The following is a 273378-nucleotide window of genomic DNA, read 5'->3' as shown; positions in this document are numbered from 1 at the left end:
GAGAAAGGCTTCTGATAGGCCTCCATTGGCATTCAGTACACTTATACTCCCAAGACGGATAAAAGGCACTCAACACATCGTTACAAAGTCCATCTCACCACAGTGACTCTACAATAATCTTACGATGCGACGACAATAGTTTTTGTGCGCAAAAAAAATCAAAATAACACCTTTTTCCAACTTGTTACTGCCTTCCGTGTGTGCCTCCACGACGCATGCGCGAGAATATGACGCAGATCCGGCGTTCGGACAGATGACCCAGAAGTGATTTGTTTACAATCAGAGGAAGATACGCGCGTATCTCAGCTGTTGGATTCTACATTGATCGTGCTTTAGGTCTCGGCGTAGTGCTCAAAATGGGGTTAGAGTGTGCATTTCATGGAATCCCGAACCCCGGCGTTACGTCATATTCTCGCGCATGTGTCGTGGAGGCACACGCGGAAGGCAGTAACAAGCTGGATAAAGGTGTTATTTTGATTTTTTTTTTGCGCACAAAAACTATTGTCGTCGCATCGTAAGATTATTGTAGAGTCACTGTGGTGAGATGGACTTTGTAACGACATTTTAAGTGCCTTTTATGGGTCTTGGGAGTATAAGTGTACTGAATGCCAATGGAGGCCTATCTGAAGCCTTTCTCAGCCATCAGCTTTCAACAAAAATATCTTCATTTGTGTTCCGAATATGAACGGAGGTCTTACGGGTCTCGAACGACATAAGGGTGAGTAATTAATGACAGAATTTTCATTTTTGGGTGAACTAACCCTTTAAGACCTTAAAAATGTCTTTAAAAAGTCTTAAATTCATGATCATGGCATTAAATTAGGGCCCTATGATTTAACATCCATAAACATGTAATTTACTGTATAATACAGAATGTCACAGAATTTGTCCTAGATATTATCACATAGAGACCGTGTCTTTATGTAACTTTATGTAGTGTAATTGATAAATCCCGTTTAACATTTGTGCTGGCTACTGTATACAGGCCACCAGGGCACAATACAGACTTTACCAAAGAATTTGCTGATTTTCTATCAGAATTAGTACTGGCTGCCGATAAAGTACTAATTGTTGGTGATTTTAATATCCATGTAGACAATGAAAAAGACGCATTGGGATTGGCATTTAGAGACATTCTAAACTCTATTGGAGTTAGGCAACACGTGTCAGGACCCACTCATCGCCATAATCATACCTTAGACCTAATATTGTCACATGGAATAAATGTTGATACACTCTAAAAAAAAAGTCTCGTAATCATAAGGGAACCTTTTTTAGTGCTGTATAGCACCAATTTTGGTGCTTCAGTGGTTCTTCAGAGGTGCTATATAGCACCTTAGTCAAAGAACCGGTGAAGAACCTCTGAAGAACCGCTGAAGAACCTCTGAAGAACCGCTGAAGAACCACTGAAGCACCAAAAATGGTGCTATATAGCACTAAAAAAGGTTCCCCTATGATTACGAGCCAAGAACTATTTTTGGTGCCGTATAGAACCTTTTTTTTTTAGAGTGTACCGTTGAAATTCTGCAGCAGAGCGATGACATCTCAGATCATTACTTAGCATCATGTATACTTAATTTAGCTAAGGCTGCAAAGCCATCCCCTCGCTTCAAATATGGCAGAAATATCACTGCTGCCACTAAAGATTGCTTTGTAAATAATCTTCCTCATCAGTTTTATCTCAGCATCCCAGATAGCTTAGAAGAACTCGATGTTGCAACAGAAACTATTGACTCTCTCTTTTCCAGCACTTTAGACACAGTTGCTCCTCTGCGCTTAAATAAGATTAAAGAAAATAGTCCAATGCCGTGGTACAACGAGCAAACTCGGGCCCTTAAAACAGCAGCCAGAAAAATGGAGCCGTCTACTACAGTATCACATCAGACAGAGCATTGTAGTGTCACTGAGGAAAAATTACACTCATTCACTGGTCATAGATCCTCTTCTTAATATCATTAATTCATCTTTGTCATTAGGATATGTGCCGAAAACTTTTAAGCTGGCTATTATTAAACCACTTATTAAAAAAACGCAACTTGATCCTACAGAATTAGTCAATTACAGGCCAATCTCAAATCTACCTTTTCTGTCAAAATACTAGAAAAGGCAATGTCTTCACAATTATGTTCCTTTTTAGAAAGAAATGGTATCTGTGAGGATTTCCAGTCAGGATTTAGACCGTATAGTACTGAGACTGCTCTCATCAGAGTTACAAATGATTTGCACTTATCCGATTGTGGTTGTATCTTTCTATTAGTGTTACTCGATCTTAGCGCTGCATTCGATACTATCAACCACAACATTCTTTTGAATAGACTCGAAAATTATGTTGGCATTGGTGGAATTGCATTGCCATGGTTTAAATCATACCTATCTGACCGTTATCAGTTTGTGGGCAGTAAATGAAGAGATGTCACCCCGATCACAAGTTCAGTATGGAGTACCACAAGGCTCAGTACTAGGACCGTTGCTTTTCACCCTGTACATGCTACCCTTGGGAGATATCATTAAGAAGCATGGCGTTAGTTTTCACTGTTAGGCTGATGATACTCAGATCTATATTTCTTTACGCCCAGACAAAACTTACCAATTCACAAGATTAACGGAATGCATAGCTGAGATAAAAAATTGGATGACTAGTAATTTCCGACAACTTAATTCTGAAAAAACAGAATACACTTCATCACGTCTATAGCAGTCTCAAAATTCAGGCGGTCGATCCATTTCCTATTTAGCACCTAAACTCTGGAACAGTCTTCCTAGCATTGTTCGGGAAGCAGACACACTCTGTCAGTTTAAATCTAGACTAAAAACGTATTTCTTTGACCTGGCATACACATAGAACATTATCAATTTCTATTATTAAAATCAGTTTGATTGTTAGGTTGCATTAACTAGGTCAGCCGGAACCGAGAACACATCCCATAACACCTGATGTAATCGTTACATCAAAAAAATAATGGTATCTACGCTAATGTTAGTCTCTCTGTTTATCCCGAGGTTTACTGTAGTCAGCCGGATCCAGATGAGCTGGTGGACCTGCGCCTAAACATGACCACAACGCAGCCCTGAAGTGTCAGCAGAGACGTGTCAACTAGACTCTCCCCTGTGAAAGCCTCTTTCCCTTCCCCTCTATACAGATAAAAACACATATGCACACATACGTATTCAAACACGCTTGCCTATACATGTAATGCTTGCGTACATGCCGTCGCCGTTTTGACAGATTTGCCTTTTTAGGGGTTGCGTGGGGATGGTGATGATAGTTTCAAAACTATTTCACACCTATTTCATTGTTTGCGTTCTCGGACCACCAAATGCTGTTGCCGTGTGGATGGGCGTCCAGAACGCATTGGGGGTTTTCTGTTTTAGTTGAGGATGGTGTTGTTTGTGTCACCAAATTAAATAACTAATCTGATTAATTTGTTGTAAAAGCTGTCAAAAACTTACTTTAGCTATGCTTCTAAAGCAAAATTATTTTCTATTATCACTGTAAAACTGCTTTGAATAAAACTGCTATTCACATAAAAAGCCAAGAGTCAAACTATCCAACTAAACGAAACACTGATCACCATCCAACTAAACGAAACACTGATCTGTGTTGTAAAAAGCGCTATATAAATGAAGGTGACATTACTTTTTTCAAATTTTGGAATAAATCAAAAGTAGGTCAGTAATACTTAAAGGGATAGTTTACCTAAAAAATTAAATTGTCATAATTTACCCTAATGTTGTTCCAAACCGGTAAGACTTTCATTCATCATATAAAGTGATTGAGTCTCTTCAGAAAATTTGGAACAAACTGCTTGATTTATATGGATTAGTTTCACGATCTCTTTATGAACGTTTTGAAGCGTCAAAGTGGTAGTTGCGTAGACTGTCAATGGAGGGATAGAAATCTCTGAGTCCAGAAAAATTAAAAAAAATTACAAATAAAACAGATTTCATGGGGCCCTAAAAATTTATTATATATACGTTAAATAATAAAAGCTAAATTATGTAAATTAAAAATCTAAATTACCATTACCACAAAGAACCACCTCTCTCTCGTATACTAGTATTCTGTGATTTTGGATTTGGAGCATCCCAAGGCGTGCGCTGTGCGAAATACAGACTGAACGGCACAAAATTAATGTACTGTGAGTGTTTTATACTGGATGCTCGCCGAAGAAGTGTGTTTTGGAGAAGTTTGTGAGTATCAGTGGTGTTTATGCACACGGGCATCAGCTCCATAGACGTGATTGTTTGTTCTGTCAGAGGAACTGTTCACTGATGTATTTGGTCACTGCCTTTGGTGCCTCAGATGCGGTGTGTTTGCAGCCGATGCACAGCGGTCTGAATCTCTCAACGTAAAATTTCTAATGTGAAGAATAAATATCTAAAGAGAGAATAATAAAAATGCTGCTGTCTGTTGATATAATGTACTAAACCTGGAATAGTCCCATATAAAGATGATCAAAATTAGTCATCTCAAGACGCAAATTAAACCACAATACATGTAACACGTGTTTCTTAAACATTCTGTTATGCTTTGGATGTATAATCTTAAAAAGCGATCATCATTCATTTGCTTACTTCTGTACTATAGTATGCTAAAATCAGTGTCAAAAAATCAGGATTTCCAAACATGCAATATTCAAGTGGGTGTGGAATAGACATCAGTCAATATTTTTTCTTTATGATGAAGTTAGATATATAAAATGACCATCTTTGTTTATGGCTTCTTTTGTATCACATTATGTGTTTCGGTAAACACTGTTACAAAGACCACAAACTCACAGAAAAAGCCAAGAGTCAAACTATCCAACTAAACGAAACACTGATCACCATAATGATGACCACATATTTTCAATAAAACATCAACATCTAAACCTCTGTTAATTTGATAGTCGGGGGATGGTTGTAACAACTATGCTTAGATGCTGTGTTCTCCATTTTTCTGTGGTGTCTAAAAAATTATCAGTTGAGTTTATATTTGACTGGCTGTGTGTATGATCTGAAAGCATTGTTTGATTTTGAGTCCAGGTGAAATGGTTTTGAGCTGATTGTTTGATTTTGCCAGAAGAGTCAGACAGTGTAGTTTTTGTTTTTTATTTGGGGATTTTTGTTGTTGTTGTTTTTCTGAATGGATGAATTTGAAGATTTGGTTTTGTGTTTAATGATGTGAGAAAAATGGGTGAAGGTTTCAAGAAATGTGTCTTAGCAATTGTGAAACTGTAATATGAGCAGATGTTTATGCAATATAAAGTGAATGGAGATCAGTGGGTTAAATGTGGGACTCCCTGGTCTAGACTTACTCTGAACAGAGTGGGTCTGGGTTCCTAAAGCTGCCAAGAACACTATTGCAAAACTTGGGAGCCATATAGGATGTACTTTACCGATGTTTAAATGAGCAAACTGGGCTCACCCTATATCACATTAAAAATAAAAATTATTTAAAATAAAATAAAAATATATAAACATTTTGTCAAATGCATGTTTAAAATGTTCCACCTTTGCAGCAGGCAAAAGACATAATGATAGAAAACTCACTGAAACCATTGTTATGATTTTAATTGACCAGCTATCTGTCCTAAGAGGCTAGTCTTTAAAATGATCTCAGGATCCTGAAATGCTTTTGTTTGGTCTTTGTTTTTTTGTTTGTTTTTGTGAATGGAAAAAACAACACACTTAAGTTTTATTCTTTATTTAAGTTTTCAAATGCATATTAAACAGTTGGTTAAAATAACAAAATTACATTCTATAAAGCATATAAAAGCATTGGATAAATCTATACAATGTTGAAATTGTCAGAACACAAAACCATATTGCTGCGATTTCCCCTGACCAACAAAATTGCCTTTAAGAACAATAAATCTTCCTCTTTATTAAATACTCACATTTTCTCTTTTGGTGATTAAACAAAACAGGCTTTCGAAGACATACCTATTTATTGAACTATATTCTTTTTTTAATGAATTAAAACTCTTCACTCTTAACAATAAATGGTGCATTGTGGCATCCCACACAGTATTAAAATGCATTTGCGTCAAATAAGTTAGCATTAAATAAAGGGCAGCGGCCTCTAAGATCAGCTTCTGTCATAAAATAAGCTTTTCTTCAGAGAAGTTAAATGAGTGTGTGTGTGTGTGTGTGTGTGTGTGTGTGTGTGTGTGTGTGTGTGTGTGTGTGTGTGTGTGTGTGTGTGTGTGTGTGTGTGTGTGTGTGTGTGTGTGTGTGTGTGTGTGTGTGTGTGTGTGTGTGTGTGTGTGTGTGTGTGTGTGTGTGTGTGTGTGTGTGTGTGTGTGCGTGCGTGTGTGTGTGTGTGTGTGTTAAGCAAATGTTGATCAGTTGAGTTCTTTTTTTATTGTTATTATTTATTCTTGATAAGGAACTAGGTTTAACTTTAAGTGTTCAGGGAGCGCTCACATGGAAGGGACTTCCTGGTACAGTTTCATCCCCCCATTTAACAATAACTACATAGTTTCCTTTCTCCTTCACTGTGTAGGTTACATTGTAAAGCTTGTTTCCCATATGTTTAACAGCCACATCTTCACATGGAGTTCTGGGACCATGAACACCAACCATTAGCATGTTTGTACCTGAAAAAAAGAAGAAAAAACAATATGTTCCTCTAAAAGCAAAACAAATATCCTGTATAATTATGTATTTTGTTGGTGATAAATCATTATTGACTTAAATTTATTTTACCTGCTTTACTACAGTCAACTGAAAAATTGTTCTTCTGGCCCACAAAGGCTTTGGAGAGGCCAGCACCATGACATACAACCTTACTGGCATCTGAAGTTGACTGTGAGCTGGACAGAGAGCTGTACGCTCCGGCCACCTTAGAGGTTTTGGTAACAGTCTCCACAATGACTGATGAAGTTTCATGCAAACTGTGACCCCCAGACAGACGCATACCTAACAAGAGACAGACATGTTAAAAGCCACAGTCCCAACTCTTATTATATAGCTGAAAAAACACTGGATGTCCAATGACTTATTTAGGGCAAAACTGTTCCTGGATCAATACAATCTCTAAGATCAATGGCGGCATTTGTGGCATAATTATGTATTGATTACCACAAAAAAAAAAAAGGCATTTCAATCAATTTCTGTTCATCCTACCTGTAACTTTTGCTTTGAAGGGACTGCCAACAATATGCTGTGGCCCACCATATTTGATGCATATAAGATAGTTGCCTGGTGCCATAGGTGTATACAACACTTTGTAACCTTCTGGGCACTCAGTGCAGTCCATTTTGACTTTTGAGGGACCATCAATAGTAACAGATAAGGCACCTGATCCAGCCTTGCATGTATTGACGACAAACTCAGAGGGGACCCCTACAGAAGAGCAAGAACATAAGATTAAAATTGAATCTATCGGTGATTTATAACTGGCTGAGCAAGACCATCTACAGCAACTTCATACTAAATCCATCACAATACTTCATAATATTCTGCACTTATCAAGCAGAATAGTGCAGTGGACCAATACCTGTGCGTCCACCCTCAAGTCCTGGACCAAAGGCAGACACCATTCCTGGATCTCCAACACTTTCTGCTTCTCCAACACGGACTCTGAATGGGCTACCTGGGATATGGCTTCCATTGAACTTCACATCGATTGAATGAACACCATTCTCACGTGGAATGAAGCGAATTGCATTCTTGTCTGTAAAAAGAAGGGTATTATTATGCTGGGACAATTAAAATGTTGCCTTTTTCAGTTAAAGTAGCATTTTAATAAGAACCATTTGTCATCTTTAACAATCTGTATAGTATAAAGCGCTATATAAATAAAGATGACTTGACTTATTTGAAAGCATGACAACGAATAACCAATGCTCTTGACAAAAAGTCTACAACTCAAAAATAAGACGAAAATAAGTCTGCAACTCACCGCTATCCAGTTCAGTGACATAACACTCCTCTACTACACCAGAGGGGGCATGTACTTTAGCATCTATGACACCTCTCGCCCCATTCCTCTGAACTGCAAATGAGGCTTCCTGATTAACCTTCAAGTCCTTCTCCTGCAAGTGAAAAGAGGAATGAAAGTTTGATTTTCTGACTCCAAAAAGCTCAAATATACACCAAGAGAGACAGATAGATGGATGGATTGAGTGGATGGATGGACATAAATTGTAGGTAGATAAATAGATACAGACAGATGGATGGATGGAGAGATAGACATAAATGGTAGGTAGATAACTAGATACAGATGGATGGAGGGATGGATTGAGAAATATACATAGGTGGTAGGTAGATACAGATGGATGGATGGATGGACGGACAGATGGTAGGTAGATAAATGGATGCAGACAGACAGACAGATCAATAGGATGGATGGATGGACATTAGATTAGACAGACAGACAGACAGACAGACAGACAGACAGACAGACAGACAGACAGACAGACAGATAGATAGATAGATAGATAGATAGATAGATAGATAGATAGATAGATAGATAGATAGATAGATAGATAGATAGATAGATAGATAGATAGATAGATAGATAGATAGATAGATAGATAGATAGATAGATAGATAGATAGATAGATAGATAGATAGATAGAGCACACGTAAGAACACTTAATCCCTGCTCAACAAAATAATAGTATGACCCTGGACAGACATGGAGTCGAATTACTGTTAGAGGACAAAAATAACTCAGCCATGACTCAAAGAGCAGAAAGAGTTACTACCATGGGTTCAATGCATGTTATATAATATTCCTTATTGTTTTTTGTTAGTTTTGTAAGGTACAGGTCAGTTGTGCCTAGCTGTGACTAACTTGGATCTTACCTGAAGGCTTGTAACAGTAAGTCGACGTGCATCATCAGACAGTGTGGCAACAGGAACGACGAAGGGACTATCTGGGATATGCTCACTATTGAACTTGATGGAAACTTCATAGTCACCTGAGAGGAGAAATGGAGAAAGGTGGTTTTGCTATCTGGTTTTGTAACTCAAATCATAGCAACTTCTTTTTAAATCTTACCTGGCTCTTGCACAATGTAAATAACACCACAGGATCCATCTTTTCTGTCTTCAAAGGAGATTTCAGCCTTGCTTGGCCCCTCTATAGCAATGGACAGTCCGCCTGCTCCAGCCTCTCTTGTCCAAATACTGAATTCAGCTATCAGAGGGTAATGAATAGAAAAAGATGTAAATTAATGTAATTTTTTTTAATTAAAAGAAATAAGAAACAAATAGTTTAAAACATACCAGGGACTCTTGCAACAGCTCTCTCTAGGCCTGTGCCTCCAGCCCGGACCTTGTGGGAACCTCCTTCCCCGAGGGGCCCAACTGTAAACTGGAAGGGGCTTCCAGGGACATGCTCACCCCTGTATTTGACGTTGACAGTGTGAGAACCCATTTCAACAGGTACGAAGCGGACTCTGTAGGTACTGTTCCCGCTATCAACAATCTCTGCATCTGTTACATTTCCACCAGGGCTGGTCACCTGGGCTGTCATTTCCTGGATCCCTGTGTCTCCTGGAAAGGTAAGTAAAGGTAACAATGAAACAAGAGCTGTAGGCGGTGGGTTTTTTTGGTGGTGGTGGGGTAGTACAGCATAATAATGATTTATCCTTACCCTCTTGTCGAACTGTACCAAAGCTACCCAGCCGTTCTCTTCCCAGGAAGGACTCAAATACGTCTCTGAAGGGGTCACCGCCAAGCTTGGTGCTCTCCTCAACGTGTACTTCCCGCTTAGTCTCACCACCATGAGACTTGCTGATCTCGGTGCGTTCTGTACGTGTGTAAGTGTGGCTACTGCGCGTGAAGGTACGAGTTAAGCGCTCCTGTGCTGACATCATCTGAAACCAATTTCCTAAGTAAAAATGAATCAGAGATATTTTTTATTATTTTATCACATTTTAAAGACATTTTTAGCTGTTTTCAGACACCTTGGCTAATACTTTGAAATCTAACTCACACAATCTCCTTTATTGGTATTTGATTTTACCTGGAATTTTAAGGTTTAGGTCACATGCGCTGCCCACTGAAGCAATAGAGGCAGCTTGCCTTTTCCTTGTTATACTCTCCTTCATCCTTCCTTCTCCTGTTATCTTCACTGTAAAGGGACTTCCTATGGAGTGGGGCGAGCAAACAAAATGTTACAAATATCTGCCGTAATGGACTGCCAGCCTACAAGAGCATATCACTGTAAAGAAACATTGAAAAAGTAACCTGGTATGTGTTTGTCTGCAAACTTGATGTTGATGATGTAGTTGCCTGGTTCAGTGGGGCAATATGTCACTTTACATGTTCCATCTTCCATATCCTCACAATTGATATCCACTTTACTTGGACCCTCGATGGACAATCCAAGTCCTCCATATCCTTTCAATCAAGACAATGTGGAAATAAATTCAATTAGGTCTATTACACCAGGTTTGTATTTGAAATCATGCAAAAGGAAAAGATCATAAGAGCAAAAAAACGTTAAGAGCATACCAGCATTTCTGGTGTCCACAAAGAACTCGGTCACTTCAAAGGTGTGCGCTTCAACTAAACCTTTGCCGAAAGCCTTGACTCTGCTGGCCTCGCCAATTTCAGATTGTCCTACCATAATCTTAAAAGGGCTGTTGTTCACATGTTTCCCACTCTTCCTCACGCTGACCTCATGCTCCCCCACTTCTTTTGGGGTGAAGGAGAGACCTGGTGAGGCAAGGGGAGCAGAGATTAAACAAAGCCAATCTAGTATATCACGTCTCCGGCGCGATGACTCCGATCTTTCGAATATTCCTATTTAATAATTGTTTAATCGATATGTCATCCAACAATAAACCAGTCTCCGGCATGATGACTCCAATCTTTCGAATATTTCAATCTAATATGACCCCTGACCTGTAAAGTTGCCAGAATAATAATCATACGCTGTTTGTTAATTGGCCAGAGGAGAACTGGCACCCCGACTGAGCCTTTTTTCTCCCAAGGTTTATTTTTCTCCATTATGCCACCAGATAGAGTTTTAGATAGGTTCCTTGCCACTGTCGCCTTTGGCTTGGCTTGCTCAGTTGGGGACACTAGATTTATTTGGATATTTAGTTGAAAATGTAATTAGTAAACTAAATTAACTATATACACTAAATTACTGATCTGCCCACATTGTCACTGTATGATAATTTAACTGAGCTGGATGACATCACCATTTTCCCCAGAGCGGCTGTACAGCCGAATTCAATTCTGTTGCATTATTTTCCTGTTTAACACTGTGAAGCTGCTTTGAAACAATCTGACTTGTAAAAAACACTATCTAAATAAAGTTGACTTGACTTGACTATATGCAGAAAGCATTTTATGGCCTCTTGTGCTCACCAATGTGCCGGTTGGGCAATCTCTTCAGTAGGCAAGGTTCGTCCTTTCCTGATGGAGCTTTGATGCTGGCTGTCAGATAGCTCAGGTCTGTTTCTGTGATCTTCAGTGAGACGTCTGCTGCTGAGCCAACGTTCAGCTGAGACCTTCGGAGGGAATCGTCACCTACATGAACAGACATATTAACAGTAAGGATGGTAAGTCACCATGGGCGAGAGTTTAGTTATTTTTACCAGGTCCAATTTTTAAAATTGACAAATTTCTTATCATACCAGTAATTTTTGCAGTGAAGGGGCTGCCAGGAATATGGCTGTTGTCAAACTTGACAATGACGTTGTAATCACCAGGTGCAGTGGGCAAGTAGGACACAGTGCAGGTACCATCTTTATTGTCCTTACAACTGATTTCCGCTTTAGATGGCCCCTCTACAGCAAGGGACAAACCACCTGTGAAGGACAAACAAAATTGACTATTTGGCACACTTTTTATAAAAAATATATTTATATATTTGCTTTGCTGCAAACACTTTTACGTACCTTGTCCGGCATTCTTGGTAACAACCGTAAAAGTAGCCAGTTTATTGATTATCCCATGACACAAACCAGGTCCATAGGCTGTCACCATCCCACTGTTCATCACATCTACATAGAACTGCAAAGGACTTCCTGTGAACATAATTGAATCCACACTATGATTCTGTAAACTAAATGACGCAGTGTATCATTCCACTGACATCTTGAAGGACTCAAATTAAACAGGTCTCAATACCTATTTGAACACTTAAAGGCAGGGTAGGCAATTTTTTCTTAAACACTTTTTGTTATAGTGGTTGAAACTCTCTTCACATCCTTCTAGTAATCAATAATAGAAGTGGTCTAAATATTAAAAAAGTGTACATACAGTATATATTCTGTTGAAGTCTCAGAACCAAAATTTTTTCGTCCAATCAATTAATTCAGTCCGAATGCAATGACTGGATGTCCTACTTGCAATGACTGGATGTATTTGCATGCCTCCGCGCACCCTGTTCGCACAGGCATCACATGTCATCAGTGCTTTCTATAAGGCTATGCAGAGTTGTAGACGTCAGTCACAGAGCACCGCAAACAAACAGCAGCCGCCTTTTACAGTTCCTCCTGAACCAAAACAATGAGCTTATTCTGCGTTTATGCCGTGTCATAACCGCAATTACGAGATGGCAACCTGTGACTTTCTACGCGGAGCTGTTCACGTCCTCAGACCCAGATTTATGCGTTTCTATGTCAACACTATCAATGAATTTGCAGTAGTCAGGTGGTATAAGTAAGCACTCTTTAAGTTGTTTATTTTCATTATTATTGTAATCAGAAGTGCTTTAAGACATGAGGTAGTTTAACGCCGTCTCTCTCACTGTTGCCAACAAATTTTCAGGGGAAGTTGCTAAAGGCAGATCGAGTTGTTGCTAAAAGTTGCTAAATGACGTTGTGACATCATTGCGCTATGCCGTAATTACGTAATCACAAGGCAAAACTACACCATTATGTAACGCGTAGATATTATTTAAAATGCTAATTTAGATCTGTTTGTAAAATAAATTAAAGCAATGTGTTAGTTAATATGTACGGATCGAGCCCCAAACATGACGTGCAAGAATTTTTTTTTTGTTACAAATTTGTTCCCTCGATTTGCTAAACCGTCCACACGATTTACTCATTTATTCCCTCGATTTTTAAATCGTGTGCACGATTTAGCCTACTAGTTTTTTTCCTACATGTCATATGCAGGGCTCCGTAAATATGCTACCTAAATGATCTTCCAGTTTTTACAGCGATTTCCACAGCGATCTTAAGGAATTATGAATGAACCGCTTGGCCTATTGAGCTAGCTTGTATGTGTGTTGTTTGGATTAGAGTCACTTTCCAGAAGTTGCTAAAAGTGGCCAAATAAATTAAAAAAATTGCTAAATTTGTTGCTAGGTGCTTTTAGAAAAAAAAGTTGCTAAGGTAGTCTGAAAAGTTGCTAAATCTAGCAACAAAATTGCTAAGTTGGCAACACTGGTCTCTCTGCTGTGTGTGCTCTTGTGTTTTGGAGGAGGCGTGGCTTTTGAGACGCTCTGAAGGGAGGGTGGGATCTTATGCTTTCAAAGCTAGCTTGCTAATGCTAGCCTCTCCGAAATTGCCTACCTTACCTTTAAGACACATTAAAAGTATACATGTAGTGTCAATATAACAATCCATCATTACATTTGAAAGAAAAAGCAGAAAAGCGAATCTCTCTGTTCTGTTTTTTGGGCCATTTCGCACATAATGTGAAAAGGGAGTCCAACCTGGGATGTGGTTGCCATCATACTTTATGTCCATTTCATGCAGGCCTCTCTCTGTAGGCTGAAATTGCACTGTGACTGTTCCATCTTTGTTGTCCCTGATGAAGGGACGCGCTGTCTTACCAGAGGGCATACGCACCTCCCCTGCAAATAAAACAAACATGGTATACTTCTGACAACAGAAGGGTAGTAAGATTTTTGCTCGAAATGAACATGATTAAAGATCTTACCACTGAGCTCTCCTTGCTGGACAGTGAATGGGATAATTAAGTTCAGGGGTTGAAACATGGGCTTTGTGTCGTCTCTCGGTGCAATAGGCTGATCTGTAGCCTGAGATAGCATAAGAAAGACAATCAACAATGTTTTAAACAGTGTCTTTCTGTCACTGCAGTATTAAATATTTTAACCATCTCTTTCAAATCCCTTTCTGTTGTAATGTCCCTGGTATTTATATCAATAGATCTATCATGGCTTCATCAGGATAGCGAAACACAGTTCAACACACCTGTTCAAGAATATCACTCACCATGACTTGAAAAGGGCTTTTAGGAATGTGTTGCCCTCCAAAGCGGATTGTGATGACATATTTTCCCGGCTCGGGTGCAGTATAATATATGTCGAAGGTGCCATCTGGATTTTCTGTAACATCCATATCCAGCTCAATGCCATTTGGCTCGAGAACTGTACATGTCACCTTCCCTTTTCCAGCAGCCTTAGCATCCACAGTGATGAACGTCTCTTCTGCCATCTTAATATTGGGCCCAAGACTTTCTGCTCAAACAACAACATTGTTAAAAACCGAAGAACTTAATTCTGGAAACATATTACTGTGTAATGGTAGATTTTTCATTATAGAATATTCCACCATTATACAAATCATTTATATAATTATCTTAAATTAATTTCCGGATTCCTTACCAACACCATGTCCTCCAATAGACACTGAAAATAAAAAATAAAAGCAAAAAAAAATCAGTAAAACCAGAGGTGCAAAGAAGCAAAAGAGAAGAAAGAATAAGCACAAAACACCAAGCACCAAAATGGAAAGAATACCTGTGAGCAGACACTTGCTGGCATCACCAGTTGGTAAGGCTTGGATATTGTAAGGTGAGTATGGAATGTTATCTCCACCATACTTAATGGTTATGGTGTAGCGGCCAGTCATATCTGGCACATAAGATACAGTGTAAGTTCCATCTCTGTTGTCTTGAATGCTGGCTTTTTTTGGCTTTCCCTCTGGATCCTAAATGGAACCCAATGTTTTAATGCACTGCTCTGGTAATGTATGCCTTATTTTGAGGTTTTCCATTTATATAAAGAGAGAGAAAGAGTGCTTACAAGGATTTGAACTGTCAGAAGGCCTTTCCCTGCATCACGAGCATCAATGGTAAACTCCACTGGTAGACTGGCAGCAACTCCTTTAGTGTCCAGACCAGGTCCGCTAGCCCGTACCTTACTGGCATCATGTGAGGGGCCTGAATTGACTTTGAATGGACTGTTTACAACCACAAAATAACAGAGATGCATATTATGTCTTCAAGTCACATTACTGTCATGAGGTAACAATTAAATAGTTTAAAATGTATGACTTTAAGATCTTACCTGCTAGGTACTTCTTGGTTGGCGTATTTGACAGACACAGTGTGCGGCCCCTCCTGTGCAGGGGTGTAGTTGACAGTATGTGTTCCATCTCTGTTGTTTTTAACAACAACAGGCTCAAGAGTTCCTGTAAGACAGAACACGTTCAAGATTTCATCGGTCAGAGGCAAATATGGAACATTCAGAGCCGCATACTAGTATACTACTCGTACTACTTTTACCATATCTTTCTATGGCAGAAATAGAAAGAGTAGTATGCTAGTATACAAATTCAGCAATTCTTCTACAGTGTAGAAGTACCTTTAAACAAGTAACTTAGTGTTAAGCTCCTTGCAGTCCAAAATTTGCGCGTTAAAAAATAAATACGACCTCATGTTGTGTCAATCAAGTTTAAACACTGCCTCCGCAACTTTTGTCTGTTATAAAAAAAAATTGGATAAGAATCGATTTTTGTGTGTTTTTCGCAACCATAGCAAGCATTTTGAGAGGGTTTTGACAATTCAGAGCCATGGGGCAACAAATACGGAAAAACGCATCCGAAAATTTTAGACTTTTTTTTATCCTTTAGACTGGCTCATAGCATATTTGTAGTGGACTAGAGGGGTTTGTGTTACCTTTTGGTCCATACAGCTGCACCTCTAGTGGAGCCAGTCCTGCTTTGCTGCTGTCCACAGTGAAGGTTTGTGGAGCATGTGCTGTAACTCTGTTAGCAAGTCCAGGACCTGAGCACTTCACCTTACTGACATCCACCACATCCTTAACCAGCACCCGGAATGGACTGCCTGAGAACCGTAACCCCAAATATAAAGTAGTTATAGAACTATACAGTTGGAAAAAAAACAAGGATATGTATGGATAATACAGTAATATTGTATAGGTAGTTAACATATAGGTATTAAGTTAGATCATATTTTACCTGGAATAGGCTGGCCTCCATAAGTGATATTGACATCATAGTCTCCAGCAGTGAAAGGCATATATTCAACACTGCAACTACCATCTTTGTTGTCCTTACAGAACATTTTGGATTCTGATGCTCCTTCAATGGTCAAGCCCAAACCACCCGTCCCAGCACCCCTTTCAAATAATAAGCATGGATGTACAATTAGATGTTCATTTCTCAAATCTAATTCAGCTTATTAAATAAGACAGTTTCTCTTAGGGCATCAATGAAGCTACAGTATATACAGAGTCCATACCGTGTCTCCACTGTGAAGCAGTTGGGTTTGTTGACTAGCCCACCTTCCAGGCCTGGACCATAAGCTCGAACACGTGTTGGGTCACAACCTTCTACAACTGACACCTTAAAGGGGCTCTTAGGAACAGCAACATCATCATAAAAGACCTCGATCAGGTGCAAACCTACACAAAGCAAAGAATACATTTTATTTGAATAATTCAGCTTTGTCCTACTCCATAGGCTACATATAGCTGTCTTGCACATATTATTGTAATATTTAGTTTATAACTTTTGACCTTTATTTATATAGCGCTTTTTACAATGCTGATTGTTTCAAAGCAGCTTCAGAGTGTTAAATAGGAAAATAATGCAACAGAATTTGATTCGGCTGTACAGCCGCTCTGGAGAAAACAGGGATGTCATCCAGCTCAGTTCAATTATCATATAGTATCAATGCAGGCAGTAATTTAGATGAAAATGTATTTATAATATTTAGTTGAAAATGTTTAGTTGAAAATGTATAACTGCATCTATGAAATAAAAAAGAGACTTCAGAGTTTGACAGCATAGAGCTTTTGTAGTGTTTCTAGAAAGTATTTGTAATAGGCTCTGTTTTAACCGTGAACTGCAGCTGTCATTGGTATTTCAGATGTATTTCTGTACGGATGTACAGAGGGTCCTAGTCAGGCACACAACTATTTAATGATCTCTTTTTACAATGCATTTCCTATTTATAAACTCCCTCTCCATCTGTCATATGCTCTCATTCGGTACCCCATCTAAGCTCTGAAAGCTTCTCAAAATCTATCTTGTCTGTATATATACCCCAGGGGTCCTTGATGTCCACTTTTCTGCAGAGTTTAGCTCCAACCTGCCTGTAACTTTATAGTTATAAAGACCTTGATCATGTGTGTTCGATTAGGTTTGGAGCTAAACTTTGCAGGAAAGTGGATCACAAGGGCTGATATACCCAATCCATTTCATACATTGGTATACGTTAATGTATCTCTTTCTAAAAAGGTTCGTCCACCATCTTTACTAGATATCTCAAGTGAAAAACTTAACACTCACTTACACTTCACATATATTTATAATTATAAAATAATTAAAACTCTCTGAAAGCCTTCGGGAAAAAAACCCTCACTTTCAAAAAAAAAAAATTCCTTAAGCATATTAGTTCAGTGTTTGAGTGACGTACCTTCCTCAAAAGCAGTATATTCCACTCTATATGTGCCGTCACCCTTATCGGTGATATAGGCATCTGTGTTTGCGCCTGATGGATTGATAATGCGAATCTTAACATGATTCCCTCCTTTGGTCTTAGTCTGGGCCCGGGCATCCACAATGAAGTGTGTTGTCACCTCCCTGAGGACCCCTTGAGTGACAGAAAACAGGAAAATAAGTTAAAACTGATTTGCGGTTGGAAAATTAATCACAGAAAGTTTTTAAATATTACCTCTGGGCTCGACTCCTGGTCCATACACTTTAATCCCACTTGTGTCCACAGATGGCTCCACCTGAACATGTATGGGGCTCTTGGGCACCTGCTGTCCTCCATATTTAATTGTGATGGTATGTATCCCATGAAAGAGCGGGGTGTAGGTAACAGAGAATGTTCCATCACTGCTCTTTTGAATACAAACTTCAGCTTGAGCCCCTGAATCTGACACAATCTCAATGGTGAGTTCAGCCTCTCCGGCTCTACTGCAGTCCACTGTGAAACTGGCCAGCTCACCAGCTTTAGCCCTCTCTAGTCCTGGTCCACTCACTATAACCTTGCCAGCATCCAGAGCTGGCTTGACAACAGATTTAAAAGGTGAGCCAGGGATATGTGCCTCCCCAAATAGGATATTGATGTTGTAGTCACCAGCCTCAGTGGGCAAGTAGAAAACAGAGCAGGTTCCATCACCGTTGTCTTGGCACTCAATCTTAGCCTCACAGGGGCCTTCCAATGTTAGACCCAGACCACCAGCACCTGCCCCTTTTGTGTCTATAGTGAACGGTGCAGGCTGACCCACAATACCACTCTTAAGTCCAGGTCCATATGCACGAACCTAGTGGGAAATCCAGTAGCATTAAATTATAGAGCTCACACAACAATGTTACAAAGCCATGAGGCCTTTATTCCCAATAATCTGTGATCTTACCTTGGAAGGATCAGCAGGCATGAGTCCCTCCACAGAAAAGGGACTTCCTGGAACAGGGTTCTCGTCATAGCTGATGTCCACCTTGTAATGACCCTCCTCGGGTGGGATGTATTTCACACAGGTGGCCTCTTTTGTCTTGTCTGATTCCAACTTACAAGGTATTGGTCTACCAGAGGGTGAGGTTATGCTCACTTTTACCATACCCTGTCCACCTGCCCCTTTTGTGCTAACAATAAACTCTTGGTCCTTGCCGACTTCTACTTCTGCAACACAGCAGTTTAGTAAACATTAGAGTAGTACGCATTTACAGGTTGTAAAGAGTACTTTTATAAAAGAAAAATACTTTGGCACAGGTGGTTTAACTCTTGAGTTAAAGTGCTTACTTTCATTAAGGCCTTGTACTTTGACTTTGCCAAGATCGAGTGAAGGGGCGACTGTGATTTTGAAAGGGCTTTTGGGAATGGGATCCCCACCATGTGTGACCATGATGACCATCTCACCCTAATTTGCAGAAGATTTGACATATATTGCTGGTTAAACATAACCTTTCCAATCTTAATACAATTTGTGATCAAAGCAAAACAAAATGGAATAGATGATAGTGACCCCTGACCTGATGAAGAGCAGTGTACTTCACAGTGTAAGAGTAGTCATGATTATCAATGATCTCAAAATCTTTAACAGCGTTTCCTTTGACTGCAGATTTGAACGCCACCTCTGGTTTTGCCTTTCCTGCTCCCTTCGCAAAGATGGTAAAATGGGTTGGTATATCCACTTGAACGCCTGTGAAGCAGATTTGTGTCAATTCAAATTCACTTCTCTGGGGCTTAAGTTCTTAATGTTGTGGCTTACACCCACCTGTCTTGTTCAGTCCAGGACCTTCAGCTCTGACTTTACCAGCATCATGAGACGGATCCACCTTGACTTTGAATGGGCTGCTGGGGATTTCCTGTTTGAGGCAGAGAACAGTTTGAGATGTTCACTTAGCATTAGTGTGCAACTGGGTTCAGGCAAGAAGTTTGTTCAGTGCTTTACCTGATCTGCAAAAAGCACCATGATGGTGTAACGGCCAGGGCCAGGGGGCGTGTACTTGACAGTGAAGGTGTCGTTGTCATTTTTAATGATGTCAAAATCTATATCTGCCTCTGCTGGACCCACCACACCTGGGGCACATTTGATCCCAATGCTGATATCACCTAAGATATAGTCAGAATGGTTAGCCACATCAAAACTCTATTACTGTGTCATATAACAAGAAAAAACAAACTCATTACGCAAACCTTGGCCAGCTTCACCGCAGTCGACAGTGAAGTAGGTGGGCTCATTTGCCTTTAAACCAGTTTTCTCAACTCCAGGTCCATAGACCTTCACTTTGTCAGGGTGACAGCCTTCACCAACAAGAACCTTTAAAAACAAAGTTTTAAGTTATGGTCTATATAAATCAGCAAAGATGTGCAAAAAACAAAGGAAAATCAAAACAATGACTCATCTAATGGTGCCATTACAACACAGCATAATACAAACCGAAACACTTCACTGGGAATACTCACTCTGAAGGGACTCTTGGGTACGTTGACCTCCCCCCAGGTAATTATGATGGTGTGCTTCACCGACTTGGTAGGAATATACATACAAACAAAAGTGCCATCTCCCTTATCAGTAATCTGAATGTCAATCACACAGCCATCAGCATCCTAGAAGAAAAGCCAGTTTGCAGAAATATAAGAATTCACGCAAATTTGCCTGTATGTGTCTTTGTCCTCTGTTACCCTTTAACTGATTCTACTGACAAGACTGATGTTTAACATACAATCATAACCAAAGGAAAACATTGAGAATATGGACAAACCTGAGCATAGATCTTCAGACTGCCTTTGCCAGCTTCTCGAGCGTCAACAGTGAATTGTGTTGATTTGTTGACAATAACTCCGGTGGGCTCCAGGCCTGGCCCAAAAGCTTTGACCTACACATGAGATCAATCAGATCAATAACACAGACAGCAGAAGACAATAAGAGATTATTTTTGATTATTGTTTCCACGTTATATCCACCTTCTCAGGGAAGACATCATTAGCTGCTGGAAGGATATGGGCCATGAATGGGCTGTCTTTGATATCTTCATCATCACAGATGACATGAACTGCATAATCTCCGGGTTCGGTTGGCCAGTAACGCACATCACAGGAACCGTCCCCTTTATCATCACACTCTATCTTTGCTTGAGAAGGGCCCTCAATCGAAAACCCTTTAAAGAAAAGACATGGCATATAAAAATTAGCTGGACGCATAAAATAAATGATCTTAACTATGTTCTTCCTTATATAGAATTACCCACCTAAAGTTCCTACTTCTGTACCGATAGCCTCAACAACAAAGTCAGCTGACTTTCCAACCATTCCAGTCTTCAAGCCTGGACCCCAAGCCCGCACCTTTTGTGGTCCAGCTTCCTTGCTGACCTCCACTTCAAATGGGCTAAAATAATCACACATTAAACAGTGCTGAGATTGGACATAAAATAAAATAGAGGAAACTTTGACACAGAGGAAGGGGTGGATGTGATTTCACCAAGTAGAACATGCTTGTTGATCCTGGAAAAACATTTCAATCAACCAATCAGATTTGACGGATTGGTTTACAGTTATTGTCAAGTTTAGGCTTACAACCAGGGTTAGGTCCTTCTACATCTGTGTTATTCATCTATCATTTTAGGGATAAGTTATGAGCAGGGTTAGGTTTAGGGGTAGGACTATGTTTTTGGACATGAATGTTGTTCCAGAATCAACAAAAGATGTTGATCCAGGAATATGTCTTCCGTGGCAAAATCACGATGACCTAGAGGAAGGTGTGTATATTTGCATTACAGTGGTTAACTAAGTCGTACAACTAGCTCTCACCTGCGTGGGATAGGTTGGCCTCCCCATGTGATGTTTACATTATATTTTCCAGGTTTAACAGGGCAATAATCACACTTGAACGCTCCATCCCCAACATCACATACTTTCACAGGAACTTCTACTCCTCCTGAAAACATATGCATACAATTCTCAGCATTTTCTAAATCTAGCCACATTAATTGATGAGCAAAGAGACTAAGAGACTTACAGCAAGAATATTAAATTGATTCATAATGTAGTAAGAATACAATTATTCAGTTTTTAATAGTAAAACAATCCCCAGAAAGTAAGAAAGTTTATGAATAACTCACCTGGCCCTTTCACAGAGACCTTCAGCTCTCCAGTTCCTGCTCCTTTGGTAAAAACTGTGAAATCTGCCACCTCCTTAACCCGAACGCCCTTAGGCTGCAGTCCCCGGCCAGTTGCACGACAGACATTGACATTGCTGGCTGATGGGGAAAAAGAAACAAAATAAACAGATTATAAAATGTCCCAAACCTTTTTAAATGCTCAGACTGAATCACTGTTAGTAAGGTCAAGCAAGGTGCTATGCTTCTGGCCAGTTGCTCTGATGACAAACAGGAAAACTGAGTAAGGACATCCATAAAATACAATACAAAAACATACCAGTATTACAATGGGAGATAGTTGGAAATACTCAAACTGACAGTATTACACCAAAGCCCAAAATTATTTGCCCTATTTCAGCAAGATGTATACAAATCTATTTAAAATAAAATAAAAAATGGACTCATTCGACATGAAGCTCATGCAAATATCGCAGTTTGAACAACAACTTTAGAATTTAACATCATGATATGTAAGTTGCAGTTCATGTGTTCCTCCAATAGGAACATTAACTTTGGCATTGTCCCTCTCCTACCATGCCTCAAAGTGGGTGTTTTGATGTATGGTAGGAATTAAGCTGCTGTGAACAAGCAAGAAGCTGAGCTTTAGCCCGCAGAGGTATGCAAACCTTTCTTTTTATGAGGGGGTATCTGCTTCGGAGGGACAGCAGAAGGTTTAGGGTGTGCTACAAAATAAACAGTTGTTGTTGTAGACTTTCTTTGTTGCCCACTGTTCCAATATGGCTGACATATTTAAAGACATTTGATTAATTCAGCAAGATATATAAGAAAGGAAAATTATCAGATGCTTACCCTCAGAGACATGCACTTTAAAGGGGCTGTTGGGTATGGGCTGCCCAGCAAAGGTCACATGGATGGTGTGCGGCCCCTCCAGCAGAGGTTTGTAGGTGCAACGGAAGATGTTGTCACCCTTGTTTTCTAGAATAACTTCCACAGTGTTGTTTTTATTCTGAGGGTCAACAATGACCACACTAACATCTCCAGCCCCCGCACCTGAAATGAGACAGAACCGTGAGAGCAACTTCATGTAGAAAACCCTCTTCCAAAGCACATTTGTGCATTCTGCTCACCTGCAGTATAGATGTCAAAATAAGTAGGTTTATCGGCAACATTGCCCACCGGCTCCAGACCTGGACCTCGAGCCTGAACTTTGCTGGGATCACCCAAAGCCTTAGCCACATTCACCATGTAGGGGCTCTTATCAATGTCCTGACCAGCAAAGAGTACCTTCACCTGTGATATAATAGAATAAATAAACAACCATGCCACTGGAAGCAAACTGGTTTACATCCTCAAATGGACACTGTATGTTCTTGACTGATGCGTACCTTGTGGGGTCCCTCAACCTTGGGCACATAAGTGACAGAGAATGTCCTTTTCTTGTCATTGTTGGCGACAACTTTAGCCTTAATTTTAAGAAAATTAAAAGATGGATTTTAGTTTAAAATGTAGTTCGTTTCACATTGATTCAACATTTACAGAATGTTAGAGAAATATATCTGTCATATCTCACCTCCTCAGTGTGACCCTCTGGGTCCTCTACATATACAATCACTTCACCAAGTCCTGCCTCCAGTGTTTCCACAGTGAATACAGCTGGCTTCAAAACCATGTTCCCCTGAGGCTCAATACCTGTTTAAAAAAAAGAAAATAAAAACTGTCATATCAAGTCTTTCAACAGCAATCCTCAGAATGTACATACTGTATGGCATATAGCATAAACAGCTATTATTTTAAAATTTATTTGACTAAATTTGTATGTGTAGCTCAAAAATTCTTTATTAGCTGTTGTGCTGACAAAGCACTTTTCGTGACGTTTCAACTGCACTTGGAATATAAGCAATTTTGTGTTTAAAAGACAACCAGGTTTGCCGCACATAAGGAGTTGTCCTGCAGTAAACTGTACTAACAGATACTGGGGGAGTGTGGGCGGGGTTTTGATGTCACGGCTCTATTCCTGCTCTCTACTGCGCAGACGCAGGTCCAAAATCCGCGCAAGATGTCAGCGGCATATTTGGACATTGGCGGCTCCACTTTTATACAATGGAAGATAGTGAAGGGGTATCGTCCATCTTTTTTTTACAGTCTATGGTCCAAACACAGCCCTGACGTCTTGGCCAAAACAAGGCAAAATTTGGGCTGTCAGTGAAAATGTAATAGATGTCCAACCATAGCCCAAGAATAGACTAGTCATCTAGAACATGAACATGTCAAAGAAACCAAACACCCTGTAATCACTGTTGACTTTGATGGAATATCATACATCTCGCAAGTTCTTTTTGGCAAAAATGACATGTTGCCAAATTGAAGGTTATTTTGGCTAGAAGTGGGTTACTCATAGCAGGACTATATCGGGTCTATAGTTAACCGAGATGGTGAAATGACGGCCATTGCTTGCTGGGTTTGTTTGCTCACCTGGTCCATAGGCCTTGGCTTTTTTTGGGTGCAGCTGCTTTGGCTTGAGAGGGGCTCCAGGCTTCAGTTTAGCTTTGGGAAACTGAGAGAGGTATGTCATCACTGAATGCTCATCCACATCAGGATCCACAATTTCCTCTGGAGCTATGACCTAGAGATCAAAAATTCAAAGAGGTCAGATGTGAATTAAGTATACAGGGCCTCATTCACTAATAACTGCTTTGGTGCAAATGTATATGCTCAGAAAAAAAGGTTATTACACTAGATCTCCATTGTAGAAGTAACTAGTGAACTAGTCAGAAAGCCTGTTTATGGTGAGATAAACATTGCGGAAAAGAAGCCACTCCCTTCCAGCATTTTCTTTTCACCATCATGTTTGTTCTACCATCACAAGGTGGTGGCAACCTCTTCAGATACTATATTTATCCACAGAGTGCTGTGGCCTACAACACAGCAAGGGCAGGATTTACCAGGAGCCGGACCCCTCCCACATCCCCTCAACAGTCAGCAGGAATTCAGCCTCAAGAATTTATGACACACATGCTACACCATCCATGGAATCTCACACTTATCCCATGAGGATAATGGAGCAGGCACCACTATGTGTCAAAGTGCAGAAACCACTAACATTTGCCCAGAAACTACCTTCCTACTGAAGTAGAGTATCAAATGCATTGGCTGAACGTGATGGTGTTAATGTTAAGTGGATATTCACCTGTGGCACACCGAGCCAGTCATCGGCCTGCTGCATGGCCTCACGAGCATTTTCAACAGGCTGGTTGGGGTCCCATTTTTGCCAGTCAGGGCACAGACCTACAGGAAGAGTTACATTGATATGAGTGAATCATTTTTTTATTATTATTATTAGTGAAACATTTTATTGAAGCCAACTTTCTGAATCAGTTATGACATCAGGCCTCCCATAAACTTGTTCTGCTCTTAAGAAATTGTTTATAAAAAATGTCTAAAGAAACATATAATGTAACCTAAACATATAATGATAATGGTAATGCTGTGATTTGTCAAAAGCAAGCAACACCCTGTATGGTCACGACTGTCTCACAGGGACTGTTTCATATCAGCTACACTGAAGTAAACACTTTCGTTCACTACCCCTGTCCTCAGCGTGGCTCCATGTGAGCAAAGAGTGGCGCAGGAAGTAGGTCATGATTTAGTTGATATATGAAGCTCTCGTTCTCTATTGTATTGTAGAATTTATCCATTCCTTAAAATACTATACAGGTTTATATTTTTATATTGCCATATTGTTATTTAGGGAAAAGGAGGCTTTACATAAACAGGCACACAAAACTATTCAGAATTGTGTTAAGACCTTATATAATAATTTACCTTTTTAACGAATTTATTACATAATTTACTTGTTTTATATTGGCACTCAATACATTGTATTTATGACAATGAATTATCTTGTGTTCTTGCCCCTTTGTCTAAAAATCGAAAAAAAAGTTAACAGTTAAATATGGTCAAAGAATTGAATATAGCATGAGAACCCAAAATCTCTGGAGAACCTTATTGTTAACCTGGACTTCCTCCCCAAACCACAAATGCCCAAAGTCAAACCAAGTAAACAGCTACACCTGATGATGTCAGAATGTGTCCTTACCAGGGGCACAGTTGTCCACGAGGGCACCCAGGGCCTTGCCATCCCTCCAGTCCTTGTTAAAGTTGTGAATAGGCAGCTCTGGAACCTTGTTCTGAATCCAGCCCAGCAATCTCTGTTTGGGAGTGAGTTTCTTAACCTCTTCATCCTCCTCATCCTCCCACATGGGCATGGAGATGGAATAATGGAGAATGAGTGTCCAGACGAGACCCAGAATCAGCTTCAGGTTCCCATCTACAATGGCTTTGCTGTCTACACAGGTCAAAGACAATCACAAGAACACTGATTTATCAAATGAACTTTTATGACATGGAGTGATTCTTTGAATTTCTTGCCATCATAAAGTCGATTCCAAAGACCTGGGATGTCAACATACTCAAAAACGTGAACTTTTTCGTTCTGCAAAACACACAACATTATTTATCTGCCAGCCTCAGGGACAGGGGACATTCCTTAAGAGGGCATTATCACTAAAGGGTCACCAATTTTCCTTGGTTACTTCCATATTATGAAAGCCTAGAAAGATTAGATGTTTAGGTGTTGTCTGTGTTTGTATTAATGTTAGTTCCACCTCAGTTTACTTTAGCATCTCAAATAACTGACATCCAGACTCAGACTGTTCACCCAAAAAATGAAAATTCTGTCATTAATTCCTCACCCGATGGCTATCATTCATCTTCGGAACACAATGAAGACATTTCTGTCCCCCCATTGACAATCTACGATACTACCACATTGACACTTCAAAAAGTTCATAAAGAGATCGTAAAACTAATCCATATGAATTGAGCAGTTCAGTCCAAATTTTCGGAAGAGACTCGATCACTTTATATGATGAACAGATTTAATTTAGGCTTTAATTCACATATAAACATTCATCAACTCACACATCAGTTGAGGTAAATGGAAGCTCAAGCATATTCGCTTGACAAGCGAGAACCAATGAGGTTCACTTTTGCACGTCAAGCACAAATGGTTGAGCTTCTGTTTATGTTTTCACAGTGTTTATATGTGAATAAAAGCCTAAATTAAATCTGTTCATCATATAAAGTGATCATGTCTCCTTAAAAAAAATGGACTAAACCACTCAATTCATATGGATTAGATCTACAATCTCTTTATGAACTTTTTGAAGCGCCAAAGTTGTTGCGCAGCTGTCAATGGAGGGACAGAGAGCTCTCAGATTTCATAAAAAATATCTTCATTTGTGTTCCGAAGATGAACAAAAGTCTTACGGGTTTGGAAAAACATGAGGGTGAGTAAAAATGACATAAATGTCATTTTTGAGTGAACTATCCCTTTAAGTGGTCAAGTCTCCCCAAAACACCCTTACACCAATGGTTTACACAAAGTGCTGTACATCAGCTCTAAACTGCAAACCTACAGTGCTGTAACTGCAATATTTATCATTATTACAGCATATCTAGACAGATCTATATAACCTTTCCCCTTTATTCAACAAACAAGCTGTAGCCCTTTAAAACTATTTTCCATTTCACTGACACATGGAAGCCCAATGTGTACATGGAACTGAAAAGCTCCTCCCACACTGTGAGCTGACACCTGAACTGTAGAGTGAGGTAAAGAAATGAGCATCTGGCTGATGATAATGTTTACTGTGAGAGAGAGGTTTGGCGGTCAACTGAAGCTGATAAACACCAGTAATATCAACTACATTTGGGTGTGTGATAACTTCACTTCTATTAATAAGTAATTGGCAAACACTTTTATTATTAAGTCATTCATAAATACAAAATGTAATGTTAAACAGACTGACTGAAAATGACTTATTGTAACAAAATTGGGGTGATATTTATATCTACTGTAACTCTTCGAAGTTTGAATAGAAAAGTTGGTAACACTTTAGATTTAGGGAACACGTTTGCTTTTCACTATTAACTGGTACTGTAAAAAAGTTGCTTCCAAGTGTAAGTACTTCAATTTTTAAGTACAATCAACTTGGATGTTTAACTCATTTCGACTTAAATTACATTAAACGGACTTAATAAATGAGTTGAATCTTGTATAACTTATGAAAAAAGTTGAAAATTGCTTGACTTATTTTGATGAGCTAAAGCAATGTAAAAACAGGTTGTCATAACTTACTGATCATTTATATTTACATTATTTTGATTATTAGCATATATAATACCAGCATATTGGCTGTATGGCTGTTATTAGTATTTATAAAACAAATATTAATGCCTTATTCTACCTGACCATATTCTAGGTCCTTTAACCCTAAACATAACCACAACAACAACTAGCCTACTTACTAATAAGCAGTTTATTGAGGGAATGTGTTCCCTAATCTAAAGTATTGTTACAGGGTCTATACAATATTATAGAACTTAACTATATAAATAGAGAAACTTATTTAACTTTTTAAGTGTTGCTGTTTATTCCTGTTTTACTAGTTAAAGCAGAACTTACCTATTGACACAAGTTTGATTCGCTCTCTGTCCAGAAACTCCAGCGCCACCGACACGTTCTCCAGTTTCATTTGTCTGAAGTTTGGTCTGACATTATGCTTTCTGTACATTCTCTTCTGGCTGAGGACCTCCAGAAGCCCGATGAGTTTGAGCCCATCGCTCAGGTCTTTCTGGAGGTCGGTGATGGTCTTATTGACGCATTTGAGATGTTCATTGCACCATCTGGTGAATGTGTTCTGCTGGATCTTCTTCCACGGCGCGTCCTCGGCCAGATCTTTCTCTGTTGCTGGCATCTCTTCCTCTTCCTCTTCCCCAAGGTCTGTGCCCTGGTAGTATTGTGGCGGCAGATCGTCTAAATGTGTGTAATTGCTCATGATGGACTCTTCCTTTTATACTTCTAATGCGGGAAATTCACAGCTCGTCACTTTTGCGGGAGAGTGTCAGAGGCGCGCACGCTGTTAAACAGATCAAAACTTGGATGAAGTTTAAAAAAACAAAAAAACAGACAGACTTTCACGGATACTTGTGAAAAGTGCTCTCCTCTCAGGACGATGATAGATTATCCGATTTACGGTTTACAAGGCGGCCGGTCCCCGTTTTTAATTCTCAGTCCCCTGACAAATGTAGTCGCTGCTTCTTAATGGACACTTCTCGTTTGAAGAATATCACTTTTTGAAAAATGATAAAGTCCCTTTGCTGCTCCAGGAGTGAAGCTCAGTTTGAAATGAAGAGAGGGTGAATGAAGGGGGCTTAAATGCTCCCAGGACCCCTGGAATTACATCACACTGATGTAATGCTGTAAACTAGAGTATGACGAACTAGTTTTTCTAATTCTGAAGGGTATCTCTCATAGATCAGATTGGTCGAAATGAATGAGACAGTCTGTGATTGGCCAGTTGAGACACATTTATTTCTGGACCATCGGAGTAAGTGGGCGGCGTGTCCTCTCATTTGTAAACTGTGCGGTCACCATGCAGCCCTGAATGACAAAGTCACAGCAAAAAATAGAGAGTGACGGCGGCAACACTTTACATTATAGCGTGCATGTCACATGCATGTTATTATAAGTGATTATGATGAACGATATGTAATTACAAACAGCTCCTCATAGGCTACATAGTTTATTCTAGAATAATGTTCATTACAATGGGCTTAACGTCAAATTAAATTATTAGCTAGACATATATTATTATATTAGCCTATTATATTATATTATACACTCTCAAAAAAAGAGTACAAAATTGTACCTTTTAAAGGTACAAGTGGCCGTAACTGAGGTGGTATATTTTTGTACCTCTAAAGGGTAGGCAAGTTCGGTCCTAGAGAGCTGATGTCCTGCAGAGTTTAGCTCCAACCCTGCTAAGCCACCACAGTATAAAATTCATTGCTCCCAGCATGCATTGCAGCATTAAGTATGTCACCATTGTTGAGATTCATAATGCTGATTCTTGATATCTTTGTGCGTCTAAACTTTTTTTCCCCAGAATGTTTTTAAAAATCAAAATTTAGAATGCCTGATCTGTGGCAAGAAAGTATTGTTGGTGACTATTATTCAATATTATTTTTGGTCAGTGATGAGTTTAGTCAAACATTTCACTTCATGACAATTTTTGTTTATGGCTTTTATAGATCTGAACAGATTGTGTGTTTTGTTGATACTGTAAAAAAAAACACAAACCAAGAGTTACACTGCCCAATTAAAGGCAAGCCAAGAGTTAAACCGCCCAACTAAAGGAAACACTGATCGCCATAATGGTGACCAAATATTTTCAATAAAACATCAACATCTAAATCTCTGTTCATTCTCCATTAGAGCTATAGATGTCTTTCAGGGTTGGAGCCAAACTCTGCAGGACAGCAACTCACTAGAACCGAACTTGCCTACCAATTGTTTAATTGTACCCTAAGGACCAATTGTGTACCTTTAAAGGTACAGTTATACGTTTTGTTCCCCAAGGAACAAAATTGGACCTCCACTGTACCTTTTTTTCTGAGAGTGTAGGCTATTATATTATATACAACAGTTTGTTCTGGTTCTCGATTGTGATTGGCTGAGAGTCTTTTCCAGCCCAATATTCCCCCAGTATCAGTTTAAACATGAGGTAGCCTATAATTAATTTTGGGTGTATCAAACGAGCAATTTTTGGCCTTCATCTATTACTTGTTCCAGAGTAAATCGATTTTGGCTAAGGGCATAGTTTCATAACTTCATATTTTTATTTAACTGAAACCCTGGAGGCTATAACTAGTGCTGCTTTTGTACTGTTGACTGAACTGTTTGCTTGTGTTTATTTACAATTATACATGGCTATTATTGATCAATAAGTAGCTAATATTTTATAACATGCCATATTTTGTATTGAGAAAGGGTCAGTTTGTGATTGTGATTTTGACTTCAGTGAAAGTTACATTATTACACCATTAGATGGCCATTAGTCAGTAGCAAAGACTTTTATATTGAAATGGACTGAAACAAGCCAAAAAGAACAGTGTTTTTTACTTTAAAAAACTCCTTAAGATGAAACTTACAAATGCATTGACTAGCGCTGTCATGGGAAATCCTCTTAACTGTAAGAACAAAGACTAATGTCCTCAGTGGACATTCAAACGGATTTTGATGAATATAAGATTGACCAGAAGAATAGATGCAGGCAGGCCCGGTTCTACGGGGGTGCTAAGCACCCTCAAACACAAGCAAAAGTTATAAAAATAATAACTTTGTGAGATCGTGATGAACTGACAAAGCAACTCCATTTTAGTGATCGTGATCTTGACTCGCTTTAGATGCTAGTCTATAAAATTAATTGAATAAAACTATTGTTGCTAAGAGGACCGACGGACAATTACATGCTGCAAAGTTTCGGAAGTGACATCTAAATATAAATGCCACTCTGCACGAGACAGAAATATCTTCCTGACACCCAGAATAGAGGTTTTGCCTCTGTAGAGGACATTATATCTTAGCTAATTTCTCTGACAACATGCACAGTTTTAAGTCTGGATATTCTTATGAAATATGAGACATTCTTATGAAAATATTACACGTCTTTTTGCATTACATATTGTCCGAAAACACATATGCAAATTAGATACAGTATATAGATGCATTGCATAGAATGGGAATGGCATATGGCCACGTTTACACTCACATTGCATAAAGTAAAATGGTATATCAAATTATTCTGTTATATCTTTCATAAGTGTTATATCTTTCATGAGAATCATCTTTATACAAAGTTTGGATAAAAAAAAAGCTTGAAGCATAAAAATTGACTGGTGAATGAAAAAAAAATCCATTGTTTTTGTCTATTCATGTCTTTTCATTTTCTCAATAAATGGGTTCTGGTGTCTTCTACAGAGCAGAGGATGGATTTTTTTTTTTAAATATTCATTTGTTTGTTATGCTCCAATGTAAATCTAAATTCACAAAACCCTGTTTTTCTGGTTCTCAGGAAGACGATACTATTAATGCATATTAATAGTATTAGCAGTACAAATTTGTACTCTTTTTTTTTTTTTGACAGTGTGGAGCCGTTGCTTAGCCTATCTGGTGAATAGCCTATTTACTAGAGCACCCAGTAACTTCAGAAGCACCCTCAGTGATTTGATTCTGGAACCGGGCCTGCATGCAGATATAATGCATTCGTTTTGTCAATCTCTCTCTCATAATACTCTACTCTACATATTGCAATAAGCTTCAATGAAGGGACTCAGTGTTCCTTCGTTAGTTCTAAAGTGACTTTTCAGAATTAGTAACGGAGGCTTGAGCTCGACTGTCAAACTGTCAACTTCAGATTTCAATTTGTGGTGGAAGGAAGTAGTTCCGCACAAAAGAGGGTTTTTAAAGACACTCCGTTGATGTTTCTTGTTTATTTACACTCTTGTGCCATCCTTGTATAAACGCAATATCACACTTGTAGCCGTGCTGATATACAGCCATATCCCACTTCTACTCGTGTGATATAATACTCATATATTATATTATATTTATATTATGTTATATTATGTTATGTTATGTTATGTTATGTTATGTTATGTTATGTTATGTTATGTTATGTTATGTTATGTTATGTTATGTTATGTTATGTTATGTTATGTTATGTTATGTTATGTTATGTTATGTTATGTTATGTTATGTTATGTTATGTTATGTTATGTTATGTTGTTATGTTATGTTATGTTATGTTATGTTATGTTATGTTATGTTATATTATATTATTTATATTATATAGGTCCCACTTTATATTAGGTGGCCTTAACTACTATTTACATAAAAAATGTACTTATTGTGTTCATATTGTATTGCAAAACACGTTTGCTGATATTGAGGTGGGATAAGGGTAAAGTTAGGGACAGGTGTGGTGGTATGGGTAAGTTTAAGGGTAAGGGAAGGATCAACAGTGTAATTATAAATGTAATTACAGAAATTAATTACAGATGTAATTACATGCAGGTATTTTTTTTAAATGTAAGTATAATGTACAGTATAAATATGTATGTACACAATAAGTGCAAAATTATTAATTTAAATGTTAGTACATATAGTTAAGGACACCTAATATAAAGTAGGTCCAAACTTTTAACCTGTGCATGTGAAATTCATTAAAAAAATATATATTTGCATGATTTCTGAAATTCCAAGCAAAGGCTATATTTCTATATGAATAATAAATTATATACATTTGTAACAAGATCAATCGGAAATCTTGTTCATTCATAGTCAGTTGTCTTAAAAAAAAAAAAAAGTTAACCCAATAATTAAATGTTAAGTGTTTTTGTATAAGGACCTTGGGATCCCTCTGCTTCATAAGTGTTTAAACTGTGACTGGTATCATGTGTCACATGATTTTAATCCAGTCAGAGCATGGCATGTGCTCTTGACTGTGCTCTTCTTCACTGTGGTTTGGTAATGTGAAAGCAGTTTTTATTGGTCTGTTTAGGAAGCAAATTTGTTCTTGTAGCCTAAAACATAACATAGCTTGGTCTCAAGGGAATTATGTTTTATTAGGGAAAAAATGCATAGGCTACATGTAGCAGATAGTGTATATATCAAGGTTTGTTACTTCATTGCATGTTCTAGAAGGTCAATGTTCATGTTCATTTATAGACCTGATTATAAATGTCTTGAGTTGCAATAGTGTTTGGCAAAGATTGTGTTCACCAAGATGTATTTTGGGCTGTCCCCTATGTACAGAGCAATGACCAGACAAAGTGACTCAGCATGGCAGATTTAGATGAACACTTCTGACTTACTGATACATCAGTGACACACCAAGTGATTAACCTGCATTTCACATTCAAATCTGTTTTGTAACCCAAAATGCCAGTGACAAGTTTCTTTTACAGACATTAAAGGTTTAGCTTATTAAGGTTGATATACAAAATACCAGTTAGAAAACAAAAACAGTTACACTTTTCGAAGTTTTACTGAAGGCACTGAGTGATCGTTGATAAGGTAGGCTGGACAAAGTAAGTGAACCCTACAATTTAGAAACGTCTAGATTCTCGCAAAATCTCCACCAAAAATTCCCTGCAGCTGCTTGTAACACTTTGGCCAATTTTGGACCATACAAAATGTACAAAATGTAAGTTTTCTTTTTAACAACAATAGCATGGAATTGCACTTACTGAATGAGTACAGCAACTTGAAACATGTTTACAGTACCTGCTCTCAAACGAAGCAGCATGTGCCACTGTCCAAAAACCCATATTACCAGAAACTCTTCTAAATTAGAATAACAAAACATTAATCACTACTAAATACTACCCATCCTTCGGATGAGATGTTAAACCGAGGTCCTGACTCTCTGTGGTCATTAAATATCCCCCCGGCATCCTGGCCAAATTTGCCTATTGGCCTCTGTCCATCATGGCCTCCTAATCATTCCCATATACTGATTGGCTTCATCATTCTGTCTCCTCTCCACCAATCAGATGGTGTGTGGTGAGTGTTCTGGCACAATATGGCTGCTATCGCATTATTCAGGTGGTGCTGCACATTGGTGGTGGTTGAGGAGATTCCCCCCTTCTATATGTAAAGCGATTTGAGTACCCAGAAAAGGGCTGTATAAATGTAACAAATTATTATTATTATTATTATTAAATTTATTAAATTAACATCATATAACACATTATATATATTATTTGAGCATTTACTCTCTCTTTCGAGTGCCATAGGCAAAGCATGCTGGGAAATTAACAATCCCAGCCCAGTTTCAGTTAAACTTAAGTTAAACTTAGTTAACTTCAAAATTAAAATCTCCTTACATTTTAATCACCCCCACCCAAGATGTTCATGTCTTTCTTTCTTCAGTCGAGAAGAAAATAAGTTTATTGAGGAAAACATTCCAGGATTTTTCTCCACACCATTGACTTCCATGACAACCAAAATTCTGAAGGTCCAAATCAAGTTTCAAAGGGCTTCGAAGGGCTTCAGAGGCTCTGCGTAATCCCAAACGAGGCATAGCGAAACGATCGGTCATTTAAATAAAATAAAAAAAAGAATACTTTTGTACCTAAAAGTGCAACAGTGATTGCGCAATTACGTCGAAAACGTCACACTAGATGTAGGCGGAAGAACTGACCCAAGCGTACATGCAAGGACTAATACAAACGCCCTTTACCAAAAAACACTCCATTTTCAACTTCAAAATCATCCAACATCGTTGTTTTACCTTTTTTTTTGCTAAAGGAAGTTTGTATTAGTCTTCGCATGTGCGCCTCTTAAACGTGGGAGCGGTGCTTCTGCCTACGTCTACGGGACCTTTTCGTTGTGATTGCGCAATTGGCACTGGCGAGCCGCAGAGCAGCACAAGATGAGCAATTTAGGTTAAAAAGTATATTCATTTTTTATTTTTTGGGGAAAATGACCGATGGTTTTGCTAGATAAGACCCTATTCCTCGCCTGGGATCGCGCAGAGCCTCTGAAACCCTTCGAAGCGCTTATTAGTTCTAAAGTGACGTTTCAGTATTAGTAACGGAGGCTTGGGCTCGACTGTTAAATTGTCAACTTGAGATTTGAATCCATGGCGGAAGGAAGTAGTTCTGCACAAAAGAGGGTTTTTAAAGACACTGTTGTTGTTTCTTATTTATTTACACTCTTGTGCTGTTGAACTGTTGTATAAACTCAATATCACACTCGTAGTCGTGCGGTATGTAAGGGATAATGTACATCCAGCTGGTTGTTATTGCAGAATAAACCCCGAAAGAGTGACCAGGAGTCTTGCGTCACTCTGAAGGGGTTTATTTTGCGATAACAACCGGCTGGATGTACATTATCCCGCTTATTACACAGCTACTTGTCTCAAGTAAATTAGACACAAAATATTGTCTTGAGTTTAAACATTTTATTAGCTCTTACGCAAAGCTTCCGCGAAGAAAAACAGTTCCAAACTGCTTTAAGCCTTTATCTATTGCTGAAAATTTGTTTTCACCATATTTGTTGAAATTAATGCTGAAAGGATAGTTCACCCAAATGAAAATTAGCCCATGATTTACTCACCCTCAAGTCATTACTCACCCTCAAGTCATCATAGGTGTATATGACATTCTTCTTTCAGACAAATAAATTAGTTTTATTAGAGTTTTTATTAAAATTAGAGTTATATTAAAAAAAAGTCCTGGCTAATCCAAGCTTTATAATAGCAGTAACGTTAGTTGTAGCTCTGTTTTTGAAGTCCATAAAAAATGCAGCTGTCCGTCAAATAACTTGCTCCACACGGCTCTGGAGGTTAATAAAGGCCTTCTGAAGTAAATTGATGCTTTTGTGTAAGAAAAATATCCATATTTAAAACTTTATAAAGTAAAGTTCCGGCCATGAAACCCTTGAAGTCTTCCATTGTAACCCGTGGTGGTTAAGTGTTTTTCAGTCACAAGATGGAGCCAGATAGTCAACGACAGTGGAGTGACACGTTAAGCATATAAGTAGTACCAGTCAAGATAACTCGTAGTACGAGTAAATTAAAATTTATAAAATATGAAAAGTCAATGTAAAATATTATTACATAAAAAAATATCTAAACACAGACAAAAAAAATAAATAATTGAAATTACAAACATATTTATTGTGTGAAAATGATTTATATAATCTTTTTACACAGATTACTATACTGTCCCTTAGATGAGGCATGATACCACAATCAACAATAAGTGCAAAAATATGATTACATTTAGGATACAAAATTAAAGTATCCTTAACATTTGACCTTTTTTGTGTGATGTTTCAAAAAGATTTCATATAAATATTTTATATAAATATCACAGGAGAATTGGACATTAATAGTTTACAAATGAAATGTGGAATTATTAAAAGTGTGTTTAAAGATAATTTATTTTCAAAAGTGTCCACAGCACCAGAAGTGCCCATATTTGTAGAAACATCCATAAATGTTTTGGAAGGATGGAATGTTATTCAAATGTCTGTCTTAATCAAATGTAAGGATACAGTGGAATTCAGTTCAATGTTAATGTAACCACATTCATCACAATTAAACCTGGTGGTTCATACTATCATACAAATATTTTAGAAAATTTACATATTTAATACAACTGTTTTGGTACCACTGTGACAAAAAATACTACTACTAATAATAATAAGGATGATAATAATTCCATTTGTTGCTAGGCTTTGATAATCTCAGCTGACCTTGGGCTGACTCACACAATAACTTTTCGGGTACTATTGAGGGAGGGAACGACGTGGTGTGGATGACTGACACTAGGGGTCGCACTTGGGAGCCCCTAACACCTCTGATACTTTGAGAAAAGTCAATGAGGAATTTGCATGCCACTCCCCCGGACATAGGGGTATAAAAGGGAGATGACATGCATCATTCATTCAGGTTTGTGCTGAGGAGCTGAGACAGTATCTCCGGCATTTCAGTGGGCAATTTAGCATTGTGACAGGAGGGACACCAGATCTTGTTCCCTCCATTAGGGAACGGAGGATACAATAGTAACCGAGTCACTTCGACATGGTGTTGATGAGTGACACTATCTCCCAGAGAAAACGCCACAACATCTGAACCGTGATACGGGTTTTGATGGTGTCGGCAAGCTCTGTATGCCGGATGACAAGTGCACTCAATACATCGTAACTTACCCAACACCCCTCGCAAGCCGTGTAGTCCTTCGTACCATGGGAATAGGTTAGAATTAGCACTGGGGAAGTGCTCTTTCTCCTAGATAGGAGAAAAAACACCACAAAGACCACATCCTGCCCTAAGAGATGTTAGTATGTGGAGAATACATCAGGAATATACCAAAATATCAACCAGGAAGTATCACACATGGAAAGAGGTCCCTGTGGTAGGTCTAACCTGAAAAGGAAGGAACTACTACAAACGCAGCAACTGGCAGCAGAGACGAAGCTCTGGGACTGGCGTCAAATACCTCTAGCAATTTCGACTGCAGAGAGCACTGCCTTCCGTCCAGGATTTGCAGGTCCAAGGAACTCACATGGACAAAAAAAAAGTGTACGTTATCAACTCAGGGAAGGAAAAGGCACTGTGTGCAATTGGTACACCCAACCCTTTGTCCGTAACTTTCCCATTCTTACCCAATAGCACATGGGATGAAACTGGACCCAGAGATTATACAATTTTGTGAAGGTATTGGGTGTCACCCAGCCTGGAGTAGATGTCTCTAAGAGAGGTGCCATTTGCTAAAGAAACACATACTTGTGTGCCTGTTGTGATCCAACGCATCCAAAACCTCCGCAGGGCCAGCAATATTGCAAGCAACTTGAGACAGTTGATGTGCCACTGCAGTCAAGGTCCTGTCCAGGAGTCCAACACTGCCTCACTGTTGCAAACAGCACCCCAGCCAGTTTTGATCGCATCTGTTGTAACCACAACATGCCTGGACAACTGTTCTAGGGGAACCCCTGCCCGCAGAAAAGCAAGCTCTGTCCAAGGGCTGAATAAGTGTCGAAAATCCAGAGGTGGTGCTCATGGACTACGGTGGGCATTGCCTGGCTGAGAGCCCACTCCGTGACCTTCGTCGCTCAGAGAGAGAAGTTTCTTCATCAGTCCTGGCTCAGAACTACCCTCGTGCAGCTCTTTTAGAGCTTTGGCCTGATGTATCTGCAGGATGGCTGTGGCATCCCTACATGCTATGGCCATCCTGCAGGTCCATCAAGAGATGGCCTGTCCTGTAAGCCTTCGCCATTAGAGATGAAGTGAACTTACAGGCCCTGGGTAGGAGTCTGGGAGGATTTCACCAGGTGACTGTGTTTTCCAGGCATAAATGCACAGCACCCCCATGCTCCACCTGTGGAACATCCGTATACCCCCTGGCCGCCCCACCGTTGAGGGTAGTGAGGGTGGAAGAGCTTGTGAAGTGGGACCGGCAGTGTAAGGTGCCCTCCACAACTCCAAACCCCCTAAGTCACGCTCCGAACTCAGAGACCAATCATCCAGTCGTGACAGGTTGGATGATTCCTCTTCAGCCTGGGTAGCGGTCCACCCGAGTCCTATCAATAGTTAGTTCTCATCCAAAGCCCCGAATAAAAAATCAGGTGTGCCATGTGACAGTCAAAGTCATCCGAGATCTCCACCGGGCGCAACGTGCAAGACAAGGAAAGGGAGGCCCGTGGGGATTGACTCGGCAGGAATTGCCCGTTGCCCTTGCATCGACCTCAGCACTGACCACCACACCAGTAATTTGCTTCCTTTCCAGAGGTCCTGTATAGATGACACTCACTCAGCTCCAAAGATCAAATCTGAATGGGGGGAATGGCACAGGGGACTGACAAACAAATTTAATTAGCCAATTCTAATTAGCCTTTTCTCAAAGTATCAGAGGTGTTTGGAGCTCCCAAGAGTGACCCCAAGTGTCAGTCACCATATTTGACACCCCATCGAATGGAATGACAGATAGGGAACCAGAGATATTACTGTAATGGTCCATAACTCTCTAAATCAGGATGATCACCCTAAGAGACACCCTACAATGTCATCTGACTATTGATTCAATCATAATACTTGAAAGTCTGACGATTTAGTTTAAAATAAATGTTATATAAATAAATAGAACAAAGGTTAATAGAACAAAGGTTTGAACAATCAAGGTCATTGATAGGAAAAGTAAAAATGTGTGAACTTTCTTGATAATAAGGCTTCACGAGTTAGTGTGCCCATATAATCTTAGCGAAAAGTGGTAAACAGATTTAGCTTGCTGTCTGCTATAGAGGGGCTCGGACACGATATTCTACTCAATATCGGAGCGATTGTCCCCCTATAACAGGCAAAATTGTACAAAAAGGAGGAGAAGGGGTGAGGAGGGATGCCGAAAGAACTAACAAAGGTAAGAGAACTTAATTGGAAGATTAGATGGGTGTACTCCTCCCGAAATTACATTTAATAACTTCACATTGATAAAGAATTCCAAACAGGTAAGGACAGATTTGACACAATTTGATAACCTGCTCGAAATAAGGTAATTCTTTTTTAACATGATGAAAAGAGATTTCAGATGACTTTAGAAAATATATGTTCAAGTTTAATTGGACTGGAAAAGGTCACAGTTATGACCCTCTATGAATGGGGGTCCATCTGTAGAATCCAAAACAATACTACTGAATTTGGTGCATGTGTCAATGATCCAAAGCATGTGAGTAAATTTACAGCAGGTGGCTTGGATAACTCAAACAACCTGACCTCAGTTCACTGAAGTGGTTTCTGTAAGCTGTTGAACTAGTTACTAAATATGAGGTTACATTTACTTTTTTACATCAGTGACCTTGAGAGTTTAAGTACTAAATGCATGCCACAGATTAAGTGCTGTTTTTTGACTAATGATGTTCAGTTCACAATTTAGGAGGCATACATGCCGAAATCCAGATTTTATCAATGTACAAATCTAAATACAATCATCTATATGGCACTATATAGTATTGCCTCATGCGGTAACATGCATAAAAATATAAAAAGAAAAGATTATAACAGTTATCGCAAACCAATAGCATTGTGTAAAAAAATCATAAAATAATATTTAAGGCATAAAAAAACTATTTTTCTTTCATTTTTCACAAATTTAAAATTGTATGTCCAATTTGAACCTTCTTAAAGGGATAGTTCACCCAAAAATGAAAATTACCCCATGATTTACTTTCTTCTTTCAAACGAATACAATCAGAGTTATATAAAAAAATGTCCTGGCTTTTCCAAGATAATGTCAGTGAATGGGAGCCCAAAGTTTGAAGCCCAAAAAAAGTGCATCCATCCATCCATTATAAAAGTGCTCCACGCGGCTCCGGGGGGTTAATGAAGGCCTTCTGAAGCAAAGCGATGCATTTTTGTAAGCGTAGCGTAAGTGCTTTGAACTGCGAGAGGCGTTACACTTTCTTTGTAAGTTGAATACGGAAGGTGGTCTGCCGGAAGCTAGATATTTTACTTTAAAAAAAATTTAGTATGGATATTTTTCTCACACAAACCCATCGTTTCGCTTCAGAAAGCCTTTATTAACCCCCCGGGGCCACCTGGAGCACTTTTATAATGGATGGATGCACTTTTTTGAGCTTCAAATTTTGGGCTGCCATTCACTGCCTTTATAAAGCTTAGATTAGCCAGGACATTATTTAATATAACTCCGATTGTATTCGCCTGAAAGAAGAATATCGTATACTAGGATGGCTTGATGGTGAGTAAATCATGGGGTAATTATCATTTTTGGGTGAACTATCCCTTTAACAGAGCTTCTTTTGGCCTGTTACAATTAATATAGTTCTTGCACGTCATCTAGTATTAGGATGAATTAATCAATGTAGACTTATCATAATATTAAATCTATTTAAGCCTACAACACAACACAATCAGTAGCTAAATGGTGAATAAATCAAAAACATCATTAAAACTTGCTAAACTAATATAAAGTACATGTGAAGTATTATAGGAAAAATGTAACAGAGAAAATAACAGAGGTGAGCGGTCACTGCTTTTGAATTTTACCAAGAGCAGTCATGTGCGATCCAGAACAGGCTGGAACTTCTTGTCTTGGTTATTATTGCAAAAAGACAAAACGACACACACAAAAAAACAGAACTCCAGATGTTATTGTAGAGGCTGTGATGAATGCTTATCATATTGATGTCTGTGGTTGTCATCAGGGGAGAACATATGTAAGAAAAAAAGAATCGCCATGTTAATAATCTGACACACATTATTATACCAAAGTATTTCCTATAGTCATAGAAATATAATTTGTTAAAATAAACTGTCAACAAAATAAATAAATAAATAAATAACAATATGACAATGTCAAAAGTCATTAGAAAGCATAACGTTTAATGTTACCTTTTGTTCTTTATACGATATAGTTCAGACTGCCAGCCACAAATCAATGGTTTTTATGAGCATCATTCCTAGAAAGGAAAAGAGAAAACAGTGATGATGACATGATAGACATGGAGACTGATAGACTGTTAGATATGGAGATGTTGACTGACAACAAAGGCAACGACTGAATGTGCACTATATTTAATATATATTTATATATACCTGTTTAATATAGATTGTAATATTACATTTATTGTAACATTTATTTATGGCAGCGGCTATTTGCACTACATGTAAATAGCGATAGATGCTATTTACACCAAGAGAAAATAACATATTTTCTTAGCAATAGATGATATTTACACTAAGTGCAAATAGATGTAGATGCTATTTACTAAGTGAAAATAGCAATATATTCTTTGCAATATGTGTAAATAGTAATTAGATGCTATTTATACTTTTTGACAGATACATACTATTCACACCTCAGTAGTGTTGTACATTAACAGGATGCAATAAACACATTGTGTAAATGATAATATTTATTAAAATTTTTAAATGGGTGCAGCATTAATGGGACAATAAAAGCCCTCCCTATCATCTACCCCTAACCCTAACCAATAAATAGTTTTATTATTATTAAACATTTCGTTAGGTAATTTATTTCCACTTTTAGAGCATTTTCATAATTTTTATTGAAAGTACATGCCTTTCTGATGTGATATGTGATGGGAAAAGGAAGAAGAGCTGCAAAAGGCGGATTCGAACCCGGGTCGATCGCGTCAAAACCTTGTTCCCTGAGTCTTGTGCTCTACTGACTACACCACTGAAGATGTTTAAATGTGTGTCTTTTTTAATCTTGTTTGGCCCAATCAGGCATTGTTAGGCAGAGATAGTGCAAATAGCACTTGCCAACAAGGCGCACTATTTGCACTTGGTGTAAATAGACACTGGCATTGTTTATTAATTTATTTTTATAATACAGATTGAATGATCAATACAGTTATCCAGTTCATGCTAAAAGACAGTATATAAATAGCTACGAATATTCACCTAGCTACCTCACTGTGTAGAATATACACCGACCAGGCATAACATTGTGACCACCTTTCTAATATTGTGTTGGTCCCCCTTTTGCCGCCAAAACAGCCCTGACCCGTCGAGGCATGGACTCCACTAGACTCCTGAAGTTTACTTAAGTTTATTTTCTTTCCGCTGAGTCTCATGTTCTAAGTTAAGTTTCGCCGCAAAGCTTCGTTCAACGATTCTAAAGCACAGCGCGCTTCAACTTTAAACAACACCCACGAGACTTTCCATCCAGCCGCCAACACGCCATGTGTGTCTTGGCTTCCTTGTCAGCGAATTAGAATCCCTGCAGCCAGGACCAAGGAAAAGGGAATTCCCAATTCAAAGACAACACAAGACACAAACACAAGTAACCTCCAGATTCTAAACTGAACTTGTGCAATTGATATCAAATGTAATATCCCCGCCTAAGAAACGATAGGAGGGTTAAATTAATGATCAATGGTTCATTCAGGTCATGTGTTATGCATACAGTATATTGCTAGGAACTTGGGATTTCATCATTTCACTCTCTTAAAACTCATTCTTTCCTCACTTTCTTCCTTTCTGCAATGTGTGGGAATGTGTGTGTGTGTGTGTGTGTGTGTGTGTGTGTGTGTGTGTGTGTGTGTGTGTGTGTGTGTGTGTGTGTGTGTGTGTGTGTGTGTGTGTGTGTGTGTGTGTGTGTGTGTGTGTGTGTGTGTGTTTGTGTTAGATATTAGATTTATGTGTTAGAGTAATCAGTAAAGTTTTGCTTATATTTAAAGATAAGTGTTCTTGTGTTATGTGCTTATGAATTTAATGTCTTGAACTGCTGATCTATGTTACCTGGCAGTTAAATAGTGTTTCACTATTGTTTGGAAATTAATAGTTATTGCACGCTCAAATGAAAGCTGGATCAGTCATTTGCTCTGCCGTAAAATAGACTCTTTCAAAATTCCCTATGAAATAATTAAAGGGTTACTTCAGCGATTTAGCATTAAGCTTTGTATCAGTAAAAAACTTGGTAGTATATTCAAATTATTGTAATTTCCCACCTCATGTCTCCCTGAGACGAGAGAATTAGGCATTTTATTTCTGGAAAAATCCTCAGATGACGCAAATATCTTCATTTTGCGTCATCAGTGGATTTTTTTGTCCAGAGGTTAAAGACTACAGCCAGTAGAAGGAGCTAGTTCCACATGTTATCAACCCGCACATAGGGGAGGGATCTCACTCACAGAATGTAAATGCGCACGGCCGCTGCCGCTCGGCTCGGGCATTAATAATGGAGCGGTACTGAGCAAAGTAAGTGTTTCAACATTTCAATTAATTCCTATGAAAGTTTAGCTTCCATAGGCATGATCTGAAAATGCGCCAGACTGGACACGCGTCGTGAATGACTCCTGACTCCTGCTGCGTCTGTGACGTGACTTTCGTTCGGCTCACTCACACTTTATTGAAAAGACACGTTCAGTTTTTAATTTTAGTGTCTGTTCTCTAACTGAACAAAATGATTTTATTACTATGAATATCAAAACAACGGTGGGAGCGGTGCCGCGGTGGGCAGGTGATATAACCAGTAGCCGTGGCTTTGGGAGTGGCCTCGTAGGGCAGCGAAGCAAGTGCATTCTGGGAGTTGTTGTCTTTCATCCACATGAGACAAAAATACATTTTCTGTCTTATCTCGGTCTAGAAGGCACCAAACACACAGTTAAAGCAGCCAGAGGGAAGAAAAAAAAAGTAAAGTTAAATGTTTAAGGGTCAAGAGCCCAACTAAAGAAAAGACTCATCTCCATCATGGTGACTTCAATTAAACTATAATTTTCATTAAAACAGAAATGACAGAAATAAAGTCAGTCTGGTTAGTAATGTGTGAAGCTGGTAGTGCTGTTTGTGGAGTTGTTTAATCCTCCTCTGCTGAGATCTTCAGAGATTTAATGTTCTTCTTTTATCTTCTGTTATTTCATCTAAAGCTGTGGCTTAAGTCAATTGTAGTTCTTGTGTTTCTCTTTCCTTCTGTGATTCTGCTCATTGTCATCAGGTGTTCATATTGAATGCTCAATCATCACATAATTAATCTCTTAATTAAGTAATTACTCAACTGCAAAATATATTAAGAATCATTTACAAAAAATGTATATTAGTGTACTCAACTGAAATGAGCTTAGAGTACTCATAACTGTTGGTTTTTAAACTCAAATTATTTAAGGTAATAAGTTTCTTCAAATGTAATGAGTTTGCTTAACTCATTGGGTTTGACTTTGTGTGTGCTATTGTGAGCTAGCAGTAACTAGCAAGCTCTCTGAGTTAATTTAAAGTTTGTTATTACTGTTGTTTTACTCATTATAGTGAAGTTTTAGCTGTAAAAAGTATTTGAATGCAGTGTAAAGTTTAATTGGATATTAAAAAATATCCTTGGTTTAGTGGACTCAATTAAAATAAGTTCAGAGTACTCATAACTACAGTTTTTCTTTACTTCAATTAAGTTTGTTAAACTCATTTTAATTGAGGTAATCAGTTTCCTCAAATTAAATGAGTTAGCTTAACTTGTTGGGTTTTACAGTGCGGGTGCTACTGTCATTAAAGCAAAAAAAGGGACATACTAAATATGGAAGCCAAAGGGCAAAGGTGTCCTTGACCTTAATGTTTAATCATGTGGTGCGCAGAGTATGATAACATGCAAAAACAGGTGAAGTCATCAACCTATTGGTGAGTGATGATCAGGAATAACGATCGTCGATCTTACTTCTTTTACTGTCCTTTGGTGGGCACGCAATCATGTCTAAATGAACATGCCCCTCGAGGTCTGTTTCCTTTGCACCTGTCACATCCCACAGCTAACGTTTCATTGAAATCATCACTTGCTGATACATTGCTAATGATTTCACTCGCTCTCTGACACACAATCTCCAAACTATCTGACCTGCCTGATGTCTGTAAAGTAGAAGAATGAGACTCTTTAATTTGGACATCTGGCCATCTTTTAATACAAAAGTGTTGAGCAAAATGACTTGTATAAAGGGATAGGGTTTTGTTTAAATTAATATTTACATTAATTCTATGTGGACATTAAAATTATTTGTCAGTGTGTAAGCACGCTGAAATTTCGCTCCAATGAACGGTAACGAGCTGCGGTTGAAGGCCGTTGTGCGTTTGTGTTTCCGCTGGGCAAAATGGATTTAATTATAACATTCTTTATCTGACTCCATTTATTATAGTGTCGAATTTAGGATAGAATGCCAATTGGTTGTTTTGGTCATTTATATTAGTCACACATTTAATCATTCCGTTTTAACCTTTTGTTGCAATTATATTGTTTCGTACTGGAGATATTTAATAATTACAGAGTGATTCAGAAAGGATCAAAATGTAACAATTTTATTAACAGTCAGGTAAATATATAATGCCAATTACATAATGAATTTAAAGATAATTCATACATAACATCAAATATTCCGAAATAGCCTAAAGAGTGAAAGATTTCCTGACTTTTTGAATATTACGTAACACAGAGCGTTTTCTATGTTACGGGCCAATCTTGTTAATAGTATTGCGCCATTATCTTTCTGCTCCACTTCCTTATATTGCTCAGACCAAGACAGAGATCTCTTTCAAATAGAAACACATGCGAACAAAGGTAATTTACATTTAATCACTGTCCCCTATGACCTGCATTGACAAGACCAAATGGCTCCAAAAGCCACACCCACCATAATGAGTAAAATATCTCTAAGCTCTAAAAACTCTCATTAACTTCTTGTATACTTATGTGGTTATGAGATTTTTGTACCATTCGCATTTTAAAACGATATCAAACACATATAATACTGTATAGTGAGAATTGACATTAAATCCAATAGATTTTGGGTATATTTCAGTGATCTCCCGAGAATCAGGAGTTTGGGGGAAGTTTCAGGTAAAAAGAAATACATGTAAATTAGAGCCATTCTCAGTTGATTCACTCAGTGGGAAGTAGACTGCGAAAAGTGTCTTCTCAGTGAGCAATTGTCTTTTGCCAGACAATCTGGAGTTATGCAAATGTTCACAGTCTTTCAAGTGCAATTATGAAACGTGTGTTTAAAGAGAGTTCATTTTTAAAAGTGCCCATATTTGTAGAAATGGTAAAACTTTAGAATAATGGTCCATCATTAATAGGTAACAATGCAGGAAGTAATGCATAGTACTACATTAACACTTTAGCTACTATAATTAATAGAAACAAGCTTAACTAATCAGTAAGTAATTTCAAATTTAGGAGATAGTTCCTTGTTGAGTAATCAATAATTACTGAATGATATTGGCCTCATTAATAACTATTAACTAACTAATCAATTATAAAGAACATTATTGTGTGTCTGAGACGTAAAATCCAACCGTGATTCTAACTAAAACTTTTTTAGTTAACTTTACTTAATGTCTTAACTTAATTGTAAAAATCTAGTAATCTGTACTATTCACATACTATAGACCCTTTTCACAGACTGTGATGACGCGTTTTAACGGTCATCAATATCGTAAATCCTGCAACGTTTTTTGTATTTTCATTTTTAAAAATATATATGTAAATTTTATAACACTAATACTTTGTATTGTATTACTTTTGCATCAAAAAAGTTACCGCTGCTGTGAGGCTGTTTAGTAGTAGCGTCTATGGGAGTGATGGTAAAAATTAACATATTTCTCTCTTTTCACTGCCGTTATCAATCTCACTCTATTTTTTCCATCTTTTTGAAAGTTGTGAAATCACTACTGTGGCGTTTTTATTTTGCTATGTGAGCAAATGGCCACACACAAAAAATATTTAATGTATTCTCTCATTCACAGCTATAATATTTAACCCAACTATGATGACTTCCGCTCTGAGAAACCCGGAAATGTGAAAAGGGTCTATTCCTTGTTCACTCATAAAACCTAAGCTAAGATTAATTGATTGGTTTGAGTGCCATTTTGTGAAGCCAAAAAAAAAAACATGCACCATTATGGGGATCAATGTTCACTTTTGTTGGGCTCTCTCTTCCTATTGATGCAGCGATACAAGAAATCACAATTATTTGGTTTCAAATGAAGATAAGTAATAAATAGCTTGCTGACTATAAATAACTTCTGACTGAATAATTAACTATAGTTAATGATTTAGTCATAAAGGTCACTTTTTAAAATTAAGCTATGTAATTTTTCCATTTATGACGTATAATGATCGTTTACAATTGTATTGCTAACACTTACGTCATAAACACCAGTGAAACTTTCAATGGGTTGATACAATCCATATATTTGTAACAATATCTTGCTGTTGACCGTGCTTGAGTCACACACAGACTTCAACATTTAGCATCGAAACAATGGTTGCTGTACTAAGTCAAGAGTAGATCTAAATTATACTCTCTACAGTTCTTTTTAGTTACTAGAACTCTTGTGTATGTGAACTATACTAACTGCATTTGTTAGCACAACATACTATTCCTTTTTCACTTTACTTGTTTTTTTTTAAGGCAACCGTTTTGCATGCTTTTGTTAAGCAAGTCTAACTAATTCGATTTTACAGTGCATATTTACTCTGAATAAATTCATCACTTATCACTCTAGTGTTACCTAGCTAGCCTACTATACAGGAACTACTAGTGATCTGGACCATTATTTTAAAGTGAAAAACATCTATTTCGCTTTAAAATAATGGTCCAGGTCACTAGTTCCTGCAGAGTGACTAGGTAACACTTGAGTAATTAGTGAGGCACTTTATGACCACGTTGAGAGTAAAAAAAGACAATTACTCACATCTCAGATGTGATGTGTAAATGTTAATGTTGTGATTTGTAATGAATTAGTAATTCTTTATAATTTGTCATAGTTACCTATTATAGTTATGCCAGTCTCATTCAGTAATTATTGATTAACTAATAAGGAACTATCTTAGTCCTAAATTTGATTTTACTTACTGATTAGTTAAGCTTGTTTCTATATTAGTTAATAGTAGTAGCTGAATTGTTAATGTAGTACAACTCATTAGTCCTGCATTACTTCCTGCATAGCTACCAATTAATGATGGACCATTATTCTAAAGTGTTACCATAGAAACACCCATAAATGTTTTGGAATGATGGAACGTTATACGGTTTGTCGGTCTTCATCAGTTGTAGGCATACAGTGGAATTCAGTTCATTTACACCACATTAATCACAATTAAATCTAATGGTTCCTCTATATTTCTATTCAAAGATATTATAATAGCCAAGATTATAAATGTATAAAATCAAAACTATACCTAAAGTCAGATATTATTCAGATGTTATTTTCAGGTATATATAAATTTGCCTACTTTTATATACTGTAACTAATGTACCTCTTTTACATCCGCAGCTCTCTCCAGCTCTTCCCTGCAGCGCAGTAACTCTAGCTCCAGTTCAGCTCGCTCCTTCTGACTGGTCTCATACATTTCCCGCAGGTTTTGTAGTTCATTCTTTAGTCCATCACACTAACAGACACAATTAAGCAAAATGTACAAAACACATTCTTAAGAAAACTTTAATAATTGAAAAACTGATATCAGAGCGTTTACCTCTCGCTGCACATGTGTGGCCTTATCTTCTGTCTGTTTGAGTTGATCTCTCAGTGAGAGGATCTCTGAAAATCCTCCTGTCCAGCTGGTGGGGGTGATAGGTTTGCCTTCAAATGATATATTCTTCTGGATACCTGTATCCACCAGCCTGCAGTTGGAGCCCATCTGATTCACACTCATATAAGAACCTCCAGTTTCCGTCTCTGTTCCACACTGCAGGTATTTTCCCTCTTCTGTCTCTTCTTGTTCTTCTTTAAGACATATGTAGGAACTGTCTGAACTGTGACATAACAGCCAAAACAAGATGCAGAATTACAAGAGAAACATCTACATGTTAGTGAAAATTCTTTGTGATGTATTGTGATGTATATCCAAATGAACTGGCTCCTGGAATGAGAAAAAAGTTAGGGCAGGACTTGATTTCGTCCTCTGGAATTGATTGGATCATTGAAAGTTGGGTGTTGCTAAGTAAATGGAGGCAGATGTGAACAAGTGATGCTCACTGCAGAGCCAAATGACGTCCAGCTCCCCCTCTCTGGATGTAATGGGGTGAAGCTTGACCTAGTTCAGCTCCACCTCTGTGGACCTCATGAGTGGAGTTATGTTTTGGGGTATGGATATGGGTAGGGTTAGGGTGTGGTTGGATTGCCTAGCTTCACCCATTACGCCTACCAAGGGGGAGCTGGACATCAAGCTCCACCCACTGGCTCTGCAGTGAGCAGCTTGTTAGTCTGAATGCCAGTTTGCAGTCAGTTGCGGAGGATATTTAGTCCTGCCCTCGTCCGAGGGAGAGGGGACTGTATGAATTTTAAAAAATAATTATGTGCACATACTCTAAAAAAAGCTTTTATTTAAGTGTTTGTGTATATTTTGTGTTACCCAGCTCCTGGGTCAGATATAACAACCAGATGTTTGGGTAGTTTTTCTGTAACCCAGATCCTGGGTCAGATGTAACAATCCAGTGTTTGGGTAGTTTGTGTGTTACCCAGCTCCTGGGTCAGACGTGACAACCCAGTGTTTGGTTAGTTTGTGTGTTACCCAGCTCCTGGGTCAGACGTGACAACCCAGTGTTTGGGTAGTTTGTGTTACCCAGATCCTGGGTCAGATGTAACAATCCATTGTTTGGGTAGTTTGTGTGTGACCCAGCTCCTGGGTCAGATGTAACAATCCAGTGTTTGGGTAGTTTGTGTGTTACCCAGCTCCTGGGTCAGATGTAAAAATCCAGTGTTTGGGTAGTTTGTGTGTTACCCAGCTCCTGGGTCAGACGTGACAACCCAGTGTTTGGGTAGTTTGTGTTACCCAGATCCTGGGTCAGATGTAACAATCCAGTGTTTGGGTAGTTTGTGTGTGACCCAGATCCTGGGTCAGATGTAACAATCCAGTGTTTGGGTAGTTTGTGTGTGACCCAGCTCCTGGGTCAGATGTAAAAATCCAGTGTTTGGGTAGTTTGTGTTACCCAGCTCCTGTGTCAGACGTTACAACCCAGTGATTGGGTAGTTTTTTTGTTACCCAGCTCCTGGGTCAGATGTAACAATCCAGTGTTTGGGTAGTTTGTGTTACCCAGCTCCTGGGTCAGACGTGACAACCCAGTGTTTGGGTAGTTTGTGTTACACAGATCCTCGGTCAGACGTAACAATCCAGTGTTTGGGTAGTTTGTGTTACCCAGCTCCTGGGTCAGACGTAACAACCCAGTGTTTGGGTAGTATTTGTGTTACCCGGATCCTGGGTCAGACATAACAATCCAGTGTTTGGGTAGTATTTGTGTTACCCAGATCCTGGGTCAGACATAACAATCCAGTGTTTGGGTAGTTTGTGTTATCCAGCTCCTGGGTCAGACGTGACAACCCAGTGTTTGGGTAGTTTGTGTTACCCAGATCCTGGGTCAGACGTAACAATCCAGTGTTTGGGTAGTTTGTGTTACCCAGATCCTCGGTCAGACGTAACAACCCAGTGTTTGGGTAGTTTGTGTTACCCAGCTCCTGGGTCAGATGTGACAACCCAGTGTTTGGGTAGTTTTTGTGTTACCCTGCTCCTGTGTCAGACGTAACAACCCAGTGATTGGGTAGTTTTTTTGTTACCCAGCTCCTGGGTCAGACGTAACAATCCAGTGTTTGGGTAGTTTGGGTTACCCAGCTCCTTGGGTCAGACGTGACAACCCAGTGTTTGGGTAGTTTGTGTTACCCAGATCCTGGGTCAGACGAAACAATCCAGTGTTTGGGTAGTTTGTGTTATCCAGCTCCTGGGTCAGACGTGACAACCCAGTGTTTGGGTAGTTTGTGTTACCCAGATCCTGGGTCAGACGTAACAATCCTAGTGTTTGGGTAGTTTGTGTTACCCAGATCCTGGGTCAGACGTAACAATCCTAGTGTTTGGGTAGTTTGTGTTACCCAGATCCTGGGTCAGACGTAACAATCCTAGTGTTTGGGTAGTATTTGTGTTACCCAGATCCTCGGTCAGACGTAACAACCCAGTGTTTGGGTAGTTTTTGTGTTACCCTGCTCCTGTGTCAGACGTAACAACCCAGTGATTGGGTAGTTTTTTTGTTACCCAGATCCTGGGTCAGATGTAACAATCCAGTGTTTGGGTAGTTTGTGTTACCCAGCTCCTGGGTCAGATGTAACAATCCAGTGTTTGGGTAGTTTGTGTTACCCAGCTCCTGGGTCAGATGTGACAACCCAGTGTTTGGGTAGTTTTTGGGTTACCCAGCTCCTGTGTCAGACTTAACAACCCAGTGTTTGGGTAGTTTGTGTTACTTATTTCCTGGTTCAGACGTAACAACCCAGTGTTTGGGTAGTTTGTGTTACTTATTTCCTGGTTCAGACGTAACAACCCAGTGTTTGGGTAGTTTGTGTTACTTATTTCCTGGTTCAGACGTAACAACCCAGTGTTTGGGTAGTTTTTGTGTTACCAAGCTCCCCTGAGCACTTGGTGCCCTAATGCGCGTGGTGGGAGCAGCAGCACTGGTTAAATTACAGTACATCAGACTTCACTTATCACCTGAAGATAGTAAGGAGAAATGACTGACAGGATGATGTTGGAGGATTTGGTGCAAGCTTCACTGACACATATCTTATTTTGTGAAATGTGTGGTCAGTACCACCACTAGATTTTATAGAAAGGTTTTGTCCTTACTGGAATGTGAATCTCCCTCCTAACTCTGAATGGATTTGCCAGGCTGTGCTGTAAACTAAAGCATATTTGCAATTTCTTTCAAAACAAAGAACTGGGGAAAAGGTCCCAGTTTCCAGTTTCAATAAGAATTATGTCAACACCGGAAAGAGAATTTCAAAAATAGTTTGTCCAAAAGTTGTGATGAATGCATTAATTCAACAATTGTACAATTTTCACAAATTCCAGATGTTAAAAACTCCCAGAACTGGAGAAAATTGAGTATCAAAAGGTATAGTTGCTCACCTCCTCTTTTGTAGCATCTGCAATCTATGAGTCAGTCTGGTGTTTTCATCTTGCAGTGCATGGCATTGTTCCTTCAGACTCTTACATTCATCCATCATTTGACCCACATCACCTTATCAAGTAATGCAAGAAAGAAAGCTATGAGCTTTACATGGGTATTAACAACTAGTTCATGTTTATAGAAAGACACTTTATGCACAAAGCAACCAACAGTAAGAAATTAGTACACCAAAAACAGGACAAGAAACCAATAATTGTATATTTGACTAAAGTGAGTGCAAGAGATTTTTTTTTTTAATCATTATTTTTGTATTGCACCTTATGTGAGAGTACAGTGCTTACCCGAAACCACCTTATTTATATCTGCTAACCCTATACCTGCAAATAACAATTTAATTATTTACAAAACATCCCCACAAATGCTTTCACTCACTCTGTGACTGATACATAGTACTTTTCTTCACCTCTTTCTTGGCCTTACATTGACTGGAACAATCATTCCATCCAGTGGGATACATGTAGTCATCCAGGCTCTCAAAAGCTTCAGTGTCAGAGTTTACTGCATCTTCACATAACAATGACAATGACCCACACCATCTGCTATTCTGCAGGAGCTCTTCCCGCTGGACACTGAGTGCTGTAAACGTTTCTGAAATGCTTCAGGGTTCCACCCTTTATTAAAACTAGTGTGATTTATGGTCATCACTGCAGGACGCTAACCAGCTTTAGAAATTAAGTGAATTTATCATGCATTGATTTGATGATGTCAACATGGACATTAGTAGATGTTTCAGACATTGTCTAAATAAAAACATCAGCACATTACATGGAACAAAAATTACAATTATTTGAACGGATTGTGTCATGACAACTCTCTGAGTGTTTGGGTATGACAATGTTGATATATTTGGTCTTGGCGGAATAGATCCACCTCGCTACTGCTGCTTTTATTGCTGCTCCTGCTGCTGCAGAGAAAGTACAGGACTTGCTACTGCCAATACATACACAACACACTGCTGTGAGCAAGTAAGACATGCTGCTGCTGCTGCTCTACAATAGAGCGCACATGAATTACCCGTAGCAGATCTATACAGGTGGAGCTGGGGAAGGTGGAGGGTTTCTGAAAGCGCACTGCATTGCTAAAGCAAATGCTACCAGAGTATTTGAAGGTTGAGCGCGCAAGCTCATTGGCTACTGATACAGCAGGAACCAATCAGCTGTGCCCTAAGGATGACGATGTGATTACGAGAAGGTAGTTAAAGACCAGATTATCAGAATCCTCGTTTATGTTGAGATTATCAGAATCCTTGTTTCTAGCTTTTGGGACCAGGCTTCTAAAATTATTATAAATGAACAGTGTTCCACTGTAACATGTATGTTCTGTGTTCCCCCTTCATTGTGTTTTTGGTTCAGTTCCTGTGACCTTTAAGCATGGTTGTTTATGTGTACTAATGGGGGGTTCTCATTGTTTCCTTCTCCAACATTCCTGCAGTTGCCCTGCTATGCCTGGAGCAGAAGGAACACTCCCTGGAGTCACACACCAAGGATTTTTTGGAGTTGGCGTGCCTAACGCACTATGCCAATCGCTCGCTCTGTGTGTTCAACATCTCCAGCCTCAGCGAGCCGTCCTCGTAAGGATTTCGCCGTCTTCGTGGAGTGGGTACTGGTAAATAATAACTCGCCATTTACCATCGGCCCTGCTGAAGATGACAGCATTACCAGTCCCACTCCACTGCCGCCAGAGACCAGCCATCTACCACTGACCGCGATCGGCATGATGGAGTTTCCTGTGCCCACCGCTGACTGTGGAGACCAGCCTGCTGCGATGGACTAGCCCGAACCAGAGAAGAGGTCTGAAGGAGTCATTGACTTGGAGCCCGGACTACTGCTTGAGTCTGATCAGGTGCGTGAGCCGGCAACATCGTGCTGAGGGAGTGCTTATGGGCCTGGAGGGCAGGGAGGAAAGCCCCGCCCACAACCCTGACACGTGGATGTCTTAGTTAAGGATTCTGGAAGGTATTCCGAGGAACTGAAGGACATTTTTTAGGTACATTTAATGGACTTTTTGGAGAATTTATTCCCAGGCCCCCTGTTTCTCCGGCTTCTCCTGTCTCTCCAGAAATCCCACCCAGCCTCCCTCTCCCACCTCCTCAATAAGCCACTTCCTGAGTCCCGCTACTAGCCTTCAGCCCCTCTGCAGCTCTGATTGACATTGAGGACCTGCCCATTGTCTTCCAGCCACCAGCTTCATCCAGCACAGAGGGTCCCCAGGCTCTGTGCCCTTCGCTCCACCACGGCATGTCGACACATGCTCCTCCCTCCTTTGGCTCCCCTGGAAACCACTGGCCATACGGCTTCTCCAGGCTCCCTCGTCCCTTCGGCTTCACCTTGGTCAGCCATCACCTGCCTGCACCTTCGGCTCCATCTGGCTCCTGGCAACGCCTTCCCCCCGGGTTCTTCTTCTTCTGTCCCATTGGCTCAGCCTCTGTCCTCTGATTATCCATCTTCACCTCAGACATCTTGCCGCTGCGGCTCCACCTCGGTCTCCAGTACCATTGGTCTCACATGGGCTCATCAGCATGTCATCTCCACCTCTGTCTCCTCCTTCTACAGCTGCATCTCTGTCGGTCGTCCCCAGGGTACCTATCATCAAGTCGGCACCATGGCTCCTCCCGCCTTCAACTCCACCCTGGGGCCTCGTCCTGGCTGGTCCCTGACTCACATTCACACTCTCTCCGGTGCTCAAACTATGTTTCACAACCAAACACACTTGAGAAGTGACAAGCAAACAACGTGAGATCACGTGTGCGTCAGACAAGTTCTCGCGCGAGACTGAAATTGTTATTAAAAATGATAAACTGCAGAAAGTTTGCGATTCAAATTGTCTGTGCGCTGATTTGCAGCGAATTTGCAGGAGGAAAGAGAACAAATATTATGGGGGAGGAAATGGTTGGGGAGACAAGGAGCAAGGATTGTGTTCTGCAAAGAGAGTTTGAGGTAAATAAATAATTTTGCAATGTGCTACTGTTGCGGCTGGTCAAGCATTGATATAATTATAAATATGTCTATTAAAATACTGATATGCTGGTCTATAACTCCTGCCTGAACCTCCCGCTGCCCTGTATCTTGCTTTGTCATTGGCTGTCGGTCATCACCGATGTATTTTTCAGTCAAAACTATATATATATACATGGCCGACTCACCTATGTTCCTCGACAGTTTTCTGCATCCTACCACCCTGTTTTAGTTTATTATTTTTCAGTCATTTGTTTAATACATTATAATAAGGTTCTCACAATTGTTTATGTCAGTACTTGGTATAAAAGTAAAAAGGTTCACTTTTTTCTACATCTTAACACATCTGACTAAAAGCTCTTTTAGTCTTGTGTTTTGCTCTCACCCTCTTTCCTCTGCTGTTGACGGAACTGGCTCTTCATCTCTATTTCTGCTCGGAGCGTGACGATCTCCAGCTCATACTCCTGTCCAGTGTTCTCCAGTCGTGAGATTTCAGCCCGTAAACGGCAGAGCTCCTCCTGCAGACTGGCGATGTCATTCTCCCTTTCAGCCGCAGACTCCTCCGCCGCCTGCTGCAGCACCAGAACCTCCTCCTGTACCGTCCGCAGTTCCTCCTGCGCTTCCAGAAGCTCGCTCTCCTTCTCCTCCTCTAGACTGTCCATCTCTTCCTGAACAGAACGAAGCTGGGCTACAGGGGTTGGGAGATAATAAGAAACGTATGACTTTTACGAACCAAACTCAGTCAAAGTGTGGCAGCAAATGTTTTTTTTTTTTCACTTCCTTCCTTTCAAGTATTTTGAATGAAAAGTGTGCATATGCCTTGATATTTTGTCCTCTAATGCAATAATATTCATATTTTAAGTAAATATTTCTGTGGGGCAACTTCATATAAATTCAGAGTCTCTGTTACCTTGCAGACGCTGGATCTGTCTTGTGAAGGCCTCTGCCTGATGAGCACTAGCTAAACGTTCCTCCTCAAGAAGACCTGAACAGAGATAGAGAAAAACATTTGATATAAGGTTAAAATAATTGGTATAACATGATGGGATGTGAAAGTCTTATTTCTTTGGGTTACTTGATTGAAACATGTTATTTCAAAATGAAAACATCAAGTTATGTCAAAGAGTAACGGTTTTAAGTCAGTTTAACATGAATCAATTACATTTGAACCAGAAACCTAATATAATGGTGTTAAATCAAGATGAATTGCTTAAATAAAGTGAACAGCATCATAAATCATTTTTTTAAGTGGGTACCATTTGAAAGTCTCTACTTTCTGGAGACATGCATCACTTTGGCATTTGTTTTACACAAAGTAACTTATTTACACTAAATTACTCTGGGACCATTTCCGCCTGGATTTGACCTAAATTGAAAAGCTCCCCTTACCCACATACAGTGGTCTAAAAAATACAAAATGTTGGTGTCATTTTACAGGAAACCCTTTGAAGTTACATAAACCACTGCTAAAAGTTTTTTTTATTTTTTAAGTTTTGTTTTTACAACAGAAATTAATCAATGAAAAACTTACTTTAGCTATTCATCTAAAACAATTTCCTATCATCACTGTAAAGCTGCTTTGAAGCAATCTGTGTTGAGAAAAGCGCAATAGAAATGAAAGCTTTAGCATAAGTTCTGCCAGGAAGACTTAATTGAACAGAAATGCACATATACAAAGCACACAGATTAGCTAACTATCTAGTATTAATCAATACAATAACTATGGCACAGAAATAAGAATTCATGTTGTTAATGAATAGGGTATATACTGTAGAGATGAGCATGGAAGAAAAAAAAAAAAGAGAGAAAAAAAAAAAAAGTGTCTTCCCTTTTTACACATTCACTTCCCACATATAATTGAATGAGGAAATGAAAAACAAAAGAAAACAGCCACAACAGACTAGCATGTTGACTAGAACATACATTTTGCTCTCCTTTCTTTCTGGCCAGCAAATTCTCAATGACTCTCTGATTAAAGTCAATCATCTCAGTAGTGTCATGACTTTGCATTGTTCAGTTAGATATTTGAGGTCTATTACCCCGTTGTTGTCCACAAAACTTCAGTAACAACACTTTGAAATAAAAGACAGGGAAAGCAATAAAGGGCATCGCTAACACCACATCCAGTCAGCCACCTAACTTACGTTTCTCATAACAAGCGCAGGTGCAGCTGCGTCCTGGCACTGGCCTGCTGCTGGATTTGTAAATCGCGTTGGTCCGGTTCGGGATCTTCCAACGAACGCCTTGTGAAATAATTTGATTTAACTGCTGCTATCTCTACGAAACTGATCATCCTAAAGGTTTTGGCGAAGCCGGAGTGAGTGTGTCGCCGGTGTACTTTCGCTTTAGTGGTCAAGAACGGAAAGTTGAATGACAGGTTACGAGAACCAATCAGATTGGATAAAATAACATGCATCCAATTCTGATTCGCCAGGGACGCAACGACCTGCGTCCGGAGGAGGATCTTTTAAGAACCAATTAGACCAGATTCAGGTCACATGCTGCCCGTATATTTTAGACTCAAATAGACGTCCATTTGTCCGGCGTCCCTCACGCATGAAACGCATGAAACATATTGAAGAGCATATAAAATAGTTAACCCATCAAAGCCAGTTTTTTTTTTTTTAAATGCTGAGGCTATTACTAACAGCCAGCACATCGTAAACTATTTTATTTTATTTCACTTTTATATAATTTTGTATACATGTATATTTCTGGAATTTTGATTGGGGTGGCGCCCCAGCGCCCTCTATTGACCAGCCGCCACTGGTGCTTTTGTCTTCACTTTACTTCAGTTAATTTGACTCTATTTGTGTTTTATTCAGCTACTGATATCTGGATACCTCTTCTATTTCTAGAACTTAGAATTTAGTGTTACGTCTCACTCGGTCCTTCCGTGCTAGGACGCCAGGGCTACAATTATGAATAAAACAAATGTGTATCTCGCTTGTACTCTCAGCACCATATGTCGGGTAAGGTTTGCATACAAAACAAGGTTTGACTGGATATTCGATAGCAGGACTAATTTAATTCCATACTCAATCTGACCCGTTTACATAAAGATTGCATCGTACAGCATCTAAATCGCAGCACGGGAACACAATTATTCAAATCTTTTATGAATACAGTGAGCAGAGTGCACTCCTTTTATAAACGCATGAAACTGTCAAATGCTTCAGTTCAGATAAACTTCTATACCAGTGGAAACTGCTGTGGTCAATCTGACTACACGAATCATGAATCTATCGCATGTTCTACTCTTCATTGGTCAAACGTATGCACTAAGGGCAGAATTAGCCAGTGAACAAGCTCTGAACCATCAATCTGATTGCGTGTTTTGTGTTATGTTAACTCCTCCAATTGGACATTGCATTTAAGCGCTCAACAGACATTTACATTGACATTTATGCATTTGGCGGACGCTTTTGTCCAGGGCCTTGAATTGCATTCAGGGTCCACATTTGGCAGTTTTTCGGGTCTTGCTTTTCCTGGGATTCGAGCCTCGGCTTGGCGTTGCTGGTGCCTCGCTCTACTGTTTGAGCTACAGTAAAGACATGTCTGTGATCGGCTACACTCGCATTGTAAACGGCAACGTATCTAATTCTATCATGACTAACAAAATATACAGGGGAGTAAATATAGCGTTGACTGTTGACACAGTCTGCACAGGCGTATTGATTCCTGGCTGCACCGCAAATGACGAGGTCTCTCGCAGTGAGCTTTTTCTCTTCACTAGAGCTGGCACACGGGGTGTGCTTGTGGTCATTGTGTTTCGTTGCTCTTCGGACTGTGGTCCTGATGCCACCCTGTGGGATCTCATTAATGGCGTACGTTAATCCGACACATGAGGACTTGTCCGGAGTTTTACATCAACCCATTCACTTAGCAAAATTATTTAGGCAAAATTTTATCATGGCGTCGGTGATCATGTCAAACTAACTATCAAAGACATCAGATTTTATTCCAGGGTCAAAGGAATTATTAGGATTGCGATACTTGTCTCATACTGTCAAACATGGCCAAAATCACACAGTATTATCCTGGTTTAGGTTATCAAATGATGAATCTCGCATCGATCTCTTTCATAGTTTCGGTAGCTGTGTCGGGTCCCATATAGCTAGTTATGGTTTTATTAGCTAGTAAAGCTTAACCATATAAAACATTATTTTCCTTTTGCAAGGGCATCGTCCGGTGTTCTCAATCACATGCGCATGTTATGTATTTGTCATGCTGTTCAGGTTTATTTTCTTTTGGGGGTTCTCTCAGCAGGTTTGACGGTTAGATGGTGTTCTATCAAGCTGTGAGCGGGAGCTACGCCCAGGGGTTAAGAATCCTCCTAACTGCAGATGGAAAGAAATGGTACTCCAACTCACCTGTGCATTGGCCATTTTTTCCGATTAGTGTTGCTATGAACTTAGCACAATGCACGGAGTTGGCATCCTCTAGCAAGGTCTCCTAGCCTGGATGCCAGCCGAATTTAGCCCCGCCCACAAAATGTTTTGCTCGGGCAATTCGGTCTGGACTCGCTCCATAGAGGAGGAATTATGCCCGAACAGAAACTGTTCGGACCAATGAAATTGTCAGGGCGGGCTTTAGACGATGATGGACAGATGATCAACAGTAACGTAATCATCCACGTCATCGAAGGCTCTTGGGTTGAATTTGCTCTTATCCTAAACGGAGAACTTGTTCGTATATGCGTTCACCTTTACTATTTCTCTCAGAAACGATGATCGTGATCGGTAAGTACTCTGTGTATCCTTAAATTATTTTATTACTGCCAAAGTTCGTTTACACTCATGTTTTTCTTGTAACGTTACTTAATCATGCGTGCGTGCAGACAGGGTTTCCAAGTGTTTTTGCAATGTCGCGCACAATTACTACTCAAAACGTTTGGTTGGCAAAATATGTTATTTTGGCAAGGTTGCCTGCTAAAATTCGCATTCCTGGGTTTATATAATCACATAATTGGGGTCGCTTCAACCCGCGGACATGGAGAAAAACACGGACTTGGTAACAGTGCAGTTGAGTTCTGTTGACATTTGACAACTAACGTTACGCGTCGCTCCGTTGCTCTGATTGGTTGTGGGTCTATCCAATTGAGGTCTTTCCTGGCTCGGTTGAAACACGCCCCATAATCAAAACTCAATGGAGCGGTACCAGACTCAAATTCTGACTAGAATTGAGTATGGCCACGCCAGGCTAAAGGTCTCCCCTATCAAGAAGCATCTGAATGCGGGATTCCATAATGGTCAGGATGGTTTTCTTCAGCAATGCTCATCCATCAGGCACGTTCAGTAAACTCTCCCATAATTCCAAAGGTAAAACTAAGATTACCTACTTGTCTTAACAAACATCAGGTAAGTCAAAGCTTTTAATTTAACTCCTAACACTTAAATCGTAAAGGTCGCACTTCCACTTACACCGATATTCTGCTAGAAGCCGTGTTATATCAGCCCTTTTCGGCTTCATGTGTCCAGGAAAATTCTCTTTAGAAACTAATCAGTTTGATCCTACTCTCTGTCTTTCATATTCTGATCTTTACTTCTCACTCAATTTCTTTACTCTTTTTTTAAGCATCCTAGAATGACTCTAAGGTTCTGGTATCACATTAACAGTTTCTAAGATGAAGAATAATTTCTGTCCCTTCAATTCCATGGTTATATATCTTCGTCCTAAGACTCCTAACCACTCCCCCCTATTTATTTTAATCTAATGGAGCACCTTTCTAAGGCTGATTTCAGACCCTCTTTTATACTGACCTTAAAAGCTGCAGTTTACCGCCTTCTCTTCGTATTTGACTTCCTAAAGCTACGACCGCGGAATTTCAAGCTACTGGGAAGATGGTGTTCTTCTAACATTTGAGTCTTTATATAAGACCGATTCAAAAGCATCCTTGAAGCTCAGCAAGCTCTCCAGTAAGGGTTCAGGTAAATCCCTATGCAACTACTGGTGGTGGTGTTCCTGCCAACTCGGCTCTGTACGTTATGATAGCACAGTCTTTCTACTATATCAAAAGATGGCTGTGGTCCATGTGTCCTATCAAAAGATGGTGTGTGGCCATGTGTCCTATCAAAAGTTGGACTGTGGCCCATGTGTCCTATCATTAGATGTCCGTACGTCATGGTAGCTGTGAATCTCGCATCAGGAACTACGATGGCCAGTGGTTTCGCATCTTAACCCAAAATAGTACATGGTCTAAAATGTAAGTAAATCCCTATGCGTGATGATGTAAATGTGTATTAAAAACAAACTTGCGTATGTTGTCTAGCAGACGGTGTGGCCCTGCGGCCTTGTCTCTGTGGTCTAGCAGACCGTGTGGCCCTGCGGCCTTGTCTCTGTGGTCTAGCAGACCGTGTGGCCCTGTGGCCTTGTCTCTGTGGTCTAGCAGACCGTGTGGCCCTGCGGCCTCGTCTCTGTGGTCTAGCAGACCGTGTGGCCCTGCGGCCTTGTCTCTGTGGTTTATACATGTGCTTAAAAAATAAAAATAAAAAAAAAATTGCCCAAATGTTTACATTTATGCTGCAGCAGATATTAATTGCTCGTGTAGTAATCATTTATTTTAGCCAGCAGCAGGTGGCGTTCCATGTCCGCGCTTAACACGTTAACTCTTGTTCTTCTTTTTTGTAGGAACTCCAGGACAAAAGACCGGTGGGTCTACTTTATTTACCGTTTTTGGGGGATAGGATAGGCTCCGTCCGGGTGGAAGCATTCTTCCACCTAATTTTTTGGGGGACGGCTGCGCCTCTGCCTTCGTCTTCAGGCAGGATAGCCAGAGTCCGGACCCTCAGATTGCGAGCTACGGACGGGACCTATGCCAAAGTACTTTATTGCTTGCTGGGTTGTTAATAAATGGATAATTGTCACAGTATTTATTCTCCCGAGTCTTTCTGGTAGAAATGAAAGCTTTAGCATAAGTTCTGCCAGGAAGATTTAATTGTCACGTCACTTCAACTTTTTATCTATCCAATCACATTCTAATACTTGGGTATAAAAGATCGGTAACTACTCATGTCTGAGTTCGCAGATGCTGATGCTCCAATTCACTGCCATCCTCCCCACCACCTCCAAGTCAAATCCTTCCCTACATCCACCCCACCACCACCAGGATGGTCCCTTCCATACCTCACGGGGGGGTCGGCTGCGCCTCTGCCTTCGTCTTCAGGCAGGGAATGCAGAGTCCGGACCCTCAGATTGCGAGCTACGGACGGGGCCTATGCCAAAGTACTTTATTGATTGCTGGGTTGTTAATAAATGGATAATTGTCACAGTATTTATTCTCCCGAGTCTTTCTGGTAGAAATAAAGGTGACTTGACTTGAAACACTATTTGTCCAGTCAAATTAGACTACCAGAACAATTGTTGTTTGCCTTTATTTTATACCCCAAACCAGTGAAATATGCAGGTTCAGGGCAAGGCTTAAAATAGGCTGGTTTTCACCTGTTGTATACTGCCAATTTTGCACTGAACTGAGTAAGAGAAGGTATTGCACCAAAAGCCTACTTATCAGACGTAGAGTATGATCCCCCCACTTATAAAAAGTTTGTTCAATTGCTGTTAATTTTAGAAGTGGCCTTGCCTTATGAACATATTTCATCAATGGTCAAGTAAATTCTTTACTTAATTTAGTACATACTCTGAAAGCATGTAGTATCAGACACAGCTCTAGTTTACTTGCAATTATTTGCCTATCACAACTGATGCGGTAGTTAACAGAATCAAGACAATGACGATCCTATAAAACGATGAGAATACATATGAAGGCACAGAGAATCATAACATTAAAAACTCACACTACAGACGAGAACCAGCCATGCATGAACTGAGACAGGTGGTGAATTCGGAACCACATACTATATACTACTCCTACTATTCCTGTCATAGAAAGACATTGTAAAAGTAGTAAGAGCACTAGTATGCGGTTCCGAATTCAGTAAGGGAGTATAATTACAGGGAACCTGACAGACAGCTGAACGTATTTAGTAGCCAAGAAACAAACACACAGGAATTAAACTAACATTAAACACAACATAATCCTAACGTTGCCTCAAAGAAAATTATTAAATATCTTTTATATTTTATTTCATCATCATTTTTCTTTATCAGAATATTTTTTGAGTTAACGCAATTAGCAATCTAAAATGTTTAATTTGCATTCAGTCTCTCTCTGAAGAAAAGAGACAATTATATGTAACAAAGTTTAAGAAATCACACAGCACAAAAAATATATAGCTACTGTTAAATTAGGTAAATGCACTACATTAAAACTATCTGCTTTGTACTAACATTTAAATTCATCATTTGAGACAACGCACTTATTGTGTACATACATGTATTTAAGTTGTACTTATATTTCAAAAATTAGAATTACACCTGTAATTCATTTCTGTAATTAGATCCAAAATTATATTCCTTTACATCCCCCACCCTTAAACCCTTACATCAACACAACACATTTTAGAACCATAGAGAACCACATTTTTTTTGGATGGCCATCATAACATAAAAAAGGTTTAGATCCATAGGCTGAGGTTGTGCAAAATAATTAAAGGTTCTCTCTTGAACTGCACCTTCACTTTCCTTTTCCTTTTCATTATCTTCATTTTCCCAGACATCTCTCTGTCTCGACACTCTCCCTTGTGTGTTTTTACTTTTTTCTTTTTGTAATTAAAATAAAATAAAATAAAAATTATTTAAAGGGGTGATGAATTGGGAAATCGACTTTCCCTTGAGCTTTTGATATATAAAAGGTCATGGTAATATAAGAATATCCTGTAAGTTTCAGAGCTGAAAACTTCCTTGTTAGTCAAAGAAAAGCTTTTATTGACACCAGGCCCCGCAAACGATGGATCTCAGAATATGCCAGGCTTCTCAACAGAAGAAGAACAACGCCTGGTTCTGTAGCCCCGTCCACAGACTCGTGCCACTAACACAACACAGGCCTACATAGAGCTAAACTCTCGAATCGAATTTCTAAACATACCGCATATAAGCTTCACTCGGATTCCAATATTATGAGTATGGATGGACTTTATTTTTAATGAATATCCAGCTCACGTGGGGAAGACATTGCGTGTCTGTTCTTCATTTCACTGGATTCGTTTGTAAACAAGAGTCTGGTTTTGCAGACAGGATGAGATTATCCACACTTATGTGAGTAAATATGTTTTTTACCGGTCTAATATTGCATTGTTCCAGATCGTTTGATATTTATTGATTATGTGTACGTGTCTAACTGAACATTAGCACGTTTTCAAAGGCTGAATAATCTTTTATTTGTGGTGTTGTTGGTTCATTGAGAATCGGGATCAGACTCGAACATGTAATGTTATAGGCTAGGGCTCGCAAAACCCAATGTCCCAGGGCTATGTGTTTTTCAGACGGGCTTAAATAGTGAAATGACATTCCTTTCTTGATGTGCATGAGTTTCACTCTCTTGACTTGATATTTGAAGGAAAAATACAATCGCAGAAGTTTTGATCATGCAGTCTGCAACGTGCTTGGCGTGTGTGTGTGTGTGTGTGCGTGCGTGCGTGCGTGCGTGCGTGCGTGCGCGTGCGTGTGTGTGTGTGTGTGTGTGTGTAATGCACGGTTTACGCTTATAGCCACCGATCGGGCGGGCCAAAGTAATAAAAAAATAACATTCCAATCAATCGCAGGTGGATGAGAAATAAATCATTGTGGTTGTTTGATAAAGATATTTTGCGAGCCCTGTGGGACGAATCATTTCGGTTGCCGTTTCTCACAGGCTTTCAAAACAATTCCTCATGTAGCTTACTCACAGGGGAGCTGAAGCTCATTAAATATGCAAAAACTGTTATCCAATCCTATCCGTGGGCGTTTACTTCCAAGTCTTCAGTGCGGCACGCCCATCAAAACCCAGTGTTTCTTCAGAGAGCCTCAAAACCAGGGTAGAAAATAGCCTATTACTTATTAATTATGATGTTTTTGAATGTAAAAACCACACTAACGTCATAAGTTGACCTCAGACAACAGTATAAAAAAATGTAAAAATCCAGTTCTTGACCCCTTTAAAAAAAGAAAGAAAGAAGGTCAGGTTGCCAGTCCACCGGGAATTCACCCGGTGCTCCCGATGGCCAGTCCGTGCCTGCAATAAGTACACTGTCTGAACAAAACAATTATCATTTTTCAGACATAAGTACATAGCAGTTAAAGACACCTAATATAAAGTGAGAGCAGAAAACTTTCTACATATTGTACAGAACACCACACATTTTCTTAAAAAGTAATAAAGAAATAAAATCTCCAGAGCGTTTATATTATGGCTCCAGCATCCCCACAACCCTACAGAGGACAAGCGGTTTGGAGAATGGATGGACATTTATGTGCAAGGAAAGTATTTAAGAGAGAGTAAATAATCACAGTAAAATTAAAAGGCAAGCAGGGCGGGGCCAAGAGCTGTGGAAACAGAGGCCGTTTCTCAATACCAAGTATGCAAACTTCTAACTTGCATCCTTGGTAGTTCAGACTTGCCAAGTTCGACTCGGAAGAACAAATTTCCGAGGACGGGAAGTTCAGTAATCTGCTAATCAGAGGTGTCAAGTAACGAAGTACAAATACTTTGTTACCTTACTTAAGTAGAAATTTCGGGTATCTATACTTTACTGGAGTAATTCTTTTTCAGCCTACTTTTTACTTCTACTCCTTACATTTAATCCAAGCATTTATCTGTACTTTCTACTCCTTACATTCCTCGTTACTCCTTTTCCATTTTGGCATGTTTTCATTCCGGCTTGTCTTCAAAAAAAAAAAAACTATCCAGAAAAATCGCGCCATCCGGATAGAGTGAATTTGATTGTGGTTGGAATGAAAAGGATAAACACAAACCATTCCGACACCCTATTGGGTTGTACACGATCAATCACGCCTGCACTTGCACAAATCACACACCATGTTGCCAGATAGGGCGGGTTCTCGCCGACGAGCACGCACTTTCAGCCAATCAGCGATCAGCAGGCAGACATGCTCATTCATGACTTTAGCCGGATCAAGTTACGCATGTTCGTGCAAAGTAACGTTAGGTTAGGCATATGGAGGAGGAGGGTCATTTAATTGTCATTATGCTGAGACGCTGTGGAAAACAACATTAGCACGCCCATTATGGCAAAAACGTTACCTCAGTAAAAATTATTCGTCATTCCTTCTTCGCATATATAGTGGACAACACATGCTGCACGTTGACCTGTATGACACATAGTGACTTAGGCTTGTGCTTGTAACTTACTTACGTTAATGACAGATACCTACCGTTACAAGTTAGACTAATAGTAACATTAACTTACTGTTCTAGCAATGTACTGTCACAAACGAGCGTTCATATTTCCGATTATATTTGGCTAATCGCCATTAGTAAATTTTTGCGATACATAATTACTTCACAAAACATCTCTCATGAAGCATAAACATAATTAACAGAAGAAAAAAAAACTTGCTGTGTAGGACTCGTCAGTCGTCACTTGCCATTGGAAGCTTCTTGTAGCAGCCTACGTTCCTGCTGGATCCTGCAGCTCAGAGCCATATAATAATATAATATAATAATTATATTACAGCCATATAATAATTTTCAACGGCTTTGCTGCAGCCTATCTGGCAACCTCAAGTCAGGGGGCTGAGGGGAGAGGGGATACACCGCTCTACAGTAATTTGAAAGTGATTGCAGTACCAGTTTTGGCCACAATCCTACATACAGCTCCTTTAACAGTGTAGGTCAAAAACACATAAACGAAGGTCTACATTTCAGTGCCTCTCCATATTAAATTAATTGAATTTTACCCTGCAGTACATGGACAGTGTTGATCCTGGATGTTGTCATCTGTGGTCATGACGACCGTAACATGAGGCTTCTCCCGCTTGCATTGTGATCTGTAAACCCAAGCTTCCAAATTAATCTCCCACCATATTTATTTTAAAATCTTTATTTAAGTCCCACTTGAATGCTCCTCGATGAGAGGTGGTCCTTCTGTTTCATGTGTTATTGTGATTTATCGTCTAATTTGTTTTGTATATATTTTCTATATACGGGGCAATGTGGGTAGTGAAAGGGAGAGCTAGCAGTTTTTTTTAGCACCCCCGAAAAGGCATACGGTCTGTATATGTTTGTTTACTGTTAGTTGTATGAGTGTTTTTGTATAATTTGCTATGTATGTTAATGATAATGCAAAGGAGAGAAAGAGTTTGTGAATGAGACGTTAATGCACACTTCTGCTTTGTTTGTTCAACTCTTACGTGATTTTTTTTTGAGTGAAAAACAATGTAATACACTTCATAAACCGTCAGTAAAGTTTGGCCATCATTCAGACGGGGTCCGCTACATTCTGTGTCCAAAAACATCTTGAGATAAGGTTTTCACACTGACAGCTGTCATTGTAAGACTGTTAGAAACTCTGTTTGTTTTTCCGAGTTAGCAACAGTAACTAAGGGGGGCGGGGCTTATCGATAGTTCAATTGGAACAGTACTTGGGCAGCGACTGATGACGTTTCACAAGTCCACGAGAACACAAGTACAGACAACACATATTGAGAAATGGCCAGAGTGGATCAGATGGATCGGACTTGTTTGTTCAGCACATCCCACAGATGCTCGATTGGATTGAGATCTATGGAATTTGGAGGCCAAGTCAACACCTCACTGCTCCTCGAACCATTCCTAAACTACTTTTGCTTTGTGGCAGGGCGCATTATCCTGCTGAAAGCGAACACAGCCACCAGGGAATACCGTTTCCATGAAAGGGTGTACATGGTCTGCGACAACGTGCATGAAAACGTGATTCCTCAGACCAGGCCACCTTCTTTCATTGCTCCATGGTCCAGTTCTGATGCTCACATGCCCACTGTTGGCGCTTTCGGTGGTGGACAGGGGTCAGCATGGGCACCCTGACTGGTCTGTGGCTATGCAGCCCCATACGCAACAAACTGCGATGCACTGTGTATTCTGACACCTTTCTATCAGAACCAGCATTAACTTATTGAGCAATTTGAGCTGCAGTAGCTCGTCTGTTTGAGAGGACCACACGGGCCAGCCTTCGCTCCCCACGTGCATCAATGAGCCTTGGCCGCCCATGACCCTGTTGCCGGTTCGCCACAGTTCCTTCCTTGGAGCACTTTTGATAGACACTGACCACTGCAGACCGGGAACACCCAACAAGAGCTGCAGTTCTGGAGATGCTCTGACCCAGTCGTCTAGCCATCACAATTTGGCCCTTGTCAAACTCGCTCAAATCCTTACGCTTGCCCATTTGTCCCGCTTCTTACACATCAACTTTGAGGACAAAATGTTGAGTTGTATACATACATCGGTGTATGCATGTTAATACATGAAGAGTATCCCATCCCCCTGCCGCTCAAAATACTTGAAACCTCCTTTGCACTTTAGAGGGTGAGACTGATCTATGCTATATGTTTGCGATCATGAATGAGCAGGAACAGCAGAGCATGGTAGTGACTGGAGATGATCCAGGAATAAAAGCATCTGCTGCCCTAGAGCTAGTCAGGACAACCCGTCTGGAATCTTCCCTCAGCATGCAGCTGTCATTTCACATGCCTGTCGTGTTACACACAAACAGCTCACAGTCACAGACCCCCGCACACCGAGATCATTACCAGAGTCCCAGGAGTCTGTCTGCTATATAGCAGGTGACTCATTAAATAGCCAGAAAGGGCTATATATAGAAACTATTTTACTGGGCCTGTCATTGAGCAAAACTCATGGAGCTAAATACACAGACAGACCACATTTAACTATATCTCTGACAAATAACTTTCAGTAAAGAAACATCTTTTTTAAGGACACTGTGCACAATACTAATACTTACTGGAATTATTAGTCATTTGCCCAATGCAAATTTCATTACGATTCATAGAGGGTCAACATTCTGAGTTTAGGTTGTGTATAATTTGAATATGGTTTATGCAGATAATAGAAGTCACATCGATCATAGTATATAAAATATGTAGTCTATAATGATTAATTGCTTAAAGTTACTAGTTTGACATTTTACCATTGTATTATATGAATTCCATCATTCAAAACATCCTCTCCAGTACAAAAAAGAACAGCCATATCACTCTGTAGCCCAAGACTGATCGGCCACTGAATCTAAGCAGGGTTGAGCCTGGATGGGAGACCTCCTGGGAAAACCTGCTGCTGGAAGAGGTGTTAGTGCTTAACTGCCTATCAACATCCTGTTAGTGAGGCAAAATCAAAATATTTCTAATTTCTCAACTTGACTGCAAAAAATGCCAATAGGCCAAAAGTTCTCTTCAAAACCATAAATTCTGTTCTTAATCCTGCTGCTGGTCCAGTTCCTGTTGTCAATCTAGAGACGTGCACACAATTTTAAGACTTTTTTGTTCAGAAAATACAGGATATTAGATCACACCCCTCTTCTCTTGACATGGACTACTCCCAGTTGGTGCTTCCATCCAGTAGCTTTACAAACTTTTAACTAGTGTCTTCATCCCAATGATTTAAAGGGGGATGAATCAACTTTCCCTTGAGCCTTTGATATATAAAAGTTCATCGTGATATAAGAATATCCTGTAAGTTTCAGAGCTGAAAAGTCAAAGAAAAGCTTTTATTGACACCAAGCCCAGAAAAAGCTCGATCTCAGAATTTGTCGACAATGGACTTCATAGAATGCAGAAAAGCTGCCTCAACAGATAAATATGTACGCCTGTTTCTGTGGCCCTGCCCACCGACTCGTGGAGCTAAACGGATCGCACTACCGAGCAATAAACATGTCGGTTCCAGCTCATGTGTGTAAGACATTGCACGTTTGTTCGCTTCATTTCACCGCAGAATATGAAGACATATTGAGCTTAAAACACAATGCTGTGACTTCTATATTGGATTCGACAGGAATGGTGCAACACAGTTATGTGAGTAAAACATGTTTTTTAAATGTGATAGTATTGCATTGTTACAGATCGTATTGATATATGTGTACATGTGTAACTAAACATACCTTAGCATGCTGTCAGAGGCTGAACCCTTTATTTGAGGTGTTATTGGTTCATTCGCGATCTGACTTGTAACGTTATGTGCCAGACGGGCTACCAAAACTATCTAAAATATCTTAAATAGTGAAATTACATTCCTTTATTGCGTGTGTGTGTGTGTGTGTGTGTGTGTGTGTGTGTGTGTGTGTGTGTGTGTGTGTGTGTGTGTGTGTGTGTGTGTGTGGGTCGTGGTTATTCACCGATCGGGCCGGCCATGTAATAAAAAAATTACATTCCAATCAATCGCGGGAGGATGAGAGATGAATCATTGTGTTTGTTTGATATAGACATTTTGCGAGCCCTGTGAGCGTTTCTCCACATGCTTTCAAAACAATTCCCACAATTCCCAAGCTCATTAAATATGCAAATATTATCCAATCCTAGCCGTGGGCGTTTACTTCCAAGTCTTCAGTGCAGCACACCCATCAAAACCGAGCCTGTCTTGAGAGAGCCTCAAAACCAGGGTAGAAAATAGCCTATTACTTAATCATTATGATTATTTTGAATGTAAATACCACGCAAACATCATAAGTTGACCTCAGACAACAGTATAAAAAAATTAAAAAGCCAGTTCATGACCCCTTTAAAATAATTTCTCAGATGAAACTCACATCCTGTCAATCAGATGTATTGGTCGCCTGTTTAGGGAGGTTTTAGACACAATCTGCCCCATCCTCCTAGCTTTAATAAACAGATATTTAATAAATGGGGTATTTCCAGAAAGTTTCAAACATGGTGTCATACATCCTCTCTTGAAAGGACTCAATCTTGACCCCACTGTGTTTAACAACTACCAACCTATATCTAAACTTCAAAGGTTTACTTCATACCCGGATAGTTTTAATATTCTAGACCAGTTTCAATCTGGTTTTAGAGTGCTGCATAGCACTGAGTCAGCTTTACTGAAGGAACTTACAAATGACATTCTTCTCTCCATTGATTCTGGGTCTTCTGCTATCCTGATACTTTTAGATTTGAGTGCCGCATTTGACAATATTGATCATCAGTGTTGGGGAAAGTTACTTTGAAAAGTAATGCATTACAATATTGCGTTACTCACTTAAAAAATAACTAATTGAGTTACTTAGTTACTTTTTAAGAAAAGTAATGCGTTACGTTACTTTTGCGTTACTTTTTCTCACCTGGGCTGGGCTTGTTTTTGTTTGTTTTTATAACAAAAAAGTTATATTTTTGTGCAACGGTAAAGACCTCTTCATACCAAAATTGAAATAATAAGCCCCAGGCTGAGGTAAAAATGCTAATTCAAGCATGAAAAGTAGAGGGCGCAGCTCTGCTGTGCTGCCATTCTGGATAATGGTAGAATAGGATGCAAGAGAAAAAAGTTTTACCAATAAAAACAAAAAATATAGTAATTCTCATCATAGCCAAATTCCCTCCATTGGCCTTTCATCAATGGAGGGAATTTGGCTCTTTCACTCTCTCTCCTCTCCACCTATAGCTGGTCTGAAGTGAGCGCACTGGCTGCCGTTGCATCATCAGTGGATAATCACACTGGTGGTGGGTGAGGACAGACCCCCTGATATGATTGTAAAGTGCTTTGGGTGTACAATAGTACATATTAAAGCGCTAAATGCCCCGTTTCATTTATTGAAACCAAGGCACAAAAATGCCTCTATCTGTATTTCTGCAACTTTGTGGCATGTGAATTAAAACCTTTGTGTTTATTTCAAATGATCAGAGAGAGAGAGAGAGAGAGAGGAAAGGAAATAATAAAATAAAAACTATGACATGACCTCCTTAACTGTAAGGTCATTGTTGTGTTTTTCAGGGAGTCTCACCTTGCAGCTCCAGAAAGCTCTCCTCGTGTTTCTGAGACGTGTCTCGAGCTTCTTCCAGCTCGAGCAGGAGCTGCAGTACCTGAGCCCTCAGCTCCTCCAGCTCTTCTCCAGTCTTCTCATCCTTCACCTCCTTCTCCTCATCGCCATCATTCAGAACGCTGCGCTCTTTTTCTGTGCTCATGACACTCTCCTGATGTCAGATCACTCTGTCACCTGAGCAGTAGAAAAAAGAAACAACGTTTGCAACTGAACTAATACATAATCAACACTTTTTTCTCAATGTGTCTTTATGTGTGTTCTACAACCTTGGGAATTAATTCAAGAAATTGTTTTGGTTTGGTTTCTGCTCTGCATCATGGTAAATTAATATATAAATAAATAAATAAATAATCACAATGAACAATTACATGAATATTCATTCACTGACATGCATATGTTTATTTTAAAACAATCTCCAACACAATCCATTTAATCAGATTTTAATCTTAAAATCACTTATAGTCAATAATCACAAATCATATAATCATACAACACAAGGCCTCGAAACAACCTGAATATTACATATTTTGTGCATGAATCATCAGCGCTGATGTTATAACTCATTTATGACTTACATTTGAGTATGAAATTTGTGTTAGTAAAAATGAAAAATCTGATTAATAGCTCCATCTTGTGGCAAAGAGAGGCATGCAAAACACCAATGAATTATCATCCTGTCTTTGAATGAATGCTTTACAATGTGGATCCCCTTTCACAATGGGTGAGGAGAAGTCTGAGGACTGCATCTTCTTCAGTCTCATAAGGGATTTCGGTGAGCTGCCTGGGCATACAAGGTGGCGCTATAATAAACAACTTTATGTTTTAGCTATTAATTCCACAACCGTGTTTGAAAGAATCAAATGTCTTGTTTCTTCTGATTTCTTACTTTAAGCCATAACAGTAGCACATCTGTTTTTATGGTTATCTAAAAACAGTATCATTCTAATTTGTTAAAAAAAAAAAAAAATTCCGACCTTGACTAAACTTTGTATGCACACATCAGCTCTATACCATGCTGAAAAAAAATTATGAAAATAATTTTGATTTATTAAAGGGATAGTTCACGCAAAAATGTAAATTAGCCCATGATTTACTCATCCTCAAGCCATCCTAGGTGTATATGAAATTCTTCTTTCAGACGAATAAAATCAGAGTTATATTTAAAATATCCTGGCACTTCCAAGCTTAATAATGGCAGTGACTTGTCGAGTAATTTTTGAAGTCCATAAAAGTGCATCTATTTATCATATAACTGCTACACGTGGCTCTGGGAGGTTAATTAAGGCCTTCAGAAGCAAAGAGATGCGTTTGTATAAGAAAAAGATCCATATTTAAAACTTTATAAAGTAAAATATCTAGCTTCCGCCAGATTGGAAAAAAACGTAACTGGTGTGCATGTCGCCAGACGTAGCGTAAGCATTTTGAACTGTGAGAGGCACTTCACTTTTTCTGTAAGTTGAATACGGAAGGCGATCTGATGGAAGCTAGATAATTTACTTAATAAAGTTTTAAATATGGATATTTTTTCTTACACAAACTCATCGCTTCGCTTAAGAAGGCCTTTATTAACCCCCCGGAGCCATGTGGAGCAGTTATATGATGGAGAGATGCACTTTTATGGACTTCAAAAATGACCCAACAGTCACTGCCATTATAAAGCTTGGAAGAGCCAGGACTTTTTTAATATAACTCTGATTGTATTCGTCTTTAAGAAGAATGTCATCTACACCTAGGATGGCTTGAGGGTGAGTGAATCATGGGGTAATTTTAATTTTGGGGTGAACTAACCCTTTAAGCCATTTAGCAGATTGGTATGGCCTATTATAACCATTATGCCTATATCTTGTGTGCATAAAGTCCAAACTTTGTTTGTACATATGAGAGCAAGTCATTCTGAGCAAACATTCTAGTTTCATGAATTTATGATGCTCGGGAGGCTAACAGCAAATTCTAAACCACCGGCCATTTCAACTGAAAGATGATGGATGTGATATTAATGTTGTCATTTCCATCCTGGAAAAAATTTGTGTACATATAAATATGTTAAAATGCTTATACATTTTTAAATGTTTATTTAACTTTCATAGACCCCAAATAAACATATAAACATATTTCTTCAAGTTGCAAGACATGATTAAATATATTGCTGTCCACTTAAAATTAAGAGGCAATTTAATTAGTTTTTTGCAAGATAATATATCAGGCATAACAACTTCACTGACAGGTGAAGTCAATAACACTGATGATCTCTTCATCACGGCATCTGTTTGTGGGTGGGATATATTAGGCAGCAAGTGAACATTTTGTCCTTAAGGGTTGATGTGTTAGAAGCAGGAAAAATGTGTAAGCGTAAGGAGCTCTTGTGTGGTGTTCCCGGTCTGCAGTGGTCAGTATCTATCAAAAGTGCTCCAAGGAAGGAACAGTGGAGAACCGGCAACAGGGTCATGGCTCATTGATGCACGTGGGGAGCGAAGGCTGGCCCGTTGTGCTCTCAAACAGACGAGCTACTGTTGCTCAAATTGCTCAAGAAGTTAATTCTGGTTCTGATAGAAAGGTGTCAGAATTACACAGTGCATCACAGTTTGTTGCATATGGGGCTGCACAGCCACAGACCAGTCAGGGTGCCCAGGGGAACACATGGCACCAGGTGCACTATGGGAAGAAGGCAAGCCGGCGGAGGCAGTGTTGATGCTTTGGTCAATGTTCTGCTGGGAAACCTTGGGTCCTGCCATCCATGTGGGTTTTACTTTGACAGGTACCACCTACCTAAGCTTTGTTGCAGACCATGTACACCCTTTCATGGAAACGGTATTCCCTGGTGGCTGTGGCTCTTTCAGCAGGATAATACGCCCTGCCACAAAGCATAAATGGATCAGAAATGGTTCGAGGAGCACAACGACGAGTTTGAGTTTGGCCTCCAAATTCCCCAGATCTCAACCCGATCGAGCATCTGTGGGATGTGCTGCTGAACAAACAAGTCTGATCCATGGAGGCCCCACCTCGCAACTTACAGGACTTAAAGGATCTTAAAAAATAAAAAACTTTAAATTCTTTATTTAATGACCACACAGCCAGGCTGGTGGAATTTGTTTTCAGTACAGCTCTATGTACAGGTTCCAACATTACATTAAACAGTAACAAATAGGGTGGTCATGCCTACTCCACAGTACTCAGTGTTCAGAGTTCAGTATGCTTATTGCTCTGGGGATGAAACTGTTTTTAAAGCGAGTTGTTCTGGCGGCGATTGTCCTGTAACGCCTTCTAGAGGGCAGTAACTGGAAGGCGTAGTGTGCTGGGTGGTTGATGTCTGAAATTATCTTGTGGGCTCTGCGTAGTGTCCATTTGTGGTAGAGTGATTCAAGTGATGGTAGAGGTGAACCAATAACTTTGGATGCTCTGTTGATGATGCGCTGTAATTTTTTCTGGGAAAGTGTGTCTAGACTGCCAAACCAAACTGTGATGGATGTGGTGAGGATGCTCTCAACGATGGCCGTGTAGAAGCGGAGCAGGAGATGAAACCTTACTCTAAACCTCTTAAGCTGTCGGAGATGGAAAAGTCTTTGCTGGGCTTTTTTGTAGATATGATCTGAATTGATTTTCCATTTGAGGTTATTGCTGATATGGATTCCAAGGAATTTGAATGTGTCAGTGATGGAGATAGGTTCACCGTCAATGAGCACAGGAGTTTTGGGGGATGGCCGATGTCTTAGGTCGATGATGAGTTCTTTTGTTTTTGATGTGTTGAGTAAGAGATCGTGGTCTATGCACCAGGTCACTGTTTGATTGATCTGTGCGCGGTATTCGGTTTCTTGGTTGTTGGTAATGAATCCTACGATAGTTGTATCGTCTGCATATTTGTATAGGCTGACAGAATTGTGGTGTGATGTAAGGTGGTTTGTGTAGAGAGAAAATAGCCAGGGTGAGAGAACACAGCCTTGTGGTGCGCCTGTGCTGAGGAACAGAGGGGAGGATGTATTATTTTTAATCTTTACCTTCTGTTGCCTATTACAGAGAAAACTGTGAATCCAGTGACAGATGCACGGGTCGATATTCATGTCCAGTAATATATTAAACAGTTTGGCAGGGTTTATTGTATTGAATGCAGAACTGAAATCCATAAACAGGATGCGGGCATATGTGTTTGCGGACTCAAGGTGGTTCTGCTGCTAACATCTTTGTGCCAGATACCACAGCACACATTCAGGGGTCTAGTGGAGTCAGGGCTGTTTTGGCAGCAAAAGGGGGACCAACACAATATAGATATATTTTAATATAATACATATAGGATAATTAATATATGATAACATAATGTTATGCCTGATATGTATGAATAATAAAACAAACACTTGTGTTAAACTATTAAAAAAGTAATAATACAGACAGCACATTCTCATATAACAGGCTGAATCCAGGTATAGAAGAACCTGCAGTTCAAGAATTATTGGATTTATTACTCTAACATGTTGTTTTAAGTAATATGATTTTCTGTGTAGTATTTTTGCATTCCAGTATTATACTACATTATAAAATGTTCAAATATATAACATGATATATTTACTTGGTTTTAGTTTTAGTTCTAGAAAATATTTTACATTCGTGTTTAAGCACAACAGTTCACACAAATGCACTGTTTTAAAGGTTAGAAGGCAACACACATTATAGAAATAAATGATACAAATGAAAATGGCTTTAAGATAAATGCTTCAGATAAATAAAGTTTTGAGCTGCAAATGATATCTTCACATTCATTTGATATTGTCCTGTGGCATACATGCAATTCATCTACATTCATCTTTTGCAGCTATATTTTACTTTTGTTATTGGAACTTTTATATGTTAAAAAAATCTCAGACTAAAAAATATTCCTATTATTATTAGAAAATAAAAATACACAAAAAGAGGCTTTCGGTTTTAACATCCCGTGAGATATGGCCAATACATTTCAGATTCTAACTCTAAAATTAAAAGGGAGTGTGTTTTTTCAATTCTGAATTTTGCCTAAACTTGTAATTCATTCTATATATTGTGAAATAATTAAAGAAAGCCTTTTAAAACATTAAAAAACTAAATTATTACTTTCTGCTGATGTAATTTAGCATGCGTTATAAGAAACACTTGTTAAACACACATAGTTCTGACGTCAGTGTGGGAATATTCTCATCCATGAAGAGATTAATCTGTCGCTGGGATGAGGATGTTTCATTAAAGTTTGATAGAGTCAAGTTGTGACTGGGAAATGAAGTGATACATCAAAGGAAGCACAGTGTTAGCTCTGAAGAGTGACTCATCCATGATAGCCTTTTTTTTTTCTTGGTTCTAGCTTGTGATTTTATAGTTTTTACTTAATTAAACTCGTCACAATATTTGAAATTTATACATAAAGTTTCATTTTTAAAGCAATGTTCACTGACATATTATTCTGCCTGAAGTACAATGATAAAAATGTTGTTTTTCTGCCTTTGTGAAATTGCCTTGAATTTATGAAACATATTTATATGCAAAAGAGCAGATCTACCTCTTCACGCTTGTACATGCCTTATTATGGTTTGGGGACCAAAAAAAATGGAGCTAAATCCAAAAAGCCCTAGCTCCTCAATTGGAAAATATCTTCATAAAATAAAGCAAATGCTTTTTTATTCTAAAAATACACAAAAAAATGTGTGTGTCTAATGTTTGTTCATATCTTGTATTTGTGTAACCGTGTAGGCGTCCATGAATAATCTATGCCACCCCCTCCATGGTTCTTTGAAACAGCTCCTCATGTTCACAATAACCCAAAGCAGCTCATCAAAAACCCTTTGAGCACCAAAGCTGAGAACGAGAGCAAGATAAAAGCAGACACAACTCATTTAGATTGACATCTAAAAGGAAGTGATTCACATCTTCTGTTGCCAAACCACTGGAAAAAAACACTCTTTTTGGTTATTGCTTGTAGCATTACTGTTTGCAGACAGCAGTGCAACATCAATACCGTCAATTTTACAAACAAAGCAAGCATCATTTAAACCACCATGTCATGCTGGCATTTAAGTGTACAACACAATCAAAATACAGCCAAAAGACACATTACTATAACAAAACAATACACATTTTTGCTGTCTGTAAGAGAAAGTAACAGGAGAGGCTGAAGAAGAAGACTCAAACACTTACTCTAAGAATACTGAATGGAAGAAGCTGTAGTGCAAGTTCCCTGAGATGGGTCATGGTGTCGCTGCTATGGGAATGCTTTCAGTGTTGACCAGTGTCATGCTAATCTGATTGGCTGACGGCAGTCCTATGAAGCAGGCACGTGCAGACGGGGGGGGGGGGGGGGGGGGTCCACCAAGTCCACTTTTAAACGTGACGAAAAGAACATAGTCAAGCAATGCGCACTGTTCAATAGTGGCAACGATATGCGTCCGTTCCACTGATCTATATCAGTGGTCCGTTCATTCACTCTTGTCAAAGACGCTGACGTCAGACACACGTCCGTTTACAAACCAATCAATGTAAAGATGCAGCCCACATAGATGATGACGAGTGGACGCAAGTGTGTCACGTAAAGTTCTTTAGTGCGCTCGCATAATTGCAATGTGAAGCCAAACCAAAACTAACCGAAAGTATCAAATGTATCAAAACGTGAACTTCGGTTCTGACCTTGGTGCGGACTTTCAGGTGTGAAAACGCCCTTATACAGGTTTGGAACAACATTTTTGGGTGAACTATCCCTTTAAGGACAATGTGGATCGGTTGTATTCAAAATGTCAGCAGTGTCAGCTTGCACCCCTGGTGAGGGCAAGCTGACACTGCTGGGTGATTAGGAGGAAAGTGGTATTTTATTGCATACGAGTTTTACTTTCTCATCAGTCACCAGCATATTAAGTCTGAGAGATGATGGTGTAAACATAGTAGGGGTATGTTGGCACACTGTAGCTCTGCAAGGAATGGACAGATTGACACAATGAAGTGAATTTTCGTTATAGGTTCTCATCTGAGGTCCCCTCCAGTGCACTAAGCCTGAGAAGTAATAGTGCAGCATCAGCACGCTTCCTTGCTGGACTCGCAGTGATAATAGCAACCATTTCCCGGAACAGAGGGTTGAATGGGCATTTTTATGGAGATGAAACTGGGTGTTTGCTCAGGCGACCCACTCTCTCTGGTGCCCTCTCCAGTTGGCTTGAACTGAAGGCGAGAGCATGATCAGTGTCAGGCAGCTCTCCTAAGGGGTCCGCTAAGGGCAGTGTTGAGAGCAAAGTAGACTATGGTGTCCTGCTCTCCCGTTGGCCGCCCTCTCCAGCATTTTAAGTCTAGGAATTATAGGCGTGAAGAACGCCAGTGCACACCCCAACTAATTTGGTGGTAAACAGTCTTTCAGTTTTCTCCTGCTAAAGCAGAAGCTGATGCGTGGTGATGGACGGCTAGAAGAGCAGAAAGCGTTCTGTACTCTTCCCTTATGGTACACGAGATGAGAAGGTTGTCAAAACAGAAGTCAGTTGCTTGCATCATCTTAGTTTGTCCCACTTTCCACCTTCGCCCGATCCAGTTTGGAGCTGGAGGATATATTTCCTTGGCAGAACCTTTGTTCTCCTCTCTAGGAGGATTTAGGGTATAGAGCCTGGCAGATGTGAGATAAGTTGAAAGAGCAACCCACTCTTTCTCTTTATTTATTTTTTTATTTATCAGATTATGGATTAAAGCAGGGCTATGCTCCCTTGTGGATATTTTACAGGTATAGGGCTCGGTAGGTGAGAGCTAAAGTGGACCAAGTTGCAAGTGGCAGCCCACTCTCTCATCTGTTGTCCTCTTCAATTCATGAGTTTGGGGATTAAAGCAGGGTTATGTTCCCCTATAGATGGGTTGCTTTTAGGAACATCCCTTTCAGGTTAATCGAAGGTCAGATTAGGGCACTCTGGCATGGCGAGGTTGACTGAATCATAGTTAGTGACCCATTCTCTCATCTGTTGCCCTCTCCAGCACATGTTACCTTGCATGCTCCCTTCAAGTATTTGGTCAAGTCCGGGATACTAGTAGGCTGATATGACAGAAAGAGTATGTGTAGAGCAGCTTTCAACACCATAGCGCATCACTGAGCTCCCTTGAAAGGGGATGTCTTAGGGTTATGAATGTAACCCGGTTCCCTGAGATGGGAATGAGATGCTGCATCGCATTGCCATGCTTAGGGCATGCCTGGATATCTTTCTTCAGAGAGTTCAAAGCTGATTCTAAAGTAGCATCTCGTTGCCATCTCAGGGAACCGGGTTACAAACGTAACCCTAAGAAGTTTTCTTTAGAAGAGTGAGGAGGGTAATAGTAAGTTGGGGGATGCTAAAAGAACCGAAAGGTGGTAAAAGGATGAGGAACAAAAAAAGGTAAAGGGGGCTGTGATGTACCATTAACTCATGAGACCTGACAAAGGGGAAACACCCTGAATAGGCAATACGCTTTGCCATTTGCTGTCACTTTCCACTTACCTGACAAGTACTATCTTGGCTACAGGATAGCCCATTTAATGGTCAATGTATCTTTCTATTGTAACTGCATTGCTGCAGGAGACGGCTTATGGCTAATGAATCACAGGATTCTCCTTACCTTGTATTGCCTGTGAAAGGACAGCCCCAAGTCCAATTTCTGATGTGTCCAGCCGAAATATGAAGGGTCTGATGAAATTTTGAGGCATGTAGAAACTTTTTTGGCTCTTTCAGAACTCCGGTCAACACCACTCTCTCGTCCAGTCACTCCTTTGTCAGGTCCTTTAGAGTAAAAGGTATTGAAGAGAAGTTAAGAATGAATCAAACAGTAGTATATGGCCAACCATGTCCACAAACGTGTCACATATGTTTGGTAAGGCTGCAACATCCATTAATCACTTGCGTTTGCAAGATGCCCCATACATGCCCAATGTTTTTGCAAAACAATAAATTAATATATAATGATGAAATGAGGGCAATTCACCTTTATTCCACAAGGTGGCAATGTCTTATATACAATGATTAAGTGACGTTTCACTCAGTTACCAGTAAAACAAAACAATAATAATTATAATCTGCAAAACTTGAAATGTCTCAGAGATTTACTGCAGAGCAAGTACTGAACACATTCAAATATTACTGTCACTGTCACTTGATGATGGATCTGGTCAAGAAGCTGTCAGCGATCAAATATTGATTTGGAAGACGATGAAAATGAGTTTTGAGAATATGCGTGAGATCTCGAATATGAGCCATGCTGAATGTAGCCTACTAGGAAATGAGCTCTGACGAGGACAGTGATGATGCTGCTCAAACTGAACCCTTCCAAGCTCCAAAGGGTAACGAAATATGCTTTATTTTATTCTTCTGTAATTGTTACTCTAATATCTAGCCTGACGTCGTCATACTCAATTCTAGTCAGAATATGAGTCTGATACTGCTCCGTTGGGCTGTGATTATGGGGCGTGTTTCAACCGAACCAGGAAAGACCTCAATTGGATAGATCTACAACCAATCAGAGCAACGGAGCGAAGCATAACGTTAGTTATCAAATGTCAACAGAACTCAACTGCACTGGGTTGCCATGTCCGCGGGTTGAAGCGACCCCAATTATGTGATATACAGACCCAGGAATGCGATTTTTAGCTGCCAGCCCTGCCAAAATAACACATATTTTACCCCCCAAATGCCTTTTTTTCCCCGGAGAACCCCCCTGGAAAGCTATTGGGCTTGTTTTTGGCTAGTTTTGAGGAACGTTAGCAATTGAGCGGTTTTGTTGTAAAAACTTGGCAACCCTGTCTGCACGCACGCTGGAATAAGTTACGTTAGAAGAAAAAGATGAGTGTAAAAGAGTGTAAACGATCTTTGCCGGTGTTGTAAAAAAAATTATTTAAGGATACACAGAGTACTTACCAACACGATCATCATTTCTGAGAGAAATAGTAAAGGTGAATGCATATACAACAAGTTCTCCTTTTAGGATTAGAACAAATTGAACCCAAGCGCTCTTTGGTGACGTGGATGATTACGTTACTGTTTATCATCTGTCCATCATCGTCTAAAGCCCGCCCTGACAATTTCATTGGTCCGAACAGTTTCTGTTCGGGCATAATTACTTCTCTACGGAGAAAGTCCAGACCGAACTGCCCGAGTAAAAATGTTGTGGGCGGGGCTAAGTTCGGCTGGCATCCAGGCTACTAATATTAGGAGTTTTATATATTATCGTGACAGGTAGGGATCTATCCGTGTTAGATATAGATCCGGTTAGCTAAAGACCCGAATATGCAAGAATGATTGGCAAAACAGTCATGCATTTAAGGGTTAATGGTTCCATTAAAAGTCATGCTATATGGCAGTGGTTCCCAACCCTGGTCCTGGAGTACCCCCAGTTCTGCACATTTTGGATGTATCTCTTTTCTGACACACTCATCTGAGGTCTTGGAGTTTTTACTAACGAGCTGATGAGTTGAATCAGGTGTTACTGATTAAGGAGACGTCTAAACTGTGCAGTGCTGGGCGTACTCCAGGACCAGGGTTGGGACCACTGACAAGGAATCACTGAAGCAGGCCAGCTCCAGAATCAAATCACTAAGGGTGCTTCTGAAATTAGTGATGGTACTCTAGTAAATTGCAGGTGGTACCACTATGCTAATCATTGCAATTTTGAGGGTGAATCCCAGTATGCAGTATGTATGTGGCAGGATTATATATAGAAAGTGCACAACTGCACTCCCTTTAGAATCACTAAAAAGCTGTCCCTCACATCAGTTCATCGCCATCTCACTGTCTTCTGCTGCACTCTTGAGAAAACTTACATTATATTCAATGAAGTTGTCTATACTGCATAATGAATATATTTTACATTGTGTCTAACTTGATTGTTATAACAGGAGGATTTGCATGCATACTGAACTCAGCACTGAACAAAATCTCCAGCGTTTTGAGCTGTATTGAGTGGATTCTGAGTTCGGACTAACTTCTGATTGGTCAGTGTGTTCAAGAGATCAACAGATGTGTAATTGGCTACATTGCTAAATGCTGCAAAAACACATGCGTAGCAAAATCTTTTTGGCCAATATGCTATTATAACATTTTAAACGGACAGTGCTCTTGCTTTCGTTGGAGTGTATTCAGCACCCTCTAGCTCCATAGAACCAGGGCCTTTTGTAGGGTCAGGTTTGAAATTAAACTCTCTGAATGTCACTGAATGTGTTGTCGAATTCATAGGGCACAAAATGATGTTGTTCAAATTTCAAGTCATTCCAAAACTTCATGGTGTGGTCCAGCTTATTGATAATCACAATGGGGCTAGACCATGGACGTATTATTCCTCTATCGCCTGAGTTCCAACATCTTTTGAACTTGCCTGGCTTTTGAACCTTACATGGCCTTACTTTGAATCTTACGCATAGCCTCTTTAGAGCTGCTCTATCTTCACTTCATCATGCTGTATGACATTAAAGCTACACTGTGTGATATTTTCCCCCATCTAGCGGTGGAAGGGGTATATGACCATCCAGTAAATAATAGTTTCTGTTCCTCTCAATTCCGATTTCGTTTTAACTCCTACGGTGGCCGATTTAGTTCAAGATTATCATGGCTTCCAGTTCGACCTCGTCCACATTCGACACGGTCTATGGGTGCCATCGAGTGTTAAAACGCAAAAGGCGAAGTTTGAATTTACGGGTATGTCCCTCTTTGGCTGATGTACTTTCAAGATGGGTGGGCAACATGGCGACCCGCATTCGAACCCCTTACCCGTATGTATTTTCAATGGCATATTTTAAACTTACGAGAATACTTTATTACTTGAAAGAAGTAAATATACATTAATGAGCACATATATTTTTGAAAGAACTAAGCTAAGAATAAACTAAAAAACACAGTGTAGCTTTAATTATTCAGGGAAGAGGTGTAAATACATCTGAAAAATGGCCCAGGATTTATTTCAGCTTCTCTTTCTGGGTCAATGAAAGAAGATTTCCCAGTAATGGCTCTGCAATGGCTCTAAATACTGTTTTTTTTTTTTTTTTTGTCATTTGTTTTAATTTTATTTGTCTTTATTATTTGTTTTTTACCTAAGTGTTTGTTCAGTTTGTGGAATTGAATACTGTGTCTGTTTTTTTAAGTTGTGTTGTACAACATGCAGAACCTAGATCAGACAAAGATGGTCATCTTTTTAACAGTTAAAATCTTTTTAAATTATTTATAACAGAATTCAAGAGTTCTGAGTTTGGTTCTGATTCCTCTGAATGTTTCTGGTTCCTTGTTTGTTCCATTAAAGAAGTCATGATATAAGGAATCAACATTTGTTGCTTATAAGTTTTAGAACTCATCCTCCTCCATACTGAGAAAAAAAACAAAAAAAAAACATGATGGCAAAAATTATTTTCTTCTATCTCCGGTGGTATCACACTGAGGAAGACATTTACATGACATTTACATGCCAAGGGAGAGCAGCGGGGTAGTTAAGAGCAGAGAAGTACATATCAGGCACTTTAAGGGCCCTATTTTAAAGATCTGAGCGCATGGTCTGAAGCGCATGGCACAGGTGCACTTAGGGCGTGTCCGAATCCACTTTTGTTAGTTTAACGATGGAAAAAAAGCGGTCGAGGCACCAGGCGCATGGTCCAAAAGGGTTGTACCTAGTCTCTTAATGAGTTGTTTGTGTGTTTTGGGGCGTAACATGCAACAAACCAATCAGAGTCTCATCTCCCATTCCCTTTAAAAGCCAGTTGCACTCGTGCTATGGTGGATTCGCTATTTATATGGCCGAATTTGCAAGTGGAAAGACTGGACGCCTCTCCAGAGAGGAATCCTTTTATTTTTAATATTTAAAAATGTTTGTGTACCCTGTGTGTGTAATAAGCAAAGTGTATGTGCGTAGTGCACCCGCCTATAGGCGTATATTACTAACACACCCTTTAAATAACAAAAAAATTAATTGCGCTATTGACTTTATACCAGGTTTTTGTTGGTCAATGACGCTCTCCTTTTCAGTTCTCGCCAACAATGCACCTGAACCATAGACTGTAAAAAAATATGGACGTAGTGTCCGTGACGCTACCCGTAGGTTTCTGAACAGAGTTTTTGAAGCCTCAAAGTCGGCGGTTGCATCTTGGCAGTGCGTCACTGTGCGTCACTCCGGATAACTGAATATGGACAAAGAGGCGGGACGTGGGTGGAGCTGAGGTGACGTGATGACTAACAGACAGCAGACAAACGGCAATCCACGTCACTCAAAGTGGCCACAACCTTAATTATGCAGAGCTTTATATAATGTAAATGAAGGAGTTGTAAAAAAATTCACCCCCCTCACAGTTGTCATGAATGGCAAAATTAGCCGTATAGACCAAAACCACAATTTGTACCAGGCTGTAAACATGTTGTTTTCTGTTGTAAAGTTGGGCATTTTAACATGGGGCTCAATTAAATTCTGCTCCCTTTTGGAGCATGTCCCTAGCGGCCAGTCGATGAATTACAGTTTTAATCACTTCCTTATTGGCTTCAACAGAAACTGGGGGAGGTTGTCCCAGGTCCCAAAGTCGTCTGTCTGAGTGCATTTGCTATTTAAACAATGTGGTGCTGGACTTGATAACTGCGAAAATGATAACTGCGTGTCTGCGTCTGGCTGAAACTAGCAAAAACACTTGTGTCGTGCCTGGCATCGCATGGCCCTAAAACACCTAAAGTTTAGGGAAACTTTTGAACTAGATTGCACCAAGATTATCATATGAGAGAATATTGCCAGACGTTAAGCAGTTTGTGGATGTGGAAAAGGACATCACTGGATGAGAGTGGCATGCCAAAAGTGCAAAAGTACATGTATATTTCTCCATTAAATTCCTGATGTATTCCCCATGCGTATGCTATTTCTGGCGGAGTGTACGAGTAAGAGCAAGAACTGTGTGGGGGATTAGACAAGGTTGGACTATGCTTACTGTATAGAGTCCAGAAAGGTGTGGACTTTCCATTCAGCCGTTTGAATGCTGGCCCGTGTTGTATATTCCTGTGCCCCTGTGCCTTCCAGGTCTGCCCTCACTCCCCTGTAAGTCTCACTAGGTCATGCTTCAATATCTATTTCCCCAGGCTCTGCTCCCCTGTCTGTCTCATCTGGCCCTGCTCCATGCCCTGCCACAGCCTCTTGGTCCTATTCTTTCACAGCCTTGCAATTACCCTGTGGTCTGTGTCCGCATTGCCCCAAGGCCCCCGATCTGGGTCTACCACTTTACAAGGCCAAAGTCTGGGTCCGCAACTGCACAAAGGCCACTGCTCCACGATTCAGGACTGGGTCCACCACAACTCCAAGACCCAGGACCAGGTCCGACATTGTTTCAAGGCTCAGACCAGGATCCACCTCCAATGCCCATGTCCGGGTCTGCCACTGCGCTAAGGCCCAGGTTAAGATCCACTGATGGTCCCTGCATCACCAACTCCCAAAGTCACCTGTCCTGAGTCCTGTAAAACGCAGAATTGCTGGTCAACAGCATAAGGTATGTTTTGCATGCTGAGACCAGCATGGGAATTGGAAGTGCTGGTAAACCATCTACACCAGCTTAGTTGCGCTTGAAAACAGCATGACAATGCCAGCTCTAACCAGCATAAACCAGCTTGGACCAATATGTAATTCATGCTGGTTTTTATGCTGGATTGTTAGTAGGGTTTCCTGAACGTTACAAAATGTTACCACGGTTCCAACACATTTTAACAAACAATTTCAAATGTTATAGGGTGCTTTTTTCATCTGCGTAGTGATGTTCTCTCTCTCTCTCTCTCTCTCTCTCTCTCTCTCTCTCTCTCTCTCTCTCTCTCTCTCTCTCTGTGTATAAGAGTTCAGGACGAGCTCATCAGTGCTGAAGGCATCTTTGCTCTTTTGTATTATTGTGGTTTAGAGTTAATGTGTATGTGTGTGTGTGTGTGTGTGGGCTCAGGGCCTCACTGCATTAGTGTGGATGGGTGTTAGTGGGCGAGAGTGTGTGTGGGTGCTGCGAATTGGCAGGTACAACAATGTGCTGTGTGGGCGAAAGAGAGAACTCTTTGAAAAAATGGAGTGAAGGGGTGAAATGATGCAGTGAACATGGAGGAGGATCAAAGAAAACGCATTAATTAATGGAAAAGAGAATATATGCATTATCTGTTTCAAAGACCACTATTGAAAATAAAGGTTTTGTTTGTGATACCCTCTGCATTTTCACCAGAGATTCTGCTCTATTACAAATCAACACATGAATGATAAACAATGAATTCGTTATCAGTTTAATAGTAAAGGTTTAATCCAACACACATTTTAATTTTCATCTTTCGTCATGCAGCACTTGTAATACTGCATATGAGCTTTAAAGGTGGTAAATTGATAGGATTTACCTCCCCTTAAAACAAAATGTTATTTTTGTTGCGCTTCACTTAATGAATCTTAATTGTGTATTTTTTTATCACACCATCAAAATGACACACCACTTTTTGTAACTTCCTGTTCTTCCTGTCCAGCTCCAGATTTAGCAAATTCATTCAGTTGGCAAAATCTCAATGACAGAGATGAGAACTCTTACTAGCAACAACAGCTTTATATTTATTTTCACCTTATCTTCTGATAAAACTACTAAAACATCCTTGAACAAAAGATACTTAAGCACTTAAGCAAAATTGTTTACTTGCATTACCAATAGCCCAATATGCCATACAATGTAAGTGGTCTCCTTTTTTAGTTTTGCTAATAAAAAATATTTGACATTGTGTAAAGAAAAAAAAACAGCTACTGACAGAACAAATAAACAGAATTCAGACCCAAAAAGACAATGTAATTAAATTATATACACACCAAAACATTCAGCAGAAGCTTCGGTATAACCTTAGGAACAGATTCTTTACCTGCTGATATGATGATTCCATGTCCATGATACCCACAGCAAAGAGCGTACAGAGTGAAGAGAGAAACACTGACGCACTCTTGCCCTCGCTCCCTTGCTCCCTCCCTCTTGCTCTCTCTTTCTCTCTCACCAACAAATTATGTAAGGGATAACGTTCACTCCGCCAGTCATAACCACAAAATTAACCCAACAGGGCAATTACACAGCAAATAAATTAATAAATGGACATTAAAATTTGATGTAAATTAAATTATTTTCTATGTGAGAAGAAAAAGATCACAGAGTGTTACAAGAGTCATGAAACCGGTAGAGAAAGAAATCTGTTGCCTGGGTGAACAGTCAATTATGGCCTGGTTTCACAGACAGGGCTTAGATTAAGACAGGCTTAGGCCTTAGTTTAATTGGGACATTTAAGTAGCTTTTATAAATGTTCCTTGTGAAAAAAAAAATGTATTTACTGGTGTGCATCTTGAGACAAAACAATGGCACTGACATACACTATATTGACAAAAGTTTTGGGACGCCTGCCTTTACATGCACATTAACTTTAATGCCATCCCATTCTTAATCCGTAGGGTTTAATATGGAGTTGGCCCACTCTTTATAGCTGCTCCAACTCTTCTGGGGAGGCTTTACACAAGGTTAAGGAGTGTGTTTATAGGAATTTTTACCATTCTTCTAGAAGACTTCTGCGCACCTCAGCATGCGCTGACCCCACTCTGTTATTTTATGTGGCCTAACACTTTGTTGCTGAGTTGCAGTTGTTCCCAATTGCTTCCACTTTGTTATAATACCACTAACAGTTGACCGTAGAATATTTAGTAGTGAGGAAGTTTCACGAATTGAAACATGAATTCACTGAGCGCCTGAGATCGACTCCTTCTTTCACAAATGTTTGTAGAAGGGTCTGCATGCCTAGGTGTTTTATTGTATACACCTGTGGCTATGAAAGTGATTGGAACACCTGAATTCAATGATTTGGGATTGTTGTCCCAATACTTTTGGCAATATAGTGTTTTTTAAGATATGACAGTGCAAGTTGTTTCAGCTCAAACATGCTTTTTAGTCTGGGACTGGGCTTAAGTCTTGTCTGTGAAACCAGAGATATGTTTTAGTGTTTATTAACAAATATTTGTATATGTTACCGGCAATGTGTGAAAAGCAGGTGTTGTACAGAAGCTCACGTGTTTCGTTACTAGCACGACCATCGGTGAACAAAGACCCAAAGAGTACCGGGAGCATTCTATACTCTGCCAGCTGGCCCTTTGGTATTGTATGCTTAACATATACTGTATATATAATACCCAGAAGCCAGAATGTTCCATATTTTAGATATTTGAAATGTTAGACATTTGGATTTTTACAGACTGAAGCCTCTGTAGAGTTCAGCGTGCTGGTGATGAGGGCTTGTAAACAAACCATCCACTGCTTTATGTGATGTAGGTGGGTGTGTGGGTGGGTAAAACGGGACTGGGGACACACATCAACACATCACACAAACACATACACACATACGTTCTCATGTCTTATGGGAATATAAAGCTTCAGGACACTGATCTTCTGTTCCAGTGTGGGAGTGCACGGGGAAGATACCAGAACATTACCGTGGGGCCTGGAAAATCTGATGATAGGATTTACTTTAAAGAATAGCTTACTTTAAAGAAATAACTCACAATTGTTTTATTTTAAAAAGTTATAATTTATATCTCATTGAACTGTTAACATGTGATCAGAGCAGTCATTTGAATTCAAGATCTTTTCAATGAATCAGCTGACCAAGTTTACAAACACGGATTGAATGGTGTTTTCACAATTCATACAGATGCGGTTCTCCGGTTCAACTACAATGACTTGATACAGTTGCAGCGGTTTTGGTATGTTACTCACACAAAGCTATTGCAGAATATTGTGTAAGTCATGTGGTCTACTTTGATGATACTTTAATGTTTTAATTATGTGAATCAACCATAATATTATTAAAATCTGACAGTCTATGTGTACTTCAGCATAGACAAATACCTCTTTTGAATGTAAACACACTATATTATATAGCAAAGTTTAAATATTTCTATAATTGACATATAGTGCAACTGTGTGAATCCCGACTCATTGTCCTTTGTCCCCCTTATTCCCCCCATACTTTGATGTCAGTTTCTACTGTCCTGTCTGATAAGGCACAAAAAAAATCTCCAATTTTAGAGCTTAGTGTAGTCTGTGTGGATTGCAATAGATGTGTACTTTTGATACATAGGTATACCACTAAATATTAACTTTTTTAATTATTTATCTAAATATTTTTCAGTGTCATAAACAGGCATAAGCTAATTGACTTGGGAAGTTAACCTGATAATATGATTTATTTCATTTATATATTTTATTTTTAAAATGAAGCAGTAATTCCTATCATCAGACTTTCCTCTGGCAGTGCATTGTTGCTAAGCAACTAAATGGAAAATGTACAATAGAAATAGGACAGTTTGGGATTATAACACAGACAGGAAAGAACATACCACGGGTGATGAATTTAACAGCTAAATGATTTACTCACTGCATCAAAAAAATCTCTACAAGCAAACAACAGCATTCATAATGACCGCCTCTCTTCTCTATAACCCCATGTGTCATCTCTGTTAGTTGTCATGCCAACAAATAATGAAATGCAAAAAGCTCTCCCAACCGTTTGCCCTACATTTTATATAATAGCAATATGACACTGATAAGTTTATCAGTACTGAAGATTCCTGAGTGGCATAATGGTACTTGGAAAAAATACATATAAGCAGTCTTTAGAAATCGAGAGGCTTTGACAATGAGATGGTTTTGTGACAGCCAGTGGATCAGTTACAGCTGTCCCTGAGACTGTCCCTGAGAGAAGTAAAAGTGATGTGCTGCTGGTTAATGAGGTCTGTAGCTTAGGGCCCTATCACCCGGCACAATGCGACGCCAGGCGCGACACAGGTGTTACAGGTGTTTTTTGCTAGTTTTGCTAGTTTCAGCCCAATGCAGTTATCATTTTGTCCAGTTGTTTAAATAGCAAATGGCAAATAGCAAAAACTCGCGCCCATCTGTGTTGTGTGTTGAGCTATCTAACAATGATTCGTTTTCTGTCGATTAATGTATCCGAACAGTTTCTCGCCTGTCTAATAAAACATATAATATATTCAATAGGGCTGTCAAAAGATTAATCGCGATTAATCGCATCCAAAATAAAAGTTTGTGTTTACATAATATATGTGTGTGTACTCTGTTAATTATTATTTATATATAAATACACACACATTCATGTACATATTTAAGAAATATTTGCATGTATATACTGTATATACATTTATATAATCTATAATATATATAAATATAAATGTTTTATATATAAAAAAACATGTTTTTCTAAATATATACATGCTTGTGTGTGTATTTATATATAAATAATAATTAACAGAGTACACACACATTTATTATGTAAACACAAACTTTTATTTTGGATGCGATTAATCGCGATTAATCTTTTGACAGCCCTAATATTAAAGTGTCTTTGGTGTTTCCATGGTTTCAACAAAATAAAACCAGAAATCAAGGGTAACGTGGGTATGATGTCACTGATGGGTGACACACGGACACGGTCCATGTCCTGGTAAAAAAGGCTTATTTCTCTCTGGTTTTAAACATTGTTGGAAACATTTGGAATAATGTAAGTAGGCTACACAAGTCAACAAAATATATAACATTGTTCTAGTGGGGTTTTTTTTATATTTTAATCCAAAAATCTGACATATTGTGCCTTTAATCCTGACTTTTCCATTAGTTTCTCTTAATGTTAGGGGTATTCACATCTAAATAAAAGAGAGACTTCTTGAAAAATAAAATAGCTGCTTTTTATTTATTTAGGGCATTTGGTTAAGTCATGGTACAAATAGATCAGCAGGGGTCGCTATTCTCAAAGGCTAAAATTGTTCACAATGGCCCTCATTTATCAAAAGTGTGTACACCAAATTTCCAGCGTACACCTGGCGTACACCCAAAACCACGGTGACTTTGAGATTTATCAATATGGACGTTGGCGTACGGCACGCTCAAATCCTACGCCAGCTCAGGAGGTGGTGTACGCACGTTTTGAGTTAGTGCGAAAATGCGCAGAAAAACAATTCCTAACACCACAAAACGCACTGACAAAGATATGCTATATTATGACCCACTGTAAAAAAAAAAAAAAAAAAAAAAAAACAACAACAACAACAACAAATAAAGCCCTATTTGCACGGGATAAGTAGGCTAGGCTATTATCTGGGGACCTCGTGTGATTTAGAAATTACTCCCCCACATCTGAATTTTGCGTGGCGCATTCGCACGGGATAAGCTGTGATTTTACTCGAATTTACTGACTTATCTCCTGGATATGATGTTAGGCCTACTTGAAAATGTTTTTTCGTTATATAGCTGTATGAAATTATAAACAGTCGTATCGATATCATTTTGATTGTTTTATAGTAACACAAATAATTTCGTTCAGTTAGAGAACAGACGCAATTAAAAACGTAACTAAGCAATAGCCTCTCCTATAATAACACGGCGGAAGATTCAGTTTCAAAGCTAAATGTAAAAGTGCCCATTTAAGCGAGTTGTCATTGTACTGTTCTGTTTTTGTGTTTTTCATTAAGAATAATATTAAACACACCATTCAAGCAATTTACTCCCAAATTGTGCTCATTCTAAAGTGAAAGTGGTAGCCTATAATCCGCGCGGCCGCTCATGAAGTCATAACGGTGCACATATGCAGTCTAGCGCCATTCTTCGTGAAAGATAAAGATAGAAATGCTCACAGGACACGAAAACCTTGCAAAAATTATATACGATCGGCCTGATATCCCGGCCAAATAGATGCCGATTCGCACGGGACTAATAATATCACCTCGTGTTCGGCGAAATATGGTAATTTGCGGGGGAATTTTTACTTTAGGCCTACATATTACAGACATGGCCGATTCGCACGGGATTAAGATCACAGACATTATCTGCGATTATTAGCCTACAAATCACCAGAGGTCCCCGCATATACTAATAATCCCGTGCGAATAAGTAATTATAAACTTCAGTGTTTATTTTTGTGCAACATGAACTTCAATTTGTGTGACTTTACCAAAGCATTTGATTTGTAGGCATGTATTCGTCCAGTTGCGAGCCTGTGCGCTTTACCTGACGTTGGTTAGGCCAGGCAGCTGCGCACGGACTGGACTGAAAATAATTCAGACTGACAAAATAATAAAAATGACATTCTTCTTCTTTTAAATAATAATAAAATTAATAATAATAATGATAATAATGACATTCTTCTAAATAACAATAAGCGTCATTAATAATACAAATCATAATATTAATCTTACAAATTGTCATGCAATTATATTAATGTGAATGAATGGTACTCCACATCACATCATCATCACTATTGTAGGCTACACATATTATTTCAAAACACGTGCTGTAAAATAATGAATTGTGATAGGTAATTTCTCATCCAAACAGCTATTTAAACTGGATTTCCACCGTACACCTTTTTGTGGGCACCTTTAATCCCACTCTTTAAACTTCCAAATAAAACAATTTTGTTTTTTTCCACTTCCCTGGTGATGGTCTCGATCTCTACTTCAGAGAAGTTTCGCTTCTTTGCCGTCTTCCGTATGTCCATGGCGTAAAATGAGGGCGTGGGGGAGGCGGAGACTTGAATATATAGGGGCGTGTTATTCTAATGACGATCGTTTTCAGCCGCGGCATTTATCAAGGGCAGGTTTTGCGTACGCCTGGATTTCAGAGGTACGCACAGCTTCATAAATCAGGCGGTGAGAGGAGTGTAAGCATAATGTTACGCCAATATATGCGCCCGTTTCTACGCAAGATTGATAAATGAGGGCCAATGAGAGTAATAATAATGGAAGGTGGCTATAGCAGGGGTCTTCTGGTCCTCCAGAAGGTTCTAAGGGATCCCCAGAAAATTTCAGAGAATAAAAATACAAAGCAAAAATGTATAAAGTCTACTGAACATTTCAACTGTTTCAGTATACACCAATGTCCAAGGTGTATATGACATTCTTCTTTCAGACGAATACAATCAGAGTTATATCAAAACATGTCCGGGCTAATCCAAGCTTTATAATGGCAGTGAATGGGAGCCCAAAATTTGAATCCCAAAAAGTGCATCCATCCATTATAAAAGTGCTCCACGGCTCCAGGGGGTTAATAAAGGCCTTCTGAAGCAAAGCAATGCATTTTTGAACAATATCCATATTTAAAACTTTATAAAGAAAAAATATGTAGCTGCCGCCAGACCGCCTTCCATGTTCAACTTATGGAAAAAGCGTAACTGATGTGACGTCAGCCATAGCATAAGCGATTTGAACTGCAAGAGGCGTTACACTTTCAGCGTAAGTTGAATATGGAAGGCGGTCTGGCGGAAGCTAGATATTTTTTCTTTATAAAGCTTTGAATATGGATATTGTTCAAAAATGCATTGCTTCGCTTCAGACTGCCTTTATGAACCCCGCGGAGCGTTGTGGAGCACTTTTATAATGGATGGATGCACTTTTTTGGGCTTCAAATTTTGGCCTGCCATTATAAAGCTTGGATTAGTCATTTTTTTATATACCCCCAGGGGTCCTCCAGAAGGTTCTAAGGGGTCCCCAGAAAATTTCAGAGAATAAAAATACAAAGCAAAAATGTATAAAGTCTACTGAACATTTCAACTGTTTCAGTTCTAAATGTTTATCTCCCTCTCTTGCCGTATACTTTCTAGAATTGTATATGTTTGCTTTGTATCTTTAATGCGTTTTTCTCACTATAGTCCTTTATCTTGCTCACTGGGGTTGTAAGGCAGTATTCTTAATGCAGTACGTATGCTGCTTACATACATTTATTATAAATGTTGCTTATTTAAATCATTTTTCATTGAAAATGTTCTTCTTCAGGTTTATGCATCCAACATTAATAGCCAATTTAAGTTGGGAAACAATATGTTGTATATATTATGTCACACTTACTATTTATCTAACAATTTAACAATTACAAATGGATTTTAGGAAGGGTGGCCCTCATTAAATGTTCATCATATTTGGGGGTGTTTGAAAATCCCTGTCATAGAGGACTCTCATAGATGCATATATATATAATATATATATATATATATATATATATATATATATATATATATATTATTAATATTATTTATTTTATTTCATTGTTTGGAAAAACAAATGGCAAAAAAAATTCTGGTAAAAAAAATTATTATTTTTTTATATACGTCCTAAGACGAGGACTCAGTTAATAAGAAAATGAAAACAAGGCTCTACAAGACTAAAAAAATGTTTTTATAATACTTCTTTTATATAGCTCTGGAAAAAAATTAAGAGAACATTGCAAAATTAGCAGTTCCTCTGGATTTATTATTTATATCTGTTTGAGTGAAATTAACATGTTCTATTTATTCCATAAACTACTGACAACATTTCTTCAGATTTAAAATTAAAATATTGTCATTTAGAGCATTTATTTGCAGAAAACGACAACTTGTCAAAATAATGAAGAAAAAAAATCCATGTTTTCAAATCTCGATTAATGCAAAGAAAACAAGTTTATATTGATTTTTAAAAAACACAATACTTGTTTTAACTTAGGAAGCATTCAGAAATCAATATTTGGCGGGATTTCCAAGGTTTTGGCGTTCAGGTCTGGAGATTGTGATGGCCATGACAGGGTATCCTCGATTGGCCAGGCTGTGTGGATTGGAGCATTGTCCTGCACAAAAAAAAAAAATAATCCTTCGAGTTGGGGAACATTGTCAGAGCAGAAGGAAGCATGTTTTCTTCCAGGATAACCTTGTGCACGGCTTGAGTCACACATTCTTCACAAAGACAGATCTGCCTGATTCTGCTCTTCTCTGAGAAGTCCAGTTTTCAGCTTTGCCCAACAACTGGTCCTCGACTGGTTAGACAGAGGTGTAGAGAAGCCTACAATCCACAGACTCTCTGTGCAATTCGGTGGAGGATTGGTGATGATCTGGTGGTTCTTCAGTGAGGCTACGTCTTTGGATGTATAACTCAAGTATATTCTGAACAAAAATTTGTCAGTTCATTAACGAAATACAACACAAAACAAGCTCATAAATAACAACAAAATTATAATATAATATTTAAACAATAGTTTTAATAATACAGTGTATAGCTTGCAAAATGAACAGTCAAGAAACCTTGAAGAATCAGATCAGCACTTCATCTTTTACGTTAAAAAGATGACGTTAAATAACCACCAGATGGCAGAAAAGATTTGACTGGGCCTCTAATATATAAAAATCAAATTGCTAATCGTGATGATTGTGTAAAATATATTCGAAATAACTCGATTATGGTTCCTGGCCTGCTTGTTTGTGAACAATCGCCTGCTGAGTTTTTCTAGGGTTAAACTTGACAAGAGAGAAGGACGTTATCAAATTATTTTTCTCAATAATGGACATTGGCTGTACTTCCCGTGCATGCACAAGCTTAAAAGTGACTTTATCTTTGACTATAGTTTTTGAACTAGGCCTATAGGCTAGGATTAATATTTTTAATTTAAAACTTAATAGTGGGAATGTGTCATCACAAAGTGAAAAGTTTACACAAATGACTTTCATGGTAGCCTATTTTTAAATGCGGCTATAAATCAACATTTGGATACTCCTTTTATTACAAAAACACAAACAAACAAACTAAAAAATATATATCTCCTAAATTAAACGCATAATAGTGAGATCTTTGTGTTTTGTTCACTATAAAGAACCGAGTCATTTGAGTCATTCATTTGTTAATCTTACAACTATGTGTTTGATTCATTAAAAAGAACCGAGTCATTAGAGTCACTTGTTCGGGAATCGGGCTAAGCTGGTCGGACAGTCTGCTCGCGCTGTAGTAGCAGTGTGTGTGTGGTGCAGTTGAATAAGTAAGCCTATAGCGAGCAGCAGACTCTGGTGTATTTAGTAGCCAATAGTATTCCGTACGTTTCGAGGGAAGAATGCAGGCGAGAAATGGTTCACAAGTCTGTTTAAATCAATAACCAGTTCGCGCCGGTGATGTGACCACTTGTGGATAATTGCGGAATTTCCAGACGTGTGTGCGATATTGACATTGGATCAGGACGCGAAAGCTGTCAGTCCTTTGATACTGCTCACAGAAAGAAACATTCACATTGAGCAGAATTATTACAGAGAGATTAATTTCGTTGCGTGATGGGGAATGGGCTCTGCACCGAGAAAGCAGGTTCTTCCAGGTAAAATCACCATTCTTTTATTGGCTTTATGTTTCAAAGAAACGAGACATAACGGCAATGACAATTTAAAATCTCTATTTAGACATTCATTTGAATTAACTTCATTTTTTTTAACAGCTGTATGAAATATTGTTTGTCCTGCTGTCTCAGATTAATTAGGTTAATCTATAATGTTTTTTTTCTTCTGACGTAAATTTCCCTGTAATCCAATTTAAAGGAGTGTGCACTTCAGTGTGATGAGAGAAAACCTGTAGGTTACAACAAACTAAAACACTTCTCAATGAAACTGGCCTATTAGTTTTCATTGCTGTGTATGCCTTTATATTGACATTATCATCATTTAATGTTAAATATATTGTAACATATTTTCATTGTATGTTATGGTGAATTTATTCTCGGTCAAAATACTCATTGTAATAAGCAAGAAAAAATTCAAACATTCAACAGTGTGATAGGCCTATATGTGACCCTGGACCACAATACCAGTCATAAGGGTCAATTTTATTTTAAATTTATATTTATGTGTCATATGAAAGCTGAATAAATAAGCTTTCCATTGATGTATGGTTTGTTAGGATAGAATCTGAGGGTGCAAAAAAAATCTAAATATTGGGAAAATCACCTTTTAAAGTTGTCCAAAGTCCTCAGAATTCATTGCATATTACTACTAAAAATAATATATATATACGGTAGGCTATTCTTACGGTTGGCTATTGCCACAAATATACCCGGGCAACTTATGACAGGGTCACATATATTAATTAATGTGTGGTAACAAAGTATTTGGTGCATGCCACTGTCAATGCTATTCGTTTGTAAAATGTTAATGAAGAAAGATACAATTACTTTTTTTATTCTCACAGTAGAGAAATCGCTCAACAGTGATTCATCTTCATCATCTTCACCACCACCTTCATCGTTAAATAATTCTGCTGTACCGATGATCCTCATCACAGCTCCATCTCGAGAAAACCTTTTGGATATGCCAGTGAGTCTGAAAATAGAGGATGCCAATAAAGAGGCACGGCCCATGGGAAGTCCTGTGTTTGTTGGGCGAGGTCGCTTTGTCACGGGCACAGCCTGATTTAATGAGGTATGAAATGAAAATATTAGTTAATCGGTAAATGTTGGTGCGCCATGGCTGACACCGCCATCAGTGTATGAATGGGTGAATGTGAGGCAATATGTAAAGCGCTTTGGATGACCATGGGTCTGTTGAAAGCGCTATATAAATGCAATCCATTTACCTTGTTACTGAGCTATTGACTGTATACATAAAGTTATCTTTCCTTCAGGGGCGCCATGAGTTTTAGAAAGCAGAATCTTCCACTGAGTGTCATTCAAATCGCAGGACGTCACCAGTAGTGTAGTGTAATGTAGGCTACTCAAAACAGTGTATAGTCTTCTAGTCAAGTCAAGTCACCTTCATTTATACAGCGCTTTTTACAATACAGATTGTTTCAACGCAGCTTTACAGTGATAATAGGAAATTAATGCAACATAGATTGTTTTGGCTGTACAGCCGCTCTAGTCCAGCTAAAAGGGATACTTCAGCCAAAAAAGAAAATTACCCCATGATTTACTCACCCTCAAGTCATCCTAGGTGTATATGACATTCTTCTTTCAGACGAATACAATCAGAGTTATATCAAAACATGTCCTGGCTAATCCAAGCTTTATAATGGCAGTGAATGGGAGCCCAAAATTTGAATCCCAAAAAGTGCATCCATCCATTATAAAAGTGCTCCACGGCTCCAGGGGGTTAATAAAGGCCTTCTGAAGCAAAGCAATGCATTTTTGAACAATATCCATATTAAAAACTTTATAAAGAAAAAAATATGTAGCTGCCGCCAGACCGCCTTCCATGTTCAACTTATGGAAAAAGCGTAACTGATGTGACGTCAGACGTAGCATAAGCGATTTGAACTGCAAGAGGCGTTACACTTTCTGCGTAAGTTGAATATGGAAGGCGGTCTGGCGGAAGCTAGATATTTTTTCTTTATAAAGCTTTAAATATGGATATTGTTCAAAAATGCATTGCTTCGCTTCAGACTGCCATTATGAACCCCGCGGAGCCTTGTGGATTACTTTTATAATGGATGGATGCACTTTTTTGGGCTTCAAATTTTGGGCTGCCATTATAAAGCTTGGATTAGCCATTTTTTTTATATAACTCCAATTTAATTTGTCTGAAAGAAAAAAGTCATATATATCTAAGATGGCTTGAGGGTGAGTAAATCATGGGGTAATTTTTGGGTGATCTATCCCTTTAAGTACGTTTTTGATTAATTCATTTCAGTTTTAAAAAACACCATTTTCAACTGGTTCTGGCTGACATAATTTATGCAGTCTAATAATCATTTAACTGATTTGAATAATATAAATTGATAATATGTTGTGTGTATGCCGAACAATGCTAGGAAGACTGTTCCAGAGTTTTCGGTGTTAAATAGGAAAAGGATCGACCGCCTGCAGTTGATTTCGATATTCTTGGTATTATCAACTGGCCAGAGTTTTGAGACCGCAGTAGACGTGATGGAGTATAATATGTTAAGAGCTCGCTCAAGTACTGGGGAGCTAAACCATTTAGTCCTTTGTAAGCAATTAGCAAGATTTTAAAATGCATACAATGTTAAATAGGGAGCCAATGCAGTGTTGATAGAGCCGGGCTAATGTGGGGCAGGCATGACGTCATTTTGTAGGCCAACCGGCAGTTAGCATCACACTTCCGATAGGCTTTTGGATTATCGCAAAAATCAAGCTCTGTGATCAACAAAAGTTTATGATCCTTACACGTTTTGTCCATCAAGATAATTATCACAGATTAACACAACTTTTATTGATTTTGAAGCCTAAATGCAGTCACCAGAAGTAAAAAGCTAAAGGTAGGCTAGACACCACGGTCCCGCGATTTCAACGTCATCATCACTGAGCTTCTGAAAACTCTTTCCGTTTTTATCTCAAACATTTCCTAGAACGTTTGAGTTAGGCTATTTTATAAAAGCACAATTATGAACTGAGCTTACTTTTTCGGCGTGATGGCAGACTGCCTCTTTAGTCCCATTTAGCCACTTGTTAGCAACCGCCCTTTTCAAGACACGTAGCAGCTTTAAAAAATCATGAGTGGTTTACTGATGTATTTTATGTCGTAGAATAAAACATGAAAGAGCTTGTTCACCACAGACCTTATTTCAGCCATGTAACCAAAATCCCATTAAAAAACCCATTGACTTCGCACTTCGGGATACTGGAACCGGAAGTGCTAAAATGCTAACTTGCTTCCGCATTTTGGCCTACAAAGTGATGTCATACCTGCACCACTCTATATGGTCATTCTTCCTGGTTTTAGTAAGAACTCTAGCTGAACTTTTGGACCAGCTGGAGATTGTTTATTAAGCGAGCAGGGCAACCACCCAGCAGAGCATTACAATAATCTAGCCTTGAGGTCATGAACGCATGAACTAACTGTTCAGCATTTGGCATTGAGAGCATATGTCGTAGTTTAGATATATTTTTAAGATGGAAGAATGCGATTTTACAGGTGCTAGAAATGTGGCTTTCAAATGAGAGATTGGTATCAAAGAGCACACCCAGGTTCCTCACTGACGACGAGGACAAGACAGAGCAGCCATCAAGTGTTAGACAGTATTCTAGGTTACTACATGCTGAGGTTTTTGGTCCAATAATTAAAATCTCTGTTTTTCAGAATTAAATAGTACAATTACTAGTCATTCATTTTTTTAAGTATATATATCAGCTATGCATTCCGTTAATTTTGTGAATTAGTAAGTCTAGTCCGGGGGCAAAGAAATATAGAGCTGAGCATCATCAGCGTAACTGATGATAGATAGCTAATGCCATGCTTCCTTATATCTCTTCTACATTCATTTCAAGGACTGGTAGATTTAGAAATCTGCCTTACAGTTTCCATAAAATGATCCAATACAAATCCAACAGGAGAAAGAAAAAAAAGCTTGGCGTATAATGTAAGTTAGCCTAAACAAGTATGTTGTCTGAGTGTTTTATATTGCTGAATAGTATCTAAACCAGAATACTGGAAATGGTCAATCTTTAATAAACATTTAATTGATAATATGCCATAAAGACTTTGAAATACATTTATTATTTATACGCATTATGGACACACGGGATGGATGGTAATTTGTTTAAATAAGGTGTCTACCCTCCGTCCATTCTATACACCTTATTTAAACACATTACCATCCATCCCATGTTATCATTTAAACCACAAAAATGTCATGAGATAATAATATATATATATACAAACAAGCAATTTCAATCACAAATAAATCAATTACAAATACAAATATTCTGTCTTCGTCGCTTTTTTTTATTCAGCATCTTATGGTGCTAACATACTGCCTGATCTCACATATCAGCGTCTTATATTTCTATTTTCAATAATCAGATTTACATTTGTGTTGTGCGAGAAGAGAACATAATAAACTCACTGAACGCGGACGGTTGTCCATGTGGGCGTTTAAATGAGCGACTGTAAGCTTTCACGGAGTTCCGAGTTACCCGTCCTCTTGTTATTTGAGATGTACTAGATTTGCCCTGTGTTTACGGGAACACGTACATAATGCAACATTAAAGTGTTATATGTGTTACATTAATCATTGATCCGGGCGAATTTGGAGTGATTGGAGATGGAAAGCACAGCAGAAACAGATCTAGAGCCTCTAAAGCTGAAGTCTTTAAAAACAAACAAGACGTTTGTAATACCGCACAGAGAACGGGTAAGACCTGCTATCTTTGTAAGCTGTATTTGTATTATAAAACACGGGCTATATAAACATCTCTTGCCGTGTGTGTGCGTGATGTGTGTAGTTGGGGAAATGCAGGAGTGTGAAGGAGTACGAGAAGATGAATCGGATTGGAGAGGGAACATATGGGATTGTGTGTGAGTCTCACCAGCAGGACTGATTATGCTCATATATCACATATTAACGGAATTATAATGCATAAGTATATCTGTAATGTGTCACCCATCATTAATCAAACAGCTATTTTTGATTGTGGTTTTACAGACAGAGCACGTGATACAAGGACAAATGAAATTGTTGCGCTGAAGAAAGTGCGAATGGATAAAGAGAAAGACGGTCAGTTTAATACTTGAAAGTGAAAATAGTTCATCCCCCCCAAAAATTATATTTTGCATTAATTTATTCACTCTCATGTCGTTTCAAACCTGTATTACTTTCCTTTCCCATGGAACACAAGATGTAATGGAAAATGGAAGTGTGTTTATCCGCCACAAAATAAAACATTTTAAAAGATAATTGCGACTTTTATCTCACAATTGTGAGTTTACAAATCGTAAAATCAGATTTTTCTTTTCTCAGAATTGCGAGATATAAATTCAGATTTGTGAGATATAAATTCAGTATTGTGATATAAATTCAGAATTGTGAGATATAAATTCAGTATTGTGATATAAATTCATGTATCATATTCATGTAGATGTATCTCGCAATTCTGACTTTATATCTCACAGTAGTCTGATCCTGGTGTTGTGCCGAATTTTGACCCCCTGTAAAATTATTACCCCCTTGAAGTCACAACCGGATTGCCTAATCCTAACCCCTCCCCCACAATTAATCCTAAACCTACCAATACTACTAGGGGGGGGGGGGGGGTAATAATTTGGCGGGGGTCGGTATTCGACACAATTCCTGTTTCTGCTATTTTCCATGCAATGACAGTGGATGACCAAATGCATCCATCTGAAAGTAATTTTGTCTTAAGTAGGGATAAGCAGACACTGCAAAGAAAGTTCAATGGTTCTCGCATGTATTCAAGTCAATTTATTCACAATACACAGCTTCAACTTTACAGATGACTGCATGTGATATCTATCATTGCTGTGATAGATAGAAAACTATTAATTTTGTGGAATAAGATTAGCGGTTGAAGCATTTTTTGTTGTTAATCAAGGAGCAACAGTAGTATTTCAGTCTTTTAACCCCCCAATTATAAATTGAGATGTATGTTGTGATATTTATTATTTATATTTCTTGGATGTAGTAAGCACTCTAGCAGCTGCATTTTGAACCAACTGGAGCTTTTAGATCTGATAGAACATCAACCCAATAAAGCATTGCGATAATCTTGAAGTTTTGAGCACTTTAATTAGTGCTTGAATGTGATTATCGAAAGCAAATTGCTATCAAACATGACATCCAAATTCTTAGCTGTAAAAGAGGTTGTAATGATACAACTATCAAGCGACAAATTATATGATAGCATTCTATGTTTACAGGTGATTGTGTAGTCAAAGTCTCCCCCAGGTGAAGCACACATAGTGAAAAAAGCAGATGACCTAATACTGATCCCTGTGGCACTCAATTGCGCTTGGTCTGAAATCTCTTTGTTAGCTCAAATAATTTAACTCAGTTCCTGGAGGGCCACAGCCCTGCAGTTTAGCTTCAACCGTAATTAAACACACCTGATCCAGCTTATCAAGTCCTTCAGGCTTATTCTAAAACTACAGCCATGTGTGTTGGAGCAGGGTTCTTGGAACTAAACTCTACAGGGCTGTGGCTCTCCAGGAACTGAGTTGTGCTGATCTAAACCTTTTTAATCCTGGTCATGAGGATCCACATTTCCACATTTTTAATTTCTCCTAAATTTAGCACACCTGATTCAGATCATGTACTCATTAGGTAAGAGCTTTTATGTGTCATGCCCGGTACACATTGCACGATTTTGGGCTGTCCCAGACGCAAGATGACCAATCGTGGCTCCTAAACAATGAGGGAGGTTCAAAGATGACCATAGATAGCCTGCGATCATTTTCAGAAATTTCGCATGATCATCTCACAGTGTGTTTGCTGCTTCAACCTATGTCTACTGACTAAACGATAAAAATGCAATATAAAATGGCGTGTTGATCAACGTTGTGGTCTATGGTTTCAAAGGCGGCGCTAGGATCTTACAGTATAAGATGGGACATTCTTGTGATGAGGCATGACCTGACATTTCTTTACTGATGCTGTTTCTCAGCAAGAGAATTTTGTTTTAATTGTGATGCCACTACTTTTTCTAATATTTTTTTAATATATAAATGGGAGGTTTGAGATTGGCCTATAAAACATTAATTATCCATGATCAAGTTGTGGTTTCTTACTGACGTTCAGTTTTATTACTGCCAGCTTGAACGTTTTTGGTGTGTGTCATAAAAGATAGTGAGGAGGAGGGTTTAAGGCAAGGTTTTTAAGTTTGTGTCCACACACAATGCTATTTTTATTTGGAGTATAGCACACCTGCCATTTGGATTTCTTTTATTGTGTTTTATTTGTCCTTGTTGGAGCTTGACAGCCCCATTGTCCCTTCACTTTTATTGTATGAAAAAGAGCAGCTTAAACATTTAGCTAAATTTCACCTTTTGTGTTTCATGGGGAAAAGTACTGGTTTGAAATTACACGAGTAAATGATGCACATTGAGTGCAACGTGCACCAGTTAATTCACACATTTACATTTTTATAAAAACATCAATATAAAAAAAAATATACAATATGACACTCACAATTTCAACACTCCCAAGGAAAGGCCGGAACTACATTTCACATCTGAAACGGAAACCTTGTATGGTATTTATTTTGTTTATCCATGTCTAGGGATTCCCATCAGCAGTTTGAGGGAAATTAACTTGCTGATCAGACTGAGACACCCAAACATTGTAGAGCTGAAAGAGGTGGTGGTGGGAAGCCATTTAGAGAGGTGACTAAAGGAAATATATACTGTACATTCACAGACTTGAATGAAATGTATGTGTAATTAATTTCATAATACCTTTTATTATTTTTAACATCAGCCTCTTTCTGGTGATGAGTTACTGTGAGCAAGATCTCGCCAGTCTGCTAGAGAACATGCAGTCACCTTTCTCTGAAGCTCAGGTGCGTTTGAGGAATGACCTCATCTTCATTCACTGAAATTCTGTCGCAAATCAGAATCGGTTTGTAAAGACATGGTAAGAATTCTCCTAAGAAATTTGACTTGGCAGTTGCAAATACTGGACGGAGACAAAACGAGACGTATAAGGTAGAAGTTACTAAAAGCAAATGAAACACATACAGATATTAAGAAAGAAGCAACAGTCTGACTCTGCGACCTGTGCATGGTTGTAACAATATACACTGCCCGGACAAAAAATGCTTAAGAGTCAATGATTGGATCATTATTGCAGTGATTATTATGTTTCTAGCATGTTAAATGTTTGGCAACAGTTCTTCTAATCCTGATTGATGGAGTGTGTAGCTTTTCATGTTCTTAAACAACCATGTAGGAAGACACATCATGGCCATATTCCAGGATGACAAAGTCAAGACTCATCAGCTCAAACTAAAAGAACGGTTGGGAGGGAGCTTGAAGAATCATTTTCACACATGAAGTGACACCTCTGAGTCCAGAGCTTAAATTCATTGAAAGTATTTGGGATGTGCTGGAGGAGACTTTAACAGAGTGCTGGAGTCTTCCATTGGCCATACAAGATCTTGACCAAAAATTGATGCACCTCTTGATGGAAATAAAGGTTTTGATGTTATTTCCATCAAGAGGTGTATCAATTTTTGGTCAATCTTTGGTCATGAACGGTTGCCAAATGTATAACAGGCTAGAAACATAATAATCACTGCAATAATGATCCAATCATAGTGCCCTATCATACACCCGGTGCAATGCGACGCCAGGCATGCAAAAGTGTTTTTTGTTAGTTTCAGCCCAACACAGTAATCATCGCGCCCATGGCCTTTGTGCGGCGACTGTCACTGCGCCATTGACCAACAAAAACCTGGTCTAAAGTACAACCCCAAATCAGAAAAAGTTGGGACGGTATGAAAAGCGCAAAAAAAAAGAAGTGATTTCTAAATTTACTTTGACTTGTATTTCATTGCAGACAATATGAACACAAAATATTTCATGTTTTGTCTGGTCACCTTCATGTCATTTGTAAATATGCATCCTTTCCTGTCATTCAGACCTGCAACACATTTCAAAAAAAGTTGGGACAGGAGCAATTTAGGGCTAGTAATGAGGTAAAATGGTTAAATAATGATGTGATTTGAAACAGGTGATGTCAACAGGTGATTGTAATTATGATTTGGTACAAAAGCAGCATCCAAGAAAGGTCTAATCCTTTAGGAGCAAAGATGGGCCGAGGATCGCCAGTTTGCCAACAAATACGTGAGAAAATTATTGAAATGTTTAAAAACAATGTTCCTCAAAGATAGCTAGGAAGAGATTTGGATATTTCACATTCAACAGTGCATAACATAATTAAAAGATTCAAGGAATCTGGAGGAATTTCAGTGCGTAAAGGACAAGGGCGCAAGCCTAAGCTGAACAACCGTGATCTCCGATCCCTCAGGCGGCACTGCATCAAGAATCGTCATTCATCTATAAGCGATATCACCACATGGGCTCAGGACTCCTTTGGCAAACCTTTGTCAAGTACCACAATACGTAGTTACATCCACAAATGCCAGTTAAAACTGTACTGTGCCAAAAGGAAGCCCTATGTTAACAGTGTCCAGAAGCGCCGTCGACTTCTCTGGGCTCGGAGGCATCTGGGATGGACCATCACACAGTGGAAACGTGTACTGTGGTCAGATGAATCAGTATTTCAGGTATTTTTTGGGATTAATGGACGCCGTGTGCTCCGGACCAAAGAAGAAAAGGATCATCCAGACTGTTACCAGCAACAAGTCCAAAAGCCAGGGTCTGTCATGGTCTGGGGTTGTGTCAGTGCCCTTGGCAACGGTAACTTGCACTTCTGTGAAGGCACCATTAATGCTGAAAAGTACATAGAGATTTTGGAGCATAATATGCTGTCTTCAAGAAAACAACTTTTCCAGGGACGTCCATGCATATTTCAACAAGACAATGCAAAACCACATTCTGCACACATTACAAAGTCCTGGCTGCGGAGGAAGAGGGTATGGGTACTTGACTGGCCTGCCTGCAGTCCCGACTTCTCCAATAGAAAATGTGTGGCGCATTTTGAAGCGCAAAATGCGACAACGAAGACCCCGTACTGTTGCCCACCTTAAGACTTGTTTGCAGGAAGAATGGGACAAAATTACACCTGAAACACTTCATCACTTGGTGTCTTCAGTCCCTAAACGTCTTTTAAATGTTGTGAAAAGGAATGGCAACATTACAAAGTGGTAAATGCTTTACTGTCCCAACTTTTTTTGTAATGTGTTGCAGGTCTGAATGACAGGAAAGGATGCATATTTACAAATGACATGAAGGTGACCAGACAAAACATGAAATATTTTGTGTTCATATTGTCTGCAATGAAATACAAGTCAAAGTAAATTTAGAAATCACTTCTTTTTTTTTTTTTGCGTTTTCCATACTGTCCCAACTTTTTCTGATTTGGGGTTGTAATATATATATATTTTTTGTGTTATTTAAAGGTCGCATTAGTAATATGCACCTATAGAGGGTGCACAACATGCGTACATTCTGCTTATTACACACACACGGGTGCGCAGCAGCACACAAACATTTTTAAATATTAAAAATAAAAGGATTCCTCTCTGGAGAAGCATTCAGTCTTTCCGCACGCAAATTCCGTCATGTAAATACCGAATCCGCCATGGTGCAAGTAGGCCTGTCACGATAACTACTTTTTGTTTCACGATATATCGTCCCAGAAATAATAACGATAAATGATATAATTGTCATTTTAAGACTATTTTATGCCACTGAATATATAATCCTAATATAACAGCATAATAATGCAAGTAGACCTACACACTTTCACTTTTTTTAGATCATGGAAATTAAGGGTAAAAAATATATTATCCTAAATAAAAAATGTAATAAATAGTCAATAAACATTTTCCCTTGTGAAGATTGTGCATTGACATTTATATGTGCACCGGAACTGGGGATTGTAGCTTTAAATTTGGGCTTATTCTTCCAAACTGTCAGTAGTTGTCAGGAAAACACTATAACCACTCAAATGGCGCCTTTTTCACTATTAATTTAATTTGTGAATATTCTTATGTTCTTTATTGGATTATATTGCTCATCATCAGCACCATGCTCTGAAAGTACCTAACTTTTGATAAATATGGCCTATTGTCCTGAGTACTCGCTTTAGATTCCTTGGGTCATGCAGATTAAAGTGATTTCTTTGAAAAACCTTTGGCCTCATTTAATATGATCCTATATTTGGATGTTCGACAGTTTCCGAAATGTTCCTACTAACGATTTATGAAACACAAAAAAGTTCTTAAATGCATCCCTAACTTATATTTATAAGCGCAAAAAGTTTGTTTGGCTGGCACACGCATAAGAACATTTTTACATCCGTTTTAAAATCCTGTTTTATTCCTCTCTTTTGATGGAGGATGGAAGCAATGGAATTTAGGATCAAATTGGATCGTATGTGTGTTTTATAAATGAGGCCCCTACAGCTTTTTTCAGATCTCCACCAAATTGTGACCATCTTCTAGTTAAAACTTCTGGAATTTGTGATAGGTCAAACCATTTTCCTGTAATGCATCAATAATTCAATGTCGAGGACACCTAACACGATGTTTGGTACAGTTATCATTGGAAATGCTATCAAACTTTGCAAATGCAGTATTGAACTTTTCTTTTCTTCTCACAGGTGAAGTGTATAGTTCTTCAGCTGCTTAAAGGACTGGCGTATTTACATCACAACTTCATTCTTCACAGGTCAGAGCGTGCTAATATTAATTAAAGCTTGATCTGTTCAGTAAGACATTTCAGGTCTATTTCTTCAACTGCACAGTGAACGCTTAGTGAAAGACTTTTTGAAAGAAGTCTCTTCTGCTCACCAAGGATTAATAATCCTTGAAGGAAAAATACAGTCAAATCAGTAATATTGTGAAATATTATCACAATTTAAATAATATATTTTATATTTTTGTAATAATTATTCTCTATTTGAATAAATTTGAAAGTGTAATTTATTAATGTGATTTCAAAGCTGAATTTTCAGCATCATTACTCCAGTCTTAAGCGTCACATGATCCTTCAGAAATCATTCATATATGATGATTTGATGATCAAGAAACTCTTCTTCTTCTTCACAATGATACATTCAAACAATTGTGTATTCATCAAGGATGCATTAAACTGATCAAAAGTGACGGTAAAGACATTTATAATGTTACAAAAGATTTCTAGTTAAAGGGTTAGTTCACCCAAAAATGAAAATCCTGTCATTAATTAATAAGACAGACAAGAAGAGATTGTTGAGTAAAGTCATTAGTTTTGTTTGTTTTTGCGCACAAAAAGTATTCTCGTCGCTTCATAACATTAAAGTCGAACCACTGGAGTCACATGGACTATTTTAATGATGTGGTTACTGCCTTTCTGGGCCTTGAAAGTGTTAATTAAATATCTGTTTATGGAGGGGTCAGAGAGCTCTCGGATTTCATCAAAAATATCTTCATTTGTGTTCTGGAGATGAACAAAGGTCTTACGGGTTTGGAACCACATGAGGGTGAGGAATTAATGACGACAATTTTGGGTGAACTAACCCGTTAATAAATGCAAATAAATGCTGTTCATTTAACTTTCTTTTCATGAAAGAATTCTACAAAAATGTCCATTTCCACAAAAATATGAAGCAGCACAACTGTTTTTAACATTGATAATAATCATAAATGTTTCTTGATCATCAAATCCTCACATTAGAATGATTTCTGAAGGATCATGTGACACTGAAGACTGGAGTAATGATGCTGAAAATTCAGCTTTGATCACCGGAATAAATTACATTTTAAAATATATTCAAATCATTTGTAATAATATTTAGCAGTATTACTGTTGACTCTATTTTGTTATTCAATAAATGCAGTCTTGGTGAGCAGAAGAGACTTCTTTCTGTTCTGTATATACTAATTATCCAGTGTGAATAATGTGGAAGTTTAATGTTGAATTTCATTATTTCTTGTTGATGCTGGTGATTTTTATTAAAGGGATTTGAAGGTGTCTAATCTACTGATGACAGACAAGGGCTGTGTTAAGATAGGTGAGTGGATATAAATAAACTGTCCTTTTCCTAAAATAAAACAGCTGATTATTACGAAAGTATGAGAATAATGAGAATTTGAGGGGGAAATGTGATTTAATTGGCATGGATATTGAGAAAATGCTCTCGCAAGTATGCTTGATTATCTTTATGTATAGTATAATCTTCTTGATTTTGGGGTGAACTATGACCTAGATATGTTCTTGGCAGGTTTTCTGAGATTTCACCCACATATTCTGTATAAGAGCTCAGTGAGCTACTGTATGTGGACTTGTGTGTTCTGTCAGTGATGGGTGTCTGGGGGTTTTTCCACAGCTGACTTTGGTCTGGCGCGTGTTTATGGTATCCCTTTACAGCCCATGACTCCTCGAGTAGTCACTCTGTGGTAAGCAGATAAACTTCATGCCGATTAGTCTCTCTATCATCCTGCTAATCCGTCAAATCCCTCTTTCCATGACTGACAATGTTTTCCTCACAGGTATCGAGCACCAGAGCTCCTCCTAGGGACCAAAACCCAGACGACTGCCCTGGACATGTGGTGAGAACTGGACGAACAGTGCTAGAACAAAGTCTTGTGTAATCAGATTACCTTTTCAGATATCAGTCAAGACGCAGAAGGGACAGAGAGACTTTTCAGATAGACAACCGTCAGTGGAATTTATACCATTGGTCTCTGAGTACAAAATAGGAACAAATAAGTCAACAAAAATGGGGATAAGAAAAAATGTTGATGTAAAAAATGAAAAAAGGTGTGATTTAAAATATTCTTTACATTTAAGTCACCTACTGTTTTTACTCTTATTGCTATTATTATAAGTGCATCTCTATTATTGTCATTATCCTACAATTATAATACTTATATCACAATATCACTGTAATGAAGCAAATTAAATGTATATCATCAGATGGCATCTTTTTTGCACCAAGGTGAGTGAAATCTCTTTTGTGTGGTGACTTGTAGGCTGTTTTGCAGGGGGTGATGTCTGTGTAGGTGTCGGAAACATGTGGCCACCTGCTGCCTACTCACTTGTCAGTCAATCACTGCACTAAAAGGGCTAAAATAAACATGCACATGAACTTTAATGACATCCCATTCTTAATCCGTAGGATTTTATATGGAGTTGTTCCACCCTTTGCAGCTTCAACTCTTCTGGGAAGGCTTTCAACAAGGTTTAGGAGTGTGTTTATGGGAATTTTTGGCTTGGCTCGCAGTCTCTGCTCTAATTCATCCCAAAGGTGTTCTATCGGGTTGAGGTCAGGACTCTGTGTAGGCCAGTCAAGTTTCTTCACACCAAACTTGCACGGATGTGTCTTTATGGACCTTGCTTTGTGCACTGGTGCACAGTCATGTTTGAACAGGAAGGGGCCATCCCCAAACTGTTCCCACAAAGTTGGGAGCATGAAATTGTTCAAAATGTCTTGGTATGCTGAAGCGTTAAGAGTTACTTTCACTGGAACTAAGGGGCCATGTCCAACCCCTCAAAAACAGCCCCACACCATAATCCCCCCTCCACCAAACTTTTCACTTGGCACAATGCAGTCAGGCAAGTACCGTTCTCTGGTAACCGCCAAACCCAGACTCGTCCATCGGATTGCCAGACAGAGAAGCGTGATTGGTCACTCTAGAGAACACGTCTCCACTGCTCTAGAGTCCAGTGCTTTGCATTGCACTTGGTGATGTAAGGCTTGGATGCAGCTGCTCGGTTGACTGAGGAATATTTAGTAATATTTAATATTTAGTAGTGAGGAAATTTCACGAATGGACTTATTGCACAGGTGGCAACCTATCACAGTATCACGCTTGAATTCACTGAGCTCCTGAGAGCGACCCATTCTTTCACAAATGTTTGTAGAAGCATCTGAATGCCTAGGTGCTTGATTTTATACACCTCTGGCCATGGATGTAATTGGAACACCTGAATTCAATGATTTGGAGGGGTGTCCCAATACTTTTGACAATATAGTGTATATTTAAGACCTCACAGAAATGAGTAATAATAGCTAGGTTAGCCGCTCGCATCAAATTCAAGGCACTGATGTTTGCCTGCAGAACAACCAATGGCTCTGCACCCTAAACCTCAACCCATTACTTCAGACCGATGTGCCCTCCAGAAGCTTGCGTTCTCCTGCAAGTGAACGGTGCCTTGTGGTGCCGTCCCAAAGAGACACAAAATCACTTTCACTGACCTTTATCTTGACTGTTCCCTGATGGTGGAATGACCTGCCGAACTCAACCCGAGCTGCGGAGTCTTTAGCCACTTTCAAGAAACTTCTTCGTCAACACTTGACCCGTTAAGGGGAGAGGTCACCCAAAAATTAGAATTCTGTCATTATTAACTCATCCTCAAAAAAGTTCCAAACCTGTATGAGTTTCTTTCTTCTGTTGAACACAAAAGATTTTTTTCTACTATAGAAGTCAATGTCTCAACTCAATGACTACCAAAATTCTTCAAAAAAATCTCATACAGGTTTAGAACAACATGAGGGTATGAGTAAATGATGAAAGAATTTTCATTTTTGGGTGAACTATAGACAAACAAACCTTGCTATGAACTGCGTGACTTCTCACAGCACTTGCCTATTGTTGTCCTATTTTTGATTTGATTTCTTCTGTTGCTCTCATTTCTAAGTCGCTTTGATTCTGCTATATGATTCAATGTAAACTTCAGTGTGCTACAACAACTGAGAATTCTGATGTTTCTACTATGATTCAAATATTTCTTTATTCTTTATGCTTTATCAACACACTGTGACGTATGCAATCAGAGACCGTTCCCTCAAAATCTGATTAGAGGAAGTCACAGAAGACGCATTTGAGTCGCACGTTACTTCCAGACGTAAACAGTGATTTGTCTGGTCACTTGTGATCGGATCACCAATTGTAAGCAGGGCGTGTGTGTGTGTGTGTGAAGCTTGGAACATACTCTGCAAGAACAAAGAAATTTGTTAGTTTTCTCGAGGTGGCAAGAACAAGAACAAAGTTCGTTCTGGCCAGGACATTCCATACTTCACGAGAAAAGCAGGTGCCGAACATCTCCGTTTCTCCGCATTAACCCCGCTCTCTTTAAAATGCTGACCAATCACACAATAGTTCTCGGACACCCTCAAGAAAAAAGTTCTGCTCAGACGATGTGTCGAGAACTCCCAAACCAGGGCTCCGAGAACAAAATGACGCAGCCCTGGGAGCGAGAACTTTTTTCTCTGTTCTCGCAGAGTATGTTGCAGCCTTGAGACTCTTGACAGCAAAAATACCCTTTCCATCAAAAAAATTTAACGTCATCACTTTTGTGGAGAGTGACAGAGAAAAGTTTCCACTTTTTGTGGAAAGTTATCAGAGGTTGCGCTACAAATAATCATAATCTGTCACTTTAAAGTCTAGGTTGTTGATCTTCTGTCTTGCTCTGTTGTTATCCATCAGTTCAATGTGTAAGACCGCATGAATTCGCTCCAAGGATCGGTAGCGGCACGCGTGTTCAGTGTTTCAGCTGGAAACATGGATTTGATTATAATATTCTTTATCTGACTCCATTTATCATAATTGTTGCATTTAGAAGAGAATGCCAACTGGTTGTTTGCTCATTTATGTTTGATAGTTAATCATACATTTAATCGTTCTGTTTTAACCCTTTGTTGCAATTATACCGTTCCGTATTGGAGATAGTTAATAATTACAGATTAATTCAGAAAGGATAAAAACAATTTTATTAACAGTCAGGTAGATGTATAATGCCAATTCCATAATCAATTCAAAGATAATTCGTACATAACATCAAATAGCCTGTAGCAAGGAATAAGATATCGATACCTGACTGAATATTACGCAACGCAGTGTCGAGACACTCCACGTTACGGGCCAACTCCATTACAGTATGCGCCCTGATCTCATTACTACATCGCTTTAAATAACTCAGACCAGACCTCAAACTGTTTCAGATGGAAATACATGAAAACAAAGGGAATTTAAATTGAGTCGAATTCCCGTTTGGCTTGATTGAAAGGAAACCAAATGGCTCCAATAGCCACACCCACCATCATAAGTAAAATAGGTCTAAGCTCTAAAGACTCTTATTAACTTCTTGTATATTTCCGTGTTTATGAGATTTTTGTACCATTCGCACTGAGACATTTCAAACGATACCAAACACATATAATATTGTATAGTGAGAATTGACATTGAAATATACCCAAAATCTATTGGATTTAGTAATCTCCTAGGAAAGGTGATCAGGAGTTTGGGGGAAGTTTGGTACAAGGTAAATGCATGCAAATGAAGCCATTCTCAGTTGACGTCAGCTGCGAAATAAACTGTCCTCTCAGTGAGTTATTGTCTTCACCAGACAATATGGAGTTATGCAAGTTTTCACATCCTTACAAATGTGACATTCATATCACAAACACGTCTGTAGCAAGAGCTCTTTTAGTCTTGCCCAGCACTATGTTGTGTGATCTTGGACTCCCACAAACCAGAGCTGAACCTTGTCAGTGCTTCATGAACCTCTATGTTCTCTTGTTGCAGGGCTGTTGGCTGCATCTTTGCTGAGCTTCTTGCCCATAAACCTCTTCTGCCTGGAGCTTCAGAGATCCAGCAGGTGGATTTGATCGTCCAGCTGTTGGGAACACCCAACGAGAGCATATGGCCGGTATGGAGCTTTAGCTTCAAAATGAGATCCATAAATGGAGGAAGTGTGTTTTCTCTGAGTTAAATGTGCAATGTGTAAGATTTTTGGATTTAAATGTCCAAAAACAACTATAACAATGTTATACATTTTGTTGACTTGTGTACTTAAACATTCTTGTAAACATTTGGGATGGTTTAAGTCCAGAGAAATAAGCAATCGTAACCAGGACACCGACCTATCAATGACATCAAATCTGCGATTTACGTTTTATTTTGTAGAAACCATGGAAACACCAAAGACGCTTTTAATAATTGTGTTTTATTAGACAGGCGAGAAACTGTTTGGATACATTAAAGGGTTAGTTCACCCAAAAATGAAAATTCTGTCATTAATTACTTACCCTCATGTCGTTCGACACCCGTCAGACCTCCGTTCATCTTCAGAACACAAATGAAGATATTTTAGTTGAAATCTGATGGCTCTGAAAGTCCTCCATTGGCACAATGCACGGTTCACTCTCAAGACCCTTAAAAGGTACTAAAGACGTCGTTACAAAGTCCATCTCACTACAGTGGTTCTACAATAACTTTATGAATCGGCGAGAATAGTTTTTGTGCGCAAAAAAACGATACTCGGTTACTTAACGTAACCTCGGTTCTCTCTAGAAGAGGGAACGAGTATTGCGTAAGTTCCTTACGCTACGGGAAAGTATTCTTTCTTCGAGATTTCTGAAAAACCCAAAATTATCCTTAATTTTGTAACATTGTCAACGCAGTGCGGCAGCCTGGCAGACCATAGCAGGCTATTCCAGCGTGCTATTGGCTGCTCTGCTGGCAACTGCAGCAGCCTATCGGTGAGCCCGCGTGACGTGGCGACCAATGAGGGCGCTTCGCGCCCACCTGGCTTCATTTGCCTACAGGTGGGGCGTGGCCACGTATATATAAGCAGGGCTCACGGGCTGCATATTCGGTTTTCGTAGTTCTGAAGCGTAAAAGCCCGCGGGGCGCACGGCAAGGAACGCAATACTCGTTCCCTCTTCTAGAGAGAACCGAGGTTACGTTAAGTAACCGAGTATCGTTCTCTTACGAGAGGTTCTCTCGTATTGCGTAAGTTCCTTACGCTACGGGAACATATTGTCAACGCCGTGCGCGCCTCGCATACAGCATATGTATCCCAGGGAACCGGGGACCATAACACTGCTCGGGCAGGGTGGCCGGTAAAGGAAACGGGCCACCACATATACGGACACTTCGTTTGAACTGACGGGTGGTTACAACGGGTGGTTACAACACCCTGCCTTATGAATGAGGGAACGGCACCTGCCGGTCGCCTTCAAATTCACCACACCTTGTCTCATGAATGAGGGAACGGCAAGGCCGGTCGCCTTCAAATTCACAATATCTTGTCATATGAGTGAGGTAACGGCACCGCCGGTCACCTTCAAACTCACAATAGCTCTTTTCGTAAATGAGGGAACGGTACCGCCGGTCTCCTTCAAATTTACATAAGCCTTGTACCGAACTTACTACCAGTATGTGAGCTATGTCTGCGCAGAATCACCGGGCAGAACCAACAGCCTTATTGAACTGATAACACTTTCGCCTGTAAGGCAGGAACTTCCAGATTGTAAAATCTCACGAACGTAGACGGGGAGGCCCAGCCTGCCGCCACGCAAATATCGTGGATGGAAATCCCTCTGGCCCAAGCCCACGAAGAGGCCATGCCTCTGGTGGAGTGTGCTCTGACACCTAGCGGGCACTGCAGGTGTTTGGAAGCGTATGCAGTTGCAATCGCGTCCACTATCCACCTGGACAGGGTCTGTTTCGAGGAGGTGAGACCTTTAGCGCGCCCTCCAAACGAAACAAATAGCTGCTCAGAACGCCTGAAGGCGGCGGAGCGTGTGACATAAACCCTCAATGCCCTGACAGGGCAGAGGATATTGCCACCGTCCCCCTCGTCGGATGCTGGCAGAGCCGAGAGGGAGATAATCTGCGCCCTGAAAGGAGTGCCGATCGCTTTGGGGACATAACCATGCCTCGGTCTGAGAATGACCTTAGAGTCATTAGGACCGAACTCCATACACGTCGGGCTCACTGAGAGCGCGTGTAGATCCCCCACGCGTTTCACTGAAGCCAGAGCTATCAGGAACGCGGTTTTTAGCGAAAGGAACCTTGGTTCCACAGTCTCGAGCGGTTCAAAGGGATGAGCCTTCATGGCCTCTAGGACCAAGGCCAGATCCCAAATAGGAACCGATGGGAGCCGCGGGGGATTCATCCGTCTAGCTCCTCTGAGGAAACTGATGATGAGCTCGTTCCTTCCTAGCGTGCTGCCTAGCGTCGTCTGGGCGAACGCTGCTATAGCCGCTACATACACTTTGAGCGTGGAAGGGGACCTGCCCAGTTCCAAGAGCTCCTGGAGGAAGGAGAGCACCCGCTGGACCCCACATTGCTGTGGTTCCAATCCCTTGCAAGCACACCACTCAGTGAACACCGACCACTTAGAACTATATAACCGCCTCGTCGAGGGGGCTCTAGAGTGTGAGATCGTGTTCATAACCCCTTCGGGCAGGTCAACGGGTATCCGTTGGTCACCCATACATGCAGAGACCATCGCTCTGGATGGGGATGCCAAACTGACCCTCCTGCTTGAGAGAGGAGGTCTGCTCTCAGCGGAACTGGCCAGGGGGGTGAGTGCGACAGCTTCACCAGCTCTGGGTACCAAATCTGGTTCTCCCAGCGCGGCGCTATAAGGAGCACCGGGCGGCGCGTTTCCCTGATTTTCGCTATAACCTGGGTCAATAGGGAAATCGGCGGGAAAGCATACAGCGGGAGGCTGGGCCAAAGTTGGGACAGCGCATCCTCGCTTTTGGACAAGAACGTCGAGCAGCGGGCGTTCTCTTTTGTTGCAAAGAGGTCGAGCTCCGCTCTGCCGAATAGGCGCCATACCAGCTGGACCGTCTGGGGGTGCAGGGACCATTCTCCTGGGAGAATGAGGCCCCTGGACAGCTTGTCCGGGCCCATGTTGAGGTGGCCCGGAACGTGCGCCGCTCTCAGCGAGCGCAGCGAGCTGTGTGCCCACACGAGCAGGCGTTCTGTCAGATTGCCCAGACACCTGGACCTGACACCGCCCTGCCGGTTCACGTAGGACACCACCGTGGTATTGTCCGACCGGACCAACACATGGTGTCCCCGTATAAACGGGAGAAACTGCTTGAGCGCGTTCTCTACTGCTATCATCTCCAAACAGTTTATGTGTAGGAGTTTTTCTCCGCTCGACCAGAGGCCCGAGGCCGGTCTGCCCTCGAAAACGGCGCCCCAACCCGAGGTGGAGGCGTCCGTCGAGATGACTTTGCGGTGTGAGATGGCTCCCATTGTCACTCCCCGCTGGTACCAGTCGGCTACTAACCAGGGCTCTAGGGCTGCAACACAGCCCTGAGTCACTCTGATCCTGAAACCTCCGGCAGCCCAGGCTCTGTGAGGCACTCGGGCGTTTAACCAGCGTTGCAGCGGGCGCATGCGCATTAAGCCCAGCTGGAGCACAGCTGCAGCTGAGGCCATACGTCCCAGCATCCTCTGAAAAAGCTTGAGAGGTGCGATTTTGCCCGGCCGGAAGTACGCAGCCATGCGCCGAACTTGGCGTGTGCGTTGTGGTGACAGGCGGGCAGACATAGCCACAGTGTCCAGATTCAAACCCAGAAATGAGGTTGATTGCGTGGGCACTAGTGAGCTCTTGGTCCAGTTGACCGTGAGCCCCAGGCTGTCCAAATGGCTGAGCAGCATTGCCCTGTGGGCGAGGAGCTCGGCCTCTGACTGCGCCAGGATGAGCCAGTCGTCCAAGTAGTTCAATATTCGCATCCCCCGGTTTCTCAGGGGAGCGAGGGCCGCGTCCATGCACTTCGTAAATGTACGGGGTGCTAGTGACAGGCCGAACGGAAGGACGGTGTATTGATAAGCCTGGCCGTCGAAGGCGAATCGTAAGAATGGCCTGTGACGCGGCATTATCTTGATTTGAAAATATGCGTCTTTCAAATCTAGGGAAATTAGCCAGTCTCTCGGGCGAATATGCGCGAGGATCTGCTTGGTCGTAAGCATCTTGAACGATCTCCTCAAAAGAGCTTTGTTCAGACGCCTCAGATCCAGAATCGGTCTGAGCGACCCGTCCCTTTTTGGCACGAGAAAATATCGGCTGTAAAAGCCTGACTCGCTCATAGAATGGGGAACCGGTTCTATAGCCCCTTTGCACAGCAGCGTGGCTATCTCCGCTCGAAGTAGATGTGCTACTTCTTCGCTCACTCTCGTCTCTATACGCGCACAGAAGCGCGGAGGGCGGCGAGCGAACTGCAGAGTGTAGCCGTGCTTCACTGTTCTCAGCACCCATTCTGATACACCTGGAATGGCTTCCCACGCTTTCGCGTGTGCCAAACGGGACAGAACGGCCTCTGGGCTCGAAACGCCGCGTTTCGCGGGTTTGACGGCCCGTATAAGAGGGGCGGGCGCGGTGCGCGCGCTCTCTGTGCTGTGGGCCAGCCGCTCGCTTTCGGTGGCTGGCCGCCTTACACACTGTGTCTCTACCGCTTTGAGCGGGGAATGTCTTGTGTGTGGCCCTACACTCATCGCTTCGGCCACCTTGGGCGGAAAACAAATGGTGTGTGGCGCGGCGCGTAGCGCCTGGGGCATAATGTTCGCGAAAATGTGTGAGCGCGTTTGAGCGGGCACAACTCTTACGCGTGGAACATGACCGGTTAAGAGTGGCTGTGTGACAGCGCGTGTGGTGGCTAGGCGTGGACGCAGACAAGCGGACACGTGACCTAACTCTAGCACTCGAGCGGCCGGAGGCCGCTTTATGTGAGTGGGGGACACGGGGTTTATAGTGCTTATGTGCAGGGGTGAACACAGAAAAGTGGGCACATTTACTGCATTTGAAACACATACGGCGTGAGCCGTGCAACCAGAAATAATGCAACTTTTGTGATTTCTCGTTCACCGGCTCGTTGGCTGCGTGAAATTCCTCTGCAGCAGCCACAGTGGTGGGGGCTGACAGGAAAAAGAGTTTTGACGGTGGTCCGGCCGCAGCGGGACTTAACCGTCGTTTCTTGCCTCTGGCTAGGAGGGCTTTGGAGGCTCGGACTTCAGCACGATCCTAGGCCGGGGGCCCCGAGGGGGAGGCGGCTTACCGTGGCTGGAAGAGCGCGATCTGGGGCGGCCGCTCGGTCTTCGCTGAGACGAAGGGGGCCGCGCTGGGCGCTGCGCGGAGCTCGGTGCTGGCTGGTCGCGAGGACGGCGAGCAACGGAGCTACCGCTGGCGCCTGGGCGTCGAGGCAGGAAGAGGTTCATGGCCTGCGTCGTCTTCTGTACTTCGGAGAAACGGTCGACGATCCCCTTGACCGCTGGTCCGAAGAGCCCAGATGGAGAGAGCGGGGCGTTTAAGAAGGCCGCGCGCTCTGTTTCTCGCATGTCCGCGAGCGTGAGCCAGAGGTGGCGCTCAGCTACCGTGAGGGAGGCCATAGAGCGTCCGAGGGCCTGTGCTGCGGTCTTGGTAGCGCGGAGGGAGAGATCCGTCGCGCTTCGCAAATCCGTGATCAGCTCAGCGTCACAGCTCCTCTCGTCCAGATCACGGAGGAGATTGGCTTGGAGGATTTGCAGCACGGCCATAGAGTGCAGAGCAGACGCAGCTTGACCGGAGGCAGCGAAAGCGCGGCCGATCAGCGATGACGTCACTCTGCAGGCCTTAGACGGGAGGGCAGCCTTTGAGCGCCAACCAGAAGGCGGGCAAAGGTGCGCTGCGACCGCCTCTTCCACCGGAGGGATAGCGTTGTAGCCTTTCTCAGCCGCGCCGTCAACTTGTGAGAGCGTCGAAGAAGCCTGAGACGAGACCCTCGCGGAGAATGGCGCGTTCCAGGACTTCGCGAGCTCCTCGTGAAGCTCTGGCAGAAAGGGTGCAGTCCTGGCGGTGGGCGCACGGCGGCGACTGTTCAGGAAGCATCCGTCGAGCCGATTCGGCGCTGCCACCTTAGGCGGGGCCCATTCGAGGCCTAGCTGCTCGACAGCCCGGGTGAGAAGGCGCAATAGTTCGGCGTCCTCACCCGCTCGAGAGCGTCCGGAGGCTCGGACTGAAGAGGTCGCGGAAGACCATTCCTCGCTGTCGGAAGCCATGATGGAGCAGCTGTCGGCGCGTTCCGCGGCCGCATCCGCCTCATCCCCAGAGGCGGCAACAGAAATGGCGGCCTGGGGTGGGGGCGGGGAAGGCGAGAGTGAAGCGGGCGGGAAGGGTTCCGGCGAGCTTCTCTCGGCCAACTCCGGAGTCCGCTGCGAGCGGCGCTTTTTCCTGCGCGGCTTAGCAGAGACTGGAGGGATGTCATCTTCGAACTGATCGAGTCGAGCCCGCAGGGTCGACATCGTTAGTTCTTCGCACTCCGGGCATCCGCCGGCGAGAAGTGCGGCGGCGGCGTGATCACGGCCCAGGCAGAGAGCGCAGATCACATGGCGGTCCCCGGAACTGAGCTGCGCGTGACACGAGCCGCAGGTGGAACGAGACATTTTTAGAAAAACGCTCGGCTCTTTTTGTGAAAGTGTGACGCAGCGGCGACAACACTGAGCAATAAAAGGATATAATGCTGCCGGATAGCAGAGCAGGCACGGATGGCTGAAGGTGGCGCGATGCTGCCGGCTTCTTCAGGCGCTGTCCTCTGCTTGCTCGTCTGCACGTTCAACGGCGGCGGGTTCCAGATCCAGCGATGCGAAGGGCTTCGCTGAAGAAAAGAAAATCGAATATGCAGCCCGTGAGCCCTGCTTATATACACGTGGCCACGCCCCACCTGTAGGCAAATGAAGCCAGGTGGGCGCGAAGCGCCCTCATTGGTCGCCACGTCACGCGGGCTCACCGATAGGCTGCTGCAGTTGCCAGCAGAGCAGCCAATAGCACGCTGGAATAGCCTGCTATGGTCTGCCAGGCTGCCGCACTGCGTTGACAATGTTACAAAATTAAGGATAATTTTGGGTTTTTCAGAAATCTCGAAGAAAGAATACTTTCCCGTAGCGTAAGGAACTTACGCAATACGAGAGAACCTCTCGTAAGAGATCCCTAAATAACGACTTATATAGTGATGACGATTTCAAAACACGGCATCATGAAGCTTCGAAGCGTTATGAATCAGCGAGTCGAATCATGATTCGGATCGCATGTCAAACCGCCAAACTGCTGAAATCGCGTGACTTTGGCGATCCAAACTACTGATTCGACTCACTGATTCATAACGCTTCGAAGCTTCATGATGCCGTGTTTTGAAATCGTCATCACTATATAAGTCGTTATTTAGGGTTTTTTTGCGCACAAAAACTATTCTCGTCGATTCATAAAGTTATTGTAGAACCACTGTAGTGAGATGGACTTTGTAACGACGTCCTTAGTACCTTTTATGGGTCTTGAGAGTGAACCGTGCTATTGTGCCAATGGAGGCCTTTCAGAGCCATCAGATTTCAACTAAAATATCTTCATTTGTGTTCTGAAGATGAACGGAGGTCTGACGGGTGTCGAACGACATGAGGGTAAGTAATTAATGACAGAATTTTCATTTTTGGGTGAACTAACCCTTTAATCGACAGAAAACGAATCATTGTTATATCGCTCAACACAGTATTATTGTTTAAACCTTGTTTTCTCGAGTACCATGTTTTATCATGCCTATATCGATCTAGCTCACTGCAGTGTGAACAAGTGTCTCATAGTAGCTGCAGAGCAAACGCACAGAGTAGCATTATAACATCATTGTTAACACACTCAAATGTATCTAATATGATAAAACAGGGCTGCGTTACTCCACATACACATGAGTGGAAGAAGCGGAAACAGTCGTCTGCGGCATAATAAAAGCCTGTCGTGTGTTGCGCTCACATTTGTATTGAATAGGTGATCTCTAGCGGCGAAAACTACATATTGTGCCTTTTAGATGTGAACGATACCTAAAACTGATTGATACTACAAGCGAAATGCTTAAATATGGATTTTCTTGTGAATTTTAGGGATTCTCGCGTCTACCGCTGGTTGGGCAGTACAGTCTGAGGAAGCAGCCCTACAACAACTTAAAGAACAAGTTCACCTGGTTGTCAGAAGCTGGTTTGAGACTGCTCAACCTGCTGTTCATGTACAACCCACAGCGCAGGTATAATAAACACACACATCAGATATATATACTCTATATAGAGAGAAATAGTGGGAAAACTATTTTAGTGTGCTGTTGAATGTAATTGACAAGCAATAGATGTTTATGGTCCCTGTGACCCAAAAAACACAATCGTCATGCTATTTAATATTGCACTGTTTTTGTTATAGAGCCACGGCTAAAGATTGTTTAGAAAGTTCCTACTTCAAGGAAAAGCCCTTGCGTAAGTACAGGCTAATTGAGTTTCTTAGTCAACATTTCCCCATATTGAGCAGATTTTGTTGAGATGTTTTCTCCATGTTTCACTCTGCAGCATGTGAACCCGAGCTGATGCCTACATTCCCTCACCATAGAAACAAACGGAGCGGTTCTGTGAATGAAAGCCAGTCCAAAAGAAGCAAAGTATGATCTTCTGCGGCCTGATGGGTGACGACAGTCACAAATGATATCGCAAATGAGTTTCTTTCCCAATGGAAATTTGTGCTCTGTATATTTTGTTGTTAGAGACACAAATACATTGTAAATAAAACAAATAAATCCTTGTTAAGCTAGTTATACTTCAATTATGCAACTGCATTTTTTGTACAAAAATAAAAAAAAACTGTTCTAAATGCAGACCTGCTTAGTCAGTTTTGTTGATGTATGAAAATTCATTGGCGATTTAGTGTTGAGAAACCAATTGCCTAAAATGAGCTTGAAAATGTATGATTTAAAAAAAACGTATGGTTGGTTTGTATATGAGTCATGATGAGGCCAGCGTCTGTCCCGGCAGCTTTATTCTCAGAATTAATTGGATATATTTCTCTGATAAACCTTGGCAGAAAGTATTAGTAATGAGGGAAAGACAGCACTTTTGCTCTCAGATCCCTCATTGATTCATGAATTTCAAATCAATGCTTTCAAGTAAAATATAAACTATATTGCCAAAAGTTTTGGGACGCCTGCCTTTACATGCACATGAACTTTAATGACATCCCATTCTTAATCCGTAGGGTTTAATATGGAGTTGGCCCACCCTTTGCAGCTTCAACTCTTCTGGAAGGCTTTCCACAAGGTTTAGGAGTGTGTGTTGTGTAATTTTGACCATTCTTCTAGAAGCACATTTGTGAGGTCATGTTGGGACAGGAAGTGGTCATCCCCAAACAAAGTTGGGAGCATGAAATTGTCCAAAATGTCTTGGTATGCTGAAGCGTTAAGAGTTCCTTTCACTGGAACTAAGGGGCCAAGCTCAACCCCTGAAAAACAACCCCACACCATAATCACTCTCCACCAAACTTTACACGTCCATCGGATTGCCAAAAGAAGCGTGATTGGTCACTTCAGAGAACACGTCTCCACTGCTCTAGAGTCCAGTGGCGGTGTGCTTTACACCACTTCATCCGACGCTTTGTATGTATGCTTCTACAAATGTTATACACCTGTGGCCATGGAAGTGACTGGAACACCTGAATTCAGTGATTTGGAGGGTGTCCCAATACTTTTGGCAATATAGAGTATATAATTCAGCACAATATCAGTATCAGTAAGAGGTCAAATGAAAGCCTGGAAATATCACATTTAAAGAGATTTCACCCCAAACTACAAATTCTGTCATAATGTACCCTCATATCGCTTCAAATTCATAATATTGTGCATCAGAGAAATGCAAAACAAGATATTTTTTATGAAACCTGCGATGATTCGGTCATTTCATTTCAAGTCCAGGGGCCTATTGCACAAAACTAGGATAAGGGATTAAGCCTGGATGCACTTGTTTTGGCTTCATTGAGCTCAGCTCAGTCATTTATCCTGGATGTCTTAATTCTACTTTTGTGCAACAGGCCTCTGCGTGTGTAATGTGTAAATAAAAATAAGAAGAGTAATGTCCGCACACTGAGTTTACTACTCCAAAAACATTTATTAATAAACAGCACAACTTTTCGACCGTCAGGTCTTCATCAGGAATGAAAGCCTAAATGAAATCTGTTCATCATATACATCAATCATATCTCTTCACAAGACTCGGATTAAATTCGTTTTACCACACCTTAATATCCTTTTGGATCTTTCCAGTTTTGGTTACCTGGACTTTCATTAGAAGGGACAGAAATCTCTCATGTTTCATTAAAAATATCTTAATTTGTTTTTAGAAGATGAACCAAAGTCTTAAGGGTTTAGAACGACATCATCGCAGAAATGTCATTTTTGGGTGAACTTTAATTCTTGTATATTACGTCTACATTTTTTAGAAACTATTTGTTCCCTTTCTGAAAAGTCAGCTTTTGTCTGAAAACATACACAGCATGTTTAGAGAAAATGATCCTTTGATTAAATTAAAATTGTTAATGTAATAACTATCGTTAAACCAGTTTAAGCAGATTGGATTGGTTGAAGACACAAATTCAGACACACGTTGTTTTAAAAGTCATTTTTATCAGTTCAGGTCAGCGTGGTATTCTTCAGAATGAATGACAGCTATGTCTATAACACACTTTATTATCCGAACACATCTGGTAGATTTATAAATAAGTGAAATGTTGAAGGTGAGCCTGTCAAATTCATGGCCAGGGCATATTTCACCCAAGAGGGGAAAGGGGAAAAAAAATCTGTAAAATGGGCTTGATTTTCTTCATGAATCAAGCCTATTTTAGCACTATAAATATTATTTTTTTTTGCATTGTGACACACATGAAGCAAATTTCAATTTCTATATGTACAGATAACAAACAATAGGCTTCGTTTTCTTTTCGAAATTGCCTTCCTTTTAATTCTGGGGTGAAAAGTGACCCAGATCACGATCATAAAGTAAAGTGCTGCAATACTGAGCTGGACACAATAGATACTGATGAAGCTCGAAACAATCCAGTATTGAGAATAAATTAAAATAAATATTCAGTCATAGTTGTAGTGCTGAGTGCCCGTTCGAAATAAAGGGCAGACAGGCGAAACAATTTCATAAAATTAACGCTTCAACAAATTTGATCATGTAAACATAAAACAATTTACACCAAGCTTCATGCTCTCGATTAACATTAAACGGTGAGTCTGATGTTCTGTAGTGTTGGCCGATTAGAGACGTTAGGTTAGATCACATGCTCCTGCCGTTCACCGCTGCGGGTTAGTTTACAGTAGAAAGTCCTGGTCGAGTTGGGACAGCTACACATGAATCGATGTTTGAATTGAAAGTGTGTCGTGGTTCAGCCCTCCTGTCCAAAATCCTCAGTGAACTTCTTCACCTTCAGCAGGTCTTCTTTGTTGACGGTGGGGCGCGTGGTGGCCAATGAGCGCAGCATGTCAGACTACAAACACACAAACACACTCAGTTACGCAACAGCACATACATGACCTCTTCATATTTTCTGGGGTTTTGTCAATAACAATAATCAACAAAAATATTTGCCACCAATTTTTGCAAACTTTATTTAGATGCATCATCTTTTGTGTCTCATCTTCTTACAGTTAATCTACAAGTTCAGACACTACAGGCTAACGGTTTGGTTTGTGTTGTCGCTGATTTCTGAGCTGTGAAAGCAGATCCATTTTGTCTTCACTTCCAAAGGATAAGACTCAAATACAGAAAAACCGACACCCTTGTTACTGTTTGTATCTGTGTGTATCAAGTTCTGAGGAACAGCTGAAATTCAGATATGGTAATCGAAGTCTTGTTTCTGACACGCGCTCTAGGCGGTTGACCAATCAGAGTGAGTAGGCTCTCAGAAAGGATGGGTTTAGAGCAGAAGTATCCAAAGTTGGTCCTGGAGGGCCACTGTCTTGGAGAATTTTGGCTCCAACTTGCCCCAACACACCAGGGCCGTGACCACCATAGGCGTGGAGGGGGACAAGTTCCCCCCCCAATAATTAGAAATGGCCAAATTGTCCCCCCCAATATTTGAAATTCTTGCAGTGCAGCAAGGCATGTTAGGATGACAAAATGGTTTGAAAGTTACATTTTCAGTCTGGTCTTTCTCAGTGGTCTAACAGCGCTCGTCAATGTCAAAATGATTGAGATGGCCAATCGAATCAAAGTAGGCGGGGTTTCACAGTCTTCACACAGACGAGCGTGTCAATCTATCGCCTAATGCCGTTGCAGACAAAGACTCTATTCTTTCCGGTGAAATCACAAAACAAAATGCACACAAATGTGTCCATGCTCTTAATATACAATCATTGAGGAACATCTTTGATTTTAATGAAGAAGAAAAAACTATATGAGGGCGGATTAGAACCTGTAATCTTTGACACGGTTTACAAAAATTCTACCACCAGACCACTAGGGAATTTGGATGTTAACAGCAGATCTATGTATTTATTCACTAATGGGAAGAATCTCGGGACTAACAATATATTTGGCGCAAATAGTCCCAAAAGGATTATTTCCCAACTAGAATTAAACCTAGAACTTTGTTCACTGTTCTGTTTCTTTATGCTTTATAAAAATAATAAAATTGGTTCAAGACATGGTTACGGCCTTGCAACACACCAGCCTGGAAGTTTCTGGTATGCCTAGTAAGACCATGATTAAGTTCAGGTCAAGGTGTGTTTAATTGGGGTTGAAGCTAAACTCTGCAGGACAGTGGCCCTCCAGGAGCAGGATTGGACACCCCTGTTTAGAGAGACAGAATCCTTTTTCGAACCGTTTCCGGCACTGTGAGAAAAGAGGTGATGAGTATATTAGTGTTTAAAATTGGATGCATGTAAACCTGTTGTAGGAGACATTCAAAACAAAATTAGGAACCTTTAAAATGGCACAATAGGGGCTGATTGGCCGAAAAGCATTTTTTAAAAAGCTGTGTACACACAGATTATAGCCTTTATATTGACTTCACAAACTAACTCTACAAACATGGAAAACAGTGATAGATGGACCTCTCAACCTTTACGCCAAGGAGAAAATCCAACGCGGACTTCCTTTCAGTGGACTAAGCAAAACATGAATATGTATTTCCGCTCGGCTAGTGACAATGGACATCTGCTTTCTTTGTATAACAATTCTATCTAATAACATATTAGACTAGCCTGACGTCATCATATTCAATTCTAGTCAGAATATGAGTCTGATAATGCTCCGTTGGGCTGTGATTATGGGGCGTGTTTCAACCGAACCAGGAAAGACCTCAATTGGATAGACCTACAACCAATCAGAGCAACGGAGCGACGCATAACGTTAGTTGTCAAATGTCAACAGAACTCAACTGCACTGGGTTGTCATGTCCGCGGGTTGAAGCGACCCCAATTATGTGATATACAGACCCAGGAATGCGATTTTTAGCTGCCAGCCCTGCCAAAATAACACACATTTTACCCCCCAAATGCCTTTTTTTCCCCGGAGAACCCCCCTGGAAAGCTATTGGGCTTGTTTTTGGCTAGTTTTGAGGAACGTTAGCAATTGGGCGGGTTTTGTTGTAAAAACTTGGCAACCCTGCACGCACGCTGGAATAAGTAGCCTAACGTTAGAAGAAAAAGATGAGTGTAAACGATCTTTGCCGGTGTTGTAAAAAAAAAGATACACAGAGTTTACTTACCAACACGATCATCATTTCTGAGAGAAATAGTAAAGGTGAACGCATATACAAACAAGTTCTCCGTTTAGGATTATAACAAACTCAACCCAAGCGCTGGTGACGTGGATGATTACGTTACTGTTGATCATCTGTCCATCATCGTCTAAAGCCCGCCCTGACAATTTCATTGGTCTGAACAGTTTCTGTTCGCGCATAATTACTTCTCTATTGAGCAAGTCCAGACCGAACTGCCCGAGTAAAAATGTTGGGGCGGGGCTAAGTTCGGCTGGCATCCAGGCTAATATTAGACAGGACTGTTAAACAGATCGTAAACTAATGAAGAAGGAGAATGTGAGCACTGTGTGCTCAGGCTCTGGTGTTCCCTCAGCTCCGTCAAAATAAAAGTCACAACAACAAGCACGGCTTATCACGTCAGAGTTCCTACTGACGGTGCGAATGCAACCAGGAAAACGGCCCTAGGGGAACTTTTAGTTCTCAGGGGACCGCCCTGGTGGCTAGTTCCTATAACTACATGGTGTGAAAGGGGCTATAATGTGTCAAGAAGACCAGACTTGAGTTCAGAAGCATGCTAAATGTGAAAAGAAGTAACTGATCTCACCATGCACACTATGGGCTCCAGTAGTTTGTCACTTGGTACATCCATCCAGGTCATCTCTATGGCCTCAGGGTCACCGGGAGAACACGGGGTCAGGAGGTCATCCACCATCACAGAACTGTTACTGCGAGATGGCCCTCGGACCTGATAAGCAAAGAGAGCAAAATACCCTAAAACAAACGTCCAAGAACTGTAGAGACTTCAAATTTCATTTGAAAGCCACACACGTATGTCTTTTAGTTAGTCAATTGTGACTAGGGATGCACCGAATCCAGAGTTCGGGTTCGGATTCGGCCGAATATTGGGCTTTTTAACTGGGTTCGGTTTCTGCCGAACCTCAGAATTTATTTCCACCGAACCCGAACCCTAGGCTTGCACTATGCGCGCCCCGCTGGTCGAACGTAATGTTGAAAGTGAAAATGGAACAGAAAACGTGGCAGTATACTTTAAGTCAAAAAAAGGCGATTCAAGTTGAGCTACGCGTTCAATTTGCAATGCCGATTTGTCTCCTGATGACAAGGACCCTAAACAATAACAGCCGCTGTTAAAACATTTGCATATGAAACATCCGAGAGAATACGAGTTGTGCATGAAGGAATCTACAGACAGCAGCCAAAATGTATTTTATTTTACCGTGCAAACAGCCTATAGATCTATAGATCAGATAAAATATAAATAAAATTAATAAAATATATAGGCCTACACTAAATATTTTTCACTTAAATAATTACCAAATTAAGATGACAAAACGAAAATACACTGAATCCGTTAGCTTTGAAGAACCGGAACTAGGTAAATAGGTAGATAATATAGCCTACTATACATCTTTACATATATACTATTCTCTTAAAACCATCATTTCGTTATTATTACTAACCCAAATAATGATTCATCCGCTAGGTTGCACGTGAGGGGGAAAAATAGGTTCCTTCCACTTAAGAGTTGAGCTCTTTTTATTTTAATATATCTCTATACATAAATAGGCCTACTATTTTCTACTTTTAAAAAAAATAACTTTGTTATTTTACTAACCCAGTGTTTTGTATGTGAAGCTGTTTCACCTGAATATTACCACAGGAGTGAAGCGCAAAGCTTTGTTTAGCCTAGAAAGGAAATAATGGTCAGATAGCACTTTTTCATTCTGTTTTGCGATCTGGATCTGGTCACTCGATTTTCCGTGAATTTGAACAATAGGCCTAGTCCATTTTATCCCAATGGACATGGACATCTCGTTTCTTTTCCCAACTCTTCACTCACGTCGCACCCATGTCCGCAGGGGATTATAAACGTTTCTTCCTTTCGTTTGCTTATAATTAAGTCTATTATAACTATTCACATCCTTTACTGTGGGAAAGTATAAAAAACACTGTAAGACGAATACCTTTTTACTTCAACTTTTATTTAACACAGTTTGTTCTTGTTATTAAACTTGGTAAGGCGCGTCAAGTTTGGTTTATTTGAATAGCGCATTTCACACACGCCGGTGATTTTAGTTTGTTTTCTCTGGCAGTGAATAATCAAACATTTCCTAAATGTCTTGACCCTGTGGAAAATAAAATCCGCTCTTCAGACCTTTTACAGCAAGTGTTGCTTTGCAACATCAGTAGAACATATGAAGACGAAGATATTCAAGAAGTTGTCTATTCAGTGTCCCATTCCTCTCAAAGCGCAGAGCGGTATAGCCTATGACGCATCTTTGCAGGGAAATAGTATGAATCAAATATTTTTCTAACTAATATTTAATTTTCATATATTCTTGAGGTTACCATTATTTACTGAAAATCGTTTTTGTTTTATAGGCTGTGTTGTTTCACTGACGGAAGTGCTAAAAGAAACACGCATGCTTATGGATGTTTCAGCTAGGGCTGGGACGGTTACCGCATTACCGCAATACCGCGGTCACGTGACGCCTACCGCGGGTCTGAGACCGTCACCGCCATCACCGCAAAAAAAAAAAAAAAAAACATTGGCCTGCACGTGTGCACGTTGTGTCTAATTCCATGGATTCATTGATTCTAATGACATGGATTGTGTCTAAACACACCGGGACGAATATCGCACACGCTTATCGCCAGCGTTTTTCGTGACGTTTTTCGGCGCGTCTTGAGTGTTCACACCCAAGCGATTTCCACTGGCGATGCGGTGAGTGAACGTGCACATTCAGTAGATAGCGCTCCCGGTACACAAGGTGGTGCTGCGGCACTTTACGCTTCTGACACTCGCTTGTCACACAGAAGAAAAGGAGAGACAGTATTTACGTGCTTGCCAAAACCACAGATATATTATGTCTATGGCAAAACCATTCACACACTTTTTGCTAACTGGCAAGCAGCATTAGCAGCCCATCTTCTTCTTTGTCTACTTACTGCTTCTTCTTCGTATCAATGTGTGCTCGGCAAGACCGATTTTGTGCTTGAGCGCCACCAAGTCGTGTTTTACTGTCACTTCAGCAGCTCCAGGCACGTGAACAAAAGCGCTGATCTCATTGGTCGGCCAGTTTTTAACGCACCGCGTCAAAATAAAAAAACGAACCCGAGGCGTTTTTTTTAAAATGACGCTTTTACGCCTGGCGTTTTACGCGTCAGTGTGAACACTCACATTGGCGCCCATTGTTTAGTCACGAGGCGTTAAACGTCGGCGATAAACGCGCACGAAAATCGTCCCGGTGTGAACAGGCCTTTATGACATGCGTGTCTTATATGGATTCAAGGTTTTCTAAACAAAACTGAGTCAAAAGATGGAGCAAATCCGACCTTTTGCGAGTTGGGGAGCACAATTTTCCATTATAACATTCCATTTGTATCCGTGTAATGTCTTGTAGCCTATAATTTGAATAAAATTTTACTAAAGCATCAAATACAGGCGCATAAGCAGGTTTTTAATTGCACGTGCTTAACACTTCTCTCACATGGTTGCGCAGCCGACAATAGCGGGTAGGGAGATAGAAGTCATGAAAGCAGAAAAAGAACGCACCGCCCGGGCCATGGGTTTGTGAGAAAAAAAAACGGCTTCAGAAAGAACAAACTGAGCTGGACCTGCCTCAGCCCTCCTTAGTACTGGTAAGTTTTAACTCTCTTCCAACTCTGTTTGGGAAAGATTGACTACAAATAAGCTGGGCCTGCGAAATTTCATTCAATATAATCAATAAATAATCTATTGTAGGCAATTAAATATAAGTTGGCTATGTGATTATAGCTGAAATTCCAATTTCATTAAAAGGCTATCGAAAAAGATATCCGTCTGGCAGGCTTACAATCACAGTGTGCGACACTTGGTTAAATTAAATAGCCTTCGTTAAATATTTGAACCACTGAGACAAAAGCGCACACGAGATATATAAATTAATATGAATATGTAAAAATATGTAATATAAATATAAATAATAAGTAATATCCAATCACGGTGTGAGCAGGGACACTTTGTGAAATTAAATAGCCTTCGTTAAATAGCACCACTGAGACAAAAGCGCACACGAGATAGGCATATAGCCTATATATAAACTAATATAAATATGTAAAAATAGGTCTAATATAATATAATAATATAGTATGTAAAAATTATTTATGTAATATATACAATCATTAGCCTAAATAGCCTTGTTAAATTAAAAAGTATTCGTTAAATAGCCTTGAACCACTGAGACAAAAGCGCACACCACATGAGATATGTAAAATAATATAAATATGTAAATGTTATAAAATATAAAAAATAAATATAAATAATAAACGTAGCATAATATACAATCACGGTAGTGTGAGCAGCGAGTGACTAGCTTGTTAAATTAAATAGCCTTGAGCCTTCGTTGAGTCTTCATTAAACACTGAGACAAAAGCGCACACGAGATGTAAATTGTAAATGTAAATTAATAGCCTGAATTTGTAAAAATATGTAATTTAAAAATATAAATACTATATAAATAATATATTATATTATATGGGCGGGTGTGCGCGAAAGTCGTTATAGTTTAAGTGATTGTTTGATGACAGCGACTGTAATCAGAAAGTAAAAATATGGGAAATAAATAAACATGAACAAATAAATATATATTACTGATCAACAAATAAAAATGTGTTTGTTTGTCTTTGTTTATGCTGTTCCATCTTCAGATCTCTCAGTCGGGATCTGATCTGCTCTCTCAGCAAAAAATATGAAGGCTGGGATGTAAACCATATAGATTTCGTTTTGCCAGCACTTTTTTTTTCAGATATCATTCCATTTCTGTTCTAATTATACCTGTTCTAAACGTGAAAAAAATAAATGTAAAATAAACATGTTCCTTATTATAGCCTATGTTCAATTGCCTGCGCTGGTGTGTGCGTGTGCGGCTGTGCGCAAAACTCGATCGGGAGCCCTTTAAAGCGGTTTACCGCTGAACCGCGGGAATTTCTTGCTTTTCAACCGTGGTAAGAAAAAATCCATACCGTCCCAGCCCTTGTTTCAGCCTCAAATGATTTCAAAATGTAGGCTATATGGGCTATCTGGCATAGACTACAGTATTTAAAATAGCATATATGCATTAGTTACATTCTCAATTTAATTTACAGAGCAATCCCTGCTAAGTTTTTAGTTTAACTAATACTATAGAAGAGGATTAGTGTGTGTCGCACACAACAGACTCGCAACGGGGGCGTGGCATCACGATGGTGGCGCTCCATCTCGATGTCGGCACAACCCTAGCGCGCGCCTCCTGCGCTCTCCGTTGGGTTGTTCTTTGAAACGACAGAGGACGACTCGGGGGAATTTTTCTATAAACCATCATGAAATAGCGGCGAGAAGAACATACACGACAATGTTTACTTTAGTAAACTTGACCAAAACAGTTAATGGTCAATAGCATCCCTACACTGCTGTGGACGTTGTTAACTTCATTAATGTGTTTACTGTGATAATGGACTGCGGATGGGAGTAGGATTCGGTATTCGGTTTCGGATTCGGCCGAATCTTAACCAGTGGATTCGGTATTCGGCCGAACCCCAAAAATCTGGATTCGGTGCATCCCTAATTGTGACCCTGGATCACAATAAGTCGCACGGGTATATTTGTGGCAATAGAATTAAGAATGGGGGTGGGGGGGGGGGGTCTACTAATAATAAATGTTTTATATATTTACGGTAGGAAATGTACAAAATATTTTCATGAAAAATTATTTTTTGGGATTCTTTGATGAATAGAAAGTTAAAAAGAACAGCATTTATCTGAAATAGAAAGCTTTTGTAACATCGTACTACAGTTCAAATGTTTTGGGTTAGTAAGAATTTCTTTTTTGGGGGGGGAGAACTTAAAGAAATGAACACATTTATTCAGCAAAGATGCATTAAATTGATCAAAAGTGACAGTGAAGACATTTATAACGTTACAAAAGATTTTATTTAAAATAAATGTTGCTCTTTTGAACTTTCTATTCATCAAAGAATCCTGAAAAAATGTTTTACACAACTGCTTTCATTGATAATATTAATGAATGTTTCTTGATCATCACATTAGAATGATTTCTGAAGGATCATGTGACACTGAAGACTGGAGCAATGATGCTGAAAATTCAGCTTTGCATCACATTAGGCTTGCTACGATAGTCGGTGTTGCCGGTGTTACCGGTGTCCAGACTCAACACCGGTTACATCACTTGCCCACCGTGGCACCGCCCACCGTCTTTTTTATTTTTTTATAGTAATAAAATAATTTTGTTCAGTTAGAGAACAGACAATACAAATAAAAACTGAACGTGTCTGCTTAATAAAGCAGGATCCGACCGTGAGTTTCGGCAGCGGCAGGAGTCATTCATCAGATTTAAGAGTGAGGAGCTGAGATGATCGCGGAAGATTTGGTTTCAAAGCGAAACGTAAAAGCGCCTATTTAAGGGAGTTTGTCATTTGTTTTGTTGTTGTGTTTTTCATTAAAAATAATAGGCTAATGAACCCACAATTCAAGCAACCCGCAGCCGAATTGGCGCTAATTCAAAACTGAAAGTAAAATGTGCACGGCCGCACAGAGCGCGCATTGTTTACTTTGGCCTGGCTCCGCAGTGCGAGCCTCCGCGCTCCGCGCATTTATTTTTTGCCGCGCGCACCCTCGCGCTCGTGCGGGCGCGTCGAGTATAAACAAGGGGACGAACTGTTATTCATTCATGGCGTGCATCTCAATCATAGACTGATCAATGCTTGATCAGTGCCCTGACTACTGAACTAGGGAACTGATTGAGACGCACCCATGGCCTCACAGAGCGCGCATTTACCGACAAGCTGTCATTCACGGTGTGTGCGCACTGCCGCGTTTTCAGTTCAGAGCGGTCGTGTGCATGTTACTTTAGATTTAAAAGCCTCCGCCGGTGATACCGGTATTACCGGTGTTGTCACACATCAATTAACCGGTGGGAAAATTTCCTCACCGTCACATCCCTACATCACATACATTACATTTTAAAATATATTCAAATAGAAAATTATTATAAGTTATTTTACATTTTAATATTTCACAATATTGCAGGTTTTTTGTTGTATTTTTAATTAAAAAATTTAAAATAATTTCAGTAAAAATCTTACAGATGAAAATCTTTTGAACGGTAGTGTAGCTGAAACAACTGTTTCATAACTGATGAACTTTAGAAGACACGATCACTGTGGTTACCTTTTTGAAGTGTGTGGCGGACTGCACCTTCCTGACGGGCTGCATGAGAGCATCTCGTACAATGACGCTTATGTCGGCTCCAGAGTATCCATCTGTTTTGCGGGCCAACTGACGCAGATCTGCCTCCGTCAGACTGTGAGGCGTGTTACCTAGATGTAAGCGGAACATGGCCGATCTCGCAGGCTCCTCGGGGAGTGGGATGTAGATGCGCTTCTCAAACCTGCACAGACCACCGGGAGTATTTTACAACACGCAGATTAAAGACTGTGGTTTAAAACATGATCATGTAAAGCATTCATCACACTGACCTCCTGCGAATCGCAGCATCAAGGACCCAGGGAATGTTAGTAGCTCCGAGAACTAATATCCCATCACTGCTATTACCAACACCTGCCAAAGAGAGACGCCAGCAAACCATTAGACAACTTAAGAGAGATGAGTTTATGCTAATTATGCATACATTTTCAATGTGGGTCAATTATTTTTTAATCTTTTTTTTATTATTATCATTGTATCATGTTTAAAATGTATGCGCTAAGAACTAAAACCTTATGCTATATTAAAAACCTTTATGCAGCTTTCGTATTCCCGGGTCAGTTTCGACCCGCTGGAACGTGAGCTTATAAAACAGACATAACTATAAAACTATACTGTATCTGATCAGTCTCATATGCAAAAATGACAAAGTTTTGAAATCTACCGTGTTTTACAATATTACTACATTTACCCCTTTATTAATAAATCAAAAAGTTAATTGAAATTTCAACATTTAAAAGAATCACTGTGATGCAAAAAAATTGTGAAATTTAATTTGAGTATATTATATTAAATGTATAAGAACATATAAACTTATAATTACCAGTATTAAAGGGATAGTTCACCCAAAAATGAAAATTCTGTCATTAATTACTCACAACCTATAAGACTTTCGTTCATCTTCAGAACACAAATTAAGATATTTTGATGAAATCCGAGAGCTCTCTGACCCCTCCATAAACAGATATTTAATTAACACTTTCAAGGCCCAGAAAGGCAGTAAACACATCATTAAAATAGTCCATGTGACTCAAGAGGTTCAACCTTAATGTTATGCAGCGACGAGAATACAAAAATAACAACTTTATTCAACCATTTTTTCTCGTCAACGTCATTCTTCCATGCTATTCACGTAGTAAACCCAGTACTGCGCTTCCAGGTTCTTCATCAGAACGCCAGCTTACCATTGGCCGATGCTGCTCACGAGTGCACAACGATGCATGCATGTGATGCTGATGCAGGAGCTGACCAATAATGAGCCGGCATTCTAACATAGAACCTGGAAGCGCTACTACGTCAACAGCAAAAGGAGAATTAAATTGAAGAGAAGAGATTGTTGAATACAGTCGTTATTTTTTTGTTTTGTTTGTATTCTTGTCGCTTCATAAAATTAAGGTCGAACCACTGGAGTCACATGGACTATTTTAACAATGTCTTTACTGCCTTTCTGGACCTTGAAAGTAGGGCTGGGCCGATAAACGATATCATATTGAATCACGATATAAAATTGATGTCGATAACGATGATAAGCTCTGAACATTTTTACTCGATATGGATTAATGTAACAACCAATCACACGGCAGAAATAAAGCGACAACAGCCAGTCATTTATCCGCACGGGTCGGAGCCGGGGGGTGAAAACTTTTTACATTTGAAGATCAAGGTAAATTGTACTCAATTTGTCTTCTGGGAAACATGCAAGTATCTTCTGTTGCTTCTGAAGGGCAGTAATAAAAAAAAAAAAAAAAGATATTTAAACAAAATAAGAAACATTTGGACATCTTCATCCTGTTCAAAAGGTTTCACCCCCAGCTCTTAATGCGTTGTGTTTCCTTCTGGAGCATCAGTGAATGTTTGAACCGTTTTTAATAGCTGTGTTTGAGTCCCTCCATTGTTCTCAGTTTGAAAAGATGGATCTCAAAATCATACAGTCACTGCTGGAGAGGGTTCAAATATGCAAAAGATGCTGGAAAACTGAATAATTTGCAGGACCTGGAGGATTTTTCTGAAGAGTGTTGGTCAGTTTAACTGCTCAGGACAAACAAGGGACTCATGAACAACATCACAAAAAAAAAAAAGCCGTGGATCATCCAGGGAAATGACACACAGTATTGAGAATTAATGGTTCATAAACTATTGATCGGGGTAATTTTAATAAATTCAGATATTTTTTTGTCATGTGGACTACATACAAAGATATTTTATGTAACATATCTTATTCAGGACAGCACTAAATAGAAAATAACTGATTTATTTAGTTAAAATTATTCACATTTTCACAGATTCTGCAAGAGGTGCACATACTTTTTCTTGTCACTGTAGTTTATTTTTGTTAATTTCATCTTTTGTCTATTTATTAGGGATGTAAATTTACACAAATTCCCATGATCGATCATGTTCCTCACTAAATGAATGAGAAGGGTTTTAATTGAAATAAAGGGCTAGTAGGATTTTAAAATGAGTCGATGTGTTTGATCATTTAATTAAATTACTTATATAATAATCAAATATAACGAGTAATAAAACATGTCAGAATGAACGTGCTCTTCCTGAAACAAGGCGCTGAACAATGCAACTAAACCCAATTAATTCCCAACGATTTATTTCAATTGTGTTCTCATTAATGTTATGTAATATGAAAGTCCTAATTAAAGTTATTATTAGTCATGCGTTGCTGTAGCTGATCACCGGCGCGCTTTACTACCTCGTTAATTCTTAACCAAATGCATCCTATATGAGATGAATCAGATTTAGATAGGCCTTAGATATTTGCACAAAACCAAAGGCTGTGAATGCACATGCACACTTATAGTCAAGATGAAGGTGTAACTCCAGCTGTAAAATGGTCCCAAACATATCTCCTCGCTTCATTTTTCCTTGCGTCTTCTTTACGTGTTTTGCGGTTAAAGGGTTAGTTCACCCAAAAATTAATTACTTACCCTCATGTCGTTCGACACCCGTCAGACCTCCGTTCGTCTTCGGAACAGAAATGAAGATATTTTAGTTGAAATCTGATGGCTCTGAAAGGCCTCCATTGGCTCAATGGCACCGTTCACTCTCAAGACCCTTAAAAGGCACTAAAGACGTCCTTACAAATAGTGATGCACCGATCATGATTTTACATGGCCGATTCCGATACCGATTTTTTTCAAGAAAACTGGCCGATTCCGATACCGATTTCCGATTTTTTTTTTTTAAACAAGATGTTTATTTGGTATTTAAAGCCGCACTAGGTAACTTTTGCTCTCGGGCTCCCCCTACAGTTGTGAAACAGTATTGTCCTCTACTACTGTCGTAAACGGTCACTCTACATCAGGGGATGCATCGCACGTGCATTTGTTGACATGACAACTATGATAGCCCTGAACTCTGCAGGAGTTCACATGCAGGTGTTCTGCTTGCGTCGCGTGTGAAATGTCTTCATCCCAGGTACAGTGGCATATGTTTCAGCATGTCATATGAATATAATTTCATGGGTTTTATTTTTTTCAAACGCCAAATGATCGCGATGCTCACGTTTACAAGCCAGCGTCATTATAGTAGCCTAGTCTATTGGTTCCCGTTTTACAGAATCTATATGATACTTCAATTCAATGTTTGAGTGGTAGGTAATAACCATATATCGTCAATATTATAATATCAAGCTACCATAGATGAATCTGCAAATTCGAAAAATCGATTTGCATTAAAGCTTGAGGAAAGACAAATAAACCAATATCACAGACATGTTAGGTATCCTAAAATATGATTTTGTATTTATTACGTATTTACTTGCAAGAATGTAGCCCCTCCTCCTCCAGCTCACGTCAACGAGCAAACGCCGGCCCAATGTTGATCCTCGTCCTGCCTTTAATCCGATCACTTTCTCGTTTTCTCTTTTTGCTTTCCTCAGACAAAACATTTGCTTTCTTATTTTTCTGTGCTGCTTCGGCCATGACTATAACATCCGGCAAACAAACGATAGTTGGGCTCGCACGTCCGAATTTAAGGAAGTGGGGGTGGTGGTGGAAGTGACGTATATGCCGTAAAGCAGTCGAATTTTGTAGTTCTTTTTTTTCTCGGGTTACTACCCGAAACCCGAAGTTTAAAAGTACGATTAAAAACGATACAGACCCCGTCAGGCTATGGCAGACGTGTCATTCAACCTATTGTAAGTCGATGTATCATCACAAGAGTTTTGAAAATATATTATGAAGGTTGAAAAGTTACCTAGTGCTGCTTTAACAGGCTAAATTGGCTTTTGGCTAATGAAAACAAGTTTGCAATCTAAAATTAACAGGAAATTGAATTGGAAATGAAAAAGCTGAAAGGTGAAATTAAAGGCAACAACTGCATATTCTGCAATCCAAACAAAGATGTTACTTAAATCAGCATTTGTTTTTAAATTCAGTGTAAAGAAAAAAAGTCTTTACCAGTGAAATTCAATAAAACCAAAGTATATACTTGTTCCAAAATGTTAAATAAAATAATGTTTAGTGCAACGAAAAAAACTAAGATGCTACAGCAGGTGCTTTTTAAATCAAATTAAGTCAATGTCATTTTAAGGTAAAATAAAAGGTAACACTTTAGAATAATGGTCATTAGTTAACATTAGTTAATGTATTAACTAACATGAACTAACTATGAGCAGTACATTTGTTACTGTATTTGTTCATCTTTGTTAACGTTAGTTAATATAAATACAGCTGTTCATGGTTTGTTCATGTTAGTTCACAGTGCATTAACTAATGTTAACAAGATTTTAATAATGCAGTTCTCTCTCATTAGTAAATGTTGAAATTAACATTAACAAAGATTAATAAACACTTTATAAGTGCAGTTCATTATTAGTTAATGTTAACTAATGTAGTTAACTAATGACCATTATTCTAAAGTGTTACCAAATATAAATGATCATCCTATTGGCTACAGAACTGATAGTATTTCATTTCTAAAGTGCATGCATGTTCTTCTTTAGGCTACGCGCAACTTCAGCTCGCGCAGGAAAGCGGCTCTTCATTCCCTTCAGCGGATCTCGTCTCTTCCCTCAGTTCTCCAGGTTCCGTTTGTAACACACAAGTGACATGTTCGCGAATGATTGCAATATAGGCGTATGTGCACGCGGGCGCACTTCCAGAAAAAAATAGGCAGAAAAATACAAAGAAACCTTCTTTGTCCGGTAGGTTCCGGTTTTTGGCCGGTCAACCGGTGCATCCCTACTTACAAAGTCCATCTCACTACAGTGGTTCTACAATAACTTTATGGAGTGACGAGAATAGTTTTTGTGCGCAAAAAAAACCTAAATAACGACTTATATAGTGATGACGATTTTAAAACACGGCATCATGAAGCTTCGAAGCGTTATGAATCACTGAGTCGATTCAGCGGTTTGGATCGCCAAATTTCAGCAGTTTGGCGGTTTGACACGCGATCTAGGGCTGCTCGATTATGGAAAAAATCATAATCACGATTATTTTGGTCAATATTGAAATCACGATTATGTAACACGATTATTTCACATGACTTTGGGAATGTGTTGTATTTATTAAAAATACACCTTTCAACAATTCAATTGAAATTGTAACATTTGTTGTACTTTTTGAACTATTAAAATAAATAATATAACATATATTCAAATCAAAGTGTAAAAGTATTCACGTAAAAATGATAACCACAAATAAATAAGATAAACAATTTGGTTCGGCTAGATATGCTTTTCAGGTACGTCTAACATCAGTTTTTAGGTACAGAAATGTATCAAATGTAAAATAACATTGCATATTTGAGTGCATAAATTAAAGATTAATCCTATTAAACTTACAAAAGCTATTCAATCAAGTGCAGTGAATGATGTCCTTGTCTTTGGTTGTTTGACATTAAACAGACAGCAGTAAAGGCTACTGCCCCTTTAAGACCTAATGATCGGATATGCGTCGTCTTTATCGACTGTATAAAGTTCACTTAAGGCATAATCAGACTATGTCTGCTAGGATACTCATCAAGATGGATATGTCGACATACGTTTTGTGTGAGTTTGTCCGTTCAAGAGCAAGACTTGAAAGAGAACTCAATATTTGCGCGCTGAGAGACGTGTGCGCGCTCTCGGATGAGCGCACAGAGATACATTTTCTCACAGCGCGCGCGGCTTCTCATTCGCGTCTTCTGGCACTAAACCCGGGTGATGAGGGGGAAAACGACTGGTCATATTCGAAAATATGGCAGCACTCGCATGCATTGAACAAAGTTTACAAAGAGAGAATTATTTGAAAAATATTAGGGGAAAAAAGGACGTTTACACGGCACCCCTGCACTCGTCAGTTTTTGTTTCTTTATTAGATTGTCATAGGTCACTCTGTTTAATTTTCAAGTGGTTAAACAAATTCGTGGTGTTCCCTTGCGTTGCAGCCAATACCATGTAGCAAATCTTGCACGTCGCATGTTTCTGCTCGTCGTCTGATTCCTCGAAGCCAAACTGTTCCCAGACAACGGAGTTGGTTTTGCCTTTTTTGCTCACCAAACGCTGCTGTAACTGCCCTCCTTCTGCCATCTTTACTCGCGCCCAGTTTTTAAACTCCAGCGGATGATATGCACACGAGACTCACGACCTGAGAGAGATTTGTGGCTTCGGGAGGGGCGGATGAGCGCGTGCGCGTTTCATTCAGAACGCAAGACAAAATAAGAGTGTTCTTGCAAAACTGAACATGGCAAAATAATCGTTTTTTCTCGATTGTACTATTTTGGTGATCGTTGGGAGGCGAAATCAAAATTCGATTAATTGCACAGCCCTAACGCGATCCGAATCATGATTCGACTCACTGATTCATAACGCTTCGAAGCTTCATGATGCCTTGTTTTAAAATCGTCATCACTATATAAGCCATTATTTAGGTTTTTTTTGCACACAAAAACTATTCTCGTCACTCCATAAAGTTATTGTAGAACCACTGTAGTGAGATGGACTTTGTAACGACATCTTTAGTGCCTTGTTAGGGTCTTGAGAGTGAACCGTGCTATTGTGCCAATGGAGGCCTTTCAGAGCCATCAGATTTCAACTAAAATATCTTCATTTGTGTTCTGAAGATGAACGGAGGTTTGACGGGTGTCGAACGACATGAGGAGCATTTAAGCAGCATTACACGCGCATAACCCTGCTTAATTGACGATCGATACGTTTTATCGATTAATATTATTATTTTCTAAACACATGTAATTAAAACATTTTCAAACATATTTTTCAAAGTAGAAAGTATTTTTTGACAAATACCATGAATACTGTGTGAACAAATATTAAGGTTAACTAGTGTTGCCATTTTGTTTTATTAAGAAACTGAAAACTTCTCTATGCAATGCCTTTTTAATGTTATTTTAAGTAACTAAGGTAGTTTAAAAAAATAATTAAATCCAGAGACTGCTAAGCAACAGAGCGGCTTGACGGCATCAACTAAACTGCTTCTGCTAGATTGTTTTTGACTGTTTCTCACCCTGCATCTGCACCAGGAACTCAGTCTTGATCCTCCGAGCAGCTTCACTTTCATTCTCATTTCTGGAGCCACAGAGAGAATCCACCTCATCTATGAAGATGATGGACGGCTTATGCTGGCGAGCTAGATCAAACAGATTCTTCACCAGTCTGTAAGACAAAATAAGTCATTCAAAGAGTCCTGCGCCTCATGCAGACTGTCAGCAAAGTGAGCAAAGACCGAAACTCACTTTTCACTCTCGCCGAGCCACTTCGACATGAGATCAGAGGAAGACACAGAGAAGAAGGTGGAGTTATTGGCCTCGGTGGCGACAGCTTTGGCCAGATAAGACTTTCCTGTGCCAGGGGGCCCAAACAGAAGAATGCCCCTCCATGGAGTGCGTTTGCCTGCATCACAATGTATACACAGATTGTAGAATTTTAAATAAACCGCATCTTGAATCTTTCAAATAATGAGCTTAAAATGTTAGGTGACATCAATGTCAATTTTTTTTTTACATATTCATTTATAACAAATCTTTCTGCAATCATTTGGTATAAGAAACATACACTACCGTCCAAAGTTTGGGATTGGTGAGATTTTTTTCATGTTTTTGAAAAGAAAGAAGTCTCTTATGCTCATCAAGGCTGGATTTATTTGAAAAATACAGTAAAAACAGTTATGTAATTTATTATGCAATTTACACAAATCAAATGTATTTCTGTGATGACAAAGCTGCATTTTTAGCCGTCTTCCGTGTCACATGATCCTTCAGAAATCATATCAATGCTGATGTGGTGCTCAAGAAACATTTCTTATTATTAACACACTTGAAAACTTCTGTGCTGCTTAATATTATTTGGAAACGTGTTAAAAAGATTTTTCAGGATTCTTTGAAGAACAGAAATTTAAAAAGAACAGCTTTTACTGGTCTCCACTGTCATGCTTGCTTAATAAAATAATTCATTTCTTTCTTTTTTAAACTCATACTGACCATGTCTTGCAGAACACAGTACATAAGAGTTGGGTCTTGTATGACCGATCAAATATTGTTTTAAGGGAGATTAAAAGTCTATTTGAGATTTCAGGATGGATTTCATATAATGTATTGTTTGTACACGTATCCCACTCTTCCTGAGACTTATAAAATGATTGACAGTAAGTCTAAGGTCTGAGAGGGGATTTGACATTCTTCTACAACCAGATTAATAGCCTCCTTTGCAGCCGTGCCAACAAAAACAGAACCATTTAAATATTTAAACCAGAGGTCTTCAACCCTGCTCCTGGGGACCCGTGCTGCATCAGAAATCGCATACTGTATAGTAGGTACTACATCTGGCTTGAAACTTACTTCGCGACTGTTACTAGCCTAACTAATATAAATTTAAAACATTATAAAAGACATGTCAAGAGTGAGTAATAAAATAAGCAAACAATAACACAAATAAATACAAAAGAACAAAGATACAAATTCAACTTTCAGGTAGGTTCTGTACAGATCTACAGAAAGGTCTACACCTTCTTCCCAGGTTGGTGACCTCAACAAAAACCCTATAATTTACGCATACCCGCCCCTGGGAACACACAACAAAGGGGGTGAGACCATGTTGGGCTGAGTTGATGAAGTGTTGCTGCCATGCAGTCGAAATTTCAGTTTTTTCTGTTACACAGTCCACCATGTTAATACCCTCGCTAGAGCAGCTGGTCATAAAATGTCTCATATCTATTGAAACATTATAACTGTTTTGTTTTTGGCTGTAATAATAAACTCCTGGCATCTGAGCCATTGAGGATGCAGTGGATTAATTTCATTTGTGAAAGGAATGTGCCCAAAAAATGAGCTAAATACGTATATGTTTGTGTGAATTAGTGTACACTGAACTGCTTTGCAAACGAGGGTCGGTAAACGCAGGATTTGCACAAAAGTTGCTTCTCAAAGATGGATCAAATCCAACTCTAGTGATCCAACTTCATATCAAAGACTATAGATATAGAAAGACAGTTCACTCCTATTACACTCTATATTACACGCAATATGGCGGAATAGTCGCGCCTTCTGAAGTAAAAGAGCCAATCGCTGAAGTAAAGAGATTCACGCTTGGGACTGCACATGCACATTGGCCTGTCTGGCCTGAAAAAGCTTTTTTTAAAGGGATAGTCCACCCAAAACAAGAAAATTACCCCATGATTTACCCCATGACCCCATAAAAATGTTACCCGACAACTATACTCGCATTTGGAGCTTGGCGAGTGTTAACTTTAGGCCCTGCTAATCAAACACACCTGAACTAGCAAATCAAGCTCTTCAGGATTGAAAAAATAAATAAATAAAAATAATTCACAGGCAGGTGTGCTGAAACAGGAAATAAACTTTGCAGAAGCAGGGTTGAAGGTCGCAGTGTGCTTATAATCGTCCCCGGTCTCTCCTAATAAAAAAACTCTACATAATTGATTTCTAGGACACAGACTGACCTGTGAACAGATGTGGAAATTTGATGGGTAGAATGACAGCTTCCTTCAGGGCTTCTTTCGCCCCCTCCAGTCCGGCCACATCATTCCACCTCACATTAGGCTTCTCCATTACAATCGCACCTGGAAACATCAATAAACATCTCACCATTATGATCATTAACAAAACAGCAGGAATGTACTGTTTTGCATTAACACAACTGAAACATAGACATACAGACTCACCCATCAGATGCTCCTGGAGTTTCTTTTTCTCTGGATTTTCTCCCTCACTGTCACTGTCACTTCTACACACACACACACACACACACACACACACACACACACAGTATCACTGTTGAGCGATGCACTATACTCAAATCATCAACAACATCCAGCTGAACAAATAACAAACGAAAGCGTACTTGTCATTGCTCTGTGTTTCCTTCACTGGCTTCTTGCCCTGTTTGTCCTTGTTTTTCAAGTAGTCCTTGAGTTTCTCGGCTCTGTCCAGATACTGCATACACTTCCCACGAATGCTTTCCTTTGCCTTGTCACTGTGTGCTTCATCTGAGACACAAAATGATCAAATGTGCCTCTTGAAATCAAAGAGTAACACTTATTTTTCCTAATTTATAAATCTCTCATTTGCTATTTAACATTACAGTAGCCCGTGAGGCCCAGGTGACATCCACTGAAAAAGTTTCAGAAGCATTTGATTTGACAAACTTGTTTTTCAAATATCACGCACTGATTAAAGGTGCAGTAAATGATTTTTTTTATTTTTTTATTAAATCAACACCTAAATCTATTTTTTGATTATTTGCTAGATGTCTGTTCTCTGCTGAAAAAATATTGCATTTGTAAACAGTCCTGGTTGTGTAAATAGGAGAAAAAACTAAGTGGAGCACCAAAACACCCTCAAAGCCAATCAGCAGTCGGGGGCGAATCTGCTCATGACGGGGGAGGAGAGAGGGCAAGTAAAGAGGGATAGCTGAGATTACCACAGAGAAAAGGTCAGAGTAATATCACTGGGAAAAGAAGGGTTACGATCAGGCAAAATCTTTAGGACCCGCGTTAACATTAGACAAGCTTTCTAGTGCTGGAGAGGGGTTAGAGAGCAGGAAGGCCTGAAAACATTGTAACATTGGTTTTGCCATGTTTCACAGAATCAAGATATGCTGTTCTTGTAATGTTAGCTATAGTAACAACAGGCAGTGTTGGGAATAACTAGTTACATGTAACAGTGTTACGTAATAATAAATGTAACCGTAACCAGTTACAGTTACTGAGAAAAAATATGTAATTAAATTACAGTTACTTGTGAATATATTAATGATTACAAAAGAGGTAACATCTGTTTTCTGTAAAAAGCTAGGATATGTTGAATAATACATGAAGCATGATATATCCTGGTATTTAAAGGCTGTTTAATAAAGCGATGCTATTCTGATGTAGCCTGGATGCCAGCCAAACTTAGCCCCGCCCACAACATTTTTATTCGGGTAGTTCGGTCTGGACTTGCTCAATAGAGAAGTAATTATGCCCGAACAGAAACTGTTCGGACCAATCAAATTGTCAGGGCGGGCTTTAGACGATGATGGGCAGATGATCAACAGTAACGTAATCATCCACGTCATCAAAGAGCGCTTGGGTTGAGTTTGTTCTAATCCTAAACGGAGAACTTGTTCGTATATGCATTCACCTTTACTATTTCTCTCAGAAATGATGATCGTGTTGGTAAGTACTCTGTGTATCCTTAAATAATTTTTTTTACAACACCGGCAAAGATCGTTTACACTCATCTTTTTCTTCTAACGTTAGGCTACTTATTCCAGCGTGCGTGCAGGGTTGCCAAGTTTTTACAACAAAACCCGCCCAATTGCTAACGTTCCTCAAAACTAGCCAAAAACAATCCCAATAGCTTTCCAGGGGGGTTCTCCGGGGAAAAAAAGGCATTTGGGGGGTAAAATATGTGTTATTTTGGCAGGGCTGCCTGCTAAAATTTGCATTCCTGGGTCTGTATATCACATAATTGGGGTCGCTTCAACCCGCGGACATGGCAACCCAGTGCAGTTGAGTTCTGTTGACATTTGATAACTAACGTTATGCGTCGCTCCGTTGCTCTGATTGGTTGTAGGTCTATCCAATTGAGGTCTTTCCTGGTTCGGTTGAAACACGCCCCATAATCACAGCCCAACGGAGCAGTATCAGACTCATATTCTGACTAGAATTGAATATGACGACATCAGGCTAATTCTGATGCTTTTGATTGGCTCTTGTTTGAATTTGCAGCGTCTGACAATTACATCAATCCACATCGCCACTGAAAGCTTTACGTACAACCCGTCTGAGAGTTGCCACCATGGCAAGTGATAAAAATGTGTTTCAGTGCTGAAAAATAGAAAAGTAATCCAAAGTAATCAAATGTAATCAGTTACACTACTTTAATAAAGTCATTGAAATAGTTACACTATTAATTACATTTTAAATTGGGTAAGTTGTAATCTGCAACCTATTACATTTCCAAAGTAACCTTCCCAACACTGGTAACAGGACAGTTTTGAGTGTCATTGTTGTCATCTGGAGCACCGTGAGTTTTCCCGGTGGGCCGGCTTATTGCAATATAAATAACATAGTAGGCCTACATTTACCAATAGACAGACGCTCATTTGACCTCCTTAAGATCATCACTCAATATTTCATACTTTATCCAATGGTATATAATTACTAAATAAATAGTTAAAAACTTAAAACATATGCTGTTTATGCTAATAATAAGTGATGTTACCTACATTTTAGACACAATATTGTCAACATTGATTGTTTTTGCTCCAAAATAGTCCCAAAAAGAGTCACAGCAGAATGTTTGCGTCTCCATTCATCACTTGCTTCATTCCTGAATAAATCAGCTGTTTTGAACAAGTAAGTTGAATCAATGAATCAATGCATTTGTAAACAGTATGCGTTAATACATCTAAATGCCATTTCATTTTGTCTGATTTCATTCGATTGGTAACAGCTCTATAATGTTAATATTCCAATTGCATTTATTGAATAGGCTAAATGTAAAAAAAAAAATTAATAGAAGGGGCCCCTGACATTTAAAAAGGTCCTAGTCCGCCCTGCTGGAGCTGCTGTGTAACTGCAGTGTTGCATAGCGTGTTCATTTTTTGGGGGGCGGAGCGATGAAGGGAGGGGTGTGTTTGTTTGGGTGTCGATTTCAAATATCAACAGTGTTTCTCAGAAATTGCTTAATGCACCTTTAACTGTTTAATTTAATTTTGAATTACACTCAGCAGATGTAGTTCACCAATTAGACTGACTCACATTTGATGGCGTGCAGGAAATACTCCACGGCATGCTGGTAGAGTCTCAGTGCCTCCTCATAGTTCTTGGCCTTGTCCTCCTCTGTGGCTTTAGTCACCAGCTCAATCGCTTTCTGAACAAGAAAAGACATTAAGAGTTACTGATTTAAATAGCGTTATTGAAGCCTCTGTGTAATACAGAACAAAATATTACTTATACGGCCATTTCGGGCAAACTCAGCCAGAGGTCTGTGGCTCAAATATTTGTTTTTTCCCCTAGGTTAAAGAGAGCACCTATCATGGAATTTTGAAATTTACCTTTCATGTAGTGTGTAACATAGATCTAAGTGAACAAAAACATCCTGCAAAGTTTGAAATATGACAGTGCACCGTATATATAGTTATTTTCTTTCAAAAGTAAGAGTCGATTCTGAGTCATTTTTAAGAATCGTTAGAAGACCGAAGCTTTTTCTCTGACTAGATGACGTCAACTTGTCAAGTTATTTGAATACGATACGCCCACTTATTGCGCTCCAAGACGCCAGTGAAAACTAGAAAACATCATGGCGACGAGACCCTGTGTTCTGAAGTGCGACTCAAAAGCAAACTTTTTTCATCTGCCCAAGGATGAGCATTTTGAAGACTAAGTAGTAGGGTTGGGCGATGTCCCCTAAATTGGCAGTTGACGATGTTTACAGTAAAACATCGCGATGGTCGATGATATCGTCGGGTTTTTTTTTAGGTAGGTAATTTACTATATCTCATTAGATAAATATTTTTTTTCTACTTAAAACTATAATTTCGTTATTTTACTAACCCAAATAATGACTCATCCGCGCTAGGTTGCACGTGAGGGGAAAAAGTAGCTTCCTTCCACTTAAGAAGAGTTGCTCTTTTTATTTTAATATATCTCTTTACATAAATACTATTGTCTACTTTAAAAATATTATTTCGTTATTTTACTAACACAGTGTTTTGTATGTGAATGCTGTTTCACGTGAATATTACCACAGGAGTGAAGCACAAAGCTTTGTTTAGCCTAGAAAGGAAATAAATTAGCACTTCTTTATTCTGTTTTGCGACCCGATTTTCCATGAATTTTAACAATAGGCCTGGTCCATTTTATCCCAATGGACATGGACATCTCGTTTCCTTTACCAAATCTTCACTCGCGTCGCACCCATTTTCCCTGGGGATTATAAACGTTTCTTCCTTTCGATTTCTTATAATTAAGTCTATTATAACTATTCACATCCTTTACTGTGGTAAAATATAAAAAAACACTGTAGGACGAATACCTTTTTACTTCACATTTTATTCAACACAGTTTGTTCTTGTTATTAAACATGGTAAGGCGCTTCAAGTTTATTTGTATATCAAGTTTATAGCGTCCATCGGCACAACCCTACTAAGTAGCTTGAAGACAAACCATACATCGTCGCGATTGTGTGTTTATTAGTCTTCAAATGTCTCTATTTGCATGTTTTGCGATCTCAGGAAGCTTTTATTATGGACTTCTATTATGGCACATGGTATCTTCTTCATCTGTCTGTACCATATATGGACTACATGTGCACAGAGCGCCCTCCGGCTGCCAGTATGAATTGAAAACAACACATAAGAGACTCAATCGCTCATGATTAGGCTACATCTGCGCATTTTGAGGAAGTATTGAATTAAAAATACTCCTCTGTTTAGAAATTTGACACAGACATATGAGAATCTATCAATATTTCTCCTCATCTGCACACTTTTGAACTAAAAGCCCTGAGGGATGTTGATTTGTCGCGAGTCTTCGTGAGGAGAATAGAGGAGTTTTTTTATGAATCAGCTGAGGCTCATATTACAATCAAACTGTACCGACGCGGTTTTCATATTCATAACTCCTGACACATATTAACAAATTACTGTCACTATAAGACTTTGAGAATAAAACAGAGGTAAAAAATGGAAGCTTGACTCTTAGATCTTTTAAATGATGTACAGATTGACATGGTAATTACTTACATCTGACAGTCATTTGAGCTAATGTAAACAAATAAAGCTTGAGGACGAATGCGCCCTCAATCCAGTGAAGAGGTTCCGAAAACCATTTATGGTGATGGGCGTTCCGTTTCCGAAAATATCTGCACAGACTATACCAATCACAACTGACTGGGTCATCGGACCAATCACCGCAGACTAGCGTCATGTAAAGGCGGGGTTTTGAAAAGTGAATCACTAAAGCAATCATTTGAGAATCGCTGTCAAAACAGGTAAAAATAAATGCATATTATAAGAAAACTTAAGTCTTTTTTGTCATTGCATGCATGCAAAACTGTTGTTGGGGACTTCTAAAACAATATTTGGAACATTTTAAATGCCATAATAGGTGCTCTTTAAATAAAAACAAATGAAGATATTTACTTAGAAAAAATATTATTTCTTGAAGGGTGTTTTAAATCACATTTTCCAGTTAATGTTTTAAACAAGTTTTCAAAGAAAGTGTTTGTATTATTTCTACATATCTTTTTAGATAACTGGTATGGCATTTCATGCTTTTCATCTTCAGAAACATCTTTCTTCCTCTCCATATTGCATGAAAACTGTGACTTGCTCAATAATGTGGAACAACCTCTTTAAGGAGGGTTTCCATTTACCCAAGTAGACCTGGCAAACTATGTTGGAGAATTACGCTGATTATGTGATATAAACAAGATTATGTATAAATAAGATTATGACTAGGCCTTCTGTAATGAGAGGGTCTTGGAAGAACATGGAAAACTACTGGGAGATTGCATCATTTGGTGTATGGGCACGGAAGTGAGGCATAGGTGACCGGTGAAGCGTTAAGAGAATGGTCCCGCTCATGTAAAGAGGAACTCACATGTACAAAAGTTTTCACAGCCTTTGCTCAATACTTTGTTGAAGCACCTTTGGCTCCAATTACAGCCTCAAGTCTTTTTGAGTTTGATGCTACAAGCTTGGCACACCTATTTTTGGACAGTTTCTCACATTCTTCTTGGCAGGACCTCTCAAGCTCCATCAGGTTTGGATGGGGAGCGTCAGTGTAAAGCCATTTTCAGATCTCTCCAGAGATGCTCAATCGGGTTCAAGTCTGGGCTCTTACTGGGCCACACAAGGACATCCACTCCTTTGTTATCTTGGCTGTGTGCTTAAGGGTCGTTGTCCTGTTGGAAGATGAACCTTCACCCCAGTCTGAGGTCCAGAGCACTCTGGAGCAAGATTTCATCAAGGATGTCTCTGTACATTGCTGCATTCATATTTCCCTCGATCTTGACAATTCTCCCAGTTCCTGCCGCTGAATAACACCCCCACAGCATGATGCTGCCACCACCATGCTTCACCGTAGGGATGGTATTGGCCAGGTGATGACTGGAGCCTGGTTTCCTCCAGACATGACGCTTGCCATTCAGGCCAAAGAGTTCAAACTTTGTTTCATCAGACCAGAGTTTTGTTTTCTCATGGTCTGAGAGTCCTTCAGGTGCCTTTTGGCAAACTCCAGGCGGACTGTCATGTGCCGTTACTGAGGAGTGGCTTCCGTCTGGCCACTCTATCATAAAGGCCTGATTGGTGGAGTGCTGCAGAGATGGTTGTTCTTCTAGAAGGTTCTCCCCAATTGCTCAGTTTGGCCAGGCGGCCAGCTCTATGAAGAGTCCTCGTGGTTCCAAACTTCTTCTATTTACCATGGAGGCCACTGTGCTCATTGGTAGGCCTGTCGCGATAGTCAATAAATCAATTAATCGCACAATAAAAAAAAAAATTAGCTCGATAATTTTTCCGGCCGCGATAATTTCCAGCGTCAGTTTTAATATCCTTTTTTGCCGAGCGTTACATTATATGATCACGCTCTTATACATGTAAATGCTTCTAAGCGCGACAAGACACAAGAGAATGCGCTGTATGTGTGTGTGTGTGTGTGTGTGTGTGTGTGTGTGTGTGTGTGTGTGTGTGTGTGTGTGTGTGTCAGTGTCCTGTTTATATGGCTGTGTCTCATGTCAACTAATCGAGGGACACTCTGACACACACACACACACACACACACACACACACACACACACACACACACACACACACACACACACACACACACACACACACACACACACACACACACACACACACACACACACACACACACACACACACACACACACACACACACACACACACACACACACACACACACACACACACACACACTCGACGCAGTCTCCTGCTCCCATTGAGTTCTCTTTTGCTCATGGACAATTAATAACAACAACACCACAGAGAATTTTGAGTATTCTCATATTAGGAGTCTTAAATGAACTTAAAGAGTTGTGAGGAAATGAGATGACGCGGATCTCACGCGCTGTCCCGCGCATGTTCGGCTGCGGCTGTTAAAGTGACAGGAGGACTGATGATGCCTGTCATTAATGCTCATCAAAGCTCATCAAAGAACAACGGGAACAGAGAAAATTGTAGCTTTAATGATGATTCATCTATATTTAATTTATTACTTATGCAGTTAAGAAAGGTGTTTGATAACTATTACATTTCTGTATATGTCTAACAGGGAAGGCCATGGGTGAATATAACATTTATTATAATGGGTTTATGTAAAGATTGTTTTAAGTCACTTAAATTAAGTTTTTTTTTTAAAGCCTAATAAATGTTGAAATTGGGAGCTTTCAGTTATACTGTAATGTAGCGTCATTAATGTTTCATAGAGACATGAGTATCAGTGATACTGGCCTTCATTCATAAAAACATGACAATACAACACATATTTAAAATATGCTGTCAATAAATTGTTTCTACATTAATTTGGAGAGTAACTGAAATTATTACAATATCAAAACATTAAAAACGTATTAATCGTGATTAATTACAGAAAAAATGTGATTTAATTAGTTTTTTTTTGATTGATTCCCAGCACTATCTAAAACACAATCATCCGTTGCAGTTTTCCCAGCTGTTTATTCAAGTGTATTTTTTTGTTAAAGCTACACTGTGTAACTTTTTTAGTTTGTTCTTAGCTAAAAACACTTAGTTCTTTCAAAAATATATGTGCTCATTAATGTATATTTACTTCTTTCAAGTAATAAAGTATTCTTGTAAGTTTATAATATGCCATTGAAAATACATATGGGTGAGGGGTTCGAATGCGGGTCGCCATGTTGCCCCCCCATCTTGAAAGTACATCAGCCAAAGAGGGACATACCCGTGAATTCAAGTTTTGCCTTTCGCGTTTTAACTCTCGATGGCACCGTGTCGAATGTGGACGAGGTCGAGCTGGAAGCCATATTAATCTTGGACTAAATCGGCCACCGTAAGAGTTAAAACGAAATCGGAATTGAGAGGAAGAGAAACTAATATACACTGGATGGTCATATACCTTTTAACCGCTAGATGGGGGAAAATATCACACAGTGTAGCTTTAACTGACTGAGTGTCCATTGCTTTTTTTGTTTTGTTTATTTATTGTGGATGTTTAAAATGCTTTCCATTTTCAGTGTTAAAAAGTCTTAAGAAATAAAAGTTTATCGATCTTTAAAAAAGGTGTACCTGCATTATTATGCCATTATCATTATTTTAGATGAAAATGGTCTCAGAACGACAATATTATCGTTTATCGCAATAATTTCTTGGCCAATTTATCGTCCAGCAAAATGTGTTATCGTGACAGGCCTACTCATTGGGACCTTCGATGCTGCAGAAATGTTTCTGTACCCTTCCCCAGATCTGTGCCTCGATACAATAAGGACTTCATGGATTGGCTTGTGCTTTGACATGCACTGTTAACTGTAGAACCTTATATAGACAGGTGTGTGCCTTTCCAAATTATGTCCAATCAACTGAATTTACCACAGGTGGACTCCAATCAAGTTGTAGAAACATCTCAGGATGATCAGTGGAAACAGGAGCACCTGAGCTCAGTTTTGAGTGTCATGGCAAAGGCTGTGAATACTTTTATACATGTGATTTTTATTTTTTATTTTTAATAAATTTGCAAAGATTTCAAACAAACATCTTTCACTGTGTCATTATGGGGTATTGTTTGCGGAATTTTGAGGAAAATAATGAATTTAATCAATTTTGGAATAAGGCTGTAACATACATTTTTTTGGAAAAAGTGAAGTGCAGTGAACACTTTCCGGATGCACAGTTTGGATGCATTGGAATGTTGCTCACCTGTCTAATAAAACGCATAATCATTAAAGCGCCTTTGGTGTTTCCAAGGTTTCTAAAAAATAAAACGGAAATCGAGAGTAACGCGGGTATGATGTCACTGATGGGCAATGCTCGGACGCGCTTATTTCTCTGGATTTAAACAATCCTGGGAACATTTGGAATAATGCAAGTACACAAGTCAACAAAATATATAACATTGTTCTAATGTTTTTTTTTTGTGGATATTTTAATCCAAAAATCTTACATATTGTGCCTTTAAATCAATAAGGGTTGGGGAGAGACATCGAGTGACAGTTCAAACAAATGAAGTAATAGCCTTGCAAATTGCTCTTATTTTGGGGAGGAATTCTGTACATATTGAGTAAAACACGAGCTTCAGCAATTCTGTGTACAATCAACTTAAACTGCTTTGCCTTTATATTTGGCCTTTTTCCAAATATTCAAGAGTGTGTGAGAACCCTACGGACAGCTTTGGAGATCTGGTATGATTTTTTTTCTCTCTCTGAGTGAATTCTGAGTAAATATTGATACTCATTTAATTTCTGCCACTGCATGTACTGTGTACATTTGATTTGCTGTCCTTTAATGGTAGACAGACAGCCTGACAGATTGATAGGCCTGCTGGAAATATATCTACATCAGTCAGTCATTCAAAACATGAATTCATTAATGCAGTGTAAATTTGCAAATACATCTCGCTTGATGTATAACAGTCTTATTTTCAATGTCTTATAAATTAATATAAACTGAAGTGAGGTTTTGTATATGGCTCCTTATGTCCCTTTAACATATTCTTCGCCGATTTCTGATATCATGTTTACAACTGTTCAAAGCCCCTGTCGTGTGTGAATTATGAAGGACCAGTAAGTACAGATGATTTGTCCAGTAAATGTTCAGTTAATAATATGATTATATGAGGATGAGCTAGAGCTAAAGCTAATGTAAACTCACCTGCAGTGTTGACGTTGTCATTTCATCTCACGCGCCAGCGGTTTCACTGCAGTCTCCTATTGTTACTACTTATAATATATTCAAATTGCTCGTTAAATAACGAGAACAATACAATAGTTAAATTAATGAAGGTTCATATGTGGTACAAGTAAGCATAGAAACGGAAGTTGCTACCATCCAGTGTTCACTACTGTACTGTCCCCCGGAAACGAAAGCTGTACACGTTTGTTCCATAGCTTAATATATCATTTAAAAAATATATAATAAAATGTAAAAATATAATAAAACGTAATATAATTTGTATAATATACATTTCTTAATATAATAATTTAATAGCATATAATTTAATATAACTTAATTTAATATTATATAATTTAATTTAATATAACTTAAAATAATATAACATGATATAATATAATATATAGTATAATTTAATACAATATAATACAACTTAATTTAATTTAACAATTTAATATAACAATTCAATAAAATATAATATAACTTAATTTAATATAATATAACATAACTTAATAAAATATAACTTAATTTAATATAACATGATATAATTAATATATAGTATAATTTAATAAAATATAATACAACTTAATTTAATATAACAATTCAATAAAATATAATACAACTTAATTTAATATAATATAACAACATAATTTAATATATGATTCATATAAAATATAGTATAGTATAATTTAATACAATATAATACAACTTAATTTAATTTAACAATTTAATATAACAATTCAATAAAATATAATATAACTTAATTTAATATAATATAACATAACTTAATAAAATATAACTTAATTTAATATAACATGGTATAATTAATATATAGTATAATTTAAAAAAAATATAATACAACTTAATTTAATATAACAATTCAATAAAATATAATATAACTTAATTTAATATAATATAACATAACTTAATAAAATATAACTTAATTTAATATAACATGATATAATTAATATATAGTATAATTTAATAAAATATAATACAACTTAATTTAATATAACAATTCAATAAAATATAATACAACTTAATTTAATATAATATAACAACATAATTTAATATATGATTCATATAAAATATAGTATAATATAATAAAATATAATATTATGTAATTTAATTTAATATAACAACATAATAAAATAAAATATAAAACACTCATTTAATTAAGGTGTTTTATTTATATACGACATTTACATACAGACATAATGCATAGCTTCTGGTTACAGGCTTTGAGTTATCATACACATACAAATATTAGCATTTTTGCATTTGATTGTGTACTGCAAGCTGCCAAGTGAACTTTGGTTTAAACATTTCCTCCTCAAAACAAACAAGAATCAAGCTATTAACTCAAAACACTAAACAAATAATGAAGTGAGGCATGATCTACGGGTTTATAAAGTACATTCATAGTCTGAAGCATTGGTCATGTCAAATATCAGGCAGATGACAGGTCCAAACATATCACTTACACAAGTGCAATTTATTAACTAGGCCAAGTGTTTTTAACACAGCTTCATAGTTAAGACACCGCACAATGCAATGGGTCTCAGTAAGAGGTCTGACATCGTAGCATTAATGAAAATAATATGGCGTGCATAAGATGTCCAAAACTATGATGGATCACCAACCTCAGAGAGGGAAAGAAGAATCAATAATAACTGCCAAAAGGGTCACGTCTTCTCCGCGTGAATAAAAACTCTTTTCCCCCCACATTTTCAAATATTTATTGTATTAGTACATACAATAGACTATAAAAGTTTAAGGGCACTTAAACACGTCACAGAGGTTGTATGTGTGGTCCTTTTAAAAAAAAAGGACCTAACCACCTAACACCTACTTGTGGAGTGACCCTTGTGCTAAAATATTGCTTCTGTTAACCTTGTGCAATGGTTATGAAGGAATGCGACATTATTACCTCCACAGTCATATTGTTCATATTCCTTTCCTACATAAACATACTGCCTCCATTGTGCGTGCGGTCTAACGCAATGAAACGTTTGAAGGAATGTTTTCAGTAACTGTTAAACTATGGCATCTGTGAATGCTTTTGCAAAGTCTAAAGGCTGAAAAGATTGGTTACTATAGGAGATAATGTGCTCGACTCAGTTTGCATTACATGCATTACATAAACAACTAATATGTTAATAAAGAATATATACTGATGCTATAATTGACATTACTGATAGATAAAGCGAATTTGCCACATATCAGTGCTAATAACACGGTCCCCACACCTTCTGACCAATGGATTTCCATGACTTTTTCAGTCTTGGACGATTAAAAATTGTTTTATAAAGATTGTACTCACAAAAGGCTAAGTTGTTTAAGAGCTAATTATATCTAGAAAAAAATACTCTTACTATAGAAATAATTTCTCCATGATTTCTTTCATTTCAAAGTTGCAAGTTTCCAAAAATGGAAATCTGTAAATTTGCTGATATTTGAGAGTTGGGTATCCTGTAATAAGGACTTATCACTTATCTAATGCAGATCACGTCGTAATTATTTAAAAAAAAAAAATAATAATAATAATCAAGGCCTGGAGCTGGCTTGGTCATAAACAGGATTTTTTTTTCTTCATGACATGTAAAGAACAGATATAAAACATTCCTATATGTTGATTTCGAAACAGTCTTTGAACTCAATTAATCCTATTCAACACCTTATATAGGAGAGCTTTTGGTCAGTCATGAGGGAATGCATTTAAAGCTTCATTTTCTCCATATTTGCATGAACAGCAGTCTGTTACTGCCCTGTTCAAATTACATTCCTTTAGATTATAACACATAGATGTAACAGTCTTTGCCATGCAATACATATAAACATAAATACAGGAGTGAAAAACAAACAATAATACAAGAATAATGTTCATTTTGGTTATTTTGCAAAGCTTTACTGTGATCTTGTGCCTGAAAAATATCTGTAAAAGCTTGTTGACGCTAGATGAGAAGGCACGACTGGTGTTCCTGATCGGAGGAAAATAAGTTTGCATTCTGCTTTAGAAAGCCACACACACAACAACTGAACAAATGTGTCAGCTAGAAGACAAGTAGAACTATGAAAACACTGCTTGAGTAATAGTAGCGGTCAATAAACCAATGAAATAAATGAACCTCAATCATTCCCTGTTGATTTTACGTGAGCAGTCCCAAACGAGCCAGTTTGGCTGAGAGAAACGAATGAAGCACAAAGACCACGGGCTTCGGTCCCGAGTGAAGCTCAAACACCTACAAGAGAGAAAAAAAGAAAAAGAAATGATATCTTCACATTCATTTCAAATTGTCCAGTGACATCCTTAGACATGCGATTCATTCGTTTTGGGTGTAACGTGCAATAAACCAATCAGAGTCTCATCTCCCATTCCCTTTAAAAGCCAGTAGCGTTTGCACCATGGCGGATTCGCTATTTACATGGCGGAATTTGCAAGTGTAACAGTTGCAGTAACAGTACAAGCACTATTGTTGGAATAGACCATTAATGTAATATAATAACACTGTTCATCCAAGTGATTGTGTGTTCTTCAGTTAATATTTTATGCTATTGTTTTTATTATAATTTTTTATTTAGTTGCTTTAATTGCTGCTTTAAAATAGCAAGCAATCATTATAAATGTACAGCATAGCCTACGTACAGTAGAAATTCACTAAATTTGTTTTCATAAGAACATTTTGGCCATTGTCATTTTATACTACACATTGTTTGGAGGGCAGCATTGGGCAGAATGCGGGATGATATTGTTTAAAATAATGGATTAAAATAACAAAAAATTGGTATAATTGGTTTATTTTTCATCAAAATAATCGTTAGTTGCAGCCCTATGAATTGTTTTGAAAATCTAGTTGGTCCGAGTCGATGACCATGCCAGCAAAAATGTATTAAAAGCTTTTTGATAGCCCAAACCTTTCTTGAATAACACAACAAAGTAAATATGCGTTGATGTGCCAAGATAAATCTGAGGCTGTAACTGCAACGCTTTGGCATACTGACACCAAACTTTGTATGCGTTGTCACCTCACACTGATCACACCACACCAATTTGAACATATTTGTCAAAAGTGATAAGCAATTAAATACAATTACTAGTGATTATGTTTATGATTTTTCAGCCATTTTGCCCTAAATAATCTAAAAATGCATTTGTCATATGCTCCCAACAATTGTTGTATATCTCCTAGTTAATCTTTTTTTGTGTGCATGGCCCCTTAATTGCAGCTTGCAGCTATATTTTAAAATGTATTTATTTATTTGATGACAAAACTGAATTTTCACATTCAGATTAAAAGAGTTTAGACAAACTGGCAGATTATACCCACGCTAATCTTCCTTCAAGTTTCAAGCAATGGAGATTAACAATATTTCTGAAAAAAATCAAGTACTTCTGAATTGTTCTCCAATTTTGATCTCCACTGTATGTATTATATACACACCGATCAGGCACAACATTATGACCACAGGTGAAGTGAATAACACTGATTATCTCTTCATCACGGCACCTGTTAGTGGGTGGGATAAATTAGGCAGCAAGTGAACATTTTGTCCTCAAATTTGATGTGTTCGAAGCAGAAAAAATAGGCAAGCATAAGGATTTGAGCGAGTTTGACAAGGGCCACATTGTGATGGCTAGACGACTGGGTCAGAGCATCTCCAGAACTGCAGCTCTTGTGGGGTGTTCCCGGTCTGCAGTGGTCAGTCTCTATCAAAAGTGCTCCAAGGAAGGAACAGTGGTGAACCGGCGACAGGGTCATGGGCGGCCAAGGCTATATGCATATATATTAGGGGTGTAATGGTACACAAAACTGACGGTTCGGTACGTACCTCGGTTTTGAAGTCACAGTTCGGTACGGATTCGGTACAGCAGTTTTACAAAATTGCTTTTTATTCATTTTTATTCAGCAGTGGTTTAATGAAAAAAATTGTGTCTGTCCTTAAATGAATTCAGTTATAACTAAAAGTTTCTTAAAGATAATGCTGTAAACTATATAGGGAGCCCATACTTACATATTGCTATTAAAGATTAACAACAGAGCCCAAACTATTAGCCTAAATTAATTTGCTATTTATTTTTAGACATAATAATCAACACTCATATAAGCTTCACATAAGGCAGTTTTTGCATTAACATCTAAATCTAATTATTATTATTTTTTCTCCAATTTGTTGTTGAAATATAATCATTTAGTGGCTGTAATTTTCATGACAGGTTTATTTAAACATACATTAAATAAACAAGACATCACTAACAGGCTAAGTAGTATATAATGAATATATATAGGCTAATATAATGAATATAACGGCTAATATAGTGCATGTATTCAGTGAAAGAGTTAATCTCTCTAGTGAACTCACAGCTGTGGACACTGAATGACTTCTGAGGTAAACGTGATTCTACATGACATTGTTTACAAGCTGTTTTATTGTCTTTCCGCGGTTGAAACACCGGTGGAGCGATTACACAACATACGATTCGTTTCAGTGAGTTGTAATGTATCCTCAACATACCTTAAGATATTAATTTATGTTTATTGTTTAGGAAGAGATGATCGCGTTCACTCGCGCGCCGCACGCTGCCGCTTGAGGTTGAACTGATACGCGTCTATCAGTCACGTCACATTACAGAGCGTTAAAACGGCATTTATCGTTTGAATTTTGTGATAAAATTGACTGAATACTCAATATGTTCGTGTGGGAACTCGGATTGAAGTGTGTTCCGCGCTTTAAAGAAGCCGACTGTTAACTGTTAAAGATTGCATTCATAACCGTTCGGTACACGCGCGCACCGAACCGAGAGCCCTGTACCGGAACGGTTCAATACGAATACGTGTACCGTTACACCCCTAATATATATATATATATGACAGGTAAATACAATATGTCATACCATTTCGCCCTCTGGAGCACCAAAGTCCAGGTAAAGATTCCTGACTCCATCATCTGCAGACATCTTGAGCCGCTCATATGGAAAGTGAAACAGCACAGGTTCGCCAGATTCCCGCGTCACAGTGAAACCTCTGTCATAATGCAGGATCAGACGAACGTCCTGTCCGTTCAACACACAGCCTGAGGGGTGCAGACAAACACACAAATAAAAACCATGACAGGGTGAATTAATGTGACTTTATAATTTATGGGCTGTCTGGAACTCAGGAAGGAAAACACTGAATATTTCCAACATTTCCTCCAGCCAGCTATTGTTCCACACCACAGAGGAAAAGATCTCTCAATCCAGCTTTTTTTTCCCCCACTCAGTTATCCCTTTGCTAAGCCCAATGGATACTCAGACAAGTGTTACAGAACATCCCGCAGGAATGAATTTGGACTTTTCAAAGAAAAATGCAATTCTCAATAAAATGTCACTTTAATTTGGTTCTTGTAAGATTAATATTCATTCAGCGTGTATAACACTATAAGAACACTTTAATTAATTAAAAGCACACTGCCTTTTAAATAATGAATTCATTCATTCATTTATTGTTAAATTACAAAAAGTATTGTGATTAAAAACTGCATTTCATTGCAATCAGTATGATACAAGACTGTGAACTTATTTAAAAGTTAAATAAATAAACATTAACCTATTAAAATTTCAACGAGTTGTTGATTGGATGTTAAAATGTGGGTGTTGCCCTTAAAACTTGAGGCAAATGAACACAAGCTTGCAGGGGCGGGGTTTAAGTCCTGCATATGTCACCAGAGAGAAATCCGTCAGTTTAACCAGAAGTTTTTTTATTATTATGAGGTCGAAATAAAAAAAAAGGAAACTTACATTAATCATTCACAATAAGATCTATAACATGCATTTAGAAAATCGATAGGGTGAATTTTAAATTCATGCCGAAATTATTCAAATTGTCATGACTTCTATGGACTTACATAAATGACAAAAACAATACAAATTTGTCTAATAATAATACAGAGATGGCCATGTTTGCTAAAGTAGGATTGGTCTGTAAATGTTTTAAGGCGGGTCTTAGTGAAGGGTAGATGCCTTTCTGATTTGTATAATCACACACACACCTATGGAAACCTCTTTGATGAGTTCAGCAGCCGAATGTCCGCCCTGCACCAGCGCACGTGTCCATGTGGACAGATCCCAGTGTGTCTCCACACGAAACACATGAGACTCGATCCCTCGACCTGTGCCTGTACGTGTGGCGAACACCAAATCTCCACCCAGAGCCGGAGAACTGCGGACGCTGCCCGAGTGAACAAGCCTATAGACAGAACCAAACACAAAACAGGCAAGGCAGAACAGCGTGAGTTTATTTAATATGGCCATGTCCACACTAATACGTTTTCATTTGAAAACGTATATTTTTCTCTCTGATTTGGCCTTCCGTCCGCACTGAGACGGTGTTGTAAGTCAAGGAAAACATAGCTTTTTGAAAACGCTCTCCAAAGCGGATACATTTGAAAACGCTGTCTTCGTGTTGTAGTGTGGACTGTGAAAATGTAGGTATTTGAAAACAATGATGCATGTTTAATCATGTGACGCATATTATACCAATAGGCATTCATGTTTATGCCGCTATTGTGCCTGTTATGTGCTATGTATAAAATATGTTACTTCGCTCACTCTTCATATCACAGTCCTGCAAAGATGGCACCATTTACTCGCAATTTTGAATGTTTGTGGCAAAACATTACAGCAGTTGCGTTTTCAAACATATAATGGTGAGTGAGTGCGACCAGATATTTTGCTTAATAAAATGATCCTGCCAGAAGAAATGTGTGATAACCTGATAATGTCTTGTTCTGTCTGTCATCTCAGTGAGCTTGCACAGTAAGGTGAATTTAGCGTTTTCTGACGTTTCAGTGTAGACAAGAAACTTGATAACGCTAGTGTGGACGGAGAGCGTTTTAAAATGAAAAAGCGTTTTAAAAGTTTTAATATAGACGTAGCCTAAAAGACTGGGAAGACAATACACATTTTTAAAAAAGATGTTAAGTACCCTGTTTTAATGGAAGGGTCACAGAGAGGGTGGAAATACTAAATTACAAATGCTTAAAAACATAGCTAAAGCTAAAGTTTTACCGTGTGGCGAGTAGGGGGTGTGTTAAGAGAGGAGAGGTCCAGCTCTCATGCGTCCACGGCACTGACTGGAACAGCAAGATGTCTTTCTCTGTGAGTGCCATGATGACTCGTCTGTACTGATGCCGCCCGCCATCCAGCTCAAGCTAAACACAAACACAACAATCAGACACTGAATTCATAATCCATACAGTTTCCTTATGCAAAAGGTAGGGTTGGGTACCGTTCACATTTAACTGGTACCGGTACCTGAAATTCGGTGCCTGTACCTTTAGTGATGTTTTCCTCAATAACTGTAAAGAAACTGTAAGTCATTTATAGAAGCGTTATTGATATTATGCCAGAGCTGCCTTGGTCGCTGTCTGCCATGGTCCTGAATGTTTGTATACTGTTATATGTACCCGTAAAAAAAAATTGTAGCCTACTACTAGCTACTTAATTAAATGAATTCATAAAAACAACTATTTAATGCCCCCCCCCCTTGCGTCGCGTGTGAAATGTCTTCATCCCAGGTACAGTGGCATATGTTTCAGCATGTCATATGAATATAATTTCATGGGTTTTATTTTTTTCAAACGCCAAAAGATCGCGATGCTCACGTTTACAAGCCAGTGTCATTATAGTAGCCTAGTCTATTGGTTCCCGTTTTACAGAATCTATATGATACTTCAATTCAACGTTTGAGTGGTAGGTAGGGGTGCTCCGATTGATCGGCAACCGATCTCGATCGGTCGATAATCGCTTTGGGATGACTGATCGGCGGTCTCCAAAAAGGCCGATCTCATGAACCGATCGCATGCTGACGACACATAAACCTGCACCTGCCGTGAGAGCTAGGGCATGATATGCAGCGACACCATTTCATTCTCTTTCCAGCGCGGGTAAAATAATTAAAATGCTGAAGGTGAGGTATAATTCACAGAATTTCTAGGCGCAGCCAAGGGCCGGAGGGTGTCAGGTTTGGGGACCACGCGGTTTCGTCTCTGCTCTTTGCGGATGACGTTGTCGTGTTGAACCCTTCTAACCAGGACCTTCAGCATGCATTGGGACGGTTTGCAGCCGAGTGTGAAGCGGCTGGGATGGGGATCAGCACCTCCAAATCCGAGGCCATGGTCCTCAGTCGGAAAAGGGTGGCTTGCCCACTCCAGGTTGGTGGAGAGTTCCTGCCCCAAGTGGAGGAGTTTAAGTATCTAGGGGTCTTGTTCACGAGTGAGGGGAGGATGGAACGGGAGATTGACAGACGGATCGGTGCAGCTTCTGCAGTAATGCGGTCGATGTACCGGTCTGTCGTGGTGAAGAAAGAGCTAAGCCGTAAGGCGAAGCTCTCGATTTACCGGTCAATCTACGTTCCTACTCTCACCTATGGTCATGAGCTTTGGGTCATGACCGAAAGGACAAGATCCTGGATACAGGCGGCCGAAATGAGCCGAAATACAGGCTGCCTTTCTCCGCAGGGTGGCTGGGCGTCCCTTAGAGATAGGGTGAGAAGCTCAGTCAATCGGGAGGAACTCGGAGTAGAGCTGCTGCTCCTCCACATCGAGAGGGGACAGCTGAGGTGGCTCGGGCATCTGTTCCGGATGCCTCCTGAACGCCATCCCGGGAAGGTGTTTCGGGCATGTCCAACCGGGAGGAGGCCCCGGGGAAGACCAAGGACACGCTGGAGGGACTATGTCTTCCGGCTGGCCTTGGAACGCCTCGGTGTCCCCCCGGAAGAGCTAGAGGAAGTGTCTAGGGAGAGGGAAGTCTGGGCATCTCTGCTTAGACTGCTGCCCCCGCGACCCGGCCCCGGATAAGCGGAAGAAGATGGATGGATGGATGGAGGTACAATTCATATTTCTATATTAAATAAATTACGCAGTGATTTGAAAACTTTCTGTGGGACGTAAGTTCACAAACAGCGCGCGTGAATCACCGCGTGCGCGCGCTCTCTCTCTCTCCCTTTCAAAATGCTCAAATGGCTGTAAACTGTAAATGGTAAACCCCGTCGTGACTCGCGAGTGAACGTTTGAGCAGCTGCATGTAACCGTATCCGTGTTCGCTCTTAAAGTGACAGCTGTCGAATAAACTGCTGCTGTCTCTGAGTTTCTCTTTGTCTTGTGTTATTTGATGAACCTTTATGACACTCACTGCTCTTGAATGACTAACTTTTGCAACCTTAAGTGTAAGGATTAATCTAATTTAATTTATTCAGGGAAGACCAATATTAATTTACTTTTGATTTCTTATTAAATGTCTTTAGTATTTCTTACCTCAATACTAATGTTAGACCTACCTGAAATTTTTTTTTTAAAAACAAAAATGCACTGCATGATCAAATATTTAGGTGAGATAATTATATACATTTATTATATACATTATTTGGGAAAGATGGCCTACAGTAGCCTTAAGTTATCTCATTTTCTAAAATAAACACTAGGTGGTTCTTCAAGATCTTGAGTTAATTTAGAGTTAGTTTAATTTCTACAAATGGTGCAAACTCTGCAAGATTATAGATAAAAGATTGCAATTCCCCTGCCATTCTGTGATCGGCAATCGGCAGATCATGATCTTGGTGATCGGTAATCGGCCCCAAAAATGCTGATCGGAGCATCTCTAGTGGTAGGTAATAACCATATATCGTCAATATTATAATATCAAGCTACCATAGATGAATCTGCAAATTTGAAAAATCGATTTGCATTATAGCTTGAGGCAAGACAAATAAACAAATATCACAGACATGTTAGGTTGGTATCCTAAAATATGATTTTATGTATTTACTTGCAAGAATGTAGCCCCTCCTCCTCCAGCTCACGCCAACGAGCAAACGCCGGCCCAATGTTGATCCTCGTCCTGCCTTTAATCAGATCACTTTCTCGTTTCCTCTTTTTGCTTTCCTCCGACAAAACCTTTGCTTTCTTATTTTTCTGTGCTGCTTCGGCCATGACTATAACATCCGGCAAACAAATGATAGTTGGGCTCGCACGTCCGAATTTAAGGAAGTGGGGGTGGTGGTGGAAGTGACGTATATGCCGTAAACCAGTCGAATTTTGTAGTTCTTTTTTTTCTCGGGTTACTACCCGAAACCCGAAGTTTAAAAGTACGATTAAAAACGATACAGACCCCGTCAGGCTATGGCAGACGTGTCATTCAACCTATTGTAAGTCGATGTATCATCACAAGAGTCTTGAAAATATATTATGAAGGTTGAAAAGTTACCTAGTGCTGCTTTAAAAGTACAGAGTTCGGTACCCAACCCTATGCAAAGGAGAGAAAAATTCTCTCTCAACAAATGCTGTAAACTATACAGGCAACTGCCTTGCTTGGAACATTACTATATGCAAATATATTAGTTGAGCCAATCTAAATAAACAATTTGGATATACAACTGTGTATCTAAATTTACCTGCATACACACAAAGACTATAGATATAGAAAGACTTTAGGCTAACTCCTATTATTTATTGATGGGAGAAACTGCAACGCACAATATGGCAGAAAACGTCCCGCCTTCTAAATAAAAGAGCCAATCGCTGATTGGTAAAGTCATTGTGTCACTGCAGCTGCCGTTAGAAGCTCCAGTTCCCATAGAAACCTGAAACTCGCGCTTATGACTGCACATGGGCTGGTTTAGCCTGAAAAATAAGCTTTTTTAACACTATTTGAGCATTGAATACATGCCTTCATATATAATGCTTTTAAACAATGTGTATTCAGCTCTTTTTTGAACATATAATTATTAGGCATATTTCTTTGATTGACATCATGCATTGATATAGTCTTTCAGCTGCCTTCTCAAACTTTCCCTGCAGCAGCCGTGGTTATTCCTGCCTTGTAAACGTTTCATTTCATGATCATTTTCAAGACGATTTCATAACCTTCAATAGAGAAGTGAATTGTTCAGTTCTTCGCGAGAAGTTAATCAAACGCTCTCCATGTTCCATGTGATTGGCTGTTTGCTGCACGTGCCACACTTTCAGGTGCACGCGCTTCAGAGTTAATCGCAAACTCTGGATCAAACCTGAGTTGACAGAGAACGTTTATACCGAGCGTTGTGAGACCGCTGGCTGAACCTGATCTAAACCAGTTTGGATTTCTCAACTCTAAACCAGAGGTGGAAAGAGTAACAAAATATTCTACTCAAGTAAAAGTACTATTACTTCAATGAAATTTTACTTAAGTAGAAGTAAAAGTACTTGTCTAAAAATGTACTCAAGTAAAAGTAAAAAGTAGTTCATTTAAAATGTACTCAGAGTAAAAGTTACTGAGTTACTTTTTTTTAACAGCGGGGTGGGGAACTATCCCGTGTAGGGTTGTAATAGAATTAGATTTTCACGATATGAAAACATCAGTTTCACAGCATCATGGTATTAATTATTTAATAAATAAACTGAATTATTGAATTATGGTTATTATTATCACCAGTTAAAATGGCATTAAATTAATGAACACTGTTTTGTTTTTTTGGTTGAACAAATGCTCTATTATAACAAACTTGAAACCATTTTTTTTTTATTAAAATTTCAATATAACATGTCTAATGAACTAAATAAATTATTATGAATTAGATTAACAACTTTAAGAATAATAGAGTCCTAAGAAATGTTTCTTTTTATGATTTAATACAAATACATTACCAAAACGATGGTAATCAAATACTTATCCTTTCATTTTTTTGGGCAAAGCGCTGCTGTTTTACTAAATTAAACCATGGATTTAAAAATATATTCTTAAATAATGTTTAAATTATGTAATATTATTATTGTTGTTATTACTATTATTATTATTTTGACAAGTATTCTATTGTAGGCCTACAATAGTAATATATTTGTCACAATTTCATCTAGTTAAACCGTTTATTTTGATGGGTTTTAGTGAGGACCTATTTCAGGGAAGATCTGTTTCAGAGTGTATTTGATAATGGCTTTTAATCAAATAAAATGATGAAAATGTTCATTAGGGGGTCTCAGATCAGCTCTGGAAATGTTCATACTGTATGTTCATACCCAAATATGTTTTTTGAGACGTTAAACACCACGAGCGCGAGGCTACTTAAGTATGTAGGCTAGTAGACGAAACGGCTGCTCATTCACACAGATACAAAAAAAGCAGATCATATATTCATATAGCAGTGTTTTGAGCTTTAATATTCACAGACCATGTCGCGATTTGATTTATTGTACAGCTCTACTGTCGATGTATTCATTCATCCATCAGTTTGCGTGTTTTACGTGACATCTGCGTTATACTGTAATTCCGGGATTCCCTCTGCATCACAGAAATCATTCGGCCTTAAATTATAAACGTACCTTTATCTGCACGGTGTGCAGATGGTGTTCCCGAACATGTTCTATGCGTTTCCTCCTTTGGATCAACATTTTTTTTGCTAATTTGATATCCTCTAGGACAACACCCGGCTATATTTTGTCTATATCAAAAGTATTTCCATGCTATCCAGGGGTTCACGACGGCGTTTCGCTTTCAGCTGGGTCTGACGTCTGTCCATCTCCATTTTTTTGTGATTTTTGCGTTCGTTCTCCCGCCTTCAATTCAATGCAGTCGTTTCTGGATCGCGGTTTCCCCCACTTTTGTATTATTTATTTTTACTCAGTAACGGATGTGCTTTAAAATGTAGCGAAGTACAATACTTCAAACAAAACATACTTAAGTAAAAGTAAAATTACAGATTTTTAAAACTACTTAAAAAAGTAGAAGTACGCAGAAAAACGACTCAATTACAGTAAAGCGAGTAAATGTAATTCTTTACTTTCCACCACTGCTCTAAACCTACTCTGAAACTCAGTTTGTTCAGCTAGCTTCATGCAAAAGGCCTCTGTACATATACGTAAAAAAACGAAGTATACTTTGGGATTAACCCTACTTATAACTCCATCCCTACACCTAATTAGGTCAAGCTCCACCCATTCGGTCCACAGAGGTGGAGCTTGACTAGGTCTAACTCCACCCATGAGGTCCAGATTCCCAGATGTCATTTGACGCGCAGTGAGCACTACTTGAGTTTTTCCGGCAATTAATGTTTTCACTGTTTATATGGTAGAGGGCGCTGTTACAGATCTTCTGAAATATTCTGGGGCTGTTGATGGACTTGATCTACTCTCTCTATGTTTTGATCATCGTTCTGAATGCAAGCCAGATGAAGTCTTTGACAAAAACACTATTTTCTCAGCTTCAAAATATTCTAAATAGTTGTTTTTATATGACACTTACCCACATTAAAGTGGGCAAATTTTCTTTGCTGTTCTTTATTTTGATGCATTGACTGTTTACATATTCATAAAACAAAATATGAAAGTTTTGTGATTTTGATCAAAAATGCTGCCACTGGCTTTTGTGAATGCTGGTGGGGAAAGAGAGAAGCCTACATGTAAAATTTAGATTTAAAGGTCCCGTTTTTCGTGTTTTTTTGAAGCTTTGATTGTGTTTACAGTGTACAATATAACATGTGTTCATGTTTCGCATGTAAAAAAACACAGTATTTTTCACACAATTTACTTATCTGTATACCGCTGTTTTCACTGTCCTCAAAACGGCCTGAGAATTTCCTCGTTCTATCAAGTCCCTCCTTCAGAAATACGTAAGGAGTTCTGATTGTGTCAGCGGTTGCCGTGTTGTGATTCGACAGCAGCTTAGGGCACGTTGCCCGGGAAGGTCACGCCTCTTACCATGACGGGGAGATGCATGTGCTCAAAGTACAGCGTCCCTGAAGGCCAAACAAAGGTGATTTGACTCCGGGATGAAAATAACAGCGTCTGGACGACATGGCGACAAACGCAACTGAACCGAACCGAACGCAACACTTCCTCTTCTCCACGCGGGAGCAACAAGACCACGCCCCCTTTTTTGCGTATTCTTGTGGGCGGAGGTTAGTCAACAAACTGCTCTACTGACGTCATTAAAGCAGGATGTACAGGGATGTAGTCCAAACCTGCCATTCGCTGTAGGCTTTGAAAGGGAACTTCTGTTAAATAAAATATCTCGCTTGGCATTGAACTTTGAGCTTTATAATTTTACAGGTATTATTTATGCTCTAACAGCAACATTACACACTAACTAAAGTTTGAAAAATGGGATCACGAAGAACAGGACCTTTAAATGTGCAGCATGTAAGAATGACAGCTAGTGGTGGAAACGAGTACTGCAGTCCAAATAAAAATATATAGTTTTCCCCGCCCCCTCCACCTTAGACTCGATGCTCACGTAGGTTGCCAGTTTGAGGACATGCAACAGGAACGAGCGAGCAACAATGGAAGGTGAGGAGGCTTACACACTAAGTTTATGAGATGATTTACTGCGTTTTAATGTGCTTTCGTTCATAGAGATTTTTAGATGGATGCAGAGGTTTTTTATGTCTGGTAGAATCTGCGACCTTTGACCCAGTTTGTTTGCTGGCTTCCATGGCTGCAATACGCTGTGATTTCTGGCAACTGGCAACCTGTGCTGTCGAAATACTATTGGGTAAACTGGCAATGTGCGGTATCACACAGACCAAAACAAAAACAGACATCCGACACGGAACGCACATTTCAAAGTAAAATGTAAAATGTTTTTCAAAGAAACTGAACTCGGCCTGTTTCCTAAATATCTGCAAATATATTATTGTATTTTATGCTTTAGTACAGTCAAAAGCTTACATACAAAGCTTACATTTGTACATGAGAATCACAAAAGGTTTTGCAAAGTGACCCATTTACTTCACATGTTTTGGAAGCTGCATGTCAGGATTGACCTCAGAATGCAAGAGGCATTTGGTGTGTGTTTGAGATACCTGCTCTGCCAGCCAGCCGATGTGTTTGAGCGAGCAGTGTGTGTTGGCATTAGGGTTGCTCAAGAAGGAGTTGATGTGGGCCAGCATCTGTGGCAACAGGGCAGCAATGTTTGTGTGAATGGCCGTGAACCAGGAGTGAGCAGTGGCCCCGTCTTTACACCGCAACACCACAGTGTGCTGGCCGTCCGGAGAGTGAAGCTCCAACAATCTGTCCGAAACAAAGCATCACTGAAAACTTCTCGAAAGAAATGAGTGAAGTATTATGTTACTTTTTGAAGTTACAAAATAATACTCAAATGTGACCCTGGACCACAAAACCAGTCATAAGTCACACGGGTATATTTGTGCCAATAGCCAACAATACAACAAAAATCATTAGGATATTAAAGGGTTAGTTCACTATATAACATTCTTCTTTCAGACAAATAAAATCGGAGTTAAAAATATCCTGGCTCTTCCAAGTTTTATAATGGCAGTGAATTGCTGGGTCATTATTTGTAATTAGTAATTGTTGGGTCGTTTTTGAAGTCCATAAAAGTGCATCTATCCATCATATAACTGCTCCACACAGCTCCGGGGAGTTAATAAAGGCCTTCTGAAGCGAAGTGGCGTGTTTGTGTAAGAAAAATGTCCATATTTAAAACTTTATAGACTAAAATAACTAGCTTCCGGGAGTCAGCGGTACGCAAGTCTACTTTACAGCGAGACAGAGTAACCCTTGAACCATTGACGAACGCAGAAGCGCCGAGGATTGAGCAAAACAAAACACTGGTCATGAATTAGAGACTATAATGAGAATTTTATTAAGAGAAATAGCGGAGGATTTTAATATAAGAGAAGAGGGGCTTGAGCTGGATGTTGCCCAGCCCTATCCGCGAGAGGCGTCAAAGCTTGTGATGCTTCTATATATCGCGTCAGGGGTTACTTTTTCGTCGTAAAGTCGACTTGTGTACCGCTGACCGCCGGAAGCTAGTCATTTTAGTCTATAAAGTTTTAAATATGGATATTTTTCTTACACAAATATGACACTCCGCTTCAGAAGAACTTTAACCCCCCGGAGCCGTGTGGAGCAGTTATATGATGGATAGATGCACTTTTATGGACTTCAAAAACGACCCAACAATTACTGCCATTATAAAGCTTAGATTAGCCAGGACATTTTTAGTATCACTTCGATTTTATTCGTCTGAAAGAAGAATGTCAATAAATCATGGGCTAATTTTCATTTTTGGGTGAACTATCCCTTTAAGTAAAGATCATGTTCCATGAAGATATTTTGTAAACTTCCTACCGTAAATATATATAAAAAAATATTATTAGTAATAATGTGCATTGCTAAGGACTTCACTTGGACAACTTTAAAGGTGATTTTCTCAATATTTAGGTTTTCAAATAGTTGTATCTCAGCCAAATATTGTCCTATCCTAACAAACCATACAACAATGGAAAGCCCCTTTTCAGCTTTTATTCAGCTTTCAGATGATGTGTAAATCTCAATAAATAAATAAAAAAGTTACCCTTATGACAGGTTTTATGGTCTAGGGTCACAAATAAGTAAAAAAATGTCTTTGTATTTATTTCACTATTTTATATTAATCAGCAAATACTGTCATTATAGTAATATCCTGATTCATATTTGGTTGAACTAATAATTCACAGCAAGCTAGTGTTGATTTTGGGGTGAACCTGGATATGTTTTCATGAGATTCATATCCAAATGCAACTGCCGTCTTCACAGTAGAATGACAGTCAACCCCAGGAGCAAAATGCTGCTTTTGGTTACTTTTGAAATCTTACACACACACACACAAATACACACCTGTTTTCTAGGTCAGGCATGGTGAGGTTTCGGCTGATGAAGCTCATTTTGAGCGGGATGACCTTTCTGTCACGAGTAACACTGCTCTTGGGCGAATCATCGCTGCTGCTGAGGTTTGGAGAGTGAAGACGTCCATCCCAAGGCAGATCTGCACTCATAGAGGACTTCTTAAAGAGTGGCGACACCTCCCTGATGTACTTCACTGCACACAAAACATACAGCCTTAACTGAGAATTCAATATCAGACACATCCAAAAGAAAAAGACAGCATTAATTGACAAGGCTCTTGTTTCATCACATATAGGTAGGGATGGGTATCGAGAACCGGTTTCATTCAAAGGTCCCATGGCGTGGATTGTTTTTATTATTTTATGTTTCCTGAGGTGTACTTATATTGTTAGTATGATTTTTACATCACAAAATGTCCTAATTTACAAATAAAAGGCATTTTTTCTATCTTGATATTAGCCCTCTGGCTTGAATGCTCTGTTTCAAGGGGCGTGTCTGCTGTGAGACTTCAGTGAAAACGTGATTGGCTGACATCTTTGCATTTGAAATGAGTATTAGATTATGTGGCAGAGGGGGCGTGGTTTAGCGAGATCTGCAAGCACTGCCAGAGAGAGAGAGAGAGAGAGAGAGAGAGACGGACTGCATGTGGACCAGAGAGATGGAGAGCTGGAGAAAGACTGCTGAGAAAGTTATATTGTACGGAGTTGTTGAGAGTGCTGTGAGCGCGAGTTTATTTTGCTTGTATCTGAGAGCTCTGAATAAACACAAGTCCCATTCACGCCGACCCTGTCTTCTTCCTCCTTATTTTACGAACTTTGTAACATGTGGAACCCCTCTCGAATACTTTTACTATGTTTTTTTATACCATTACAGCTGTCGAGCATTATTTGTAGATCTTTTCCCATCACATGAAAGGCTGCAGTGATGAGCATTGAGTACACAGACAGTCTGTTGATCACATGAATGCAGTGATCTCGTCATTGCAGCACGTTTTCTCTCACGAAATGCTTTGACCACGACTAACAGCAAACACAACATCGATATGAATACAGTAAGAGCTTTGTTGTGCAGCACAACAGCGTCATTCGTTATAACGGCAGTTTGGAAAAGTGTGCAGATACACTCGCGACGTGTGATTCACAGCTCCGAACATTATAAAGAGAGTGTTCTTTGATTGCTAATCTAGCATCTAATTACAACTAGACATGTGCCGGTAAACGGTAATACGATATACCGCAATAATGAACATGCACAATATTGTTATCGTGGGCACTTCAAAATACCGTGAATAATTATTTATTACGAATTATTCCGATTTTTAGAATGAATTTTAAGAATACTTTACCCATCAACCGTTTAAAATGAAAAACACGTCAAAGAGGAATGCGCACTGATGTAAATAGACCGTGCATGAGCCGAGCACATGGCGGAATGAGGAGACCCGCTGAAGTGCACATTCATTCTTCGACAGCAGAGGGCGCTGATGGAACAGCAGAAATGCAGCCGTTTCCCCAGTAATCACATAACCTTAATACATAATACTTAAAGACTTAAGGCTATTCATTTTCAAACTTGCATTTTATATTTTAATCTGGACTATATTACATGCCCTAGATATTGTTTGAATATGTTTGATATGTTCACACACTTTACAAGGCTCCAGTATTTAACATTAGTTCCTTCATTAACAAACTGACAATGAAAAATACATCTAAAGCATGTATTAATCTTAGTTAAATGTACATAAATTTCAGCATACCTATTGTTCTTTATAATTCTTTTGCACTTTAATCTGTTTTAAATATTTGTTTACTTTATACATTTTTGTGTATTGCTTTATTGTATTTAAATGTTTGGTTCTTTTGTTATAAGAAAGTGATTTAACCTGTTATAGTATGACAACACTTTTTTTGCAACTTATTTCAATATCGTGATAATACCGTATACCTTGATAAAAGCTTCAGCAATTAATCGCAACATGAAAATTTGATACCGGCACATGCCTAATTACAACATGCCCCACCTGCAACTGGGATTTAGTGTCTTCTGATGGTTAAATAAGTAGCCTATTAAAGAACTCGCTCAACCGTTAAATTACAGATATAAGATTAAAATAATATCAGATTTGTCTAATTTTAAATAAACAAAAAAAACAAAATGTACTTTTACTATGGTTAAATAGATGTTTAGTGATATCTTCTGAAGATGTTTTTAATTTTGGCGCGAGTTTCGTCATGCTGATGTGTGGAAAGTTTTAAACCATGTGTAACTAACCCCGCGTAACATCACAACTAGAGATGCACTGATGTATCAGTGTGTGTGTGAGTGTGTTTGTGATTTATGAGGACACAAATTTGTATAATGACACGGGTAACACGTCGTACACATGAAATATTAGGACATTTCAGATTAAAATTGCAACAATGTTTTATCAAAAATGTAAAAATGCAGAATGTTTCCTGTGATGGGTAGGTTTAGGGGTAATGTAGGGGAATAGAATGTACAGTTTGTACAGTATAAAAACCATATTATATATTTCCCTACTCAAAACATTATTTGTAGCAAACCTCTCATCAATAATCGCAAATAGCACTGTGCTTTGTTACTTCTAAAAAGAAACAGTGTCATCTTTCAAATTCTGTCCATTTTATCACGAAATTCAAACAACATACCTTTTGATATTCCTGCATGTTTTTTCGAGATATAACTTGTATTAAAGTGGAAGAGATGCGTCATCTTCATGAGTCATCTCTTCCACTTTAATACAAGTTATATCTCGAAAAACATGCATGAATATCAAAAGGTATGTTGAAATATACAGTACAACTTATCAAAATCCATATCATGACTCATGTAATCACTCAGTGTTTCAACCACAGAAAGACGTCAATAAATCAGCTGGTAAACAACAGGTCACTTAACATTGTATTTAGACTACCTCAGAAAAGTCCTCTGATGTTCACAGTTTGTTAGTTAGCAATAAAAAAACACTAGATAGGAGCTTACTGTTAATTACACAGTATTGGCATGCTTGAATAAATCTGTCATGAAGACAGTGCTTGTGAAAAATACCTTACATGTGCAATTGAGCTGTATACAAACATTTCAGTTCTTTATTTTGGGTGTAATTAGCCAATTATAACTGAAAATAAAAAGCAGTTTAATATAATAACCTTTGTTGTTTTGCATCAATTGCATCCAATATTATTGTGTACCAAATGAGAGGGTTCCCTGTATATTTTGCAGCATTATTTTGGAGAGGTAGGGTCAAACTATCGGTAGACATCATTCTGAATAATCGGCTGATAAATTTAGCATCATTAATTTCCTTAAAGAGGTGCATAAATTTTTGGTCAAGATCTTGTATGGCCAATGGAAGACTCCAGCACTCTGTAAAGTCTCCTCCAGCACATCCCAAAGACTTTCAATGAATTTAAGCTCTGGACTCAGAGGAGCCGATTCATGTGTGAAAATGTTTCTTCATGCTCCCTCCCAACTAGGGATGCATCATAATTATTGACCGAAAATGGCGTTTTCGTTTTTTGGCCAAAAGTGAAAAACAGACGAAAATATGATTAGGAAATATATCTGTGATCCGTACGATCCAGGCCCCACAGTTCAGCAGGCATGTGTTTTCACCATCAATTCGGTACTCGCACGCTACACACTCCATCAATGAGGGTTAGAAGAAGAACCATTATCAAACATATAACATGCTAGAAACATAATAATCACTGCAATAAGGATCCAATCATTGACTCTTAAGCACTTGCTAATTAAAATCCAAACAGCAGTGTATATTCAGTGTTGGGGTAAGTTACTTTTAAAGGGGTGGTAAACCACGATTTCACTATTCTAACTTTAGCTAACGTGTAATGTTGCTGCTTGAGCATAAACAACATCTGCAAAGTTACAACGTTCAAAGTTTAAAGCAAAGGGAGATATTTGCTTTTAAAGAAATCAGTTTCTAAGGACTACAGCAAACGGCCGCTAGGGACTACTACACATTCACCCAGGTTTTGCTGACATCACCAGGCCCAATATTTACATAAACCCCTCCTCCGGGGAATATGAAATAAGGGGGGGTGAGGCCATTTTGTATCGCGGCGCTGTTGTGGTATAGTAGGCTGGAGTGTTGTTGCCGCGATGCCGAGGAAACGCTGTTATATTCATCCGGATTGCAGGTCTGGGGTACTTGCTCTGTTCAGCCTTCATAGGGACGGGGGTGCGTTGCAGAGCGTTTAAAATAAAACATGTTATATGCACGTGTGTTTGAGTCAGCGGGGAACAGGCCTTCCCTATGAGCGGGGCTCCCTGCAGCACATCCACGGAGGAGAACATCCACCGTCTTCGCGATTTCAATGCCAGATTTGCACAACGTCAGCTGCGTGAAAAAAACACTGCCGGTGCGTGGATGCAGGACGCGCGCGCTGCACATTTCACGGAGGACAACACAAACTTCCACAAACTTCGCGAGTTCAATACAGGATATGCACAACAGCTTGTCCTGAAAGCTGGATTTACAAACAGAAGCTGTTTTCGGGCCACAACCTGTAAGTCTGATTTATTTTTCATCTATGTGTTTTCCTGTAATAGGTTGTAGCAAGGAAGTAAACAGATGACAACGCTGTTCTGCAAACCAGTCTGTTAAATGCTCATTCATACTTAACGTTATCCGACGAACACCTAATGTTACAAACACTAACGTTAAAATCTCAACAGCGAACCTGGCATTAGTGTAAATTATTCTTTGATTAGAGCTTTTATGTATTGTTTATCTACAGGCATGCTAAACATGGTTCTGTGTGGGATTTGGCTAACTTACTAGTTTAAGCCAGTGCTTAGTGTTTGTTTTGGGTTAGTTCTTGTGACAGATATTTGGCTATAATCGTTCTAAAAATACAAAAGTTAAAGTGCCATTCAGTAGCGATCATTATAGATCCGCAGTCTTTACTCTTGAGGACTGAACAGGTTCTGCTCGATCATCTTCGCTCAAATGTTCTGGGTCTGATTCGGGCTCAGATTGGTATGGTTTTATTGACGCCGTTGTTTCTAACACTGACCAAAGCACAGCCTCCGATAAAGGTAAGGGGCGTGACGTTTCCGACATACGTGCACTAGGCGTTTAGCAAATCACAACACACTGGGTCAGCTAACCAATCAGAGCCCATCGCGTATTTTTGAGGGACTGGCTTCATACAACCCGGAAAGCATCAGACCGTTTTACAAGGAGGGACAGAGCAGTGTAGAATAAAGGTCAAATATATGAAAAATAATGCAATTTTTTTTTTAAACGAAGCATGAACACATGTTACAGTGCACCCCACAAACACAGTCAAGCCTTCAAAAGAATGTGTTTTACCACCCCTTTAAAATTAATGTGTTACAATATTGCGTTACTCCCTTTAAAAGTAACTAACTGCTTTACTTAGTTACTTTTTATGAAATTTACTTGTAGTTACTTTTATGATATAAAGTATGACTGTGTTTTTGTGTATTTGCATGCATTGGAAAACAGGAAGATCCAAAAGCCACATTAAAAACCTACATAAAACACTTGAATTCTTATTATATTTAAATGTTTGGGAAGCGGACCCATTAAGCCAACTGTTACAGAAGCTTGAACATTTCAGGACTGTATGAAGAACACACACACACACACACACACACAAAATTATACTAGAGCAGAAAGCTCTTGGCTGTGCCAAAAAATGTTTGAGGAATTCAGTTTGGATGGATGAATGTGTGCAAGTATTTGCAGGACAATAATAATGTTCTTTTTCGAGCATCCACATTCTGGTCTTTACAGTAATTGCATTAAATGGATAATTTTCCCAAAGTCTTCCTTTGTTACTGAAGAAAGTAAGTCTGAGATGGCATGAGAGCGAGTAAATTATTTTCTTGAATTCTCATTTTTGGGTGGACTATATCCTTTTAACGGGCATTCACACTGACAGCAATTTGAACTGCACATTTACATTTAATAATAGTGGCCAATGTCTGTCTTGCGTTAGGTTCCCCCAAAAATTTAAATGTTTAACGTGCCCCTATTATGGCATTTGAAAGGTTCCTAGTTTTGTTTTGGGAGTCTCCAACAACAGGTTTACATGCATGCAAGGTCAAAAAACACTTTCATTGTCTTATAATATTCATGTATTTTACCTTATTTGCTCAACGACTCCCAAAGGATTCGCTCAACGATTGATTTTTCCAATATGCAATATTGATATGCGATGATTGATCAGATGACCCAGTCAGTTGTCGTGATTGGAATACTGCGTGCAAGCGCGGGTCGCCATTACCGGCTTGTCAAGTGTTGAACATTTTATACAGTGTATGAGCCAAGTGTGCCACACGCGTCCTGAAAAGTGAAACCAAAGCGCCTCGATCGCCCCCAGGTGGCTGGATGCAGTATAGGTCATAAACCCCGCCCTCTCCGTGTAATGTAATGGGACATAGACAAACTAAACAATCAAAATACACTTGAAATAATACATTTTCCAAAGATGGTTTCTGTCATTTCAGGCTGTTTTTTATCAGGCTGATGTTAGTTCAAGTGTTCGTTCTTTAAATAAGTTTTGTTTTAGTTAGTTATTTGATGCTATAAAATCAGGGGTGTGACGTCATGATTGCTGTAATCTGATTAATCTTGCTGTCTGTCTGCATTTGGTAGTTCAATGTAACGCATCACAGATTAATTAATTGCCGAATTTATTTAGGTGCACGTGTGGGAACTGTATCAAAATGCCAAGCGAGACTGAAAACGTGGGCAATATGCTAATGTTTCGTCTTGACGCGTTTTAAAAACACTTTGTTTAATTGACTCAGAGTCGACTCTTACACCATGTCATAACTACACGCGATGCGATAGATTCCAGCGTCAAGCAATTTGTCTGCCCACACCAGACAAGACACGACTAAAATCAATCAAAAACCACAGCCAATCAGAACAGCGTGTGGGCGGGCTCTCGCGGCAAGTGTACAGCACCTGAGATTAATCTCGATGGCACTCGCAAGGAAATGGATGAGTACATAATCAAATTCACAAATATTACACCATTTAAACATTACTAAAAATACATACTGAGTTACTAAAACAATCTTTGTCATAGAATATACTTGTTTGTTCACAGTTTGAAATGTTCTCGTTTCCATTTGTTTAATTTCTAGATCTGAGGTGAATTATCCATTGTTGCTTTTAGTATGACCACGCTACAAAGCTGGGAGCACTAAGTGATATTCAATGTCATATTTAATAAATTAATAGCACATAAACATTACCTGAGATTATCATTGCCATTTTTTGTGTTGTTTTTCCAGCTGCGACGTCGCTGTAATAGAAACGTTTCTAAAATAGAATCATCACGTGTTGGTTGGGACAAAAACTCTGATTAACATGGAAAAGATACCTTTTATCGCGTGTCGCGGCCTTGCGTCGCGTGTAGTTAGGACACTTTTGAGAGACAATAACTTTATATACGGTGCACTTTCAGATTTAAAACTTTGAACCACTGGAGTCACATGGACTATGTTTTTACCTTTTTGGAGAACCTTGAAAGTGTTAATTAAATAGGCTAGCTGTCTATGGAGGGGTAAGAGAGAGCTCTCGGATTTCATCAAAAATTATGAGTTTGAAATTTCATGAGGGTGAGGAATTAATGATTAATTTAAATTAATTTCCTTTTTTTGGTGAACTATCCCTTTAAGCAGCAAGAAAGCTACTTTACAACTGTTACAAGAAAACTTTCAAAAGCTATGGTTAGACTAAAAGTTAAAAAAAAAAAAATTGCAGATCAATTAGGTCAATAACCCAAAGGTTGCAGGTTCAAACTCTAGAAGACATTTCACCCCAAAGCATGGCACTTTACACAAGGGCTGGGTTTCGATTCAAATTTCAAGAATCGATTCGATTCCGATTCTCAAGATCTTGAATCGATTATCATTATTCGATTCGATCCGATCCGATCTTCGAGATTTAGACAAGTGTTTTTTAAGAAAGCATTTTTTTCCAGCTGTTACCTGAATTACAGGACTGTAGTTATGCAACATATTGATACTATTATTATAGACATTCAACTGCAAATTAATGGAGTATTGATGGTTGCAAAGAACAATCCCCCTTCCAGAGTGTTGATACAACTGCTTTCACAAACTTGCACTGGTGTAGACGACAGAGGACGCAGAGGTAGCCTATATCAGCAGCAGTAGACCAATTATTTAGACGCGAACCTGATGTATTATTAAAAATGACATTAAGAATTGACATTAAGATCGCAAAGGTAAAGGAGGCGCTAAGCGTCACCGTAAAGTTTTGCGCAATAACATCCAGGGAATCACCAGACCCGGCATCCGTCGTCTGGCTCGCCGCGGCGGTGTCAAGCGCATCTCCGGTCTGATCTACGAGGAGACCCGCGGAGTGTTGAAGATGCTCCTGGAGAACGTGATCTGCAGAACGTACGGCTTTGGAGGATAAACGCCTGAAATCAAGAGAAACCACAATCTGCCAGATCGCAGCTTTTAGCGTTTCTGGAGTTTTCAAAGCTGCCATGTTCGTTGTTTTAATGTCCTTCCACCTCGCGCGAATGCGTGAATTCAATGACGCGGCAAATTAAAATTCACGGGGAAAATGTAGGCCTATTATTAAATCGATCCTCTGAGTTACGGATCGATCTTTAGAAATTAATATGAAAATCGATTCAGAATTGGTGAATCGATTTTTTCAACACAGCCCTACTTTACACCGGGTTACTGCAGGGAGACTGAGCATGTCATAAAAATGTTGTCTTTATTGCAATTATGCTAATTTTGCTGGATACATTTCTCTCAGAATTACAGTCTGTGCCAGTATCCTGCTCCTTCTCACCTTCACCAATCATAGCTGGATTAATCACTCATTGCCGCTTCACCTCAGTATAAAGTCACAACATCTTGATCATATCCTTTTCAGTTTTCCAGAGGAATAATCCAGTACTGGTACTGTGCAGCATCATTGGATCATTTCTAAGCCATTTAAAGATCTCATTAGATCCACCAGGACCATCAAATTTAGTTCTTATTTTAATTAGGCCAGTGCCACAGAGGATAATGTATGTGTGAGCAGAGCCCATCTCATGCGGCACTGTTCCACATATTTCACCGTCAGTCTCCATATCTCTCACCATGATGCAGGAGGTTCAGCAGTGTCTGTGGTCTATTTGATTTGGAATATGTATATGCATGGTTTACAAAATGTTATGAGAGACTAATGAAACCATTTTCCTTAAAGGGTTAGTTCACCCAAAAATGAAAATGCTGTCATTAATTACTTACCCTCATGTCGTTCGACCTCCGTTCGTCTTCGGAACACAAATTAAGATATTTTTAGTTGAACATATTTTAGTTGAAATCTGATGGCCCTGAAAGGCCTCCATTGGCCACGATTTCATAACACAGCATCATGAAGCTTCGAAGCGTTATGAATCAGTGAGTCGAATCAGCAGTTTGGATCGCCAAATTTCAGCAGTTTGACACGCGATCTGAATCATGATTCGACTCACTGATTCATAACGCTTCGAAGCTTCATGATGCCTTGTTTTGAAATCGTCATCACTATGCAAGTTGTTATTTAGGGTTTTTTTGCGCACAAAAACTATTGTCGCCGATTCATAAAGTTATTTTAGAACCACTGTAGTGAGATGGACTTTGTAACGACGTCTTTAGTACCTTTTAAGGGTCTTGAGAGTGAACCGTGCCATTGTGCCAATGGAGGACTTTCAGAGCCATCAGATTTCAACTAAAATATCTTCACTTCTGTTCCGAAGATGAACGGAGGTCTGACGGGTGTCGAACGACATGAGGGTAAGTAATTAATGACAGAATTTTCATTTTTGGGTGAACTAACCCTTTAAGGGTGTGTTCACACTTGTAGTTCGGTTCGCTTGGTCGCCGGACCAAAAAAAAAAAAAACATTTAGTCCTGGTCTGCTTAGCGTTCACACTGGCATTTTTAACACCAAACCTAAAGATACTGAACCTGAAGGCATAGGATTACGTTCACAACCTGATTGGCCAGCTTTTATGACGTATATTTCAAGACTGAACTTACCGAACAGCCAAAACAATGCTGTGTGCATTGGATAAATGCTCTCGTTGTATGCGTGTAGCTACATATGAGGGTATTTTGACCAGCGGAGAAGCTTATAAAATGTGTAAAGGAGTCAAAATAGAGGCAGGAATCCCTCCGTCACACACACAAACAAAGATCTGCTACGAGGAGACACGGTTCTGACGCCTGTACCAAACTCTGATGGGAAACATCGAGATTATGATGATAAAAAACAGGTATGCTTGAGCATTCTGTCCTTTTTAGGGTCGCATCTTTTGACATCATGTCCAGTTTTTGGTTCGTTTACATGTCTTTGGTCCGTGTTGCGTTCATATTTCATTTGAACCGCACCAGAGTTGGTTTGGAAGCGAAGCGAGATCCATCTTTTCAGCATCTCGGTCCTTTTGTTTGGTGCGCACCAGGGTTCAGATGGCAGCGTTCACACTCATTCATATGACACTAACAGAGCAATCGCACCAGGGTTCGTTTTATTCCAACTAAACATGCCAAGTGTGAACACACCCTCAGAAAAACTGACATGTACTGTACTGTTTATACATTCAAACTACATCTAAATGAAATCAAGAGCTTGTTATTGTTGTTGTGTTTGCTGTAACATGGGTATTGACACAGATTTGAAATCGAATCAATTAATTAAGTCTGTGTCAATACCCATGTTTAAAGCAAAAAGAAAACAATAAAAAGCATGTTTGGTAGGGTCAAACATAATATTGTCCATCGAGAATCGATTGGATTGTAGAAAGTGGGTGTTGCAAACTAAATGAATGTTACTGTTTTTGATTAAAGATAACAAGGACACATTTACTACTAAATAAAGCAAACGTGTGCACAGATAAATAATGTATAATACTTCAGCATTCCATAAAAAATAGTTACTTTAACAAAAAACAAAAAAAAAATAGATTTTGTGGAGATTAAAAATAAGGAAAATCGAGAAACCGAGATGTCTTCTTCACAAAAAAAGATTGGCTTGACAGCCAAGCAAGTACAGTAAAGTACAACTGTCTATCTCCGTCTCTCTATATCCCATTCCCAAACATTCACGTCTGGTGTTTGGAGAAACATTCATGAACACATTGCTATTGGAGCAAGAGAAATGATCTGCTTATTACCAGAGTCATGCACTTCTGTAAGTTTCATGACTTCTGCAATTAATATTCAAATGTTAATGTAACTCGGACCTCTCATCAACCTGAATTATCTTTTAAAATAGTAAAATTACTAGTTGAAAACAGTATGAACACAAAACAATGACTAAACTAATTATAAACTGTGACATTATCAAACGTTTTGTGCGGGCCTGCTGAATCCCCGCGGCTCGAGTGATAGTCTTACCCTCCAGCGTCACCTCCTTCCCAGCCTTCTTCAGCGCCTGCACCGCCGCGTCGTGCGTGGCATCGCGGAGGTCGCTGCCGTTGACAGACAGGATCGCGTCGCCAACACGCAGGGCTCGACTCTGATCCGCCGCTAAACCGGGAAAGATCTTTGATATGAGGATGGGCATACGGTTCTCCCGACCCCCTTTAATACTGATACCCAGTCCGCCGGACTCTTGCTTGACTATACGAACCCTCCGAACCCCCTCCGGCCCCGACGGGTCACAATAACCACTGGACTCCGAGTCTGAGCCGGTCCCGTTGACCCGACCCGGGCTGTCATATTGCCCGCGGCTTTGATAAACATCTCGGTTCTGCTCGTTGCCATTGGAAACGCCGTTTCTTAAAGGAGAGTTGTGCTCCGAATAGCCCGCGGGCCCGCTCGGTTCGCCCTCCGCCGTCAGTGTGAGAGTGTCCCGTGTGAGTTCCGCGGAGACCCGAACCCAGCGATCACTCAACAGCAGGTCCAGATGACCCTGTTTTTCCGCGCGGGTCCACACGGCCATGATCAAACTTTAACTCATCATAAAGTTTAAACTCACTCGACACACCCACTTACACGCACATTTCCCCAGGGGAAGCGGGAGGAACCGATTTGATGTCCGTTAATAAGTTAAAACATCGGTGTATTTCTGCAGCGGGTTGAATTTGTGATCACTGCACGAAGAAACTATAAAATAAAAAACATCCTTAGATCGGACAGCGGAGATAACCATTAGATTTGTATGTAATTAATTATTCATGAGAGGGGCGGGGAATTAAAAGTATTTCGCTTCCCCAGCCCACTAAAGCCAACAGTCAGTCACAACAAGCCACTCGAGTTTGTGCTGAGCAGAGATTTCAGGCACCAAAGTGAAAATAGTGCTGCTTAATTCTGGTTTAATCACTCTAACGGACTTATTGTTTTATTTACTAGGCCTATGTGCCTTTTACTTTTGGTATGGGTAGGAGGAAGTACCCCTAAAAAATCCCGCTTCTCTCATTGATAACTTTTTTTTTAAACAACACCAATAAGATAAAATAGCTTCACTAGTGTTCAATTAATGAAAAATGAATAATAATAATAATAATAATGCACCAAATAAATAAGCTGCCAAGCAACTAATTATTTATTAGCCATTAGTAGGTCTAGTTGTCTCGATACTGATTACATTAGGTATTTTACAGTGACTTTAATGGTGCCAGAACTCAATATATAAATAAATGACATATTTGGATATAGTAGATATTAGAGAATTCAATTATTTCCTATTCACACTAAAGCCAAACCCAACCATAGTATCTAAGGAAATTAAAGGGTTAGTTCACCCAAAAATGAAAATTCTGTCATTAATTACTCACCCTCATGTCGTTCGACACCCGTCAGACCTCCGTTCATCTTCGGAACAGAAATGAAGATATTTTAGTTGAAATCCGATGGCTCTGAAAGTCCTCCATTGGCACGGTTCACTCTCAAGACCCTTAAAAGGCACTAAAGACGTCGTTACAAAGTCCATCTCACTACAGTGGTTCTAAAATAACTTTATAAAGCGCAAACAAAAACCTAAATAACGACTTAAATAGTGATGACCGATTTCAAAACAATACATCACGAAGCTTCGAAGCTATGAATCAGCGAGTCGAATCATGATTCGGATCGCGTGTCAAACCGCCAAACTGCTGAAATCACGTGACTTTGGCGATCCAAACCGCTGAATCTACTCACTGATTCATAACGCTTCGAAGCTTCATGATGCATTGTTTTGAAATCGCTCATCACTATAAAGTCGTTATTTAGGGTTTTTTTGTGCACAAAAACTATTCTCGCCGCTTTATAAAGTTATTGTAGAACCACTGTAGTGAGATGGACTTTGTAATGACGTCTTTAGAGCCTTTTAAGGGTCTTGAGAGTGAACCGTGCCATTGTGCCAATGGAGGCCTTTCAGAGCCATTGGATTTCAACTAAAATATCTTAATATTACGAAGATGAACGGAGGTCTGACGGGTGTCGAACGACATGAGGGTGAGTAATTAATGACAGAATTTTCATTTTTGGGTGAACTAACCCTTTAAGCTTTGTTGTGTTGAAGTCAAATGTTTGGTGAATCTACTGGTCAATATAACACACATGTGTCAGCTCTAATAATATTGACTCAGTAAAATATGTTGACTTTTCTCAATTGCTTTAAAGTGTTATTCATATTCTAAATGGCTCACCTCAACTTGCCCGGTAGGCTACAGTTTTTGAATGTATTTACAGTTAATAAGTGGCAAATCCTTTTCAAGCCCACAAATTATTAAAATTTGTTTTTCCTTTGCGCAAAATATGTTAATGTAGTTTTTTGTTGTTGTTGTTTTAGATTTTGGGGTAAAATGTGGCTTGAAGATGTTCTTAACATGTTTTTAGAGATTAATCAACATTTTGTCCTCAAAGTTGATGTGTTAGAAGCAGGAAAAATGGGCAAGCGTAAGGATTTGAGCGAGGGCCAAATTTTGATGGTTAGGCGACTGGACCAGAGCATCTCAAACTGCAGCTCTTGTGGGGTGTTCCCGGTCTGCAGTGGTCAGTCTCTATCAAAAGTGCTCCAAGGAAGGAACAGTGGTGAACCGGCGACAGGGTCATGGGCGGCCATGGCTCATTGATGCACGTGGGGAGCGAAGGCTGGCCCGTGTGGTCCGATCAAACAGACGAGCTACTGTAGCTCAAATTCCTCAAGAAGTTAATGCTGGTTCTGATAGAAAGGTGTCAGAATACACAGTGCATCGCAGTTTGTTGCGTATGGGGCTGCATAGCCACAGACCAGTCAGGGTGCCCATGCTGACCCCTGTCCACCACCGAAAGCACCGACAATGAGCATCAGAACTGGACCACAGAGCAATAGAAGGTGGCCTGGTCTGATGAATCACGTTTTCTTTTACATCACGTGGATGGCCGGGTGCGTGTGCATCACTTACCAGGGGAACACATGGCACCAGGTGCACTATGGGAAGGCAAGCCGGCGGAGGCAGTGATGCTTTGGGCAATGTTCTGCTGGGAAACCTTGGGTCCTGCCATTCATGTGAATGTTACTTATACACGTACCACCTACCTAAGTATTGTTGCAGACCATGTACACCCTTTCAAACGGTATTCCCTGGTGGCTGTGGCTCTTTCAGCAGGATAATACGTCCTGCCACAAAGCAAAAATGGTTCAGGAATGGTTTGAGGAGCACAACAAGTGTGAGGTGTTGACTTGGCCTCCAAATTCCCCAGATCTCAATCCAGCATCTGTGGGATGTGCTGAACAAACAAGTCTGATCCATGGAGGCCCCACCTCGCAACTTACAGGACTTAAAGGATCTGCTGCTAACATCTTGGTGCCAGATACCACAGCACACATTCAGGGGTCTAGTGGAGACCATGCCTTGACGGATCAGGGCTGCAAAAGGGGGACCAACACAATATTAGGTCATAATATTATGCCTGATCGATGTTTAATACAGTAATCACAAAAAACACCCACATATGGCCCTTGTGTGCCATTGTTGTGGTTGTTCTAGGAAAAAACACATTGGAGAGAGCAGCAGTTTTGTGGCATTTGGTTTTATTGCAGACTTGCAGACCTTACAAAATAAGAGTGAGTTAAACATGAGCTTAAGCTGTGGATCAAAAGGCCACCTCATTCTATTGAGAATAAGATACTATTATCTACTTCATTCTGACCTGACTCGGTCCCAAGGTAATTACATAACACTCTGGTGCTAAATAGATCAAATCCCAAAGCATAAAAATACATTTGCTATTAGAAATATGCATTGACTGATGTTCTGTATAAGGACGTCTCCTAAGCATGGACAGTCCTGGATCAGTTATATATATATAGAATACTTTTCAAGCTAAAATCAAGCAAAAGGATTGTCTTTTACCATAAGCCTTCAACACTCTCAGAAAAAAAAAGGTACAAAAGCTGACACTGGGGCAGTACTCTTCCAAAAACTACACCTTTGTACCTAAAGAGTGCATATTAGTACCTCAAAAGTTCACATTGGTACCAAAAGTGTATGAATAAGCGAAACTTTTTAAAGGGTACCATCCCAGTGACAGCTTTTGTACCATTTCTTTCTGAGCGTGAAGCATTGCCTCTCTTAATCTATACAGACAGTATTGTGGATAGATGTACATAGTGCAGGAGGGGGTGATAAGGCAGAAATGAGTCTCACGTGATCCACATCTCTATCGTCTAACACTAGCGAATATTTCTGAGGGAAAACCGCAGCTTAGAGTTTGTATAGAGCATGTGAAGAGTGTGTGTGAGGTTTTAGCTTTGGAGATAAAGCTGAGTCTCAGACATCTGTTGATACATTCATTTACTCGTCCAATTGAAACCATGTGGTTGTGGACATGTCGAGGTTGTCCGTTTATTTCGTTTTGGTGTGTTGTTGATGAAGTCCACGCTTCTGCGACTGGAGGAAATGACATCAGCCACAAACTTTGTGCAGTCAGAGCACACATCTCTCAGGTTGCAGCCAGCAGCGTACAGGTGGGGAAACTCTTCCTCGACAGAGTGTCTGGAGAGAGAACACAAAGGCCTGCAGAGGAACAGACACAGCCAAGAAATGATGTTAAATGACACGTATTCTGCATAATGACAGCCAAGTTACTATAAATTCAGTTTAACAAGTTAAGCTCAAATCATATTTCACATTTATTTATATAGTGTTTTATACAATAGATTGATTCAAAACAGCTTCACAGAAAAAACAAATATGGTAACACTTTATTTAATTATAACGTGTCCTTGTTATAGTAATCATACATTTAAGTACTGAGTAAAATTGTTCAAGTAGAAAACATTTCCATTCAACTATAAAGCTGCTCTACAGAAGAAAATAGTGTCTTTATTCAGTTCAATAACAATTTTAGGACTGAATTTGTGGCATAGTGTTGATTAAGGCAAACAAAAATTACTCGCCCCTTTTGCTTTAAAGAAAAGCACAAATTAAGGTTACAGTGAGGCACTTGGGAGCCATTTTTGGTTGAAAGCAAAATTGTAAAGCGTAGAATTTGTTTAAAGCACTTGTGTATTATTTGAGCTGTAAAGTCATTCTCTATCTATCTATCTATCTATCTATCTATCTATCTATCTATCTATCTATCTATCTATCTATCTATCTATCTATCTATCTATCTATCTATCTATCTATCTATCTATCTATCTATCTATCTATCTATCTATCTATCTATCTATCTATCTATCTATCTATCTATCTATCTATCTATCTATCTATCTATCTATCTATCTATCTATCTATCTATCTATCTATCTATCTATCTATCTATCTATCTATCTATCTATCTATCTATCTATCTATCTATCTATCTATCTATCTATCTATCTATCTATCTATCTATCTATCTATCTATCTATCTATCTATCTATCTATCTATCTATCTATCTATCTATCTATCTATCTATCTATCTATCTATCTATCTATCTATCTATCTATCTATCTATCTATCTATCTATCTATCTATCTATCTATCTATCTATCTATCTATCTATCTATCTATCTATCTATCTATCTATCTATCTATCTATCTATCTATCTATCTATCTATCTATCTATCTATCTATCTATCTATCTATCTATCTATCTATCTATCTATCTATCTATCTATCTATCTATCTATCTATCTATCTATCTATCTATCTATCTATCTATCTATCTATCTATCTATCTATCTATCTATCTATCTATCTATCTATCTATCTATCTATCTATCTATCTATCTATCTATCTATCTATCTATCTATCTATCTATCTATCTATCTATCTATCTATCTATCTATCTATCTATCTATCTATCTATCTATCTATCTATCTATCTATCTATCTATCTATCTATCTATCTATCTATCTATCTATCTATCTATCTATCTATCTATCTATCTATCTATCTATCTATCTATCTATCTATCTATCTATCTATCTATCTATCTATCTATCTATCTATCTATCTATCTATCTATCTATCTATCTATCTATCTATCTATCTATCTATCTATCTATCTATCTATCTATCTATCTATCTATCTATCTATCTATCTATCTATCTATCTATCTATCTATCTATCTATCTATCTATCTATCTATCTCTTAGAATTTGATATACAGTCCTGCTTGAAAGTTTGTGAACCCCTTGTGGAATCTGCGAATAATGTTAACAAAAAAAAAAGAGATCATACAAAATGCATGTTATTTTTTATTTAGTTCTGTCCTGAAAAATATATTTTACATAAAAGATGTTTACATATAGTCCACAAGACAAAAAAAAAAAAAAAAAAGCTAAATTTAATCAAAATTACCTGTTCAAGAATTTTATGAACCATTGATTCTAAAAGGTCCCATGACATGAAAATTTCACTTTATGAGGTTTTTTAACATTAATAGGAGTTCCCCTAGCCTAGCATGTCTATGGTCCCCCAGTGGCTAGAAATGGAGATAGGTGTAAACTAGGGATGCAACAATACAGTTAGTCCACGGTTCAATACATACCTCGGTTTTTAACCACGGTTTTCGGTTCGGTTCGGTTCTAATGGCTTGTCACATCAGTTTTTTGTTATTCTATTCTTAGGCAACAGGAACAGCAAGAGGTTAAGGAGAAAAAAGGCTATTTTTTATTGCAATACTCTTTCTTTATTTTACTTAAAAGAATTGAAAACCCTTACTTAAACTTAAAACTTTACTTTAAAAAAAACCCTTGTACACATTCCTAATGTATTGTAAAATATAATGTATATAAAGATTTACACTGGCAGAATTACAACAGTAGTACAGCAGCATTTAAGTATGAAATTGAATAAATGTAAAAATAAAACACTACATAGACTTCACTATAAAATATACATTGATTCTTATTAAAGCTACTGTATTCGTTTTTTCAGTCAAGAGCAGTGAGTGATTTTCTCTTTGTCTTTTGTTGTTGTATTAACATTAAACGGATAGTTTATTCAAAAATAAATTCTTTCATCGAGAAATGAATACAGGTTTGGAACAATATTAGAGCGAGTAAATAATTACATACACTGAAAAAACAGGAAAACACATGTTGTCCAATTTACTTAATCATATTATTTGTGATCTACGCAACAAATTTGTGTTTCTCTTCTAAACATGATTTCATTGCTTTCGATTAATGTAATTCTCTAAAATGTGCAATCTACTAGATTCAATTATTTGGGGTGAATGTGAACCAATTAAGTACTCGAAAATGATTTTTGCTGAAACTGTAGTTCCCAGCATGCTTTGCTTGGGACTTGACGACTAGAGTAAAATTGTTGAAATTAAGTGTTATTTGATGTTTTTGGGCAAAATGAGAAAAAAGGGGGAGACTTTATATTGTTTATTGGTGTTTAATGTTTAATTATGTTGGAATTATTCGAACCATTTAAATTACACTGGGTTACCATAGTGGAGAAGAGCGGAGCGATTGCTTAGGCTGTGGACTGACTCAGCACATGTCATTACAGAGCATTTCACATTTAGCATGTAAATGATGTGCTATTGCTGGCAAATATAATGAAAGCTACTGAATACAGTATTTAAGATCAGTCAAGAGACAACAAAAATATACAAAAATAAACATGTGTTTTGATTAAAGAGGCAGGGTCTCATGCCCCCGTGTGCACCACCGTTGTTAGGGAGCTATATTAAAATCATTGTGAGACTACTCAATTCGGTTACTTAAAAAGTACTTAATTCCATTATGTTGAAATTATGTGAACAAATTATGTTTGTTTAACTTAATTGAAGCATGTGGAGCCGATGTACACGATTAAATCATGTAAATCCAACACCATTTTTTTCAGTGTAATTTTAGAGGCGAACGGTCTCTTTAAGGACCGCGTGTTCACTACTGCTCTGTTGTCCATTTAAGACCTCCGTGCATCTAATATACAGACACACGCGATTTTACTTTCACTTTAGACATAACCGACTGTGTTTGTGTTAACCTTGTGTGTATTTGACAGTATTATTAGCGCAGTAAGACGACTACTTCAGTAATCACGTGTTTGACAGGCGTTTAGTGCGCGCGCTCGGAAAAGCGCATGTTAAAACCGTGCACGCGAATGAGCCGGCAAGGCTTTAAAACGCATGCAAATAATGAACTTTCTTGATTGTGAATATCTATAGTGTTCCGTGAGTATAACTCTACCACTAACGTGTGATGTGAATGTATGTCGCGTTGTTCAGTAGGCTATTGGGATGGAGGCAAATCATAGCATTTGTAGAAAAATTATTATTTAATGAAAAACCGCAATTCACAAGCGCGTATTGAACCGTGAATGCCGTACCGAACGGTTCAATATTATATTGAGAATTGTGGCATCCCTAGTGTAAACCAAGCCCTAGGTCTCCTGCTCTGCCTTTGAGAAAATGAAAGCTCAGACGAGCCGATCTGGAATCTTCCCCTTATGTCGTCATAGACTTGGTCGGCATTACTGGGAACGCCCACAAAAACGTCATATTCGCCATATGCCGTGGGGGAAAACAAGCCATTAGAATGAATGCACGTAGACCTTGTTAGACGCCTTATCTTTACTCTTTGTAATGATTACGATTTATTTTTACTTGGTGCAGTCTCGAAAAGTTGCCATGTGGCGTTCTGCACCTCTATTAAAGGACAACTCCGGTGAAAAATGAACCTAGGGGTAATTAACACATGGTTACCGAGTAGATTGTTCTCTGGGATGCGGTTTCATGAAAATCGAATGCATTATCTCTAAAAGCAGATTAGCTTATAACGCGAGTGAATGGGGCACAGAGTAAGTAAAATTAAATCGCTAGTTTATACCACTAACAAGGCTCAAAATAGCCTCACACTAACATGGTAGCATAATGAGGGTCCCTACATGCAAACCGAAGCATTGAGAACTTTGTAAGTGAACAAACAGTTTAATAAGAAGATACTTTATAAAGACAGAATATTACGCGTACACAGACAGGAGCCATCTTGGAAAACAGTCTCGCAAGTCGAGCCACAAACGCTTAGCACAGCGTTCGTGGCTCGACTTGTCAAGATGGCTCCTGTCTGTGTACGCGTAATATTCTGTCTTTATAAAGTATCTTCTTATTAAACTGTTTGTACACTTACAAAGTTCTCAATGCTTCGGTTTGCATGTAGGGACCCTCATTATGCTACCATGTTAGTGTGAGGCTATTTTGAGCCTTGTTAGTGGTATAAACTAGCGATTTAATTTTACTTACTCTGTGCCCCGTTCACTCGCGTTATAAGCTAATCTGCTTTCAGAGATAAAACTCTTTACATTCGATTTTCATGAAAACGCATCCCAGAGAACAATCTGCTTGGTAACCATGTGTTAATTACACCTAGGTTCATTTTTCACCGGAGTTGTCCTTTAAGTTATCTGAAGTTTCAGAGTAAAGATAAGGCGTCTAACAAGGACTACGTGCATTCTTTCTAATGGCTTGTTTTCCCCCATGGCATATGGCGAATATGACGTTTTTTTGGGCGTCCCCAGTAATGCCGACCAAGTCTATACGGGGAAAGGTTGCCTCCTCTTTCTCTGCTTTGCCCGCCCAGAGAATTTGGAGAAAATAGATTCAGTTTATTTTTTACATTTAATTCAGTGGCAATGTCAGCACAGGCTTTACAACAAACTTTTACCATATGGATTCGACAGCACCGCCACAAACAGTGAGTAACAGTGTTAATTAACGCCTGATTTGTGATCAGTGATTTCTGATGTGTAGCTAATTATTCAAGTTCACACATCGTTTAATCTGCATGCATCAGTGAATTAAGTGACTAAAAGATTAACTTCACATTGTTTATCTAAGTAGCATGAAACAAATCTGTTATTTAAATGGTGATTAAACTACAGAGAGCGATCAAAGAACACTCTTTATACGAGATAATGATGACGAGATCATTGCATTCACATGACAAACAGACTGCATGTGTACTCAATGCTCATCACCAGTGTTGGGGGTAACTCATTACAAGTAACTTGAGTTACGTAATAATACTTTTTCTAAGTAACTAGTAAAGTAACGCATTACTTTTCAAATTTACAACAAAATATCTGAGTTACTTTTTTAAAAAAGTAACGCAAGTTACTTTTTCACATTAATTTGACTGACAGCTCTCCTGTCCCCATGTTGAGAAAAATAAGTGCAGAGGTGTGTGTGTGTGAACATGATGGTTATTGTAGTTCTAGACTAAATGTGAGCATTTATTTATCTCACTTGCACAATAAAGATTCTGTACTCCTCAGAATGAATAAAATCAGTCAAATGCAAAATCAAAATACTATGCAAACCTCCAATAATTGAATGTTAAATAAAACATAATATTTGTATGCAAAATCTACCTTTATATTGAATTGACCAATGTCTTGCTGCTGACCTTTGATGATGAAAATTACTAGATTTTTAGTTTTTATTGGTAAAACTTTTTTCTCCTGCATCCTATTCTACCATTATCCAGAGCTGCGCCCTCTACTGTTCATGCGGGAATCTGCATTTTTACCATTTTTATTATTTCAATTTTGGTATGAAGAAGTCTTTACCGTTGCACAAAAATATAACTTTGTTATAAAAAACAAAACAAAAACAAGCCCAGCCCAGGTGAGAAAAAGTAACGCATAAGTAACGTAACGCATTACTTTTCTTAAAAAGTAACTAAGTAACTCAATTAGTTACTTTTTAAGGGAGTAACGCAATATTGTAATGCATTACTTTTCAAAGTAACTTTCCCCAACACTGCTCATCACTGCAACCTTTCATGTGATGGGAAAAGATCTAAAAAATAATGCTATAATCAACACTTTCACGATTCGTTCATCTCGACAGCTGTAATAGTAAAAATGTAATATGCATTTCAAATGCAAAGATGTCAGCCAATCACAACAGTGGGCGTTTACACTGAAGTCTCACAGCAGACACGCCCCTTGAAACAGAGCATTCAAGCCAGAGGGCTAGTATCAGGATAGAAAAAATGCCTTTTATTTCTAAATTATGACATTTTATGATGTAAAAATCATACTAACAATATAAGTACACCACAGAAAACATAAAATAATTTTTAAAAAATCCACATCATGGAACCTTTAATACTGTGTGTGGTTACCTGGATGATGTCCCTTGTTTATCCGGAGCAGTTAAACTCCCTAATGTTCAATGTCCCCCTCAGAAATGTTCAATGTTTTCACTCAGAAATTGCTAGTAAATATAACAATTACAAAGAAACTGCAACACATTCAATCAAAAAAAAAAAAACTTTGAAGTAGAAAATCTGAAACTGTATTTTCTTGTAAATCGCACCACAATAATATTTGTTATTGACAACTTTGTTATTGACAGTGCTACAGAGCACTAATTAGTGAGTGGGATTTGTGGGGAGACAGTGGAGTCAGAATAGGTGGCTATCGACATAAGTCAAGTCTCTTCCTTATGCAAAGTTGTCTTTGTGATAAACACTTGGCTATCACCAAAAACTACAGGCCAATATGTATTGATTGTTAAACTGATTTTATTCCACGTCAAATGCTTACTGGACAAGCCCTGAATACAGTACTAAATACTGGAAGTATAGGCCTACTTTTGGTGATTCAAACAGTCGGGCTAATAACAAACAAGCATAGTTAACTTTTTTTTCAGGATGTCAGCACAGACAGTTCCCAGTGTGGAATGTGGCTGCAATACACAGTAGACTTAGACACAGTATATATTTACTCACTTATAGACACCACTCTTGTGACTCTTCGCACTGCTGTGAAATCCCACAGTGTACACTGGAATGTGTGCCATCTTTTTGTAGGGAATCTTCATCTGTTAAAAGAACAGAATAAAGCAAAAATCACCCATGGAGTTTGAGTCTACTGTTGAAATAATGTGTAATTAGAATGAATTGAGAAAACAGAGTATAGCAAACAATTTCAAACAGGAAGCCCTAAAGCAGTGGTCCGCAAATAGTGGGAGAGCAGGCGGGTAATAATAGAATAGAATGCAACTAACCATATAATCCTGCATAGTTAGCAAATTAAATAAACGTATCAACTTTAGGAAGATATAATTTGTCGCTGACGTCAAAGGCTGTGTGTCCAATCAAACAATCTAGCATATTTAACTGTAAATTCATCTATTACTGGCTAGTAGGCATTTTAGGCAGATGCCAACATTGGAAAGGTTGTGTGTCCCATCCTCAAAAATACACAGGATAAAACAAAATATGAGCCATACACATTAAAGGGTTAGTTCAGGGTTAGTCATTAATTCCTCACCCACAAGTCGTCCCTTTGTTCATCTTCAGAACACAAATGAAGATATTTTTTATTAAATCCGAGAGCTCTCGGACCCCTCCGTAGACAGATATTTAATTACCACTTTCAAGGCCCAGAAAGGCAGTAAAGACATCATTAAAATAGTCCATGTGACTCCAGTGGTTCAACTTTAATTTTATGAAGCGACGGAAATACTTTTTGGCCGCAAAAACAAACAAACAAACAAAACTGTATTCAGCAATTTCCTCACGTCTGTGTCAGCCTTCTACGCTGTTTACATTGGTCAGCTCCTGCATCAGCATCACACACACGTGTCACGGTGCTCACGTGAACAGCATCGGCCAATGGTAAGCCGGTGTGCTGGCGTATCTCTGACGTAACCTGGAAGCCCTGGACTGTATTTACTACGTCTTACACAACAAACACAACAGAAATTATTGAATACAGTCGTTATTTTTGTTTGTTTTTGCGCACAAAAGGTATTCTTGTCGCTTCATAAAATTAAAGTTTAACCACTGGAGTCACATGGATTATTTTAATGATGTCTTAATTAACACTTTCAAGGTCCAGAAAGGTAGTAAAGTTGCTGTCTATGGAGGGGTCAGAGAGCTCTCAGATTTCATCAAAAATATCTTCATTTGTGTTCTGAAGATGAACGAAGGTCTTACGGGTTTGAAACGACATGAGGGTGAGGAAGTAATGACAGAATTTTCATTTTTGGGTGAACTACCCCTTTAAATTAGATTAGATTAGATTAGATTCAACTTTATTGTCATTACACAAGTACAAGTACAAGGCAACGAAATGCAGTTTAGGTCTAACCAGAAGTGCAATAGCAGCAAGTGCAGGATATACAATGGATGCGTAAGTGCAGGACATGGATATGTACTGAATATGTATAAATATGTATAAATAGAGAGACGTTATTACTATAAACAGAACTGAATTTACAGGTGAATATGTACAGTGAATAAATATACAGATGGCTATTACTATAAACAGAATTTTACAGATAGAGGTATACAATAATATGTTAGGCTAATATGAGGAATAGCAGTGGATTAGGGTAGTGCAATAAATTATGGACAGAGCTATCCGAAAAAAAAAAAAAAAAAAAGTGTAAAGTGCAGTGGAAAAGTGGTTGCGTATTACAGTTAGAAGTACAGTGCAAAATGCAAATGTAAACATTGGTACTATAAATACAGTCGGCAGTGCAAATGAGCACAATCCAGTTAAAGCTACACTATGTAACTTTTCCGTCCACTAGAGGTCGCCTGTTCAAAACAAAGGCGTAGTTTGATGACGCCACGTTTGAGCGCAGAATCTCGGGACATGTGGTCTTCACCTCACAGCCGGTGGGAAACAGTCAGGATAGGACTCGGGCAGAAATCATGTTCATGGATGCGATTATTAACATTACTGTAGTCTGAAGCAGAGCAGGAGCGAGTGTTGTGGAGCTGAGCAAGGCCGCAGGAGCGATTGAAGAACGGGACTGTTATTATGGCATAGTCGCTGGCGGGACTTTTATTATGACACGGTTGCCGGCGGCACTTCCTCTTCTCCAGTGCTGAGTGTGAGGTAACGCAGCTCTGTTTATCGTATTAGATATATCTGAGTGTGTTGAAAAGGAAGTTATGACGTTCGCTCGGCGGCTGCTATGACACTTGTTCACACTGCAGTGAGAGTACAGCGTTTCACTGAATACAACCGGAGACCGAGGGTGACGCAGATATGACGCAATCGACAGGCGACTCCCTCACACGCATAGCTCACACGTCCCGGCTCCTTGGTTAAAATAGCAATTTTCTCACGATTTACAAATAGTTGAAAACATTTGGGATATTCTAAGTACTCAACTGAACAAAATATATAACACTGGCCTAGTGGTTTCTGGATGTTTTACTGCAAAAATCCTACATAGTTCACCTTTAAGATATGGCAGTGTAAGATGCATATGTAAACAGTTGTTACTGTGATAAACAGTCGGTAGTGCAAATAACAAAGTGAAGGAAGATGTGAGGTAGGAGAGTTATCAGTTTATGAGGGAAGTGGATCAGCGGGGGTTTGAGTTCAATAAAGAGACAGCTCTGGGGAAAAAACTGTTCTTTAGTCTGCTGGTCCTGGTCCGGTGGATCCTGAAACGCCTGCCGGAGGGCAGGAGAGAAAACAGTCTGTGGGCTGGGTGAGAGGAGTCCTTGAGGATGCTGCGAGCTCGATGCAGACAGCGTTTCCTCTGGATGTGCTCGATGGCAGGTAGTGGAGACCCTGTGATGCGCTGGGCAGTTTTCACCACCCGCTGCAGTGCCTTGCGCTCCGCAACAGAGCAACTCCCATACCACACTGCCACACAGTTGGTCAGGATGCTTTCTATTGCGCAGCGGTAGAAGTTCACCAGGATAGCCGAGGAGAGTTGATTCTTCCTCAGTGTCCTCAGGAAGAAGAGGCGCTGGTGAGCCTTCTTGACCAGGCTGGAGGTGTTGGTCGTCCACGACATGTCCGCCGAGATGTGGATCCCCAGGAACTTGAAACTGGAGACACGCTCAACAGCCATTCCATTGATGTGGATGGTGTCGTGTGTGCCTCTTGACTCCTTCCTGAAGTCCACGATGAGCTCCTTCGTTTTGGTGGTGTTGAGGAGCAGGTTATTATCAGCGCACCATGTGGCCAGATGCTGGATCTCTTCCCTGTAGGCAGTCTCATCGTTGTTGCTGATGAGACCAATCACCGTAGTGTCGTCCGCAAACTTGACGATGGAATTAGATCCATACACAGGCTTGCAGTCGGCGGTGAAGAGGGAGTAGAGAAACGGACTTAGCACACAGCCCTGTGGTACACCAGTGTTGAGTGTGATGGATGTGGAGCAGGTGAATCCTGAACGAACATTCTGGGGTCTGTCAGTTAGGAAGTCCAAAATCCAGTTACACATTGAAGTGTTGATGCCCAGGTCTCCAAGTTTGGCTATTAACTTGGATGGGATGACAGTGTTGAATGCTGAGCTGAAGTCAACAAACAGCATGCGTGCATAAGTGTTCTTATGGTCCAGATGGGTGAGCACAGAGTGCAGTGCCATGGAAACGGCATCCTCTGTGCTCCTATTGCTGCGGTAGGCAAACTGGTGTGAGTCCAATGTGGATGGTAGAGAGTCTTTTAGGTGTTCCAGGACCAGCCGCTCAAAGCACTTCATGACGATGGGTGTGAGTGCTACAGGGCGGTAGTCATTAGGGCACCTCGGGTTAGAGTGTTTTGGCACTGGCACAATGGAAGTGCGTTTAAAGCATGTCGGTACAGCTGCTTGGGCAAGAGACAGGTTGAAAATGTCTGTAAAAACCCCAGCGAGCTGCTCCGCACATGCCCTGAGCACACGTCCAGGGATGTTGTCTGGTCCAGCAGCCTTGTGCGCGCTGATCCGGCTCAGTGCCTTGCAGACATCTGTGGAGGAGAGTGTGATTGGTGGGTGGTCAGCTGAGGGTTTGAGCTTGGTGGCAGTTTCTCTGTGGTCTCTTTCAAAACGAGCATAAAAGTAATTTAGCTCGTTCAGGAAGTTGACATCAGTGGCTGCGGGGGTGGAGTGGGGGGGTTTGTAGTCACTGATGGCCTGGATGCCCTGCCACATGCGTCGAGGGTCAGAGTTGGAAAAGTGACCCTCTATCTTTAGCTTGTAGCAGTGCTTGGCCTTTTTGATCCCCCTCTTCAGGTTTGCTCTGGATGTACTGTAGGCTTGTGCATCTCCTGATCTGAAGGCAGTATTGCGTGACTTCAGCAGGAGTCGAACTTCCCTGTTCATCCAAGGCTTCTGATTAGGGTATGTGGTGATCTGTTTCTGGGTTGTAACACTGTCGATGGTGGTATTGATATGATCGATGGTGGTATTGAAATATGGGTTTACTTGCCGTTATAATGCTATGAATCTATAATCTATCTTCAATAGGTGCAGAAAACAATGTAAAATAAATATGTGAATAAGTAAATGTCAACAAAAAACTATAAATATGTCATTAATTAAGGGGGGGGGGGCATTTGCCAGCTGCAAAACCACTGGACTAAGTGAACCAAGGATCATTCAGCATGAACTATGTGGATGGCCAAGGTTGTAAAGTAACATCTTTATAACAGGGATCACAAACATAAAAAAATATTGTCAATATTCTATATTATAGAATATTGACAATATTTTTTTATGTTTGTGATCCCTGTTATAAAGATGTTACTTTACAACCTTGGCCATGTCAAACTCAGTTCCTGGAAGGCCACTGCTTGGGCAAATTCCAATGGGAAGTGAGCATCCCTATGCCCTAATTATTCTGAAGGGCCATTGAAGTGGGGACTTTGGAGGGAGCAGGGCACTTGTGTGTCATTATGAAGCAATGAAAGATTAGCTTCACATGAAATGCTACCAAAACAATATTAAACAGGAATATCTTATTTCTGTTAATATATGATACAAATAAATGTCCATTTATAATGGAGTTTTTAAAATATGCTTTATCTGTGTGTGTGCGCGAGTGATTGTTCCTGATCTGCTCCTTACTTTATAAACTAAGCATTAAACAAATTTCTTACCTACAAAACTTTTTTTAATTTAATATGAAATGCATTTCATACAAAACTATTTTAATTATTCAGTTTATACGTTAACGCCAACTCTCCTGCCATATCTAGATTTTAAATAAATCACTTGTCCATACATAACATGACCATAAACAATTAAGGGCCAGATTTACTAAACAGGGAAAATTAGCGTAAGAGCGCAATCCCAAAAAAAGTGCAGATGGGAGAGGAAAGTTCTACGCGTGATCTACTGACGACAACAATATCATTTCTATAATGACCAACGCAATCTACCAGTTAGCGTCTGGTTTAAGACATGCTTTTTTTAGGTGGTAAATAAAGGCGCAAACACCAGTAAATTGACAAGCGCAAACCTTAGTAAATCCCCTTGCATGATTCATTTAAATATTCTCCTCCCATAAATTCTGCGTCTGAAAGGGAAACTCCTACAAATGCATATGCAATAAGATCAGCTGCAAAAATAACCCTGTTCACGCCTTTTCAGCGCTAATTTTAATAATAATAAGTCACATTTAGGCCATGTCCACACGAAGCCAGAACTTTCCCTATCCAATCTTTTTTCCTCGTTTCAAGAAATATCTGCGTACACACGAGAGCATGAAAACGGCTCAAAACGATGTAGTATACATGCCAGGCCAGTATGTGGCACTGTAATTCTGCCACAGAAAAACACTAAAAACGGAGAAGAGTTGTGGCTAGAAGGGGTACGGCATCAGTCGGAGGTGAGGTAAAATCTCACAATAAAATAACAATAAATAAATTTGCTACTTACCAGATGTGTTTTATTAACACATACACCTACCCCAACCCTAAACATACCCTTACAATAATGCAAATACAGTAATTAAACAACGCAGTATTGATGTGCGCATGCCCAGTGCCCGTAGTTGTATCTCCTCTAGTCTTCCCCGCGCAGGACGTGGTGTGATGACATCACCGTTTCACAAAATATACGGATTGGCCGTATACACGAAACCGCAACGGTGTCGTTTTCAGATTTATCCACTTTAGGACCCGGTTTCAAAAAATAGCGGTTTCAGTCTCCCAAAACACCGGATCCGTGTGGATGAAACGGCAATACGATAAAAAATGTATACGTATACAGTGATACGTGTCTCCGTGTGGACGGGCCCTTATATAGCGCTTTTCTAGACACTCAAAGCGCTTTACATAGAAGGGGCAATATCCTCAACCACCACCAATGTGCAGCACCACCTGGATGATGCGACGGCAGCCATATTGCCCCAGAACGCCTACCACACACCATCTTATGGTGGAGAGGAGAGAGGAGTGATGAAGCCAATCATATATGGGGATGATTAGGAGGCCATGATGGACAGGGGCCAATTTAGCCAGGATTTCGGGGTTACACCCCTACTCTTTATCGAAGGACATCCTGGGTTTTTTAATGACCACAGAGAGTCAGGACCTCGGTTTAATGTCTCATCCGAAGGACGGTGCTTGTTACAGTATAGTGTCCCCATCACTATACTGGGGTGTTAGGACCCACACAGACCACAGGGTGAGCGCCCCCTGCTGGCCTCACTAACACCTCTACCAGCAGCAACCTAGTTTTCCCAGTTTGTCTCCCATCCAGGTACTGACCAGGCTCAGCCCTGCTTAGCTTCAGTGGGAAACCAGTCTTGGGCTACAGGGTGATATGGCTGCTGGCCAATTTCCAGTCTTTAGCACATCCTGACAGTAGTTTTTAATGCCTGGTTTGGGCTGGCGCAAGCTGCTAGTAAATATGGCCCTAAATTACTTCCTTGAAGTGACCATTACATGTTCCCTTCGCTAAGGGCCTTTCGTGAAGGGATTTAGTTGTTCACTTTCGTTTGGAACACGTGTCCTCTTCCCATTGTTCCCTTCAAGTATGCAAAAACGCAGTTTGGAATTTGCCCACTGTCCTGCAGAGTTCAGATCCAAACCCTAATTGAACATGAATCCGCTAATCAAGGTCTTTGAACTTCCAGGCAGGGGTTTTGGAGCTGGTTGGAGCTACACTCTGCAGGACAGTAGTGGAGTTTGACACAAGTGCTACATGAGATTTAAATAAATAAATAAATATTTAGTACCTTTGCACTGCAAGAGTTACAGACAGACCTAAAAGAGAAAGAAATCACAACTAAATGTTAAAAACAGTGACACAGACCACGTTAATATTCCTTGTTCCAGTTATTATCTGTGATTTATGATATATAATATTATTTTAATATTTATGAAAATTAAACCGAGACCTTTTACACAGGAGGCACGTGGACGGCCATGAAAAGAGTGGAAACTTTATCCGACAACAGCAGCATATCTGAAACACAGATGAACAAAACAAAGACGAACAGTTTTCATTGGGGTGCTGGACTGATGTTAATCAGATTATGGATGAATCATACAGACATTCACACCTTGCCCTTCTTTAGATTATTATAAAGCTCTTTGTTCTGCATGTATTTCTCCATCTCAGCCTTGACAAGTATCCGGCGCACGTTGATGACCTCATCCACTGTTAAGGCCAGACTGTCGACTGGATGACAGAATTCCTCCTGTGTGGGAGGGAGATGAAGAAGAAGACTCAGGTCTTTCAGTCTGTAACAATTTTACAATAATGTAGGCAATGGATCTCTATGGGGGAAGTTTTGTGAAATGCTTTCCGTTCATTTTAAGAAACAGAAATAATTGTCTGCGGTAATCAACAGCACGTCACAGATGCTACACACTTTATTCCTTTAAAAACTGGGGCAAAATACCACTGACCATCCACTGACGTCTGGAGATCCCATGGGATGCTGCAGCACTTCCTGCATCATCATTGCTTCTGTCATCTGAACTAAAGGAGTGAAAGGTGGACGGGGGCATCCTGTCAAGCACAGGAAACGAGGCTGGAGAGAAAAAAAGGGGGGAAAAAAACAGTGGAGAAGAGAGAAAGACAGTCAGGCATCTTAACTTAATAATTCAGAAAGGATGCATTCATTTCACTCTCTCTCTCTCTGTTAAATCTGCTCAAAGATGCTAAAACATTCTAGCCAAAACATCTATTGGAGGCTACATGGCTTTCAACTTCACGCTTTTAAAACTACTTCAAATTTAAGACTACTTCAAACCTTTGAACTTCAAGCCTTTAAAAAGGTGCAGTGTGTAAATTTTAGCGACATTAAGCGGTAAGGTTGTGAATTGCAATCGCCCACTGCTCACCCCTCACTTTTGAAGCACAGAGAAGCTACTGTGGCCGAAACAGGACAAAGATGTCATCGTCTGAGACAGGAGAAGAGTGAGTAGCGCTCTGTTGAGAAGTTTGTCCGTTTAGGGCTACTGGAGAAACATGACGGCGCAAAATGCTGATTTCACTGTAAGGGGACCCGTGGTGTATGGAGATAGAAATGACTCATGCTAAGGTAATAAAAACATAACTGTTCATTATGTAACGTCTTTATACACCACTGACAACCTATGTATATTATATTGCATTTCTGTCAATAGATCCTCATAAATACTACACACTGCACCTTTAAAATTACAATTTTAAAATTGTCTTAACAAACCTGATGTGTGTCGACAGTTTAATATTAAAATACTTAAATGTCAGTCTTTAAATAAACTGTCTTTAATAAATCCACAGTATGAGTAGCACACAACATCCAAACATTGACGCAACCCGAAAACAACAAACAGAAACAAGGGAACTTAAAAACAGGTGCAAATGAGGTGATTAACGACACACAGCTGACAGTGTGATGAAGACTCAATTTGAGTGTCTCAATTGGTTTGGCTCATTTCTTGAAACAGAAATTACATCCTCAAAACAACATGGACAAATCTCCAAACCACTTGGCAATTGTTCACAACAGAATAGCATTTCTCATTAATTTCATCAAATTGCAAATGTCTAAGTACATGTCTCAATGTCTCAATGTCTTTGGCCCACTCCTCCACACAGATCTTCTCTAGATCAGTCAGGTTTCTGGCCTGTCGCTGAGAAACACGGAGTTTGAGCTCCCTCCAAAGATTCTCTATTGGGTTTAGGTCTAGAGACTGGCTAGGCCACGCCAGAACCTTGATATGCTTCTTACAGAGCCACTCCTGGCTGTGTGCTTCGGGTCATTGTCATGTTGGAAGACCCAGCCTTGACCCATCTTCAATGCTCTAACTGAGGGAAGGAGGTTGTTCCCCAAAATCTCGCAATACATGGCCCCGGTCATCCTCTCCTTAATACAGTGCAGTCGCCCTGTCCCATGTGCAGAAAAACATGACAAACATGACAAGCATGATGCTACCACCCCCATGCTTCACAGTAGGGATGGTGTTCTTGGGATGGTACTCATCATTCTTCTTCCTCCAAACACGTTTAGTGGAATTATGACCAAAAAGTTCTATTTTGGTCTCATTGGACCACATGACTTTCTCCCATGACTCCTCTGGATCATCCAAATGATCATTGGCAAACTTAAGACGGGCCTGGACATGTGCTGGTTTAAGCAGGGGAACCTTCCATGCCATGCATGATTTCAAACCATGACGTCTTAATGTATTACCAACAGTAACCTTGGAAACGGTGGTCCCAGCTCTTTTCAGGTCATTGACCAGCTCCTCCCGTGTAGTTCTGGGCTGATTTCCCACCTTTCTTAGGATCAGGCCCGTCGCGACAAGGCAGGCAAACCAAGCAATTGCTTGGGGCCCCGAGCTGGCCTGGGGCCCCAAGACAACGACAGGTTAAGAATAAAATGAAACGACAAACTGTGTGAGCGCCCCATTGATAGTCAATGCAGTAAAGTGCAATGACACTGTTATCAGGATCCCCCTCAAGGGGTCACTCTCAGTAGTCGCTGACAGCAGCCAGCCAACCACGCGATCTCTGCAGCCGGCAAAATACAAAATCGCTTCGGATTCGAAGCGGAATTTTATGCTTCAGGAAGCCAGAAAGGAAAAAAAAGAAAGGAAGAGCAGGATGATAAAAAAACAAGATAGTGGTATGTGATAAATAAATTACACTGGATAAAATAACTCTACTTGTCTTGTACAAAAATGGTGTAAGTTTGCAGCAGGTAGGCTAGCAAAAATATGTTAATGTTAGCTAACTTACCTGCCTGACGGCAAATGCTGCTTGTAACGAACAGTTAGTGCAACTTTTTTTTCGAACAGATGGAATGACATAAGATTGCTATAGCTTTGTAATAGGTTTTGATGAAAGTGGCATAGCATGCTATACTAACTATTATTTATGCTATGCATAAATACGGTAACCTGGAGTTAATATAGCATGCTATATTAACAATTATTATAAACATTATTTAACCAGAAAGAGGCAGAGGAACATGATTTTTTTCATAGCTTATCTTAATGTGCTAGTGTCGGGATATATACGGTAGTGACAGAAATGCAAATATGACATTATTTGTATAAGTTACCAATGGATCTTGAACAGTTACTTTATTCTGTGTGGCAATTTTTACACTGTTACATTTTTAAGTACAGTATCAGGACAACCCACATGTTTTACAGGTACTGTTTACATGTTTTACTGGTACTGTTTATTAACTATTTAACAAGGTATTATAGTCATCTGTATTCTGCAACTTCATAATAACCATCCAGATAATGTTTATAGACAGTTTACAAACCAACTAGTAACCCTTAAAGGGTTAGTTCACCCAAAAATGAAAATTCTGTCATTAATTACTCACCCTCATGTCGTTCGACACCTGTAAGACCTCCGTTCATCTTCGGAACACAAATGAAGATATTTTAGTTGAAAGCTGATGGCTGAGAAAGGCTTCAGACAGGCCTCCATTGGCATTCAGTACATTGACACTTCCAAGATCCATGAAAGGCACTTAAAACGTCGTTACAAAGTCCATCTCATCACAGTGGCTCTACAATAAGTTTACGATGTGACGACAATAGTTTTTGTGCGCAAAAAAAAATCTAAATAACACCTTTAACCAACTTGTTCTCGACTTCCGTGTGTGCCTCCACGACGCATGCGCGAGAATATGACGCAGCGCCGGCGTTCGGGAATCCATGAAATACACACTTTAACCCCATTTTGAGAACTACGCCGAGACCTAAAGCACGATCAATGTAGAATTTAACAGCTTAGACACACGCGTCTTCCTCTGCTCGTAAACAAATCGCTTCTGGGTCATATGTCCGAACGCCGGATCTGCGTCATATTCTCGCGCATGCGTCGTGGAGGCACACACGGAAGTCGAGAACAAGTTGGTTAAAGGTGTTATTTTGATTTTTTTTTGCGCACAAAAACTATTGTCGTCACATCGTAAACTTATTGTAGAGCCACTGTGGTGAGATAGACTTTGTAACGACGTTTTAAGTGCCTTTCATGGATCTTGGAAGTGTCAATGTACTGAATGCCAATGGAGGCCTGTCTGAAGCCTTTCTCAGCCATCAGCTTTCAACTAAAATATCTTCATTTGTGTTCCGAATATGAACGGAGGTCACGACATGAGGGTGAGTAATTAATGACAGAATTTTCATTTTTGGGTGAACTAACCCTTTAAGTATTCCCAAAGTGTTAGGAATATCTGGTCAGTCTATCTATGTAAATGTAATGTTTATAGATGTTTAAAAAATGGTTACTTAAAGGTTTACACTTTTTTTTTTCAATGATACAGTGGTGTTTTTTGCAAATGTTTTCAAATTTTATGCACAGTATATGCAACAACAGAATTTGCACTGTAAACCTTTTTATTTATATAAAGTGTGGGTGAACTTAAACTGTATGGCTATGCTGCGGTTCCTGTAGGCTTTGCGTGAGTGCGGGTGGGTTGGGGTGGTATTGGGGGGGCCTCCATGTCCATTTTGCTTCGGGCCCCCAAATTTCTTAAAACGGCCCTGCTTAGGATCATTGAGACCCCACAAGGTGAGATCGTACATGGAGCCCCAGTCCGAGGGAGATTGACAGTCATGTTTAGCTTCTTCCATTTTCTAATGATTGCTGCAACAGTGGACCTTTTTTCACCAAGCTGCTTGGCAATTTCTCCGTAGCCCTTTCCAGCCTTGTGGAGGTGTACAATTTTGTCTCTAGTGTCTTTGGACAGCTCTTTGGTCTTGGCCATGTTAGTAGTTGGATTCTTACTGATTGTATGGGGTGGACAGGTGTCTTTATACAGCTAACGACCTCAAACAGGTGCATCTAATTTAGGATAATAAATGGAGTGGAGGTGGACATTTTAAAGGCAGACTAACAGGTCTTTGAGGGTCAGAATTCTAGCTGATAGACAGGTGTTCAAATACTTATTTGCAGCTGTATCATACAAATAAATAGTTAAAAAATCATACATTGTGATTTCTGGATTTTTTTTTTTTTAGATTATTCAATTCAATTCAAATTTATTTGTATAGCGCTTTTCACAATACACATTGTTTCAAAGCAGCTTTACAGAAAGTGCGGATTATGCACTTTCTGAAAGTGCGGAATACAGATTATGTCTCTCACAGTGGACATACACCTGACAATTTCAGACCCCTCCATGATTTCTAAGTGGGAGAACTTGCAAAATAGCAGGGTGTTCAAATACTTATTTTCCTCACTGTATGTAAAGAGCTTGACCATGCAGGACCAGTACAATTTCTGAACATGGAGGCACCTGGCCAAGTAAATGAACAAGGGCAACTGCCTGCTTGAGGAAGAGGAAGAGTGAGGATGAGAGGGGGAGCCCGTAGAGGAAGAGAGGGAGGGTGTAGAGAGGGCTAGAGAGGGTAGGAAGAGGTAGACCTGGAGTAGGATGTGGCCAAAGAAGACGGGGACCAAATTTATCAGATGCGATTCGGGCAGCCTTGGTTGACCATGAGTACGGAGTGCCCATGGGTTCACATTGAGAGAGGCTGGACAGAGACTTCAGCCCAACCTCAGCAGATATAAAAAACCTTTGAAAATGCATGAATGAATCGAATGATTTTACAATGTGAAGAGAAATAAATATTTTCATCAATATGCAGTACTGGTCTTGTGTGTACGGTTTGGTCAATATATTCATATACTTTACTCTAACAATATCTCTGAAAAAAAAAAATCAAACCCAGATTATGTCATTAGAAAAGTAGAAATTTTAAAAGTGTTTAAGATTGAGAACAGCAGTGTGTGGATGGCCAGGAGAGGGAGGGTGAGGACAATGACCAGTGAAGAACTGTTAGTTGTGAAAATCCTGCTTTATTTACAGCACTGTAGGCTGTATATAATTTTCATTATTTTTTGTTGTTTGTGTATTTATATTACAGTATATTATGCTGTATACCTTTTCTTTTTACTCTGATGTATGGAAGTTACTGTGTGTGTGAATAAAAATGGTTACAATTTCCTTGGCAGTATGAGTGCAATGTGTGATGTCAAACCTTGGAGGCTACTCTTACCCTAAAATCCTATTTCTTTTTTTCAGTTTTATACACAATTGTATTTCTGTTAGCTAGAGAGAAAAAAAACAGTACAGTAACCATTGTCAATGAATGACTGGGCTAAGACTGAAAGGTGGACATGAGGGATATCAATGGTCCTCTGCCATAGTGACAAAACATCTAAACATTTTGACTTGCAGTGCTTACACAATGCCAAAGGGACGAAGCATTTTGGGGGCACTGACAGTTTAAATGAGAAGGAAATTTAGTTTTGACACAAGAGTGAACTATTTTGGGAGAGGTATGAGCTTTTGCAGGTGAACCATGGTGTTGTGCCGAACCATCCACGTTATTTTGCCAAAAGCACCAAAAGTGTCGAGAATGGCTCATTTCTTGAAACAGACCAGACAAAGCAATTGAGAAGGATCTTTTGCCATTTTGGTGGCACTGACTATTTATATGGGAAAGAAATTTAGTTCTGAAGCATGAGTGAACAGTTTTGTGAGAGATATTAGCTTTTGCAACTGTAAGACTGTTTTGCAAACGATCTTATAATTTTGAGAACGTAATTTCTGTTTCAAGAAATGAGCCAAACCAATAGAGAAAAACTGTAATAAAGGCCTTCTGAAGCAAAGTGATGCATTTGTGTAAGAAAAATATCCATATTTGACACATTATAAAGTAAAATATCTAGATTACGGCAGACCTAGGGGAGAGTGGGGCACAACCTATAACGCTTTTTGACTTTCTCAGTATGTTTAAATCCACTTGGGGTTCAGAGTATTTATTTTTTTCCACATTCATTTCACACGTTTTGTGGTTATGTGGTTTTGTTTCATTGATACAGTGTATACTTTTTTCTTGATTTACCCCGAAAGAATGGAAGTGAAATGTGACAACATGCCCCATAGGTGGGGTACATGTGAGGGGCACATTGTAACATGACCATAAGACAGCTTAAAATGTTACCTAATATAATATAATATCCAAGAAAAACTAAAATATTTTGTCAATAAAATACAATTATTACCTTTTTTTTTAATTTAAAAAAAAAAAAAAAAAACATTTTTGAGCTTGACAACAAACACCGCTAAATACAGCTATGCAGCATAGTTAAAAACATAAAAGTAATTAATAATTTCTAAACATTGACTCTCAGTCATTATTCACCTCTTTCTCATGGGTTCTCAATAGAATTATAGTTCTTATAGAATATAATAGCGTAGTTCTAATGGGAGCTCATTGCCCCACCTGCACAACTGGGATTTAACACCGGCTCGTGTGTTCTGCTGTAAGATCAGCATTAAAGAACTAGCTGTTATTTAAAAGTCGAGATAGAAGATTTAAATATCAGATTTTTCTTATTTTAAATAAGCACAAAAACAGAGATGAAAAATAAACTTAGGTAAAAAATTTACTTTTGCTATGGTTAAATAAATGTTCAGTGATATCTTCCGAAGATTTTTTAATTCAGGCACATTTTTTTCTCTAAATAATGTTGATATGGCATCTAGTAAATACACCACGTTTCGTCATCTTGGCATGTGGGGAAAGTTTTAATGTGCGTTACAACTTACCCCACGTAAGTTTGTCCCCCGCTCTCCCCTACTTCCGTATTTAACTTATGAAGAAAGTATAATTGCTGCGATGATAACGTTGGATGTAGCGCAAGCGCTTTGAACTGCTGTCATGGTACTGTTTGTATTTTGGACTTTCAGTTTGTATTTTGATTCTTCCCATATTCCTTTGTTCAGTTTCCTGCCAATCCTTTGTTACTATGGCAACCATCATTTATAAACAGCTGTGTGTAGTCTTTTACCTCATTTGCTCAGTGTATTTAAGTCCTTAGTTCTCACCCAGGTTTTGTTAGTCTTCGTCAATGCTAACGTGTGTTCTCGGTGAGTTTTGGTTATTAAAGTCTGTTTCCAGTTCTTCGTTGTCTTCATGAGTTTTGATCAACACGTTACATGACAACTGCGAGAGGTGTTACACTTTCTGCGCAAGTTGAATATGGAAGCCGAAGCTAGATATTTTACTTTATAATGTGTTAAATATGGATATTTTATTATTTAGTAATCCTTTAAGTTATATAAAATAAATAATGTGTTTAAGCATTATTATTTTGTATTTAGTGTAAATGAATGTGTTCAAGTTTAATGTTGACATCCTTTGTTTTTTTATATAAAAATATAAATTACATTTTGTTAAAATTTGTTGAACTAATTTGACCTTGATAGATGTGTGGTGGTCCGACCCCCGTCAGCGTGTGTGATCGAGGTCTCTCTCCTCTTAGGGGCCCGACACCTGTGAGCGGAGGTAATTCTGAGCGGGATGATATCATTTCCCCTCTGAGCTCATCCAGGTCGTGTTCAGAGAAGGAGCGATCTCTCTTCAGAGGTGTAGGGGAGCTCTCCACCCGCCTGATATCCATTCCATCTGGAGATTCTTCATCCTTCATAAAAACAGAGCTGCAATTATTTCACTTAAAATTACAACTCAAACTAATTAAGTCAGGGAGAGCTACCAGAGTTTTCCAACAAGTGAAGTTATTAAACGTAATTTCGGGAGTTGTATGCCCATCAAATCTTCCAATCAATACCAAGGTATAAAACCAGCAGCTTGCCTCTTCCCATTTTTAGTTCCTGCAGCATCCCTCCTCCTCCCCTGCTCCTCCTTTTGTACAATTTTGCCTGTTATAGGGGGGGCAATCGGAGCTCGGGTAGAATATCCTCTCCGAGCCCCTCTATAGCAGACAGCAAGCCAAATCTGTTTACCACTTTCACGAAGATTATATGGGCACACAAACTCGCGAAACCAGCTTGTGAAATTCTCATGTGAATCAGAAGTTTTGCTGGTTTTCTATGCAACACATCCTTAAAGGGATAGTTCAAAGAATGAAAATTACCCCATGATTTACTCACTCTCAAGCCATCCTAGGTGTAGATGACATTCTTCTGTCAGACATACAATCGGAGTTATATAAAAAAAATGTCCTGGCTAATCCAAGCTTCATAATTGCAGTAAACGGGGTCCACGAGTTTGAAGCTCATAAAAGTGCATCCATCCATTGTAAAAGTACTACAGACGGCTCCAGGGGGTCAATAAAGGCCTTCTGAAGCAAATTGATGGGTTTGTATAAGAAAAATATCCATATTTGAAACTTTATAAAGTAAAATATCTAGCTTCCTCCAGACCGACTTCCGCCTCTCGCAGTTCATACTTTCACGTCAGTTACACTTTTTCCATAAGTTGAATACGGAAGGCATTCTGCCAGAAGCTAGATATTATACTTTATAAAGTTTTAAATATAGATATTTTCTTACCCAAACCCATCGCTTTGTTTCAGAAGGCCTTTATTAACCCCCTGTGGAGCAATTTTATAACGGATGGATGCACTTTTCTGAGCTTCAAATTTTGGGCTGCCATTCACTGCCTTTATAAAGCTTGGAAGAGCCAGGACATGTTTTAGGCTCAATCCCATTTCTACCCCTTAGGCCTTCATGTTGCGATTAACTGCTGAAGCTTTTATCGCGGTATATACGGTCTTATCACGGTATTGACATAAGTTGCAAAAAAAAGTGGTGTCATACTATAACAGGTTTAATAACTTTCTTAGAACAAAAAGAACCAAACATTTAAATACAATAAAGCAATACACAAAAATGTATAAAGTAAGCAAATATTTAAAACAGATTAAAGTGCTAAAGAATTATAAAGAACAAAAAGGTAACACTTTACAATAAGGTCTCACTAGTTAATGCATTAACATTAACAAAATGCGAATAGCTACATTTATTAGCATACAGTTATTATTCTTTGATAATGTTAGTTAAAAAAAAGCAACTGTTAGTGTTAGCTCAGGTCCATTAAATAATACGGTTACAACTTTTGATTTTAATAATGTTATTATTTTGCTGAAATTTACATTGAACTAAGATTAATAAATGCTTTAGAAGTATTTTTCATTGTCAGTTTAATGAATTAACTAATGTTAAATAATGGAGACCTATTGTAAAGTGTGTGACTGAACAACAATCAGAACATATTCAAACAATATCTAGGGCATGTAATTTAGTCCAGATTAAATTATAAAATGTTTAAGTTTGAAAATGAATAGCCTTAAGTCTTTGTTATCTGATGAGCACCGTATCGTTTTGTTTACGAGGGTTACCGGGGAAACGGCTGCATTTCTGCGGTTCCGTCAGCGCCCTCTGCTGTCAGAGAGTGAATGTGCACTTCAGTCTCCTTCACTCCTTCCGCCATGTGCTCGGCTCATGCACGGTTTGTTTACATTAGTGCACGTTCCTCTTTGAGGTATGGTACGTTTTAAATGGTTGATGGGTAAAGTATTCTTAATATGCATTCTAAAAATATGAATAATTCGTAAGAAATAATTATTCACGGTATTTTTAAGTGCCCACGATAACAATATTGTGCATGTTCATTATTGCGGTATATCGTATTACCGTATACCGGCACGTCTACCCTCAAGTCATCCTAGGTGTATTTGACATTCTTCTTTCAGACAAATACAATTTGAGTTATATTACAAAAGTCCAGGCTAATCCAAGCTTTAGAATTGGATTCATAGTTGCTCTGCTTTTGAAGTCCATAAAGAGTGCATCTGCCCATCAAATAACTGCTCCACGCGGCTCCAGGGTGTTAATAAAGGCCTTCTGAAGCGAAGCAATGCGTTTGTGTAAGAAAAATATCCATATTTAAAACTTTATCAAGTAAACTTCCGGCTGACCGAAAAGCACTTTGGATGGCCGTAGGTCTGTTCAAAGCGCTATATAAATGCAGTCCATTTACCATTTACCGACCGCCTTCCCTGTTCAATTTATGGAAAAATAGTTGAAAGTTCCCCTGCCGATTGAAAGACTAACGCGACCAGATCCGCTCGTCATGACGTCATGTACGCATCTTGAGTTTCACTTTCAACATTCAACACTTTTCCACGGAAGGCAGTGGGCCGGAAGTTTACTTGATAAAGTTTTAAATATGAATATTTGTCTTACACAAACGCGTCGATTCGCTTCAGAAGGCCTTTATTAACACCCCGGAGTCGCGTGGAGCAGTTATTTGACGGACAGATGCACTTTTTATGGACTTCAAAAAGAGAGCAACTATGAATCAAATTCTAATGCTTGGATTAGCCTGGACTTTTGTAATATAACTCTGATTGTATTCGTCTGAAAGAAGAATGTCATATACACCTATAGGATGACTTAAGGGTGAGTAAATCATGGGGTAATTTTCATTTTTGGGTGAACTATTCCTTTAAAGTCTTAAAGTCAAAATAGTATTAATAAATGCATTGTTGTCACACAGGAAAGAGCAAGATTACAGAAGAAATGCCGACTGCACTGAAATATCTCACCTCAAATATACTCATCTCCTCCATTTCTGCCAGTGTTGGAGCTTTTAGAAGAACACGTGTGCGAGACGGTGGGCGGTACTGTGCTCCGGTGACGGACAGGTCAATGCAGGAAGTTGATTTGATGTCACATTGGCAGGTGTGTGCCAGACATGGTAACGAGCCGAATGCTGAAGAGTGGCAAAATATAGCTGTGAGTGATCCATCATACAATTGAATAGAATTACAGAAGTGTTTTTAAAAACTTGCATTGTTTAGGTGTAATGCGTGATTAACATACATCTCTGTGAACTGTGCGGCTCCACAGGTTTCAGTTTGTGATCCTGTCTGATCTCAGCAAGGACTCGATCATGGAGCGACTGCGGTCTCTGAGGGCGAGGAGGCAGGCTGCGTTCAGACACCTGCAGATGTCAGTACAGTCTTAAAACAAAACGGTACATACATTTTGGTTGTATTGTATTTGCTGATGGTTTAACCACACTTTAGCCGCGTTTCCACCACAGGAACTTTCCCCAGGTACTAGGAACTATGGGGTGGTACTCGGTGTGTTTCGAATGCAGGGACCAGGGACTAAATGAAGTTCCAGGTAAAAATTACCCCCTCATAAAGTCCCTGCTCACAAGAGCCGCGTTTCCACCGCAGGAACTAGGAACTTTGGGATGGTACTCGGTGTGTTTCGACCGCAGGAACCAGGGTCTAAATGGTAAGTTCCGGGTAAATATTTCCCCCTCCAAACGCCCCTGCTCCCAGGGTAGTACTTTTTCAAAGTTCGGGAACTTTCGGGGGTGGGACTTGGGCGCTGAACATGCTGATTGATTGAACTCACGCAGTATTTTATTTCAACCGGAATTTTTAAAAGTCTTTTTTGCGAGGTTCGTTCGTTCTGCGTTCAGTAAATATCAGTCTTGCTCTTTCTGTCCAATGGCGCGTTCGTCTCAGCCATCTCACGGTCAATGTCCGTAATAGCTGATAATAACATACGTTGTCTTATTTTAAATCTAGCTTTACGAGCTTTCAGAATACGCTTAAGTATCAGTGCTCGTCTCATTTTCCGCCGTTTTGTTAATGACCTCTTTATTAAAACAATACATAACTACCAAAAGCAGCGCTGCTTGAATCTCCAAACGTTTTTGTTGCAGACAGTATCGCGCAAAAATTATTACTGTCCGTCGCTGACTGGGAGGAGCAACCGCGCACAGTCCTACATCACCAGACTAATTTGCCTAATCTTCCCAGTACTTTAGACCGCAGTGGAAACGCAGACAGTAGCAGATCTGGGGGGAAAACAGTTCCTGGTACAAATTGTTCCGGGTAATTTCGGTGGAAACGCGGCTAAGGTAGAACTTTTTCAAAGTTCAGGAACTTTCGGGGGTGGGACTTGGGTGCTAAACATGCTGATTGGTTGAGTACACACACCATTTTGATTGGTTGACTCCACGCAGCATTTCATATCAACCACCATTTTTAAAGTCTGTTGTGGTGTGTGAAGTAAGATTTGTTTGCTATTAGAAACAACAATGAAGTTGAAGAATACGACCAATGGCCCGACAGACGAGGTTCAGGCTTTATTAATATTATATGCGGAGGACGAAATCCTGGGAAAAATTGTTCCAGGTAATTTTGGTGGAAATGCGGCTTTTCTTTCTCTTCTTCAGAGGATCTAAGATCATTTACTGAAGCAAAACAGCAGCTATAGTGTTACAGTTAGTAGTACACTGAAGACATTCACCTTTATCTTAAAGTTTTAAGAAAAAAAAAAAAAATATATATATATATATATATATATATATAAAAAACACCATTTCAAGGAAAAGCAGATTGCTATGTTTGAGAAAGATGACATTTCCAGTCAAACAAAATAATTCCTAAACACAATCAACAATCAAAGAAAAATCTAGGCACTTTTAAAACACATGCTAAGCTTTACACTGTGTCCAAACCTGGCACAATGTGATACATTTCCAGTTACAACGAGTTTGTCTTGTCATAACTAAAAGCAAAAATGCTTTCAATTTCATTTTTATATTTAACAGTCTCTACCTACAATGTACTTACATTAAAAAACAGCACTTGATACAAATAACTTGTATACATTGTACATAACTTGTACATACATGTTCTTACATTGTACTTACATTTAAAGGTGCTGTATGTAAGAAAAACAGCTAGTGGTTGAAATGGGTACTGTAGTGCAAATTCAAAATATTGTTTGCCCCGCCCCCTCCCACACAGACTCGACTCACGCGGGTTGCCAGTTAGAGGACACGCAACAGGAACTAGCGCAATTGACAATGGAAGGCAAGGAAACTTGCACACTCTATCCGTGTTTTTTAGATGGATGCCAAGGTTTTTTAAGTCAGGTAGAATCTGTGATCTCTGACCCAGTTTGTTCGCTGGCTTCCATGGCTGCAATACGCTGTGTTTTCCGACAACTGGCAACCTGGGGTGTCGAAATACTATTGGGTAAACTGGGAACCGGCGTCGTCGCACAGACCAAAACAAAAACAGACATTCCAACACGGAATCCACATTTCAAAGTAGAATAACCAGCTGTAGCATTGCAGGTTTCCTAAATATCTGCAAACATATTATGGTATTTTTATGCTTTAATACAGTCAAAAACTTACATACAGCACCTTTTAAAGTACATGCATTTAAATCACTTATATATAAATAGTAGTTAATGACATCTATAAAAATCTATGAAATTAACATTTAAAAATAGAGTTAAAACAGCACTTCCCATAATTGTGAAGAGAGATCAACCAATCAGATAAGTCGCTATTACCATGAAAACCGAAACCAGGCACAAGAATGTCCATTGCGAATAACATAACTAAAGTCTTCTTATACTATCTCTTCACTATTTCTACATTTATATTATGTGAATATTTTACAAAAACACTTGCCATGTTGAGTCGTTTAGTCATTTTGTACTTAGGTTTTTAATTTGATTACATTTATTCGCTGCCTACGCAACTCATTGCCTCGAGTACATAAGTACAAGTAACTGTTATGTGGAGTGGAGCGGTGGATGTTACCCAGCGCAAGACCGCAAAAATTGAAACCAAATTATAAAGTATTCTGCTGCTTGTTGTGATTGTGACTAGTAAGAGATTGCATTTGTACTGTGAACTGTATTGTGTCTGGTTAGGACATGGTGTTACTGCACATTAGTTATAAGATATTATCAGCGACTAACTGGTTTAAGAGGGGGTCTTGATCTGATAAAGTCCAGAATCAGCTCATGAGCATTTCGTTTAACACACGTGGGAATATTTCCATCTACCTGCAGAAGAAAAAGAGGCATAGATTCATAATATTATAAGTATTATCAAATATAAAAACAATGGTTAATCACTGTCATGCAGCATCAGCTGAAAAGTCTTTCCAAAGCCATAATCTCACACATATAGTCGACTTACCTAGTTAGGATAAGATTAATTCGGGGGTAAACCACTTAAAATGTGCTTACTACAGCAGCCTCAGTGCCTTTTCAGTGCCCTCAGCATGATTTAGCATAGTTAGAATGGACTCACCACAACTTTGCGAAGTTTATATTTGCGTGAACGAATATCCTGCATGAGCATCTCAAAAGGTGTGAGGCTGAACTCCGTGGGCAGAGGGTTAAACGGCTGTTCCTCCACCTTCTTGAGCTTCACGCCCTGCCTCAACTCCTTCATCAGCTGCACCCACAGCCGAGTCTAAAGGAGCAAAAGACAAACACACAGAGTCCATTATTACATTAACCATAGCTCATACACTGCTGGACATCACAAAGACAAATATGAATAAACAAAACTAGCATTTCAGTTACTCTTCTAATAAACACATTTTACCCAATCAGTGTGTTGAAGAGCATCAAGCTCAGAGGTGGAATTTTCCACCTTTGGTTCCTCCGTTCTGATCTTCTTCAGCATCTACAAGAAAATATCAGATCCTTATCAGAACATAAGAAAGGAGGGTATGAAGCTTTGAATATTAAACTCACACACAAACTATATATTGTGACGTAAAAGTGTGTTTTTATCCTCAAACCAGTTAAGAACAAACCCCGCCTGCAGCTAATTCTAAAGTCAAGTCAATCACAAGGCTGATTGCCTAAACCACGCTGCAACAAAAACTAACCCTAAACCTTAACCTTAAACTTGGTATAGTGTTGGTAGAACACTATAGAATCATAGATATTTGTCACAATTGGATTGTCACGGTATGTGTGGCTGTAGTGAAGCCAATCAGATACACAAAACAGTCTTTTAACTGTAGAATAAGGAAACACGTAGGAGATAACATGGAGAAAACTGAACATTAAACCACATTACCATACATGCACTACACAACATCAACGCAAGACAAAGGACAGACTGACAGGTGACGATATAACCCTAACCGTAAAGCCATGTGGGCCAATCAGAAGCCTGGAAAAAAGGTTATCGTCGGTTGCGGTTCTAATGTAACAAACTAACATCTCCGGTTTCACTGTCCACACGACAACACTGCAACCGGAGTTTCTAAAAATCTTCACCCTGGCAGGAGTTTTAAAAAAAAGTTTTGGGTTCAGTGACCGGATACTGCGTTTGCGTGTGTATGACTGGCCAAACCGCAAAGAAAACGCTGCGGTTTTGAAAATACCCGTGTTTGTGTGGACTTATAGCAAACAGAGGAACAAACGAGACTAATTAACAAGACACACCTGAACTAAAGACTTTAATCAGATCTGTATCTAAGGAGACAAACATGTGGTGAAACTGAGAGAACTGATACTAATTAACACACAAAGATTGACAAGAAAACTCAGAACTGAACTGAACAGAAAACACGTAGAAAACAAACTCTAAACAAGACTAAACAAAGCCAAAACGTGACATGGCTCCATTCATATTTCTGACCTCTGAACTGAATCCATGAAGACTGACCTTTTCTTGACAAGGGACCAAGTGACCAATGACATGACAATATAATGTCTTGTTTAGTTTAACCCTTTGACGGTGTGATCAGTCCAGGCTGGTCCTTGAGCTTGAATTAGAACATTCAGTGCATCAGACTTTATAAATGTGTTTTATTCATATCAGATCCACATTGTGTAGGTATTAGGTAACTATAAAATTTACTCTATTCTTCTCCAACTTCACCAGGCACTTACTTTCATGTATTTCGGATGAATTCACCGATTCGATTCTCTGAATTGTGGTGCAAACTAACATGGCGTCCATTGCGCTCATCATTTTAGATCAGCTAACATGATCATTATAAAGGTTTGTAACAATATTAATAAGGTGATACATTCTAAAATAAAGGTCACCTTAAAAAAACTCACGCTGGAAGGTCAGCTAGAATATTTTGCGAATATTCAGCGAATGAATCAGCGAGTCGAATCATGATTCGGATCGCGTGTCAAACCACCAAACTGCTGAAATCACATGACTTTGGCGATCCAAACCGCTGAATCGACTCACTGATTCATAACGCTTCGAAGCTTCATGATGCTGTGTTTTGAAATCGGTCATCACTATATAAGTCGTTATTTAGGTTTTTTTTGTGCACAAAAACTATTCTCGTCGATTCAAAAAATGATTGTAGAACCACTGTAGTGAGATGGACTTTGTAACGACGTCTTTAGTACCTTTTATGGGTCTTGAGAGTGTAAAGTACATTGCGCCAATGGAGGCCTTTCTGAGCCATCGGATTTCAACTAAAATATCTTCATTTGGGTTCCGAAGATGAACGAAGGTCTTACGGGTTTGGAACGGCATGAGGGTGAGGAATTAATGACAGAATTTTCATTTTTGGGTGAACTAACCCTTTAAGTGTTTCATGTTTTATAAAAGATGCATTTATTAAGAAGAAATATGATCACAGACACAACCCATGTGAACACTATGGTTCTGTCAGTATTGCTTCTCACCTCTTTGGCATCTCTTATCCTGCTGAGGAAGGTCTGAAGCTCAAGGGTCTCTAGGAAAAGTGCCCGACATACGGCCTGGTAGTGTTCTGGTGCCAAAGCTGGGTTTGCCAGTCGGCGGGCACAAAGCGTCATCACCTGATGAACAGTATGAATGCCATGCACAGTGCCTTCTTCCTCCTCTTCTTCATCATCCTCTTGGCCACTGTAGCCCTCGTCTTTAGCTGCATTACTGCCACAATGTTTAGTTTTGCTGCAGTCCTGACCACCAACCATAAACTCAATGAGCTGTTCAAGCTGAGGGCTCAATTCCCGCTCCTCACTGTCGTCCAATCCCCAGTCCAAAGCACGGTAGATTGCAACACCCATGGACTGAACCAGCTGCACACATGTAGGATGAAGACATGGGATTTATTAGGGGATGGAGACTGCAAATATGACATAATTATATAATGTGCCATAATAGTCTCACCTTTCCATCAGCAGCGGAAGCACAGTTAGCATCACTGTCATCTAGGGAAAAAAAGATTAGCAGAAGAAAACTGCCAAATACATTTCTATATATGGAATTGCACTCAAATTTGTGCAAGCTATGCATTTTAACTTGTCTTCTCTCTTTGCTTACCTCTCAGATAAGCAAAATGTATCAAAATTGATAGCGCTTAATGCAAATTTAATTTCTAGGTTATAGGTTAAAACATATAATTATGTGAAAATTTGAAATGTCACTGATTCTTGAGATTAGGGACAAGACATGTTTTAGTGTTTTAGATGTTAAAAAAAAAAAACGTACACTACATTGTTAAAAATGGGTATATTTTGTAGACAAAGGTCTCATATAATAAACCATGTAAGGGAACAGGCTTATTTCTAAAAAAAATCTAAAAATAACTTAATTTGTGTCAACTCCGTCAGACACACTAAAAAGCATGCTAATTTAATTTAATTTATCCAAAACAGTGTAAAGTCTTCAGGTAAGCAATATTGGTGTTCAGTAAAGGAGTTTTTTGTTTGTTTGTTTTCACACTATTATGAACAATACAGTTTCTAAATTTCTTAATTCTCCTCCCTCCTTTTAATATTAAACATTATCACCAATGTTCTTAGGTAATTAAGACATAATATCATGTAGTTCTCCAGACAAATACTGACAGTGTGACAAAGGTCAAGCTGGGGCCAAATATACAGTATATGTAAATAGAATGAAACAGCATTAGAAGAATTCCCCAAATGCAAAAACATTAAATCACATTATATATATGACTTTTTGAGTGCACTTGTCAACCATCAGACATAAAACCTGACGGAGTTGACGTCTGACAGAGTTGACAAAATGTTCTCCACCTAAACCATGTGTTGTAGAGTGGAGCAATTTTGCCTACAGGTTGAATAGGATTGGTGCAAGAATTGAGCCTTGTGGGACTCTGCATGTCATTGACATCCACTCAGACTTATGGTCACCTACACTCACATAATAACCTCTCCCTTCTAAGTATGACCTGAACCATTTGAGGACTATCCCAGAAAGCCCGACCCAGTTTTCCAGCCTGTCAAAAAGTATGTTCTAAGAATCTGACTGTCAGAAAAGTTAGAAATGTTGATGGTAAACACACAATGATGAAGATAGAGTTCAAATGCAGAGTTTAATAATAATCCAACAGGCAAATAACAGAAGGTACAAATAATACAAATACTAACGAGACCGGACAAACACAGGAACAGGAATAACTTAAATACTGACACAGTAAAGGTAATTAAAGGGTTAGTTCCCCCAAAAATGAAAATTCTGTCATTAATTACTCACCCTCATGTCGTTCGACACCCGTAAGACCTCCGTTCATATTCGGAACACAAATGAAGATATTTTTGTTGAAAGCTGATGGCTGAGAAAGGCTTCAGATAGGCCTCCATTGGCATTCAGTACATTAATACTCCCAAGACCCATAAAAGGCACTTAAAACGTCGTTACAAAGTCCATCTCACCACAGTGGCTCTACAATAATTTTACGATGCGACGACAATAGTTTTTGTGCGCAAAAAAAAATCGAAATAACACCTTTATCCAATTTGTTATTGTGTTCCGTGTGTGCCTCCACGACGCATGCGCGAGAATGCGCTTTCAACAAAAATATCTTCATTTGTGTTCCGAATATGAACGGAGGTCTTACGGGTGTCGAACGACATGAGGGTGAGTAATTAATGACAGAATTTTCATTTTTGGGTGAACTAACCCTTTAACTATACACAGCTGAAAGGAACAAGCTATCATAACTGTAATCAAACTATCATAATCTGTAATGGAAACAAAGGATTTAAAAGGATTACAATTTAAAAGTCCATGAAAACTAAACTAACTGAGACTACTGAAGACATTTTGCCCCCGCCGAGAAGGGGCGACCTCGCACCGCAACTGAAGAGGAGAGGGAGGGATAGTGGGGGCTTTGGAGGTGGACGAGGAGGTGGCGAAGGGATGGTAACAGGGGTATGACGACTAAACCCCAGTGGCGATGATGGTAAGTGCCTGATGAAGCCAACCCAGAGTTCAGCAGTGACGACAGTCAACAGAGGGAGGAGCCAAGATGTTGCAATGGTCGATAACATCCAGGAGACGACAGACGTAAAAGGAGCCTATGAATCCCAGGGTACAGACGGAGAGCCAATTGTCTTGAGCAATACCGCTGGCACTGGAGACCTAGGTGGAGTCGAGGCAATGAGCGTCTGAGGCAGAGCCAGAGTGCCCAAGGACTGAGGTAGAGCCAGAGGGAAGAAGAAACCTGCTATAGCCGTAGGGGTGGAGAGACTGAGCGCAGCGGAAGGCTTGAAATCCGTGGCGTAAGTAGAGTGACGACTGACCAATAGGGAGACAGATGGGACAAGGCAACCCGGTGAAGCCACAAGGCCGAGGGTCTTTGATGGAGCCGAAGGTGGGAGGAGCCAAGGCAAAGCCGACAGGTCAACTGGTCGAGGTGGAACAAAGGGATGAGAGGCCGGAGGCGAAGCCACAGAATCCTCTCACTCGGGCGAGGCTCGTGGTTGCACGACCTGATGCTTCCCAGGGGAGACTAAGGGCTGCAAGCATCCAGCAGAGGAGGGGCTGGAGGAATGGCTGAGCTATGTGGCAAAGGCGATAGAGGTAAGCTTGATGTGATCAATAACGGTAACTCCACTTCCCAACAAGCCAACGAAGTAGTGCTGTCTTGAAACAGCAACGATTCAGAACAGATATCACAGTCCATACAAGTCAACGATACAGTCTCAGTAGTGTCTTTAAAGAGTGATGATTCAGAACAGACAGATAATACCTCTGTATCCATATCATTCAGCTAGTACTCTGTCTCTTTCTCCACCAATCTTCCCTCAGCTGCTGATATCACTGGCTCACACCCCTGGTCAGACTTACTCTGGGGCTCTGACTCCACCAAATCGCGGCAGGCGGTTGCTCTCCATCTGCGGTGGGCACTCACAAAGTCTCCGCGGCCGTGGGAGGTGGTGGGCTGGCCGGTCAACAGGATGGTGATAGTTCGCCCCGATCCAGAACAATGATTTCAGGGTCTCGTCGTCGTAGGGGCAGGTGACAACGAGATGGCAGAAATTCTCCATGTAACTCAATAAATCGTGGTTCATCTGAGCCATTGCAGCACATTTTGCAGCGTATTCCATTTTTGGTTCGCAATGTTGCTGGTAAACATATGAAAACGATAAAGGTACAAACTATTCATATCTGTAAATATGGAAACAAAGGAGTGGGTGGGGTGGGGGGGGGGGGGGGTTAAACAAAGGAACTAATGAAATACAAACTAAAAGTCCATGAAAACTAAATTAACCGAGACTACTGATGACACTGACATGTTTAGCAGTAAAAATATAAACCTGTGTAAATTTACTTTTTTCTGAATGGGTTTAGGGTTAGTCTTAGTTCTTTTATACACATATTTTATTTCCAATTCTAATCAGTTTTAGTAAATCTCTGATACCGTTATTTTGACATTCTGTAGCCTACTGAAAATGTAGGAAGACTAGGGCTGCTCTGTCAGTGCAACTGCACTGTAGGCCTCTCAATATGCAAGTTCACCTACTTTCAGGATGTCATTGAGGTGTAGATACACTGGAAAAATTTCAGGTCTCCAATTGAAAATTTTCTAGTGACTGATCACATCTAAATTTTTTAGTTGGCCAAATTGAATTTCTGTGAATAAAAATGTATCAACTCACAGAAATTCAATTTGGCCAACTGAAAAATTTAGATGTGACCAGTCACTAGAAAATGTTCAATTGGAGAGGGCGGAAATTTTTTACAGTGTACCATGAAACTTTAAGCATAACAAAGGTGAAACCTTTCTAAAATTCACCCAAAACAAGATATGTAAAAAAAATCATAACTTCCATAATAAAGCGAATGCCAAAAGGACTAGTTAGTGATCAGACAACAGTGCCACCTGGCGGTATAATAATGGTATGGCAGAAGTGTTCCCACAAGCACAAGGTCTTCCTCAGGTCTAGACGTTGTTGATTGTTGTTGTCGATACTTTATTGATCCTTTACAGGAAATTACATTGTCATGGCAGGGACGTGGATGCGATGGTCTCTGTGGAAGACATTAGGTAATCAAAGACATCTTCAAGTCTTTAGTTAGGTCCTTTCACTTTACCAATTAACTTAAGATGCCAGACGTGGGACTAATAGATATATTCAATGACTGGCAGAAATCTCCAGAAACCCATGAAGTGAACTGAATATTGCACACAAAACAAGTGAGAAGTGGCTTTAACTATACTGGCCAATCCGAATGGGGTTCAGTAGTTCCCAGCCCTGGTCCTGGTTTTACTTCGGGGTACTCCAGGAGCAGGATTGGGAACCACTGGACTAAAGGGCACCTGTTTGAGATAATGTCCTTGAAAAAGCCACAGATGTGGAACACATGGCTAAAGATACTCTGCCTCCAGAAAGGCAAGAAAAACTAGCAAAGATGAGCTGTGTGTCTACTGTATTTACATAGGGAGCTCAATAGCACAAAATGAAAACCAAGAGAAGAAATACTGGTAACACTTTACAATAACAGGACATGAATAGCCATGTACTAATACCTGAATTAATAGTTACTTCAACATGAACTCATTAGTAAAGATTTGAACTAATCATGAACCAATGAAGAGCTAGCCTTAACTACGACAGGAGTCATAAGGATTCATGCATGAATAACAGCAGCCTGCATTATCTACATGTTAGATAATGAATGCATTCATTAACATTTAGGGGTAAACTAAATCAATCAGGTTCAGTAAGAATAAGAATATTTTATAAGAAATATTTTGTCTTCGAAAATAAATGTACTATTGTCATAATTTAAACTATTTAGTACATCAGCAACTTTGTCATAAACATTACTGAAAGGCACAGGATTAGTTTGTCATTAACTGATTGGATGGAGATTAGTTTGTCATTTTCACTGATCCTCCTTATCAAACATAGAAAATACTAAATCCACTAATAGTTTATCTTGAAAGGTCTCAATCTGTTTTGTGATATTCTCTTTCCCATCAAACTCAACCTACTGGGACTTACAACAGTTCCTGAGGAAACGGTTCCCAAAAAATAACCAAACAGGAAACATGCAGTAAGGTCAGGGAACAGTACAGTTCACTCTCCATCCAGACACAGGCCGTGATGATACTGTACCTCCGTTCTCGCCACACAACATCACTTAACTGGGCTGAATACTAGTTGTACTAGTACATGTGTATTTGATAGTAAGTTTATGATAAATCATGAGCTGAATTTGGTAAGTAATTAACAGTGAATTCATCATGATGTGGCCCCTCAGGTAAAGTCATGACAAAATAATGCATTAAAGATGAATAACAAAACCCGAAAACAACTTTTTTAGTTAATGATCTGCAAGACTGGGGCTTTATTAGTGCTGTTCATTGATTTGAGTAAATGTTTTGGTATAAAGTGTTTTAATTCTACAATATATGGTGTAAAAACGTCTGAGTACTGCCCTCTTAAGGTTGAACGGCTACTGCAGTTGAATTTTCCTATTGGACGTTGTTTGTCATCGTGACGTTTGTTATGCTGCCTTCACGTGCTATCGGAAATGTCCTAATTCCCACTTTAGAAGTCGTGATTACGAGCTTGTTGCATTCAAGTGCTTTGTTGTCGGAGTGAACAGGAATCATGGTGGACACCAGATTATTCTTGCCTTATTGGGAAAATCTTATTAAAACCATCATCATTTGTAGTTTCCCATGCACCGACAACCATATAAACATTCCACATAGTCCGCTTTCTGCTGATTCTGTAATTTCAGTCAAATGCAGGCTATTTTCGCTGTGTACCAAACATACAATACACTTCATATGATTACTCTTACATGTAAATATGTACTACGTTAATGTCAAGACAAGACGACCAAGCTGTTTTGGAAAAAAAACAATAAAACCACACCAGCCACAGCAGTCTAGTTCTCCCCGCCACCATGTTTAAAGCTTATGACATGCCCATCTCGGGAATTGGGGTATCAAAATTATTTCCGAACTTCCCAGTGGTAAACACGACATCAGAGGGTGTTCATGTGCAATTTTTACCTAGGAAACTCGTATTTACGATAATTCCGATAGCATGTGAAGGCAGCATTAGTTAGCTCTTCCAACAGCTCACTACCCACGCCCCTGGCACGAGCTCACCACGCCCTAAATAAAATCCGTCACTGTGGGTCTCAGGTACACGCCCCCAGGTGAACTCCATCCAATCAGTCATCATAATGTAACTAAACACTACACTGCATACTCGGCTGTGTGTGTTGGTGATGTTGACAGTTGACGCCAACGTCACGAGCCAATCGAGTACTAGCAGCAGCTGCAGTCAGCACTCAACGGGAAATACAAATTAAATTAAAGCTGCGAGCAGCGATGACGGGCCCAAGCCGGTGGCACCGCCACCCCGGTGGCATCAGTTTAACTGTGCACGGCAGGCAATAGGCATTTAAAATGGGAAAACATAAAAGGACTATGTCAAAGTCATCTGAATTCACCACATTAACTGCAGCAGTTGGTGCTGCTATGACCACAAACCACAACAGCCACATCTATGAGATCAATTAAATTTATATGAATTTCATGTCAGATTATGTCAAAGGTCAAATTGGAATGAGTTCAGAATACCATTCGAATGCTGATGTTGTTTTATTCTAACACTTCTCTTCATGTGTTTTTGAGCTACCTTAGCTACCATTTGTGCACCAATCTTATGCACCATAAAACATGCTTTAATTTCAATATGGGTGGTCCAATAAAATTTTTTTAATAAAAAATGTATAAATGGAGCCAAATCACAGAAACTGCAAAGATGATTTTAATATCAGTGTCAGGTAAGAGTAAGATGCGTGTCTACATTTTATGGAAGTTTATTATAAATAGCCACTTTTATAAAATCATGTGAAATTTATGTTTTAATACATTTATATTATATCAGTATATAATTAATTTAAAGACATGTGCATCATACGTGATCTTGGCAAACACATCACATGACGTTTTTATTTCAAGTGATAGTTATTTGTGATAGCCTATATGAAAGGGTTAAATTATGATCAAGAGAGAAAGTCACACACACACACACACAATGATAGAGTGAGAGTGAGGGGGAGGGGAAGGACTGAGAGAAAGGCACACACACAAACTCACAGGGTGAGAGAGAGACCCCCCCCCCCTCCCCACACACACACACAGATAGAGAGGGGGAAGGGGAAAGACAGGCAGATGGCATTCCATAGACTTAATGGTTTGTATACTGTACAAACTGTACATTCTATCCCCCTACACTACCCCTAAGCCTACATATCGCACACACACACACACACACACGCACACCATAGCTGTCAACCCTCCCGTTTTTTCCGGGTTTCTCACGTATTTTAGCTCTTTTCCCGCTGTCTTCCCGTTTTAGTATTTTCCCGTAAAATATCCCGTATTTTTACGTTCTGATTGTGTTAACTCAGAACACGCAACTATCTGGTTTAGTGCCAGAAGACGCGAATGAGAAGTCGCGCGCACTGTGAGAAAATTTTCTGTGCACTCATCCGAGAGCGCGCACACGTCTCTCAGCGCGCAAATATTGAGTTCTCTTTCAAGTCTTGCTCTTGAATGGACAAACTCACGCAAAAAGTATGTCAACATATTGATGAGTATTCTAGCAGACATAGTCTGTATATGGCTTAAGTAAGCTTTATACAGTCCAGAAAAGACGACGCATATCCGAGGTCTTAAAGGGGCAGTAGCCTTTACTGCTGTCTGTTTAATGTCAAACAAAAGACAAGGGCATCACTCACTGCTCTTGATTGAATAACTTTTGTAAGTTTAATAGGATTAATCTTTAATTTATACAGTCATATATGCAATGTTATTTTACATTTGATCAATTTCTGTACCTGAAAACTAATGTTAGACGTACCTGAAAAACCTGAAAAGCATAGTTTATTTTATTAGTATCTTTGCTCAATAGTATTTATTTGTGCTGCTGCTTGTATTTAAATGATTTGTTCTTATTATTTTCTTTTGTTTTATTTGACAGTAGTCCTTTTTTCCCTGAACATAGCAAATACTGAACCGTACCGAAACGGTGAACCTTAAACCGTGATACAAACCGAACCGTGAGCAATCTGTACCGTTACACCCCTAGCGTAACGTATGATAAAATGACTGAAAAAAGGTTGGGAAACACTGGCTTAGGCTACTATCGAAGAAGAAGAAGACAGTTGCAGCCGCGCGGTTGGGAGGAAGAGGGAAAAAGTAGCGGGAAGTAAACTTCAAGGAGAGTATAGTAATAATAAATGATAATAAATGGAATAAATAAATAATAAATGAAAATAATAAATGTTATATTTACCCATGGCCTTCCCTGTTATACAGAAATGTAATAGTTATCAAACCTTCCTTAACTGTATAAATAATAAATGAAATATAGATGAATCATCATTAAAGCTACAATTTTCTCTGTTCCCGTTGTTCTTTGATGAACATTAATGACAGGCTGACTCCACAAAATGACTCTAATTTGCCTCTTTGAAAAATAATTCTCTAATTTAACCTTATTACTATACTAATTGTAATATAAATAATACAAATATTAGAAGAAAAATATTTTAAGTGGTCATTATTGACAATAAATATTGCACAACTAGTATTTAGTACCAAAAGATCTCCTCAAAATATTCAATAAATATTATTGAACTAAAATATAGAACATTTATTTAATTGAAAAATAGTTAAGGTGTATGGTCACATTTGACCATCAATTAGTATGAGTATGACCAATTAGTATGGAATACCTGAAGGCTAAGTACAATAAAAAACATTAACATTAATGTTAACATTGTTGCATTACTCTCCATTATAAAACGATCCTGTATGGTTGATGTAATAATCAATGCACACTATGCTGTACTGTTTACCAAAACTTGCTGCAAACCCCTGTAAAGTGGAGCTGTTGTGTATCAAGCCATTCAAATGTATTGACACAGCGCTAGAAGTATTGAGATTTCTGTGAAGCACGACTGCGCGCGCCGCCGGGAGATGATAGAGCATGTCGCAACTCCGTATGGTTTTTCAACACTCTGGCTTTAACTGTTATGCCATATTAGCGCCAAAACGCTATTTATTGTTTGAATTTCGCATTAAAACTTTAAAAAATGTAAAAGCTTAGACATTGTTTAATATCAAAAGCAGGTTTGGCAATTTGGCGTGAGATTAAGTTGGGCAGCGTGAGAGCGTGAGACTGAGCCTGAAAGCGTGAGTGTCACGCCAAATGCGTGAGAGTTGGCAACCCTAGGCAAAAGAGAACTCGATGTGAGCAGGAAACTGACGCGAGTCTATCTATGCATCGAGTGTGTGTGTGTGTGTGTGTGTGTGTGTGTGTGTGTGTGTGTGTGTGTGTGTGTGTGTGTGTGTGTGTGTCAGTGTCCCTTGAATAGCTGACATGAGACGCATCCACACAGACAGGACACTGACACACACACATACACATACACACACACACAGACAGGACACACACACACACACACACACACAGACAGGACACTAACACACACACAGACAGGACACTGGCATACAGCGCGCTCTCTTGTGTCTTGTCGCGCTTGGAAGCATGTACATGAATAGGAGCGTGATCATGTAACGCTAAGCAAAAATGGATATAAAAACGGACACTGTGTTATTTGCGTTAAATATTTTTAATGCGTTAAGCTTCCGTTTCACGTTGACCGAGTTTGGTGGAGATTGAATAAATCACCTACGAGGAGAACGTAAAAACTCAGACCCTGAATTATACAAATATTCACGTTCAAACAAAAACTTTCTGTGAAAAAAGACACTTATAAACAGACACTTGTAGAAAATAATGTGAATTTTTTTTAAAAATAAATTTGAACTATGTCAGTAAATAATGAATTTAAAGACAAATGTGTCAAAAGTGATCTTTGCAAACACAGCACATGACCTTCTGTAAAGCACATGTATAGAAAACACACTCACACTCCTCTGTTTTAAAAAAAGAGTTCTGTCTGAATGAGTACATGAAATCACGGCTGTCAGATGATAAGAATTGTAACTCAAATGTGATTTAGAAAATGAGTTCTGTAGTGATATAGTGTCATAGTTCATGTCCACATTAACCACTACGTTGTAATACCAATAGCCATGTCATCATACACATTTGTGTCCTCATAAATCACATAAGCAAGCACAGAGAGAGAGAGAGAGAGAAAGGGAGTTTCAAAAATAATACAACACTGCCCCCTTTTGGTGATAGAGGGGAGGGCACACAAACAGTCAAAAACATTATTAAACTTTGACATGTTGCCATGGCAGCATTATTTGAAATATCAGGAATTCATTCATATGTCTCTATCTGTCATGTTTTCACATTATACTGATGAAGTTTGAAGTCAATCGTGTGAAAATAAGATGGTGATTCAAAGCATTTTTGAAAGTGACACACTTCCTGCTGCCAGTTGGTGGCGCTATAACTTTGACTCACAAAAGTCATATCCATGTGATCGGCCTCTTACAACGAACACACAGCTGAAGTTTCATCCAAATCAGTCAATGTTTGCACAAGTTATTACACACTTCCTGTTTACCTTTTCTCGCCATAAATTCGTTGCTTCGCCACGGCCAAACCGTTTAAGATATCAAAAATCCGTTCGCAATTTAGCATCCTCTGTGTCTTGACTTCATGCTGACCGAGTTTGGCACTGATTGAAACAATGGCCTCGGAGGAGTATATTAAATTCCAGAGCATGTGTTTTCAGAACAACCCATATTAGCTCACTTCCTGTTGGGCTGATACGTAACTTAGAGCACGAAAGTTGTTTGGCCCGATGAGGTCTATATGTGTACCGAGTTTCATACATGTACGTGCAAGTGTGTTTGATATATAGACCAAGTTTTCAGACCCCACTTTAGGGGGCGCTGTCGAGCCCCCCTGCCACGCCCGGGTACCAGCTTCAGCCCGGCTCTGATGGCCGCGCATTCCGATGTGTGTGCAAAGTTTCAAGAGTTTTTGAGCATGGTAAGGGCCCCAAAAGTGCCCGAGAAGTCGATAAAATAATAATAATTAAAGCTGCGAGCAGCGATGACGGGCCCAAGCCGGTGGCACCGCCACGCCGGTAGCATCAGCATAACTGTGCACGGCAGGCAATATGCATTTAAACAGGATAATTTCATAAATAATAGTTAGTATAGCATGCTATGCCACTTTCATCAAAACATATTACAAAGCTATAGCAATCTCATGTCATTCCGTCTGTTCGAAAAAAAAGTTGCACTAACTGTTCATTACAAGCAGCATTTGCCGTCAGGCAGGTAACGATAGCTAACATAAACATATTTTTGCTAGCCTACCTGCTGCAAACTTACACTTTTTTTGTACAAGACAAGTAGAGCTATTTTATCCAGTGTAATTTATCACATACCACTATCTTGTTTTTTCTTATCCTCCTCTTCCTTTCTCTTTTTTCTTTTCTGGCTTCCTGAAGCATAAAATTCCGCTTCAAATCCGAAGATTTTGTATTTTGCCGCAGCAGAGATCGCGTTGTTGGCTGGCTGCTGTCAGCGACTTCTGAGAGGGGCCCCTTAAGGGGGATCCCGATAACAGTGTCATTGCACTTTACTGCATTGACTATCAATGGGGCGCTCACACAGTTTGTCGTTTCATTTTATTCTTAACCTGTCGCTGTCTTGGTGCCCCAGGCCAGCTCGAGGCCCCAAGCAATTGCTTGGTTTGCCTGCCTTGTCGCGACGGGCCTGCACACACACACACACACACACACACACACACACACACACACACACACACACACACACACACACACACACACACACACACACACACACACACACACACACACAGACAGGACACTGACACACACACACACACACACACACACACACACACACACACACACACACACACACACACACACACACACAGGACATTGGCATACAGCGTGTTCTCTTGTGTCTTGTCGCGCTTGGAAGCATTTACATGAATAGGAGCGTGATCATGTAACGCTAAGCAAAAATGGATATAAAAACGGACGCTGAGTTATTTGCGTTAAATATTTTTAATGCGTTAAGCTTCCGTTTCACGTTGACCGAGTTTGGTGGAGATTGAATAAATCGCCTACGAGGAGAACGTAAAAACTCAGAAACTGAATTATACAAATATTCACGTTCAAACAAACTTTCTGTGAAAAAAGACACTTATAAACAGACACTTGTAGAAAATAATGTGAATTTTTTTTTTTTTATATAAATTTGAACTATGTCAGTAAATAATGAATTTAAAGACAAATGTGTCAAAAGTGATCTTTGCAAACACAGCACATGACCTTCTGTAAAGCACATGTATAGAAAACACACTCACACTCTGTTTTAAAAAAGAGTTCTGTCTGAATGAGTACATGAAATCACGGCTGTCAGGTGAAAAGAATTGTAACTCAAATGTCATTTAGAAAATTAGTCCTGTAGTGATATAGTGTCATAGTTCATGTCCACATTAACCACTACGTTGTAATATCAGTGTAATACCCATGTCATCATACACATTTGTGTCCTCATGAATCACATTAACAAGCACACATACAGAGAAAGGGAGTTTCAAAAATAATACAACACTGCCACCTTGTGGTGATAGAGGGGAGGGCACACAAACATCCAAAAACATTATTAAACTTTGACATGTTGCCATGGCAACATTTTTTGAAATATTAGGAATCCATTCATATGTCTCTATCTGTCATGTTTTCACATTATACTGATGAAGTTTGAAGTCAATCAGGTGAAAATAAGATGGGGATTCAAAGCATTTTTGAAAGTGACACACTTCCTGCTGCCAGTTGGTGGCGCTTTAACTTTGACTCACAAAAGTCATATCCATGTGATCGGCCTCTTACAACGAACACACAGCTGAAGTTTCATCCAAATCATTCAATGTTTGCACAAGTTATTACACACTTCCTGTTTCCCTTTTCTCGCCATAAATTCGTTGCTTCGCCACGGCCAAACCGTTTGAGTTATCAAAAATCCGCTCGCAATTTAGCATCCTCTGTGTCTTGACTTCATGCTGACCGAGTTTGGCACTGATTGAAACAATGGCCTCGGAGGAGTATATTAAATTCCAGAGCATGTGTTTTCAGAACAACCCATATTAGCTCACTTCCTGTTGGGCTGACACGTAACTTAGAGCACGAAAGTTGTTTGGCCCAATGAGGTCTATATGTGTACCGAGTTTCTTACATGTACGTGCAAGTGTGTTTGATATATAGACCAAGTTTTCAGACCCCACTTTAGGGGGCGCTGTCGAGTCCCCCTGCCACGCCCGGGTACCAGCTTCAGCCCGGCTCTGATGGCCGCGCATTCCGATGTGTGTGCTAAGTTTCAAGAGTTTTTGAGCATGGTAAGAGCCCCAAAAGTGCCCGAGAAGTCGATAAAATAATAATAATAATAATAATTAAAGCTGCGAGCAGCGATGACGGGCCCAAGCCGGTGGCACCGCCACGCCGGTGGCATCAGCATAACTGTGCACGGCAGGCAATATGCATTTAAACAGGATAATTTTTTTAAATCGCTCGAATATGTCACATTTACCGCAGCAGCTGGTGCCACTATCACCACAAGCCACACCCATGATGTCATTTAAATGTAGATGATTTTTAATGTCATGGGATGAAATAGATCTCTTTCAAATATGTGAAAAGTTATCTTTTCCTGCTCAAAATGTTATAAGTCCAGAAGGCCAGTATTTAATTCAAGGTATTTGTATAGTTCTTTTTTTACTTATTCACAAGTGATAGTTATTTGTGATAGTCTATGATATGAAAGGGGTAAATTATCATCATCAAGAGAGAAAGGCACACACACAAACTCACAGGGTGAGAGAGAGACCCCACACACACACACACACACCCAGGGTGAGCCTGAGAGTGAGGGGGGAGGGGAAGGACTGAGAGAGAGGCAATCTGCACATTGAACAAGATTCACAAGATTTTAACAACAAAAATAAATAAAATCTAAATGGTGGGAGAACGTTTTTTTTACTTCACTCTCCGAAAACATTATTTTGAATATATTTGAAATCACAGATGTTGGGTGATGAGAATTGTAACTCAAATATAATTTAGAAAACTAGTCCTGTCTGAATAGTGATATGTCAGTGAGATCAGCTCGGGCGCGCACACCGTCTATGGGTGATGTCACGTATTTTGCGAAATGCGCAGTTAGGTGATGTGTCGCCCTCCACACGTTGCGAAACAGACTCCGAAATGGGGAAATGTAAATTTGCGGACTCCTGGTTGGAGTAGGATGAGTTTAAACAATGACCGCAGGGTTTTTCTATGGTTTTTCCTGCATAGCGGCCGCCTCCGTCACATTTCGTGCCACCTCCGTCTGTCGACAAAACTCAAGACAGGCAGTCACTTGCTCAGATTAGGCATGTTGTGGTAATTAAATAATCATCAGAAATATATATTGTCACATGATCTTTCAGCAATCATTATTAGTATTTTATGATTTGCTAGTACAAAGTCATCTAAAGCCATTCCATAGCTGAATGTCTTTCCTCCGCTGTAGCTGTCCATCATTCTCCGTTCAGCATTCAAACTGCGCGTCGTGTTTGGTTACAGTCAGTAAGCTGCTCGGTAAAGCTCACTCCAAGATGATATATTCCCGTTATAATACTTGATATGTAGATAAAATAATTTATCTTCCTGGAGTTTATCTAGCGGTGTCTGAACGATGTTGTGCTCGCCACCCGGGTGACAACACAAGGCATCACACGCACAATAACCGGAATTTAAAACTGTGAAGAAACCGACCGATATACATAGTAGACTAGGATTTGTGCGCTCAACGCTCATCGTTTCTTTATGCCGTGAACTTTTTAATGTGCACTCGCGGTGCACTGCGCCCTCTGACTCCATGTTGCTTTAAGCGCATCATTCTGCACCCGGGATGCGCATAAGCACATTGTGCCGCGCTTTCATATATTTTCATAGTTTTGTGCACTTAAAGATGATTAAAAAAAATCTTGTTCTCACGTATCTATCATATATTTGTTGCCCCTTTACAGAGCTGCACATTACGTTTACAATAAACTATAAATCTTGAAATGTTATATTATTTGTGTAGGCCCATATAATTATTTACATTCATATATAAATTAAATATAAATTGTTTTTTTTATAAATGTATTTAATAAGAACACAAAGTAATTTGTACCTTTTCATTAACATTTTTAGATTTTATAAAATTAGTCCAGAGATGTTTTTTCAAGAATTACTTTTTGTAATTGCAAATTTTTTTAACTATCCACTCACCTAATTTAATATATATTTTTGTTATAGCTTATGATTATATATTTTTATTTTATTGCTCAACAGTAGTTCTCATCGCCGATGAGGTCTTTAAATATTTTGAGAAGGTCTTAAAAAAGTCTTAAAAAGGTATTAAAATTTACTTCAGGATTCCTGCATATACCCTGCATATGCATCATACATGATCTTGGCAAACACAGCACATGACGTTTTTATTTAAAATTAGAAAGTTTTAAATTAGTTAAATTAGATTAGTTAAATTAGAAAGTTGTCCGGCTCGAAGAGAACAATATATGTACGGGGACACATGAAATGTCTACAAATGTATGTCCTCAGAAATCACAGAAACACACACACACACACACACACACACACACACACACACACACACACACACACACACACACACACACACACACACACACACACACACACACACACACACACACACACACACACACACACACACACACACACACACAGAGAGAGAGAGAGAGAAACAAGGTTTTTTTTTATCCTGCTTCAAAACTAAGACACTGCTGCCATCGTGTGTTCATTGAGGGAAGGGCAGCACACATTCCCCTTTTTTGTCCTTATTTAATCCCTCGGCATGGCAACACCGTTTGAGATATCCAAAATCCGTTCGCATTTTAGCATCTTCCGTATCTTTGTTTCATGTTGACCGAGTTTGGTGGAGATTGAATAAATCGCCTACGAGGAGAACGTAAAAACTCCGAGCCTGAATTATACCAATATTCACGTTCAAACCAAAATATCTGACTTCCTGTTGGTCGGAGCTAATGACTGTAAATTAGAAAGTTGTCCGGCTCGATGAGGTCAATATATATACTGAGTTTGGTGATTGTAGATGAAACGAAGCCCTTCACTTTTGTCAAAAGGTGGCGCTATAGAGCCCCTCATCCCCACCCGTTTCTGAGGCTTTGTCCATGTGTACTGACTGACATCTCTGATGTGTGTGTTGAGTTTCAAGCAGTTTCAAGCAATTTCAAGCATGCTAAGAGCCTCAGAACAACACTGCTACCTTTTAGTGAGGGGAGGGCAGACAGAGAATAAATATTCAGAAGAAATATATTAAATAAAATAAATATATTGATCTGAAAAATAGTATGATTATTTTAAAGCTATTTGGTTACATTTTAATAAAACATTGTTTTAGTATGTTTTTAAACACACACACATACACGTTGTAATACCAGTGTAATACCCATGTCATTATACAAATTTGTGTCCTCATAAATCACAAACAAGAGAGAGAGAGAGAGAGAGAGAGAAACAAGTTTTTTTTTATCCTGCTTCAAAACTAATACAATGCTGCCATCTTGTGTTCATTGAGGGGAGAGCAGCAGACACAGAGAATTTCTGTTCCCCTTTTTTGTCCTTATTTAATTCCTTGCCATGGAAACACCGTTTGAGATATCCAATATCCGTTCACATTTTAGCATCTTCAGTATCTTTGTTTCATGTTGACCGAGTTTGGTGGAGATTGAATAAATCGCCTACGAGGAGAACGTAAAAACTCAGACCCCGATTTAACCAAAAGTTCACCTTCAAACCAAAATATCTGACTTCCTGTTGGTCAGAGCTAATGACTGTAAATTAGAAAGTTGTCCGGCTCGATGAGGTCAATATATATACTGAGTTTGGTGATTGTAGATGAAACGAAGCCCTTCACTTTTGTCAAAAGGTGGCGCTAGAGAGCCCCTCATCCCCGCCCGTTTCTGAGGCTTTGCCCATGTGTACTGACTAACATCTCTGATGTGTGTGTTGAGTTTCAAGCAGTTTCAAGCAATTTCAAGCATGCTAAGAGCCTCAGAACAGCCAAAAGATTATTAAACTTTGACACGTTGCCATGGCAACAGTATTTGAAATTTCAGGTATCCATTTCATACGTCTCTATCTGTCATGTTTTCACATTATACTGATGAAGTTTGAAATAAATCTGGTGAAAATAAGATGGTGATTCAAAGCATTTTTGAAAGTGACACACTTCCTGCTGCCAGTTGGTGGCGCTATAACTTTGACTCACAAAAGTCATATCCATGTGATCGGCCTCTTACAACGAACACACAGCTGAAGTTTCATCCAAACCAGTCAATGTTTGCACAAGTTAAAACACACTTCCTGTTTCCCTTTTCTCGCCATAAATTCGTTGCATCGCCACGGCCAGACTTTTCGAGATATCAAAAATCCGCTCGCAATTTAGCATCCTGGATATGTTCACTTAATGCTGACCGAGTTTGGCAATGATCGAAACAATGGCCTCGGAGGAGTATATTAAATTCCAGAGCATGCGTTTTCCGAACAACCCATAATAGCTCACTTCCTGTAGGGCTGACGCATAACTTAGAGCACGAAAGTTGTTCGGCCCGATGAGGTCTATATGTGTACCGAGTTTCAAACATGTACGTGCAAGTGTGTTTGATATATGGACCAAGTTTTCAGACCCCACTTTAGGGGGCGCTGTCGAGCCCCCCTGCCACGCCCGGGTACCAGCTTCAGCCCGGCTCTGATGGCCGCGCATTCCGACGCCTGTGCGAAGTTTCAAGAGTTTTCGAGCATGTTAAGTGCCCCAAAAGTACCCGAGAAGTCGAAAAAAAAAAAAAAAAAAAAAAAAAAAACAAAGAATAATCTGAGGAAGAACAATAGGGCTCTGCGCCCTTTCAGGGCTTGGGCCCTAATAAGAAACAGAGGAAGAACAATAGGGCTCTGCGCCCTTTGGGCTTGGGCCCTAATAACTAGAATGTACATTTCCTGAAGAAAATGTGAGTGGTGCTTGCCGTGGCAAAAAAATCCTCTCGGATGCTATGTTGTGTGTACTGGATTCTCACCCGAAACAAAAGAGGCCACCCCCAAGTCTGTACGATGTTGTGGAGCTGAGATATGTCCTATTCATGTGTTTGTACGGTTGCTAGGGTACTCTATATGGTTGCTATGGAGTGGCTATACAATTTATGGGGTGACATTTAAAGACTATTTGCCAGTCTGAGTCAAAAGACCCAACCCCCATGCCTCTACGATGTTCTGATGCAGAGATATAGGTCCTTGTAAACGGTTGCTAGGGTACTCTGTTTGGTTGCTATGGAGGGGCTTGGCAGCATCCAATGATGATACTGCTTGTCTGTATGAATGATATAAACCAACCCCCATGTCTCTAGGATGTTCTGAGGCAGAGATATAGGTCTTGGTAAACGGTTGCTAGGGTACTCTGTTTGGTTGCTATGGAGGGGTTTGGCAGCATCCAATGATGATACTGCTTGTCTGTATGAATGATATAAACCAACCCCCATGCCTCTATGATGTTCTGAAGCAGAGATATAGGTCTTGGTATACAGTTGCTAGGGTACTCTGTTTGGTTGCTAGGGGGGCTTGGCAGCATCCAATTATGATACTGCTTGTCTGTATGAATGATATAAACCAACCCCCATGTCTCTACGATGTTCCGAAGCAGAGATATAGGTCTTGGTATACGGTTGCTAGGGTACTCTGTTTGGTTGCTAGGGGGGCTTGGCAGCATCCAATGATGATACTGCTTGTCTGTATGAATGATATAAACCAACCCCCATGTCTCTACGATGTTCCGAAGCAGAGATATAGGTCTTGGTATACGGTTGCTAGGGTACTCTGTTTGGTTGCTAGGGGGGCTTGGCAGCATCCAATGATGATACTGCTTGTCTGTATGAATGATATAAACCAACCCCCATGTCTCTACGATGTTCCGAAGCAGAGATATAGGTCTTGGTATACGGTTGCTAGGGTACTCTGTTTGGTTGCTATGGAGTGGCTTGGCAGCATCCAATGATGATACTGCTTGTCAGTATGAATTATATAAACCAACCCCCATGTCTCTACGATGTTCTGATGCAGAGATATAGGTCTTGGTAAACGGTTGCTAGGGAACTCTGGTTGGTTGCTATGGAATGTTTTGGCAACATTCAATGATGATACTGCTTGTCAGTATGAATGATATAAACCAACCCTTATGTCTCTATGATGTTCTGAGGCAGAGATATAGGTCTTGGTAAACGGTTGCTAGGGTACTCTGTTTGGTTGCTATGGAGTGGCTTTGCAGCATCCAATGATGATACTCCAAAGGCTGCTTGTCAGTATGAATGATAAAAACCAACCCCCATGCCTCTATGATGTTCTGAGGCAGAGATATTGGTGTTGCTAAACGGTTGCTAGGCTGCTTGATAATGGTTGCTAGGGCGTGGCTAGGAAGAGTTGAAGGTGATTTGTGATTGGCTCTTGATGCCCCGAGTCAAACAAACCCACCCTCATGTTTCTATGACACTTCTATCCAAAGATATCCCTTTGATCTCTTTCAATGGAAGTCTATGGGATCAGTTGCTAGGGAGCTCTAAATGGTTGCTAGGGCGTGGCTTCATAGGTTCACAATGATCCTGAGATAGTGATTGGCTGTCTGAGTAAATTGAGCCCACCCCCTTGTCTCTGAGACACTGTGAGCCAGAGCTGTGGTCAATACAAAATCCCTATGCAATTTCCCATAGTAAGAGAAACGCATGCGTTTAATGGGACGTCCCTCCCCATTATAAGTCAATGGGGAAATTTGGGGAGCTCTAGCACCCCAGGGGTACAACTCACACCCCATTGAGATGTGTCATCTTACAGGGCCTGTCAGCCTCTTCAAATGTGGTAAGTCACGAGTTTCTACGAAATCCTCGCTCGGAGCTACGAGGGGTCAAAGTTGGTCGCAATGTTAAGTCTATGGGATTTTTCGGCTACTTTTTCGCCCCTGGGGCGAACATCGCACCCCCGATCCCTTAGAAAAGATATAGCACACCATTCCCGTATAAGACGCACGATTTGATGCCTCATTCGTGGGTCTGTGACAAAATTTGTGGGAGGAGTAGCGCGCCGAAATTCTGTGTGGAAAAATAATTATAAGAATAATAATAAACCGTTCTAATAATATTTATGGCTTGCTACGCAAGCACCATTAATAATAAAAATATGGAGAATAACAATATTGATGCATTGCTTCACAAGCAACACTAATATGTATGTTTGAGAGTGATGGTGATGCCTTGCTTCGCAAGGCATCACTAAAACCGTTTTCGGGCTAGATAGTAATAGTGATGCCTTGCTACGCAAGCACCACTAATAATAATAATAAAGCTGCGAGCAGCGATGACGGGCCCAAGCCGGTGGCACCGCCACGCCAGTGGCATCAGCTTAACTGTGCACGGCAGGCAATATGCATTTTAACAGGAGAATATTTTAGAATCGCTCGAATACGCCACATTTACCGCAGCAACTGGTGCCACTATCACCACAAGCCACACCCATGATGTAATTTAAATCTAGATTAATTTTAATATCATAGGATAAAATAGATAAAAGTTATATTTTCCTGCTCAAAATTTTGTAAGTCCAGAAGGCCAGTATTTAATTCAAGGTGTTTGTAGTTCTTTTTTACTTATTCACACTAAAGTGATAGTTTTTTGTGATAGTCTATGATACGAAAGGGGTAAATTATCATTCCCAGAGAGAAAGGCACACACACAAACTCACAGGGTGAGAGACCCCCCCCCCCCCCCCACACACACACACACACACACACACACACGTGCGCGCACACACTCAAACACACACACACACACACACACACACACAGGGTGAGAGAGAGACCCCACACACACACACACCCAGGGTGAGCCTGAGAGTGAGGGGGGAGGGGAAGGACTGAGAGAGAGGCAATCTGCACATTGAACAAGATTCACAAGATTTTAACAACAAAAATAAATAAAATCTAAATGGTGGGAGAAAGTTTTTTTTACTTCACTCTCCGAAAACATTATTTTGAATATATTTGAAATCACAGATGTTGGTTGATGAGAATTGTAACTCAAATATAATTTACAAAAACTAGTCCTGTCTGAATAGTGATATGTCAGTGAGATCAGCTCGGGCGCGCACACCGTCTATGGGTGATGTCACGTATTTTGCGAAATGCGCAGTTAGGTGATGTGTCGCCCTCCACACGTTGCGAAACAGACTCCGAAATGGGGAAATGTAAATTTGCAGACTCCTGGTTGGAGTAGGATGAGTTTAAACAATGACCGCAGGTTTTTCTATGGTTTTTCCTGCATAGCGGCCGCCTCCGTCACATTTCGTGCCACCTCCGTCTGTCGACAAAACTCAAGACAGGCAGTCACTTGCTCAGATTAGGCATGTCGTGGTAATTAAATAATCATCAGAAATATATATTGTCACATGATCTTTCAGCAATCATTATTAGTATTTTATGATTTGCTAGTACAAAGTCATCTAAAGCCATTCCATAGCTGAATGTCTTTCCTCCGCTGTAGCTGTCCATCATTCTCCGTTCAGCATTCAAACTGCGCGTCGTGTTTGGTTACAGTCAGTAAGCTGCTCGGTAAAGCTCACTCCAAGATGATATATTCCCGTTATAATACTTGATATGCAGATAAAATAATTTATCTTCCTGGAGTTTATCTAGCGGTTTCTGAACGATGTTGTGCTCCCTACCCGGGTGACAACACAAGGCATCACACGCACAATAACCGGAATTTAAAACTGTGAAGAAACCGACCGATATACATAGTAGACTAGGATTTGTGCGCTCAACGCTCATCGTCTCTTTATGCCGTGAACTTTTTAATGTGCACTCGCGGTGCACTGCGCCCTCTGACTCCATGTTGCTTTAAGCGCATCATTCTGCACCCAGGATGCGCATAAGCACATTGTGCCGCGCTTTCATATATTTTCATAGTTTTGTGCACTTAAAGATGATTAAAAAAAATCTTGTTCTCACGTATCTATCATATATTTGTTGCCCCTTTACAGAGCTGCACATTACGTTTACAATAAACTATAAATCTTGAAATGTTATATTATTTGTGTAGGCCCATATAATTATTTACATTCATATATAAATTAAATATAAATTGTTTTTTTTATAAATGTATTTAATAAGAACACAAAGTAATTTGTACCTTTTCATTAACATTTTTAGATTTTATAAAATTAGTCCAGAGATGTTTTTTCAAGAATTACTTTTTGTAATTGCAAATTTTTTTAACTATCCACTCACCTAATTTAATATATATTTTTGTTATAGCTTATGATTATATATTTTTATTTTATTGCTCAACAGTAGTTCTCATCGCCGATGAGGTCTTTAAATATTTTGAGAAGGTCTTAAAAAAGTCTTAAAAAGGTATTAAAATTTACTTCAGGATTCCTGCATATACCCTGCATATGCATCATACGTGATCTTGGCAAACACAGCACATGACGTTTTTATTTAAAATTAGAAAGTTTTAAATTAGTTAAATTAGATTAGTTAAATTAGAAAGTTGTCCGGCTCGAAGAGAACAATATATGTACGGGGACACATGAAATGTCTACAAATGTATGTCCTCAGAAATCACAGAAGCACACACACACACACACACACACACACACACACGCACACACACACACACAGAGAGAGAGAGAGAGAGAGAGAGAGAGAGAGAGAGAGAAACAAGGTTTTTTTTTATCCTGCTTCAAAACTAAGACACTGCTGCCATCGTGTGTTCATTGAGGGAAGGGCAGCACACATTCCCCTTTTTTGTCCTTATTTAATCCCTCGGCATGGCAACACCGTTTGAGATATCCAAAATCCGTTCGCATTTTAGCATCTTCCGTATCTTTGTTTCATGTTGACCGAGTTTGGTGGAGATTGAATAAATCGCCTACGAGGAGAACGTAAAAACTCAGAGCCTGAATTATACCAATATTCACGTTCAAACCAAAATATCTGACTTCCTGTTGGTCGGAGCTAATGACTGTAAATTAGAAAGTTGAGTTTGGTGATTGTAGATGAAACGAAGCCCTTCACTTTTGTCAAAAGGTGGCGCTAGAGAGCCCCTCATCCCCGCCCGTTTCTGAGGCTTTGCCCATGTGTACTGACTAACATCTCTGATGTGTGTGTTGAGTTTCAAGCAGTTTCAAGCAATTTCAAGCATGCTAAGAGCCTCAGAACAACACTGCTACCTTTTAGTGAGGGGAGGGCAGACAGAGAATAAATATTCAGAAGAAATATATTAAATAAAATAAATATATTGATCTGAAAAATAGTATGATTATTTTAAAGCTATTTGGTTACATTTTAATAAAACATTGTTTTAGTATGTTTTTAAACACACACACATACACGTTGTAATACCAGTGTAATACCCATGTCATTATACAAATTTGTGTCCTCATAAATCACAAACAAGAGAGAGAGAGAGAGAGAGAGAGAGAGAGAGAGAAACAAGTTTTTTTTATCCTGCTTCAAAACTAATACAATGCTGCCATCTTGTGTTCATTGAGGGGAGAGTAGCAGACACAGAGAATTTCTGTTCCCCTTTTTTGTCCTTATTTAATTCCTTGCCATGGAAACACCGTTTGAGATATCCAATATCCGTTCACATTTTAGCATCTTCAGTATCTTTGTTTCATGTTGACCGAGTTTGGTGGAGATTGAATAAATCGCCTACGAGGAGAACGTAAAAACTCAGACCCCGATTTAACCAAAAGTTCACCTTCAAACCAAAATATCTGACTTCCTGTTGGTCGGAGCTAATGACTGTAAATTAGAAAGTTGTCCGGCTCGATGAGGTCAATATATATTCTGAGTTTGGTGATTGTAGATGAAACGAAGCCCTTCACTTTTGTCAAAAGGTGGCGCTAGAGAGCCCCTCATCCCCGCCCGTTTCTGAGGCTTTGCCCATGTGTACTGACTAACATCTCTGATGTGTGTGTTGAGTTTCAAGCAGTTTCAAGCAATTTCAAGCATGCTAAGAGCCTCAGAACAGCCAAAAGATTATTAAACTTTGACACGTTGCCATGGCAACAGTATTTGAAATTTCAGGAATCCATTTCATACGTCTCTATCTGTCATGTTTTCACATTATACTGATGAAGTTTGAAATAAATCTGGTGAAAATAAGATGGTGATTCAAAGCATTTTTGAAAGTGACACACTTCCTGCTGCCAGTTGGTGGCGCTATAACTTTGACTCACAAAAGTCATATCCATGTGATCGGCCTCTTACAACGAACACACAGCTGAAGTTTCATCCAAACCAGTCAATGTTTGCACAAGTTAAAACACACTTCCTGTTTCCCTTTTCTCGCCATAAATTCGTTGCATCGCCACGGCCAGACTTTTCGAGATATCAAAAATCCGCTCGCAATTTAGCATCCTGGATATGTTCACTTAATGCTGACCGAGTTTGGCAATGATCGAAACAATGGCCTCGGAGGAGTATATTAAATTCCAGAGCATGCGTTTTCCGAACAACCCATAATAGCTCACTTCCTGTAGGGCTGACGCATAACTTAGAGCACGAAAGTTGTTCGGCCCGATGAGATCTATATGTGTACCAAGTTTCAAACATGTACGTGCAAGTGTGTTTGATATATGGACCAAGTTTTCAGACCCCACTTTAGGGGGCGCTGTCGAGCCCCCCTGCCACGCCCGGGTACCAGCTTCAGCCCGGCTCTGATGGCCGCGCATTCCGACGCCTGTGCGAAGTTTCAAGAGTTTTCGAGCATGTTAAGTGCCCCAAAAGTACCTGAGAAGTCGAAAAAAAAAAACAAAAAAAAAAAAAAACAAAGAATAATCTGAGGAAGAACAATAGGGCTCTGCGCCCTTTCAGGGCTTGGGCCCTAATAATAAGAAACAGAGGAAGAACAATAGGGCTCTGCGCCCTTTGGGCTTGGGCCCTAAATATGTCTAAGTGGGCAAAATATAAAAAACATACCGAAAGGAGTGGGAGAGTGATTCAGACCTGAAGTAACTCAGCGACCATTTGTGATGACCAGAAGCACCGTGAACTGTGGATAGCAACATACGTTGCTTGCCACACATTAGTTAAAGGAACTGTATGTAGGATTGTGGCCAAAACTGGTACTGCAATCACTTTCAAATTACTGTGTATCCCCTCTCCCCCAGCCCCCTGACTCGAGGTTGCCAGATAGGCTGCAGCAAAGCCGTTGAAAATTATTATATGGCTATAATTATTATATTATATTATATGGCTCTGGGCTGCAGGATCCTGCAGGAACGTAGGCTGCTACAAGGAGCTTCCAATGGCAAGTGACGACTGACGAGTCCTACACAGCAAGTTTTTTTTTTTCTTCTGTTAATTATGTTTATGCTTCATGAGAGATGTTTTGTGAAGTAATTATGTATCGGAAAAATGTACTAATGGCAATTAGCCAAATATAATCGTAAATATGAACGCTCGTATGTGACAGTACATTGTTAGAACAGTTAGTTAACGTTACTATTAGTCTAACTTGTAACGGTAGGTATCTGTCATTAACGTAAGTAAGTTACAAGCCCAAGCCTAAGTCACTATGTCATACAGCTCAACTTGCAGCATGTGTTGTCCACTATATATGCGAAGAACGAATAAGGAATCATTTTTACCAAGGTAACGTTAGGCTACTGTCTCATATATGTTTTCACATTGCCATAATGGGCGTGCTAATGTTGTTTTCCTCAGCATCTCAGCATAATGATAATTCAATGACCCACCTCCTCCATATGCGCTAACCTAACGTTATACTTTGCACGAACATGCATAACTTTGTTCGACTGTCATGAGTATTTGAAATGTCCATTTCCAAAATATTGTTAGCCAGATGAACCTTACCTGTCCTTGAGGAAATTAGCAACGTTGGCGTCTGTCTTCAAATACTTCTCCGTTTTCAGCCGTCTCCATCTTTCAAAGGGATGTCCTATACAAATCCTTGTTTTATTTCAGACATTGTCACAACGTTTTTCTGATTCATAACGAGGTCTTTTAGGTTTCGTAAAGTTAGACATTTTTTATCCAAAAAGTTTGTAGCTGTAGCTGTGGTAACTAGAGCTGGCAACCCGGATGCCGAAACACTACTGACTTCGTGATTGGTAGATAGGTGGAGGGTGGCGCTTCAGGCCAAAACACAACATGTCAACATCAACAAGAGGGCTGCAACTTCACTTTTAAAATGACAACTGTTGTCAGTGATATAAGTATTTGAAATTAACATGATTTCTTAATGTCTAGTGACATATCAGGGCCATTTTATGATTAATTGAGATACATTTCTTACATACAGTTCCTTTAATGCCGTGGACGACTTATCAGACATACTGAAGGATGAGGTCGGAGCATTCCAGATGCACAGAACCAAATGTACGGCTGTCATTAAGTCAGTTCTTGCGCCATATTTTAGAAAACAACTTCAACAGGACATTGGTGACTCGCCATACTCCCTTTACTTGGACGAAACAACCGACATTACTGTAAACAAGTTACTTTGCATATGTGTAAAATATCGTTCAAAGAAACTCAATCGGTGTGTGAGCACTTACCTGGGACTTGTCGAACTTTTGGATGCTAATGCTAATGAGATTGGGGATGCTATCATCGGCTTTCTGCAAGCTAACGCGCTGGATATAGCAAACATGGTTGGCATAGCAACAGATGGAGCAAGAGTAATGGTGGGGAGAAATCATTCCGTGTATACGTTGCTCAAACAGAAATAGTCTAATTTACAATTAATCAAATGTGTATGCCATTTCCTGGACATTGTAGCTCACAAGGCAATGCAGCAGCTCCCTAGCAATATTGACTACATGATCAGGAAGACTTACAACTGGCTTGCACATTCATCTAAGCGTCAGAATGACTACCGAACTCTTTACAGCGGAGGATGTCCTTTGAAAATGCTTTCTCCAAGTTCCACTCGCTGGTTAGTGACAGCAGATTGCCTTGACAGAATCCTTGATCAAGAAGATGCACTTACTTTACATTTCAGTGTAGCAGCAAGCTCTGAACACTGCTCTGCAGCAGAGTGAAATGTACAAAGACAAGACCCACAGCATTTACCTGCAATTTCTCTGTCCTTTACTGCTGGAAATCAAAGCTGTTTTCAGTTAGAGACCGCTAATTGCCTTGCAGTTTTCCGGAACCGGCTGTACATGTCAACACTGAGACGTATAATCAAGCCGAGCGATTTCATACGAATAACGAACAACAACTCAGGAACTAAAATCCTCCAGTATATACCTCTCACCTAAAGATGCTGACCTGGGGACCACATTCAGTCAGAAGTTAGAGGCGAGCACTCTGTCACCTGAGAAAAAGCAGGTAGTCTTAACACGCTGTATAGATCTCTTAAAAGAACTCCTGGCCCAGTATCAAACGCGTTTGCCTGCATCCTTGGAGTTGCTGTGGAAGCTTCTGTTGTGTCAAACAAATCATCCTTCCGAGAGCTGCCTAAGGAGTTATTTTCAGGCTCACCAGATTTACTTGAGACTCAGTGGAGAAATGTGTCCTCAGCAGGGTTCTCACCTCACTTAACCATTGATGCGTTTTGGCTAGAGGTAGAATCTTTTCAAGATGCTGGAGGAAACCACTGCTTTCATGATTTAGCACTAGGTGCAATTAAAATCCTCACTCTCCCCATATCCAACACTCCGGTTGAAAGAGCATTTTTGCAAGTCACACTGCTCTAAGATGACACTAGAAATCGAATGGGACTGCCGATCCTTTCGAGTTTAATGGATGTGCGCTCAGGGTTGGCCATCGGCTACATTCCATCCTCCCCAACAGTTGTTGGGAAAGTTTGACGCCATCCATGTACTAGACAGCTCAGCCAGACTGTATATAGTTCTAAAAAGTTGCATTCAGATCCGCTGTGTTCTTCAGCATCCGGTCAAGTTACAACCGACAGCCTGTTACTGTTCTGCATTTAAAGGCAAGATATCTCGCTCTCTCTTTTACACACACATAGGGTAGGCCTACAGCCGTTTTTCAGGAGTAAAATGTAGTAGTACTAATAACAATAATTAAAATACATCATATACACTCACCTAAAGGATTATTAGGAACACCATACTAATACTGTGTTTGACCCCCTTTCTCCTTCAGAACTGCCTTAATTCTACGTGGCATTGATTCAACAAGGTGCTGAAAGCATTCTTTAGAAATGTTGGCCCATATTGATAGGACAGCATCTTGCAGTTGATGGAGATTTGTGGGATGCACATCCAGGGCACGAAGCTCCCGTTCCACCACATCCCAAAGATGCTCTATTGGGTTGAGATCTGGTGACTGTGGGGGCCATTTTAGTTCAGTGAACTCATTGTCATGTTCAAGAAACCAATTTGAAATGATTCGAGCTTTGTGACATGGTGCATTATCCTGCTGGAAGTAGCCATCAGAGGATGGGTACATGGTGGTCATAAAGGGATGGGCATGGTCAGAAAGTAGGCCGTGGCATTTAAACGATGCCCAATAGGCACTAAGGGGCCTAAAGTGTGCCAAAAAAACATCCCCCACACCATTACACCACCACCACCAGCCTGCACTGTGGCAACAAGGCATGATGGATCCATGTTCTCATTCTGTTTACGCCAAATTCTGACTCTACCATCTGAATGAAAACAGAAATCGAGACTCATCAGACCAGGCAACATTTTTCCAGTCTTCAACGGTCCAATTTTGGTGAGCTCGTGCAAATTGTAGCCTCTTTTTCCTATTTGTAGTGGAGATGAGTGGTACCCGGTGGGGTCTTCTGCTGTTGTAGCCCATCCGCCTCAAGGTTGTGCGTGTTGTGGCGTCACAAATGCTTTGCTGCATACCTCGGTTGTAACGAGTGGTTATTTCAGTCAAAGTTGCTCTTCTATCAGCTTGAATCAGTCGGCCCATTCTCCTCTGATCTCTAGCATCAACAAGGCATTTTCGCCCACAGGACTGCCGCATACTGGATGTTTTTCCCTTTTCACATCATTCTTTGTAAACCCTAGAAATGGTTGTGCGTGAAAATCCCAGTAACTGAGCAGATTGTGAAATACTCAGACCGGCCCGTCTGGCACCAACAACCATGCCACGCTCAAAATTGCTTAAATCTCCTTTCTTTCCCATTCTGACATTCAGTTTGGAGTTCAGGAGATTGTCTTGACCAGGACCACACCCCTAAATGCATTGAAGCAACTGCCATGTGATTGGTTGATTAGATAATTGCATTAATGAGAAATTGAACAGGTGTTCCTAATAATCCTTTAGATGAGTGTAATTTAAATACATATATAACTTATTAATATAATAATAATAATTTGTTACATTTATTTAGCGCTTTTCTGGGCACTCAAAGCGCTTTAAATATAGAAGGGGGGAATCTCCTCAACCACCACCAATGTGCAGCATCCACCTGGATGATGCGACGGCAGCCATATTGCATTATATATAACAAATTAAACATTGGATATTTAAATTATTGCAAAACATTTTAAATCTACACCATAAAAGTGCATTGTGTGTGTATGAATTAACACGATGCTGACAGACAAATCACTTCACTCTATCGGTTCAAATTGCGTCTGAACATGAACTGAGCCCAAAACATTATTATTGTCACCACAAGGGGGCAGGCTTTATCATAGAAAACTATGATACCCACATATTTATTACAGGTTGTGTTGTCATTTTGTTATTGTGGTTGACTGTTGGTGTTGGTGTTTGTCATTTGTAGCTATGGTACAGCAATCGTGGCAGTTAAAATAACTAAATATTGATCAAATATTTTGGGCAGTTTTGTGTGCGTTTGGGCGGGTTTTGGACCGGTTTTGGGCTGGAAACCATCAGCTCTATTTGGCAACACTGGTTGGGAGACAAGTGCGGCATAAGTGGGTCAAGTGCAAATGACAAACACCTGTGTCTTGTTTCAGTAACGGGCATGGAGAGACCGTATAAAGCCACCTGGGAGAGGAGAAGCGGCAGAGAGAGGCCGACTGGAGACTAGTGGCACATGAGAGAGACTGAGAAAACTTTGGGGAGCACCTGAACGTATTACTGAGAAAAACTGAGTTATTGTGAGCGCCAGCAGCGCAAATTTATGTTTTGTTGGATCTACTAAGAAGAAATAAAGTTTACCTCGAGTCACTGTCAAGCCGACCCTGTCTTCTTCCTTCCTTCACTATTTGAAAACCTTACTACAGCCAACTTCACTTCACAGATTCTACCAGCACGATTCAGACAACCGTGCCGAGAATTCCGGACCAAGAACGTTTTGTAATCGTGCCGTGCCGTACCAGGCTCAAGTGAAACACAACTGGAACTGTTCCTTACCATTAAGAACCGTTCGGCTCGACGGTGGAAAAGTGGCTATAGATGCACTAACAAATCATTAACTAAAATATGAATAAACATATACACTTAGAATCCTTATTTATATAATTAAACATATATGGACTTGGTTCAAGTCTCCGCTCTAAATCATTCCAAAGGTTATCTATCAGTTGAGGTCAGGACTCTGAGCAGGCCAGTCAAGTTCCTCAATACCAAACTCGCTTATCTATGTCTTTATGGACCTTGCTTTGTGCACTGGTGCACAGTCATGTTTGAACAGGAAGGGGCCATCCCCAAACTGTTCCCACAAAGTTGGGAGCATGAAGTTGTCCAAAATGTCTTGGTATGCTGAAGCATTAAGAATTCCTTTCACTCGAACTAAGGGGCCAAGCCCAACCCCTGAAAAACAACCCCCACACCATAATCCCTCCTCGTCCAAACTTTACCCTTGGCACAATGCAGTCAGGCAAGTACCGTTCTCCTGGCAACCGCCAAACCCAGACTCGTCCATCGGATTGCCAGACAGAGAAGCGTGATTGGTCACTCTAGAGAACACGTCTCCGCTGCTCTAGAGTCCAGTGGCGGCATACTTTACACAACTCCGGCTCTTTGCATTGCACTTGGTGATGTAAGGCTTAGACGCAGCTGCTCGGCCATGGAAACCTATTCCATGAAGCTCTCTACACACTGTTCTTGAGCTAATCTGAACACCACACGAAGTTTGGAGGTCTGTAGCTATTGACTGCAGAAAGTTGGCGACTTCTGCGCACTGTGCGCCTCAACCTGTGCTGGCTCCGCTCTGTGATTTTACGTGGCCTGAGTTGCTGCTGTTCCCAATTGCTTCCACTTTGTTATAATATTACAATACCACTAAGAGTTGACGGTGGAATATTTAGTAGTGAGGAAATTTGACAAAGGAACTTATTGCACAGGTGGCAACCTATCACGGTACCACACTTGAATTCACTGAGCTCCTGAGAGCGACCCATTCTTTCACAAGTCATTGTCTGATAAAGCAGCGAGTTAGCTGCTTAGGTTTTCGGACGCAGCCATAGTGTCCATGCAAACATGTCTTTAAGTGTAAGTTGATGTGTTGATTTAGCCGCATTTTAATGCGTTTCTGTTTAAAGAGATTTTTAGATGGATGCCGAGGCTTTTTAGGTCGGGTAGAATCTGCAATCTCTGACCCAGTTTGTTTGCTGGTTTCCATGGCAGCAATACCCTATGTTTTCCGCCAATTGGCAACGTGCGTTATCGCACAGTCAAGTCAAGTCACCTTTATTTATATAGTGCTTTTTACAATGCAGATTGTTTCAAAGCAGCTTCATAGTGATAACAGGAAAATCATGCAACAGAATTTGATTCGGCTGTACAGCCGCTCTGGAGAAAACGCTGATGTCATCCAGCTCAGTTCAATTATTATATAGTGTCAATCTGGGCAGATCAATAATATAGTTGAATATCTAGTGTCCCCAACTAAGCAAGCCAAAAGTTAAAGGCAACAGAGGCGACGGTGGCAAGGAACCCAAACTCTATCAGGTGACAGAATAGAGAAAAAAACCTTGGGAGAAACCAGGCTCAGTTGGGGTGCCAGTTCTCCTCTGGCCAACAAACAAACAGACCAAAACAAAAACAGGCATTCCAACGCGCAACGCACATTTCAAAGTAGAATAACTGGCTGTAGCATTGTTTTTCAGAGAAACGAGTATGTGAACTCAGCATGTTTCCTAAATATCTGCAAACATATTGAGGTATTTTTATGCTTTAGTGCAGTCAAAAACTTGCATACAGCACCTTTAATTATTAAATCAGTTCACCGAAGCAGTCAGCATTTATTATAAGATTAAAATGCACTAATGATTGTCCCACCAGAAACAAACCCTACATACTGTAGTTCCGGGAAGAAAAGTAGCTATGTAGCGATCTGTGTAATTAATGGCTAAATAATCATGTGCCATTCCAATAATTTACCACAAGGCTGGAGATGGCAGATTATGATATTATTAAATTGCGTTTAATTCAAATTCAGAGTACTTCTTATTTATTTTTACAAAGCCTGATTGATTTAGTTTGCCCCTAATGTTAATTAATGTATTATTAGTTAAGGCAGCTGTTATTCATGCATGAACATTTATGACTCCTGTCGTAGTTAAGGCTAGCTTTCAGTGGTTCATGCTTAGTTCATATCTTTGTTGAAGTAACTATTAATTCAGGTATAGTACATGATTATTTATTCATGTCCTGTTTTTGTTAAGTGTTACCGAAATACTAAACATTTCTCATATTGTCATATGTATTTGTCTTTGTCTTTAATGGATGTTTGGAGCAGATGGGCTACACCTATTTGCTATCAGCAATCTAGTTCTTTCAAGTATTCATTACTATTTCTGTTTCGATATTTCTTTATGATTTATACTTCAACCAATTACAGCACTACAAGATCAGTGTAACACTGTGCATAATACACCAATCAGGCATAACATTATGATCACTGAGAGGTGAAGTGAATAACACTGATTATCTCTTCATCACAGCACCTGTTAGTGGGTGGGATATATTAGGCAGCAAGTGAAAGGATTTGAGCGAGTTTGTCAAGGGCCAAATTGTGATGGCTAGATAACTGGGTCAGAGCATCTCCAAAACTGCAGCTCTTGTGGGGTGTTGCCGGTCAATCAAAAGTTGGAGAAAAGTTGGAGGGGAGGCAGTGCAATGCTTTGACCAATGTTCTGCTGGGAAACCTTGGGTGCTGCCATCCATGTGGATGTTATTTTGACACGTACCACCTTGACCCAAGAAGGAAAAATCGTGTGTTGACCCCTGTGAATATCCTCTGGTTTTATCTGGCCAGGTGAGATCACTGTCTCAAGTCTCTCACTCTCAATAGAGACAGTATCTTCCTGTTTGACCTTTCTTCTGCTGCCTTCACATGCTATCGGACATTTCCGATTTGAGTTTGTCATATTCAAGTGCTTTGTTGTTAAAAAGGATAGAAATGTATTTCATTATTGCCTTGGGAAAATCTTATTAAAGCTAAAATGTACTGAAGATATTTAATAAAATGTAGCATCCCATTCATTGACAACGATATAAACATTATCCGCTATTATGTACAGTCACCATGTTATAGTCAGTCAGTTTGCTGAAGATTCTGGAATTTTAGTCAAATTAATTATGTTTTTTGATGTAAAATGTATACAATATGCAAGAAATGGTTATATACATAAATATACATGACTGTAATGACAAGAGAAATCAATGTACTGTATAAGTTGTGGTAAAAACAAATAAAACTTAACAGTCAGTACAGCAATAGTTTTCTTTTCTGGGATGTTTAAAAATTATGGCCCGCCCAACTCAGAAACTCGAGTATTAAAATTATCTCAGAGTTTTCATGTCACATATATGGCTTGTTGAGAGGCTGTTCATGTCTGATTTCTGACTAGGAAATGCATATTTACGATAATTCTGATATGGCATTTGAAGTCTGCTGTTTTTACTTTTGCAATAGCATTCTGTATGTTCTTATTCTTGTTTTAATCTTCATCTCTAGAATCTCTAAATTCACTAGCGTCCAGGACTGGCAGAAGCAGGTTGCGCTGGATGGGCCTATGATGGTTACGCTATGTCCACCCGCTGAAGGAAATGACTATTGGATGAGCTTTACCCATGCATATTTGATCCAAGTGACTCTACCGAACTCCTTAACTTTGTGTGGGGAAGATTTTTAATTGATGATGAGGCAACCTGTGAGTCAGTACTTGTGTTCTCATCCGTCTGTGAATCAGCTGACTGTACATTGTCTCCCATTACGACTCAGCAATTCTGTGTTGTTGGGTAGGCATTACGGATGGTAGGCATTATTGTCTAAGATCTCCTCCCCTAGCAAATGTGACTCAAATGAAGAGATAAAGAACCCCAATCATAGTTTTAGTTTTTAAAACATGATTCCAAATCATGCCAGACAGAGGATCGTTTAAAAAAATCATGGACAAACACAGGGAAAACATAGGGGGTAATGAAAGTTGGAATTAATCTTCTTTCTATAGATTGTACATTCACACTTACATTCACACATTTGCTGAATGCTGATATTTACCGGGGGGAAAAAAGACAAAAAAAGTATTATCTAGGACCAGGTTTTTTAACAACCTAGAGCAGGGGTATTCAATTAAAGTTCTCTATTTCCTTCCCAGTGGAGGTCCAGTTATACATTTCCACATTGGGGGAAATACTTTGTACTTTGTCTCTGAACAGTACTTTGTCAAATAAAAAAATTGTAAACACTCAAAATAGTCTACAAAGATGAGAAAGTAGTGGTGTCTGATCATTTTTACCAATATTTATTTGGAGAAAAAAAAATTCTCCCCACTGGATATGAACATAAAAAGGTAAGATCAGAATTTTTATCAGGCTATTATTTATTTACAAGACATGGAAAGCCTTGGGACTGAGAAAACCTGGGGGTGCAGGGTTTACCTCTTAAGAAAAGTATGGACCATTTTTATATTTATAATAAACTACTAAAAACAAACAACGTATTATCTAATAATCAAAATTAGCACAAAAAAAATTAACTAGTAATTTCAAAATTGTTTGTCTTACCTTGCCATCGTTAAATAATTTTCCAAATTATAACATTGTTTATTATTGAATGCTCTTTATATGCTAATTATCTAAAGGCACCACGCGTTAACTTGTCACAAACCTGGTTTAGTTAAATGGTCAAAGTCATCTGACAGATACAAATAATTAGTAGTTGCTGCATTCTCGTTCCTTCAGTCACCTTCATTTATTTAGCTCTTTTTATAATACAGCAGGGCCGTAACCACACTGTAAAAAAATCCAACTTATGTTTTGTATGACAAATTCATCTTTTAAAGTTTATTCAACTACACTGTAAAAAATCCAACTTATGTTTTGTATGACAAATTCAGCTTTTAAAGTTTATTCAACTATTTAACATGAAAAAAGTTTGTACAACTAACTGACCCTAAGTTGAGAAAACTCAAAAATTTTCTGGAGCTGGTTGCCTTAAACGTTTAAGTTTCTCAACGTTTTTTTTTTTTACAGTGTATTCATGAAAAAAGTTTGTACAACTAATTGACCCTAAGTTGAGAAACCTCAAAAATGTTCTGCAGCTGGTTGCCTTAAACTTTTAAGTTTCCTCAACTTTTTTTTTTACAGTGCACCATTGATATTGAGGGGGACAAGTCCCCCCAAATAATTAGAAAAGGCCAAATTGTCCCCCCCAATATTTGATTTTCTTGCTGCTCTGCTGAACTCCATTACACACCGCTCTGTTTGTTGCTAGGAAGACAAAAGTAAAATGTTAAATTTTTAGGTTTGACTAACAGCGCTCGTCACAGTCAGAATGAGTGAGATGGCCAATCAAATCAAAGATGGTGGGCATACACTTTAGTTATAGCAGTGAAAGAGTGTGTCGTACAATGTAAGTAGCTAAACATTTATTATTTAATAACTGGTTTTCGGTAAATGTGTTCAGCGACCAACAGTAATATCAAGAGACTACATGAAATTTCACCATTTTGAATTGGAAATATTAGATTATTTATGTAAATCATAACTGAATTTGACGTGACAAAAAACATATAGAATTTTTACATATTAGGCAGACGAAAAATCCCTTTTAATCCTTTAATAATTGAATTCCTTTAAATAAAGCCATAAGACCACTGCTACTGTTGTTAAAATAACTGCATCATCTATATTATAAAAGAATTTCAGTTTTGTCTGAACTTTGCCTTTTAGATACAGATTTTAACAGTAGGTAAGTCAATTCTGGAGCACACAGAAAAATAACATGCACATTTGTATGTATATATTGCATTTATCTTTGTTAAATTTACATTTGTATGTTAATTTTTTTAATTTTTCTAAAGTCATATATACTGTAGAATAGAAACTTGACATTCAGGCAAGCTCCATAAATGTATATATTCTTCCAAACTTGATTGGTTGATTGGTTGATTGTGATTCCTATTTCATTACTATGGCAGGTAGTATTTGCCAATTTAGCTGACATCACAAACATTCCATGTCATAGATATTTATGGGATATTCATGTACATCTGACAAATTTTGACAATTTAATCAACCATTTTGCAAGTGATTGCACACATTAGGACAGAATGTTTAGAAAATGTGAGGCTCAGCAAACCATGTTCATTTAGTTATTGTGTAGGAAATTGTACTTACTCTTTTGCAGAGAGATCTGCGGGCCCAGTTGTTTAAAAGTGAAATCTGAACAGATTTCAGCTATCAGATTGGATCAGATCTTGAAAATGGGTTGTTCACACAAAAACAAAAAAATCTCAAATTACATAATCCAATCTTGGTTTTGATATGGATCAAACCTTCATTATGTGTTTCTCAAAACCTTCTAGTAAGATTGGGATTCCTTTGATCCAAAAAAAACAGGATTATTCTAATCCCAGCAAAAGGGAATCAAAATGTAATAAAACTTTATTGGTCAAAAATACATCATTTAATATATACACACATTTATATTTGTATCTTTCTTGATTAGTTTAACCATTACAGTAATAAAAGTAGACATTAGGCTGCATGTTAAGCATTTCAGTACCATAAAATAATCCCCTAACAGCTGTAAATATCAAACAAAAATAACATTTCATTTGAAGTGTTATTGCATGTATATTTGTTTGTTTTTGTTGTGGGTCACACGAGGGGCTACGGAGCCCCTAAAAGGACATGGTATGAAAAATATGAGATGGGAGGAGAAATTTATTTTAATGCTTTTGCTTTCCCCTCAAAAACTTTGCATTCACTCTCAAAACCTTTGAGTTCTTTATAACCCACGTAGGAGGGGATGTTCTCACAGCCTTGTGCCATGTTCTCTAAAAGTTCTCTAAAGGTGACGAAAATCCCGAACCTTTATAGAACATTAGAGGCGTTCCTAACACGTCCTCTTTTGGTTATGAAAGTGCTACAGATCAAGGATTCTTATATGACTTTAGGGGGACGTTCCATTTTAGTTATTCTTTGGTCACGTGGCAACATTACAAAGAGGACATTTGGGACATTAACAGAACGTTCCCACATGGTCCTCTGTTAGTCAGATGGGGACATTTCATTTGGGACTTGCGCTGCAACATATCTTGTTCAGTGCAGTGGTTTTTACACTATATTCCCATAACGTTTGCAGGACCTTTAGGGGACCAACCTAGAATGTTATTTTTGGTCCTATTTAGGTCCTTCCAAACACGTTTACTGAGTGCTTTCAGAACATGTTTGAGCGAATATGTTTTGCATACACTGGGATGCTTTGCAAATGAGGGTCAGTAAAACACAGGATTAGCACAAAAGTTGCTTCTCAAAGCTAGATCAATCAGGGCGATCTGATCCAATTTTGCTTTGAAAGACAAAAGTTATATGGATTACCTGATCCTGGATAGCAAAACATGGGATTTCCAAATCTAGATAATTCTGATCCAGATTAACGGGTGCATAAAACACACAGTTTCTGCCAGTCTCATGTTAATCTTGAGTACCTAAGGAGTAGTATTGAATCCTTCATATCTCCAAAGAGTCTTTAGTTTTAGCAGATTTATAAAAGACAGATACGCTATATACCGATTCTTTCCGAAAACAGCCAAGCTTGTGAAGGCATGCAGTAGACGGAGAAAAACAAACTGCATCCACTGTTCCCTTAATGCTGGGTTATTTGGGAGGCTGAATAAGGTTATCTTTCCCACACAACCAAAAACACACTTCTTTAGAGACATTGTTGATTTTGTGGTCTAAAAAAAAAAATGACAGCACTGCCGATGGCTTCTGTAACCGAACGAAGCTCGTTGCTGGGCGCGCTCTTGCTCTCGCTCTGGTTGATATGTGTGTGTGTGTGTGTGTGTGTGTGTGTGTGTGTGTGTGTGTGTGTGTGTGTGTGTGCGCTCATCCGCGAGAAGTGCCCATACAAGGAATTACACCCTTTATGACGTCAAACAGGGCCATACTCGAGAAAAAAAAACTTTCCGAAACGTATTCAAATCCTGAAGGAGTGTATTTGGCACAGAAATACTCCATCATACGTCCAACTCATAATATTTTTTTTTTTTTTTTTTACCAGCATGAGAATCCAACTCTTTAACAGTGTAAATAAGTCAGAATGCATTAGACCCCCTTTAAAATTTTTTAACAACTGTTCGTGGCATTGCGATTGAGGGGGGGAAATTAAATGATAGTCATGTTGTATTATTTGTCACTGTAAAAAAATTAAGGTTGTACAACAACAAAAAATCTTAGTACCAATTTCCCCTAGCTTTTTTTTTTGTTGACTCAACTTTTGTAAATAACAGTTATACGAACTGAAAATAAGTTGTCGGTGACATAAAAATTATTATTTGTTTTCTGGAGATATGCAACTATTCTGTAACAAATCTTATGTAGTTGATCCAATTCAAGAAATGTTGTCCATTGGAAACAAAAGTTCTTAAGAATTAACAGGTTTAAATGTTGAATTTTTTATTGAAAATCATTTTATTGAAAATCATTTGGTCATCACCATTTTGGTGTACATTGTATATGGGGGGGAGGATATTTTGCCACACACAGACATCAAGAATCAGCATATGAATCTCAACAATGGTGACATGCTTCATGCCGTAATGCATGCTGGGAGCCAACAAACGATTAAAATTATGGCTCCCAGCATGCATTGTGGCATGAAACATGTCACCATTGTTGAGATTCATATGTTGATTCTTGATGTCTGTGTGTGTGTCTGAAAAAAAATTCCCTAGCGGCAGAAAATTAATTTTGCAGCGAGTGTAGTCTAGCAACTCAACGTAGACCTGAGAGCTGGAAAAAACAAACTCTGGTCAGGCCAATCACAGCGTGTGTAGAGTCGGTGGACGGGCTTAACATAATGACGGCACCAGGGCCGTTTGAAGAAATTTGGGGGCCCGAAGCAAAATGGACATGGAGGCCCCCCCAATACCACCCCACCCCACCCGCACACACGCAAAGCCTACAGGAACCGCAGCATAGCCATACAGTTTAAGTTCACCCACACTTTATATAAATAAAAAGGTTTACAGTGCAAATACTGTTGTTGCATATACTGAGCATAAAATTTGAAAACGTGCAAAAAACACCACTGTATCATTGAAAAAAAAAAGTGTAAACCTTTAAGTAACCATTTTTTAAACATCTATAAACATTACATTTACATAGATAGACTGACCAGATATTCCTAACACTTTGGGAATACTTAAAGGGTTAGTTCACCCAAAAATGAAAATTCTGTCATTAATTACTCACCCTCATGTCGTTGGACACCAGTAAGACCTCCGTTCATATTCGGAACACAAATGAAGATATTTTAGTTGAAAGCTGATGCTGAGAAAGGCTTCAGACAGGCCTCCATTGGCATTCAGTACATTGACACTTCCAAGATCCATGAAAGGCACTTAAAACGTCGTTACAAAGTCTATCTCACCACAGTGGCTCTACAATAAGTTTACGATGTGACGACAATAGTTTTTGTGCGCAAAAAAAAATCAAAATAACACCTTTAACCAACTTGTTCTCGACTTCCGTCTGTGCCTCCACGACGCATGCGCGAGAATATGACGCAGATCCGGCGTTCGGACATATGACCCAGAAGCGATTTGTTTACGAGCAGAGGAAGACGCGCGTGTCTAAGCTGTTCGATTCTACATTGATCGTGCTTTAGGTCTCGGCGTAGTTCTCAAAATGGGGTTAAAGTGTGTATTTCATGGATTCCCGAACGCCGGCGCTACGTCATATTCTCGCGCATGCGTCGTGGAGGCACACACGGAAGTCGAGAACAAGTTGGTTAAAGGTGTTATTTAGATTTTATTTTGCGCACAAAAACTATTGTCGTCGCATCGTAAACTTATTGTAGAGTCACTGTGGTGAGATGGACTTTGTAACGACGTTTTAAGTGCCTTTCATGGATCTTGGAAGTGTCAATGTACTGAATGCCAATGGAGGCCTATCTGAAGCCTTTCTCAGCCATCAGCTTTCAACTAAAATATCTTCATTTGTGTTCCGAATATGAACGGAGGTCTTACAGGTGTCCAACGACATGAGGGTGAGTAATTAATGACAGAATTTTCATTTTTGGGTGAACTAACCCTTTAAGGGTTACTAGTTGGTTTGTAAACTGTCTATAAACATTATCTGGATGGTTATTATAAAGTTGCAGAATACAGATGACTATAATACCTTGTTAAATAGTTAATAAACAGTACCTGTAAAACATGTGGGTTGTCCTGATACTGTACTTAAAAATGTAACAGTGTAAAAATTGCCACACAGAATAAAGTAACTGTTCAAGATCCATTGGTAACTTATACAAATAATGTCATATTTGCATTTCTGTCACTACCGTATATATCCCGACACTAGCACATTAAGATAAGCTATGAAAAAAATCATGTTCCTCTGCCTCTTTCTGGTTAAATAATGTTTGTAATAATTGTTAATATAGCATGCTATATTAACTCCAGGTTACCGTATTTATGCATAGCATAAATAATAGTTAGTATAGCATGCTATGCCACTTTCATCAAAACCTATTACAAAGCTATAGCAATCTTATGTCATTCCATCTGTTCGAAAAAGAAGTTGCACTAACTGTTACAAGCAGCATTTGCCGTCAGGCCGGTAAGTTAGCTAACATTAACATATTTTTGCTAGCCTACCTGCTGCAAACTTACACCATTTTTGTACAAGACAAGTAGAGTTATTTTATCCAGTGTAATTTATCACATACCACTATCTTGTTTTTTTATCATCCTGCTCTTCCTTTCTCTTTTTTTTCCTTTCTGGCTTCCTGAAGCATAAAATTCCGCTTCGAATCCGAAGCGATTTTGTATTTTGCCGGCTGCAGAGATCGCGTGGTTGGCTGCTGTCAGCGACTACTGAGAGTGACCCCTTAAGGGGGATCCCGATAACAGTGTCATTGCACTTTACTGCATTGACTATCAATGGGGCGCTCACACAGTTTGTCGTTTCATTTTATTCTTAACCTGTCGTTGTCTTGGGGCCCCAGGCCAGCTCGGGGCCCCAAGCAATTGCTTGGTTTGCCTGCCTTGTCGCGACGGGCCTGGACGGCACGTCACGGCAGAGTTGCGGAGGTTCTGCGTGCTACTCGTAAACAAAGAAGCTGATGAACAGCAGTCTTTTGAATCGACTTTTGCCGCGACTCTGGAAGACTCGGAGTTAAGCTTTTCTTTGAGAAAAGAACGGCACTGAAGTCATTCTTAAGAAAAGAAGATATGTTCGAAGTTTTGCCGACTGGATACGGCGAAAGTCTATCAACTAACGTTTGCTCGGCTTCACCTTCTTTGCTCTGGGTGGTTGTGGTGCTCATGGCGCTATCCAATTGCGTACAGAGGGAATTTGAAAGACAACCGTTTATCCCGCCCCTCGGATTGAGCCCTGTCAATGGTGAGCTTGTCAGGCTAAAAAAACAAAACAAGAGTCAAACTGCCCAACTAAAGGAAACACTTTATGGTGACCAAACATTTTCAATAAAAAATTCTTAATTCTTAATAAGAACTTCTGTTTCCAATAGACACAAATTGTTGGATTGGCTCAACTACAAAAGATTTGTTACAGAATAGTTGCACCTCTCCAGAAAACAAATAATGTCAAGTTGACAAAAGAAAATTTTAAGAAAATTATTTTGTGTAACAGACAACTTATTTTCAGTTCGTATAACTGTTATTAACAAAAGTTGAGTCAACAAGAAAAAGCTAGGGAAATTAGTACTAAGATTTTTTGTTGTTGTACGAAATTTTTACAGTGTGGATTTTTGCTGAACCAACAAAACAAAATCAGTCTTTTCAGCTTTTTTTCAATTTGTGTTTTTTACAGTGTATGTCATATAATATAAATAAAATTATAGTGTACAAGACAAATGTTAATTCAAGCCGTGCTTTATCGGCCAGGCTCTGCCTGTGAATCCATGAATCCATGCACATGCAAGCAAGTGTAGGATGAGGGTTAACCCTACAAACAAACATAGCAGCGCCACCTGGAGCTAGACTCTGTCAGTCCAACAACACTCCTGCTGCAGGAGTATTTTAAATTAGTATTTTAAAATAAAACAATAGCCACGTTTAAACATGTTGTATCAAAAACATTGTTTATAAGACAAAGGCTTCAGCAAAACAACAAGAAACACCCACTTCATAAATAATAAATTCTGCAAGCCATAATGCAGAAGAATGCTTGAGGAATCAATAAGATACACTATAAAATCTGACTGGATGGGGATTGAAAGAACCAAATACGACAAATCAATGCATTTAAGTGCTGTCTCAGTGTTGGATTAATGCCTAACTTTATTAAATTATATTAATGTGAACAATCTTTTTAAAATGGGTTTTATTAGTCATATGTCATTAACTTACAGTCTAATTGCAGATATAGCTACATTCAGAATCCATATGTCAAATAGAATAATATAAATAGCCTATTCAGGGACGAAAAAGAAACTCTTCAACCTGTGTTATTCTTGAGCCTGTTGAAGGACACCGTTGTACAGTTCGTGGAAAGTTTTTAAATAAATGAATGTCGAGTCCTTACCGCTGCTCTCCAGATGTGCGGTGACGGTTCCGTCCCGGTGCAGGATGATCGACGACGGGTCCCGGATCAGAGCCTCTCGGCCAGGCGGCGCCCTCAGCTCTCTGCAGCACTGGAAACACACTGCCCAAGCCTGCTCCTCGTTGATGGGCTGCTCATAAGACTTCAACACCTCCTCCAGAGACAGTTCCCTGATCTCGCCTCTCTCCGCGGGAGCAGATACCCTTGAGTCTCCGTCCTTACCGCTTCTGTTCGCTGATCTGGCCATTGCGAGGCCCGAGTTTTAGCCTACAGTTTCCTCAGGGTCCACTTGAATCTGTCTGGAAACAGAGTGATGATTCTGCTGTTCATTCCGGGAACCGCGAGAAAACGTCTGCAGAAACGTCAGTCAGTGATGGGCAGAGGAGCGGAGGCGGGCGGACATCTCTGAATGCGCAATTGTAGCAAAATATAGAACATAAGCGTGGAAAAAAAACTTCTTAATATATTGCCTACATGTATGTTGTGCGATGCATCTTTCTCATCGGTCAAGTTCCCTGCATCATGTCTGGATGGGTGTCGTATTCTGCATCCTCTGCAAAGTGCTCTGACTCCACCCACACACTGGACCAATGAGCACATTAGCTGAACTTGCAGAGGAACTAGTTGGGATTCATAAACAACCGAAGGCTATCTCGATTTTTTTATATATTGTTTAGGTTATAGATAAACAAAATTACAAAAACAAACACAAAAAAACGGTTAAGTTATGAAAGAATCTAAAAAGTCAAAACAAAACAAAGTGCTGTTGCTAAAAGGCTGGTTTCTAACGGATAGGAAACTGTGACATGTTCCTGGATCAACATATCTTGTTGATTCTGGAACAACATTCCTAACCTAAACCTATAACCCTGCTCATAACTTATCTCTAAAGCCTACACTTGACATTAACTGTAAACTTCAAATCTGACTGGTTGTTCCAGGAACAGGTTGTAGGCCTACTTGGTGAAATGGTTATTTAATGGTTATTTAAATTCATCGTTGCTTGTGCACTTTTCCCATTGAGAATGGGCAACAAATTTCTATCTGGATACTTTAGATTGGTCATGGGCCCTGTGTCTCGTTGCCCGTTGACGGCAACATTGCCCAGCAACATTGCTCAAAAAGTTGCCCCGTGTACAGTATCATCACCTTAGCACCAAATGTAAATGAGGAGACATATATCAATAGAAAATGATTCCACTGCATCAATACTAATTTCTGATAATTTTGCACAATGCAATGCAGTTTTCAAAAATACGTTCAAATATTAAAGTTTCATTCTTAACTAAATGATTTTATGACCTCAACCTTGCAGGCTCACTATTGGCTGATTCAGTGATTGAGGGCGGCCATTTTGGGTTGACATCATTGTAGTCCTTTGTTTGCAACACTTAAGAATCCGTAGTTAAAAACATAATAAAAATGTATCATTTCGGTAACACTTTACAATAAGGTTCATTAGTTAACTAATAATGAACTGCACTTATAAAGCATTTATTTATCTTTGTTAATGTTAATTTCAACATTTACTATAATGCATTATTATAGTCTTGTTAACATTAGTTAATGCACTGTGAACTAACAAGAACAAACCATGAACAGCTGGATTTTTATGAACTAACGTTAACAAAGATGAACTAATGCTGAACAGAGGTGTTGTTCATGGTTAGTTCATGTTAACTAATGCATTAACTAATGTTAACTAACAACCTTATTGTAAAGTGTTACCATAATTTCTGAACATTTACTCTCAGTCATTATTCACCTTTTTCTCATGGTTTTCTCATGGTGACAACATGCCCCACCTGCAACTGGGATTTAACCGTGGCTCGTGTCTTCTGGTGTTCAGCATTAAAGAAATATCTCAGCTCTTAAATAACAGATATAAGATTACAATAATATCAGATTTGCCTTATTTTAAATAAACACAAAAAAAACAGAAATTAAAAATAAATTTAAGTAAGAAATTTACTTTTGCTATGGTTAAATAAATGTTCAGTGATATCTTCCAAAGATTTTTTATATTTTGGCGCAATTTTTGATATTCGCAAATGTTGATATGGCAACTAGTAAATAAGTTTCATCATCCTGGCATGTGTGGAAAGTTTTAAACTTACCCCGCATTAGGTTGTGCCCCGCTCTCCCCTAGTATCAGTTCTATTTTAACCGTATGGTCTTGAGGAACCCTTTATATGCTGAAATGTTTCTTTGTGTTAGAGTTTAGGGTTCTTTATTCCCTCCTTTTTGTTTTTCAAAAAACTGTAACTGTCAAAGCCACCTCATTAGTGATTTTCAGGAGCTCAGCCATCCATTACACAGACTGTCAACACACTCTCGACAGGTAAATTATTTCTTTCTTAGCTCTGGGACCATTTTTGGGATTTCCTCCTGGATTTGGCCTACCTAAATTGAAAAGTTTCCCATACCCACATACAGTGGTCTAAATACACAATTTTGGTGTCATTTTAAAGGAAACCCTTTGAAGTTACATACACCACTGCTAAAAGTGATAAAAATGTAAGTATATGTTGTCTGAGCTGTAATACCCCCCCCCCCCCCTTTCAAAAGAGCCGCTTGTTGATTTTTTGGTTATAAATTCAGTTTTGAAAGTGTGTACTTCAGGCCCTGTGTGCTCTAGAACCCTGCAGGCAGTTTGGCCTGTTTCCACTAGATTCCAGAAAATACTGGAAAAAAGAATTTTGTCTGTATCATGTATGCAAGATTTATAACTCCCCATACCAATATACAGTGGTATAAATGTCATGAAACCAAAAAAATCAAAAACGCCTATTTTTTTATCTGTTTTTTATATTGTAAATGTTTATTATATCACACACAACATAATATTTATCACTTTCAGAAGTGTTTTAAGCAATTTTAGGGTTTTCTGTAAAAAGACACGGGTCTTATACCACTATATAGGTATGGGGTGCAGGCGGAAATTACATAAAAAAGGTCACATTGAATAAATCTTGCATACATGATCCAGACAATTATTGTTATTATTTATTATTATTATTTTATGCATAAACATACCCAGTCACAAAAAAAACATTAATGCTTTTTCCTTTTAACATTGTTAAGGGCTCACATACTATCCATTTTTGCTCATTTTGGCCTTCATAAACATTTTTTTTTTCATAAACAACTGGAAAAGACACACTCTATAAACTCAATTGTGTATTTCAGATGCTGTCACATACCATAACCTCATCATCTGCAGTGAGAAAGACATCATAGCGGAGTGTGAAGATATTTCACTGGAACTTGGTCTTCATTACATCTTTATCATGTTCAATGTCAATGTTTATTTAATATTTAATGCATTCAGCCAAACAACTTTTGTAAGTGTTGGTTTTGCTACAATAAAACCCCAATAGAGGCCACAAGACCAGGAAGATAGAGGGGTAAAAAACAAATATTAATAATAACTTATATTTAAAAATCATATTAATAATATTATTATACTAATATTAATGAAAATATCTATTATTAATGAGTATATTTATAACGCCAGTGCTGCCTATAAACTGTAAGTCCTAGCACTTTTAAAGCATGGTTCTTTATGGAACCTCACAAAAAGGGTTCTATTTAGCACCAGAAAGCGTTCTGCAATTGTTACAAGCCAAATAACCCTAATTCGGTACCGTTTAGAACCAATTTTTCTTAAGAGTGTAGGTTGCACATGCCATGTACTGTATTTTGTCTCGTATAGGGAGGGATATGCTTTAACCTGTATTATTAGACCAAAGATCATCTAATAATTTGTCTAATTTGTCATCCTGCCAGGCAATCAATCAATACAATTATAAATTAATCAGTTGTAACATACACCGTCTGGTGATACTTGGACACGTCATCAGTGATGATCCTGGGGTCAACAGGTGTTTCGGGTCTTTAATCAACAGACACCCTCGCCCAGGCACCCCTGCCGGGGGAGATCAGTCCCCGGCCTGTGTCCAAGTGGCGTGCTACTCCACGGATCCCTCCTCCGGATCCACCGCCATCGTGAGGCTTTTTCGGCAGCTTCGGAGATGTTCTTTATGGCTCGTCTGCACAGTTGTCCTTTAACTCCAAGAAGTTTGAGTGTTCGGAGCAACGACTGTCCAGCAAAGCCCCTGCAACCGACCTCCACTGGCTCGCTGCGTGCTTTCCAGTCGCCGCTCCTGCACTCCTCCACCAGCTCTGCATACTTGGCTCTCTTGCGCTCGTTTGCCTCCTCCAATCTGTCTTCCCAGGGGACAGTAAGGTCCACTATGTTCACCTGCCTGGTCGACTCCAATGTTATCACCACGTCTGGGTGGAGTGAATTGGTTGTGATGTGCTTCGGGAACTTAAGCTGTCTTCCCAGGACCACTTGGAGGTGCCAGTCTCTTGCATTGGAGAGGAGCCCACCTGGTGAGCGTAGCTGCTGTTGTGCCTTCTCCCCAGCTCTGACAAAGGAGATGGTATGAACTGATGAGGAACTTGATGCGCAGTGGTTCAGAGCTCCACAACTCTGCCCAGGTGATCTTGTGCTGTTCTGCGTTCTCCCACCTAGTCCAGGCGCCTTGCCTCTGCATACCAACCATCTTCGTCAGGCGAACTTCCACCATCTCTGCCCGCACCTCGTCTTGCACCATGCCTCCGCTCTGTCCACCGCTTCCTGTGCCTGTCATTTCCTTCCTGTCTTAACGCAGATTCCAGCTGAGGAGACTTTGGCATCAGAGGAATCTTGGTACATCAAGACCTCCCGGGCACGTGTGACCTTGAACTCCTCGGATAAGCTGCTGATGTGAAGCTGCAGCTTGGTGGAATGACTGTGTAGAGGACGATGTTACTTAGGGACCTTGGGAGTCCTAACCACCTCCTGAGGAACTGACTCTCTCCAGTACTTCTACCGTTGTCGTGGGTACCTCATATACGAGAAGGGGCCAGAGAAGCCTTGGCAGGATTCCATGCTGGTAAATCCATGTTTTGTACTTTCCTTGAAGCCCTGACTTGTCGACTGCAGTGAGCCAGTTCGCCACGTCGTTCCTGGTTGGTTGGAGAGTGGTTGTGTCCTTCAGGGAGCTGTCAAAGATCTTCCCCAAGCTCTTGACTGGTCTCTTTCATCCTTGCCCATAGGATGAGACGTTGGAGCCCCTGGAGAAGCCATCTGCACCCCAGAACTGAAGCTGCTGTCACAGTTAGGTTGTCCATAAATGCTCTTATGGGTGGCTGCCGAGTACCAGATCTAGACATGGGACCCCTACATTCCACTTCTGCTGATTTGACGATCCTGTTCATGGCTAGAGCGAAGAGTGGTACCGAGATTGTGCAGCCGGTAATAATGCCCTTCTCTAGCAATTGCCAGGGCAGATGTTACCGTTCCTGACGAAACTCTCAATCTGAAACTGTTGTAGTAGTCCAGAATGAGGTTGCGGATAGTCTCTGGCACATGATGTCTTGTCAGTGCTTCATTGACCAGCTTGTGGGGAATGGACCCGTAGGCGTTGGTAAGATCCAGCCAGAGTACGGCAAGGGTCTCCTCTGGTCTCCTTTGCCTACCGGATCAACTGGCTCACCACTCCTATGTGTTCTAAGCAACCAGGTACTCCTGGGACTCCCTTCTGCACCGAGGTGTCTATGTACCCGTTCTTCAGGAGGAACTCCATTAGCCGTTGGGACACAATCTTGAAGAAGATTTTCCCTTCGACGCAGAGCAGCGAGATTATACGAAACTGCTCGATGGTGCTTGCATTCTCTTCTTTGGGTATCCAGATCCCCTCAGCTGATATCCATTGGGAAGCCGCTTTCCCTCTCTGCCAAAACACCCTCAGAATTTTCCAGAGTCGAACAAGTAGCTTTGGGCACTGCTTGTAGACCCTATAAGGTACTCTGCTAGGACCAGGAGCGGAACTTGCTGCCATTACTGCGACATTCACCTCTTTCAAGGTGGGCCTGGAGATGTTGAACTGAACTGATGGTTCTGGAGGTTCTATAAGCTTCTCGCAGGGGCCGAGGTCTTGCTCCCTTGCAGAGTCACTGAAAGTGATGCTGAGGTGGTGGTTCATCTCCTCCACGGAGCATGTGAGGTTGCCTCTTTTCTTCTGCCCCAGGATTCTCTTAGTGAAGCTGAAGGGGTTGGAGATGAATGCAATACGCTTTTCTTTCGATGCCACTCGGCCCGCCTGAGTGTGGTGAGCCTCTTCCTTGCATTCTCTGAGTTCAGCCAGGCCAGTTTTTTCCTCCTCCTTTGCTGCCTTATACTGACGTTTCAGGAATCATAGCTCTTGTCTCAGCTGGCTGATCTTGACCTCTTGCCGGTTTGGTCGTGATGGAGTAGTTATGCCACGCTTTTCTATGACACCAAACCGCTCTGCGCCTATGCCCATTGTGAGGGTGCATATAGTATGGAGTTTCTGTTCAACATTCCCCTTGCATGCTGACTCCAGGATCTTTTCGAGGTCCTCATCGAACTGGTGCCAATCCTTCTTGTTAGTGGCAGGCCACTTCACCCAACGCTGTTTTGGCTTTCTGCTTTGCGAAGGGGCTGGTGCTGCTTGGAGGTTCCGGGCGCTGTGGTGTGGCTCCGGGCCTGGCTCCTTCTCCGTCTGACCAGATTCTGCAACCAGCACTCCAGAGACTGAGGTACTGGCTACTGCCCCTGTGTGTTGCTGCATTCGCCCTCCCTTAAGGCAGGCCATCTTTGACTGATGGATCTTCAGAACTGTTGGGTTTTTGCAAACCTTGCCGCAGATACATCCTGTGCTTGTTGTTGGTTGTCTGTTTGCTTGGGTCATAGCCTGAAGGTCCATCCGATTGGGATTCTAATCCTTCCCCCCTCTCGGGAATCCCTGGGGGTATTTTTCCAAAGGGTTTTTTGTAGCTTGCTTGGGTGCTCCTTCACAGGAGCTGCAGTTCGGGCTGCTAACCCTTACTACCCCGGGTGCCGTCTTTCCGTGCTGTCAGCCCAGCCGTTGCCATACTATTCATGGGCGTCATCCGGACTTTCTCAGAAGTTCTAACATACACCGTCTGGTGCTACTTGGACACGTCATCAGTGAAGATCCCGGGGTCAACAGGTGTGTCGGGTCTTTAATCAACAGATACCCTCGCCCGGGCGACCCTGCCTGGATCAAAGTAAGAATAGTGTAGAAGCCTCAAACCCTGCCTTAAACATTAACTGTATCCCTCAATTTTGACTGGAATGTTGTTTCATGCTCAACAAGGATGTTGATCCTGGAACATGTTCTGCTTGGTGAAATCCAATTAATCTGCTTTTATGCGTCACATCATTATACTTGCTTGAGTTGGTTTAAAGAGTGTCTCAAATCACTCACTTATGCAGTTCATTTCAACAGCAGGGTTTATGTTGCCCATGTAGGCAGTGGACATCAACTCAGGAGACCTTTTTTTAAGTTAGGGCAAGGCAACCAGTTTTTTGCTATAAAACATTTTTCAGGATCACTGCAACTGACATAATATGGCATAATGTGAAGATGTAAGAGTTTACATATATATATATATATATATATATATATATATATATATATATATATATATATATATATATATATATATATATATATATATATATATATATATATATATATATATATATATATATATATATATATATATATATATATATATATATATATAACTCTGTTTAACTCTAGGGGAGTTGAAAAATGAGCCTATTTTTAAAAAAAAAGTGGAGTGTTCCTTTAAGTAAGATCACAAGTGG

The 273378-nt window shown here is 39.6% G+C and overlaps 6 protein-coding genes across 12 annotated transcripts; 1 reads left to right on the top strand and 5 right to left on the bottom strand.

Annotated features, from left to right (window-relative positions):
* Window positions 1–6153: 6153 nt before the first annotated feature.
* flnca (filamin C, gamma a (actin binding protein 280)) lies at window positions 6154–28996 on the bottom strand. Its single transcript, XM_079809678.1, has 47 exons — window positions 28273–28996; window positions 25843–26091; window positions 24934–25031; window positions 24219–24369; window positions 23317–23435; window positions 23132–23209; window positions 22874–23036; window positions 22596–22796; window positions 21747–21884; window positions 21436–21562; window positions 20877–21013; window positions 20593–20786; window positions 20391–20504; window positions 20092–20235; window positions 19822–19945; window positions 19577–19737; window positions 19400–19490; window positions 19155–19324; window positions 18925–19042; window positions 18542–18804; window positions 17851–18448; window positions 17593–17769; window positions 16414–16576; window positions 16131–16291; window positions 15829–15996; window positions 15218–15341; window positions 14954–15110; window positions 14669–14858; window positions 14534–14557; window positions 14142–14386; window positions 13846–13945; window positions 13619–13759; window positions 11850–11978; window positions 11586–11759; window positions 11317–11478; window positions 10453–10656; window positions 10186–10338; window positions 9962–10084; window positions 9590–9826; window positions 9220–9489; window positions 8993–9130; window positions 8797–8912; window positions 7889–8021; window positions 7484–7660; window positions 7111–7329; window positions 6691–6903; window positions 6154–6581 (listed from the first exon to the last, which is right to left on the bottom strand). Exons 1-47 carry the CDS (start codon window positions 28643–28645, stop codon window positions 6394–6396), a joined length of 8097 nt encoding a protein of 2698 aa, XP_079665804.1. The 5' UTR covers window positions 28646–28996; the 3' UTR covers window positions 6154–6393.
* A 12629-nt stretch (window positions 28997–41625) lies between these two features.
* Window positions 41626–72575, bottom strand: ccdc136a (coiled-coil domain containing 136a; the record flags this gene model as incomplete). Its single annotated transcript, XM_079808802.1, has 7 exons — window positions 41626–41631; window positions 48933–49064; window positions 49149–49428; window positions 52563–52674; window positions 55963–56265; window positions 56488–56562; window positions 72395–72575. 7 exons carry the CDS (start codon window positions 72573–72575, stop codon window positions 41626–41628), a joined length of 1089 nt encoding a protein of 362 aa, XP_079664928.1.
* Window positions 72576–97119: 24544 nt separating this feature from the next.
* On the top strand, window positions 97120–123963 carry cdk10 (cyclin dependent kinase 10). 6 transcript variants are annotated; one of them, XM_079809358.1, is made up of 15 exons: window positions 97120–97532; window positions 98396–98625; window positions 102150–102292; window positions 102384–102456; window positions 102584–102655; window positions 105174–105276; window positions 105371–105452; window positions 109181–109248; window positions 110520–110572; window positions 110888–110957; window positions 111051–111110; window positions 115089–115212; window positions 123210–123349; window positions 123520–123572; window positions 123663–123963. In XM_079809358.1, exons 3-15 carry the CDS (start codon window positions 102203–102205, stop codon window positions 123755–123757), a joined length of 1083 nt encoding a protein of 360 aa, XP_079665484.1. In that variant the 5' UTR covers window positions 97120–97532; window positions 98396–98625; window positions 102150–102202; the 3' UTR covers window positions 123758–123963. The 6 variants fall into 6 exon arrangements, with proteins under 6 accessions (XP_079665484.1, XP_079665483.1, XP_079665486.1 ...); XM_079809357.1 differs by having other exon boundaries at window positions 97125–97532; window positions 102194–102292; XM_079809359.1 differs by having other exon boundaries at window positions 97181–97532; window positions 98396–98520; window positions 102194–102292.
* A 1266-nt stretch (window positions 123964–125229) lies between these two features.
* On the bottom strand, window positions 125230–156638 carry vps4a (vacuolar protein sorting 4 homolog A). 2 transcript variants are annotated; one of them, XM_079809896.1, is made up of 11 exons: window positions 156429–156638; window positions 149323–149434; window positions 146418–146562; window positions 146239–146300; window positions 146017–146136; window positions 143795–143951; window positions 143566–143714; window positions 136378–136459; window positions 136070–136289; window positions 129449–129589; window positions 125230–126627 (listed from the first exon to the last, which is right to left on the bottom strand). In XM_079809896.1, the coding sequence occupies exons 1-11, from the start codon at window positions 156447–156449 to the stop codon at window positions 126526–126528; spliced, it is 1311 nt and encodes a 436-aa protein (XP_079666022.1). In that variant the 5' UTR covers window positions 156450–156638; the 3' UTR covers window positions 125230–126525. The 2 variants fall into 2 exon arrangements, with proteins under 2 accessions (XP_079666022.1, XP_079666023.1); XM_079809897.1 differs by lacking the exon at window positions 156429–156638 and adding an exon at window positions 151308–151454.
* A 981-nt stretch (window positions 156639–157619) lies between these two features.
* sntb2 (syntrophin, beta 2) lies at window positions 157620–186300 on the bottom strand. Its single transcript, XM_079809684.1, has 7 exons — window positions 185523–186300; window positions 174075–174276; window positions 172256–172463; window positions 164494–164636; window positions 163476–163672; window positions 162340–162518; window positions 157620–159688 (listed from the first exon to the last, which is right to left on the bottom strand). The coding sequence occupies exons 1-7, from the start codon at window positions 186067–186069 to the stop codon at window positions 159596–159598; spliced, it is 1569 nt and encodes a 522-aa protein (XP_079665810.1). The 5' UTR covers window positions 186070–186300; the 3' UTR covers window positions 157620–159595.
* Window positions 186301–189113: 2813 nt separating this feature from the next.
* Window positions 189114–266231, bottom strand: spire2 (spire-type actin nucleation factor 2). The gene is made up of 15 exons (XM_079809683.1): window positions 265650–266231; window positions 222494–222534; window positions 222025–222402; window positions 219959–220039; window positions 219659–219823; window positions 219322–219408; window positions 216400–216520; window positions 216123–216289; window positions 212972–213194; window positions 205151–205275; window positions 204802–204939; window positions 204637–204704; window positions 204475–204502; window positions 197287–197378; window positions 189114–190111 (listed from the first exon to the last, which is right to left on the bottom strand). Exons 1-15 carry the CDS (start codon window positions 265912–265914, stop codon window positions 189886–189888), a joined length of 2205 nt encoding a protein of 734 aa, XP_079665809.1. The 5' UTR covers window positions 265915–266231; the 3' UTR covers window positions 189114–189885.
* Window positions 266232–273378: the final 7147 nt, after the last annotated feature.

Source organism: Gobio gobio (genome assembly GCF_949357685.1).
Source record: "Gobio gobio genome assembly, chromosome: 25".
NCBI lineage: Eukaryota > Metazoa > Chordata > Actinopteri > Cypriniformes > Gobionidae > Gobio > Gobio gobio.
Note: the sequence above shows the minus strand (reverse complement) of the source record. Positions and strands in the feature narration are given on the sequence as shown.

Excerpts from the sequence above, each read along its gene's own strand:
- flnca (XM_079809678.1), bottom strand. The coding sequence starts at position 28,645 with ATGAGCAATTACACACATTTAGACGATCTGCCGCCACAATACTACCAG. Across the intron at positions 26,092-28,272 it reads AATCAAACTTGTGTCAATAG|ACAGCAAAGCCATTGTAGAT; the intron begins GTAAGTTCTGCT and ends TGACCTGTGTAG. Across the intron at positions 6,904-7,110 it reads CTTCAAAGCAAAAGTTACAG|GTATGCGTCTGTCTGGGGGT; the intron begins GTAGGATGAACA and ends GTCTCTTGTTAG.
- cdk10 (XM_079809358.1), top strand. The coding sequence starts at position 102,203 with ATGGAAAGCACAGCAGAAACAGATCTAGAGCCTCTAAAGCTGAAGTCT. Across the intron at positions 105,453-109,180 it reads CACCTTTCTCTGAAGCTCAG|GTGAAGTGTATAGTTCTTCA; the intron begins GTGCGTTTGAGG and ends TTCTTCTCACAG. Across the intron at positions 123,573-123,662 it reads CTTCAAGGAAAAGCCCTTGC|CATGTGAACCCGAGCTGATG; the intron begins GTAAGTACAGGC and ends TTCACTCTGCAG.
- vps4a (XM_079809896.1), bottom strand. The coding sequence starts at position 156,449 with ATGACAACGTCAACACTGCAG. Across the intron at positions 149,435-156,428 it reads TGACAACGTCAACACTGCAG|AAAGCGATTGAGCTGGTGAC; the intron begins GTGAGTTTACAT and ends TTTCTTGTTCAG. Across the intron at positions 136,290-136,377 it reads GATGCTGCGATTCGCAGGAG|GTTTGAGAAGCGCATCTACA; the intron begins GTCAGTGTGATG and ends TGGTCTGTGCAG.
- sntb2 (XM_079809684.1), bottom strand. The coding sequence starts at position 186,069 with ATGGCCGTGTGGACCCGCGCGGAAAAACAGGGTCATCTGGACCTGCTG. Across the intron at positions 163,673-164,493 it reads CACCCCCTACTCGCCACACG|GCTTGTTCACTCGGGCAGCG; the intron begins GTAAAACTTTAG and ends TTCTGTCTATAG. Across the intron at positions 159,689-162,339 it reads GTGCTCCAGAGGGCGAAATG|GTGTTTGAGCTTCACTCGGG; the intron begins GTATGACATATT and ends TCTCTCTTGTAG.
- spire2 (XM_079809683.1), bottom strand. The coding sequence starts at position 265,914 with ATGGCCAGATCAGCGAACAGAAGCGGTAAGGACGGAGACTCAAGGGTA. Across the intron at positions 213,195-216,122 it reads AGGAGATGAGTATATTTGAG|GATGAAGAATCTCCAGATGG; the intron begins GTGAGATATTTC and ends GTTTTTATGAAG. Across the intron at positions 204,705-204,801 it reads ATAATCTAAAGAAGGGCAAG|ATATGCTGCTGTTGTCGGAT; the intron begins GTGTGAATGTCT and ends TCTGTGTTTCAG.